Below are 288,358 nucleotides of genomic sequence, written 5' to 3'. Positions count from 1 at the left end.
AAATCAGAATTGAAGTTCAATATTAACTGGTTATGGTGTGACTTTTCCATTCTGAGAAAAGGAGCAAGAGGGAAGAATCCAGTGGTGATTTAACAGTATGCACCTATAGCATACTTGCCTATATAAGGTTTCTTGTATGTGGAATTTTAACTTTATTGCTTATTTTTACCTCTGAGGAGTTTCTGTCTCTTTCTTGCTCTGTCACACACACACACACACACACATTTCCCTGATCACATGTCACCTGTCATCATCACCATCCTTCCAGCTAAGAAGGAATGGATGGGGCTCCCTTTGGAGTCTAACAATGCCTCACTTTCATCTGCCAAAGGGGTCACTGTTGAGTGATAGAAGGTACATCTTCCCTGTGGGACTGAGCATTCTTTCCTTTCTGAAGCAATTCCTGTTCAAGTTGGCCTAGAGAGTGGATTGAACATTGATTTATATTTTTACATCTGGGGATTTTTATCAGGGAATAACGGTCAAGGATCCAGCAAGCTGATTTGCTGACAGGAATTCCATTTGGTACAATTTATAATATGATACATTTTCTCAGCAGTCCCTAAATGAAGTCTCTGCAGCATTTTTCTATCTATCCTAGATTTTGCAAAAGATATATGAGGATGTGTAGTGTTCAGAAATGAATAAGATAAGAAAATGTCTTTGTATATGAGTGGATTTATGATCTTATGAAATGAGAAGACAGATAAACAATAGACTAATACCAGATAATCCAACTTCTATATGATAATTGTAAAGAGAAACAATTTTAGCAAGGAAACAATACTTAAATGAGTATAAAACTGCTACTTTGACTTGATAAATAAATGAGCCTTAGAACCAATAAATTAATTACTACTCTTACTAATATACTCCATTATGTGACGCTGTGTCTTTTTTATATGGTACTAATTTCCAGGAACTTTAGGAAAAATTTATTGATTTAAATCTCTGGGGAAAATGGGTTAGCTGTTGGTCATATTTATTTGGAGTTAAAAGGTAGCTTCAATTGCGGGCCTTCAAAGATTATCCGGAAGTTCAACTTTTACATCCATCTTTCAATTTGGAGGTCTTTCAGTGAGAATTATAGGCCAGTCAAAATAATGTGAAAATATTATGGATCAAGGCAAATTAAACATGTAATTATTAAAAAGGAATGACTAACCTCCAGAATATATTACATTTAATAGCTTGGCTCTGAACATTTCTAATGCTACAATGTTCACTAATATAATGTTTACATAATGGGGATGATCTGTATAATGCATGCCTTAGCAATAATTAGATGCTTAGCAGGCTAATTATTTGGTGAATAAAATCAAACAAAATCAAGTAATGAAACAACAGACAGAGAATATCTTAAGACTTGCAATAATAGTTGTTGAAATTCTGATTTAACAGTGGAGTCTATGAATATATAACGTAATACTGAATGTCAGTAAACAAGATCATTTAATACTATATAAATGTATCTAATACCTTATGCCCCAAACAGGTCACATTCTAGTCAGCATAGGTTGGAGGGATAGTTCAGTGGTTTGAGCACTGGCTTGCCTAAACCCAGACTTGTGAGTTCAATTCTTGAGGGGGCCACTTAGGGATCTGGGGCAAAATCAGTACTTTATCCTGCTAGTGAAGGCAGGGGGCTAGACTCAATGACCTTTTGGGGTCCCTTCCATTTCTATGAGCTAGGTATATCTCTATTTATTTATTATTATAGGATGATCTTGCTTTGCAATACATCATAATTTGAAATTAATGCAAAACAAAAAAGGTTACATATTTTTTTCTTGTAAAGCAAGATGAGTTTTAAAAAATCTGCTTCCCAAACAATTAGCAAAACTCATTGTGTATGATTACAGCTATCTATAACTTTTTTTTTCACTTAGAGACTGATGTGGACCAAAGCTTCCAGGTTATGTCTATTATTTAGATGAATTGTGCAATCTTGTGTACTGACAGCATGGATTCTATTTGTGAATCTGACTCTTTCTGCCATGTGTATGGAATACATATCCTGTAGGCCAATATATTGACATAAAGATAAAACTAAAAAAAATCCAGAGTCAAGCAACATATTGGGAGGGGGAAAGAGCAAGGTGGGAGAAAGAAGGAAAGTAAAAGCAAAAGGAATTAGAGAAGGTAGTATAGAGATTCACCTAAGGCCACTGAGAATAAGGAAGAGGTACATAGAGAAGATCCACCAATCTAACTATTCACATTCTTAACGTTAGGCACATGTTTAAGAGTTTTGCTGGATCAGGGCCAAAGTGCTCAGCACTTTGCAGGATTGAACCCACAATGAGGGAGATAGGGCTGAAGTACTAGCCTGATAGACTACTATTGCTTCTCTTGGGATTTAAAAGTTTATTAGATAATATTTGAAAAATAAACAATACAGAAAATTTGAAGCGTCAGTTATTGGTCATTGTGGGTAACATACAGCGTATAGGGGGATGTTAGTATTTTGGTGTTGGGCAGCACACATAATATATACAGACTGCAATGTCCCCAATGGGGGGGGTAAACGGTGGGCGGGATCAAGATACAGCCGACAAGCGGTGAGGGTCCATCACTCATACAGAAAGCAGAGACAGTCATGGGTATAAGTAAGTGGGCTGGGTAATGGGGATGGGGTGCCCCTCACGTAGTGGGATTCAGTTAGGTTCGGTGGATTCAGGGCTCAGGGGATAAAGTCCAGCAGGGGTGGGGTTTATAGGTCTCTTCCCCCTTGTGGGTGCACGAGGTCTCCCCGGCTCACTTCCAGTATTGGCGGTGGCCGGCGATGTGCTCTGTGTAGACGTCCCGAGACCAATGAATAGTGTCCGAGACCATTAGTTGTCTCATGAGCCGCGCGTAATGATGGCCTACCCCACAGGTCCTCAGCACGCGTTCGTTACATGGGTCCCAGGCACCTAGGGCCCCAACGAGCAGAGCGTCGGTGTGCACCTCGTAGCCCTTTGTCCGCAGGCTGTCAGCCAGGGGGGCGTACTTTTCGAGCTTGTGGGCTCGGGCTTCACGGAAGGCCGGGGTCCTGTTCTCGAATGGAATTGTTACGTCGACCAGGATGATCTTTTTTCCAACCTCGTCCGTGATGACGGTGTCTGGGCACAGCGGGCTGTCGGTGCCTAGGACGGCGTGGTTGACGGTGACCTCTCCCAGGCACGGGTCGATGGCCTTGATTAGGCGGTCCTGGACGGTGTTGTGGTGCAGCTGCCAGGCTCTGGCATGGGGCTTGCAGCAGCACAGGACGTGGGGCAGGGTTTCGGCGACGTACCCGCACTTCCTGCAGCGTTTGTCCCAGTTCCCGTGGCGAATGGCTCCATTGAGAGGGATGCAATTCACGCAATTCAACCGGGCGTGGTGTATGAACCGCCAGTCAGCGAACCGGGTGAAGCTGCCCGTGGGGAGGAAGTGGTTGCTGGAGTCCCACTTGCTGGTCACCTCGAAGGCCTTACCCTGGTCCGTTTTTTTCTTCAAGGTGTCTACGTAGAGCGCGTGGACGGCGGCCTTCAGGGATCTCTCCAGCACGCCTCTGGCTCTGGGGGTGACGATGGTGTTGTCCTCCGTTCCGCTCCATGGTATCAGGACTCCCAGCTCCATTCACTCATCCACATGAACACACATGCAAATAAGCCAACAAAAAACCCTACTAATCTATTTGCTCTCAAAATTGGAATGAGAGCAAGAAGAAAAATAGAAGGAAAAGAAGACTGAAATGAAATTCTAACCAATCCTGCCAGGTTTCTGGAAAGGTAGTTACAAAACTAGGATCATATGTAAACCTCACATAGTTAGTGTGACTGAGCTTAAAGATCTTAGAAACAGGAGTAAATATTTGTAGTTTAAATCACTGAAATATATGTTGATCAGTTAATGGGATGATGTTACCACCCCTTCTTGGACACTATTTATTTGGAGGTCACTAAATAGGAGAAAGGGAGAGTGTGGACTGGAAGGAGCAAACTTTACTACATGACTGCCACCACCACCCCCCTCTCCTGGGTCCACCAAGCCAGCATGTGAGCCTTCATTGCCCTGATCCTGAAAGGCTTCATGACCAAACCAGACCAGAGAGGGGGAACCAAGTGTCATTGACACTTCCACTGACTTTGACTAAATCAGAGATCTCAAATGGGTAAAGTTGTAATAAGAGGGTTTTTTTTCTGAATGCTAACATGATGTCACATAAATGCAGGTAACTTAGCTATGTCACTGAGAGGAGCAGGATTTTAGTAAAACTGATGCTTCCTTATACCACTCCAGGGTTGCCAGACGTCCAGTTTTCGACCAGAGCACCCAGTCAAAAAGAGATCCTGGTGGCTCCAGTCAGCACCGCTGACCGGGCTGTTAAAAGTCCAATTGTGGCGCAGGCAGGCTCCCTACCCGGCTCTGCATGGCTCCCGGAACTGGGGGCATGTCCCTCTGACTCCTAGGCCCAGGGGTGGCCAGTGTGGCCCTGGAGGCTCCAAGCGCTGTCCCCCGCACCCCACCCCGCTCCGAGAATCGGCTCCACAGATCCCATTGGCCACATTCCTGGCCAATGGGAGCTGCAGGGGTGGCGCCTGTGGCCAGGAGCAGCAGGCAGAGCTGCCTGGCCACACCTCCACCTAGGAGCCACCGCTTCCGTGAGCCACCCAAACTCCCTCCCAGAGCTCGCAACCCCCCCCTTGGCCCCAGCCCAGACCCCCCTCTTGCATCCCAATCCCCTCATCCCCAGACCCACCCCAGAGTCTGCACCCCAGCTGGAGCCCTCACCCCCTCTGAACCCCAACCTCCTGTGCCAGCCTGGAGCTTCCTCCCACACTCCAAAGTGTCATGTGACTCCCATGATCCACCATGCATCTTGGGCCTATGATAATCAGTGCCTTACAAGAGCTGTAGTCCTCACAGGAACTTTACTTTATATTTTGTATTTCAGATGCTTCAAATGTTTTCCCTCTTTTTCTGTATCTTTAATAAAAGGTTACAAAAATTAATGGTAGTTGATAAAATGGCAGTAAGCCAGGAATAACTTGACACAAAATCTTGACTCACACTTAATGGTGTAATGTTGTTACAATGAAAAAGAGTTTAATTAACATCTTAACCCTTGTTGGGCCTGAAATACACCCTTTTCAGCACAACAGAGCAAATTTTCTATTCCTTGTGTGTAAATAATACAGATCTCACTAATAATTTTCTTATTATTACTGATAAGTAATAGAGAAATACCAAAAATACGTATACATGAATCAAAAAAAGATAGGGTGTTTTGCCCATGCTGAGGGTCTGGCCTGCTGTGGAAGGAAGTCTCTCTGGAAGAAATTCAGAATATTCCGCTATAATGGTAGGCACTAAGAGCCAGATTTTTAAAGGTATTTAGGCACATTAGTAAAAATCTGGCCCTAAAGCATAAGAGTGGGACTGGTTGCACAAAAGTACTTACTATCATTTGAAAATAAAGATACCATTACAGAAAGTTAATTCCTTAAACAATGATAATTAGAGCTAGTCAAAAAAATTCAAAATTCTGACTTCTTTGATAAATATGTTCAGAAGTGCAGAGCAGCCACAGCTACCAAGTTATGACTGCTCAGCACCTATGAAATCAAATAACCTATTTAGGCTAACCAATAGGAATTTAGATGTATAATTTCAGGCACCAAATATTGGCTTATGCCAGATGTTAATTAAAAAGACCCACTAGAGTAATATATTCCGCAGTGTTTCTTTTGGGCCAGATAGATGTACATCTCTGAAGCACCAAACCTGTTCCTTGTTACCTGAATTTGATGCATACAGATAAAAACATAAAGAGCTGAAGCAAAATTTCTTTTGAATGAACATGGAGATCCATGCATGACTTAAATGAAAACTCTACTTATTTGTTTCTCAGCAAGGCCATATAACAGTTAGTAAGAAACAAGGCTCATGAAATATAATAATAAAATCTATTCTTTGATTATTAACACATATGTTACTGAGCCTGGTGCTGGTGTCAGGATTCTTGCTGATATGTGATATCATATGTCCTATGTAATCACACCACTTCTGTATTATCTGAAAAGCTGGCTGGAAAGTCATATGATGCATTGTTGATCCTATAAAAAAAATACAGTCATCTCAAATCACTGTTTCTGAAATTCTTTATTATATATATGAATGTAATGCTTTCTAAGTTGCTTTGGTGTGTGCATAATGTGCTTCCTGTCGCAATTTTAATTTTTGCAAAAATTCATGCTGCTATTATTTTTGAAGTTGATGATACTTTTGTTTCCAAAAGGAGAGAATATATGTTATCAAGGGGAACTATAGTTGTTTGCAGTATTGTTATTATTCCTTCCCAGAAACCACTTTAACAGGTTTTGCCGAACTGCAAGAAAACTGCAGTGTTTGAACTCTGCCCATTTGTGTATTATTCCTCTGCAACATTCATTGTAAGGAAACCAGGAGGATGAAGCTATGGACAACCCCTGTATAAGTTAAAACAGCCCTATGATGTTACTGGATTTTTTGCTGCAGCTGCATCCTCTCCACTGAAGGGCAGAATAAAAAGGAAACTATTTGTATTGAATCTGGAACAAATGTAGAGACTCAAGACTCAAAAATAAAGAAAAGAAAATACGGAAAAGAAATTTTGTCCTAATGATCTACTCTTAAAATGTAATGTTCCACTCTATTCCTATGGGATCCACTCTTGTAGAATCCGCAGCTTTTTTAACAGTAACAGATTTGAGAATAAGTCTAGAAGCAGTCTACTCTCATCAAGGGCCAAATTCTGCTATCAGTTACATGGGTTTATATTTGGAATAACTGCATTTCATTTCAATGGAATATTACAGATCTACACCGGAGCAGATTTGTACCTTTGTGTATGGAATTGTTTGAAAACAACTGTATTCTGTATGGGTTATATCCTATAGGTAAGTTGGAGAATATTTGGCATATGGCAGAAAAGATCATAAATGGAAAGAAAAAGCTATTGGCAGAGACAAAGTTGGAATTATTTTGTTTAGGAAGAAGGTGACTGAGAGATTATAAAAAATAATTATGTTAACTAGATAAGGTATATTAAGGTACAACAAGGTATGTGTTGTAGAATCATAGAACCATTAGGTTAAAAGGGATGTCAAGGGTCATCTGAGATTTAATCTAAATCTGCAGTGCTGTGGTTTGAAACCATTGCCTCTTGTCCTGCCCTATGTGTCAACAAGAAAACAAATGTTCTCTGTCTTCTTTTTGGCAGCATTTCAAGAATTTGAAGATCATGTTCCCCCTTAATCTCCTCTTTTCCAAACTGAACATACCCAGTTCCATCAACCTTTGCTCATATGGCTTGCATTTCATCCCTTTGATCATCTTTGTCACTTGCCTCTGCATACTTTCCAGTTTCTCTACATTCTTTCTATACAGCGGTGACCAAAATTGGACACAGTACTCTAGCTGAGGTCTAACCAGCACGTCTTAGCCAAATAGCACCTCCCTTGACTTGCATGTTATGCCTCTATTAATGCAACCCAAGACTGCATTTGCTCTTTTTGCAACAGCATTGCATTGTTGTCTCATGTTGAAATTGTAATCCACCACAACACCCCGATTCTTCTCAGCAATGCTGTTGCCAAGCCAATTATCCCCCATTCTGTATTTGTGCATTTGGTGTAGCACCTTGCATTTGTCTTTGTTGAATTTCATTTTGTTGTCTATAGCCCAATTCTCCAATTTATCAAGATACCTTTGAATTTTAGTTCTATCTTGCAAAGTGTTTGCAATACCCTTCCCCCCCTCACAATTTTGTGTCATCTGCAAATTTGTCCTCTATTTCTACATCCAGGTCAAATAACACCAGACCAAGGACAGAGCCCTGTGGAATACAACTTGAGACCTCCCTCCAAACTGAAACTATTCCATTAGTTGTTTGTGGTTGTGTAACTAGTATTGTATCCACTTAATTGTAGTTCTACCAAGCCCACATTTTTCCAACTTATTAATGAGACTGTTTTGTGGAATTGTGACAAAAGCTTTGCCTAAGTCCAGGTATATTATGTCCACTGCAGTCCCCTATCAACCAAGCCAGTAACCTTGTCAAAGAAGGAAATCAAGCTGTTTTGGCATGTTCTTAGTAAATCCATGCTGGCTGCTAATGATCACCCCTATATCCTCCAGCTACTTGCAAATTGAATGTATTATACATTGTTCTAGTAGCTTTCCAGGTATCAAGGTCAGGCTGGCTGGTCTCTAGTTCCCTTGCTCCTCCTTTTTCCCCTTTCTAAAGATGGGCACCACATTAGCCCTTATCCTGTCTTCTGGGACTTCTCCTATCCATGAGTTAGCAATTATTATTGCCACCAGTGGTGGCCTTCTATATGAAGATGATATCTGCCAGGGGAAAAAGTCATTGATGAGACTTAAGATGACTGAGGAGTCCAATTTGTGCTTTACAGGTTTCTCAACATATGTGACAGGTGGTTGCTTGGAAAGAGCACAACTGCTGGCCAGGATACTGTACCCTTTCCTTCTTCCTCTGTCATTTATCAGCCTCATGAGCAAGGCAATTCTCTTCAAAATGGGCTGAGGCTTGATGTATGATGTGATGCCATTGCAGTCTATTACCAGCCAGCTCTTCCCAATTCATGGGGTCAATGCCTCCCTTCTTAAGATATAATTTCAGGATGTCCTTGTAGTATTTCTTCTGTCCCCCAGGAGACCTCTTACCATGACTAAGTTGAGAAAAGAGGACTTGCTTCAGAAGATGAGCATCAGCCATCTGCACACAATGACCAGCCCAGGGAAGTTGATGTTTCATAATCTTCGCCTCAGAGAATGCTGGCATTGGTGTGATGGTCTTCCCATCTGATACAGAGAATCTTCCTTAGGCAGCTCTGTTGGTACCATTCTAGATGCTTAAGAAGCCTTCGTTATGTCACCCATGTCTCGCACCCATAAAGAAGAATGGAAATGACTACTGTATTGTAGACGATCTCTGTGAATAAACACACAATGGAGCAACTTTCCAGAGGATGCTCTGGCACAACAGATCCTCTGTTCAATATCCACATCAAGATTGGCTGTGTGGGAGAGGTGACTACCAAGGTAAGGGAAATGCTCAGCGTTTTCCAGGGGTTCACCACCAATGACAACTTGTGGGAGAATGGGGGAAGTTATGCTGGGGCAGGCTGGTGGAGGACCTTGGCCTTCCCAATGTTGAGGAAAAGTCCCAGGCTATGATAGGCACCTGTGATGAGATCTAGAGTGGATTGCAAGGATAGCACAGTCATCAGCATATTCTAGGTCATTAATAACGGTCCTGGTGGCTTTAGTTTTAGAATAAAGACATTGCAGATTGAAGAGCTGGCCGTCAATGCAATACTCAATCCCAATTCCAGAAGAATGGTGGCCCCAAGTAAGAATCAAGATTACAGCAAAATAGATTGAAAAAAAAAGGGCTGGGGCAATAACACAGACTTGCTTAACATTGGTACGGATGGTGAACGGTCTGCAACCCCATTACACAGGATGGTGGTGGTCATCCAATCATGAAGTAGCCTGAGAACACAAATGAACTTCAATGGACAACCAAACCTAGGCAGCACCTTCCATAATGATACACAGTCAATGGAACCAAAGGCCTGAGGTCAATAAATGCCATAAACAATGGCTGGTGCTGTTCTCTACACTTCTCTTGGATCTGCCATGCAACAAAAATCATGTCAGTGGTTCCCTGAGATAGTCTGAAACCACATTGGGATTCTGAAAGGATGTCTTCAACAAGAGGGAGGAGACGGTTCAAAAGGATGCAAGCCAGGCTCCTCCCATCAATGGAGAGAAGAGTAAAACCTCAGTATTTCCCACATATTGATTTGCCTCTTAAAAATGGACACAATATTGACATTCTTTAGGTTGGGTGGAATTTCCTCATTGACACAAATTCTAACAAGAAGTTGATGAAGTTTTTGCATGAGTGCTATTCCACCAGCTTTGAAGATCTTCATAGGGATGTCATCTGTGCCTGGCACCTTATTGTTTTTAGTCTGAGTGATGGCTCACCAAACTTCTTCAGAAGATGGGGTGTCAGCAAGAGCTTCTATTACTGGATGCTGAGGAATGGACTCAATGATGGCAGCTGAGACGTCAAATTTGTGGTTCAATAGAATCTTGAAATGCTCCTTCTAACGTTGCTTGAAGGCCACATTGTCCTTGAGAAGGATGGAGTTGTTCTGAGATTGCAGAGGGATTATGCCATTTGAACTTGGTCTGTAGATGATTTTTGTTTCTTGATAAAAGCTTCTCATATCATGTTCAATCAGCAAAACTTTGGATCTCTATGGCCTTTGCTTGCCACCACTGATTCTTGATGTTATGCAGCCTTTTTTGAACTACAGCTTTAAGTCAATGATAAGTCTTTCATTTTTGCTGATTAGAGGGTCCATTTTGCCAAGTGCAAAATATGCTTCTCTTCTGATGAATAAGTGCTAGGATTTCCTTGTTGTTCTCATGAAACCAATTCTGAAGGCAAAGTGATTCAGCACAAGCCTTGTGAATAATGTTTTCAACCTCCAATGTGTTTGGATGTCATTGATGTTGTCAGGAAGATCGGAGAGCCTTTCAGTGAGGCGGTGCTGAAGAGTATTGCAACTAGCATGTTTTTGAAGTGCCTTGATGTTAAATCTCTTCCACTTTCCTTTTGGTTCTTTACAATGTTGTGGTGCAAGCTAAATGTTCATGATTGATCTGACTAAATGATGGTCTGTCCATCAGTCATCCGTACCTCTCATGGGTCGTGTATTATAGACATCAGTATGATCCCGGGCTCTGACAATGACATAGTCAAGAAGATACCAGTGTTCGGAATGTGGGTGTTTCCAAGTGGTCTTATATTTGTCCCTCTGTCTAAAGATGGTATTTGTGATAAGCAAATCGTGCTCCACACATTTGCTGAGGAGAAGAATGCTGTTAGAGTTAACTTTCTTCACCCCTTCTTTCCCATTGGTGCCTCTCCAGTGTTCGGTATGTTACCAAACTCTTGCACTGAAATCACACATGAAGATAAACTTATCTACCTTGACTGTGGGAGCGAGAACTACACAAGAGTAGAAATGCTCCTTGTTGCCTTCATCATCGTCAAGTGTGGGAGCAGACACATAATGACTGTGGCATACTGGTTGTTACTAAGCTTAAGATGAAGATTCATGAGATATTTGTTAATACCCATAGGGAGTTCTAAAAGCTGGTTAACAATCTTGTTCTTGATGGAAAAAGCAACCCCATGTGCACACCTCTCTTCAGATGGCTTTCCTTTCCAAAAGAAGGTATAGCCACCTCCCATTTTCTTTCCATTTCAAATACTATTACCGGTGCCTCCAATATTGCATCAGCTAATTCCTTTAGCACCCTGGGGTGCATAGCATCAGGCCCCACTGACTTTAATTCATGCTGGGCTATTAACAATTATACTGAGGTATTGACACTTCTCAATGGTGATTAGTGGTATTAGACTTCAGCCCACTGGAGATTATCTCAGCATAATTCACACCCTGTGGCCTGACTGAGGAGTGGCAGTAGGCAATGCTGAACTGGGGATTAGTTCCTGAAAAATTAGGCAGAGAGTGAGGCTGACAGATGTTCAGGAACATAGTGACCAATCCCAGTCTAAGGGTCAGCCTGAAAAATGGCATGGGGTTGTGAGTGGGAGAAGAAGAAAAAGGGCACAGGAAAACAAACACCTGGCAAAGGGCATGATGGTAGGAAACATGAATTGGAGGCACAGGAAGAAGCACGGAGAGCATGATAGGTGAGGGACAGGTTTGACTGTGATGTAGGAGGGGAATGGCATCCTAGTAGCCTAAGTAGCTCAGTGAGTGAGCTAGAGAGAGGCGATTTGCAACAACCAAAATGTGGAATAGTACTGTGTAGATATATCACAGGGGATGAGAAGGAAGGGACTGATTCTCTTTTTTAAGGAATTGAAAAAGGAGAAATTGTCACTGTTATAGTCCCTGGGCAGGCTGCCCCTTCTGAGACCCAGTCCCCAGAGCACATCCCTTTCAAGTTGCAGGCCCGTGCCTCCACTTCTCTTTAAGGTGGGATTCTATAATCCAATCACATTCTGATTGTGTTTCTTGGTTATCTAACAGGTCCAATTGGGCATGGACCCTGCCAAAATTTTCCTTTGGGAGCCTGTGGCCAGTAATAATACACAGTGACATATAAGCAATTTCTCCAGAACATTGTATTATTCATTTTGCCAAAACGGTAGACAGAACTTAGAGAAGTAGTCTTTAAAGTAAGAAAGAGACCTCTACATGTTGTCTTACCTATGCTTGTCATTCCCCTCAAGCTCCTAGATAGACATGACTTGTCCTTGGACTCTCAGGTTACATCTACATGTTGAGCTGGAGATGTAACTACCAGCTTGGATGGACATATGCATGTCTTGCTAGCTTACATGCAGGGTAGCCATAGTGGCACGGGCAGCAGTAGAGGCTAGCTGTCCTGAGTATGTGGCAGTGGTCCCAGTTGAGATTGTACTTGGGTGGCTAGTCTGACTCATCACCTGTCCACTCATGGCTACACATCTATTTTTAGTTTGCTAGCTCGGTCAGAGCTCATGCAAGTACATCTACCCAAGTTGTAAATTACACCTTCAGCTCAAAGTGTAAGTAGATCGTCTCTGTGGCAGCCTCCAGCATGTTGGATCTGTGTCTCTCTGTGAGCTTCCATCTCAGCTGACCACTCCCCTCCCTATCTTCCAGGGTCACATTTTTAACCCCTCAAGGTCTTTTGATCTCAGCCATAGCCTTGGGAAAAGATAAAACATCTTAATCTGGATGACGCCAAGGAGGAAGTTGTCTGAACTCCCTTGATCCTATTTTATAGTGTCAGTTTTACCTTTCTTGGATCCCTTAACAACCCCCCTTTTTACAGCATCCTTTGATTTGACTGTATGCATTCAGATAGGTAACAATACCAAACTGAACAGGTAACAGAGTCATACATAATAAGAAATAACAGACATTTTCCTGATTTGTCAGACAGTATTTGCTGACACCCTGAATGTATAAGATAAAGAGAGGAGTCAAACAGGACCAAGGTAAGAGCCTTGGGGATGGAGAGAGTAGTGGAGTTAAAACTGTAGGGCAGGGGTTAGTTTAAGGGGAAAATAAGGAATTCAGTCTTGGTCCTATTGAGTTTGGGTTGCTTTTAAGATATTCAAGAACAGATATCAGAAAGAATGTCACAGATATAAGACTGAACACGAGTAGAGAGGTAGTTTTGGGTTCTGTCATCATGGAGAGGGTAACCATAGCCATGGGAAGAGGTAGTATAATGTAGAGTGAGAAGTGGAGAGGATGGAGAGTCGGAGAAAGGAAGTGAAGGAGATACCTGTGGAGTGATTGGTAAGAAGTACCAAAAGCCTAGAGAGGAGAGGAATTATTGACTGTGTCAAAGGCAGAGGCCGAGGAAGGTGACAAGGCCAGAAAGTTTTCATTAGTAACCTTGTTAAGAGCAGTGGAAAGTAGGGTGTGGGGGCAGGCTGCAGAAGATCTGTGACAAAGTTTGAAGCAAGGAGGCTGTGGTAATAAGAACAGACTGCTGTGCCAAGGGGTTTGTAGGCAGAGGACAGAAGGGAGACAGCAGTTAGAGAGGCAAGAGACAGTCAAAGTTGACTGAGGAATTTTACACAGAGAACAAAATAGATCCCAAGACAGAAACAAGTGAACAAATGTGACTACATGCCAGTCAGCAACCAGAGCAGAAAATCTAGGGTATGTGTAAGCAGAGCTCTATTTAAATCATCATATGACAATCAATATTTACTGTGCCAGTGGAAAATGACAATTGGGGGCTATTGACCCAATTGCTGAAATAGCCAGGAACCCAATGGAAGAATCAAAACCAAATCTAGCATAGCTCTCATTAAATAAAAACACTGCAAGCACATCTAATACCCAGCAACACAGACTGATGAGGGTGACATTGCAACAGTCCAGTTTAACAAATTAGCAAAGCAAAGTCACATTAAGTAAGTGTTGAATAATACACAAAGGTTTAGAAGAACTAGTAACAAAAAATCAGATGGGTTACGTAGTATTCTAAAAGTTCAGGTTTGAAGCTGCATTTACATATCAATAAATCAGAATTCTAATTGCTCCTGTGGGCAGAGCAGGCTGAAGGTGGCCTGCCCTATATCTCATTCATCCACAGAAAAGTTCTAAGGGCAGTAGAAACATCAACTGTTAAAGGAAATAGGGGTACACGGCACTAGCAGCCATCCCCATAGGCCCCAGATTTCTGCCAGGGTTTATTTGCTCTGCCCTGAACCCCGCTGCATGGCGCCAGAACCTTTAAATTGTGCTCCCCCACTATCAAGTTATGTGTCGTCTTTGTTCCCGCTTCAGTTATAGAACTAACTCAGATGATGATGATGATAGAAAAGTCCAATAAAGAATTCCAAATAATTTGGCTCTTACTAAAGCCAGCACTATCAATCAACATGTCTCTTCTCAGCAAGACACATTCCTTGTGTCACCTCCTTTCTGTATCTGAACTTCATTCTCAGAATCCCAGATTCTAATACTACATAGACTCTCTTGCTAACAATTAGATTCATCACAGAAAGTAGTGGGAACAATGAAAAAGAATACAGTGGATTGAAATAGGTTGGCATATGACATGGTAATAACTTGTGTTATTTTCCCCTAGGTAGCCCTTTGAAATGTGAATTAAATTATTAACTGTGAGAGACAGACAGAAGAAGATCCTGTCATTTTTTTAAAATTATGTTGTCATGTTTTGCCAATGAGTGACATGATTCTTTAGTAGCTATCTTATCTCTGTTTCTCTATTATACCTTAGAAGTTTTCCTTTTTTTATTATAGCAAATGCTTCTGACAAACTTAAGATTTGTCTTTACATTATATAACTTTTTAGTTCTTGTCCATGAGATGCACAGAAAATAGAGCAAAGTATGAAAAAGATCTTATACTACATCAGTATATATGTTAAGTTTGGTAGCTCCTTTATTTTTTATTCAATTTAGTCAATTGTGGTGGCCACGGTTTAATTAAATCACAGTGCCACAAAGGGGGCTTCCTTTTCATCCAGTGACCTTCCTGTTTGTGTCCAAACTCTCTTCTTCTTTTGGCAGCAACACTACTTTAATTGCACTTCTAACAACCTCTGTGTGCGGAGAGGTTGTTATATTACTCCTATTGATTTTGAAACTGAACCCACAAGAGAAGTAGCGGTGTTTCTGGTGGGGGGGGGGGGGAGAAGCTTGTTTTTGTGTGTTTGAAGTAAGAAGAACTTTCAGATCCTTTGTTCCCTCTGTTGTGAAGTTGAATACAAAATTGAATTGCTAATCTGCACCATTGCAAAATTGTCCTTCTGCGAGAGATAAAAATTGCTACAGTAGCTCATTCCATTTGGGTATATCTGAAAAGGAGGAATATGTCTAGAGGAAAATCTTGGGCAATCCAGACAGCCAACTAATTTAATCCAAACTAATGTGTAATATGCATAGGTTGGCCTTACCTCTGCCTGTACACCCAGCAGATAGGCTCTGTGATACCAGTCAGCTCTGTGTTCTTGGGGAACCAGGGTGCACTATACAGCCTGTCTGACTCATGAAGGACACCCCTTCCCCAGCCTCTTCTTGAACCAAAACCGATCAGAGAAAAGACTTGCAGAGAGCAGTGAAAGGTGGTGGGAGACACACCTAAACCCCTCTGGACAAGGGTGACAGGATTAAGGAAACTCCCCTAGCCTCATCTGCATCGAAGATGGGACAGGGAGGCATCTCCATTAGCATACAGAATGGAGAACAGAGATTCCAAGGCAAGAACCGCACTGAACTGTACAAACCGCACTGAACTGTACAACCGCACTGAACTGTCGTCTGTACAAAGTGCAAGCTGGTCTCCATATTGGAAGAGAAGGTTCGAGGACTGGAGAAACGAGTATCGACTCTGCGTTGCATAAGGGAAAATGAAGATTTCCTGGACAGACGTCAGGAGATGCTTCTACGGCCACAATGTTCTGAAGATTCAGAGCAGGCACAGCAGGGACAGAAGGATTGTGAAGAGGTTTGGCAGCATGTGACCTCCAGAAGGAGAAAGAGGAGCGTCCATGCACCAGCAATGGAGATACAGGTGAGCAATCGTTTCCATGTTCTCTCTACAGTACTAATGCGGAGAGTGGATTAGATGACCCATCTGAGGGAAGGGAGCAGAAGGAGACTCCACCGATTGGAAGGCAAAAGATGCACTGTCCTAGGGATGGGGGTTCCACGACCACCACTCCCAAGAGGACGAGGAGGGTGGTGGTGGTCGGGGACTCCCTCCTCAGGGGGACTGAGTCATCTATCTGCCGCCCTGACCGGGAAAACCGAGAGGTCTGCTGCTTGCCAGGAGCTAGGATACACGATGTGACAGAGAGACTGCCGAGACTCATCAAGCCCTCGGATCGCTACCCCTTCCTGCTTCTCCACGTGGGCACCAATGATACTGCCAAGAATGACCTTGAGCGGATCACTGCAGATTACGTGGCTCTGGGAAGAAGGATAAAGGAGTTTGAGGCGCAAGTGGTGTTCTCGTCCATCCTCCCTGTGCAAGGAAAAGGCCGGGGTAGAGACCGTCGAATCGTGGAAGTCAACGAATGGCTATGCAAGTGGTGTCGAAGAGAAGGCTTTGGATTCTTCGACCATGGGATGGTGTTCCAAGAAGGAGGAGTGCTAGGTAGAGATGGGCTCCACCTAACGAAGAGAGGGAAGAGCATCTTCGCCAGCAGGCTGGCTAACCTAGTGAGGAGGGCTTTAAACTAGGTTCACCGGGGGAAGGAGACCAAAGCCCTGAGGTAAGTGGGGAAATGGGATCCTGGGAGGAAGCACAAGCAGGAGAGCGCAAGAGGGGAGGACTCCTGGCTCATGCTGAGAAAGAGGGACGATCAATGAGTTATCTTAAGTGCCTATACACAAATGCAAGAAGCCTGGGAAACAAGCAGGGAGAACTGGAAGTCAGGGAACTATGATGTGATTGGAATAACAGAGACTTGGTGGGATAACTCACATGACTGGAGTACTGTCATGGATGGATATAAACTGTTCAGGAAGGACAGGCAGGGCAGAAAAGGTGGGGGAGTTGCGTTGTATGTAAGAGAGCAGTATGACTGCTCAGAGCTCCGGTATGAAACTGCAGAAAAACCTGAGAGTCTCTGGATAAAGTTGAGAAGTGTGAGCAACAAGGGTGATGTCGTGGTTGGAGTCTGCTATAGACCACCAGACCAGGGAGATGAGGTGGACGAGGCTTTCTTCTGGCAACTAGCAGAAGTTGCTAGATCTCAGGCCCTGGTTCTCATGGGAAACTTTAATCACCCTGATATCTGCTGGGACAGCAATACAGCGGTGCACCGACAATCCAGGAAGTTTTTGGAAAGTGTAGGGGACAATTTCCTGGTGCAAGTGCTGGAGGAACCAACTAGGGGCAGAGCTCTTCTAGACCTGCTGCTCACAAACAGGGAAGAATTAGTAGGGGAAGCAAAAGTGGATGGGAACCTGGGAGGCAGTGACCATGAGATGGTCGAGTTCAGGATCCTTACACAAGGAAGAAAGGAGAGCAGCAGAATACGGACCCTAGACTTCAGAAAAGCAGACTTTGACTCCCTCAGGGAACAGATGGGCAGGATCCCCTGGGAGAATAACATGAAGGGCAAAGGGGTCCAGGAGAGCTGGCTGTATTTTAAAGAATCCTTATTGCGGTTGCAGGAACAAACCATCCCGATGTGTAGAAAGAATAGTAAATATGGCAGGCGACCAGCTTGGCTAAACAGTGAAATCCTTGCAGATCTTAAACGCAAAAAAGAAGCTTACAAGAAGTGGAAGATAGGACAAATGACCAGGGAGGAGTATAAAAATATTGCTCAGGCATGCAGGAGTGAAATCAGGAAGGCCAAATCACACTTGGAGTTGCAGCTAGCAAGAGATGTTAAGAGTAACAAGAAGGGTTTCTTCAGGTATGTTAGCAACAAGAAGAAAATCAAGGAAAGTGTGGGCCCCTTACTGAATAAGGGAGGCAACCTAGTGACAGGGGATGTGGAAAAAGCTAATGTACTCAATGATTTTTTTGCCTCTGTCTTCACGAACAAGGTGAGCTCCCAGATTACTGCACTGGGCAGTACAGTATGGGGAGAAGGTGACCAGCCCTCTGTGGAGAAAGAAGTGGTTCGGGACTATTTAGAAAAACTGGACGTGCACAAGTCCATGGGGCCGGATGCGCTGCATCCGAGGGTGCTAAAGGAGTTGGCGGGTGAGATTGCAGAGCCATTAGCCATTATTTTTGAAAACTCATGGCGATCGGGGGAGGTCCCGGATGACTGGAAAAAGGCTAATGTAGTGCCCATCTTTAAAAAAGGGAAGAAGGAGGATCCGGGGAACTACAGCCCAGTCAGCCTCACCTCAGCCCCTGGAAAAATCATGGAGCAGATCCTCAAGGAATCAATTATGAAACATTTACAGGAGAGGAAAGTGATCAGTAACAGTCAGCATGGATTCACGAAGGGGAAGTCGTGCCTGACTAACCTAATTGCCTTCTATGATGAGATAATTGGCTCTGTGGATGAGGGGAAAGCAGTGGATGTGTTATTCCTTGACTTTAGCAAAGCTTTTGATACCGTCTCCCACAGTATTCTTGCCGCCAAGTTAAAGAAGTATGGGCTGGATGAATGGACTGTAAGATGGATAGAAAGCTGGCTAGATCGTCGGGCTCAACGGGTAGTGATCAATGGCTCCATGTCTAGTTGGCAGCCAGTTTCAAGCGGAGTGCCCCAAGGGTCGGTCCTGGGGCCGGTTTTGTTTAATATCTTTATTAATGATCTGGAGGATGGTGTGGACTGCACTCTCAGCAAGTTTGCAGATGACACTAAACTAGGAGGCGTGGTAGATACACTAGAGGGTAGGGATCGGATACAGAGGGACCTAGACAAATTAGAGGATTGGGCCGAAAAAAACCTGATGAGGTTCAACAAGGACAAGTGCAGAGTCCTGCACTTAGGACGGAAGAATCCCATGCACTGCTACAGACTAGGGACCGAATGGCTAGGTAGCAGTTCTGCAGAAAAGGACCTAGGGGTCACAGTGGACGAGAAGCTGGATATGAGTCAACAGTGTGCTCTTGTTGCCAAGAAGGCTAACGGCATTTTGGGCTGTATAAGTAGGAGCATTGCCAGCAGATCGAGGAATGTGATCGTTCCCCTTTATTTGACATTGGTGAGGCCTCATCTGGAATACTGTGTCCAGTTTTGGGCCCCACACTACAAGAAGGATGTGGAAAAATTGGAAAGAGTCCAACGGAGGGCAACAAAAATGATTAGGGGTCTGGAGCACATGACTTATGACGAGAGGCTGAGGGAACTGAGATTGTTTAGTCTCCAGAAGAGAAGAATGAGGGGGGATTTGATAGCAGCCTTCAACTACCTGAAGGGGGGTTCCAAAGAGGATGGAGCTCGGCTGTTCTCAGTGGTGGCAGATGACAGAACAAGGAGCAATGGTCTCAAGTTGCAGTGGGGGAGGTCCAGGTTGGATATTAGGGAAAACTATTTCACTAGGAGGGTGGTGAAACACTGGAATGCGTTACCTAGGGAGGTGGTGGAATCTCCTTCCTTGGAGGTTTTTAAGGCCCGGCTTGACAAAGCCCTGGCTGAGATGATTTAGTTTGGAATTGGTCCTGCTTTGAGCAGGGGGTTGGACTAGATGACCTCTTGAGGTCCCTTCCAACCCTGATATTCTATGATTCTATGATTCTATGAACTCTGGGACCAGAAAAGCAGGGAATCACTGCATCCTGGGGGATCTCTGCTCCAGATGTTAATGAACCTATGCCTGCACACACCCAGCTCAGCAGTTATCAGACCAATTCTAGTAATGAAATCCTTGATTGATATGCAAAATACTGAAGCTGCCTAATTGCATTGTGAGCTCCATGGAAGGAACACCACCCATAGCCAAGAGTGATCAGCTCCTATCATCTAGTCTAAAGAAAACCCTTGAGTCATCAGTTTAGCCATAAACAAATCTAGTGTTCTCCCTTGAACCATTGTTGTTTCTCTACAAAAACCCCTACCTATGTTCAAGTAAGTGATCTGATGCGTGGATCCAATTCTGCAACAGTTCCACTGGGATTTCATCTTCTCCTGATTGATCGTGCTGGGGGCTCCGCCTGTCTCCAGTTCTCAGGACCCTGAGCTACCATTATCATCTGGGAACCCCGACCAGTTCAATCTTCATGGATTGGTGAGATCCCAGCTCTAGCTCGCTCTTTCTCTTTCTCTCTGTTTTCTTTTCTACCTCAGCAGGTATAGTTTTCTTTATATGACTTTATATTCCCAAATTTTAATATAACAAATATACATACAAAAATATGCATATATTTGTGAGACAGAAAGAATGCAATTCCACTTCATGATGCCTAATTGACCATTCAAAATTTCTGAGTAGTTTTAAAACCTTTACCTCTTAGGACCTACAAAAATGTTTAATTATTTCCTCCTAAATATAGATTAGGTAAAAACAGGGATTTAAAAATCACACTACTCTTAGGTTTGGGTTAGCAATGTTGAGATCTGGAGTAAAAAAAAAATTTTAAATAATACTACTTTGCCCTTATATAGTGCCTCCATCTAAAGATCTTAAGGCACTTTATTGAATTAAAACTCCCAATGTCTTATAAAATAGGTAAGTACTCTCATCCCCGCTTTTAGCATAAGGAAACTAATGCATAGAGAAATGAAATGAGTTGCCCTGGGTCATATAGGAAGTCTGTGGCAGGAATTGCCACATAATGCCAATAATTGCCAGGAGCCAGGTACTGCATATATCCTCTTCTGTCTCCATGTTTTATTACCTACAGATTATTGGGCTGGTGAAATTTGATGCAGATCCATTGATTTCCAAATTGATTTTCAGCAGAAATTTTAGGCAAAGTACCTCATGAGCTCCCTTTTATATCTCGCTGTGAGCTTGGATTGCTCATTAGTAGAAAAGAGCAAAGGTACAGAGTATAAACAAAGGAGTTTCAGGTAATGCCAGAGTTCATTTTAAAGAAATAATAAAAACATGTATTGAAAAGCCAGCCAGCTCAGAGCCCAAAAACTGACAATTTGAAGATGAACTGGGATTGTTATTTTTAGGCTGACTATAAACAAAAGGAATCACTGTCTACATGTTTCAAATCTGTGGAAGCATATACATCCATTGTTTAATTTAACTAGTAAAATAATTCCTTGGTTTGATAACATTTGTCCACCTCTTCCTAAAAGAAAGGTTTAATTACAATTGTCCACAGAGTCATCCTCCTGATGATTAATTCCAAAAGGTTAAAGTATGATAGTAATTGCAATAAACAGCTATTGAAAGACAGAAAGAAAGAAACTAGGTGATGGCTTAAAGTGCTGAGTGTGTCAAAAGCTATTAATCAAAGATAAAGTGCTTTTACAGTTTCAATAATTACAATCAATCACTGGATCTGCAGGCCTCCAAATTTATCATCAGCAAAATATGTTCACAACAAAATTAAAAAAAAATTATGTCATACAATTTGCAGCTGGGTCAAAACTCCATAAAACAAGGGCACAAAATCAAATTAATTCAGTTACAGGCTCTGCTTTTAATGGGGAGGAGGGAGAGTGATAGGCGAAAAAAACACCACTATTCACATAAAAATCACATTAAAAACAAGTAATACAATTACAATATATACGCAAAAAGATATGAATGAAATAAAGCAACATACATCTTAAGTGAACATAAAACATGGATCACTAAGCCATCATCATCACCAGTTCACTCAAAATATTGTTAACACATCAAGTCAACCGAAAAGTGTCCAGGTTACAAGTCAATTTATAAAAGGTCTAATCAATCTGCAGCCAGGTCACAATCAGTGGATGGAACAACACTAGCACGTCACGCCACACTGCCCCAGCCATTCTGTTCTGGTGAGATTTCAAAGCAGCTAGTTTTGCCTGACCTAGCAGCAAAAAGTTAGCCAGACAGGATACCAGCCAAATGCGAATACTGTATCTCACTCCAAGAACAAAGAAAGGCTTGGAAAAAACCAATCCCAAACTCCTGAAACAATTGGTTGCTAGGACGCTCTGCAGGACCCTCCTTTGCAAGTCATTGGAGTGCTTAGGAAGAGGAGGTTTGTAGAACTTCCTCCAAGACAGGGACATAGAGCCATCCAGGGACAGGGGCATCCTCTAGGCTGTATCAGGGAGATCACAGTGGGTAACATAATGCCGTACCTTGACACATGCCATGCCTTGACACATGCTTCTTGTTCAAGTTTGCAAAAGGAACATTTACCAAACCCTTCCAGGGCAACAATTTCCCTCATCGCACAAGGATCTCATCTACGGAAAGGAGGCAACTAATGAAGGGAACACAGGCAGGGGCAGCTCTAGGCACCAGCAAAGCAAGCACGTGCTTGGGGCAGCCCATTTGCAGGGGCAGCAGCCTGGGAGCTGAGAACCAACAGGGGGCCCTGGGAGCTGTAGTTCCTTGGTTAGCTCCCTGCCTATAGAGCCAGCCCTGGAGCAGGGAAAGAACTACATTTCCCAGCATTCCCTTGGCCACTACCAACAGGAAAGAGGGGGAGGGAGTGAGGATGCTGAGACCTCATTCTGCAGCCTGCTGTGAATGGAGAGCTGCACTGTGTGTAGGGATACCATATTTTAACATTCAAAAAATAGGACACTCCACGGGGAGGGAGGGTAGCCCCACCCTACCCCCATTCACTCCCTCCGACTGCCCCCCACAGAAACCCCAACCCATCCAACCCCTCCTGCTCCCTGTCCCCTGATCACCCCCTCCCGGGACCCCTGCCCCAACTGCCCCCCAGGACCCCACCCCCTATCTAAGCCTCCCTTCTCCTTGTCCCCAACTGCCCCCTCCTGAGACCCCCCCATCTTCCCCCCCTAGGACTCCACCCCCTACCTGTCCCCTGACAAACCCCCGGGACTCCCATGCCTATCCAACCGCTGCCTGTCCCCTGACTGTCCCCCCAAAACCCCTTACCCATCTAACCTCCCCTTCTCCCTGCCCCTGACTGCCCCCCCCCCGAACCTCTGCCCCATCTAACCCCCCAGCCCCCTTACCGTGCCACTCAGACCAGTGTGTCTGGCTCCACGCAGCGCCAGACACGCTTCTGCATACATGCTGCCGTGCTCCCCCGCAGAACCAGAGCCCCCCGCCCCCAGCACCTGCCTTCAGATTTGAACACCTCAAAATTCAGGAGTGCTCAAGCTCAGTTTGGGCAGCTGTTACTTCATTTCTCCCAAATCAAATATACTGATCCACTGTAACTTGCTGTAGAAAAAGTAGGATAAAATTGAGCAAGAAATGCTTCCCAGTGGTTATTAGGACTGGAATTGCTATTTTCAACAGCCATTGCCTTTTTTTGTTTGTTTATTTGTTTAAAAGGAAGACAGTGATATTGCATTGGCAAATTCCCCATAGAAAGAAAGAGAGGAACAAAAGAATAATAAAGGCACCTCAACTTTTCTTCATTTATGTAGGACAGTCTTATAATATGCATCCAGGTATCCTCCAGTCACACAAGCTAAAAATTGTTCCACTTTACTGCAGTTCTGTAACCATATGGGAACCAATCCTGTCTGTGTTCTGTGCACATCTAAAATTCCTGCTGAATGACCTGCCGTGAGAGCGAGTTACCAGTGACCCAGGGCTGCGGCGGAAGGAGGGTGCAGGTGGGGGGGGGAGAGAGCCCAGGGCTGGGGCGGCAGGAGGGGTGTGTGGGGGCAATGGTGGGGCGGGAATGAGGGAGCCCAGAGCTGGGGCGGCAGGGGGTATGGGTGGGGGGTCCGACAAGGAGCCCAGGGCTGGGGCAGCAGGGGGGTCCGACAAGGAGCCCAGGGCTGGGACGGGGGGCAGCCAAAATATTTTTTGCTTGGGCCGGCAAAAAACCTAGAGCCGGCCCTGAACACAGGATTTCCCCCCCCCCATCCTCCAAGAGATCTTTCCCTGCAAAACCTTTCTGCAAATTTGGAGCAGCTCACTGAGGGAGTGCTACCTGGAATTCAGGACCTTATACAAAAAATGCACTGACTCCCATCTTCACCATGTAGGAACAATCAGGTAGAACAGCTTGTTCAACCCAATCTGAGTAAAGATGGAAAATAGGCTCCTAGAGGAGAAAGTTTCAGTGGGAAAAAATGGATTAAGAAACAGCACCTCTTCCAAGAGCCATAAACTGAAAAATGCCTCAGTCAGCCATGCACTTTGCAGAAGTTGCCAGACATTAAAAAGGCCATTATAAAATAAAGGCAAATCTAGACTGTAATGGACCAGAAGCCAACAGAAACAAGTGAGAGTCAAAGCCCATCCTTCCAGCACTATGAAGGAGAGAGAAGGCAAGGCAAGGGACTTTCAGGCCAGCGGGGAGTCAGAATATAGCAACTACTGAACAGACCAGAAGCAAAAGGCCACCACATTGCTGACCAAATCAATGAGTCCCTGGCCCTCTTCATCTAATGACAGGAAGAGCAAAAGAGGGTGCAACAAGTGGTAACTAGTCCAAAAAATGGTTAACATGCCTCTGAATTTGGTCCAAAAGGCCTGAGGGAGTTTCCAGACACACTAGCCCAGGCCACAACATTGAGGCTGCTAAGGTGTTGCCAATCAAAACCTATCCCTGAAAAGAGAGCCCAGGAAGGAGGCAGTGCCATTTCTGTAAGCAGCCTTGCACCTTCTCCTCACTCCCTCCCAGTTCTTTAACATATATTGTTCATATCCGAAAAAGACCCCCAACACCTTAACCCATTGTAATTTTTGGGCAACAAAGGGGGATCGCTATGCTGCCAAGAGCCCAGTAAGATTGGATTGGTCTTAGCCCAGTTAATATGGGCAGAGGATGCCGGTTCACCCATTTATGCAGAAGTTCAAAGTGCCTTCAGAAGCGCAAAGTCACTGTCAGAAATGATAAAAACTGAGATATCATCAACATAGGCCAATAGACGAACCGGGAGAATATCTGGCACCCCACAGAAAAGCCAGTCAGACAGCTTCTGAGGAGACACAGAAATGGCTCCAAACTAAAAGCATTCAGCATCCAGAACAGAGGACACCCCTGACAAATATCTCTATGAATTAGGAAGCAATGGCAAGACCCACATTAATCTTAACTAAAAACATTATGGTAAAATAAATAAATATATGAAGAGAACACTGGCCAATCCCAAAAGCTTTTAATATTTTAAAAATATAATGATCATTAACTCTATCAAAGGCCTTCTCCTTGTCCATTGAAATAAGCCCCATATCCAGATTACAAAGGTCGCTAACAGTAAAAACATCATAAATTAAAAACAAATTATCGAAAATACAGTGGTTAGGAATACAATATGTTTGATCAGGGTGTACCAAAGAGCCCAGACAGTCCTTCAGCCAGTTAGCTAAGGCCCTGGATAAAATCTTATAATCAGAACAGTGAAGAGAAATAGGTCCCCTGAGACCTGGTTAGGAGTAGCCTTCAGCCAAGAGTACTTCCTAACAGTGAGTGGGATGAGGAGAAGGTGAGAGAGAGACTCTCTGTAGTCCAGTGGTTAGGACAAACTTTTAGCACAGTGGTTAGAATACTCACCTGTGAGATTGGAGACCCCATGTTCAAATCCTTTTTTCTCCTCTGGCAGAAAGGGGAAAATTGAACCTCACACATCCCAGCTGAGTGCTCTAACTTCTGGGCTAAAAGTTAAAAGGTGGGCACCATCACGCTCCTTCCCCGGCTATTTTGTGTGGAGTGAGGCAGGCACTTAATTCATAAGAAACTTGCCACCTAAGCTGCCTGACTCCCGGTGTTGGGTCCCATTCATGGATCATTAAGTAGAGAGAGGTGACTCCTTGCAGCCCAGACTTAGGCCCCTATCTCTGAGAGAGGGTGGGGTTTACTAGACACCCTTCTTGTTGGTATATCCCATTGGCTAGTTTAAGCTCCCCACCTACCATGTTGGGTGTTTTGGATCTCATTCTAGGATATCTGTATCTCCCGATTAATTTTATAAGGAGCCTAGGTATCTAACGAGGCTTTGTGTAGTTGTTCCAGTGATTTTCTAAACATCTAAAAGGTAGGGGCTGTGACGCTCAGCATTGCAATGCCCAAGTCCTTTCATGGATCCCACCCCTGGTGCATAGGTAGCATGCATCTGCCAGTCCTCTTTCATGTCTGGTCTCTGTTAGTCATGCCCAAGCAGTGTCTTATTTAAGCTACAGCCCCTGTGTGAAGATAAAGAAATGTTTATGGCTGTTATTTTTACTGAAGTCCAGACCTTGACAAAAGAGAATGTTGGAAATGCTTTCTCCCCTCCCCCCATACCATGTTTGCTCACAGATTGAGTTGCCTTTTTGTCTACCATATACTGTCTCCGGTGATGGTGATGTTCCACAGGAATTCTGAAATACTGGGTTTGATTCTCGTATCACTTACTAGTTTTACACAAGTGAAATTCTATTGACTGCAATGGATTTATTCCTGATTATACTAATATGAGTGAGTGACAAATCATGCACACTGGGTACTGTATTTCAGACTAATCTAAGGACAATATTCATCCCTCAACGAGGATTAAAATTTAATAGAAAATTAGGTTCCTGCTATATTATTCTATAAAGTAGTTCAACAATCTTTAAACTTTGTAGGCTTTTACAATCAAGTGCTATAGAACCCTATTCAGGGCCAGATTGGTCCTTGTGCCAATTAAGATTCCCATACCATCCTGGTGCCAAACTCCCATTCAATCCAAATTTACCTATGCTAATTCATTCTGTCTGCAACCTCCCTCAGCTCAAGATAGGAGATTTTTCCAGTGCTATTTTTAGTTGCTCTTAAAGACTCTTCTATGAGAAACTAAAATGAAGATGAGAAAAACTTAATTAGGAGTGCTGTGTTAAAACACAAGAGCAAAGATCAGTGAGAATTCTTGAAATGATGAAGCAATTGTTTGTTTTGCCTACTGAGGAATAGAAATCTGGAATGTATGAGCTCTGAAGCCTGTTGATGTTTCCTAAAAATATTTTTCATACTTGTAAATCAACACTACTGCCAAAAAGAGATGAAAAACTAATTACCAATAGCTGAGAAGAAAAAAAAATATTGTTCTGTCTGAGTTTGCCAGATCAGTTTCTGTCTCAAAGACCAAATTTTGTTGTTGTTGTTTTGGGTTTTTTTTTCAAAAGAGTTCTGTTAATTGGGAATAGGAAAAACTTGGTGATTTCCTTTGCAATTAACTGGCACTCAGAAGAGATTCATTAACCCATACTGCCTTTACACAACAAAAATCTTGTTAGAATTGTGATGGTAACTCTCAACTCTAGCATCGCTGTCCTACTGCACCTGCTCCTTAAGCAGTGAGAATTGTTAACAGGGGGCTAAATCTGAAACCTGATGAGGCCTATGGAAAGACATGCAAGATGATCTCCTCTCCTATTTTCTCTCTGTATTAGCTTCTGTCAGCAAGCTCTTAACGGTGCTGGTTATGCAATTATCCAGGTAGTTATGTTAGCAGGTGCAGAGTTTGATCCCCATCTCTTAATATTATCTACACCTTTTTAGTATCGTTTTTAAATTATGAATCTCCCTCATTTTGGGAGTTAGGAGAGAAGGCCTTCCCCAAGTGCATGGGGCCACTGCAGGATGCAGGAATCAGTTTGGTTTCCATCTCCCACCCCATGTGTGGTGCTGATTTGGATTCTTGTAAATAGAAACCAATATGAAGGGGCATTGGATCAGAAAGAAAGGAAAGCACTGTGACCCATATTCTCAAATGTACAAGGCACTGCTTCGCTATGTGTTGCAATGCCTAGTCCCTAGAAGCCCTGCCACCTAGTGGAAACCTAGGCCCCAAATTAGACACTCAGGCTCCCCATAGAGAGAGTCAGGTGCCTAAGAAAGGGGAGAGTCAGGTGGCTAAAAAAGGGATAATCAGAAGCCAACAAGCTAAGTGGAGATCTACCTAAACTAGCCAAGACTGAAATGCCGAGGAGGGAGGTTTAGATGCTTACGTGGCTGACTTGGTGTGCCTACTCAAGGGCCAATGACAGATGTCTCTTTCTACTTGTGATCCTCAGTCATAAACCCTCTCCTGAAGCAGGTACATAAATCAGGTCACCCACCTAGGTAATCCTTATCCTATCAGCCAAAATAATAATAAGGTGATAAGTGACAGTCAGCAAAGATTTGTCAAAAACAAATTGTGTCAAACCAACCTGATAGCTTTCTTTAACAGGTAACAAGCTTTATGGATGGGGGAAGCGGTAGACGTGGTATATCTTGACTTTAGTATAAAGCTTTTGATACTCTCTCTCATGACCTTCTTATAAACAAACTAGGGAAATGCAACCTAGATAGAGCTACTATAAGGAGGGTGCAAAACTGATTGGAAAACAGTTCCCAGAGAGTAATCATCAGTGGTTCACAGTCATGCTGGAAGGACATAACTAGTGGGGTTCCGCAGGGATCAGTTCTGTGTCCAGTTCTGTTCAATATCTTCATCAATGATTTAGATCAGTGGTGGGCAACCTGCGGACCGCGGGCCACATGCAGCCCATCAGGGTTACCTGATTGCGGGCCATGAGACATTTTGCTGATGTAGCTCCCAGTAGCCACAGTTCACCATTCCCGGCCAATGGAAGCTGCGGGAAACAGTGGCCAGCACATCTGTATGGCCTGCCGTTTCCTGCAGCTCCCATTGGCTGAGAACTGTGGCCACTGGGAGCTGGGGGGGGGGGGCCATGCCTGTGGACAGTCAACATCAGCAAAATGTCTCGTGGCCCACATTCAGATTACCCTGATGGGCCACATGTGGCCCGCGGGCTGCAGGTTGCCCACCACTGATTTAGATAATGGCATAGAGAGTCCATTTCTAAAGTTTGCAGATGATACCAAGCTGGGAGGGGTTGTAAGTGTTTTGGAGGATAGGATTAAAATTCAAAATGATCTGGACAAACTGGAGAAATGGTCTGAAGTAAATAGGAGGAAATTCAATAAAAACAAATGCAAAGTGCTCCATTTAGGAAGGAACAATCAGTTGCACACATACAAAATGGGAAATGACTGCCTAGGAAGGAGTACTGCAGAAAGGGATCTGGGGGTCAGAGTGGGCCACAAGCTAAATATGAGTCAACAGTGTACCGCTGTTGCAAAAAAAGCGAACATCATTCTGGGATGTATTAGCAGGAGTGTTCTAAGCAAGACACGAAAAGTAATTCTTCCACTCTACTCTATGCTGATTGGGCCTCAACTGGAGTTTGTGGCCAGTTCTGGGCGCCACATTTCAGGAAGAATGTGGACAAATTGGAGAGAATCCAGAGAAGAGCAACAAAAATGACTAAAGGGCTAGAAAACATGACATATGGGGGAAGATTGAAAAAATTGGGTTTGTTTAGTCTGGAAAAGAGAAGACTGAGGAAGGACATGATAACAGTTTTCAAGTACGTAAAAGGTTGTTACAAGGAGGAGGAAGAAAAATTGTTCTTCTTAACATCTGAGAATAGGACGAGAAGCAATGGGCTTAAATTGCAGTGAGGGAGGTTTAGGTAGGACATTAGGAAAAACTTCCTAAATGTCAGGGTGGTTAAGCACTGGAATAAATTGCCTAGGGAGGTGGTGGAATCTCCATCATTGGAGATTTTTAAGAGAGGGTTAGACAAACACCTGTCAGGGATGGTCTAGATAATACTCAGTCGTGCCATGAGTGCAGGGGAGTGGACTAGATGACCTCTTGAAGTCCCTTCCAGTCCTATGATTCTATGATTCTGTGAAAACCATCTCACTTTCCTACTTGATACCTCTCTCATGCTTGCCCTTCATTTCTCTCTGCCCCCTACTGTCTTTTGTGTGGATACTGTGCTGCTCCTGTACCTATTGGTAGCCTGATCCAGCACTCCTGCTGCTGGATCTGATAATTATCAGATTAGGTGTACTCAGAACGCACCTACAGGATCAGGCCCTGCTGATGAGAATCCCACTAGTTTGAGAATCTGCTTAAGGGCCACTTCAGATTGAGTTCAGGTTTGGAGCTGCTTATTAGGTGTGACTTTGTGAATACTGACTGCTGGGAACTTAAGTGCCTGCAGGGTTAGGTAGCAGCTGAGCAGTGGTTTTGAAAATGTCAGGGGCACCTAAATGGTGGACTGCGGTGCTTAATCGGACAGATAGGTGCCCTTGTTACCAGCTGTCGTTAGCATTAGCATGGAAGAGTAAGAAATATGCATGATACAAGTGTGAAGTTCCACCAAAGTGTAAGTGAGAAATTTTACCATAATAATAAAATTGATTGTTGTTGTGTGCTTGCTTGCTTGCCAACTTGACTGAATTTTATAGTGTGGTCTCTTTGGGGGGCTGTGTGCTGAGCCAAGCAGCCTGCTAGGCCAGGCTGAGAGCTCCCTAACAAGGCTCTAATCTGCAAAGCTTTGATCCCTAATCCCTTTAGAATCCCTCAATGATGGGTGGGACTAACTCAGAGAGAACAGGGTTTTAAAAAGCCATCTCCTAAACATCCAGAGGAACTAGCAAACAGGAGTAGCAAACAGGAGAATTTTGCAAGGGAATGTGAAAGCCAGATACACCTAAAAACATTCTTTAAACCAGGGGTCGATAACGTTTGGCACGTGGCTCGCCAGGGTAAGCACCCTGGCGGGCCGGGCCAGTTTATTTACTTGCTGATGCGGCAGGTTTGGCCAATCGCGGCCCCCACTGGCTGCAGTTCGCCGTCCCAGGCCAATGGGGGCGGCGGGAAGCTGCGGCCAGCACATCCCTCGCCCGCGCCGCTTCTTGCTGCCCCCATTGGCCCAGGACGGCGAACCGCGGCCAGTGGGGCCCGCGATCGACCGAACCTGCCGCGTCAGCAGGTAAATAAACTGGCCCGGCCCGCCAGGGTGCTTACCCTGGCGAGCCACGTGCCAAATGTTGCCGACCCCTGCTTTAAACTAAAGCCAATAACAAACATCCACCTGCAAAAAATAAAAAGGCAAGAATAAAAATAATGCAGACAGAAGTCCATCAGCAGAGTGCAGGCTATCCAGTTATTATTGCACTGAGAGCAGAATATATGATTACCTGCCTAGTGGAAATGATCCACTATTTGAAACCATCCTTCCAGATAATATCATGGTAACCTCTTGCACTGAGATACCCCTCCCATGGAAGGGACCCCTATTATTAGGAAGAGACAGGTAATAGTAATGGGGGATTTTATTATTAGAAATATAGATAATTAGGTTGTGATGGCCAAGAGAACTGCATGATGCATTGCCTGCCAGGTGTGAAAATTGCAGACCTAGTGGGCAAGTGGCATATGTGTGCATTCAGTACAAGCAACTCATGGCCCTCAGAGACTGAGTGTAGGCTGTTGAGATCAGAGTGGCTGAACTGGAGGAGCTAAGGGAGACAGAGAGGTACATAGAGGAGATTACCCGGGACACAATAGAGCGGTCTTGTACGGGGAGACTTTGGCAAACCAGTAAAGTGCTTGAAACCACTATGGCTTATTGTTAAAGGTGGCATAGTCAGCAAGCTGTAAATTGGCCATTCAGCAATCTCAGCTTGACCAAGACAGGAGGGGAGGGGGTTTTGGGTGCCTCAGAAAGGGCAGCTTGACCCCACGTCCTTCCTGATAAGAATTGTGGTGAAGTTGCTGATACATGCATTTTAAAAGAGCAGGATGTACCCCCAGGAATGTCTATTGGGGTCTCAAGACTGCAAGCTCTGGAAAAACCCACACCTGGTTAATCAATAATCAGAAGGAGCCTCTTGCTTTCCCATTGGAACTGTTTGCTTGACAAGTTTTCTTTAAGGGACATGTCGTATTACTAATGTATAAATAAGGGGGGAAAGCTTGAGATGGGGGAGGGGACACTTCGGGACTGGTCTCTCTCCCTCTGGATGCATCTTGTGTTCCCCACAGGCAGACAGGCTGCCGCTGTGCCACTCGAGAGCCACACTCAGCTTTTGTAATTATCAAGGGTTGGGGGTGTTTTACTAATCTTGTTGTGGACGTGTGAAAGTGCTTGAGTCTAAGTAAAGTTTAGCTTTAAGTGAAAGCACTCTTGTGTTGTCCTGTTTGTGCCAGCCATCTATCGGTCGGACGGCCATGTCTCCCCTGATTTATTTCCTGACACCACCTCACACAGAGTAAAAGTGACCAAGAGCTTTGGGTTGAAAGAATCCCGGGTAACAGTCTGATCCACCCCTTGAAGTCTGACAGCTTCTGGGCTGCTGAGAAGGATGAAAGTCTCCGGGAAGGAGAACATCAAGCTGGAATGGCAGGAAATGATCCCATATTTGAAACCTTCCTTCCGTATAATGTCATGGTAACCTCTTGCTCTGAGGATACCCCTCCTGGGGAAGGGACCCCTCTGATTAGGAAGGGACAGGTAATAGTAATGGGGGATTTGATTATTATACATATAGATAGTTGGGTTCTGATGATCAGGAGAACCACATGGTGAATTGCCTGCCAGGTTTGAAGGTTACATACCTTTGGGGACTTATGTGCGGTGCGGGAGAGGCCAGTAGTCGTGGAACATGTAGGAACCAATGACATAGGGAAAGACAGAAGAGAGATCCTGGAGGCCAAATTTAGGCGGTTAGGTAAGAGATTAAAGTCTAGGACCTCCACAACAGCATTTTCTGAAATGCTTCCAGCTTCACATTAGGGCCAGTTAGAGAGGCAGAGATACAGGGTCTCCATGAATGGATGAGATAATGGTGTTTGGAGGAGGGATTCATGTTTATTACAACTGGGGAACCTTCTGGGAAAGGAGGAGCCTATATAGGAAGGATGGGCTCCTCCTAAACCAAAATGGAAACAGATTTCTGACATGTAAAATTAAAAAGGTAACATAGGTTAAACTAAAGGCTGAGGGAAAGCTGACAGGTGTGGAGGAGCACATGGTTTGGACAGAGACATCCCTTAGGGGAGCATTTATTCTAGAAGACTCTCTATATACTAGTAAGGAAGAGAGGATAGAAGTTGATAAAGTAGAGGTAGGAACTGAAGAGAAATAGTCACATTAAAGAGAGTCCCATTCAATTACATCACATGAAGGTAGACAACTAAATATTGACAAATTTTATAAATACTTGTATACAAATTCTAGACATCTAAAAACTAAGATGGATGAACTTGAGTGCCTCATATTAAATAAGGGTATTGATATAATAGGCATCACAGAAACTTGGTGGAGCAATGATAATCAATGGGACATAGTAGTACAAAGGTACAAAATATATATGAATGACAGAATAGGTCACATTGGTGAGTAAATGGCACTATATATGAAAAAAATCACAGAGTCAAATACAGCAAAAATCTTAAATGAATCTAACAGTACCACAGAATCTTTATGGAAAGAAATTCAGACTTGAATAACAAGAGTGTAACAGTACAACTATACTATTAACCACCTGACCAGGAGGTGATGGTGACTGTGAAATGCTCAAGGAGATTAGATAGGCTACAAAAACAGAAAGATTTCAACTATCACCATATTGACTGGGTATAGGTAACCTCAGAATGGGATGCAGAGATAAAATTTCTGTACACCATTAATGACTGTTTCTTGGAACAGCAAGTCCTGGAACCCCCAAGGGAACAGGAAATTCTTGATTTAGTCCTAAGTGGCACAAATGATCTGGTTCAAGAGGTGAATATAGCTGAACCTCTTGTTAATGGAAATCATAATGTAATTAAATTTAACATCCCTTCAGGGGAGTAAGTACCAAAGAAACCCTCCACAGTAGCATTTACCTTCAAAAAGGGGACTACACAAAAATGAGGAAGCTAGTTAAATGGAAATTAAAAGAAACAGTTGCAAATTGAAATCTGCGTGGAAACTTTTTTAAAAACATCATTATAGAAGCTCAAACTAAATTTAAACTCCAAAATTTAAAAAACAAAACAAAACAGCAAGATGACCAAAAAATGCCACCACGGCTAAATAATAAAGAGACAGTCATAGACAAAGAGACATCCTTTAAAAATTGGAAGGCAAATCCTACTGAGGAAAATAGAAAGGAGCATACATTCTGGCAAGTCAAGTATAAAAGTATAATTAGACAGGCCAAATAGAATTTAAAGAGCATCTAGCAAAAGACACAAAAATTAGCAGCATTTTTTTTTAGTACACCAGAAACAGGAAGCCTGCCTAACAGTCAGGGAGGCCACTGGATGACCAAGATGCTAAAGGAGCACTAAAGGAAGACAAGGGCATTGCAGACAAACTAAATGAATTCTTTGCATGGGTCTTCACTGCAGAGGATATGAGTGACAGTCTCACATCTGAGCCATTCTTTTTTAGGAGACAAATCTAAGGAACTGTCCCAGGCTGAGGTGTCAGTAGAGGAGGTTTTGGAACAAACCTATAAATTAAACAGCAATAACTCCCCAGGGCCAGATGGTATTCACCCAAGAGTTCTGAAGAAATTCAAATATGAAATTGCAGAACTACTAACTGTTGTATGTGACCTATCACTTAAATCAACTGGTATACCCCGATGGTGAGTCCCTCCATCAGGGTATGCCAGATACAGTTCTGCTGCCCTTGGTTCACACAACAAGGATAACAATCCTTTTTTACTCCTGACCCCAATAACAAGGAGACTGTGGATCCAACACCAGCCACAAGTGATCATTTGGGCAAGCAATCCCATCATGCTGAGCACCTAGGCAGGGTGGGTGTGTCCATGCAAATGAGATCAGCTCCTGAAGTCTTTTTCCACAGCTCACCACTAGATGTCAGTGGAGAGCTCATTCAGACTCTGCTTACATAAATAAACAAAAAAGATGAGTGTTCTATAATTACTGTGGGAACTGTTCAAATAAAGAAGTAGTGAAGTGGAAGTAAGCAGCTATCTTGACTGACCTGCACTGATGGTCTATAGCCAGCAGAGGGAGCCAGGAACAGCCAAAAGAGTGTGTAAGCACACAGCCACTAGAGAGTGACCCAGCACAGATACTGTAATAACAAAAAAATAATTTTCCTATGGAATAGTTTCTGGGAGATATGAAGTTGAACGAGAAATGGCATCTTTTCTCAGGAATGTTGATGAGTTAGATGAACACTACAAATCACGGGTGGCATACCTCTAACATTTTGACTAATTTGTAACATGCAACACCATTCCAGAAGGACGAGTTTCATCCTTTCTGAGAGTGATGAGCCCAAAGGCATACACACTGCTGCAGGGCCTGTAGTCTCCAGCTGTGCCTAGAATTGCCAGGTGTGGTGCAAATTACTGCAGCAATGCAGGAACATTTTTCTCCTACCATGTTGACGATAGCCGAATAATATTGGTTTAATCAGCGACATCAGGCAAGTGAAGAGACAGTAGCACTCTTTGTTGAGGAAGTTGTCAGAGCATTGTCAGTTCAGAAACACATTAAGTGATGCCCTCTGGGTTACACAATGACCTCATCCAGAAAAAGTTGCTGACTGTATCAGCACTTACATTCAAAAAAGCTGTGGAAGTAGCAGTTGCAATGGAGTTTGTGGAGAAGAATTCTCTGGAATTCAGTGTGAACCAAAAAGTTCACCTCCTACATTGGCAAGACAGAAGACCATGGGAATGTAAGGAATTTCTGTGTTGTCATTGTGCAAAAACTATGCACTCTGAGAAGAATTGCTGTGCACTTCAGGTTATTTGCAGAAAGTTCCCGAAGAAAAGACACATTGATATGATCTGTTGCACAGTTCAGTGATCAGCAACACATGGAACCTAAGAAAGGATCGAAGTTGGTAATTCATAATGTGGAAAAAGATGAGAGCTCTAGTGACACTGACCAAGACCTAGCACTATACATGTTATCAGAAGCTGGAGTCAGAGATAGCATCTGGGTTACATCCTTGATTGAAGGTGTTCCTACAAGAATGGAGCTTGATACTGGAGCTGCTGTTTCACTGATTTCTGCATCTACTTATCACCAGACTTTGTCAGAAGTTCCCCTGGAAGAAACTCCACGGTTTTGAAGGCTTATACTAGAGAAAAGTTAGTCCCAAAAGAGATACTCCATATGAAAGTTCAGCTAGATGGACAACCAGTCATTTTACTCTTGGATGTGATTGAATGGAAAGTATCCACCAAAGTGAATTGGACTGAGATCCAGGCAACATGAAAGCACCATAAAATCTTTAAGAAATACTGGACAGACACTTCAACATTTTTGAAAAAGAACTTGGACAGAGGAGCAACAAGTCAGTGAAACTCACTAATAAGTCTGACAGTCAGCCGAAATATGGCAAGCCCAGAGTTGTGCCTTATGCTATGAAGCCTCACGTGGAAGATGATTTGGTCTGTTTAGTGAACATCAGAGTTGTCACTGGTTTCTCACAGTGAGTGGGCTACACCCATTGTACTACCAATCAAAAAGGATGACTCAGTCCAAATTTGTGGAGATTTTCAAAGTGACACTGAATCCAGTTTTATGTGCAGGCTAATATCCACTACCTCATACTGAAGATTTGTTTTCTACTCTTATTGGTGGACAGAGTTTCGGTAAATTGGATTATGCTCAAAGCATATGATAAATGGAAATTGATTTGGCCTCTCACAAATATCTCAAAATCAGCACACAAAAAAGGCTTATTTTGTTACAAGTTGCCTTTCAACATCTCATCAGCACCTACCTTGTTCCAACAGATGGAATTCTGAAGGGAGTGAATGGAGTTAAGTGCTATTAGGATGACAGGAAAGGATGAAGAGGATAGTCTTCAAAATTTGGACACTGTCTTGTAACATTTGGAAGACCATGAACTGAGATGGTCGCTTTCACAGACCTTGGGAGGCAGGCCAGTCCTCGCCCACAGACAACCTGCCAACCTTAAGCATATTCTCACCAGCAACCATGCACCGCACCATAACAACTCTAACTCAGGAACCAACCCATGCAACAAACCTCGATGCCAACTCTGCCCACATATCTACACCAGCAACACCATCACAGGACCTAACCAGATCAGCTACAACATCACCGGCTCATTCACCTGCATGTCCACCAATGTTATATATGCCATCATATGCCAGCAATGCCCCTCTGCTATGTACATTGGCCAAACTGGACAGTCACTATGCAAGAGGATAAATGGACACAAGTCAGATATCAGGAATGGCAATATACAAAAACCTGTAGGAGAACACTTCAACCTCCCTGGCCACACAATAGCAGATGTAAAGGTAGCCATTTTACAGCAAAAAAACTTCAGGACCAGACTCCAAAGAGAAATTGCTGAGCTCCAGTTCATTTGCAAATTTGACACCATCAGATCAGGATTAAACAAAGACTGTGAATGGCTATCCAACTACAGAAGCAGTTTCTCCTCCCTTGGTGTTCACACCTCAACTGCTAGCAGAGCACCTCACTCTCCCTGATTGAACTAACCTCGTTATCTCCACACTGATTTATACCTGCCTCTGGAGATTTCCATTACTTGCATCTGAAGAAGTGAGGTTCTTACCCACGAAAGCTTATGCTCCCAATACTTCTGTTAGTCTCAAAGGTGCCACAGGACCCTTTGTTGCTTTTTTCATGGACTGAGAGTATGTTGAGACAAATGTGAGTTTTTTGAACATTTAGATGAATACCTTGACATGTAATTGATGCCACAGGCTTAAGGAAATCACCAGAAAAAGAGAAGATGGTTCTTCAAGTGCCACTGGCAGAGAACGTGTCACAGTTACATTTATTCTTAGGACTGCTTAACAACCATAATAAATTTCTGCCACTGTATAAATCCATGATATGCCCACACATTGAATACTGCATTCACTTCTGATTGCCACATCTCAAAAATTATAGGAAAAAGTACAGAGAAGAGCAACAAAAACGATTCATGGTTTCTATATGAGGAGAGACTAATGAAATTAATAGGAAGCAGGTCACCACATCTCAAAAAAGATACATTAGAATTGGAAAAAGAAAGGCAACAAAAATGATTAGTGATATGTAACAGCTTCCACATGAGGAGAGATTAAAAAGACTGGGATTGGTCATCTTAGAAAAGAGATGACTAAGAGGGGTTATGATAGAGGTCTAAAAAATCATGAATGGTGTGGAGAAAGTGAATAAGGAAATGTTATTTACTACTTCACATAACACAAGAACCTGGGATCACCCAATGGAATTAATAGGCAGCAGGTTTAAAATAAATAAAAGTAACTACTTCTTCACACAACACACAGTCAACTTGCGGAACTTGTTTCAGGGAGATATTGTGAAGGCCAAAATTATAACTGGGTTTGAAAAATAATTAGATAAGTTCATGGAGGATAGGTACATCAATGGCTGTTAGTGAAGATGGTCAGGGACACAACCTCATGCTTTGGGTGTCCCTAAACCTCTGACTGCCAGAAGCTAGGACTGGCCAACAGGAGAAGGATCACTTGATAATTTCCCTATTCTGTTCATTTCCTGGGAAGCATTTGGCACCATTATCAGAAGATAGATTACTGTGCTAGACGGACCACTGGTCGGACCCAGTGTGGCTGCTCTTATGTTCTTAACAGATATATTACAGACAAGTTTTTCAAAAGCAACTACTGATTTTGCGTCTTAATTTTGGAGATCAATGTGCCCAACCAGAGACACCTTAAAGGAGCCTGGCTTTCAGAAGGTGTATGCATTGCAGTTTCTGATAATTACTTTTGAAAATCTCAGCTATATGTAGTCAGTAAATTTTCCTTTGGATTCTGTCTGTATCAGCTACAGAATCTGTAACAATACATTTTTCAGTTGACACCCAATCACAGTTTTTTAGAATTTTTTTTTGTTTTTCTTTGAACAACAGAAATGTGACCAATATTAATCATAGGTCTAAAGACAACAACATGATCTCCAGAGGGCTTTGTTAAAAAAAAAAGACATTTCATGTAACTTGCACCAAGTTCTTAATGTAATTTCTCCTAAGTATACTTATTAATCAACTCATGCATTTCTGAGCAATTAAAATGTCCACCTTCAACCATAAATAGCATGGAAACTTATGGCTGGCACTCCATCATTAGCTGGCCCCATTGTGCTTATGTACAGTATCACCTATTTTCTCAGTCTCCGAGACTAAACTAAGTATTTGATGCTGAATAGCCTTGCTTTTGCTAGTGTAGGCCAGGGTTGATTACTTAAACTTTTTTCTTAACCAGCTCTATTTTCTTGGTGCCTATCTTTCTGCTTGCCAAAGAGTTCCAAAAGGCATTGGGCCTCTCCAGGGCATAGTGATTCCAGGAGGTCCTTCTGGCTTAGTGAAGTTCTGCATTACCTGCATCATGGGCCTTTGCCCAGTAAGTACAGTCAGGTTATAAATATAATAGCCCATATTCTGCCCCCAGTTTTATGCTGCAATCCCACTGAATGCAAAAAAGGAAAAAAATAAGAATGGCCATACTGGATCAGACCAAAGGTTCATCTAGCCCAGTATCCTGTCTTCCGACAGTGGCTAATGTCAGGTGCCCAAGAGGGAATGAACAGAATAGATAATCATCAAGTGATCCATCCCCTGCCGCCCATTCCCAGCTTCTGGCAAACAATGCCTAGGGACACCATCCCTGCCCATCCTGGCTAATAGCCATTGATAGACCTATCCTCCATGAACTTATCTAGTACTTTTTTGAACCCTGCTATAGGCTTGGCCTTCACAACATCCTCTGGCAAGGAGTTCCACAGGTTGACTGTGCATAGTGTGAAAAAATACTTCCTTTTGTTTGTTTTAAACCTGTTGCCTATTAATTTCATTTGGTGACCCCTAGTTCTTGTGTTATGAGATGAGTAAATAACACTTCCTTATTTACTTTCTCCACATCAGTCATGATTTTATAGACCTCTATCATATCCCCCCTTAGTCGTCTCTTTTCCAAGCTTAAAAGTCCCAGTCTTATTAATTTCTCCTCATATGGCATCCATTCCAGCCCCTAATAATTTTTGTTGCTCTTTTCTGAACCTTTTCCAATTCCAATATATCTTTTTTGAGATGGGGTGACCACATCTGCATGCAGTATTCAAGATATGGGCGTACCATGGATTTATATAGAGGCAATTTGATAATTTCTGTCTTATTACCTATCCCTTTGTTAATGATTCCCAACATTCTATTTGCTTTTCTGACTGCCGCTGCACACTGAGTGGATGTTTTCAGAGAACTATCCATAATGACTCCAAGATCCCTTTCTTGAGTGGTAACAGCTAATTTAGACCCCATCATTTTATATGTATAGTTGGGACTATGATTTACAATGGGCATTACTTTGGATTTATCAACATTAAATTTCATCTGCCATTTTGTTGTCCAGTCACCCAGTTTTGAGAGATCCTTTTGTAGCTCTTCGCAGTCTGCCTGGGACTTAACTCCTTTGAATAGTTTTGTATCATCCGCAAATTTTGCCACCTCACTGTTTACCCCTTTTTCCAGATCATTTATGAATATATTGAATAGGACTGGTCCCAGTACAGACCCCTGGGGGACACCACTGTGAGAACAGAGAGGCATTTCCCCCATGATACATTAAGGATAAAAAAAAGTCATATGAGAGAAACCTTTCACTTCTTAGGAGTAAGAATACTAATGAATAGTCAAGCATTTTAATTCATTGGTGCTTCTGTTGCCTTAACAAAATTCAGAGTCAAATTACAAAATTGAGACTAATATTTATGTCAATTTATTCCAAACTAAAAAAAATAAAAGGAAGAGTGCCCATCCTAAAGGCTCTGGATAGCCTCAACTAGCTTTAAAATATACAATAATTCAGTTAAATTAACAGGGTTCTGACACAAGTGGTGCATATATCCATATGAGGAGAGAGTAACACTCAAACATTGAAAATGATCATGAATACGACTGTTCAATGTAGAGTAGAAACAATGAACCAAAAGGAAAATGAAAGTATATGGCTGGAGCTTAACCATTTGTTTGGGATTCACAAACAATGAATCAGATATAAAATACCTTAAAATTGAACCAAACAGGTTTTGGTTTGGTTATTAGTTCATAATACAAAAGGAGCTCAATTCTCCTTTTAACTTAGTCAAAGGTATTCATGGGGTATTATCTGTTTGCTTCTGCCTGTTGTTTTGCCATCCCTGCTCACCAAGGCTCGTGAGATCATATATTATTTTATGTGATATGCTATATGAAAATTGCAAACTGGATTCAACGGTGATTCTGTAGTGTTGGGGGGATTATTTTAGTATCTTTATTCGCTTCCAAAAATATCTTCAGTCCTCGATGGGGCACACTCATAAATCTCCACCTAACAAAAAGAGAAAAATGATATTTTTTCAAAAAGGAGCAAAGCACAGCTTATTTTTGCTAATAATCTAAAACTAAAAGTATGCTTAGAACACTGGACATCAAATATTTAAGAATTATGTAGTCAGTCTATTCTTCCATAAAATTTGACACAGAACAAGAACATAAGAGCAATTTTATACTCTTTTAGTTAGTTCATAGTTTATATTATGTATAAGCAAATATCTTATAATACTCTGTGTGTTTTTTCTTATTTGTCTATCAGTCAGACATTGCTGGCACAAGATATATCATAGGTAGTCATGACTTCCTCAATACATGAGCACCTTACTGGTCTGGGTTTTTTCATATTTAATATTCTTTAAAATAAAAATTACTGCATTTTAAATAGTCACAATCTTAACAACCACCAATATAAGTGGAGTATAAAGTATAAAGGTAGGTACACATCTCAGTATTAGTTCATAGCAAAGATATACAAGAGGAAGTATGATAAAGGTAAATAAAGTTATTAATGGGAAAGAGGAAGTAAATCAGATGCTCCTATTCTTCCTCATAATAGAAGAACAAGTAGACATTCAATTAAACTGAAAGGTAGGACTTTTAAAACTGATGAAAGAAAATACCCTTTGTCGTAATATATAATTAACCCCAGGAATTCACTGCTGCAACATATGATGAGTCCAAGAGCTTAGCAGGATGAATAATTAAAACATTTCTATGGGCAGGAACATCTGCAATAACACAAGATGATATAAAATATCATTAGGATATAAATCCTCCTTGTTCATAATGAACTGCTAATGGCCGGCTTAAAAAGAAATTTCCTTTAAGGACATGTAAAAACATAATTGTACATAATGGAGTATCTGGGGCGGGTTAACATCAGAGATAAGATATCAGACTAGATCAGGGATCAGTAACCTTTGACACAAGGCTCGCCAGGGTAAGCACTCTGGCAGGGTGGGCCGGTTTGTTTACCTGCCGCGTCCACAAGTTCGGCCATCGCGGCTCCCACTGGCTGCGGTTCGCTGCTCCAGGCCAATAGGGGTGGCGGGAAGCGGCGGCCAGCACATCCCTCATCCTGCGCCACTTCCCGCCGCCCCCATTGGCCTGAGATGGTGAACTGCGCCAGTGGGAGCTGCAATCGGCCGAACCTGTGGACGCAGCAGGTAAACAAACCGGCCCGGCCCACCCGGGTGCTTACGCTGGCAAGCCGTGTGCCAAAGGTTACTGATCTCTGGACTAGATGGACCACTGGTTTAATTCTGTGTGGCAATTTCTATAATCTGTGTGTTCTCCTTATTGAGGCACAGAGAGCTTGTATTTAAAACAAATTATTTTTACTAAAACATGACATAGCTCTAACACAACAGAAACCAAATGCAGGTGACGATTGCAGCCTGCGGCAACCTGCAATCCAGAACCATGCTTTCCAAAATGGAGGATGACCTTTGGTCTCTGCAGCCACACTCCATGTCAATACACAGCAACAGCAGCTGCACCACACATGCAGAGCACTTCACTTCAACCTATTTCTTTGGCGGGTGGCCATAACAGAAATTGTATAAAATTGTAAGGTAAGAAATTGAATGACTCAAATGCAGAATGGAAGAGGGTGATAGAGAGAGAAAAAGAATGATGGTGAATTTACAAGAACATATCAGTGTAGCATGTCCAGGCCTTGTGTGAAGTTGGTGTGATTGATATGCCCAATACTGGCCCGTACATAGTTTTTACAAGACTTGCTGAATCATAACCTCACATTAAAACTCAGAATATAGATTTAGAAAAGGCTGCAAGATCTGGTCGTGTGTGTATTTTAGGGTTGCCAACCCTCACGGTTTTGCCGGGAGTCTCCCAGAATCAGGCCCTATCTCCTGGAGGCTACTGCAGCCAAACCGGGAGCTTTTGGGCACAAACAGTCCAGCAGCACAGAGAGGCTAAGGCAGGCTTCCGGCTGCCCTCACTCTGCGCTGCTCCTGGAAGCGGCCGGCACCGTCCCTGCAGCCCCTGGTGGGGGTGAAGGGATTTTGGCACAGGAAAGGCCAAGAACATGTTGGTTTATGCTTGAACTCTTTCCTACCATGGAAAGAGTGGGCTTGCTTTGGCTGGAAGGTTAAAGCACTAACAACCATAAAAAATTACCCTAGTGCAAGGGGGTGAATGCAGATTACAGGAAAAACTGAGGCATTGCTACACCTGATGGCAGAGGCAAGAACTCATGATGGTGCCAAATCATGGCTCATGGTTCCACAGGAGAATGGTGTTCATACATCATTCACTACTGAATAGGCCAGCTCCATGCATGGCTGACCAAAATAGGTGAGGCATGGTGCAGAGCAGTTGCATAGATTCAGAGTCACTTTGGGAGAGCAAAATGTCCATGTAAGTGTGCTTTCTGCCCCACCCCTCTCAGTGTTGCTCTGTGCACTACGACTCTGTGGTTGGCTGTCAGCATGTCATGGAGACCAGTCATCCCTTTGTAGCACTAGGGAGGTATAGTACATTTACACAATCATACTGACATCATGCACATAGGCTGAGGGCAGCTCCTGTCACTGCCCCATGACACGGGGCAAAGTTTTCTGTCTGGAAACCCTTTCAGGAACTGGAGTGGAGAACAGCTGGCCTCAACACAGCATAGAAAACAAGGCCAGGATTGACCCCTGCCTATTTCCAGAATCAAAATATTTATTCAAAATATTTTTTTATTAAAATTCTTTAGGGCTGTGTTATTTTCCAAGTGCATTATCACATTAATAAACTATTCTGTAGTTGTCTGGATTCCAAAGTCTTCTGGGAAGTCCACAGTTGATGTGATCATTGCTATTTGTTTTCCATTCTGAAATGAGAATGTTAAGAGCTGGATTTCAAAATTAGCTTCCAAAGATAATTGTTCTGACTTGCTGGGAAGATACATTTCTAGGTGATAAATCTTAACATACTGAACTGAAACCATCAAATAGCACAGTATGAAACACATTTTACAACATTCTGGCATTGTGTTGTGGACATAGGACATAGCATGTAAACAAGATCTTAGAAGATTGTATTAGTAGAATTGTATGCCAATCATAACTGTATCCAAAGAACTACCCTTCTCAAAAGAATGGCATTGTCTAATGTCTGCACAATGCCTGTGCAACATCTGCAGCAGCAACTAAGTGTTTCTCCAAAGCCTGAAAGCAGACACCTGATTTGCACCAGTAATATGACCAATAGTGCAAATATTAATTAACCTTTTACAGATACTGCGTGAGCCTGACTAGCATGTACAAGACTGACAGAAGCTCTGCAGTACCTCTACATGATCTTTTTCAGACCTGCATTCTTAATGCCAGAGAGGGATTTACAGCACTTGGGCAGGCCCAGAACAGTGTTTATATTAGTAATGGAGGGGTAGCTGTGTTAGTCTGGATCTGTAAAAAGCAAAAAAGAGTCCTCTGGCACCTTATAGACTAACAGACAAACTGGAGCATAAGCTTTCGTGGGTGAATACCTACGTCGTCGGATGCATCCGACAAAGTGGGTATTCACCCACGAAAGCTTATGCTCCAGTTAGTCTGTTAGTCTATAAGGTGCCACAGGACTCTTTGTCGTTTGTATTAGTAATGACAGTCATGCTCATCCAGCTTGAGTTTGATACTTGCAGTATTGGCCATTCAAAGTGCACATTTTAAAGTTAACAAATGCACTGCAATCCCTTTTTGGATTCCACATATTTGGATTTCACATATTTAACTGTCCATAGAAGGTACAGTAAAAGCCAATCTTTCTATAAGCAATAATACTTCATGGTGTGTGGGGAGAACATGGGAGATCTGCATTATTTTTATGAATATTGTGTATCTCAGTTTATTGGTTGATCTGATTATAGTGAGCTAAACCAAAAGGTACTGTTAGGAAAAGTAAAAGGAAACAAAGCGATGTTGAGAGATGAGACATCTCTGGGTAAACGACTTCAAGGGAGTTAAGGGAACAGTGGCTGGGCCATTATTGAGAAGATGCTTCTTCAAGGCACCCAGCAATATTACACAACTGGTTTGCCTTGCCTGAGGTCCTGAGATCTAAAGGGCACTAAACAGTTAAAAACTTTTCCTCCAGAAAGGGAAGGGTGGGTCTCACTTGTCAGAGGGTGTTCCCGGAGAGCAGTCAGACTGGGACCCAGGTCCTGCGGGATGGGTCCGAGGCAGCTGGTCTTGCCTAAGCTTTGAGAGACATGATAAGCTTTAGGTAAGACTCAGGCATGTAGATCTTTTGTTGTTTTGTCCCTTTCTTTGCTTGTTGCATACCTCTGAATGAATAGATAGTGTGTTTGTTTGGAAGGAGTTGTTTTGAGTCCACCCACTGGTAACAGGCTCCTGGAGGGATGTTTCTTACAGGTGCCAAATGCAGTGGGTGCTATCGTGTTTAACTGGTTGGAAATGGGGGATCGAGTCTGAGAGTGGAAGAACCACAGGATTCTACCCAGAGAGAGGTGAAGGTAGCAAAACCTGTCCCCTGAGAAGTGCACTCAAGAAGGACTGCAAAGAGGTCTAGGGCACAGCTCACGCTGTATCCATGAGAGTATGGCAGGAATTGCAGGTGTTTTAGCCTGGTGATCTAGTCTAAAGTGGAGTGGACTGAGGAGTTCTACTCTGGGAGAAGTGCAAGTGGAGGCCTATCACTTGGAACGAGTGCCTACAGGTGCAACTTGCCCTGAACCATCACAGTGTTTATGCATCAATCATCATGGTCCAAATCCTTTCCCTTGCTCAGGCTTGAGTAAATAAGCTTTACATGGGCAAGCAGGGGGATTGCAGTGACTGAGAGGTTGGACTCCTCTTTTTCAAACTCCAAAGCATTAGTGGAGCTGCTGTGTGGCTGCACTACAGCTCATAGGCAGTGGCAGTGTTCTCTATTGTAGACGCAGCCCTCTGCTGCAGGAGATTTGGCTGGTGGAGCTTTATAGACATAGAACCATAGAGCCCTGCCCATCCTTCAGCTTCCCAGTTTTGTCCAACCTTCCTCTTCCTATTTTGCCAAAGAGAAGCACCAACAAGTAGAACTCAGGGCATACAAAGTCTACTCATGAGCAGTTGATGGACTGTCCACACTGCACATTGGAACTGAACCAGTTCTGCTGAAATATGATACCTACTTACCTGCAGCATAAAGAAAAACGAACGTTTATGGTGGAGTGGGTTTTTGCTTACAAAATGAATGGCTGCCTGTGCTGTATGGATCATGAAAGTGTCTGAATTCCAAATGAATATTTCAGCGTACTTATTGCTTTTCAATTATGTTGAATGCTAAGGGTTTTAAAAAAAAACAAAAAACAAAAAAAAATGGAAGTAATTTAGATCCAGAATCAAACTTTCCCCAAAGGTAAGGAATATTTAGAACCACAGCTCTGGTTTGGGGTCATCTCTAGAATTTAGTCAAAGTGTTAATGTTAATTAGAGGGGCAAAGCTCAGAATGGGCCGGCTGTTATGGAAATATTTGCTTGAGATGGTGAAAAGAATGTCTGATCCACACAGTCTTGTACTAAAATGCATTTTCTGGAATAACTGTGAGTCCACTACATTTGCAATATAAAAGCTGGAGCTGGAGCTATTTGTTATTTCTGAGCTATGGGTGGATAAATTCACTATAGACACCGGCATTCTGGGCAGCTCTTGTTGTCTTTTCTGGAACCTAAAAGTTTAACTGCAAAATCTGTAGGTTTGAACTGTAGCAAGACTGAATCTACTGCAATTGTTGTTTCAGGCTCCTATGTAATTAATGCACATTCCTACAAGTTGCCATTGACTGCATTGGAGTGACGTTTAGTTAGTAGCTCACAGGAGGTACTCAACTACTTTTAGAACCAGATCCTTGGACAATACCATATCCTGAGAGCTGCTGACTAAGCTCCATTCCTGGGAGGCCCTCTAAGAATGAGGATCATTATCATAAGGATTTCAGCAATTTTTTAAAATGCCATAAACCTTATGTTGTCCATTATGTCCAAAGGAGTCATGGGTAGAATGGGAATGGCCCTTATTATGTACAGTACCTTACAGACCACTAAATGGTTGTAATTCATAAATTCATATCTTACCCTTACTATTCATATCTTAATTCATATCTTACCCTTTATTTTATATATGTGTGTGTGTCTATATATATGGACACACACAAATCTACAAAAAATACGAAATGCTCAAATTCAAACTAACTGAAGTATCTTTGTTAGACTGTTGAAAAAAATCTCATGGGCCCTAAAGGCAGAATAATTTTAAATAGCCAAATTATAAGACACACTGAAGCAAAGGGATTTGAAATGTAAAAACTGGCAAACCCTTAGCTATAGAATTGTAAATGGTGACACTCTAATAAGACAGTGGTGGTTCTTCATAATCATCTTTCATTCTTCAAACAAGAATATACTGCAAATGAAATGTAATGACACTGAAGCCTACTTCAACATAAATCAATAAACTAATAAGCTTGTTAAAGGAAAATAATTACTTGGCTGCTGTCTTTGAAGAGCATCTATTTATTTTGAAATCCTCTGAAATGAAATTACTGAAAAAAGGATAAATCCTGGTACAGGACTAACCCCTCTTGGATCTAATGATAAATTCATGATTACCAGGGCTATTTAGCTGAATTACTCTGTTAAACACGCAAATCTGTTTTATGCTAATTTATGTCAATGCCACTAAAGGTTACATAGAATACTATGAAACTATGCTATGAGAACAATGAATGTGCATGGGTAAGTGCTCAGAAGCTAGGAAATGCCAGAGGCATGCAACATTAACTCTGCCCCCTTGTACTTATGCAATGCAATATAATCTTTAATTTCATGATCGCATAGTAGGTGAGAAAGTACTTCAATATCTATTTAGAAGTTCCATGTTTCTCGGTTGCTACAGCTATCATTCCCTCACAGCATGTCGTACAGCTCTCAGTTACCTTTGTTTCGTCATAGAAAGCATTGATATGAAGTTTCCCATAGAACAATAGAAATGTAGGACTGAAAGGGACTTCAGTAGGTCACCTAGTCCACTCCCTTGAACTAAGGCAGGACTACATATTATCTAGACCAGGGGTGGGCAAACTTTTTGCCTGAGAGCCACATCGGGGTTCCAAAACTGTATGGACGGCCAGGTAGGGAAGGCTGTGCCACCCCAAACAGCCTGGCCCCCGCCCCCCATCCGTCCCCTCCCACTACCCGCTCCCTGACTGCCCCCCTCAGAACTCCCGACCTATCCAACCCCCCCCCCGCTCCTTGTCCCCTAACCACCCCCTCCCAGGACCCCGCTCCCCTAACCGCCCCCTTGGGACCCCACCCCCTATCCAACCCCCCTGCTCCCTGTCCCCTGACTGCCCCAACCCCTATCCACAACCCTGCCCCCTGACTGCCCCCCCCAGACCTCTGCTCCATCCAACCACCCCCTGCTCCCTGTCCTCTGACTGCCCCCCGCTCCCCGCCCCCTTACCATGCCTCTCAGAGCAGCAGGACTGGCAGCTGCGCCACCTGGCTGAAGCCAGCCACGCCACTGCGCTGCCCGCCAGGAGTTCGCAGCCTCGCTGCCCAGAGTGCTGACAGCACGGCGAGCTCAGGCTGCGGGGGAGTGGGGACAGCAGGGGAGGGGCCGGGGGCTAGCCTTCCCGGCTGGGAACTCAAGGACCAAGCTGGACGGTCCTGCAGGCCGGATGTGGCTCACGGGCTGCAGTTTGCCCACCTCTGATCTAAACCATCCCTGACAGGTGTTTGTCTAACCTGCTCTTAAAAATCTCCAATCATGGAGATTCCAGAACTTCCCTAGGCAATTTATTCCAGTGCTTAACGACGCCTACAGTTAAGAATTTTTTTCCTAATGTCTAACTTAAATCTCCCCTGCTGCAACTTAAGCCCATTATTTCTTGTTCTGTCCTCAGGCATTAAGAAGAACAAATCATCACCCAATTTATCATAGCCTTTTACTTACTTGAAGACTGTTATATTTTCCCTCAGTCTTCTTTTCTCCAGACTAAGGGAACCCATTTTTTTTTCGATCCATACTTATATGTCATGTTTTCTAGACCTTTCATCATTTGTGTTGCTCTCCTCTGCTGTCTCCAATTTGCCCACATCTTTCCCAAAGTGTGGTGCCCAGAACTGAACAAAATATTCAAGTTGAGGCCTTACCAGTGCTGAGTAGCGTACAAGCATTAATTCTCGTCTATTGCTTACAGCACTCTTGCAAATATATTCCAGAATGATGTTTGCTTTTTTTGCAAGAGTATTACATTGTTAACTCATATTTAGTTTGTGATCCACTATGATTCCCAGATCCTTTTCTGCAGTACTCCTTCCTAGGCAATCATTTCCTATTTTAGATTTCTGCAATTGATGATTCCCTCCTTTTTTGCATTTGTCCTTATTGAGTTTCATCCTATTTCAGACTGTTTTTCCAGTTTGTCAACATCATTTTTAATTCTAATATTGTTCTCCAAAATGCTTACATAAGAACATAAGACCAGCCATACTGGCTCAGACCAAAGGTCCATCTAGCCCAGTACCCTATCTTCTGACATTGGCCAATGCAAGTGCCCTAGAGGGAATTAACAGAACAGGCAATCATCAACTGATCCATCCCCTGTTGCCCATTCTCAGCTTCTGGCAAACAGAAGCTAGAGACACCACTCCTGCCCATCCTGGCTAATAGCCACTGATGGACCTATCCTCCATGAACTTATCTAGCTCTTTTTTTTTTTAACCTTGTTATAGTCTTGGCCTTCACAACATTCTCTGGCAAGGAGTTCCACAAGTTGACTATGTGTTATGTGAAAAAATACTTCCTTTTGTTTGTTTTAAACCTGCTGCCTATTAATTTAATTTGGTGACCCCTAGTGCTTGTGTTATGAGAAGGAGTAAATAACACTTCCTGATTTACTTTCTCCACATCAGTCATGATTTTATAGACATCTATAGTATCCCCCCTTAGTTGTCTCTTTTCCAAGCTGAAAAGTCCCAGTCTTATTAATCTTTTCTCATATGGAAGCCTTTTCATACCCCGAACAGCCTTCCGAGGGAAACAGTGGGGGCGAAGGACCTGTCTGGTTTTAAGATTAAGCTAGATAAGTTTATGGAGGGAATGGTTTAATGGGATAACGTGATTTTAGTCAAACGAACAGTGTGCCATCGCTGGTAAATAGTATCAATGGCCAATGAGGGTCTGGCTGGAGAATCTTGCCTACATGCTTGGGGTTCTACTGATCGCCATATTTGGGGTCGGGAAGGAATTTTCCTCCAGGGAGGATTGGCAGAGGCCCTGGAGGTTTTTCACCTTCCTCCGCAGCATGGGGCAGGGGTCACTAGCTGGAGGATTCTCTGCTACTTGAAGTCTCTAAACCAGGATTTGGGGACTTCAACAACAGAGTCAAGGGAAAGGGTTGGGACAGCTTTGTGGCCTGCATCATGCGGGGGGTCAGACTAGATGATCATAATGGTCCCTTCTGACCTTAAAGTCTATGAGTCTATGAGTTTTTGTTGCCCTTTGCTGAACCTTTTCCAATTCCAATATATCTTATTTGAGATGGGGCGACCACATCTGCACGCAGTATTCAAGATGTGGGCATACCCTGGATTATATAGAGGCAATAATACATTGTCTTATTATCTATCCCTTTCCTAATGATTCCCAATATTCTGTTTGCTTTTTTGACCGCTGCTGCACATTGAATGGATATTTTCAGAGAACTATCCACAAGAAGTCCAAGATCTCTTTCTTGAGTGGTGTGACAGGTTGGGACTCACCACCTGGCGCCTCCTGCTGGTTGACTCTGGGAATTAGCTCAGTCCAGTGGAATGACCCTCCTGGTAGTGTCCCGTCCGTCGTCTCGCCCTTGGTTGGCATGTGGACCCGCGTTGTTCTCCACTCGCGGCGTCCTCTTCCGGACCACTGCCCTCCGGCAGTGCCCCTTAGTCCATCCACACCCCCTTCTGGGGGGGTTAACAGGAGTCTTTGCACCGGCCTCAGCGGCCTGCCACAACCCCCAAGTCTAGCCCCTCTTATGTCAGGGGGCAGGTTGCAGCCTGACTCGGCCACTGCTCCATGGCCCAGTGCAGCACAAGGGGGAAAGGGGGGGACCCCAGACCCGCCCGCTACTCTAGGTCCCGACCCAGGGACCCTCTAACGGCAGCCTCTCGGCCCTCCTTCTCTCCCCTTGCCTTCAGCCTTCCCTGGGTCACTTCCCCTCTGACCCCATTGCACCCTCTAGGCCCTTCTACTCAGGGCCGGCAGTCTGGCAGGTATCAGGCTGAAGCTCCACTCTGCTTCCCTGAGCGTGCCCCGCACTGCGGTGTCCTGGGTGCTGGTCTCCTGCTCAGGAGACAGACCTTCCTCCCTGAAGATCTGGGACAGACTGACTGCTTCCTTCCTGAGCAGCCCTTTTATAGGGCTGAGCCAGGCCCTGATTGGCGGCCTCCAATCTGGGCCCCGATTGGCTCCCAATAAGCCCTTCTCCCATTGGCTCCCTGTCTGCGCAGGCCCACTGGCTTGCTGCAGCCCACACTCTCAGGGAGTGGGACAGTCTGCCCCACTACAAGTGGTTACAACTAATTTAGACCCCATCATTTTATATGTGTATGTAACCCTTCTTCCAGTCAGAGTTGGCAGCAACAAAGGCTAGGTTCAGTATCTAGTGGTTCCTTTTCAACAATACAACACAAAACCGGCTCAAGCCCCCACCCAGTGACCTGTGATAATTACACATCACCCCCTGGGCACCTCTAAGAGGCAATACTTTCCTTCTTGCAAGCACAGTCTGAATATAGAACAAAACTTTTAATAAAAGAAGGGAAGCAATCAGCATTAATTTGGGAAAACACCGTCAACAGGGTTCATAAGCATAAAACATAAGCAAAAGACCCACCCCCAAGTAAGTTGGTCAGTGTCCTTTTCCCTTCAGGTTCTTAAGTCTAGCAACCAAAAGTCCATTTGTCATACTCGTCGCTTCTCTGCACCCCACTCACAGTTGCTATCCTTGGTCAGTATCAAAAGCCTTACTATAGTCGAGATATATCACATTTACTACTTACCCCTATCCACAAGGCTCCTTATCTTGTCAAAGAAGGATATTAGGTTGGTTTGACATGATTTCTTCTTGACAAATCCATGTTGGGTGTTACTTATCACCTTATTTTCTTATAGGTGCTTATAAATTGATCATTTCATTATTTGCTCCATTATCTTTCTGGGTATCAAAGTTAAGCCGACTAGTCTATAATTCCGTGCATTGTCGTCATTCCACTTTTTATAGATAGGTACTTTTCCCATCCTCTGTACTCCAGGAGTTCTCAAAGATAATTGCTCATGACTCAGAGATCTCTTCAGACAGCTCCTTAAGTATTCTAGAATGCATTGAAGACATCTAACCTGTCTAAGTAATTCCTAACCTGTTCTTTTCCTATTTTAGCATCAGTTCCTACCCCATTTACACTGATGTTCACTGTTATTTATCCAATCACTGCTACCTTTTTTGTTGAAAACTAAAACAAAAAAAGTCATTTAACACTTTGGTCATTGGTGCATTTTCAGTTATTGTCTTGCTCTCCTTATTGAGTAATGGACCCATCCTGTCCTTGGTCTTTCTCTTGCATCTCACATATTTGTAAAATGTTTTCATGTTACCCCCTATGCCCCTATCTTGTTTAATCTCGTTTTCTGTCTTAGCCTTTCTAATTTTGTGGTGTTGTTGTCTTATATTCATCCTTCATAATTTGACCTACTTTCCACTTTTTGTATGACTCTGTTTTGAGTTTCTAGTCATGTTGCAATGGACTGACTTGCCTCACTTGCCTGACTACTCATCATGTAGAGAATTTACGTACAAAATGTTTAACACATTGTTTCTTCTGCAGAAGATCTGAATTCAGAATCTGGTCTCTGAACACAGTTGGGAATTTCAGCACCATCTTTTAATTTTGAAGCCCATGAATATATTACTTGGTCTTCTAAAGATTTTTCTTCTGGCATTAAAAACAACATACTTTTCACAAATCCAGTAAGTCGTTTTTTGGACAAGTTCATACCTCTGTAGGTATATTATTGGGAGCTAGACACACCTGTTTCCAGCATTTATTTGCCAATCCATTTTCTCAAATACATAGGCTGTGGCTGCTATTTCAGCCTATAGGCTGAATTAACAGTTGCACACACTCCATCCCTGGGGTTGTGGGAGTGAATTTAAACTCTCCATACTCCACCTGTATACAGTCCAAATACGTGACTTAATGTGAGTGGGGTGAATTTCACCCTCTCACTGTTCCACAGAGCAGTGATCTGCAATCTCAGCAGTACAGGGGAAAACAGCAGAGGGGACCCCTGAACCACACAGATGCACTGGCACATCCCCATAAGCAGGGGATAGAGGAACAGCAGCTCTTTGGCTATATACAGAGCATTAGCAGCTGAAGAGCTCCATTCCCTGAGGGAAGGATTCTACATGGAACCCCTGCTCACGGTTCACTTGCCATTTTTGTTTGGTTGTTTTGTGGGTTTGTTTCTTTTGGACTTTGTTGCTTGTTTGTTTTTCAAGGGACCAGAGTTTGGCAAGTAGAACAATCAGGTTTAAAAATTGTACTGTATTATCTCAGAAGCCTGAGTCTATTAATGGCTAATGGTTCCAGCTCAAGTTATTTGAGAAGTGTGGAAGAGCTGAATGTTTAATCATGAAGAACATAAATAACTTTTATATGCAGTGTTGTTGTAGCCATATTGATCCTAAGATATTACAGAGACAAGGTGGGTGAAATAATATCATTTATTGGACCAACTTCTGTTGGTGAGAGAGGTGAAGAAGAGCTCAGTGTAGCTCAAACACTTGTCTCTCTCACCAACAGAAGATGGTCCAATAAAAGATATTACCTCACCTCCCCACCCCCGTCTCTCTAATAAATAACTTTTATTTAGAGCTTCTGATTTCATCCATGTTGTCATGTCACGTGTCTTGTTTCCTCCTTAGTTTTAATCCCTAAATGCTTCAGTAGCCATTTTGACTAACTTTTCAGAAGAAAAGAAACATGCATGAGGGTCAGAAGGAGCTCTGTCTTCCACTGAAGGACAAAACAGTGTTCTATTCATATCTACCAGTCCTAACCAAGCCATATCATTCCTTCTAGACAGTTAGATGCTTGGCTTGGTCACTTGTAATCATATATGGACACCAGCTTGGCTTGTAGTGACCATATGGTAACAAATACAGAAAATTGCCATCTTTCTAGATAGAGTTTCTCTTACTGATATGTGAATAAATATCATTTGCATGCTTAGTGCTCCTGAGTGTAACAAATTATCACCAAATACCCCTATTCCAATCTGTGATTGGAAACTCTCTATTGACTACTTAGCCCTATCAGCAAAAATGCACCAATCTCTTATGTACTTATGTAGATCAATATTGCACTAGGATTCTGTGAAATCATACTATATAAAATGATAGTAAGTAAAATTTCCCAGGATCTTAATGCAGCATTGATCTACACAACACAAACATTTGTAAATCCATTGTTGTATATTACATGCCTCCAAATATAACTATAAAGCACAAATCAATGTTTTAAAACTGCAAACATTAAACTGTCTTCAATTCAAATCTTCTAAATGCTACAATATATGGAGTATTTTTGCAGTGTTTTCAATGCACTATATTCTTCACCCCTTCAGAAAAGGTAAACCAAAAACATAGGAGAGTCACAGAAATAGAAATCGCTGTGTGTGGTATGTAGAGAAGAAATAGTGTTGCTATGCGTGGAAGGGAAGAATAATCCCATAGCTATACTGCCATCAGAGAATTTATATTACACAAGACAAAATATGTCTTTGTATAACAACATTCTTCACTTTTTGCCATCAGTGGGAGCAGGAGTGCCAGAGAATGTATACAAAATATAGCATATTGTTACCCCCAAACACCTACAAATCAGGAGTCAGACACCTTCCCCACCTCCAACAATCATAAAATTTGCTAAAAATGATATTTAAAAAAATTGCATTGCTTTTCATCTGCCTCCCAATTTTTAAAATCTTTGGTTGGAATCCTTCCACTCTCAAATTACGTGAGAGAATCTTAGGGTCAAAATTCAACAATGAGTACAAACACAAAATATAGTCTTTTGTCCTAAAGGAAGCAGGATTGACTTCAGCAACTCCAAACCATCTTAACTAACTCCCCCACACACACCAAAAAAGGAGAGTTAATACTACCGCTAATTTCATTTAAAAGACTGTCAAACAAGAGTTTTCCCTATTAAAAAACAATATACAGTGAAAAGGAATAGGGGATACTGTAAAAATGAAAGCTATACTTACTACTTTTATGTTTCAAATGCTTTAACTGTTTTTTCCCTTCATTCCCTGTGTCTTTAACCAAAGTTTAAAAGATTTTTAAGGGCAGTTGTTACAATAGGAGTTAGCTGGGGTAACTTGATACAAAACCCCAGACCATATAATGTTGTAACAGTGAGCAAGGGTTTTATTAACACCCCTTTCTGGGCTCCCTATCAAGACAAGAAGCCTTAGTCCTAATTCTGGTGGCATGTGCTCAAAAAAGAGCTCCTGCTACAACAAGGCCTTGCAAAAGATATGGAATAATCAATTTCATTGGAATCAATAACTGGGCTTTATATTTGGAGGAGAATAGAATAATATTTTTATGATTTCTATAAAATTTTACTTGGTAATATCTTGTGGTAGCTCTTATTCACATACAAAACATGATAAAGGAAAATTTTGAATAACATTCTGGATCATGATAACATCACAAAGCAATTCAGCTTCCTCTTTTGGTTATCAGGATGTCATCAGTTACCATGAAGTGTTTATCTCTATAGTTCTCGGTTGCCTGTGCTGTGCAGTATTTTTTTTCCCCTCATAGAGATACACAAATTACAATCATAAGAGTTTTTCAATCAATATCTCTGTGCTTCCACTCAACTAGAAAATACAACTTATCATTTGCATCTGAAAACTATCTTTCAAGTCATAAAGGGTTTTTCACTTAACTAATGCTTAAAAATAAAATGTACAATTAAATTTAGCCTCAGGCAAGCTAAAATATTATCCATCAGAGGTGTCACACTCAATTCTTTCTGCATATATATCAAACTGTCAGTTATCCCCAATACTTTTTAAAATCTTATTAATGCTAATTTCTTTCATGGAAAGACTAGTGGGTTTACTTCTCAGTAGTTTCCATAGAACTGGAAAAACAAATTCCACATTGTAATTCAGCATGATACCTTCTTAAAAATCAGTTTATTTCTATCCCTGCTGATAATTATAACACTTCTTAGAGTTTTGATCATCCTTTTATTGCTTACTACTGTATGTCGGGATAGTGATTCCTATTAAAAAGGAAGATTCAAAAGAGATTGTCTAAGAGATAAGTAAACACAAGGTCCTAGGCTCAGTAGTGTGTTACTCCAAGTTTATGCTGATGTCACTGTTGAAATCAGTGGATTTATTCCAGTGTAAAACTGGAATGATGTAGTGGTGAGTCTGATCCAAGATTTTCATATCTCACCTATTTTGATACTTGCAGATTGGAAGCTTTTAAATATAAATGATTACTGATTAAAATGTTTCTTATGTCCTTTCACAAAATAACAGCATCTAAAAGATATAAACAGTTTTAACTGACATGATTGAAACATTCAGAATCAAACTTTCTACATAATGGATTCTATCACAAAACACACAAAATGTTTTTTTTCCCCCCTAAATAACCAATAAGGCCAAATCCTGCTAAGTTATACTGAAGTCTGGCACTGATGTAACTGAAATCAGAATATGGCTTTTATTGGCTCTGTGTAGTAGACTGACTGGTGGACGTCAATCATTTTAGTGAAATCTTTGAGTTCTTGAATTTATTTGCATTCCATGGAGGAACATTTTGAGCATTTTTTTGTGAAATTGTGTTGAAATGTTTGTTTGCTTCTCAAAAGACCAGGTTTTTGATTCTGGTCCCCATCTCTCTATTTCTTTGATGTGACCAGAGAACCCTGGACCTCAGAAATCTTCAAGACAAACCTTGGTCAAAATTGATACATCTCTGCAAAATTTTCAGCTTTGATGAAACACCATATTGCAGGGGTCGGCAACGTTCGGCACGCAGCTCACCAGGGTAAGCACCCTAGCGGGCCGGGCCAGTTTATTTACCTGCTGACATGGCAGGTTTGGCTGATCGCGGCCCCCACTCGCTGCGGTTTGCTGTCCCGGGTCGAGGGATGTGCTGGCCGCGGCTTCCCGCCGCCCCCATTGTCCCGGGACGGCAAACCGCGGCCAGTGGGGGCCGCAATCGGCCGAACCTGCCGCGTCAGCAGGTAAATAAACTGGCCCGGTCCGCTAGGGTGCTTACCCTGGCGAGCCGCATGCCGAATGTTGCTGACCCCTGCCATATTGCAATTGAAGTATATTTAGTTGAAGATGTTCCAAGCAACTGTAATGTTAACTCCTCCATTGATATGTTCTAGGTTGCTTTTATTTTAAAATTACTGTGAACAACAACTTTATTTTTCAGATGTTTTGTTATTTTTATTCTTTTGATACTTAAATACATTTTTCTGCTACTGACATTCCATCCAGGCCACTCATGCCCCTGGCATTGTTATTCAGATCATACATCAAATACACAATAGATATTTACAAAGACTATGGCCCAGAAGACTGACAACTGGCAACTTTCCAGTATATACCACCTGGTTTTCAGTTCTATCCATTGATTTTATTTATACCGGTGTCACAAAAACTACCTTAAAAACTAAGGTTGTAAAGTCATATGATGCAGTCTTTACTTACATGATTACATACTATTTTTTCTACAGGATCCTGCCTAATTCATTGCATGGGATAGGTAGTGTTGGCTTACTGAGCAGCTATTCAATATTTTGTTTTCTGCTCATTGTTTAATGTGTGGCCCCAGGCCTTATGTACTACACACTATTCAAACCCTGCCTTGAAGAGCTTTTCAATGGCATTCACCACCACAGTATTTGAGTGCTTCAAGAACATTAATCAATTTATCTTCACAACACCCCAGTGAGGTGATAATATTATCCCCGTTTTACGGATGGAGGCACGGTATTGACACTGATGTTGCATGCCCAATTTGAGATGCCTTGAGCCTGATTTTTTCCCATAATACCTAGCAATATAAATGCTCAAAGCACAGCTCCCATTGACTTCAGTTGCAGCTCTGAGAGCTTGGTGCTTCTGCAGATCACACCCCCAGGTGTCAAGTCCGGCAGCCAGAAAATGAGGAACACACAGTTAGTGACTACCTGGGAAAAGTTTGGTTTGATTGGCTTGTCTAGATACACATAAGAACTCTGGCAGAGACAAGGTTAGAATCCAGTAATCCAGGGTAGCACCCAACGTCATAAGCATGTTATCATCCTTACTCTTTTAAAATCTCCTGCCTCATTCACTACTCATCTTCCAACTTCCCCAACAAATGAGGCAGGGATCCTACAAACAACAGCTGCCTTCACTACATTAACCTGATTAACCTACATTAACTGCAAAGCAGGTCCATAAAGGCCATCCCCTGCCATATTTCAAGTCCCTGCTCCAAAGCCTGGGGACATAATAGAACTTCTCAAAGAAAAGGTCACCAGAATTATTTTAATATAGCAAAGAGCATATATTTTCTAGCCTCATTCTGGGAAATGAGGATACCATTCTGGCTGAAATATAATATATACATTCCCATTATATGCCATATTTGGGCAGAATTCCCACTCCTTTGTTCTCATTCTTCACCACAGAACAGAGGGGAGCAAGCAGCTCAAAGTAAACAACATCAAAAGCTTTTCAAAGAACACAAGTCAATGATCTCCAATTACTTCAAGAATAACTGAATCTTATTTACTGCTGCATGAAATATTCTTATTTTTAAAAACATGGAGAATTTCTTTGGAGTTTAGTAGCAGAAGAGAGATGAGGAAGCAAGAGAACTGGTCTAGTTGTCTTGGCCAGGGAATCCTACATTCTAATCCTGCCTCTGATACTCCTTCTCAGGTCCTGGGCAAGTCATATGATCTCCTTGCTTCAATTTCCCAGTCTGTAAAATAAAGCCAGTATCAGGTACCTCACACAGGTGTCTGGGGGCATTAATTTGTTAAATATGCAAAGCACACTGAAAATGTAAAATATTATCCAAGCACTAAGCACTGAACTATTTGTAACAAAACTCATCCTTTCCTTATGTTCCGTAATTCTTTAGTTTCCAGTGTACTGTAAATCAGACTAAAATCTGTCCTATTTGGAATCATGGTCTCAGTGCACTTGACCAACATGTCCTCTTCTGCCAGACTGAGCAGGGGACATGTTTTTGGTCAGGGCTCTGTTTCCTCTGTGACGTTGTGCAGTCTATATGGTTTTATAAAAACTTGATAATAAGTCAATATAATGTAACTGAGATAGTTTTAGAGAAAATACGGTAATAAGTGAATGTAACGTAACTGGGATATGCTTCATGCAAAAGGTCTCTTGTAAGGTATCATTACAAAGCTTATAATCTACTGAGTATGATCATCTGATTTGTATAAATGTACCACTCTTGTATCTAAAACTATAAATATAAAATGTAACTCTGAGGGCCAATTGTAATTGTGTAAAGTGTGGACCATTAATGATGGTTTGGAATCTTGATGACTCCCATTGTCTGCAGATGGCTGTATTTACCTGTGAGTCTTCCTGTATATGTGTATGCTGGCAAGTGAGTAATGAAGTCTTGCAGTGACATGTGATCATGTCACCTGAACTGGAATCCATCTTTAACCTGGTGCTTTTCCAGTGAGGGGGGGTGTGGAAACCCAGAGAGACAAAGAGTTCCCGCCTTATGCAAAAGATATATAAAGGGGGAAAGAGAACAGAGAGGGAGAGGAGCCATCATGAAGAATCCCCTAGCTACCACCTGAGCTGCAACAAGAGCTGTACCAGGGGAAAGAATTGTGCCCAGGCCTGGAAGAAGTCCAGTCTGAGAAAAAACTTACTGAAGCATCTCTGAGGGTGAGATTATCTGTATTCAGTTTGATTAGGCATAGATTTGCGCATTTTATTTTATTTTGCTTGGTGACTTACTTTGTTCTGTCTGTTATTACTCTGAACCACTTAAATCCTACTGTCTGTATTTAATAAAATCACTTTTTATTTAGTAATTTACTCGGAGTATGTATTAATACCTGAGGGAGCAAACAACTGTGCATATCTCTCTATCAGTGTTATAGAGGGCGAACAATTTATGAGTTTGCCCTGCATAAGCTTTATGCAGGGTAAAATGGATTTATTTGGGTTTAGACCCCATTGGGAGTTGGGCATCTGAGTGCTAAAGACAAGCACACTACTGTGAGCTGTTTTCAGGTAAACTTGCAGCTTTGGGACAAGTGATTCAGACCCTGGGTCTGTGTTGGAGCCAGACGGGAGTGTCTGGCTCAGCAAGACAGGGTGCTGGAGTCCTGAGCTGGCAGGGAAAACAGAAGCAGGGGTAGTCTTTGCACATCTGGTGGCAGCTCCCAAGGGGGTTTCTGTGATCCAACCCGTCACATCCTCTATCTGGGCTCAAACACAGTGAGCAGAGTGCTGGTCAACACACTTTACAAGCAGTGGGCATCAGCTAGAGAGAAGAATCGGAGCCTTAACAGTTACTGCTAGTTATGAGCCTGACTGTGCACTTGAATATGTCCACTGAAGATGCCTAAATTCCTGCAGCCTACAACTGATTTAATTTGTATTTGCAGATTAGCTTGGGGAAGTTTCTATTTATGGAAGGGGTCAAAAAGACATAACAAATGGGTGGAAACAAATCAATTCCATTTACCTTATGCTAGAAGAGTAAGATTGTTTTTAAAAAGCAGGAGGAGGGGAAGATTTACATTAACACTGAATCAAGCTTTGACCAGGGATTGATGCAGCCCCTACTAAAAATATATGTAACAATCTACTTATGTGACACAACTACCTCATTTATCCAAAGCACACACATTGTGCTGGGTGTTTGTGACTGAAAGCACCCCAGTATTCACATCTTACACAGTGATAATAGTAATAATCTTTGTACAAAATATGCCTTGTGAGGCATCATTTAAAAACTGACAACACACTGATCCTCAATATTCCTGTGTAATTTATATACGAAATGCATATTAAGAGTTATGAACATATACTGAAATTATGACTATAATTTGTTTACCAGACAAGTCTGAAGAATGAGTAAGCCAGTTTCTCAAAGACAAAGAACAAGCTGATACCTCTAGCCAGGTCTCATCAAAGTTGATTGGCAATCACCTGCCAAATGGCCATTCTTTGCGAATGAAAGTGGACAGGAACAGATCAATCTGCATTTTAGCAAACAACAACATGGAACCTCATTCACCACGGGACTCCATGTCTCGTCCTCACTGCTGGAATTAACTTTATCTAGGGGTAATCCTCAGGAAAATGCATTTCAAAAGGTGACTGGCCTATAAAAGTGAGGGGCAAAAACACCCCAAGCTATATCTCTCATTCTTGCTCACCTAAGAAGACAGAGGAACCAGCCCTTTGACATTGGGTGGAGATCCTGACCTGAGAATTTGGTCAGCCCTACTGCTGGGAACCTGTGTTTAGGATTTTAGATTTAAACAAGTCTAGCTTGCTAACTTTTAGCTGCTAGGAAGAATTTTATCTTCTTTTTCTTTTAACCATTTCTGACTTTAATACAGTAACTCCTCACTTACCGTCCTCCTGATTAACGTTGTTTCTAAGTTACGTCGCTGCTCCATTAGGGAACATACTGTTTAAAGTTGTGCAATTCTCCCTTATAACGTTGTTTGGCTGACTTTACAAGGGAGCATTGCACAAGTTCCCCTTCTCCGCTTCCTCCCCCTCCCTTCCTATCTCTCTCCCAGCGCTTCCCCTGCCGCCAAACAGCTGTTTGGCGGCACTTAGGACTTTCTGGAAGCGAGCGAGGAAGCTGTTCCCCCCGGCAGGCAAGGCCACCCGGAACGCAGCGGCTATAGGGGCTGCAGGGCCCTGGGCTGAGGGGACCCCAGGGCCCTGGCTTGCAGCTCTAAAGCCCCTTTCACAAAGCGGCCCTGCGAGCATGGGCCGGAGGACTCAGGAGGAGCAGGGGCAGCCACGCAGCCAGCGGCTGGAGAGAAGCAGCGCTTTCCCCTTCACACAAACACTCACTGGTCTGGATTGCATCCCCAAAATGTGACAGTGATAGTTGCTTTTATTTCAAAAATTACTTTAAAAAAAGATCTGTTCAAGATGGGACATTTTGGGCTTGTTGCTCTGAAGTGCTGACCATGAGTGACTCCCATCAGACTTGCTGGTGCTCAGTTCTTTTCAGAATCAAGGTCTTCGATGCAGATTTGACTTGGCCAGCAGCAGTGGAAAAGCAGCATGAAGTGAACAGAGTTGCACAGTAGGAAACTTATGCAAGCAGACACCATTTCATACCTGATTAACTAATCTGGGTATGTTTACAGGAAACACCAGGTATAACATATTGCTATTTCAATTGCATTGCACTGAATCTGTTCCCTGGCAAGCAAGCTAGCTTAAGGCTCAGCTCTGTAATTTTAATGCCAACAAAACTCTTCCTGAAGTCAATAGCTTTCCTGGCATTAGGACTGTAATACTGGATCCTTAAAAAGGTATGTCATTTTCTAGAATTCTAGTGAACTGTGCCTTACTGTATTCATAATGCAGTGAACTAAATATTTTAGAAAAAAAAACATGTTTTCCATGGAACAAGTCCTAGAGTTCAAACTCAGCCTAACAAGAAAACCTTTCATTGGTTTCAATAGGTGTTTTGGCTCAGTAGGAACTACAGGATTTGACTAATCTATTCAGATGTATTTAGGTTCCTATACCAGCCTCATCATCATGGTATCTGAACAACTTCCAGAAGTGATGTGACTTTCTCCTATCCTCTCCCTGTTGGAAAATGATGTGAGTATATGTACATTCTGCTATACTTTCATATGAATTAAAGCAAGGTTGAAGAAGGGTCACTTGCTTTTGGAACAGGAGATTTATATGGGTTCTAATCCTTTTGGGAGGTCATTTCATAATCTTGGACCAGCCCCCAAGGAAGCTCCATCTCCTGTACAGACTAGTTCCACCCTTGTGTTTGGCAGCTGCAATGTGCTTGAGGAATGAGTTGCTCATAATGGTCATTAAATGATGAGATGCTCTGGGGAGGACGGAGGCCTACATCATACAGGCAGCCATAGCTGGGCTACAGGCATTATGCCAGTTCCTGGCCTCTGAAGCCATTTTGCTTATAAAGATACTTGGAAGATCAAACATGCTTACCCCAGTGGCACTGGAACGGGGTGTGTGTGTGGGGGAGCATAACCCTCCCACTTTTTGAAAGTGGACAGGCCTGGCTCATCCACTTTTCCTCATGGTGGACCCCGCCTCCTTCCCCTCCTCATCTCCCTCAGCCCCCTCTCCCTCCCCATGCCAGCAGCTGGTGGAGCCCGGCTGGGGAGCCTGGGCAGTTGTGGGAGCCACGTAGACCCCCCATCTGCCCACAGTATGGGGGGGCTGAGAGTAGCCCCCAGTCTGTGTCCCTGCCCGCGGGCTCCCCACCTGGCCCAGGGAAGGTGGAAGTGGAGGATCTGTGACTCTGTGCTGGCTCCCCACAGCTGCTCATGTGGCTCTCCATGACCCAGCTACTGCTGGGGTAGGGGGGGAGAACTGGAGCCACAACCCATCTATTATAAGAGTCGTGCAGGCAGCTGTGGGGCCCAAGGGGTGGAGACATGGGGTCGGGGGCTGCTCTCAGCAGGCCTCCCATACCGTGCGCAGGTGGCAGGCCTGCCGTGGCTCCCCACATCTGCCCACATAGCTCTTATCATGGCTTGGCTGTAGCTCCAAGGCCCCACCCCCCCCGGCCAGAGCCAGTTCGGGGAGAGCCACTCAGCCAGCTGTGGGGAGCCTGGGTCCCTGCACCTGCCCTGGGAGGTGGGCCTGGGGGTTGAGGACACAGGCAGGGGGCTGCTTTTGGCCCCTCACCATCCTGGGCAGCTGGGGGAAGCTCCCCGACTCTGCTCCGGCTTCCAGCTTGGCCGGGGGCAAAGCCTCCAGGGGAAGAGGAGGGACAAGGATGGGGTCTTGGGTGGAAGGGGCGGGTCCTATGAGAAGAGGAGGGGCCTTGGGGGCAGGATTTTGGGGGCGGAGACATCTGGCCCCTGTCCCTCCCTCCCCCCCGCACACTTTTGGGAAGACTCCGATGCCCTTGGCAGCCTGGTGAACCAAATAATATCCATCCTTTGGAAATGTCATGGTAATGTATTTTATTTAATTTTGTATGTATTATTTGTGGAGTTGAAGAATGAAGAGCTTAAGGAAGACAAAGAGAACTTGCATTTCCTCCCTGCCCAAATATGATAATAAAACTATGTCCACTGCTTCATTATGGCACTTCAAGAGTTAATACCTATTTATGTATCTATTGCAAAAGATATAACAATATTAATTCTAAGTGCAACCCCCAAATGTTATGTGAAATTGAAAATTTTCTCTTTAGAGCTGACAATAGGTACCAAATACATATGCATATTATAAATGATCTCTGAAGTAATAGTTAAAAATGAGGCAAATTCATTTCCCTCTTACTTTGCTGGATATTTACATAACCATTCCATGCAATGACAGCAGATTAGCTCTCTAAACATAAACAACAAAAGTCTTCTCTTGAAGGTTCATCTGCAATGAGAATTATGCAGATGTCTCTGGGGGAAGAAATTAGCTACCATTGTATTTCATGAATAAAATTAAACAAAATGATCACATGGTTGAAAAAGGTAACTTACACCTTTCATAATACAGTTCTTCTTTCTTAACATTACATTTACTATTAGCAGAAATCTTCAACATTGATCCATTGCTGTAACCAAGGGCAGTATTGGGCCATTTTCCTGAACAGAATGATTCACTTTGCAAAATAATTCTGAAAGTAAATAGATAAAAGTGTACGGGGAGACTTTGGCAAACCAGTAAAGTGCCTAAAACCACTATGGCTTATTGTTAAAGACAGCCTAGTCAGCAAGCTGTAAATTGGCCATTCAGTAATCTCAGCTTGACCAAGGCAGGAAGGGAGGGGGGGTTAGGGTGCCTCAGAAAGGGCAGCTTGACCCCACATCCTTCCTGATAAAAATTGTGTTAAAATTGCTGATACATGCATTTGAAAAGAGCAGGATGTACCCTCAGGAATGTCTATTGGGGTCTCAGAGCTGCAGACTCTGGAAAAACCCACACCTGGTTAATCAACAATCAGAAGGAACTTCTTGCTTGAAACTGCTTTCTTCACAAGGTTTCTTTAAGGGACATGTCATTGTATTACTAGTGTATAAATAAGGGGAAAAAGCTTGAGATAGTTGGACTCGTTTGGGGACTCTTTTGGACTCTCCCTCTGGATACATCTTGCGGGCCCCACCGGCAGACGGAAGATTTGGCCACCAGAAGCCTGCCGCTGTGTCACTCGAAAGCCACACACAGCTTTGGTAATTATCAAGGGTTGGGGGTGTTTTACTAATCTTGTTGCAGAAGTGTGTAAGTGCTTGAGACTAGTAAAGTTTAGCTTTAAGTGAAAGCACTCTTGTGTTGTCCTGTTTGTGCCAGCCATCTATCGGTCGGACAGCCGTGTCTTCCCTGATTTATTTCCTGACACCTCCTCGCACAGAGTAAAGTTACCAAGAGCTTTGGGTTGAAAGAACCCCGGGTAACAAAAGTGGGCTCCTAATTGTTTTAAGTGGTCCTTTAATGTTGCAAAGTACAGCCTCGTAACAGGGACTATCCCCATGTGGAATGGCTCTTGAAGAATGCAGCAAGACTAGGAAGAAGAGGAGTTTGAATGTGAGCAGGAAGGGGTTTCAAACACAAAGGGCCAAACCTATCCCTATTGTGGGCAGATTTAGATCAATGAAGTTGCACTAAGGATGAATTTGGCTCGAGTTTTTGAACTGTGAGTTAGAGATTTCAACTAGGAGAGTTGAGCATAAAAAGCATCTGGTTGTATTGGAAAGAGGAACTAAGAATTGCCCCGGAAGACACTGGTAAGAAAAGCTTTGGCTCTTAGCTCTTTTGCATTAGTTGAACAAATTTCTGTTCAGATTCCAACTGCAAAAACCATATGCTTGTAAATGAAAGTGAATTAAACTATAACATATTAATCCTTATCTGCTGTTTATTCATTTTCTCTCGTAATTGAAATAACCCACTTTCCCAGGATCCAGTGTACTGTCTGGTTGGTGTCATGACAGTTGCAATAGTTACATATTACAGGCAGGGTTTGGAAAGTAAGAAATCAAAAGGCTCTTTAGAGGAAAGGCAAAGTGAATAAAAGAGCAGAAATTTCAGAAAGGAATATAGCAGACTTGGGAACATAATCAAACTGGAAATGGGAGCAGTAGAGCTGAGATACAGGCATAGAAGGGGCCTGAAGGTGAGAGTGACAGATCTGAACTGGATACAATAGGAAACAGTAGAATAATTTTTATCCACAAGTTGGAGAGGACAAGAAGTTGACTCCATGGATAAGCTTTGATTGCTACACAATGCCAGAAATGTGTGTGCATATGTAGCATTGTGTCTCTGCCATTGCTCTGTCAAACCCTGACTGTTCTGAGTCCCCATGTCTCTCCCCAGTGCCTGTTTCCCCATGCCCTGTGCTTTATCTCCCCACCCAGTTTTTTCTGTTTCCTTTGTACCACACAGCACTCTGCACACCTCCCTGCCATGTTCTCTTTCTTTCTCTCTTTGTGTCCAGACTCCCCAGCTGTGGAGTTGCAGTACATTCCTCTCTCCCCTTCTCCCCCCTACCCCCAAATTTGGAAGGGGGCTGACAGGTGTCTTCTCTGATCCTATGTGCTCCAGGCATGCAGCACACAGCAGCACTTCTGGGGATAGGACTGGCCTCCCCTTGGCCTCGTTTCTCCTCCACCATAGGCTTCAGTTTCATGGGAGAAATCATTGTTGCCCCCCACACCTGAAAGTTGAAGATGGAACATATCCCCACCCTTGCTCCTCTCTGATAACACCAGTGATGGGAAGCAAATGCAAGGATTCAACTGCTATGTTCTGTACTGTGAACAAGGAACACTCTGGGCTCTTCTGAGGTGCCATTTCAGGAGCCCTAAATTCATTTTAATAAGAAAAGGAGAGCAGAGTCTGTGGGTGCCGTTGGGAGACGGGTGACTGTGAAATACCAGATAATTTTATGAGCTTTGAATAAGCAATAAGCAAGCAAATTTCCAAAGACTTATCCACCCCCCATCTTTGCAAGGTTTATCTGTCACTAATAATCAGAATTATGAACTGAGCAAACAAGACGAGAAGCAAGACAGTGCGCAAATGCTGCATGTTTTGGGTCAGAGAGCCAGTCCAATATCCCTGACCCACTTTAATGCCACTTCACCCCATTTTGAAGGTTAAGATGATTCACAGGCTCTGTGCTGGCCCTCTACATAGGGATGATTTTCACCCTTTTATTAATGTTTTCCTTAGGAGATTTGTTTCCATTTTTTCCTCGGAGATTAGCCAGGGAGAGAACATGAGAGATACTTTTGATCAACAGCCTTTAACATTAATCAAGCCAAAATCATTGAGGCATTGCTCATTAGTGAGGCAGATCCGACTACCTCCTCCACTGTGGCTGCTGCATTACCTCTTTTCCCCTTTATGTTGGTTCAAAGAACATACAGCAGGTTCAGATGCTAAAGTTGCTTAGCAATTTCTCTTCAGATTCCAACTGCTACTAGTGTCAACATCAAAAATCAATGGGTATACTTTTTATTTCATTTAGAAAATCTGAATACATTTGGAAATAATAATAATTATGATTGACTGGAGTGACTCAGGAGGAAAGACTGTTACATTGAAACAATTTTGAAGGGGGTGGGGAGTTAGTGTGTCAGAAACAATAAAACAGACCATGCTCAAACACTGCAACAGGAGCCAAATTCTTTTAGTAGATAAGAGCAGTGAAATAAATACTTTTTAAACAGATCTCTGTTTGTCATCAGGACAGAATGGGACTATTCCCCTAGATCTAGGTAACTGGATCTCTCATAGATTTTATGGTCAGAAAGGACTATTAGGTCATCAAGTCTAACCACCTTTATAACACACGCCATAGAATTTCCCCCAATTACACAAGTGTTGGGCACAATACGGGGTATCCAAAACCCATATCTTCCAAAAAAGCATATGCCTGGCTAGGAAAGGGTTTTGTCCTGAATTTCTGCACTTTGGGCTAAACAGGCCAGCAGTACTCAGAATTGAGCCCACATACCTGCTATCTGGCTGTTTCAGCATTTTTTATTGTGAACTAGTCATTCTAACTAGAGCAAACTAGTTGGGTAGATTCCCTGGCCTCCCGTAAAGTAACTCTGCACTGCTGGAGCATCACAAAGTGATTTTCTGGTTGCACTTTCAGCAAAGCTGGATTTTTGCAATGGCTTTAGCCCTTTCCCTCATTTCCCATGCCCCCTAAGAGTATAAGGTGTATTGGGGCCAGAGCTGAAATTCAATCACTTTGCTAAATCTCTACCAGCAGAGTGTTCCCTAGAGGATCTTTCTGGCTAGTGTATTTTAGGTCAGCCCTGTAGCTGCTGTAAGTGATGCTGGAGGTCAGTTTGGCCCGTCTGACAATTCCAGGATCAAGAGAAGTACAAAAGTAGCTTAGAGCCACCTTTGCCTCCACCCATAGCTATGCCGGGGGTTCCTAAACATTTTAGTGTCATCTTAGAACCTTGAATACATTGAAGCACAAAAATACGGGATCCAAATACACAGAACTTACAAAACCTAGATGTGTGGTATTATATAAACACATCCCTGATTCTTTCATCTTAATTAGGACCTTACAATCACAAAAGCCATATATTGTAACTGAACAAGCTACACCATATATTACAATATTTGGAGACAAGTAATTGCTATTCTGCTTATGTTCTCTCACCTTCTGTGTATGCTGGTGGAATTCCCACCCAGCTCCACCAAACTACACACTTGTAAACTGACACGCCCTTCTGTGGTTTTATACAAAAAGGATCCTTAAAAACTATTACTGCATACAAACCAGGCTTCATTGCTCCTGGGTTCCTTTCTTTGAAAAGATCTAGCTCATATCTTACTTCCTCTCTCGCAAGTGGCTCCTAAGTCTTTTCATAGAATCATAAAACTGGAAGGGACCTCGAGAGATCATCTAGTCCAGTCCCCTGCACTCAAGGCAGGACTAAGTATTATCTAGACAGGTGTTCGTCTAACCTGCTCTTTTGTTATGTTCATGAGAGATTCTAATATGCCATACCTTCCCAAATGAGTCAATAGCAATTTGCAGTAATTAGAGAGGCAGGATAGTCCAATGGTTAGGATAATACCCAGAGACATGGATTCAGGTCCTTCCTCTGCTACAGACTTCCAGTGTGAATTTGGACAACTCACTTAACCTCTCTGTTCCTCAGTTCCCCAGTCTTTAAAATGGGGATAATAGCATTTTCCTAACTTCCAGGGCTGTTGTGAGGATAAATACATTAAAGATTGTGAGGAACTCAGATAGTACAGTAATGGAAGCTATACAAGTACCTTTGATAGCTGGCAGCTTCCTGTGGGGTTCCAATACTGGCTAACAGGGTGGAGCAGCAAGAGAATGTTGCTGCATTCTGAAACAGTCAAGTAAAGTTAATAATCATAGAATCATCGAAATGTAGGTCTGGAAGGGAGTTTGAGAGGTCACCAAGTCCAGCTTCCTGCACTGAGACAGGATCAAGTAAACCCAGACCATCCCTGACAGGTGTTTGTTCAACCTGTTCTTAAAAACTGCCAATCATGGGGATTCCACAAACTCTCTTGAAACTTTATTACCCTTAGAGCTAGAATTTTTTTTCCAAATAGCTAAACTACTTCTTTTCCTGCCTTCAGCAGACAGAGAGACTAATGATCACCGTCCGATTTACACCAGCCTTTAATATATTTAAAGACTATCAGGTCCCCCCGTCAGTTTTCTTTTCTCAAGACTAAACATGTCCAGTTTTTTAACCTTTCCTCATAGGTCAGGTTTTCTAAACCGTTTATCATTATTGTTGCTCTCCTCTGGATTCTATCCAATGTATCCACTTCTTTCTTGAAGTGTGGTATCCAGAACTGGACACAGTACTCCAGCTGAGGCTTCACCAGTGCTGGGTGGAGCGAGACAGCTACATCCTGTGTCTTACGTATGACACTACTGTTATATACCCCAGAATGGTAGTCTTTTTCACTTCTTTTAAACTGTCTTGATAACTTTTCACATTATATTTGGATTAATTATTAAAAGAAGAATATTATCACGTATTAAAATGAGTATTATCAATATTGGTACAGAAGTGAACAAAAAATATAGATCACAGTAATCCATTCACTGGCTTATGGACCCCAAGTCCTCCAGGGATTCTCACATGATGTCCCAGAGTGTTTGATTTAGCATTTGAGTCTCTGATTTAGCTGAAAGATGTGTGAAAACTCATGTACTCAGACAGCTTCTATTAGCTACACATTTGAGGAGGCTCAAGAGCATAAATTAATCCTTTCAAAGTCGAATATAACTTGCACTCATTAAATTGGCTCAAGATCACTCTGCATGAGACGATGGCATATGACTAAATTAAACATTTTGCTAAAACACTGCTTTTTTCCTTTAAAACCTGCTCCCTTTTGTGATCAGCCATCACAACTGCAAGGATAAGCAAGTCTGAAAATCAGTGCTTTTTAGGCAGAGTTCTGCTGCCTCAAAATGTGTGGTCTTATGCTACATTAATGAGAGAGATATGGTCCCAAAGCTCCCCTTTGCCTGCATTGGAGGAAAGGAACAAAAATGGTGAAGACGGAGCAGGAAGAGTGGATGAGAATGTGGGGCTCTTAGAGGCTGATGTCCATCTGACTAACCATTCGTAGAGGACTGGTGCATTTTGTACCACTCTGAGCCTATAACTCCTTGAGAAAGATGGCAGAACACAGGTACTAGGTAAGTAACCAGTACCAATATGACTCCTTATCATAAGGAACAAAACTACCAAAAAGCAGATGAAGGCTGGCATATGCCTCAGATCAGCTTGCAGGCCACATATTGGCCTTTCCTTTTCCTGTAGGTCCATGAGGTTTAGAGGCTTCTTTTCTTGTTTCCTCCATTCTCCTACTCTCCAAGCCTCTTTTTTTAAGGGAGCATTTGTGAGGTAAGGTGAACCTCAAGGATTTTCTTGGGAACTATTCTTTCCTGCTGTGAGACTTGAAATACAGCACCAAGATGTATAAGGCATATAAACTCAGCAGGCTAGATTGTTCAGCCCATACTCACATTGGTGAACTCATATGAGTAGTCCCACTGAATTCAAAGGAAATATTTATGTGAGTCACCCCCACTCCTGATTCTAACTCAAAGACTGCAGTTAGCTCCCCCATACACTTAACTTATTAAAAATGTCAGTAATATGCAAGTAATGATCTGAGGGCAGGATATAGTACTTTATCTTTCCTACAGTTCCCACATGTATTCTCACTCCCTGTGATATCTTATTCTCACATCATTGTTGGCTAGCATCAAGCCCTTCTGGCTTCTTCTAGACAGACTATAACTAATTTATTTTTCCTGTTGGCCTAATTATTTCCCTAATTAGAAAAATCACCATTCTTTCAATCAGCCTTCATTAAGCTCCCAAGCATGGTAACTTGAGTGATGATTTTTAAGGAAGAACATGTTTGCCCTCTAGTATTGTGGGGAAAGTGGTATAAATCTGAGCTAAGAAATGTCTTGAAAGAAAAGATAATCAGCTATGGAAAGCATTCCACTATCAGGACAGGTAGATTTAAACCCTTACAGAAGATTGTCCCAGATGAGGAACACTGGCAGATCTGGAAGTGGAATCTACACAATCAGTGCCACTGGCTGCAATAGGTGCATTTTGTACACAGAAAAATGCTAATAATAGTATTGGTAAATGTGGTGAATGAGCAGAGTTTAGGATAAAACATCCTGTGTCTGTATCCACTCACAAACAACCTTGACTGTTCAGAACTCATTGAATGCATTGTATCTGAAGGTCTGTTAAAGCTAGGATATATTATGGCTTCAGGAGCACAGAATAGGGAGGAGGAAGCAAACGAATCTCCTTCCCCTGCCAATTACTTCCATGCATCAATCCAAACATTTCAGCCACTGCACCCTGAGAGTGCAGCGGAGGCTTCTAGTGGTATGACAGGCAGCATAAGACACGTAATGGGGGTTAACTGAGCAGGGGAACGAAGGGGACCTGGATAATGGCAAATGCAAAGAGTGGAAACACAAGCTATACCTTGTCTATTGGTGTTTAAGAGCTAGCGGGGAGCAAAGAACCCCCAGAAATGTTTAGCCCTGCTCCTGCTCTATTTAGAGGAGGAGGGGCCTATGTGCATCTTAGACCCTCCCTTTGGCTGTATTTCTTGCTACAATTCCACCCCTGTGTCTGTAACTCACACCAATTTATATTCCCCCTCAATTTATTCCAATGGACTGATATTTAACTGGCACCACTGCATAATACATCATCTCTGAGAGCTAAACTCTGCTGTGCTGCTTCTTGCTACTGAGGAATAGCAAGGTCATCCTGCACTGTACCAAGATACATGGATACTGTGGGTGCTAAACTGATCCCCCGGCTGGAATTTAGAGGGCATGGCAGAGAGCTTCTATACATGCTCAGGAGCATGTGATTCGCTTTCTACTTTAAAATAGATAAGAAAAATCATTGATTAAATACACTGCATTCTGTAGAAGGTTTCTAGAACAGACATTTCAAGAAAAAAAAAATTGGATTCCTGTTCCAATAATGCCAAATCCCTTTATTTGTGCAATCTTGTAAAGGATTTACTACTCATAAGACAAAAACATAAGAATTTTCCAATTAACTCTCAACAATATGCTTTAATTAGATAAAATAATGTAAGATATTGATGCTGGCATAGTATACACAAGCAATACAAAGTTTCCGTATTTTTTCCTCAGTCTCACCAAATTTACATATCTCCTCATGGTGCAATAAATTTTTTAAATGGAGCAGAAAGACATAAACATAATTAAAAGTACTGTTGCATCATCTCCTTATAAATATTTTATAAGTTTTTACATTAAAATAATATGAGTCTGAACATAGTGAAGTTGATGAGTATTAAAAGCATCTGTTGGCTACTTGATAAAGAATAAATTCAATTTAGTTCAACTATAATTTATAAAGTATAATGCAAATCTTGGGATAACAGGCATATCCCAATATACAACATTGTTTCTTATACCCCAAGGAGATAAGACTGACAGTTTTATCTCCGTTTGTGAATTATTTCAGAAGTCATATTGTAGGAAGACGACAATTTTATTTTGTCAGGGGAAAAGTTTGCATCAGTCAGAAATTATTACTATATAATTTAGGGGAATGTGTTTACATGTAGAAAACAGTCAATTATATGTTGGACATCTCATTAGGTAATGCAATCAGATACTATAGCAATGTTATAAAGAGAAAAGCAGTGAAATTTATAGAGCTAAAACTCTTCGCTGTTATCATAGAATCAGAAATAAGAGATTGGGAAAAAAATATTGGGTCTGATTTTCACAGTTTCACAGTTTCTGAAGCACTGCCCCTCATGCAAAAATGCACAACCATAACTACATGGGCATATTAGGTATAGAGATGTTCAATAGCCATTTTGAGGTAGAGCTGGTCAACTGAACATGCAGAGTCAAACTAGATACACAAGCACATGCATGCTTTTTCACATGGCTCCTGGATTTTATCCAGGCCTAACAATATCTGTCAATGAACAATTGTCCCCTATGGTACATTTTCTAGTGCACTGTCCAGTCTAATTATAAGTGACCCAAGCAATGGGTGTCCACCAATTCCACTGGAAGACTTGTCCAAATCTTATTAGAACATTGCCAAGTTTTCCCCCCCCCCCCCCCGTATTCAAGCTACATTTTCATTTTCTTAATTTCATCCCTTTACTGTTGGTTATACCCCTTGAACCACAATAAATAACTCTCTCCTTTCTTGGTGTTTACACCACGCCATGCAAATAGTTGTAGACTCTGCTTTTCTAGTCATTGCTTAGCCAAGGCATAGTGTTTAGGCTTTTAATCTTTCCTCAGAAATAAATTCCCCCTCCTTGTAATCATTTTCTTGTTTCTGATTTCTGAACTTCCTCCCATTTGTCAGTACTAGAAATAATCAACAATTTTTTCATCTGCATTTTTGATAAAAATGGCTTTGCAACTAAATTTAATTTTTTATGAAAAAAATATTGGAAAATTTCAGGTTTTTACACAAAAAAAAATCATTAAAATCCCTGAAATAGTTTGACAAAAACAAAAAGTTTTCACTGATTTTTTTTCATAAGAAAACAACTCATTTCCAGATCAGCCCCAATCTGTATCTTTCTAACAATGAGGTGCCCAGAAATGAATGCAATAGATCAGTTGTGTTGCAACTGAACCATATAAAGAGTGACAATTACCCACCATGTACAGCCATCTATTTCTGTATACTGACATTTAATCATGTTGTCCTTTTCTTGTTGCTGTATCACATTACAAAACTCCTATGTCATTTGGTTTTCACTATCATCCCTAGCTATCTTTCAACTGTGTTAGGCCTGAGCCTCCCCTCATTTGTATCAGTTTTACACCAGTGCAATTCTGCTGACTTTGTTGGACTTACTCCTGATTTACACTAGCGTGAGTGGAGAATCTGACCCATTGTTTCCAAGTAAATATCTTTGTGTTGGATTATTTCCCCCTCTGCATAGTCTGTATTGATGTGGACACAGAAAGAATGAGACATAGATATCACAATGTGGTTAAATCTGGAGATCACACGTTATTGACAACTGATGTCAACCAGGGGAACCCAGAACTATCTGGCGCGGTTGTTCTAATGCAGATCTCAACTGGTACCAGTGGCCCCGACGTACTATAAACCTGAGGGTGAGTATGAAAGGCACATCTCTTTTACATCCTCCAGCCTGCTAAGGAAACTTGATGAGAAGCCAGAGTCCCAACCTGCTCCCCTCCTCCTACCACAGACAGGAGCCACAAGTTGCTCCAGACACAGAGGCATATCTCCTCACCATGCCATGTGAGGGCCAGGACTGATACCTAAGCAGTGCACTAGGTTTTAGAGCCATCTATTGGTCCCAATATCTGCACTGGTGCCTGCCCGCCAAAGTGACCATTGTAATTTAATCTCACCAAATCAGACCTGGATGCCGAGTAGAGGATAAAAACAAAAAAGCATATGGCTGTTTGCCAGTTTTGTCACGTGAGGAAAATCCCTTCCAGACCCCAAAACTGGCAATCAACCTAGATCTCAGCATCACAGTTATGCAGCAACAAGGTTAAAGGGGGAAAGGGTGGGGCTGAAACATGACCCAACAATGGCTGCCCCACTTAAGCAGCAAACTGTATTACCTCCCAGCCATTTACCATCACCATTGGACCCAACACCACCGCTACTGCCCAATGGCAGCAGTGGTCGGTGGGAGAGAGCATAGGCCAGATGCAGCGTATGACCACCTTTCCCTCCACAGCACACAGCATGAAGAGGGAGAGTGGAAGAGGAAAGGGGAGTTAGAAGGAGAGCAGCAGCCCCCATTCACCAGGTGAATGGGGCATGTGCCAGCTACTCCCAGCTGAGATCTCCTGAACTCCATTCCCAGAGGGTGTCTCTAATGTTCCTGACTCCACTAATGCCAGCTAGCCAGCAGCTTACCAAAATCTCATCTTATTATATTGGGTTTGGCCCACATTTTTAATCTCTCTAGCTCCTTCATTTCTCTGTCCCAATTGGTGTTTGACACATATCCCAGTTTATTATTCTTTGGGAATAAGCAGTGTCTCTGGATTTAAAAAGTAAAGCAGGCCCTTGTTCTGTCGGTGGTCTGAACCTTGAAGTTCGTACACTAAAGGAAAGTCAAAATTCCTTTCCTGAGGTAGGTCAGTCGATGCTGCTGCTTGAAACCCTTCAACTGATAAATTTCTCATTAAGTTAGATACCTCCACAGCTGGGAGAATTGTCTTTTATGAGCCTATTGTGCATTTTTAAGTATAAGTATAAAGGGAAATTAGCTGTTAAAAATGATTCTGTAAAACATTACTAATCTTTGGAACCAGGATAATGATTTCAGACTAAGACGGGGGAAAGCTAACTTCGTTATTTGAGAGGGCTAATTTTGTTTAGTGACTACTTGCTCCATAACAATCCGATATAGGATGACTTATACATATTTTACTCGGTACCTAGTACTACTAGTACTTAAGCTGTAACCTAAAAATACCAACAGAAGTGAATGTGTTTTTCCTAATCTTATGAGATATCTAATATTGGATTACTTTTGTTCCTACCACCATCATCAAAATCAAATAAAAGGTGAAATGAACTGAAACATTATTACTGTCTGTCAGTTACAGTATTTCAAAGACAGCAAACATGTTCCACTAGTCACCTGTCTTTTCCATGTAAGGAATTGTAATGTCTAAAATATAAAGCCAACAGTTCTGACTTCAAATCACATCAAATCTTTGTAGCAAATCTTTACTTAAAGGCTAAAAGAAACTCCTAGGAAATCCAATATATTGTACAGAGAGCAATGAGAATTAGATTTGGGTAGTGGTGACTATTGCTTTTATAGGAAAGCATGAGGAAGTTGATGAGTTATGCCCCTTTGACTGTAACTTGTTTTTGTTGTGCTGGTGATAATTATCTTACATAAAAATAAGCCTAGTCTGCCTCATCTTTAAAAACAAAACCTTCATCACAGTTTTCATGTGTAAAGTTGTATAAAAGGAAGGCGTTTTGCATATTATCCTCCCTGCAAGTCCATTCCATGAAATGAAATCAGTTAATTAGCCAATTAATTTAATTTAATAAGCTTTCAATTGAATAATGAAAAGTAACACTTTCTTTCTAGATACAAAAAAGTAAATCTATCTCTTTGTGACTCCATCTGTGTACATGTTCCAGCAGACAAAATCTGTATTTATAGACAACTAAGGTTGCTTTATAGCCTAGACCACTCACCCAAATATTTAAAGTTAAACACTTGTCAAAATCATAGCACAAATATCCAACATTCCACGCCACTTGAGAATCACAGAATGCTGTCAGTCACATGCTATGCTCTCCAAGAGGGACATCATTTCCATCCCCAAGAGATATCCCAACATCCTACAAACCCACCATGCATCTCACTCATGTTATTATGCAAAACTGACTGCATATGCACCAACAAAACAGTAATCACAGATGTATGCAGAAAGAGGATTGTGGCTAAGTACACAACAGGATTTAGGTACCAACATCCAAAATTTAGATCCTTAAAACCCCTTCTCAACTGCTGCCTAACTCTATAAACACCTAAAGTCTCCATGTGCCTATGTTTCCACTGATAAAGTCCCCTAGGCACCTGTTACCCCTTTTGATAAGCACAGTTATCCAAATTCAGGATGTGATGGGTTGTTTCAGTTAGAAGGAGAAATTAGGAGTCTGTTTATTTATTTATTATTTATAGAGAACACACAAAGTCTTGTTTTCCTGAACACAGGAGGAACCAAACAGAAAATAGTGTCTTTGCTTGCAGCCCCAAAACTCTTTAACCAGCCCTAGCCCCCTCTTTAGGCTTCTCTTGGGATTACACACTATGCTTGTCCAGGCTGTGTCTCCCTCTGTGTACTGTCTCCTGCATGGTGCACACACACACACACATATGCACACACACACATGCACACCCTCTAGTTAGACAATGCACTGCAAAACCATCACCTAGGTTGTTCACATTTCTGTGCAGCCTTGTATTTGTCTTTGTTTTGAGTGGAGATGTGTACCTGTGTTTTGGGTTTGGAGGCTCTTTCATTTCAGTCCTGAAGGAAAGGTGGTAGTTGTGCCCAACCCATAACAACAAAGTTAAATGCCATCCACAATAGCACCATTTCAGCTGGTGGGCATGTGCACAGCTGCCTCAGTCCTGACACTCAGTACCTAACTCACACCTACGCCCCAGCAGGAACCTCAAATTGGGCATTTCTCCACCTATCTTGCCTGCTGCTAGGCAGGCTCAGAGTTTGTCTGTAGGATCGAGTCCTGCCCAAAACACTTCCCTGCCCATCAGACTGCTGCTTAAAGGAGATAATGATCTCCACAGTAAAAGCATCCACTTCCACCTCTGATCCACCGTCAGCAAACGCTCTCCTTCACTCTCCACACGAGGCAGCAGTAAAGAGGTGGTTATGAATCTGATGATTTAGGTCAATGAGTTAGATTATTTAAATGTTTTAGTATTTATGAGTTTGAAATGCATTTTATGCAAATATAATTACACGCTTGTAGTCTAGAGCATGTAGACTCTCATTACTAAAATTGACTATGGGCCCATTCTTGCAAGGTGCACGGTACTTCCTGACAGTTCACAGGATTATTTAAATATCTTCTGATAGACTCAATCCTGCAAAAGGCTGACCAGTCCTGAGCAGAGCAACACAGCTCTGTTCCCACTGCCTGCAATAGGAACTGAAGGTCTGTTATCCAGTGTCCTCTAGCCTAAATTGTCCAAATTGAGTAAAAGGAGCAAAAGACCAATTCATCCTACTGTATAAAATTGTTCAAAAAAGTAAGCAAAAGTTACATATTCTATCAATTTTTATAACTGAATTGAACTATTATAAGGGTTCTTTCAAGGCTCCTGATAAGAAAAGTTAGTTTAGCAACAAGTGAAGAAATTCTATAAACGGGAGGAAGTGTTTAGACTTCAAATCACCAAAAATGTGGTTTGATTGGTTAATTTCAATGGAATGAGGCTTCAACCCTTTTCTGGACATTCCTTAATTGGGGAAGTTCAGCAGACAGCAGGTTGAGGGAGTGGAAGGACTGAACTTTACCATCATGGCTCCCACCATCTATTGGGATACCATCAGACCATTGGCCCTCCAGTGTCTTGATCCTGACAAATGTCCTGAGTAGAACTTGTTGAAAATTTTCCAACAAAACTCTCTTTTACTGGAAAATGCCACTTTGTCAAACCTGAAATTTTTCATATTTGTATTTGGCAAATCAAAGGTAGGTTTACATGGGAAACTTGCCAGCTTGCTGGACTGCTAGGGAGCCTGGTCTTCCAGGGTCTCTGGTTCCAGGGAAGGCAGTCATGCCAGGGCTTCCTGCCTACCAACTGTGGAGCTGGGAGACTAAAAGCCACGGGATCCCTAGCTCTAACTTTGGCCCCACAAATGGGAGCCTGGAAGACCTGAGAAACACAGCTTGTGTCAGAGTTCTCAAGGCTTATAAGCTCACTGCTCGGGAGCCAGGAGCCTGGAGAGCTGGCTGTATTTTTATTGAGGTTGCAGAAACAAACCATCCCGATGTGTAGAAAGAATAGCAACCACCTTGGCGTAATAGTGAAATCCTTGCTAATCTTAAACACAAAAAAGAATCTTACAAGAAGTAGAAGCTTGGAAAAATGACCAGGGAGGAGTATAAAAATATTGCGCAGGTATGCAGGAGTGAAATCAGGAAGGCCAAATCACAATTATAGTTGCAGCTAGCAAGGGATGTAACAAGAAGGGTAAAAAGAGTAACAAGAAGTGTTTTTACAGGTACGTTAGCAACAAGAAGAATGTCAGGGAAAGTATGGGCCCCTTACTGAATGGGGGAGGCAACCTAGAGATAGAAGATGTGGAAAAAGCTAATGAACTCAGTGCTTTTTTTGCCTCTGTCTTCACAAACAAGGTCAGCTCCCAGACTACTGCACTGGGCAGCACAGCATGGGGAGGAGGTGACCAGCCCTCTGTGGAGAAAGAAGTGGTTCAGGTCTATTTAGAAAAGCTGGATGAGCACAAGTCCATGGGGCCGGATGCGCTGTATCCAAGGGTGCTAAAAGAGTTGGCTGATGTGATTGCAGACCCACTGGCCATTATCTTTGAAAACTCATGGCAATCGGGGGCTAATGTAGTGCCCATCTTTAAAAAAGGAAAGAAGAAGGATCCGGGGAACTACAGGCCAGTCAGCTTCACCTCAGTCCCTGGAAAAATCATGGAGCAGGTCCTCAAGGAATCAATTTGGAAGCACGTTGAGGAGAGGAAAGTGATCAGGAACAGTAAGCATGGATTCACCAAGGGCAAGTTATGCCTGACTAACCTAATTGCCTTCTATGATGAGATAACTGTCTCTGTGGATGAGGGGAAAGCAGTGGACGTGTTATTCCTTCACTTTAGCAAAGTTTTTGATATGGTCTCCCACAGTATTCTTGCCAGCAAGTTAAAAAAATATTGGCTGGATGAATGGACTATAAGGTGGATAGAAAGATGGCCAGAACTTCAGGATCAATGGGTAGTGATCAATGGTTCCCTGTCTAGTTGGCAGCCAGTATCAAGCGGAGTGCCCCAAGGGTCGGTCTTGGGGCCAGTTTTGTTCAATATCTTCATTAATGATCTGGAGGATGGCGTGAGTTGCACCCTCAGCAAGTTTGCAGATGACACTAAACTGGGAAGAGTGGTAGATACACAGGAGGGTAGGGATAGGATACAGAGGGACCTAGACAAATTAGAGGACTGGGCCAAAAGAAATCCGATGAGGTACAACAAGGACAAGTGCACAGTCCTGCATTCAGGACGAAAGAATCCCATGCACTGCTACAGACTAGGAACCAAGTGGCTAGGCAGCAGTTCTGCAGAAAAGTACCTAGAGGTTACAGTGGACAAGAAGCTGGATATGAGTCGACAGTGTGCCCTTGTTGCCAAGAAGGCTAACAGCATTTTGGGCTGTATAAGTAGGAGCATTGTCAGCAGATCAAAGGATGTGATCATTCCCCTCTATTCGGCATTGGTGAGGCCTCATCTGGAATACTGTGTCCAGTTTTGGGCCCCACTCTACAAGAAGGATGTTGAAAAATTGGAAAGAGTCCAGCGGAGGGCAACAAAAATGATTAGGGGGCTGGAGCACATGACTTATGAGGAGAGGCTGAGGGAACTGGGATTGTTTAGTCTCCAGAAGAGAAGAATGAGGGGGGATTCGATAGCTGCTTTCAACTACCTGAAAGGGGGTTCCAAAGAGGATGGATCTAGACTGTTCTCAGTGGTACCAGATGACAGAACAAGGAGTAATGGTCTCAAGTTGTAGTTGGGGAGGTTTAGGTTGGATATTAGGAAAAACTTTTTCACTAGGAGGGTGGCGAAGCACTGGAATGGGTTACCTAGGGAGGTGGTGGAATCTCCTTCCTTAGAGGTTTTTAAGGTCAGGCTTGACAAAGCCCTGGCTGGGATGATTTAGTTGGGGATTGGTCCTGCTTTGAGCAGGGGGTTGGACTAGATGACCTCCTGAGCTCCCTTCCAACCCTGATATTCTGTGATTCCATGATTCCTGGAATGGGCACCCATGGTCTGCAGCTCCAGGCAGCCCGCCATGCAACTGCACTGTGCTAGAGAGCCCAGGGCTTCCCCAGCTGGACTGGAAGTCCTGAATCCCACATGACAGGACTGCCCCAGATCCACAGACCCTGCGAGTTCTGGCAGCTACTGAATGAAATTATATTCAGCAGCCATCAGAGTCACAAGGAGCAGATTTTGTTTAGAAAACACCATGTGTGGGTGTTTCCGGAAAAAAAGATTTTCAGGATTTCTGGTTTTTGGGACATTTTAAAATAATATGGATTAATTCTGATTCAGAACAAACCCAAATTTTGAAAAATGATGTTTCCTAAGATCTGGAAATCCCATGTTTTGTCCAGCTCTAGTAGTGACCAGACTGGGCCAAAGAGAAGGAATCAGATGATATCACCATCGCCATTCAATTTGGCTAAACCCTGAACAGCACCTGGCCTGTGAATCTGAGGTTTTCACCACCATCATCTCTCCCTAAGGTATCATTTCCCTTCCCACCTTATTTCTTCTCTTCCTATCTTTTTCTTTTTACCTTCTGTCTAATAAGAATCTGACTTAGCCAGCCTAGACAACTCCACCTTTTGCAATATTGCTGTGAGCCTGTGATCCGAAGGACTATCTAAAAGCAATGTCTTAAACAATCCAATGCAGATAATAGTTTCCAGGTCTTTGAGTGGCAAATAAGACTGTGTGCTGTGCTTGGGTTTTTCCAGCAGCAAGGTTGCACATGAAGGTATTTGAGACCAAAATTGCATTCTCTATCTTTTCTGTGTTGCACGGCTTCTCTCCAAATTCATTATTAATGGATTAATGATGCCCACTTGTAGAATTGGGAGGTCATCCAATGTTGTTGGAGATCCCAGGACTAAGCTCCACCTTTCACCACAGGCCACCAAATTTCTGCCTTCAGCAATGGAATAAGTTGACAGTTCAGTTTCTCCCAACTAGTTTGTTTTAAAACCTATATTTTTTATTCATTTTCATGCAGGTATTACTAATAATATTCTTCCTCCTGCCCCCACCCCCAGACTGAGTAAACAGCAGCATGGTGGTTTCCATCATATGGATCTGCTACTCCAGCATCTCCCTCCGGGACTTCTCTCCCCCATTCAGGCATGACAGAGCTATCCTGCCAACACCTGATTTAAATCTAAAGGAATGATCCCTATGTGATGCCACACTTACAGACTCTACAGAGAGATAAGTATCCCTTGCCTATTCCCAGACAGCCGACCTTCGCACTGCCAGGGAATAGGGCTCAGATTGGACTAGCATGTTCGATGCCCACCCTGCCCTGAGGAACTATGAATCTAGTGCAGAAAAGACTGATCAAGAGTTTCTGAGCTTCTGGGGAGAGAGTCTACGGAAGCTATCCATCAGCTCAGTGGGTAAATCCCACAACAGACATGGACTGGAGGAAGACAAAATCCTGAAAGCATCCAGAATACTTCCATGATACTGAAGTAGATCCTCTGCTCTCTGCGAAAAGAAGCAGGCCCCCATATAGCTCCCCTCCCTCCCACTGTGCATTAGGGCAGTCTCATAATACACAGTGATAAGTCCTGCAAACCCGAGACTCCAGGACTTGAAAAGACAAAAGCAAGTGTGTCCTTCGCAAGGCAGTTAATAGTATTGCTAATGAACAAGTAGGGTGAGAATCGGGGATTAAACCCCTTTTCCTTTGCCGTCTCCTCCTGAGGAAGCATTTGCTGAGGTTTTCTACTACACAGAAACTCGTGCAGTACTCATTGTCCCCCTCACACATGTCATAGCATGTCTGGGCCTGCAGAGGAGCCTGTTACCCTGTGGAGCCCTGCCTCAGGCTTCAGTGTAATGGAAATTGTGCCAGTCTGGTTTTCAGCCCAAGGACCCTCAATCTGCCAGAGAAAGTGGCTCATATTTGAGGCAGCTACTGAATGAGAATTGCACCTTCTGATCATCAGCCATAAACCCTTATTTTGCCAGAGAAGGTGCCTCAGACATTGAGAGGTGGGAAAGTGTCTCTTGCTCTCTACCCCTCCCCCATTTCACAGGCCACATTAAAGCCTTAGGGCTTGTCTACACTGACATTTAATTCACGGCAAGCTGGGGTGTGAATCTATCCTGCACTAGCCTGAGTGTGCATGTGGTCCCTTCTGACATAAATTAACAGTTTGTAACATAGATGCACCAAAAACAAAACAAAAAAGGCAAAAAAGGACCCAAATACCTAGCAGACTTTTCCAAGAAAGGATGTCAGTCAGTGCTTTGCAAGGAACTCATTAACATTAATACAATATCTTCCCTTTCAAGCATTATTAGATACATGGTTTCTCAATAATGCCTCCTTGGAGGACATTGTAAGATCCAAATGAGCACATCTGATTGAATCAAATATTAAAATGAAATATTTATATTTAAAATTTTGGAAGCCTAAGATTGGTGCAGCAGTAGCTCTATCAGTGAAAGATATGGTCACCTTCAGACAGGGATTTTTTTTCCAAAAGACACCAGAGATCATAAGAGTGAGATACATTGCACAGCAATGTCTTATGTCTCATAATATAGACATTCCGATCAAAGGTTTTTCATATAGTTAGGAAGAGAACCTAGTTCCTGGCACATAAGTGGCTCATCGTCCTTGCTTATAGGAAGACATCTCTTGTTAGGTTTTGGTCAAAGCCTTGATGTCATTTGTGACTAACAATGGAGTCTGAGTTGTTGGCTGTAAGGAAACCATGTTATGCACATAAATAGCCATCACACATCCTAAACAGACTTTTTTGTGCATACAAACTTATATTTCAGGAGCTGTTGGGGAAACATTTGAGAAATTAGTAGCTGAGATTGCAGAGGCTTTTCTTAAAGGAAGCACCCTCAGACTTCAACAGCCGTCTAAACCAAATTTCTCCTTCCCTTAAGGACATTTTATGTCATCTAAAGTGAAAGAGTAAAGAGAAATTGTTAAAATAAAATGCTTATTTAATTCTTTCGGTTGAAAATGCTTTTTCTGTGTTTCCTTCTCCTCCTGTGAGTTTAAAAAAAGGTTGTAAAGGTTTTTGCTTGTGGTTGCTACAATGGAGGAAAGACAGCAATATCCGGGCATGGTGTGTGGTCAGGAGAGAACATTGAAAATGTTGCTCCTATGGATGACTTTTCTACGTAATGCCTAGCTTTTGTTTTATTACTACTATCCTATGCAGAGTTGTTGTACAATAATGCGTATCACACATCCATAGTCCAAAGGCCCATCATCATCCACAGTCCCCCAACTACTCACATCCTCCCCCAACCCATCTGCCTCAGACTTAGAACAACACATCCATCACACCCAAGAGGAGGTGAAGAGACAGCTTGAATAGGCAAAGGAAGACTACAAAAGGCAGGTAGACAAACATAGACACAGGGCCCCTCTTACTCCATAGGAAAAAAGGTTTGGCTTTCAACAGAACATGTCCACACAGACAGACCCTCTCTTTCTTGGCCCATACCAGATTCAGCAACAAATAAACCCAATCGCTTTTGAGGTCCAGCTCCCTCAGTCCCTTAGAGTCCACACCATATTCCATGTCTCATTTCTAAAATCATACTGAGAACACATTTCCCCAGTCACTCTCCCTACCAGTGCAGTACAGGATCATGCATAATACATTGTAGACAAAGTCCTCAACTCTAAGATCAAGCAGAGCAAATCATGGCACCTGATTGACTGGGAAGGTTACAACCCAGAGGCACACACTTGGGAGCCAGTTGAAAATGTTCACATTCCCACTCTGGTTTGGGCCTTGCTTGGGAGCCATCCCAAGAAACCTAGAGCCATGGTGCACAGAGGGTGCGCCTAGGAAGAGGTGATCTCATGATCTACCAGTCTCAAACCTGAGCCCACCACATTCATAGGCATAGCCATGCTCCATCTAGCAACCTGCTGGCATTAACTTACCAGAGACACATAAAGCCCAGCCCCATCATGAGTCTCTGTGGCGACGACAGATGAAAGGAAACAGAACACCAGGTTTGTGGTAGCCGAAAAGCCCCTCTACCCCCAGGAACTTTTCCTGGGGCTTTTATTCTTTACACTTCCCTGCTTACAACGCTTCTCATTGGTACAAATCTTGCGCATAAAGAAGGCATGCAATAGTCAGTTACATAAGATAACAGACCCATATCTTGTGCACGTGAAAGCTAGCTGCAAGGGAGACAAACAAGTCAGCCAAATAAATTCCCTAATCACAAATGCTGGGTTGAAGGCCACTCCTGCCTTGTAGCCATGCAAACAGTATGCCGTGACCATGGGCTGACAGTTTGAGAGCCATACATTCCTACAAGTCTCCACTCCTGAGGTTCAATTGGTGGAGTCCCAGAGTGGCTGACTGGCCTACTGGCCCTATTGAAGCCAGCAGCAGGAAGAGGAAGGTTTCTGAACAACTGAGCTCCATCCCACTCCAGACTGAGTGTCTTGTCTTCCCTGCGACCCACTCCTGCTCCCGCTACCTGCTCCCTCAGCTTGATTTCCTGGCATTCTGACCCGGTGTGACTCCTGGCACCTGACTTGTGGTTCCTGCCCTCTAGTTTGTCTCCTGCCTCTCACCCCCTGGTATCTTGACCCAGCCTGACTGTGGTTTCCAACTCATGGCTCTGATCTCCAATTTGTCTTCTCCTTCTGACTTCCCAATATCCTGACCTAGCAACTCCCATTTCGTGACCATGAACTTTGGCACTGGCAGCCTACAACCTGGCCATGACAGCATGTTGGTTTACATTGCAAATGCATCTACATGGTTGAAAACTGCTTCCTCTGAATACTTCCTTATTCCATACAAAAGCCTGTGTTAAGAGAATGTTATGGTTAAGGCTCAGATTTTGCTATGGATATTTTTAGTAAAAATCACGGACAGGCCACGGGCAATAAACAAAAATTCATGGAAACCCGTGACCTGTCCGTAATTTTTACTAAAAATATCACTGACAAAATGGGCAGGGAGGAAGGTCCAGCACCCACAGCAACTGGGGGCTCTGGGGTCCCCTCACCCCCCTCCAGTGGCTTGGAGCTACCCGCAGGGAGTGGGAGCTCCGGGGTACCCTCACCGTCTGCAGTGGCTGGAGCTGTCCCCCCCCACCCTCAGCAACTGGGAGCTGCAGGGTCTCCCCACTGCCCACGGAACTGGGAGCTCCCTCGACTCCTGATGTCCTTGGACTAGGAGCTGCTGGGGCCCGCCACCAGCAGCAACTGAGAACTGCACGATCTGTCAGCTGACAGCTCCGTTCCTGGGGCAGAAAATGTCATGGAGGTTTCTGGAAGTCAAGGATTCTGTGACTTCCATGACCTCTGTGATATAATCGTAACCTTAGTTGTGGTTACATAGTTAAACATCATTTACTGTATTTGCCATTCTTTTATATCTACACCAATTTGATTAGCATAAGTGTTAAGTAAACCTTTAGTGACAGGATTTTCATGTAAGACTCTTCTGTAAGGTATTTTTCCAGGACCCATATATTCATTTCAACAAGCAGCACAGTCTATCTTTCATGCAATAAAGGTCATGAGCCAGTTAATTTTCCTCTGCTTACATATCTGGTGGAGCCTTCCTTCAGTCCTAGTCAGGGGATAAGCTACTTCACTACTAAGCTAACAGCTATGTGTGCATACATAGCACTTCTAGCCTTTAGGGCAGTTTGGGGGGAAAGGCAATTACCTGCAAAGCTGATTTAACTGCACATGTATGCACAGCACAGACTTTATTAGGAACAATGAAAGAGCTGGGGCCATTAATGAACTATAAAAGTGTAAGGAGGGTTTGAATGACTTCTCCCCTGACATCTAGTGACGAGCTGTGAGGGAAAAGACTTCAAGACCAGACCACATTTGCATGAACATACCTTCTCTGCCTAGGTTTCAGCAGACAGAGCTGCCTTGCCAAAGTGATCAATTTTGGCTAGTGTTGGGTTACAAATCACTTTAGTACTGAATGAGGAGGTAATGAAATGTTGTTATCCTTATTGTATGAGTAAAGGGCAGCAGAACTATGCTTAGCATGCCCTCAGGTGAACTGCACTCACTAAGCAGGGGGTAGAGATGCAAAATCCCAGTGAAAAGAGAGGGGTAGAGGAAAGGGGTTTTTACCTGGGGGTGTGGGCTCTGCCTAAAGAGTCTAAGGCTTGGTCTACACTAAACCCCCAAATCGAACTAAGGTACACAACTTCAGCTACGTGAATAACGTAGCTGAAGTTCGAAGTACCTTAGTTCGAACTTACCTCGGTCCACACGCGGCAGGCAGGCTCCCCCGTCGACTCCGCGGTACTCCTCTCGCCGAGCTGGAGTACCGCAGTCGACGGCGAGCACTTCCGGGTTCGACTTATCGCGTCCAGACAAGATGCGATAAGTCGAACCCAGAAGTTCGATTGCCAGCCGCCGAACTAGCGGCTGGGTATAGACGTACCCCTAGACACCATTTGATTCTCGCCCTCTCCACTGTTTAGAAACAGAGCTGAATAGACTCAATTGAGACTCTTTTGTTTTGTTAAGCCGAGGTGGCCAACCTGTGGCTCCGGAGTTCATGTGGCTCTTCATAGATTAATATGTGACTCCTTGCATAGGCACTGACTCTGGGGCTGGAGCTATAGATGCTAACTTTCCAATGTGCTGGGGAGTGCTCAACCCCCTACTCTGCCCTAGGCCCTGCCCCCACTCCACCCCTTCCCCCGAGTCTGCCATGCCCTCGCTCTTCCCCCCTCCCCACCAGAGCCTCCTGCACACCGCGTAACAGCTGATCGCAGAGGGTGGGAGGCGTGGGAAGGGAGTGGAAGGCACTGATTGGTGGGGCTGCCGGCAGGCAGGAGGCGCTGCAGATTGGAGTGCGGGGAGCTGTTGGGGGGCTGCTGACATATTAGCATGGCTCTTTGGCAATATACATTGGTAAATGCTGGCTCCTTCTCAGGCTTAGGTTGGCCGCCCCTGTGTTAAGCAATCACTAGAGCTGAAATCACTGATAACCACATCTAAGTGCTAAGCAGACCTGTTGTGGGGCATGTTTCAGTGAAAGAGACTGCCCAGCCTACACCAGCAGTGAAGTTTCCCCGCTAACTGATAAAATCACTCTGAGAGCTGGGTTAAGTGGTGGGGCCCCACGACATGGCATTGCAGAGATCACAGTAGAGAGGCAAGTGGGAGCAGAGAAAGTGATGGTGTAGCAACTAATGCTGGCGGAGTGAAAGACGCAGTAGGCAGCAATGCAGAGTGAGCAGCGGTAACTGTGAGACAGTTGTGGTGGCAGCAGCAGCTGCTGAGGCATTGCTCTATGCTCATTCCACTGTGGACTAGGAGGTGAACTCATGTGAATCAATGCACCTCTGAACTCTGGGTCTTCACTGACCAAGTACAGTAACTGTGAGTGAGGTACAGAGGAGGGAGATGGAAGCGGTTTGTTAAAGGGACATTTATTTGTTGGACTTTCACACCTCAAGGTGAGAAACTGAAGCAAAGAACACTGCCAATGTACTCTGTAGTGAGTGTTTTGCTCCTGGTCATATGCTTTCAAATCATGGTTGTGGTGTTTTCCCAAATTAAAGCCAGTTTCCTTTCCTATTTTTATTAAAAGTTTTCTTTGCTATACACAGACTCAGTACTTGTGAGAGGGGAAGTATTTCCTCTTAGAGGTGCCCGGGAGGGTGTTTAATTTTCCCCAAAATTATTGGGTTGGGGCTCAAGTCAGTTCTGTTCTGTATTGTCAAGAGGAACCCCTAGGTATTGAACCTGGCCCTTGTTGCTACCGACTCCACCTGGCAGATAGGTTACAAAAGCAATCAAATTTCCACTGTCTGTTTTATACTTCATGTACTATACTATACGTAGTATGCTGTGTAATTATGGTTTGCTCTGTACTTCTCACATAAATCACTACTGTGAACCCCATGTGTCTATCACACAGAGAGTAGCATGCAGCACTGCAATCAACTTATAATTCTAAGGTTGTTGAAGAAATTGTATTATATTTATGATGTTTCCGGGGTACACAGAGTTATGAGGCACCTCGCTACCATACTCTTAGCATAAGGAAATTTTGTCTGTATTTGCCGGGGGGGGGTCAGCTTCCCAACTCCACTGGCCATGGGCAACACAAGTACTCTCCTCTAGCACTCACATGCTCTACTGTCACGCTACAGGTTAGTAATTAGCACACTCCATCCCTGAAACCCTCTGTGCATCTCCGTGGAGTGCCGAACTCTAGTCCACTGGACACTCACAGTATTCATCAATTTGCAGCTTCCAAAGAAGCAGTACACCCCAGCTCATTAGTTCCACCTCAGATCTCTGCTCTGTTTAACACACAGCAGTTAGATTTGTTTTTTAGTGAAATCAAATATAAGTTTATTTAACAAATCATAGAGATTCAAGTAGCAGCAAATAGAAATATTGGAAACAAATGGTTAGATTTAAAATAAAAATATAACATACATTCTAGAGCCTAGACTTAATTTAACCCGATACCACTAGTCTAACCAACTATTACTCATCCAAACTTCCTACAGCACTTTAGAGCCAGACAGGTTGTGACCCTTCTTTCATGAGACATGGATGCTTCAACTTACGTCCTAGGTGAAGGATCCAGTGTGCTCTTTGCACTCCAAAATTCTCCAGACCAATCCTTTGTCGTTATTCAAAAACATGACATCCCCTGCTGTTTGTTTCAACCTGTAGATTTTTGTAGATTTCACAATCTCTCAATTCGCACCTTGCTCAGCATGCTAATAGGCATACAGCATGAGGTATGCAACACATAAATGGCCAGACAGGAAGATAGGTGGTGTCAGTTACCTCCAGCCTGAAAGGATGATCTCTGAGGTATGTCAGCTCCTGGTGACCTTCCTTAACTCCAAGACCGTAAGAGCATAATTTTCAGTATAGATCCATAACTCCTTAAGTATTATCCCTACATACATTTCCCAATGACTATGATGACCAGTGGGTTACTGCCTCTCAGTAAAGACCTCACATGCCACCATTACTGAATAATTATGCAGATATCAATGCAAAAGATCCCTGTTAAACCCTATGCTCTCTCATGCCCTCTGTCAGTTGGTACCATCGGGTCCCAGGGTCACAATATTGTATTTTATAAGTTGAGAAATAGTACACAAACATGTATTTTAGAATATGACTGGGACACAGATCTTCCAAAGCTGCATTCCAGTTGGCTAGCTGTGCCTTGATGATTCCAACTCAAAGTGGTGCACCCTAACCCATCATTCAGCCATAAAATAGATCCCTGTATTCACTATGGTTAGTAGGTGAGGGCAAAGAATAATAGGGGGGAAATATTTTCTTAAACATAAACATCTCCCAATGACTTTGGTTTTTAAATGATTCAAATATAAAGGTTTAGTTGTAAAGGCAGAATACCCGGAACCAACTTTTTCCCTTCTTATCCATCTCTTCCTTCCTGCCTTTCCCCACAGCTGCTATTTCTTTCTTTCCCAGGCAGGAAAAGGTTAAAAGTGTGAGGTCAAGGCAGGTGGAGATTATTTTACAACCAATCCTATCTGCTTCATGCAGGAGACAGGAAGAGGAATCTAGGATCCAGAGGAAAGCGAGCCAGAGCTCTGATCACAAGAAAAGTAAACAATGATCCAAAAGCTCAGAACAAGAACGGTGCATGATTATGTAGGACTGAGTTTGTGCTCCAGAAGGAAAGAATTTTAGTTAGGGGCTGTGTTTGATCCTGAAAAGACCATTAGGGAGGGCCACAGATTATCTTGAGACACTCTCCCTTTACAATACATCCTATGGGGCAGAGTTGAAGGATGCGCCTTCAGTCTTAATGATGGCATTTATTGACCTTTGGGTGTTTGTAACTATAATGTTATGTTGTATTAACAATATAGGTTTTTTCATATATAATCTATGTATCAGAATATTTCACCAGAGAAATCCCAGAAAATAATCCACCAGAATGCAATACAATTTCTTAAACATTCTTTGGCCATTTTATTCACCTAAGATTTTAAAATCAATGTCTCTCCTATTGTTTTGCATTCAGTATTAATTGTCTATCTTGAAAATATTTTGAAACATTTCCCAGGTTCTTGTCATGCTTGTCTTGGTCTCTTACAAAAATTATAATATCTTCATAAATATTCAGAGGCTCTACACACAATTGCATGACTTGTTAATTAAACCTTGATATTTCTCAAATACTGATGAAATTCCAAACATCTATCTTTTATAACAGTGTAGTTCTGCATGTATTGCTAACAATTAGTTCATTTTATATCCAAGCTCATGCTCATTCTCAGGATTGTTCCCAACAAATATTAGGGGCCCTAATGGTCTCTCTACTTCATGGTGCATACACAGCTTAAGAACTGCAAAGCAGACCTAACATGTAGAGATGAGGGCTAGAACAGAGGTTTAGTGGCATGCTGCTGCCGCCTCTCTGCAACCTTTGGAAGCTTCATAAAGTTTTGGGTCATCTGTCATTGTGGAATGTCATGGAATACCCTAAACATAGTGTATGTAAAAAATTCTATTTGCTGTTGCCCTTCCTCAATGCACTTGTCTCTCTGTTCTTACACTGTGAGACTATCCTTCTCTGAATATCTTGAAAGCATCTAGCTTCTACCATCAACAAATAACACTGCTACTTTAGCAACCTGTCTGGTAGACAGGTGAGAATTTAAACTACTTCTTGCACCTGAACATCCATTCTACATCTTCACCTCTTGCCATAGGAGATATGGCAGTGAAAGCTAATAACAATGGGGTCGGGGATCACAAGAAACATCACTGAAATGTTAGCTGTCCACTCAGTGGTCCTGAGATCACAAGAAGCATCTCTGAAATGTTAGCTTTCCACTCAGGGGTCCTGAGATCTGTGGGGATGAATGTAATTTCACCCTGGATGCTTGGTCTCCATATGATAGCTACATCTTCTGCCTTATCTGAGGCCATGTCTGAACCTGGAAAATAGGTGGTGTTTAAAAACTAGTTAGCAAATGTTTTTAAGAACTAGTGTAAACAGGATTTAAGCCTTTTACAACATTCTATCTGGTCATGGTTGACCTAGTTTCTTAACTTACATGGGACCTGTAAGACTAGAGATAGTTAGGATTTTTTTTAAACTATTTTTGGTCAGAATTTGCCAAGTTGTAGAAACCAAAACTTTTCATGGGAAAGGATTTATTTAGACAAAATTTTAGTCAAGAAGATTTGTCAAGTCCAGGCATAATTACTGATGGGTCAGAGAGATTGGGCAGCCAGTGGTTAGGGCACTCATGGGATGTGAGAGACTCAGGTTCAAGTTCCTGCTCTAAAGTAGTCTGAGTATGGATTTGAACATGAATCTCCCACATCCCAGATGGGAGGTCTCTGTCTTTCTCATGTTGCACTAAAACTAGAAAGGTCTCAGTTTCATCCTAAAGAAGAATGGAAGAAATCTGGAAATTTTTTTGTGGGACAGGAAAAACCTTTTCTTCCAAGCTACCATATGAGAGGAGAATTCAACAGAAACTCTGCAACTATGCACTTGATATTCCAGATGCTCATTTCCTCACCCATGGGTTTTTCCCCACAGGAAAGAGAAAGGTAGCCCTAAGTTTAAAATATAGAGCTGTCCTCTGAATTCAGTAATGTTCTCTATACAGTGGCTAATGTAATTTCACAAACAGTCAAATTGGATCATTGCACTGTAGAACTATGACTAGTGGAGACCTCCATAGTACCTTATATGTTATATCTCTATATATCCTGTTGCTTGAGTTTATCTAATCTGACTTCTACAACTTCTCACGATAAACAAGTCTACAGGGTGCTTGTGCAATTTATTTAATTTCTAGCCATATGTACAATTTTAGATGTGGATTGATGAGTTCAAAATCTGTACAGCCCATAAGATCTCAGGAGTTCATATAGCAACCAAGAACTACAAAGAAATATATAAAAATATCTGTAAGGCTAAATACTATGAGATTATCACTTCACTACATAGCAAATATTAAAAGTGTGCCTGCAAGAGGCATAATCTCTCCTTGATACACATGTTCAACTCCCTCAGCTGTAATACAATAGAATTTAATTTTGTGTTGTGCATTTCATCAAAACTGTATCTCAGAACACTTTATTGAGGTACAGTAGCAGAGGGAGAGAGAAATTAAAATGTGGTTATGCAGAGAAGTGACTACAAAATGGCACTGTAGGGTTCTGTGTTTATAGTGTCTCGCTGATCCCATAACAAATTTGCTTGGCTTACAAATAAAATGTGATTTATTTCCTAACTACCAGCCTCACAAATTCCATCTATGTCCTGTGAGTCAAGTGGAGTTCTTTCCTTCTCATGCATCATTAAGAGTAATAAAGATTCTGCAGACAAATTATGCCCTCAATTGCAACTCCATCATCCTCTACCAGGGCCTTAATTTGCAAAGATGGGCAAATAATGTAAAAATGTGCTTGTCAACTTAGATTTGGCCTTGTTTTACTTTTTATTATATAAGGTTGGCAAAACTATATTTTCATCTGAATTACAGACCTTAAAGTGTATCCAAATTGGAGGAATTAACACTTCTAGGGAAGGAATTACAACACATATGGAATCCAGTTGAGCAGATGTGCATTCAATGCAAAATAATTAATTCATCATTTTTGATTATTTGACTACACCCATAAGTATGGGTGCTTGGTAGAAAACACACATATAAACTCCAAGGAGCTTACTTTAGTTCCTCGGACTCTGTGCTTATAATTTAGGGAGAAGCACACTGTCCCTGGGAGGACGGGAGGCCATGTGCAGACTCAAAGCCTGCTAGGCAACCAAGAAGGAGAGCAGTAGGGACCCCTGTTGGCTCAGGAGATTATAGCAGATGGGCCTAGATGGCCACTAGCACACCTGCTTGGGGGAGGAGCAGTGTCTGAGAGAAATGAGTGAGGAAGACTCAAAAGATTAACAAGTAAAAGCCAGGGAATGAGAGCTAGCCTGACCAAGAAGAAGGAGATGCCCACCCCCAAGAGCACTGTGAGAGGAGAGAAGCCATTTTGGAGTAGTCTGGAGCCAGCCACAAAAAGGGCAGGACTGGCTGTGTGGTGAGCTGGTGACTCCCAGGCCTGCATGCACGGTTCCCCCTGAGAATTGGCCTCTGGGTACCTGGAAGCAAGACTCCCCGGCTTGGTCCTTTCCTTCTTCAAGGTGACTCCCCAATGTATGGACTTTTGTTGTGAAAATTCCCCACCCAACCAGGCTGAGCTAGCCCTCCAGCTCCTTAGGTAAACAAGTTACCATGTGGCAAGCACTGCTCTTGCTGCTAGGTCAGGGCTGCCTGCCCATCTGCTATGACTGTACATGAGCACGAGGGTAGGAAATTAGAGTTAGGATTTTAGTAGAGTAATTATAATTTGCACCTGGATCCCTGCATCTCTTTGTGGAGAGGGGGAATCTGGGAAACAGAAGCAGCCTGATTCCTGCATGAAAAGGATCCCTGCCAACTGCCGCTACTGAGGAGTCCACATCCATCTCTGAACCTGAGGTCCATTCATGGAGTTGTGAGTACACCATTGTGACATTCCCCTGGTGTTATCTGGACCAGTTATCTGCTAGGTCACTCCAATCCCTGACTCTCGGAGCCAGCCTTACCCTGCTCTGCTGTGAGAACCGCCACTCCTGGGCTGTTCATGCACAGCCTCTGGCATGTAAGCTGCTCTTTGGATTGTGCAACCAAATGACACTAGCCAATATCTACGGTCCCAGACACAACCCTAGGAACCTCCATCTTGCAGTGTCCTGTTATGCCCACTGGACACTGCAAGCTTACATAAGTTCATCAATTTAACAAAGAAATTGATATGTACCAGGCTTGTTATCCCAAGGGGGGTCTCTGACATGCTTCAAACCAAACGCACTGCTTCAGTTAGAATAAACAAACAAATTTATGAACTATGAAAGATAGATTTTAAGTGATGGTGAGTTAAAGCACAAAAAGTTGGATTTGGTCAAATGAAATAAAAGCAAAATGCATTCTAAGCTGATCTTATCACTTTCAGTGCCGTTACAAACTTACAAACACCACAGGCTGGGTGGTTGCCCTTCAGCCAGGCTCTCCCCTTTGATCAGCGCTTCAGTCGCTTGGTGGTGGTGTCTGTAGATGGAGGTGGAAGACAGAGGATGAGCATGGTAAACGTCTCTTCCTTTTATCATGATCCTTCTTCCCTCTTGGCTTTGCCCCTCGCTTCAGAGTCAGGTGAGCATTACCTCATTGCAGTCCCAAACTGACCAAAGGAAGCAGGGTGACTCACTCGAGAATCCAACAGATCCTTTTGTTGCTGCCTAGGTCACCGTCCTTTGTTCCTGTGAGGCTGAGCTGTGTTTGTTAGATCATCGGGCGCAGCGGGTAGTGATCAATGGCTCCATGTCTAGTTGGCAGCCAGTATCAAGCGGAGTGCCCAAGGATCGGTGCTGGGGCTGGTTTTGTTCAATATCTTCATTAATGATCTGGAGGATGGTGTGGACTGCACCCTCAGCAAGTTTGCACATGACACTAAACTGGGAAAAGTGATAGATATGCTGGAAGGTAGGGCTAGGATACAGAGGGACCTAGACAAATTAAAGGATTGGGCCAAAAGAAATCTGATGAGGTTCAACAAGGACAAGTGCAGAGTCCTGCACTTAGGATGGAAGAATCCCACGCACTGCTACAGACTAGGGACCAAGCGGCTAGGTAGCAGTTCAGCAGAAAAGGACCGAGGGGTTACAGTGGACAAGAAGCTGGATATGAATCAACAGTGTGCCCTTGTTGCCAAGAAGGCTAACGGCATTTTGGGCTGTATAAGTAGGAGCATTGCCAGCAGATCAAGGGATGTGATCATTCCCCTCTATTCGGCATTGGTGAGGCCTCATCTGGAGTACTGTGTCCAGTTTTGGGCCCCACACTACAAGAAGGATGGGGAAAATTGAAAAGAGTCCAGTGGCGGGCAACAAAAATGAGTAGGGGGCTGGAGCACAGACTTATGAGGAGAGGCTGAGGGAACGGGGATTATTTAGTTTGCAGAAGAGAAGAATGAGGGGGGATTTGATAGCTGCTTTCAACTACCTGAAAGGGGGTTCCATGAGGATGGATCTAGACTCTTCTCAGTGGTAGCAGATGACAGAACAAGGAGTAATGGTCTCAAGTTGCCATGGGGGAGGTTTAGGTTGGATATTAGGAAAAACTTTTTTACTAAGAGGGAGGTGAAGCACTGGAATGGGTTACTTAGGGAGGTGGTGGAATCTCCTTCCTTAGAGGTTTTTAAGGTCAGGTTTGACAAAGGCCTGGATGGGATGATTTAGTTGAGAATTTGTCCTGCTTTGAGCAGGGGTTGGACTAGATGACTTCCTGAGGTCCATTCCAACCCAGATAGTCTATGATTCTATGATTGTCCCATACATGCCCTGATGAGGTGTGAACTGCCTCTCTGCTCTTGCAGAGTTTTTGCCTGGGCTTATTTTAAGCCATGAAGACACATTTTCAGCTTCATAGCTATATACATGAAAGTATAACCTATAACCTATAACACTACTATGACATTACTGTAACAACAATTACTATAGCATCACTATAACAACAATGCTCAGTGCATCATGAGCCTTTCAAAGACACCCGACATGACAAACTTTGCATTGGATACCACACAATCATTTTACAAGGATGAACATGGGGGTGCTGGATGTTCCCCCAACATACAACCATCACAACCATCTTCTACTTAAATAGGGAAAGTGTTTGGGAGACCCCCTCCCTCCCATGCCCCATACTGTGTCCTCATGTCAGAGGGTAAGGTCTTGGGGATTTTATACCTGCTGCCTGGTAAACCTTTGGAGGGATTTACCATCTTATCCCACATGTGAGGCTGTTGGGCTGTACTGAACCCAATCAGCCAAGCTGTTTTGCTGCTGCAGAAAACATTGTTGTCACAGGTCATCAAGGACCCCTATGAGATATGTGTATGAAAGGAACACTGCATTTTACTTTTGCTCTATCAGGTCACATGACTGGGGAAATTCACAGGTATTATCAATGTGGGCACCAGTGACCCTGAAAGTAGTGGTTTACACTGTTATATTTACTTTCTGTTTAACATAATTACTGTGTTGAATATATAGTGTGTGTTTATGTTATTTCTTGGACATCTCCAACTACCTGACAAGTAATTGGGGGGTGCCCTGTGGTTAGAATTTTCCTTCCAAGCTGCCCTTATTACCCAGCCAGGAAGGAGCGAGGTGGTAGAGGCACCACCAACTAAATTCATATGGGAAGAAAATAAGGAATTTGTGCCTTGCTGAGCTGGAAATAGGATTCAGAAGAACCAAGGCCTGTCCATCAAAACCTGCAAGGAGATTGGTGCTAAAATAGGTAACTGGGTGGATAGGGGAACTACACACAAAGACAGGCCCCTAATCCAGGTTTCGTAAATTGTATGGAGGGCCGGTTAGGGGAGAAGGTCGTGGCCCGGCCCCCACCTCCTATCTGCCCCCCCTCCCCCAGGGCCGGCTCTCGCTTTTTTGCTGCCCCAAGCAGCAAAAAAAAGCACCGCCCCCGAGCCCCCCCGCCGAGCGCCGCGCCGCCCCACCGCCGAGCGCCGGAGCCCGCCCCCCCCTGCGCCGAGCGCCGCCAGACCCCCCCCCCCGAGCGCCGAGCCCCGCACCGCCCCCCCCCAGCGCCGCGCCGCCGGAGCCCGCCCCCTGCCGAGCGCCGCCGGAACCCCCTTCCAGCGCCGCGCCCGCGCCGCACCCCCACCTAGCGCCGCACGCCGGAACCCCCCTCCAGCGCCGCGCCCGCGCCGCCCCCTCGCCAAGCCCCGCGCAACCGGAGCCCGCCCCCGCCGTGCCGCACCGCCGGAGCGCCCCCCCGCAGAATGCTGCACCACGCTCCCCCCGCCGCCCCTTACCAGGTGCCGCCCCAAGCATGTGCTTGGGTGCCTGGTGCCTGGAGCCGGCCCTGCCCCCCCCCCCCCCCAGGACTCCTGCCCCATCCACACACCCCCGCTCCCTATCCCCTGACTGCCCCTGGACTCCTGCTGCCCCATCCAACCCCTCCTCTCATTCCTGATGCCCCCCCCGGACTTCTGCCCCATCCACCCACCCCTTCTCCCTGTCCCCTGACTGCCCCTGGAACCCCTGCCCCTGACTTCCCCTTGCTGCCCCATCCAACACCCCCTCCTTCCTGGGACTCCTTCCCCCATTCAACCCCTTGTTTCCCCCCCAACCACCATCCACACCCCTGCCCCTGCTCTCTATCCAACCCCCCCTGCTCCCTGCCCCCTTACCATGCTGCCTGGAGCACTGGTGGCTGGCAGCACTACAGCCGCACCACCCAGCTGGAGCCGGGCCATGCTGCCGCCGCCACCACCACACAGCACAGAGCACTGGGTCAGACTGAGATCTGCAGCTGCACTGCCCCAGGAGTTCACAGCCCCACCGCTCAGAGCATTGTGCCGCAGCAGATCGAGTGAGCTGAGGCTGCAGGCGAGGGGGAATAGCGGGGGAGGGGCGGGAGGCTAGCCTCCCGGGCCAGGAACTCGGGGGCCAGGTAGGACGGTCCTGCAGGATGGATATGGCCCGCGGGCCATAGTTTGCCTACCCCTGCCCTAATCCAAAGAGTTTACAGTCTAATTGAGGAACTTGGCAGACAAGTGAAGAAATGATATAACCAGGAACGGAAATAGAGGGAGGAAAGAAGACACAGAGGGACATGGAGATATGATCGCACAGTCTAACAGTTTAGGCACATGAACATCTAAGTGGTTCACCAATTTTGTTTGTTGTTAATTGGGAAGTATTAACATAGTCCTTGTTTGTAGACAGTGCAGCAGAAGTAAACTTGTAGGAGTGATCAGAAAAATATGAAGGTGGAGGCATGGCAGGTGGATTCTGGAAGGCTTTTCAATGTAGAGCTAATCAGGAATTTTTTATGAAACATTATTTCACCAAAAAATTCTGATTTATCAAACTGAAATTGTTCATGTGTTAGGAAGAGATCAGTTTTGATGAATTTCCTAACTTGAAAAAATATTTTGAAATTGTTGAAACATCCCATTTTGACATTTTCTAAATAAGTTTCAGTTTTACATTTCAAAAAGTTTTTTGTTTCAAAATGTAACTTAATTTACACTGAAAAAAAGAGGAGAGGTTGAAATCAAACATTTTGATTGACCTGAACTGAAATGTATTTCACTTTGTCAGTTTGCAAAAATGTTTGAGATTTTACTTTTCATCTCGATTTGGGTTCGAAAAAAAATTAAAAATCTTAAAAGTTCTTTTGGGACAAAACACTTTTTCCCACCCAGTCTGAGTTCTAAGAACAAATGGCAGCAGGGAATCATAGAAGTGTAGGACTGGAAGGGACTTTAATAAATCATCTAGTCTAGTCCCCTGCACTCAAGGCAGGACTAAATAATAACTAGACCATTCCTGACAGGTGTTTGTCTAACCTGTTCTTAAAAACCTCCAATGACAGAGGTTTCACAACCTCCTCAGCAGTTCGTTCCAGTGCTTAACTATGCTGACAGTTAGGAAGTTTTTCCTTATGTCCAACCTTAACCCCCATTGCTGCAATTTAAGCCCATTGTTTCTTGTCCTACCCTCAGAGGTTAAGGAGAACAATTTTTCACTCTTCTCCTTGTAACAAATTTTTATGTATTTGAAAACTGTTATCATGTCCCCCCTCAGTCTTCTCCTTTCCAGATTAAACAAACCCAATTTTTTCAATCTTTCCTCATAGGTCATGTTTTCCAGACCTTTAATCATTTTTGTTTCTCTGGACTTTCTCCAATTTGTTCACATCTTTCCTACAATGTGGTGCCCAGAACTGGACACCATACTCCAGCTGAGGCTTTGTCAGTGTGAAAGAAGCCATAGACTTGGTTATGAAAGAACTATAACTGGATATCAAAGCTGTTGTCATATTTGCAAAGAAAGAATTGGGAGGTGTGGGGGACTTGCCTAATCAGAGATATAAATATAGGATAGAGGGGCATGAAAACTAGGACAAGACTTTTGAATTTTATACGCAGCAGAATGGGGAGCCAATGCTTTGTACCAAGTGTTTATTGGATTCACACCTGACGCAAAACACATAGCTAACAATTTTCTCTTCCCCCGGATTCTAAATATATTTTCAGTATGTTGGATTCTCCTATTTTTCTAAGGTTATTAAATATGCAGAAGTAATTTATTCATATTAGAGCCTTGCAGTCTACATAAGACAAATATAAAATAAAGTATCATGTGGATTAAAAGCACCTTGGAGCAGGGATAAGTCCTTTTTGTGTCTGTAAAAGATCCTGAATACCGACAGCATGGTGCTGTACAAATGATAATAATTAATGCATGTAATGCTTATTTAATTTGATGCCTTTAGAGGCACACTTTAATTTATTGTTGTAGAAAGCAGACCACACCTGAAGAATTATGGTGAGTTAAAAGTCTCCATCCTCTCATTAAGAAGTAGAAATTTTATTCCTGTTATATCCCTTCTTGTTATTGATGATCTCACGAAATCACAGTTTGAAAACATGGTGGATTTTGTCACTGAGTGGGACATAAACATTTGCACTGCTATGTCATACTTATGGGCTAGACTGTAACTTTGACTATGCAACTATGCAGGGAGTAAGAACCACCTTATACCTTTGTGTTAACCAGCCAGACTTGAGTTCATTACCTTCTTTCCACTCAGAACAAAGCCCTGGTTCCATCCCACCCACCATGCAGCCATCACAACTGAGCCACAGGGAGTATCATAATTTGCTGCTTTTATACATTACTTCCAGATTACTTTGAATTACAGGGAAGTGGGTAGGGAACTGTACCCCTGGTACAATGCCTCCAAAGGCTGTTCCTAAAGGCACTCTAGCCCCGTGAATCTTAGGTTTACTGTAGTACCTGAGCATCTCCCAACTGCTATTTTTTTAATCCTCACAACACACCTGTGAGGTAGGGAAGTGCTCTTTTCTTCATTGTACAGATGGGGATCTGAGACACAGAGAAAAACTAAGTGCTAGACTGAAGACCCCAATATTAAATATTTGTTCCCCATATACCTGTCACAACTGTAAACAACTATGTGAAGTCCCTGATTCTATTGTCTTTGACAGGAGTAATTTCACTGAAGTCTATGGATTTTTCATAGGTGTAAAGCCACTCCAAGTAGAACCAGCCCTGAAATGCATAGATGTGCAAATTTCACCAATATTATTCTGAGCAGGAGAAAAAATATGGCTGCCTGCTGTTTGGTGGGTTGCAGGATTATTTGCTATTCACAATCTGCCATACCAAAAAGAGTATTTATTATAAAATATGTATTTTGTGAGATTCTCAGGAAAGAGCCGTGCTGGAGTAAATAACATTCTGTAGCAATCCTCATGATCAGCATATGTCACTGGAAAGCAAGGATACAATATAATTTAGTTTCCTGCATTAGCAATTTTATGAGAGTGACATCCTTTCTCAATGTACTTAGGAATGTAAGAACTGCCCTATGAGAACTACCAAACAGCCCACTGAACAAGGCCAATGGACAGAAAAATTATGCAAAAACATGTTTGTGAAATCTGATTTATGAGTTGTTCCAACCACCTTTGTTCCCTCTCATTCACTTTTCCACAAATATTTGCAAAGTTCCCCTTGACTTCAGTGGGACTAGGACCTGGCCCTAAAAGCAACAAAGCAGAATGATCCCAATATCCAAAACAAATAGTTTTATGTTCTATACACTAACCAGGTGTCCTTTGTTTATTCCATTCAGTTTGTGGAACACTAAAGTACTTTACTCATTGCAACATTGAGTCCTTAATTTTAGGGACTTTTTCTTTGCTTAAAATGTGCATGATTATCATGGAGTCTTAGGAAAGCTGTTTGCCTTACTTCTATGCATCATTAACACACAAATAATTCTAATTAGAGATCACTCAGTGCAAAATATGAATAAATCTTTATGATTTAGGGATTATGCAGTGGCAGAATTTATTTTATTTGGTATGTTTGACAGCATTATGCCCAGATCGATTAGCATTCCAATGCCATCCTGTCCTTAAAGAATTCATGCTGCTTGCTGATGCCGTAGTACTTTTGGAAAGAAACCAAATTTTTTTTTTTTTATGATTAGAGGCCTGAGACTAGAACATCCATGTATCCCTCAGATATGGCCTATTCCAGAACATTTCCAAGAGATTGCTTTGTTTAGCTGCCACTTCCCTAACTAGCTCCTTTACTACACAAAATTTACCATCCTGGCTTATCTCCGTGCCAGATCTCGTACAGTGACTACCCTAAAAAGGATCCCATAATTACTCTGGAAAAAGACCCGAGAATCAGTGTGGACAGCTCAGTGAAGATCTCCAGATAATGTGCAGCAGCAGTCAAAACAGCAAATAAAATGTTAGGATGAATGAAGAATGGGATGGAGAATACTGTATTAACATGCCATTACATAAATCAGTGGTATACCTTCACCTGGAAGTCTGTTCTATCACAAAAATGATTTAGCAGGAATGTAGGGGGTTCAGAGCTGTGTGAAAAGAAAGAAGTGTTCTCATTCCTCAAATCAGAATAAGGAGACATTGAAAAGATTAGGACTGTTTACATGAGATTAGTAAAATAAGACATAATAAAGGTACATAAATTAATGAATGGTATATAGAATAGGACTGACTGGGAATTTTCCATCAAAATATTTTTGACTGAAAATGCTGTACAGACGCCCCCGCATTACACAAACCCAACTTATGCAAATCCGCACTTACGGGAAAAGTTCTGAAAGCTAGAAATAGGAGGGGGGCTTGGTTGGGGACGCATGTAATATCAGGTATACGTTTCCAACTTACGCAAAATTCAAGTTACACAAGGATAAGTCATCTATCTGCAAAATTGAAATTCTATAGGAAAATTTCACTTACCACATTTTTCCCTTTTGCATTGGGAATCAGATAAAATTGACCCAAAAAAAAACATTTTCCTTTATTGAATTGAAACATCTGTGTTTGCCTGAGCTGACATGGTGCCTTATAGGAGATGTATTTCAGGTGCCTCTTGCTCCCATTCTCCTTTATGGGCTAATCTTCCTGGCTGGATTATGTCTACCATGAGACACCATAGTCTCCCCTTTAGATGAACTGGAAGTCACATGACCATGATGTATCACAGTAGATGTAGTCCAGCAGGGAAGAATGAGGGTATGATTCATCCTAATTAAAACACTTATGACATACCACAGCAGCTCAAAGGGATACAGATTAATGTCAAACCAAGCCAAATTTAAGTATATTAACTAAAATGTATTATTGTATCACCAATATGAATTTTGCTAATGAGATTCCTCTGCTAAAATTTTGGTGAGATCCACTAAGTTGTTCAACATTTCATTACAATACTTATTACAAATATAATATCCCATAAAGAATGTATGTGTTTCACTAGACTAGAATAGAAAGGACTTAGCCAGTGTCAGGAGCCTGTTCTTTGAGTCTCATTACTATGTTACCACTGTACTATATAGTACTTTTAATCTTCAGTGTGCTTTACAAATATGAACTAGTCAGTCCTCACAAGGGAGGAAAATAATTATCCCACATAGTAGAGAGGAAACTGACAAGGAAGGCAAGAGACTTTTGTAGGTTACAGAGGGAATCAGGAGCAGAGCCAGGACAAGAATATATAAGTGCATATTCCAAGTCTCCTGCTCTAACCACCAGACCATACCTCTGTTCATCTGATTTGAAGGGCTGACAGTTTTTCCTTCTATCCATCTTTTCTCTTATTTGATTCTGTGCCTACCATAAATTTCCAACAAATATTAAATATTCAACAACATGGATATATAGTCTGCTTATACCTGTGTATTTTGGGGCTTACTCTCCAGAGTATGTTAGGAAATGCATATATTGTAGTAGTTATGCAGCATGATCATACAGTTTGCAGAATGTTTGATGCCATAACAGGTCACACCAAAGTATTTATATCTACAGGCCACCTTGAGTTTAAAGACATAATCTTGAGTTTAATGAAAGTAGATGGTCAGTAATTTCCCTACATTCTGCTGAGATGAGACATTTCAGAACAGATAAACTGACTCAATTTCCATAGCAAAAGTAACTCAAAAATAAGTATTTTTGAACGTGTTTCAAAACTCTCTCCTTCTGAAATAAACATATCAGCAGGATAAGTTCCAACTTACTACTTGCCCAATCACTATCAGCAGCATCTCACAGGCACCATAGAGGACATGTGTCTTGAGTAGGTATTTGAAGGACAACAGGTAGAATCATAAAATCATGGAATATCAGGGTTGGAAGGGACCTCAGGAGGTCATCTAGTCTAACCCTCTGCTCAAAGCAGGACCCAATCCTCAACTAAATCATCCCAGCCAGGGCTTTGTCAAGCCTGACTTTAAAAACCTCTAAGGAAGGAGATTCCACCCTAGGTAACCCATTCCAGTGCTTCACCACCCTCCTAGGAAAACCTTTTTTTCACTAATATCCAATCTAAACCTTCCCCACACACAGGGCCGGCTCCAGGCACCAGCCGACCAAGCAGGTGCTTGGGGCGGCACCTGGAAGGGGGCGGCGCTCCAGCCAGCCGGGGAGAGCAGGGCCGCAGCCAGGCTCTCCACCCTCCCCCCGGTGCTCCGGCCGCCAGGGAGACTGGAGCCGCAGCGGGCTCGCTGTCCTCCCCCCAGCGCTCCGGCCAGCCGGTGAGAGCGGGGCCGCCCTCCCCCCGGCGCTCCGGCCAGTCAGGGAGAGCAGGGCCCCGGCTGGGTTCCCTGCCCTCCCCTGCCATGCTCCCTGCCAGGGGGCCAGGGGCGGCAAAAAAGCCAGAGCCGACCCTGCCCACACACAACCTCCCCAGGTAGTGGTTGTGTGGATGAGTTCAGTGGAGTTGTTCCATGTATAAGGGCAAGACAGGAGAAAACACAAAGAGACTTATGAGAGAAGGGATAAATGGACAGTGAAGACTGACATTAATGGTAGTAAGATGTGTGCTTCTAGAGAAAGAGCTGAAAGATGATTCCCACATTACAGGTTTGAGTGATTATGAGGATGGTGGGCTTGTCCACAATGACAGAAGTAGGAGAAAAGAAAGTGTTTGGGCAGAGATAGGAAACTCAGCTTTGGCAATATTAACTTTAAGTTGATGAAAGGACATACACATGTCAAAGAGAGGCCAACATGCTGGTTGAATGAGGGAGAGAGGTCAGGAAGAGACACGATAATATAAATAATGTTGTGACCTCCCAGGGAAATAAGCAAGTTCTCAATCCCATTGCAAGGATGGGTGCAACCTTAAAACTGTCACTATTGCAGAAAGGAATATTGCTCATTCTGGACCTCGGACTGCTGTAAATTCTTGGAGAAAATTCTGAATTTGGGGACGGGACGAGGGAACCTCTGGAAGGTAAGACATTTAAGATAGCTCATCCCACTGAGGTCAATGGGTAAACTCCTTTGAGTTCAATGGGCTCAGGATTGGGCACCCAAAGTCAATCACTGTGCCAGCTGAATGAAATGGGAAAAGACTTTTTTTAAACTCCAGATAAATAGTGGAAAGTTTTATGTTTATCTTTAATGTAATCATCTATTATAATTCAGATAGAAAACATTTGTGGGGGTGGTGGGTTAATAAAAAATGATGGGATCAAATTCTGCATTCATTGTGGTGGGGTTAATAAAAACATGGGTTCAAGTTCTGCATTCATTGTTTGGCCTCCAGCTCTTACTCACAGGAAGTGGCTTCAATGAGACTATTTACTTAGGGTATGTCCACACTGCAATAAAAGACACATTGCATGGCCATGGCTGGCCTGGGCTGTTGGGCTATAAAATTATAGTGTAGATACTAGAGTTTGGTTTGGAGCCTGAGCTCTGAGACCCCACATAGGCAAGGTTGGCTCCAGCCCAAGCCCAAATGGTTATTTTTAGCCCCGCAACCCAAGCTCCATGAGCCTGAGTCAGCTGACCCTGGCTCTAAGATTAAGTGCTGCAGGTTTTTATTGCAGTGTAGACTTACCCTTAAGAGCTGCAGAATGAAACCTTTTGTACACCCAAGTAATATCAATATCTAGATCTTACATGGCACTTTTCATCTGTATATCTCAAAGCACTTTAACAAAGGATGTAACATGCAATAAGTTTGTACCCAAGTTACTCAGTATTAAGAATTTGGCCCATGATTATTATTTGGGCAAACTTGAAAACTGATTTGACTAAATTTTTCAGTGATCTGTGGTCAGAGAGAAAACTAAGGGAACCAATAAAATTAATATACAGTATCACTGGCTCTTACACATAGTACATAGCTATATCAGAGGGATAAATACCAGGGAGGGAGCGGAATTATTTAAGCTCAGTACCAATGTGGCCACAAAAACAAATGGCTATAAACTGGACATCAGGAAGTTTAGACATGAAATTAGATGAAGGTTTCTAACCATCAGAGGAGTGAAGTTCTGGAATAGCATTCCAAGGGGAACAGTGGAGGCAAAAGACATAACCGGCTTCAAGACTAAGCTTGATAGGTTTATGGAAGGGATGGTATGATGGGATAGCCTAATTTTGGCAATTAATTGATCTTTGACTATTAGCGGTAAATATGCCTAATGGCCTGTGATGGGATACTAGATAGGGTGGGATCTGAGTTACTACAAAGAATTTCCTTGGTGTTTGGCTGGTGAGTCTTGCCCACATGCTCAGGGTTTAGCTGATCGCCATATTTGGGGTTGGGAAGGAATTTTCCTCCAGGGTAGATTGGTAGAGGCCCTGGGGGTTTTTCACCTTCCTCTGCAACATGGGGCAAGGGCCACTTGCTGGAGGATTCTCTGCACCTTGAAGTCTTTAAACTACAAGTTGAGAACTTCAATAGCTCAGACATAGGTCAGGGGTTTGTTACAGGAGTCGGTGGGTGAGATTCTGTGGCCTGCGTTGTGCAGGAGGTCAGACTAGAACATCATAATAGTCCCTCCTGACCTTAAAGTCTATGAGTCTATCAGCTAGATGAAACGACCTACTTTTAGTGGTCCATGTTGCAATAGATTAAACTTTTTCATTTCAGTCAAGTCAATAGGATTGGACATGAGGCTCATAAATGGTTTGATCACATGGCATGTTGGCTTGATGTTATGGCAGGCTTAATTTCTATAGGCAAGGAAAAACCTCCAAAGAAGCTATTGAATTTGGTGTACAATAAGAGTGGTGTTATCTTGCTAAGTGTTACTTGTTACAATCAAGTCAATTGCTCCATTGGAAGAAATGTTCTTTAATCTTCTAAATAGTTTTCTAAACAAATTATTGTAACAAAAACTGTACTGTTATAAATGTAGATCTAAAGCTACATACTAGCAAATGCTTCCTTGAGTATTTGGGATACCTGCTAAAATCATGGGAATGGCAGGTACAAGGGCCACTGACTCTTTTCTATCTCCATAATGAGATCTGTGGTGCCAAAATGTGACCTTTTAGCACATACGGAGAATGTAAAGGTTAAAATGCAAAAGATAAGAAAAGAGAAGATCAGACTCTAGAAATAAAATAAATATCACTTATTTGTGGGAAGAGATCTTTCCATTGATGATGAAAATTAACAACCTCTCCTGTTCATGAATTACAGCCTATTCATTAGTTGAATATATTAAAATTCATTATTTTTTCCTCACACCTACAGTGAATTACGAAAAGCCATTCTTGTTAGCTAAAATATGCAATTTTATATTGTGTTTCTCTTTGGGGCTTAACTTTGACCATAAATACTATTTTCCATTTTGTTTACTTTAAGTGGGGTGTGTGCATGTCTTTATTAGGTTTTGCAAAGATGCATAAAAATGCTTGTACTAAATTGCCTGTAAAATGTCATTGTAACTGGTTGAAAAGGTCATACAATATGTTGTCAAAAATAAACTGAAGCCACAGTAAATATTAACTATGATCTTTTTTCAAAGAATCAACTTGCAGTAAATTCAAGATTTTTGGGCCTAAACCTGCAAATCTTACTGAGTCAAAACACCGGTTGAATGCTGCTAGATCCGGCCCTTTATAAAGGTCATGGGGATTTTTAGCTAATTTTAATTAACAATATTAAAAAAATAAATTCAGTGGATGAAATCCTGACCCTATTGAAGTCAACAGGAGTTTTGCCATTGACTTTAATGGGGCCAGGATTTCATATAAAATGAAGTCTACTGAAATTTTCGTTTTCTCTCTGATGTCCCCCTTTTATTCTCTCTCCTTTGAAAATGTCTGTACTATGAACCATCTCAACTTCTGGTAAAATCTCCTAAATCCCTCTCTAGGGATTTCCCTTTTCTATTGTCTCTGCTGTACTAGAATTTTTGGTTTAAAGTAAGGTTAAAATAATATATTTTTAACAAATATTTAAGCCTTCATGATTTGGGCCATGATTTGAGTAGTTTATTGAATAACCATTGGGACTATGTGTGCTTAAAGTTAGGCTTATGCTTACGTACCTTGCTGAATATGTCCTGCATCAAAGAGAATGTGGAACCAAACGACTCAAGTCTTTTCTTTTACTGTGATATGAAGTATTGAAAAACAGAAGGCCTTTTCTTTGACTATTATATGAAAGTGAATGGTGAAGGAAGCAAAAACACTGTTGAGTTTTTTTTTTGTTTTCTGCCTCTGTCCTAGTGAAACATACATTCTCTCTCTTAGATGGGAACTTTGAACCCAACTCTCTGGGGAACACTTTGATATGGAGGAGATACAGGATAAAAAAATAAAGGAAGGTTTCCCCATCTTCTGTAGGAAAAATAACTGTGATTTGTGAGTATGATTAATAATGTAGGATTCTGGATGAGGAGCATAGACACAAAAACCTTTTCATTCAACAAGAATGTTAAATCAAGTACTGTGAGTACATTTGAGAACAAGTTAAGTGCAATAGTATATATATAAAAAAACAATGGTGTTTTTCAACATAACATTAAGACTCTGGAGGATAGTTGAAGAATCCATAACCTCTTTTAGCTCTCTCTGTAGGCCCAGGAGGATGGGGACATTAGGATGTTTGTTTCTTTGTTTACCAGCCTATTCAATTTACCTAACAAAGTTGTTTTTTAATCTCCTTCTCAAGCATTTAGAATTCTCTCATGTCCCAAAAGAACAAGAACAAACTGAACAACTAAAGACATTTAAAGTGTGAAATTCACTAACTGTTATTTCTTCTGTACTTGATCAGTCTGATCAAGACAGTCTCAAAATGTAGGTCTATGTTTAAGGAGGGAAATAAGCAGACTCACCATACAGGTCCTGATCCTGCAATCAAATCCAAGTGGCCCAAGTGGCGCCTAAGGGCTCCATGTCGAATCCATTCAGGGGACCTCCTGCACACGTTCAATTTTGTGATTGGCCATATGGTCATTCAAATTCAACCTTGCAATTGTCCAGTCAAGTGACAAATAAGACGGTGATATAGTAAGGTTTATCAAGTAGAAAATATTTGTCACTTGTAAGAAGATAAACTTTCCTTTTTTAATATTAAGGACTTGTTCCCACTCCCTTAAATTCTGTGACAAAATTTCCACTGTCTTGAAGGAAGCAAGAGAAGATCTCTGGAACTGGAGAAAATATATTTCTTTGGCCAACTGAAAAAAAGCCAGTTACTTGCACAAGATGCTGGTCTAGACCAGCTGTAGTAAACAGTAATAGAATATAGTGTTCTAAACAATCAAAAATCTGTCATGAATGAATAGGCACTGTCAACAGAAACATAATTCATATCAAGAATGGAGAAAAATGCTCATGTAGGGCCTGATCATCAGCTGACTTGACTTACTTACTCACATAAAAAGAGATCTCTCAGTGTAGAGCCATCTCAGTTCCTCCTGTATCTTCTTCCTTTCAGCCAAGGAAGGAAGGGTGGTCAGGAGACAGGGGACATGTCTGGGAACATGTCTGGCAACCCCTAGACCCCTTTTGATCCCTGGAAGCCAGAACAACCTCTTGGAGTCATAGACAGCCAGTGCAGCTTACAGCCGCCTCCGAGATGCCTAAGCTGTAGGAGGAAGGGAGTATAAGCATACACAGGTCAGCCCAGTATTGGGGAGAGCCAAAATATGGTTTAAGGCCACCTTTTCATCCCTAGCCTGAACTGTTGTGAGCACTCTTCAGCTATAATTCAAGATCAGACCCTTATGGTTTCATTCAGCGTTCATATACACCAGCACACCCCCATCAGCTATAGTGGGTCTGTTGCAGTTGACATCAGAATGTGGCCCACAAAGTAGAACAATCCTGGAACTTTTAAAAGCCCCAGAGTAGCTGCAGTGAGTCAATAAGGAACATAGATTTGCCCTGTGGCTGGCATTATTTTAGTCTTGTTGTAACATACGTAAAGGAAAGTTATCTATAGCCTAGTCAGTAGTTTAACTGATCAGATTAAAAAAGGAAGAAAATTGGAGGTTTTAAGGTTTTTGATTAACTTTTTAATTAATTATTCTTCCTTATAGCCTGATTTTCAGAACTCACCTTCAATTTAGTGAGCACAGTTTTGTGCCACAAACTGCTCAACTCAAGTTTCTGGTAAAAATTATAATACATTGACAGACCTATTTACCTGATCTGCAGGCCCAATCAGGCAGTTAGATGTGTCAATGTTTTCTTTACACGTACTGTTTGTTGGTGCAATAATGAATACAGTTATTTATGGGTGCAAATTGGCCAACAACATTGGAGGCTGATTTAAGGCCCTTCAAATAAAGTTAAGTATATAATCTATTAAACATTTCCACAGAATATTGAATAAAAAAGATAGTTGCCTCATCCAATACCCTAGAGCCACACATGGATCCCTGGATTCTATCATGCCTGATGTTATATCATGGAGATTGGTTTTCAATCATAATTAAAATTGACACTTCCTTTCAAGAGAGGTTATCACCAAGGGGGGGGGGGGGACATTTACAGCTTGCTCTGATTACATCTTGTTCTAATTTTTCATTTGTTCAGTCTCTATCCAGTGGACAAACAGCACTTATTGCTCACAAAAGCTCTGTGGAGTCTCTTGGGTTATATAACCAGAGCTTGCTTCTGTTTCCTAAAAGTTACTCAGAGGATAGGACCTTGCTCACAAGTTCAGGGTCATACCAGTTTCAGCATTGTTCTTTATCTTTTTCACCTCTTCAGTCTCTAGCAATAGCATTAACAGCTTTACCATACACGGAGAATCCTTGGCAAACCCAAAATTCACATACCTACCTCCAAAATATGTTCCTTGCCAAACATAGGGTGGATAACTTGGGTGACTTAAGTGCTGGCTGTGAGGCTGGTTTTGCTACTTGTAGGATTCTGGGATTCACTCATGTAGGGTTTTTGAAGAAGGGGAGAAAAAAAAACCCTCTCCTTTTCAAGTTTCTCCAGGGAGAATTCATCGAATCATAGAATCGCAGGACTGGCGGGGACCTTGAGAGGTCATCTAGTTCAGTCCCCTGCAAGAAGAAACGTACAAGAAGAGCCTTTCATTCTAAAAATAAAAGGAGTTTTCAGTAGTCACATATACACACGAGACATTCTTGTTGCTGCTGATACGTTTGCGAAATTATGTACAGTCCTTTTGGGTCACTACCATCTCCATAAAGAGAGACTATCTGAGCTATTTCTTTTGTGGAAAGAAGACTAAAAACTACTGCCTCTGCCTTTTTTTACTGCTACATCTTCTGGTGACATCCTTATTTTGGCTGCCTTCAAATCCTGTACTTGCTCAAATAGTAGTCTTGTTGCAAAGCAATCCAGAATAAACTAACAATATTTCTCTGTTACAATAACAGTAATAAACATCTAAGAAAATTAAGGCATGCGCGGCTTTGTCCTGGGTTATCCTTCTTGCTGTTAAATAAAACATGACGTTTTTAAAAAATAAATGAAAAATAAATTTATTTCCCAGACTATGTCGTGCTCAGAGAAGCAAGGAAATGTTGTGCCTGGTAAAGTGAGCCAATATACATGAAGACAGAGCTAGCATCAGGCTTTATGAAGTCCTATGTGAAACCAAATGGGCAGGGCACGAAGAAGATTTCAGTAACCCACTGTGGTGGAAGAGGGTTTGGCAGAGAATCAAGGCACTTGTGATTCAAGATCTGGGAGAGGATATTATCACCAACTGGTATATTTTGGATTGGGTTGTTCTCTCAACCCATGTAGTGATGGCACTCAATGGAGACTGATGGATCACTTGATGATTGCATGTTCTGTTCATTTCCTCTGGGGCACCTAGCATTGGCCACTGTGAGAAGACAGGATATGTGACTAGATGGACCTTTGGTCTGACCCAATATGGCTGTCCTTATGTTCTTACGCTGCCGCCTCAAGCAATGACAGCAGAGCAGATTTCCTACCTTCACACACACCCTCTTAATGTATGTGGCATTTTTGTTCTTTTGTGTTGAAATGGAGCATGAACCTGATTTTAATGTTTTACTTACAACAAATATAAACTATATATTTTAGATAGTTTAACATAGTTCTGTTAGATAACCAAATGCCACCAAAATATTCATGCTGCTAATGGAACCTATGACAGAACATCAGGATTTCACACAAATCAAAACTCATCCTCATAAAACTCAATGGGAAGTCCTGAGATTCAAGAGGGAGGGAAAATTAAAATTCTTTAATTCCCGCAGGAAACTATTTTTTTAAAATGAAATAAAACTATTGTAGAATTATGTGATGGGAATTTCACAGTTTTTTAAGCAGTTTTCAAACATAAAGGTCAAATCCTGCTTAATGGTCTATATCAGTGTTTGCATTGTAACAAATATTCTCACATCAACAGATTATAAAAACATTTGGGCTGTAAACTGCAGTGGCTTTCATATAGTATGATATATTAATATCCAAACTATACCTATTTTAAACAATTTTACTCTATATGCATACATTTATGAAATGCAGTCTCTTACATATTATTGGACTACAGAAAACAAACAATATATTCTACATTTTGAAAGGTTAAGTTAAAAAAATATTCATCTTGCTCAGTTTTGGAGGCCAGAACTTGTCCCTTAGTATCCACCCGCTGCCTGGGGAATCTCCTGAAGGGACAAGGGGTTTTTTTTGGAATATAAAGCAGTGCTTCAGTTCAAGAATTCAGTGTACCTGGGAGGTTTGCCCTAAAAAAAACAAAACAAAAAACCACACACAATGGAAAATATTCTGCAGCACCTAAGATTTAAGTCTATGCATATAAATATAAACATAGAATGAAATGTCCATACAGCTCTCTATACAATGGATCCTACATAATATGCAGGTAACACAATCACCTGATCTCTTTCAGAGACCAGAGAGGTTTATTGCTGAATTCCAGGGCTGGTCTACACTAAAAAATTAGGTTGGCTTAACTACATCATTCAGGAGTAGTAATGATTCACATTTCTGAGAGACATAGTTAAGCTGTCAATCTAGCTACCAACTCTCAGAGACTTAGATTTATTACAGTCATCTAAGAACCCCTTCATCGCTGTAGTAAGCATCTACATCACCTCTGTAGTAGTTCCAATGTGGATGTAGCCCCACTCCCAGCTCTGTAGTCCCAAAACAAAATTCCAGATGCATTGCATATGGTTAATGGCCTCTCCTCACAATTTTCCTTGTCTGTTCAACCTGTAAGCTAAAATAAAGGGTATTCCTGCAGTCTACTCTTCTTGATCATGAATTTTGAAGGCCATTACTCACCTATGTGTTCTTACTAAGCAGGAGGGGCATGCTCAGTGGCTACTGCCAGTCATCATCTAGCCCCTGCTCCCTGGGAGCGACTGCAGTCTGTAAACCATTGATCATCGGCAAGGAGGGTTTGGACCTGCTGCCTCTGCCCACCCTTGGGCTGCCTCTCAGCAACCCCAGTATCCTTCTTGGCCTTTAACAAGGCCTGCAGCCTGGGGGGTTTCCAGGCCAGAGCTCCCCAGCTTCTCTGGCCTTTCCCCAGCCCTGCTTCACTTTAGGTACTCTGCTCAGCAGCCAGGCCCATCCCTCTCAACAGCTAGAGAGAGACTGTCTTTTGGCTTCTGGCCCCTGGGCCCTGATTAAGCTGGCCACAGCTGTGGTCAGCTAGCCACTCGGCTTCCCCAGCCATTCTTAATCCCTCTTACCCTGCTGTAGCCCTCTCTTTCACCCTTCCAGGGCAGGAGCGGGGTGATCACCCCGCTACAGTGTGTACTAAGGCTTTTTCCCCTCTCCACCGTTAATAAATATTAACTCTTTATGATTTTATATGTTAAACTCATAATTCTTTTATAGGCTAACCAATATCCTTTTTAAGTTGTGTATGTGTATATTTAGTGTCCTATACCTATTGAAACTTTGTCCTTCAGTTGAACCTAGTGGGTGAAGGGGAAATGAACTCAATAATGGAATGTGTGTAATCTTTTACCCTGCTTTTTGTCCTGACCTCACTAATATAGCCCAGATATCCAAGGGACTCCTCATAATTAAAGAAGGGACCTTACAGAAGAATAGTATAATAAACAAGACTCGGTAATTGATAAGGGGGTCCTTATAATTCAAATATGTTCTGTAATTGGAAAGAGATATTGGCTATTGCACATGTATTCTGTGATTTATGAAATTATGAAATAATGGCCCATTGAATTATGTTTTTAACTCATTAGGAAGTGCTTATTACAAGAGATGTTCTTAATAATAATTGAATTAGAAATCCCTTTAGCTTATCAGTCTTGTAAACTAAGGTATCATAAAAGTCATTCTCTGAATAATAAAAGTAAATTAAGATATTGAAGACAGTACACATGGTGGGATCAATTGTGGTAAAGTAAGTTTTCCCTCTAGAAGGAATTTCTTTGCTTCACATTGTATAAAATGAAAGAGTTTTAAGGAGTTAAATTGGGACTGAATACTGCCAGCATTCCACCACTTACAGAGAAAGGAAACCACGGTGCCACCTCTTCACTATTCCCAAAGAGTCATATAGTAAGTATTCTGTATAGTGCTTTATGAATGTTTGATTGATAATCTTTGATTACATAATTCCATTTGAGCCTTTTATTTTGACAATCTTGCATTAATAATAATAATATTAATAAAATCAAACATACAACACCACCATTCTCCTGCCACCAGCTGTTGCCTGATATAACTTCCAGTTGTGAGTTCATGGATAATTGGTCACCCACTACTCCAGCCATTACAATGACTTTGCCAGCCCAGATCTCACACAACATCTCAGTTCTTTACTGGTGGATCCCAACTCCTAACTAACCAAAATATATCCTCCAAAAAAGGGGCTAACAATGTTGCAGCAGCAAAAGCATAAACATCCTCCAGCTGGAGCCAGTCTTCCAAAGAGGGAAAGTTCCTTCCCAACCCCAAAGATGACAGTGTAATCCAGAGCACAAGATTGAAACCACAGACCCTGAAAAAATCAGTGAGTTTAACACAGTAAGACTGCAATAGGTCATCGTCTGCCCTGTTACATCCTTATGACTGTAATAGCATTGCATGAGTGCAACACAGCAGAATTTGGCCCAATATTTTTAATACATAGAATAATCTGAGGAACAAAATATCTTGATGATATCAACAAACATCTACATTAAAGTGACATTTTTAAAACATGTCATATTTGCAAATTGCTAAGTGACAATCTAATGTCACTAATCCGATAAGGTCAGATTTAATACAGAGTGACTTTATATGCTACAAAGTGATATTTTGGTATCTTGAACATTAAACCTTATTTAGACACTATCATACATTAGCCATTGTTGTGAAATAGCTTAGAATTATATTGCTATGGGTTGGGTTAAACCTCATTGAAACTCTCCCATCGGCATAATAAATCCATTTCCCACCAGCATAGCACTGTTCACACCACCACTTAGGTCAATGTAACTTATGTTGCTGAAGGGGGTGGCTTATTCAGTGACTAAGTTATACCGAAGTAAGTGGTAGTGTAGACCTGGCCTAAGAGAGAGCACTTTCAAGTTAAGTGCTAGCTGAAAGAGGCTTAGGGCCATGAGCAAAGAAACAATCTCCTGTTGTTTGATTCAAGGAAACTGGACTTTGTACATGTTTTGTAAATGATCAGGATGGAATCAAGGGGCTATTATTCATTTCTCCTCCTAATGGAAACAAACCACAGGGCCCTGAATTCTGGCTACCTGCTCAGGTCAAAATGGGTAACATTATTATCTAAAAGTAGATGCTATAGTTATATTAGAAATTACAGGATTATAGATGCTAGAATGATGAGTCCATTAGAAATGGAGAGAGATTGTTCAGATTCTTCTCTGTTTATTCAAAATAAGAAATACTGAATGCTGAGCTGGGCTGGGCTGAAATTGGCAGTGGAAATTTTTATCTCAGAGCTCCTCCTGCTCTTGCAGTACGCTGGCCAAATGCAGACCTCATATACACAGATGCAACTCCCACGGAAATCTCTGAGCCACATTCTGCAGCGATGTAAATGATGGTGTAGGTTACATGCCAGATTTAAATTCATTAGGAAATTGCTAGACTGTGTTAAGTGTGGAGCTGGCATGCAGCTCTGCTGGACAATGTGAAGGATAAAAGACCCATATCCCCACTCCTTGCATTCACCCTGACTTACACAGCCAGTGGAGAGCAGCTACAATCTGGTCCAGAAGTGGGCATACAAAATGAGTGTAAATTGCACTTCAGAAGAGGATGCAACAAAAAAGCAACTAACATGGGGATGAAAGATAAGGAAGGTTGATAGCCTAACTGCAGCAAAAATGCATATGTAATTTCTGAATCCTTGGAGATGTAAATCCAGTTTGGGCATGGAGGGAGATAGCTGGGAGCAGCCTCTCTAAATAACATTCTGCCTTAGAAATTGGAATAATTAATTCAATAAAAGGAAAAGTAAGGAAGAGCATTAGCCTCCATTGTACACTTCATTTCAGGTAACTGTGGGAACTCTTGGTAAATACTGATTTTTACTGGCAACCGCAGTAGATTATTGTTAATTAGCTTAATTTTAAAAAGCATTAAAAGTCTGTGGGATCCTGAAAATCCTGAAACTCACAGTGCAAGCTGACTTCCCCATAAGTTTCAGCCTCAGTCTCAGACCTCTGCATCTTTTGCACTGACAAACAATCCTGGAGTCATGTTCAACCTAGACAAAATGCATCCTTTATAAAAGCCTGGCTGTGTGTACATTTATAAAGTACTTTATAGTTGTTAAATTGTTAAAAAAAGCTCCCACAGACAGTTCAGAAGGATGAATCATTAGAGAAAGTCTGCAACATTCTCCTGCCTTTCAAGTCTTTGAAGTGTCCACTGCAAATGCTTTCAGCAAACAGAAACTGGCAATTTCTTTTTTAAATATAGCCACCTATCTGAAAGTAGATTTAAAAGCTTATTTTTCTAAAATACCCTGTTTGTTTTGCTGAAAGTGGCTCCAGCTTCAGACTATACCACAAAGACTATAAACCCCACAACTCGTTCTGAAGGCCCCAATTCTTCAAGATGTTTCACAAGGAGGATTCCTACACCAGCACATAGATCAAGACCCTTAAATGGAGCTCCGTGACAGCACAGGATGTCTATTCACACCAAATAGCTCACATGATTGTGGCCCATGATGCCAGTTTAGGCTCTCACTGGAGTTGTTTAGTATCCTGGGGCCCAAGATCCTGAAGTTGATTTTTTGTTTCTATAAAAATATTTAAATTATTTAAAAGATTGCAAGTTATTAAAATGCAGAGATTAAAAAGGACTAGTATGTTAAGCTATACATATCGGTCCCTATAAATATTTTAGTTAGCTGTAATCCCATAAATCCAACCACCAGATATTGATCAAACCTGCAGACAAAGGGGGCACTATTGTAGCTCTTCATTGTGATGACTACGCCAATGAGGCCAATAGACAACTCTCTGACATCACCTACTATAAAGAACTCAAAGAAGACCCTACAACACAATTCACACAGGAATTTAGAGATACCATCAAATACTTCCGCAAACAACTCCAGGAAAAACTATGACCTCATCCCCCATGAATCCACCCCGGGGATCTTCTACTTACTTCCCAAGACATACACAAACAAGGACCCCAAGCAGACCTATCATGTCTGACCATGGCACTCTTATTGAAGAAATTTCAGGACTCAGAAAAACCATCATTAACCCACTCACCACACAAAGGGCTAGCTTCCTCCTTCGACTCTAATTACTCTGGATTGACACAAGTGTATCTGAGAATAGTATCCAGTCCACTGTCTCTAGGCTTCACATAATCCTTTAGGCTATATCTACACTACAGGGGGGAGTCGATTTAAGATACGCAAATTCAGCTACGTGAATAGCGTAGCTGAATTCGACATATCGCAGCCGACTTACCCCGCTGTGAGGACCGCGGCAAAATCGACCTCCGCGGCTTCCTGTCGACGGTGCTTACTCTCACCTCTGCTGGTGGAGTAAGAGCATCGATTAGGGGATCGATTGTCGCGTCCCGATGGGACGCGATAAATCGATCCCCGAGAGGTCGATTTCTACCCGCCGATTCAGGCGGCTAGTGTAAACCTAGCCTTAGTCTTGTTGCTGTTGACAAGATAACAGATGCCAGATCTGTGTAAAATGCCATTTTCAGCTTTTTTGCCTGTGAGTTCATTTGTAGATTTCGAGCTCTGCAGGGACATGGAGGAATGCATGCCCTGTACTGGAATGGATTCTTCTCCAACTTCACCAAGTGGCTTTTCCCCTCTCAAATGCCAAAATAGCCATATCATATTTCCTCCCATGTGGTTTACTGCTTTGCACTCTGGCTTCTCAAAGAGAGATATATGAAGAGTACTATCTGAAGTGCATTTAACTGAGGAATAGTTTCTTAGTTGCTCCTTTTTATCCCCAAACTATATGGCTTTCACCATGATTCCCTGCCTGCAGTACACCATGGCTATCTGAATCAGAATCAAGCTGATTTTACAAACTCATCATTTTGATCAAAGGGTTGTCATTCTTTAGCTTGGGTTGCAATGCTTTGTAGCCTCCCATCAGTCTCTCCATCTCCTGCTTAGCCCAGGAACCACTCAAGCTGTATTGCATGTTTCTTCTATCCCAATAAACTTTCCTCCTGGCCTCTTCCCCACCCATAGCTTCCTACCACTCCCCACATCCTGGCTGATGCTCTTCCTTCATCAAACTCCATGTTGGGCCCTACACAATCCAGTTCATGATTTACCAGCTAAGCTTCTATCTTTGAATCCATGGATGAATTCTTTATTTATGTCTTAATAGTAAACAGTAGTAAAAAAGGCATCAACAAAAGAGACAATCATGAAGCCAGTGGGGCCAGAAAACTTACGATCAATAGCACTTCCAAAAAGCAGCTGTTAAAGTCACCCAGATAACCTTAATGATGTCTTAATATTTCTATTCAAAGAACACCGAAAAAAAATAAAAATTAGAACAGTCTTTCACTCAAACAACATATGTGATCATCAATCATTTGAAAAAGTGAGACGTGATCTAAAGAATTTGGACTATCTCACCCAATAGCCAAATAACTGTAGTATACAAGCCAGAGCACATTACTCTGAAACAAACTACTCTTGCCTTCCTTAACAGCTTACATATTCACCAGAGAAAGATAAACTTCTGTATCGTTTTACCTGAAGCCATCACATTCAAGACAATGCCTAACTCCTAATATAGAAATTCTAATAAGTCAGTGTTTTCTTATTATGGGATTTTGCATAGCGACATGGCTATTGCTTCACAGTCACATAAGTGCTGGACCAGAAATCAGGTAGCTTACACATCAAGGGTACAAAGTGGCAGGAATCTTGTCAGAAAATTCTGATGAAAAACTTTATTTTTCCTTTTCCTACCCAACGACAGAGCTGGATGGAAAATTTCTCTGACTCTGTAATTTCCTTTTAAAAGGGACATGGTAATTTGGGTTAGTGTGGTTTTTTTGGTTTGTGTATTTTATTTTTTTCATTCCGAGACCAGTTTTGCATAGACACATATGCAAAAAAGCAAAGACATGTATATCTTCTTGGACTCTACTGGAGTTCTTAAGGGCCAAATCAAAGCCTCGGATGGGGCAGAGTTATTTGGGGGACCTTGGAGACAGAAAGTGATAGGAAGGAGAAAGTTCAGAGGAGGACTACTAGGATGGTCAGGGGAAATGAAGAGCTTAGCTTATTACAAGAGCCTGGCTTGTTTAGCCTAGCAAAATGAAAGCTGAGAGGGGATATGATTGCTCTCTATAAATATATCAGGGGGATAAACACCAGAGAGGGGTAAGAACTATTTAAACCAAAGGACAATGTTGACACAAGAACAAATGGGTATAAACTGGTATCAATAAATTTAGGCTGGAAATTAGAAGAAGGTTTCTAACCATGAAAGGAGTGAGGTTCTAGAGCAGCCTCCCAGGCTACCAGCCTCTTGTATTAAGATGGAGCTTGATACATTCATGAAAGGGATTGTATGACAGATTTACCTGAGGAAATTGGGAATTGATGACTGAGGAAGTACCTTCCAGTCCTATGTCCGATTTTCCTGTGTTCCCGTGTAGAAATATATGCTTACCCTTCTGTGTAAATGGAAACATTTTTCTTAGTGCACTCAGAATTTCTATGATTCCTGGAAGTGTTCTTGATAAATTTTTAACAAACTATATTTCCACTCAGGGAGATACCAAAAGATACCTCATGGAAGCCCATGGGGAAGATAGGATCACAGGTATCCTTCAAAACTAGGTTCTTACTGTAAAATTGATTAATTTAACCCAGCGGTTATCTGAACAGCTGGCAATTGTGCTTCAGTATAAACTTGATCTAGTGAAATTTGCTCACAATATTTGGACCAAATTCTGCCCAAGCAATTCCACTGAAGTTGCATAAATGTAAATGAGAGAAGATTTTTGCCCATTATTTTACTGCTTTATTTCAAATGAAACAAACAGCCTTCTCCTCAGGTCAATTTTACTGTGGTCATTTACATGGTGGAGATACTTCAGATTGACACCACAGAAGAATTTGTCCTATGGGGCAACACTCCTCTTAGTGATAGCTTGTTCCAAACTCCCAGCCTTTGTCTTGGCAATCACTCAAACATCTTTATCAACAAACAAACAAACAGTCAAAATGCTCCTCCAACATCCCTCCCTTGTCACAGATTGGGGCACCTTCTTCAACTTGGGCTCTGGATGTTTCTTGCCTGCAGTTTTGTAGTGGCCACCATGAACCCAGGCTGAGCCCTGAGCTTGCCTCATACGCCTGTGTCAGACTTAAGGCAGACTTTTCCCTGCAGACATATATGACCTCTCCTGCAGTCCTGGCAGTCCCCTCTCCAGTGCATTCCCCATACTCCAGTGGGAGGAGAGCGGGCAGCAGGTGGTAGGGGGTTGGATTTCCTAACATCTGTCTAGTCAGTTAGGGCTTTGAGGGAGACAAATGGTACATCTCTATTCGAAAAAAAACACCTGCAACAGTGAGTTTCAACTGACCCTACTGACTCAGGCTTGTGAGGCTCATAGACTCATAGACTTTAAGGTCAGAAGGGACCATTATGATCATCTAGTCTGACCTCCCTCATGATGCAGGCCACAAAAGCTGACCCACCCCCTTTCCCTTAACTCAGCTGTTGAAGTCCCCAAATCCTGTGATTTAAAGACTTCAAGTCGCAGAGAATCCTCCAGCTAGCGACCCCCGCCCCATGCTGCGGAGGAAGGCGAAAAACCTCCAGGGCCTCTGCCAATCTACCCTGGAGGAAAATTCCTTCCCGACCCCAAATATGGCGATCAGTAGAACCCCGAGGCTCACACTGTGGGCTAAAAATAGCAGTGTAGATGTTCCCACTCATGCTTGAGCCCAGGTTCTGAAACCTAGCGAGGACTTCAGGAGCAAATCTGGCATTTACAGCATGGCTGCTGACATGTGGATTGGGGGCTACTTAAATAATCTACTTAAATATTCACTACAAATAACTGTGTTAGAAGCATGTAATTTAGGTTCCAGAGTCAAACGCTTGAATGTTAGGAAATGCCAAATTTACGGTTGCCCATTCAACCTTAAATCAACCTTTGTGCTTCCATCGTGTGCACCGAATGAGGCAGGGGTCCTGTGGAATAAAACAGTATGGCATGATGTAATCAAAGACTGGATCATAATTCATTCACACAAGGGTGCAAAACTAACATTGCATGGACAAATGTACATCTGGCATTTTCTAACTTTAGTGTGCTTGACTTTGCAACCTAAATAGTTTTTCTGTAATATAATTTTGTATGTGTTATTTCCTAGGTAAAAACAAATTCTACTTCAGCCTTTTTTTTTTTTAGCTAGGGCCTGGATTTTGCAACTTGCTCATCCAAGGAACAGTATTGTTTCAGGTCAGAAAGGGTTGCTTGGGTTTAACAGTCACTAACACAGCACAGCAAAGAAGATTCCTGGCTTCTCAAAATGACATTAAAAACATTGAGGTGGCTTTTTAAATTGCTGCATTCTTGCTACTGCGAAATTCAACTGTAAAATGAAACAAAACTCGAATGGCACTGACCAGCTCTGCGACTTAGAGTTTCTATATAATATAAGGAACTTTCTTCTTCTGGTAGAGTATATAGTCTTATTCTGGATAGTTAGAATGATGGCAGCAATAATGATCACATACTTAAGGAAATATACAATTCCTATTAAAGGTGCAAGAGTCTTGCATTCATTTGTGCTTAAGTCTTCAATTAAAGAGTCTATGAGTTGCCTTTACTGAGACCATTTGCTTAGGCTAGACACAACCCTTAGCAAGTGACACTATGCCTCAGGGACACCCCTTTGGACACATATTTCAGGACTCCCCATATGCTCTGGAGCTGACATGCTTATGCATTCTACTGCCTCCAAACACACACAGATACACATCCAGCCAGCTCTTCCGGGACACACAGTTATGGCTATTACTATGGCTCCAGCACTCCCTGCCTTTTGCGCCCACTTGCACAGGGTGAGTATTATCAGGTACAAAATCGCAGCTTTTTTTTCCCCATTGCACCTGGAGCCACAATCCAGACAGGTCTAATATCTCACTTCCTGCTGCATGACTGTGTAAGAAAGCATCATGATTTACCTCTTGGTAACTTGTCACAATATAAAGTTTTTTTAATCTCTTTTTATAATTACTGTTAAGGTTAATATTTTCAGGGCCAACTCTTTTCCATTTTGGGACCAACTTTACATATCACAGACACATATGCAGAAAACCAAAGCCACGTACATGTTCCTGAATTCTATCCATATTTAGGAACGTAAACAACCAGTGGCCTGATCTTCAAACATTCTGATTACCCAACAACTCTGAATAACATCAACTGGAGATGCTGGAGGCTCAGCACTTTGTAAAAATCAGGTTACTGAAGGGACTAAGTGTGGATTTCAGAAACCTCACATTAAGCACCATGTTTTTCAAAAATCTTGGTCTCGCTTATTATGGAAATGTAAGCAGGACATTATTGGGTGTGCATTGTAATACTTTACTTCAGTGAGTAAAGTGTTTGGTTGGCTGGTTTTTGCCTTATTCTATATTTTCTCTCTGTTTTTATCTTTTGACTAATTCAGGGACCTTTGTCTACTGTGTAGTCACAATTTTGCAAAGATCTGGCCTCTTTTCAATCATTTAACATATCCAAAATGGTGTTGCTTTTTGGCCGTGTTGCTACGATGGACAAAAACATCCCAGCACACCACGCTCCTAACCTTTCCATCAACATGTGCAGGGCACCCTGACCCTACCTGGCACCACCCCAGAGATCCATGGATTCATAGCACTGAGCCAGATCTGAGAACTTTGCTACGCAATGCCTGAAGTAATGCCATCTCCCGTGGTCACTCTGGCTGATGCAATGATCCCTAGTAGACTGTGTGTGTGTGTGTGTGTTACAAAATATGTTGATGGATTGAATTGTTTGCTATTTTGTTTGTTTGTGTCATGCACAATTATCTTTTAATTAAAATGTGGAGTAATTTTTTTTAAAGAAAAAGTAATTTAAATCTCCATTTTATAATTAGAATAGCATAAGGCCGGCTATGTGGATGTTCTGATATACTGGCACAACTTGAGTGCTGGAGAGACTCAGCTTCATGTAGTATCAGAGGTCTGTAATTAATGCACATGAGCATGCCTTGTCATGTGCTATTTCTTACTTACCTTCTGCCATAGGTGGAAAGAGCAAGGAAGACATGTCTCCCCAGAGTTTTACTATCATTCTTAATGCCCCCACCCACTCTCCAACCCACAACAGCCGCAGGACTAATATAGTCTCAACTTCTGGTCCCTCTCAATATTTCTTGTTTTGTGGCAACTTTTTAACTATTTGTGGTAACATTGCAACTAAACATTTTAAAAAATCATATACAGTCATTGCTTTAATTATTATTGTGTGTTGTTATAGCATAAACTGGACAAAACACAAATGCAAGCCACAGAAATATTTCAGCATGCATTTTCCTAGCTAAAAGAAAGGGGCTCTGTAGCAAGGAAAAAACATTTAAACTGTGAGATATGACCATTGCACGTCAGAATGAAATGTCTGAACAAACTGTTTTTAAACAAGTAATTTCTATAAAAACAAAGGAAGAAGACTTTCTACTTATGTTAATTAGACATTTTAGCTAAAGTTATATAAATGGTTGTTTACAATTTTATGTGCATTTAAAAATCTTAAAAAGAACAAAGTTGCATTAATTTCATTGTCAGCAATAAAGGTAAAAAGAAAATAAACTCAAAACTTCCTTAGTGGAAGCAACTTAGAGAATATTTTTAAGTATATATCAGGGAAAGGTCAATCTTTACACATGAATAACTTGAATTTGTATTTTAGATTCATATGCTGTAGTCCCTGCAGCAAAACTTTCAACTGAGCAGAAAATATTTTTCCAATGAGCCATTTACTAAAACAATCACATAAATGTAGTTCTAACACTGCCTGAACTACCACTGTGACAATTTGCCATGATTTAACTTTCAAATTTGAAATTGCTGACATGATGGCAAAAATGACAAATAACAAGAGCAAGCACATTTCAGCAAAGGGCAACATTCTTTTTTGTAACTGTCACAGAATTTTGTCAAATGGACATATAGCTCCTGTTGTGGATAATTGTCTTATACCTTTGTTCAATCCTTGTTTCACACTCTGTATAATAATTTACAGCTCTTTGAAAATGTGTTTCACCCCTTTAAAATGGTGCATTTCCAATCCTATTTATTCCCTCCTGTTATTGCTTAAAGGTTTCATTCCCAAGGATTTGTTTTTTTCACATCAGTTACTTTTTCTATTATGCCCTCCCTTATAGAGTTGCAGCATATCTAGAAATGATGCAACCTCTGCTAACCTCAAATCACTTTCAAATTTCTTTTGCATATTAAAATGTTCTTTTGAAAATGAGTTAATAAGGCATTTTATGGAAGCTAACATTTTCAGATTGTACTACAATACAATTGCAACCGCCTCAAAATAGAAGGACCCATGTCATTTAATTTGTGGTACAGAACAAAGATCAGGTAGACAAAACATCTGAAAGAGACCATCAGCTGACCTTTAAAATATAGATCTTATTGACTCACAGAGCATCAACTTGGTAGGTCACATGAACTATGGAACTATATAGATTGCCCTGGAAACTATCATTCTTTCTATAGAGCAAGGTATAAACCTTCCTATATAAATAAAGGAGAATGCATCTGATTAACTGCACATAACCTAATTCATTTTAGAACCACATGTATGTGATCAAAGTATTTAGATAAGAAATACAATAGAAGCCATTAAACAGTCATTTGCCTAATATTACCTCAAATTCCCCCTGTTCTATGTAGAATGAAAACTTGCAGTGATCTCATATGTCATTGTGGTTGATCCATTGGCAAATGTTGACTTTTTAATTACGATTGCTGAGTTACTTCAGAAGCATTTACAGTATGATTTATTAGTTTACATTAATGTACATGTAATTTCTGTTAGGAATGGTCAAAACATTTCTACCAAAATCTATTTTTTGACAGAAAATTGGGTTTCTGACAAAGCAAGATTGTTACTAAAAAGTGTCTGCCCTGTGGAAAATTTTGATTTTTCATCAGAAACATAAATGCCAAATAACCCAAAATATTTTTATTTGTATATGCTGCCATGGTACCTCCTGGGAGTTGTAGTTCCATTACCTTATGTCTCCATTGTCTCTCCAGAGTGATTCTACAGGCTCTCAGCAGAATTACATCTACTCTGATGCACTAATTCCCCTCACCAAGTGAAGAGAATTGGGTGTATATAGGAAATGTGGTCTAAACCAGGCAACGCAGCCCATAGAAGAGAATGGGAACATGAAGTACCCCAAACTACAATTGCTATGGCACACCACAGTGGCATATCAAAATCTAAATAGTTCATTTTTCATTTTTGTACTGAAAAGTGAAAATACGGATTTCTTTCAATTTACATTGACATTTTCCATTAAATAACCCACTACTTTTCCAATCACTTCTAATTTCTACATATGTATAGGCTGCCTTGGAGAAAAGAGGAACCTACTGATAATTGTTCACCTTGACCTAGTAGTGGACATGCTATTCCACAGAGAAATATTTGTTTGAAAAATTGATAATAACTATCAAAAATTAAATTCATACAGATGGTGTGAAAATTGAATTAATTGGGTTTTCTCCCCACTTTCCATTGTTTTACTTATCTATATTTAAGGTAAATAATAACCCATTCTTCACTCATCCAATATACTAAATATTAGGTAAATAAAATGTGTTTTTGTCATGTATTGAAGACTAGCAGGAAATAAACTTTTAAAGAAATGAATCTTACTGTGATATTCACCTTTTTGCAGTTTATGACAATATAATGATGAATTGTCTTGCAGTAACACTCACTGAAGTCATGAAAGGTTAATAACTCATTTAAACATTCATTACATGTCCCTATCAAAGTCATCTTAATTTCACAAAGACATCTAAGTTTCTCTTTAGGGAAACACTCTCTCAGGATTTGAGTGTGATTCTTTATTAACAAAATGGCAAGTGCAAAGTTACATGTCAAAACCCTGACTGATGATGCTGCAAATTGGTTCTTCCACCAAAGCAGAAGACTTTAAATTACTGCTTTTTAAAGGTGTGCTCCCTCAAAGGCAATTAATGTGTCACTTGTCAGTCAAGATTATTTAATTTCCCAGTGAGGGCTAAGAAAATGGGCACAGCGGATTGATGAACAGAACATGGTGCTACCCACAAGAGAATTCTAATAATGCTGCTGTTTTTGTACCTTTATCTTGTAAAATATAAGAATTGAAGGAAGCAACAGAGGGTCCTGTGGCACCTTTGAGACTAACAGAAGTATTGGGAGCATAAGCTTTCGTGGGTAAGAACCTCACTTCTTCAGATGCAAGAATTGAAGGTTCAGCATGGCTGTAACTTTTGACATGTTCTTCAGTAACCCTAGCTTGCTAGCAGCATTTTCCCCCCACCATTATTAATTTTTCTAAGCCCAGGTCTACACTATGGGGTTAGGTTGAATTTAGCCGCTTTAGGTCGATTTTATAATGAATACACAACCAACCCTGTTCCGTAGACCTAAAGGGCTCTTAAAATCAACTTCTGTACTCCTCCCCAGCGAGGGAAGTAGTGCTAAAATCGACCTTGCTGGGTCGAATTTGGGGTAGTGGAGACGCAATTCGACGTTATTGGCCTCCGGGAGCTATCCCAGAGTGCTCTAATGTAACCGCTCTGGACAGCACTTTCAACTCCAATGCACTAGCCAGGTACACAGGAAAAGCCCTGGGAAATTTTGAATTTCATTTTCTGATTGGTCAGTGTGGCGAGCTCCTCAGCACAGGTGACCATGCAGTCCCCCCAGAATCGCAAATGAGCTACAGCATGGAGTGAACGGGAGACACTGGATCTGATTGCTGTATGGGGAGAAGAATCCATGTAGGCAGAACTCCAATCAAAAAGAAGAAATGCTAATATATATGCCAAAATTGCCTAGGGCATGATGGACAGAGGCTACAACAGGGACATGCAGCAGCGCCACATGAAAGTTAGGGAGCTCAGGCAAGCCTACCAAAAGACAAAGGAGGCAAATGGTCGCTCCGGATCCGAGCCGCATACATGCCGCTTCTATGATCAGTTGCATGGCATTCTAGGGGGGAACCCTACCACTACCGCACCACTGTCCATGGACACCTGGAAGGGGGCAATCTTATGCAACAGGGAGGAGGATTTTGTGGATGAAGAGGAGGAGGAGAAGGAGAATGTGCAGCAGGCAAACGGTGAATCCATTCTTCCTGGCAGCCAGGACCTTTTCATCACCCTGGAGCCAATACCCTCCCAAGGCAGGATCCCCTACCCTGAAGGCAGAGAAGGCACCTCTGGTGAGTGCACATTTGTAACTACAGTACAGGGTTTAAAAGCAATAGTGTTTAATGTTTGATTTGCCCTGAAGACTTGGGATGCATTCATAGCCAGTACAGCTACTGGAAAAGTCTGTTAAGATGTCTGGGGATGGAGCAGAAATCCTCCAGGGACATCTCCATGAAGCTCTCCTGGAGGTATTCTAAAAGCCTTTACAGAAGGTTTCTGGGGAGGGCAGCCTTATTCCGTCCTCCATGGTAGGACAGTTTACCACGCCAAGCCAGTAGCAAGTAGTCTGGAATCATTGCAGAACAAAGCATTGCAGCGAATGGGCCCAGGCTTTGGTGGCATTCAAGCAACATTCAGTCTATATCTTTCTGTGTTAGCCTCAGGAGAGTGATATCATTCATGGTCACCTGGTTGAAATAGGGGAATTTTTGTAAGGGAACAGTAAAAGAACCCCGTTCATGCTGGGCTGTTTGCCTTTGGCTGAAAAGAAATCATCCGTGAGAATAGCCACATGGCGAGGGGAGGGGTGAAGGGATCATCCCAAATAGCCACGCAGAGGGGTTGGGGGATGCTGCACATCCACCCAAAAGCTGCAGCCCCTCCTTTTAAATGACAAACCCAACTGGCATTGCTTGCTATGGGAAAGGAGGGCGCTGCAGTTTGAAAACATTCCCACATGTTATGAAGTCATTACAACCCAACGCTGCGTACCCTTTGGCTTACCATGGCTGCCTGGAAACCGAATTCTGTTGCCCAGCCATGTGTGATGTGTCACCATACTGGCAGGCGTTCAATATAAAAGGAAAAATGCGACCTTGTACCTAAAGCACATGTGCTGTCTGCTGTGAATTGCTTGATTCATTGTGAAAGAGTCTCCCTTTTGTTCTCAGAAATGTATCATCTTAAATTTTACTCTCCCTTTTTATCCCCCCGCAGGTGCAAATGTTTCTATGCTCCCCCTATCATCGCTGTCCCTGAGGTTATCGCAGATTAGAAGGCGAAAAAAATGCACTCGAGATAACACGTTTTCCGAGCTCATGCAGTCCTCCCGCACTGAGAGGGCACAGCTGAATGCATGGAGGCATTCAGTGGCAGAGTCTAGGAAAGCATTAAGTGAGCATGATGAGAAGAGGCAGGATGCAGTGCTGAGGCTAATGAGGGAGCAAACAGACATGCTCAGGTGTCTGGTGGAGCTGCAGGAAAGCCAACAAGAGCACAGACTGCAACTGCATCCACTGTATAACAGCCTGCTCTCCTCCCCAAGTTCCATATCCTCCTCACCCTGACGGCCAAGAACGCGGGGGGAAGGGAGGGGAGGGGAGGGGAGGGTGGCTCCGGGCACCCAGCCACTCCACTCCAGAGAATGGCCCAAGCAACAGAAGGTTGTCATTCAAACAGTTTTGATTTGTAGTGTGGCTACAATAAGCAATGTGGCCTTGTCCTGCCCTCCTCCCCCACCCCACCCCACCCGGGCTACCTTATCAGTTATCTCACTTTTTTTTAATTAATAAAGAAAGAATGCATAGTTTCAAAACAATACTGACTTTATTTCCTTTGCCAGCTGTGATCAAAGGGGGGAGGGTGGTTGGCTTACAGGGAATTAAAATCAATAAAGGAGGTGGGTTTGCATCAAGGAGAAACACACACAACTGTCACACCATGGCCTGGCCAGTCATGAAACTGGTTTTCAAAGCCTCTCTGATGTGCAGCATGCCTAGCTGTGCTCTTCTAATCGCCCTGGTGTCTGGCTGTTCAAAATTGGCAGTCAGGCGATTTGCCTCAACCTCCCACCCCACCATAAATGTCTCCCCCTTACTCTCACAGATACTATGGAGCACCCTGCAAATAGTAATAACAATGGGAATATTGGTTGTGCTGAGGTCTAACCTAGACAGCAAACAGCGCCAGCGAGCTTTTAAACATCCAAAGGTACATTCTACCACAATTCTACACTTGCTCAGCCTATAGTTGAACTGCTCCTTACTACTGTCCAGGCTGCCTGTGTATGACTTCATAAGCCATGACATTAAGAGGTAGGTTGGGTCTCCAAGGATAACTATTGGCATTTCAACATCCCCAATAGGAATTTTCTGGTCTGGGAAGTAAGTCCCTTCTTGCAGCTGCTCAAACAGCCCAGAGTTCCTAAAGATGCGAGCGTCATGCACCTTTCCCAGCCATCCCACGTTGATGTTGGTGAAACGTCCTTTGTGATCCACCAGTGCTTGCAGCACCATTAAGAAGTACCGCTGCGGCTTACGTACTGATTGGCAAGGTGGTCCGGTGCCAAGATAGGGATACGGGTTCCGTCTATCGCCCCACCACAGTTAGGGAACCCCATTGCAGCAAAGCCATCCACTATGACCTGCACATTTCCCAGAGTCACTACCCTTGATAGCAGAACATCAGTGATTGCATTGGCTACTTGGATCACAGCAGTCCCCACAGTAGATTTGCCCACTCCAAATTGATTCCCGACTGATCAGTAGCAGTCAGGCATTGCAAGCTTCCACAGAGCTATCACCACTTGCTTCTCAACTGTCAGGACAACTCTCATCTTGGTATTCCTGTGTTTCAGGGTGGGGGAAAGCAACTCACAGAGTTCCAGGAAAGTGGCCTTATGCATGCAAAAGTTTCGCAGCCACTGGGAATCATCCCATATCTGCAATACTATGCGGTCCCACCAGTCTGTGCTTGTTTGCCGGGCCCAGAATCGGCGTTCCACCATATCAACCAGCCTCACTACTGCCATGATGTCCCAATTGCCACATCCCGTGCTTTCAGGAACGTCTGTGTCCATGTCCTCCTCACATTCGTCCTTGTACTGCCATCTCTTAGCCAGGTTCTGCACATACTGCAGGATAATGCGCGGGGTGTTTACAATGCTCACAACAGCAGCGGTGAGCTGAGCGGGCTCCATGCTTGCCATGTTATGGCATCTGCATGGGTAACCCAGGAAAAAAGGCATGAAATGATTGTCTGCAGTTGCTTTCACGGAGGGAGGGAGGGAGGGGAGACTGACGACATGTACCCAAAACCACCCACGACAATGTTTTTGCCCCATCAGGCATTGGGAGATTAACCCAGAATTCCAATGGGCAGCGGAGACTGCAGGAACTGTGGGATTGCTTCCCACAGTGCACTGCTCTGTGGGTCGATGCTAGCCACGCTAGTGAAGACGCACTCCACCGACTTAATGCACTTAGTGGGGACATACACAATCGACTGTATAAAATCAATTTCTAAAAATCGACTTCTATAAAATTGACTTAATTTCATAGTGTAGACATACCCTAAGAGGATGGCAAGAGGCAATATTTAATTGATGTGTGTAGTATGATCTGATTTGATATTTATCTTTCTGACAAGCTATATCTCCTGTTAAGACAGATGCTGACTCAAATTTTCTTTTTAGTCAGTGTATTACCAATACATTGCTAAAAGTTGAAAATTCCATGAAAGGGTCTGATCCTTCATTGACCTATAATGTGGTCAAAGGGTTGCACAAAAGTCAAACTCTAGGTGAGTAAGTGTGGAGTACATCATCATAACATTATTTCTGCATCACAGAAACATTCCCTGTGTGCGCACGATATATCCCTAGTTTGCTAGTTCAACAAGAGAGAAAGGGAAACAGATGCTGATGAGTGTGATGTCCTATTCCTTTAAATGTTGTGGGGGCTCTGTACCAGCACTGTAACGAGGGCGAGGTGAGTGAGGCACTTGCCTCGGGCACTCAGAGCCGAGGGGCGCAAGTGTCCCTGCCGGACCAAAAGCTCTCCTGGCTGCTGCTGCCTCTATGGCAACCAGAGAAGCTGGCCGTCTGATGGCTGAGGGCGAGCAGCTGGCTGCTGCAAGTCAGGAGGGGGAGGACAGAGGACGGAGGCACACACGTGCTTCTCAGACGCAGCTCTCCCCTCCCCCGGCACTCACCTGGAGGAGATGCTGAGGGGGCTTCCGGTGGGAGACAGGATCATCGGCAGTGGAACTCACTCACCTGAGCAGCTGCTGGGGCTTTGGTGAGTGTTTTACACTGTGATCTGTGCTCCCCCCCCCCACCCCCCGAGTCACCACTCCTGCAAACTGGGCAAGGGGCAGCCCCATCCCCCACCCCCAGTGAGGCTATGGCGAGGGGCAGCAGAGGAGGAAGGAAGCCACATGTGATGGCAGTCCCCTCCCCCCCAGCACCCATCACCCCCTCTCTGGCCCCCAAACTCTGTCCCAGAGCCTGCACCCAGCCCTCTGCACTCCTTCCGAGAGCCTGCACCCCTCCACCCATCCTGCACCCCCACCCCATGCCCCAGCCCGGAGCCTGCACCCAGCCCTCCGCACTCCCTCCCAGAGCCTGCACCCCAGACTCCATCCCAGAGCCCAACCTCTCAACCATCCTACACCCCAATCCCCTGCCCCAACCCAGGACCTGCACCCCAGACCTCCTCCCCCCACCCAAACTCCCTCGCAGAGCCTTAGGCAGGTGGGGGGCAGAGTTTGGGGGGGGGGGGCGGGTTCTGAGTGTTCTGGGCACCACCAAAATTTCTACAAACCTGTCGCCCCTGATACTGGGATGGGGGATGAGGAGGCGAGTCGGTGGATGGAGGGGGGCATCCATTTTCAGTATTTTAATTTTTGGTACTGCATTGATTGACTGGTGTGTGCATTAATATAGTGACCCCCTGGGTCTTTGAATGAGGCTTTATACTGGGAGGGGGGGCGAGCGGCAAGTTGGGGGCGAGCAAGTGGGCAAGCGGTGGATGGGCAAAGAGGTGAGCAGTGAGCCAGCAGGAGTTCTAGGGGCGGGCATAGGGGTTTCTGGCAGGGGAGGGAGAAGGTGAAAGGTGGTGAGTGGTGGGTGGGGGACTGACTAGGAGGGATGCAGCAAGCCAGCAGGGGACTAGGGGGTGAAGAGGGGTGTGATAGTGGGGCCGAGCGGGGAGGGGGTGGGTCCTATTTTACTGCTGTGATCTGGTCACCCTATGCGTGCTGTTTCTTCCCCCCACCCCTCAAACTTTCCTTTTTGGCTGTGACGTTATTGACATAATCTGGGACCATATAGAACATGGGTGCAACCAAAGTCCTGTAGTGGCACCAAATCTTGTATAAAGAGGGTCAAATGAGGTGTCTAAGACAAGGTTATGGTTTGCTGGTTATGATTATGCTCTCTTTATGTATCATTTTTGTAGTTGAAGTTATGAAGGTTGGCTTTATACTGTCTGTATTTCAAACTTATGCTATGCTTCTGGGTGACATCCCAAATAAGTTGATGTTAGCTCTGCCTAGCCTGCTTGATGACCTATTAAGGACCATCAGATATACAATTGACCCATTGAGAGAAGGCAGATATGCCTTGTAACTCAGCAAAGTATGCAGGGACTTGCCCATGTGACTCCAGACTCCATTTTGCTGTAATATTCCACAATGAGAACAAAGAGGTGTTCTTACAGCTGAAAAAGATTATAAAAGGCTGATGCCTCATCTCCATCTTGTCTTCAGTCCTGCTTCTTACCTCTGGAGGGACTTTGCTACAAACTGAAGCTCTGAACAAAGGACTGAATGACCCATTCCAGCTGTGGATGTACTCCAGAGACTTGATTTAAACCTTCAGTTTATTCTATCACTGCTACAAGCCTGAACCAAGAACTTTGCCATTACTGTAAGTAATTGATTCCATTTAACCAATTCTAGCTCTCATCTATATTTTTTTCCTTTTATGAATAAACATTTAGATTTTAGATTCTAAAGGATTGGCAACGGCATGATAAGATCTGGTTTGTATATTGGCCTGGGTCTGGGGCTTGGTGCTTTCAGATTGGGAGAACCCTTTTTCTTTTACTGGGGTATTGGTTTTCATAACCATTTGTCCCCATAATGAGTGGCACTGGTGGTGATACTGGGAAACTGGAGTGTCTAAAGGAATTGCTTGTGTTACTTGTGGTTAGCCAGTAGGGTGAGACCAAAGTCCTCTTTGTCTGGCTGGTTTGGTTTGCCTTAGAGGTGGAAAAAGCCCAGCCTTGGGCTGTAACTGCTCTGTTTTAAGCAATTTGTCCTGAATTGATACTCTCAGTTGGGTCCCGCCAGAACCAGCATCGTTACAGTGGCATAGTCATGCGAGGATCCACAGAACTGGGTCAATTAAGCTTTGGGTCAGAACCCCACGCTATCCAAATTTGAATTTTGGGATTGAGAGTTTGGTTGGTTAAAGAGCAGTTGCAATGGATGAACAAAGAGCATATGAGGGCCTTGACAAAAAAGCCCTGAAAGATTTGTGTTCAGAAAAGGGGATAAGGTTTAGAAAGAAAGCTACAAATCAAGAACTGAGAGAGGTGTTAATGGCCAGTAATCAGAAGGCAGGAGCACAGCCCTACCTGATGCTACAGAAGCTGCAGAAGCAATTGGAATGCAAAAGGCAGCAAGTAAACTGCAACTTGAGCATGAACAAAGACTGGCAGAAATTCGATTACAGGAACTAGAAGCTAAGGCAAAAGTGGAAAGACTTCAGCTCCAAGTCAAAAAAGCAAGGGAAGAACAGCAGAAACTGTATCCTCTTGAAAGTCCAGTTTATAACAATGTTGGTACGTTGTATAACTCTGAGCAGTTGTCTGGGTATAACCAAATGTACCCCAACACTGCCACCTTTTATGTAAATGCTGTTACTGTGTGTTCAGTACAGGGTGGCTCCATAACTTGTGCCAATGCTATGTATGGGAGTGGTAATGAAAAATTAGGGTTACCATATTTTGTGCCTCCAAATGGAGGACACTCCAAGGCCCACGGCCCCGCCCCCAGCCCCGCCTACACCCCTGCCCAACCCCGCCCCCTCCCCAAAGTCGCCGCCCCCTCCCCTGCTTCCCGCGAATATTTGATTCGCGGGAAGCCTAAAGCAGGTAAGCGGGGTGTGGGGGGAGGAGGCGCGGCCCAGGCTGGCCCCCCGGCGTTTCCAGCCTGGGTCAGCTCGGGCCCTGGGGTGCCGGCCCCGGCAGACCACCCCCGGCCCGCCCAGCACTGCCGGCCCCGCCGGCCCGGCAAACCCCCGGCTCCCCGCGGGCCCGGCTGACGCGGCTCCCCCCCGGCCGGGGTCCCCGCCGGCCCGGCTCCCCGCCGGCCGGGGTCCCCGCGGGCCCGGCTCCCCGCCGGCCGGGGTCCCCGCGGGCCCGGCTCCCCGCCGGCCGGGGTCCCCCCCGCCCGGCTCCCCGCGGGCCCGGCCGACGCGGCTCCCCGCCGGCCCGGCCGACGCGGGTCCCCGCGGGCCCGGCCGACCCGGCTCCCCGCCGGCCGGGGTCCCCGCGGGCCCGGCCGACCCGGCTCCCCGCCGGCCGGGGTCCCCGCGGGCCCGGCCGACCCGGCTCCCCGCCGGCCGGGGTCCCCGCGGGCCCGGCCGACCCGGCTCCCCGCCGGCCGGGGTCCCCCCCGCCCGGCTCCCCGCGGGCCCGGCCGACGCGGCTCCCCGCCGGCCCGGCCGACGCGGGTCCCCGCGGGCCCGGCCGACCCGGCTCCCCGCCGGCCGGGGTCCCCGCGGGCCCGGCCGACCCGGCTCCCCGCCGGCCGGGGTCCCCGCGGGCCCGGCCGACCCGGCTCCCCGCCGGCCTGGGTCCCCGCCGGCCCGGCCGACCCGGCTCCCCGCCGGCCCGGCCGACCCGGCTCCCCGCCGGCCCGGCCGACTTTGCTCCCCGCCGGCCGGGGTCCCCGCCGGCCCGGCCGACTTTGCTCCCCGCCGGCCGGGGTCCCCGCCGGCCCGGCCGACCCGGCTCCCCGCCGGCCGGGGTCCCCGCCGGCCCGGCCGACTTTGCTCCCCGCCGGCCGGGGTCCCCGCCGGCCCGGCCGACCCGGCTCCCCGCCGGCCGGGGTCCCCGCCGGCCCGGCCGACCCGGCTCCCCGCCGGCCGGGGTCCCCGCCGGCCCGGCCGACCCGGCTCCCCGCCGGCCGGGGTCCCCGCGGGCCCGGCCGACCCGGCTCCCCGCCGGCCGGGGTCCCCGCGGGCCCGGCCGACCCGGCTCCCCGCCGGCCGGGGTCCCCGCGGGCCCGGCTCCCCGCCGGCCGGGGTCCCCGCGGGCCCGGCTCCCCGCCGGCCGGGGTCCCCGCGGGCCCGGCTCCCCGCCGGCCTGGGTCCCCCCCGCCCGGCTCCCCGCCGGCCCGGCCGACGCGGCTCCCCGCCGGCCCGGCCGACTTTGCTCCCCGCCGGCCGGGGTCCCCGCCGGCCCGGCCGACTTTGCTCCCCGCCGGCCGGGGTCCCCGCCGGCCCGGCCGACCCGGCTCCCCGCCGGCCGGGGTCCCCGCCGGCCCGGCCGACCCGGCTCCCCGCCGGCCGGGGTCCCCGCCGGCCCGGCCGACCCGGCTCCCCGCCGGCCGGGGTCCCCGCCGGCCCGCCAGGCCCGGCTCCCCGCCGGCCGGGTTCCCCGCGGGCCCGGCCGACCCGGCTCCCCGCCGGCCGGGTTCCCCGCGGGCCCGGCCGACCCGGCTCCCCGCCGGCCGGGGTCCCCGCCGGCCCGGCCGACCCGGCTCCCCGCCGGCCGGGGTCCCCGCCGGCCCGCCTGGCCCGGCTGACCTCCCGATTTTCCGGACATGCCCGGCTTTTGGGGATTTCCCCCCGACGGGGATTTGAGCCCCCAAAAGCCGGACATGTCCGGGAAAATCCGGATGTATGGTAACCCTAGAAAAATTCATAGAGAGTGTAAAAGTCAATGGTAAAAGCTGTTTAGGGCAAATTATGGCTTCTAACATCACTCTTGTTAAAGCAGATCTTGTCAAAAAGGAAGATTACTTACCAAATCAAAGTGTGAATGTTTTAGTCCTCTATGAGTTTATTGTAAGTGTGCCTTTGGCCAGAATCCACCTTGAATGGAATGGTACTCAGCATGAAGTTATAGCTGGTGTAAGGAAGTTATTGCCTAAGGATCTTTTGATTGGGGAAAATGTTAAAGCTTTGTTCAGTCTAGGTAGCCAGTCACAAGACAGTAATGATCTCAAACCTGTGTCTATTGTGGGCAATGATTTGCCTGGGGAGGGTTTGTCCAGAGGTTTGTCTGAGGAGAAGAACTGTTTGTCTGTAAATGAAGTTTCTGAATGTCTGTCTAATATCTCAGAAGTAAATCTGGAGTTAGATCAAGAGCATAAAAATCTCATTGTTCAGGAAAATGTTTCTCAGCAGCATATTAAAGTGGATGGTCAGGTGAAAGCCTTAACTGAGGAAGGAAAGGGTAGATTTTGGATGGGTGATGGATTGTTGGCTAGTACAGCTTGTAAAAGTGAACCTGAAAAGGGTAACTGTAATTTGCTGGAAGTAGCTCAGTGTAGTGAGAAGAACAGCAGTTTATCTGTTGGGAGTGGCAATGTGCCTGGTAAGGAAAGTCTGGATGAGCCTAGCAGGGCCGGCTCCAGGGTTTTGGCCGCCCCAAGCAGCCAAAAAAAAAAAAAAAAAAGCCGCTATCGCGATCTGCAGCAGCAATTCAGTGGAAGGTCCTTCGCTCCAAGCAGGAGTGAGGGACCGTTCGCCGAATTGCCGCCGAATAGGTGGACCTGCCGCCCCTCTCCGGAGTGGCTGCCCCAAGCATCTGCTTGCCAAGCTGGTGCCTGGAGCCGGCCCTGGAGCCTAGGCAGCCTTGTGAGCTGATGGCTTTATCTAGTCAGCAGTTTGGGAAGGCAAGGATAGTGGAAGATGGGTTTGTTTCCGCGGGGCGGGTGGCGCTGGGTGTGAGTGTGTTTCGGGGGGGAGCTGGGTGGCGCTGGCGGGGGGGGGCGCAATTTTATATTCTCGGGTGCAAAAATAGCTAGTTACGGCTCTGCTCTGTACTCTCCCTGGTCCCCAGTACAAAGCCTCATTTTCATGTTGGTTTCAGTCTTGCAGTCAGAACAATAAAGCCACCACAACAGACAAGGTAGCTCCCTCTGCATGTTTATCTTCTTCTCCACTGGTTCCAGAAATGTAACAATGAGGAAGACTGGTAATATGGTAGCTCCTGTACATGGGAGCAGCCCCACTGCATCCTGCACTTTTCCCTAATGCAGGCCCCTGAGAGCTTAAAAATGAAAGAGCAGTACAATTGGAACATATCCTTTAATAAACCTATTTAGTGTTGTGTACTTGCTTAGGCTTTGATTCAGCAAAGCACTTAAACATATTCTTAAATCGTGATGGATTATATTACAGTTAATCATTTTGCAGAATCAGGGCCATATATATAGTAGATATATCCGTCAACTCTGAAATCAACATACTCTCTCACCTTTGCCAAGATCAAACATTTTAATGTGACATTATTTGCTTTTATTATTTCAATTTAAAAGAACATCCTGTGATGAATAAAGGGATCATTTTAATAATTGAACTTTTATTCATTAAAATGCAAGTTTTCAGCCTTCTAATAACACAGCTTACAATTATTCCATGTATAGTAAAAAGGAACTAAAAAACATGAGTTCTTAGAGAAGTTATACCAATATCACAAGAATATGTACTTTCGTAGAATTTATAGGAGTTCTATATTGGTAATGTAGGTAAGGTTTCTTTAATTATATCCATATTTTCTAACTAGACTCTCAGATCAGGATATGATGGAATTCACCATAGATACAATTTTCCATGTGTAAACATATCAATTGCTAGTAAGTGACATGTAAAATTGACATTAATATTAATATTGTAGTTACCTACCCAATAAGGCTATGTAAAGAAATTGTTTTGGCTACAAACTAATAAATAAAATAGATTCCCTTACATGACCTTCATTTCTTTATTTTAAAGCCCCCAACCCAACTGGACCTTTTAACTGAAGAAATAAATACAATCATTTTTGTAAATTGTTTTTCCTAATATGCACATAAGGGCACTTGGATGCTTGAAATCTGATTAAAATGCCTGATATCCCAAATTTGAAAGGTTTTTTTTTTCTGTACTCAGCAACTCATAAGGAATGAGTATATCCAATTTTAAGAATCTAGCTCAAAGAGAATGTAGACATTAATGTTCCAATCCTGTGATGTAATTCACACCTGCAAAATCCCTGTACCTTGCAGAGCCAGACTTCAAGGGCTCCATATGCATAGATCAGATTGAAAACTCTGAGCCTAAGCATGTAAGTCAATTGGTGACTGACCTGATACAATCATGTATTTATCTATCTAATACATGCACTGATGATACTTAAAGTTTCTTCCAATTTAAAAAGATGTCCTGTACTAGATTGAGAAATAATCCACATACTTAAAATAGGGAATGTCAGTAGAGTTGGGAGTATATTTCACAAATGAATGGTAATATTTTAGGTGTGACCTGTGTGTGGGTGTACAATTCTTCATAAATAAGTCATTTTTTGTATATTGACTGTAGGTGACTGTGATGTCTGCACACAAAGAAATGTGGTTTGTTTTTGTACAAACTTCTCTTTATTTGCAACGTTGATTAAATGGTTCTTTTTTCATTGATGAAATCACCAAATTAAAGCCAATTATGCATCCTCTTAAAATGTTAAGAATTGTGCACAAAAAAGTTCATTTATTAGTTGTGCCCAGGAACAGTTTAACAATCTTTTATCAGTATTTCATCCCTGACAAAGACTGAAGGCCAATAACAACATGCTTCAGCATTTGTTTTAAAATAAGCATTTTTTCCTTTTTAAAGAAAGAAAACATTTTAAGTTGTTTATTCGATATCTGAAACTTGAAGATGGCAGTTACACTCTGGATCATCTTTACTCTGACAATTGTTCATCTCACAAATTTGTTTTTTGTTTTGGTTTTTTTTTTTGTAATTTGGGGGCATATCCATCAGCACAATTATAACTGAAAAAATGTAAACACAATGTTTATCATTTTTCCATCTGAAAACCCTCTTTGCTCAAGGAAGGCATTTTTCTTTTATATCAAAAGTAGATAATGCTCTTGTTTTTACTTGTAATATCCCCATACATTAGCTAGATTTTCCATATGAATGGCCGGGTTTCATATTTGTAAGAAATTACAAAAATCCAAACATTTCTCAATAATTCTGCATCTTACAAATATTTTCCACATATCTAGTAGCTACGCAGGTTCCACTCACTTTCTGAAAAGCAAATTTGACTTCATCAGTCAAAAGGGAGAAAAAGAATTATTTGCATAAAGTTGGAGCTGAAGTTGACAGCCATTGTACTCTGAAATCTGATGAATGGAAGGATTGTTCATTTCACGGCCATGTAAGAGACTTACATGTCATTTAAAGTGGAAATTATTAACAATCAGCCAAGCAGTTTTGGAAAAACTAGCTTTCTCCTAAGAGGGTTATCTGAGATGCTTAGGTAGGGGAAATATTTTGTCAGTCAGTGGCTCTCCTGGGTAACATGAGCTCTGCCAACACTTACACCACTTCCAGAGGATAAACATGTTGATATGGCATTGCAGTATCAGAAACTGTCAGATGCTAAAGGATTCCTAAAAGTGTTACCTTTTGGTGGAAGTTCTTCCAAAACTGAAGTCACACATGCCCTAGTAGTTCATTATCTCCATAAATTTGTCATAATGGTAGGGAGACTGAGTGAGGACAGTGCAGTTAATTCTAAAAAGTGAAATTTACTCTCCCCTCAGAAAACCCAAGTAATCAGGCATTGTAACAAGGGTTCACTGATGGAGTTGTAGGCTAATGGAATCAATTCACCATCCCAATGGCAGGCAGGTACTGAAGCTGCAGCATAGCCCCAGAGGCCCAGTCCAGCTCCCAAGAAGGCCAATGAACATTTTGTCATCAGTTTCAGTGGGAAAGAAATCAGGCATTTGAATATGTGGCGCGGCAACTACTCACCAGCACAGCACCTCCTGCTGGCCATCTTGGGAATTAGCTCTTTCCAGCCCGGAGCACCCGCTGCAGGCCAGTGTCTCACCTGCCACTGGCCCCTGTGTCCCTCCCAGACCCTGGTGCCCTTTAAATCAGAGTTCTGCCTCCAGCAGTAACCCACAATCTGGGTCTCCCCATCCAGGAGAACCCCCCACCCTCTATCCTCACCTTGCCTCAGTGGCTACTGCCAGTCCCCTTTTAGCCCTTGCTCACTGGGGCAGACTGCAGTCTGTACCACTCAGCATCAGCCATGAGAGTTAGGACCTGCTGCCTTTACCTATCTCTGGGCTGCACCTCTGCAGCCCCAATACTTTTCCATAGGCCCCTTTTCAGGCCTGCAGCCTGGGGTTTTACTAGGCTGAAGCTCCCCAGCTCCCTCTGCCCTTCCCCAGCACTGCTGTACCTCAGATACCCTTCTCAGTTCCCAGGCAGCCTGGTCTTTCTCTCTCAGGAAGCGAGAGAGAGAGAGTGTGTCTTTCTTCTGGCTTACAACCCTACAACTGACCACAGCTGTGCCTGCTTTCCCAATCAGCCTAGCTTTCCCTGCTACAGCCCTCTCCAGGGCTGCTTTATCCCCTTCAGGCAGGAGCGGGGTGACCACCCCACTAGAGAACAATAAAAAGAAAAAATGCATTGCCTAAGATTACTTTGACATTGATAAAGCTAAGGGACAGATCTCAGCTGGTGTAAATCAGTATAGCACCATTAAGGTCAATGCTTAAAATATCCCCTCTCACTTACAGTCATTTTGCATCAATGTAAGTCAATTTACTCCAGTTGAGTTACCCCAATTTAAAGCAATGTAAGAGGAGCATGGTTTAATCTGAATATAGCTGCCCAATCCCCAGCCATGTGTTTTTGCATGGCATCTAATATGCACAAAACATTTTTTGGCATAGTTCAGACACAAATGTAAAATTAAAATTAAAACTGTGAAAATTCCAAATGGAAGTCACTTCAGGGAAATCACACAATATGTATGCATATTAAAATGCATTCTCTTAAATTGTTTAATGTTCATGAGAAATTTTTAAAACAAAGATTTATCCTATTATGCAAACAGAAAAAGCGGCTGGCAAATCTTTGAGGATTTAATAATGATACACACTTTTCCCTCAAACATTTGATTTAATCCATTAAAAATTTACTATAATAAAAATTATCTTCATATATGTTTTAACAAAATGCAAAAAAGAAAAACAGTGAGCTGACATTTCTAAAGGAGACGCAAGAGAACGTTCCGTTACAGCAGCAATTTCTCTGTGAGCCAAGAGATGATGAAAATAATGAGGCTGGGAACCAGACTCTACTCTTTCCATCATTGTCACCAATGCCACAGAAAGAGAACACTCGTAAGAAAACACGTACACTTTCCTCCAGTCTCCCATCTTTAGAAACTATAGCCACTGGCAAAAGGAACATCAACTTTAGCAATCACAGGATACAGCTGCTAACCTAATTATTATGTTCATTTCATCAACATAGTAGTTCTGCTGCCCCTACTCAGATTGAATAGCACCTTACTGTGCAAGTAGACTCATTGATTTCAATGGACTACACATGGAAGAAGGTACTGCTCAACATAAAGATGACAAAATCAGCCCTTATATACAGTAGTACCATAGATAGAGATGGCCAGGGAATGACAATTCACTTTCATGGCAAGTTTTGAAGTCTCCATTTTAAATTTGTTTTCATTCCAGCAAGAAACAAAAAACAATACTTTTTGACTGGAATTTTGTTTTCACAAATTGGAATTGTGTTGAAACATCCATTTTCAGACTGAAAAGGTTAGGTTTTCACGTCATCTCTCTCTCTCGCGTGCTCTCCCCGCCCCCCATCTCTCTCTCTCTCTCTCTCTCCGCCACCACTCCCCCCAGAAGTGACCAGAGAGTCTACTCTGGACTTCAGAAACATTCCTGTTGAAAACTTTGTTTAAAATGACACATTTCTGTGAAATATTTCAGCTTCTAGGAAACAGCATATTTAGATGAAAAAGTGCTTTGTCAAAAATGTTCCAACCAGCTCTAGCCAAAGATTAAATGGCACCTCAGAAACATGTCTATGTAAGGTATTTATAAGGCTCACCACCTTGCACTTAAGCAGGGAGAAGTTTGTCTGACTGGCCAGGAGAAGAACGCAATGCTTTCTGGCTTGGGGAAGGAGGGAAGATGCAGGGGTAGCTCTAGCTTTTTTGCCGCCCCAAGCACAGCAGGCAGGCTGCCTTCGGCGGCATGCCTGCTGGAGGTCCCATGGCTTCAGTGTACCCGCCGCTGAATTGCCACCAAATCCACGGGACCGGCGGACCTCCCGCAAGCAAGCCACCAAAGGCTGCCTGACTGCCGCCCTTGCAGGGACCAGCAGGCCGCCCCCCACAGCTTGCCGCCCCAGGCACATGCTTGGAGCGCTGGTGCCTGGAGCCACCGATGGGGAAATGTAAAGCTGCTGAAAGACCAGTCAGTGTGGTGGATGACTCACCACCTAGGAATGAGGGGTTTAAAAAGGTCAGCTGGGGCTGGCCCCCCCCCTTCTCCACTCAGAACAGTCTGGGCAGCAGGCACTGAGGCTCCTGTGCATGGCTTGCTGCCTGACCAGGTGGAAGCCAGCATGTGAAGCAGCATGGCTCCAGAAAAGCAGCAAACAGCATTGGAAGCAGCATGGATCCAGTGGCACAGAGAAGGGTGAGCTTGGGAAAACAGGGGGCTATTACCTCTTTGGCCCCAGAGACAGGGAAGGGCAGGCAGAGGCAAATTACACAGAAGAGGGACAGTGGAAAGAAGGGGAACTAGCATCCCCCAGCCCCAGGTACTTCTACCCCCAGGCAGCCTAGAAGCTGCAAGCTGGGAGGGTGAATTTGCAATGCAAGGGAGGCTAGTTTCAGCATCTGAAACAATCAAGGTGCTTTGGTTGAGGGGGGAGGAAGGCAAGGGAATTTAACTGTTTCATGTACTAGCCGTGCTGCAAGTGGCTGCATCAGGCTGCAATTCTTTCAGGCTCAGGTTGCTGCTCGGGTCCCTGTACCTTTGCTTAAAAGGGGATAAGAAGAGGCAGCAGCGGCAGCGCAAGGCAGTCCCAATGGAGATCAAGGGCTAGAAGGGGACCCAAGGCAGACAGTATTGCAGCAGGGACAAGGAGGGCTCAGAAGTACAGGGGCTGTTAATGCCCAGGGTGGTGTGTTTAATAACCCAAGGCATAACCCAGGGCAGCCTCATGGACTGAGGAAGGGAAATGACCGAAAGGAACCGTCCACGCATGCAGGTGGGCAGGCTGTGTGCATTAATGGGGTAGTCAGCGGAGCTATGCAGCAAATGGTCAGTGAAGTTGTTTCTGAGGTTTTCTCCACAGCATTACAGAGCTTCCAAAGGGCACAAGGTCCCCTATAACCAGGATGTTCTTTTCCACCGAACATAAGGGATAGCGGTAATGCTGATCCCAGGGGTGAGTGTGATCTGAACCACACAGAGGTTGAGGGCATGGGTGGCAGAGGTGATATCCAGCCTGGCAAGCGGTGGCAGTTGCAGGAGTCACTTCCAGGTGCAGGGACCATGCTCAACCAGTCACTCAGTGACTTCACCTGAGGAGGACAGCAGTCAGCCTATTGGGGTAGTAAGTACTCTGGGCACAGGAGTGGGAGGTCCAGAAGCTGCACCTTCAGTGTGGGCACTGATGGTATTACAAAACTGCTGCATGATAATTTGAATTTACTACAGCAGCTTCAGGCAGCTAGGTGTGCAGGGTCTGCACAGGGTCAAGTTTGGGCAGAAGAACAGGGGCAGGCCATCGGCAAAGGTAGTGAAGTCCGTGTTGGAAACAAAGCTCCTGGGCACATGGGGACTCATCGGCCATCAGGGCATGTAACCTCGTGGGACAGAGTAGAGACTCCCGGGGGGGAAGTCTGTGGAACATCCTTCATGCAGTCCTGAGTACAGTTATGCTGGTGTGGCTGACCCAATGGGAGTTCACCTACTGAGTACAACTAAATATAAAATCCTGAGAGGCAAATACATAAATATATTATCCCTAGTGCACAGGGAGGCATGACAGACAGTAAACGTGGGCAAGGCAAGCAAAACAGCGAACTGCCCAATAGGCCAAGGGTCCCTAAAACATAAGAAAATTGGGAGGCTGCCTTCCTCATCTATGCGGGTGTTATAGTACAGGCCTACCCACACAGGAGCCCTGCCTTGGTTAAGTATACGAATATAATTAGGCGGGCACACAATATGTTTGGGGGGCATGTCCTGGTTTAATTATAATTAGCAGTTTCAATTAAGGGCAGCAACACAAACTGGGATAACGTGGCATCACACACTATGGTTGCAGTGGATGACATCAAGGGTGCAAGGCACGTAATAGTATTTGCTGAGCATTTAATGATGGTAGTTGTTTTCGCAACCCCTGTAGATAAAGGCATATTTGCGAGATGACTACTGCTGGCAATTATATTTCGACAAGGCTATGCCTATGGGTTGTTCAATATCCTGTGCAGCTTTTCAGAAATTCAGTACAATGTTGCACTGGGCAGTGGTGCGGTCAGCGGGACTAAACCAAGTAGTTCATTATTTGCATAAGTTTTGTTGCAGATGGACACATTTCAGGCCCTGGCTAAATAGTTGGGGGACCCTCTAGCGAAGGAGAAAACAAGGCCCTTCCACTACATTGACCTACCTGGGCATTCAGCTGAACACCAGGGAAGGCATATCTCAGCTCCCTCAGGATAAACTGCAGGAGCTATCAGGGTTGCTCCAGAAAACACTGGGGGCTTAAAATAAGAACACTCAAGCTACAAGATCTGCAATCTATTCTGGGGCACCTGAACTTTGCTTGCAGAGTTGTTGCCCCATTTTGTGCCCAGCTGGCAACGGCTGGCATAACCAGGCCACACCATTACATACCAGTCATTAGTCATATGAAGGAACACTTGAGGGTATGGAAAAATTTTCTGAGTCAACTTAATGGGGTATCATTGTGGAGGAAGCAATGGTTATTACAAAGGGGGTTAAAAATCCACCCAGATGTGGCCATGGGTGCAGGTTTTGGGCAAGGCAAATGGTGTCCACAAAATGCCCCACCACCTGGACGCAAAATGGGGTTGTGCATGACATGACCTTCTTGGAATTTTTTCCCCATTTTAGTTGCAGTGCTGTCAAGGCTGCTTCCCCACTTTGAACTTTAGGGTACGAATGTGGGGGCCTGCATGAAGACTTCTAAGCTTAACTACCAGCTTAGATCTGGTCCGCTGCCACCATTCCCAAATGGATTCCCTTCCCTGGGAAGCCTTGAGAAACTCTTCACCAATTCCCTGGTGAATACAGATCCAAACCCCTTGGATCTTAAAGCAGGGAGAAATGAACCATTCCCTCTCCTTCTCCCACCAACTCCTGGTGAATACAGTTCCAACCCCCCTGGGATCTAAAAACAAGGAAAAATCAATCAGGTTATTAAAAAGAAGGCTTTTAATTAAAGAAAAAGGTAAAAATCATCTCTGTAAAATCAGTATGGAAAATAACTTTACAGGGTAATCAAGCTTAAAGAGTTCAGAGGACCCTCCCCCCCCAGTCTCAGGTTCAAAGTACAGCAAACAGAGATAAACACTCTAGTAAAAGGTACATTTACAAGTTGAGAAAACAAAGGAAAACTAACACGCCTTGCCTGGCTATTTACTTACAAGTTTGAAATAGGAAAGACTTGTTTAGAAAGATGTGGAGAACCTGGATTGATGTCTGGTCCCTCTCAGTCCCAAGAGCGAACGAACTCCCAAACAAAGAGCACAAACAAAAGACTTCCCCCCACCAAGATTTGTAAGTATCTTGTCCCCTTATTGGTCCTTTGGGTCAGATGCCAGCCAGGTTACCTGAGCTTCTTAACCCTTTACAGGGAAAAGGATTTTGGAGTCTCTGGCCAGGAGGGATTTTATAGTACTGTACACAGGATAGCTGTTTCCCTTCCCTTTATAGTTATGACAAGTGCTCATTTGGGGCTCAGAGCTGGCTAATATAAGTGTGCGCTTCTGGCGTGACAACATGGCAGTGGTACAGGTTATCAATAGTCAAACTTCCAGATCACACAGGGTTATGAAGTTGGTAAGGGCATTTGTTCTACAATGCTTAACCTTCAGCATCTGTTTTTCTTCCAAGCATGTGACGGGCATGGATAATGGCATAGCAGACGCCTTTTCTCATTTCCAGTTTCACAGATTTCGTGAGCTTGCAACAGGAGCTAGCGGTGAACCCCAGCACATGCCGCGGGCTTTCTGGAACTTCGGAATGTGATGTGACCTGCAGAAGTTGTTTATTTTGTTTTCTTTTAAGGAGTCTTGTCAATTCAAGGATCCAGAGAATGGGTCGCCTATGCAGCCCTCCGTGGAGGGTGATTGTTGCAGTATTGGGTCAAGGACAATGCAGCTGCTGGTGCCCCTCAACGATCACACATGGAACAATGGGTCCTTTATCCCCAGCAGGGCTTCTAGGCAAAAGGTCATTTGGAGATGTCTGGGAACCCGGCTGGGTGTGGGGAGGAGGCAGCCAAGCTAATGGCTGGCACCTCCTTGTGGTGGATGTTCAATGCAGCTCCTCCATAAATTAAGGCACAAAAGAATGAAAAAATGGCTTGGAAAAGGAATTAAGGAGAGGTGCTTGGTAATTGAGCAAGCCGGGAGCAGTTGGGGACTCCTATGATTGGTACAGCAGGGAGCCAACCCCCCCATCATTATAGTCCACCTTAATCCTTCCTACGAGTGGGCATGGTTGGTAAGATCCCGGCAAGGGAATTGCTGGAGGGACCTGGATGAAAGGGACGGGGGGAGGGGAAGCTGGTGAAAGCCCTCTTCCACACCCCCCCCCACCCCCGGTATTGGCTTGAAGTGGTAAGGTCCTGGCAAGGGAATTGCTGGAGGGACCTGGATAAATAGGGGGGAGCTGTGGAAGCCCCCCCCCCCCTCCCCCAAAAAAGAAAGAAAAGAAATGGCTGGAATTGGTAAGGTCCCAGCAGGGAATCTGCTGGAGGGACATAAATTTTGCACCTGCACTGCACACATTTTATCTGCTGAGTTAGTCCCAGACATCTATCTAATAATAAAATTGCAGCCTAATTAAACCCATATCTAATGTCTCCTGTCATTCTTTCGGCATAGCCAGACAACCACATCACTGTCATATCTTATCACCCACATGACTGTCATATCTTATCACCTCACAATCTTTATTCATCCTCATTACATTCCTGTGAGGCTGTGAGGTACGGAAGTTATTAGACCCATTTTACAGAGGAGGCACTGAGGCACAAAGAGAATAGGTGACCCAAATCCCAGACTAGCACTCTAACCACATGATTTTAAGGATCTTACAGTGTAATAGGTACCCATGGGTGGTATGGTACAAGCCTTCCCGCTGCCTCTCTCCCAATTTATCTCCTTCACAATCTATTTTCTTGCACTAACAGGGTGATATTTACTCAAGCAGCACAAAGCTTGTGAATCACTTAAGCCTCCAAAATAGGATAAGTGAATCACCTTGTGCTATTCTTCTGCACTGCAGTAAATTTCCACACCGTGGAAGGACCAGGACAGGCTAAAGCAGACATCAGAACTAGAAATCATACGTAGTGAAGTGGAGCTTGGCAAGGACACAGGGAGCATACCTTGCACCTCACACACTACTTCAGTGATCCCAGTTATCCCATTGTGCCTGGCTCGGGCTTGATGCCTCTAGGAGTTGCTGTCTATATAGAGCCTTTCTTCATACACACCACCTCTCAATACAGGTGATGGCTTAAAGTTACAGTTTTTATATACATCAGAAAAACCTGGTTTTAATCATCTAGAGCATGGATTCTCAACCTGGGGTAAAAACTCACTAGTTGGGGGTCTCAAACAGGTGTCAGAGGGTGATGACTGTATTCCCACATTGCTGTATTAGGCCTATGATGGGATGGAATGCTTTCAAGCATGGAATATTCAAAGACTATTATACTGAGAGGTTACAGATGTTTTGGACACATGGAATATACAGAGACCTCTGTATCAATTTTATAAATGTTAAATGTATCTATACACGCTAGTTAGTGATTGAATTCTTGGCTCCACAAGGAAATAAAAGATTTTCTGCAGGAACTAAAACCATTGCAGGGAGGAGGCATACTAATGCAATCCCTAGTGCAGGTAACAAGTCTGGGGGAGTTTCACCCGCTGGAGAAAATAGCATATGCTAGTTTGACCTGGTTCAAGAGGCAAAGAAAGAATTGTAAATCAGATAAAGAAACTGCCCAGATTTGAGAGAGGTCATTCACCATAGATCCAAGAACAGACATGGGACTGTGACCAAAAGGGATGGATTCTGCAGAGGAACCAAAGTCCTTTGGAATCGACCAGGGTTTCCATGTGGAACATGGGTGACAACTGGTAAGCGAGGCATGCTGTTTACTGTTCTTTTTGCTGTATGTTTTCTCTGTAACTTTTGTTATAATCAAATGAACTTTGCTTTCTGAAGATTGGCTCGTCACTGGTTGACTTAGTCATTGCCCCTTAAAGAACAACACTGCAGGTACTTAACTAAAGTCAGACCTGCTGACATCATCACAGTGATCTGCAGCAGTCTGCAGCCTAAACCCCTGTTCTGAAGGAATGGATTGCATAATCCTGCCAAGAAAAAAAAAGTGATGCTAGAGGTCAGAGGCCTGAGTGGGGTGTCTGAAGGAATCCACAAAGAGGTGCAATTGTTTCAAGAACTGTGACAGGGGCAGTGTCTCAGCTGGATCACAGCTAGATGGGAGTCATTCCCAGTAAGGAACACCTTGAGGACCACTAATCTAGCACTTCAACTCTAAATATAAATATGAGACAAAGCACAAGGCAATGTTTCAGGGGAAAGAAAATGTAGGAATTAAGGCTGAATAGAAGAGGGATGGCTTCTAGAAGTGGGTTTAAAAATCTCGTGTGAAGAGGAGACTTGGTACCTGGCAAATGAAAAATAGTTCAGGTGTGAAATTGGGAGCAGACCAGGCAAAAGAAGAGATCAGAGACAGAAGGCAAACTGAGAGGAGTGAACCATCAGGAGAGAAATAAAAAATTGGTTGTTTGCCTAAACTTGGGTGATTGCAATCACTGATGGAAGTAATCAGTCAAAAATGCATTTACTCTACAGTTGTGGGTACTCTATAGTGTTCTGCTAAAAGTAGCATTGCAGTCTACTAGTGGTTTCTATTGCTTTGTGCTGTCAACCCAATGCCACTTAATTGTAAATATTGTCCTTCACACAGATGGTTTCCCAAAACTCTTCATAATATTAAAATTACAAGACAGTGGACAGTATATGAAACACAGAGCAGTTATGTAAAGATACAGTAATTATTTTTCTTTCATTGTGACATGTACTGCTTCTAAGAAGTGTACTTCTAAAATGTTAATATATTATGGCCACAGTTCAGAAAAGTACTTGAGCATGTGCTTAATTTTAAGTGCATGAGTAGTTCCACTGAAGTCATTTGGAAAACTCAGACCCCAAGTCAGTTAGAAAAATCTGGGCATAATGAAGTATACTGCCCCTCCACCACTTCTCAACACCCTGGACTTTAGAGGTGCTTAACATTTGCCAATCAATGTCATTTCATCTCTACAGTAAGCTGTTTCCCTATTGTAGTAATAAGTCTTGCATAAGTGCAGTTGTATGCATTTTTTCTAAAAGTGTAATACACAGTTTTGCTTATAATTTAGTGTTAAAGAGGTAGAAACTTAATTAAACTGGAAAACAATGTGGACAAATGAAATCCCTTCTCCATATGTGTGATTACTTATTTCTTCTGCCTGCATAACGAAACTGAGATGACACCAATTGTGCAAAGTTTATATGCATCATTTATATGAAACAACACAGAACCTCTCTGTAATAAATTTTTAGGATGCTTGAGACAACAAGATTATCCAGGGTTGTACACAAGGGAAGCATAATACATGGAAGAAAAGATATCATTAATGTTAGATAAATTATTTCAAAGCAGCAAGCAGCATGGTGTAATGATGTTAAAATATGATTTTATTTTATGAAAATGGATTCTTATCTTCTAATGCTCAAGCAGATCAAATGAAAATCAGGGATAATCAGAAAGGAAGTAAGACATTTCATAACAAAGAATGGATTAAGAATGGATTTAAATGACTCATTCAAGTTTGTTATGAATGTGAAACAAAATCATTAGAACACAAATGCAAAGTAGTTTTTCTTGGCTGATGTTCTAGATTGACTGATTTGCTTGGCTGAGATAGTGCTACAGTATGTGATATCACATGGATATTACAAGTTTAAATGGCCTAGTAATTGGGGTTTTTCCATGCATAGGCATATAAACCAACCAAGAGAACCTACTTGGAACCTATTTTGGAACCTACATGGCTTCTATCTATTTAACCAAGATCACTAAAACGCTTAATTCCATGAGGCAGCTCTACGATTTAAAAGCACCAGAAGCTAGTTGCTATTGGTACTTAGGACATTCTGAAACGTACATCTATAAGACTCAAAAATGTGAATAAAAATCATTCCCTTCCCCATATACAATATTATTACTACCCCCTACGGAACATGGCCATCGCTATCAGACTCTACGGAAGAATCAGCTGATACCATTACAGGGTGATAGTTCTCTGAGACTAATTGACAGCTACTCTATCTTTTCAAGTTAATTATCCACAGAGCTCTTTAACCTCTTGATGTCAGGAGGCTGGGTTTCCTTAGTGTAATGGGATGTGCTGCAAGCTTCAGTAATGGGAGATTAAAGGAGGCTCTCTGTTAAAGAAAAAAAGCAAATTGGCCGTCAACAGACTGCTAACCTCAAGCAAAGATGCTAGAAAAGCTTCAGGAAAAGGCTGATATTTTTAGAAAAGATCTCTAATTTTACTGGACAGGGACAGTGACAGCAATGAATTAGTGAGGAGACACTTCTAAGTCAGATTCTGGGTAAATCAATGTTCAGGTGTAAAACAAATAAGGGATTTGGCTCTTGCAAATCAGGCACAATCAATCATATGAAGGATTCTCTTTGTATAAAATTTCCATTGACTTCACTGGGAGTTCCACATACACAGAGCTTCTACAACTGGGTCCTAAAGCATCTAGTCATAGAAAAGCTAAGCCAAAACAAAATTACGAGCTTGATCCTGCACTTAAATCAATGGGAGCATTATCTGGATAAGGACTAAATCAGCCCTGTACTGTTTAGTCAATATCTTAAACAGGCAAAAACCGAAACTTTCTCTAGTAAGCCTAATAATTCCCTTTTCGGAAGTTCTTGCCAGCAAGAGCATTGCTTTCCACTTCATAAAACCATCACCATTAGTGCTGTGAGGCTGGTAGGATGCCTGCTCTTGAATTCATTTAAAAATAAATAGTTAACTTGCACTCCTGTTGAACCTTGAATTGTATTTCTTATGCACCCACTGAAGTCAACAGAAGTTTTGGAAGGAATGTAGTATCGTGCTCCAAGTGCTGTTGTGTGCTTCACCTCAATCCCATCTAAAGGTCAAATCCTATTTGCTTTATTCACGTGACAATGAAAGGAGAATCAGGCCAACATTCTATACGATGCATCATATTATGCTATAATAAAATACATAACAATCTCTGAACTGGAGGTTGATAACATAAAGAATAACAAAGAAATATAGCAGGGAAGCATAAGGATTATTGAAAAGGATAAACAGTGTCTGAACAACAGGATAGCAAACAAAAGAGCTGTAAAGTACATTACACAAGATGGTAGAATCTGAGAAATAAAAATAAATAATAGAAGCATGATTGTGTGATTAGGGAAATAGATGTTGGTTAAGAATGGGAGTCAACTTATTTTCTAGCTATGGATTGTTGTAGCTAGCACACTTCTTCCCATCCAGATTTAATCAGTAGAAGTCAGCTGGGTGTAAACTGTGTTGATTAGGTTTAGCTGAAAATCTTGAACTAAAAGCAACAGCCCCAAGCACTCTCTCAACGTGCAAAGGATCAAAGGCTCATGAGTACAAAGTGAACAACAACCAATATGAACACAAAGATTACTAGTCTTCTCTGGCAGGTATTTATTTTAACTCTGTGACCTATGAGGGAATACTATCTGTATGATCTGTCTGTCAAAAGCAACCAAATAGCAGTATCTGTGGCTTGCAGGGCAGAAAAATCAATAGGGAAAAAAGAAAAAAACATTTTAACCCTGTTCTCCAAAATGTCTTGCTCCCAGTTTACCTTTATGAAACCACAAACACTGAGAAATTAATTACTTAAAAAGAAGTTAAGGAATAGAAAATCGTTAGTGAAAATCATTTAAAATGGTTTTATATTCAAAATAATTAACTGAATGTGTGTGTAAAATAATATTTTAATATTAAAATATAATATTTTAAAGGAGGAAATGGTATCAATGAAGCTTATTTTACTTAGTTACTAAGCCCCGAGTTCAGTGTTTTCTATTTTCTCTGTAAAAATTGATGACAATCCCCAAGCACCTACCACATGGCAGAGAGTGTTGTAATGTAGTCAGCTCTGGCAAAACAACCATGGAATTCAGAAATCATGTTCTGAGAGGGAAGTAAAAGAGGAAACGATTTTCAATGGTTTCATCTGTAATTCTTAAATTTTATTTACAATGGACTCAAAGGATTCAGTGACGTTAGGATGAAAAACAGAATAATGGGCAATATATTCAGCAAAGAACATGAGCAGGACAGAGGGTAATGGTGGTAGGAGGACATGCCTTTGCAAATTTCATTGCCTTCTTGCCTTACTGTTTCTGAATGACCCTTCTCACTTTTACTTTCAAGGACCTGCACAACCTGCATCTTTGCTCTAATTTTGTTCTATTCTCCTTTGTCCCTTTCCTCTTTCTTTATTTCTCCCTTGATATGCTCCCACTCCTCGCTTCACACTTTCTGTCATGTTTGTTAGCCCGATAGCCAGAAGCTCAGGAAAAGAGATCTCTACTCCCTCTATTGGTGAAAAGGGAAAAGTGCTGCAATAGAGAGCTCAATTTGCATAGAGTACCTCTCCACAACTTGAGGACACTTACCCTTGGTCTACACTACGAGTTTAGGTCGAATTTAGCAGCGTTAGGTCGATTTAATCTTGCACCCATCCACACGACTAAGCCTGTTTTGTCGACTTAAAGGGCTCTTAAAATTGATTTCTGTACTCCTCCCCGGTGAGGGATTTAGCGCTAAAGTCAACCTGGCTGGGTCAAATTTGGGGGAGTGCAGATGCAATTCGACAGTATTGGCCTCCGGGAGCTATCCCAGAGTGCTCCATTGTGACCACTCTGGACAGCACTCTCAACTCAGATGAATTGGCCAGGTAGATAGGAAAAGCCCCGGGAACTTTTGAATTTCATTTCCTGTTTGGCCAGTGTGGCAAGCTGATCAGCACAGGTGATCATGCAGTCCCAGAATTGCAGAAGAGCTCCAGCATGGACCGAACGGAAGGTACTGGATCTGATTGCTGTACAGGGAGAAGAATCCATACAGGCAGAACTCTGTTCCAAATGATGAAATGCCAATATATATGCCAAAATCTCCAAGGGCATGATGGACAGAGGCTACCACAGGGACACACAGCAGTGCCATGTGAAAATTAAGGAGCTCAGGCAAGCCTATCAAAAAACAAAGGAGGCAAACGGTCGCTCCGGGTCAGAGCCCCATACATGCCGCTTCTATGATGAGCTGCATGCAAATCGGGGGGGAGGGGGGCTACCACTACCCTACCACTGTCCGTGGACGCCTGCAAGGGGGGAGTCTCACGCAACAGGGATGAGGATTTTGTGGATGAGGAAGATGATGTGGAGGAGGAGGTTGAGGATAGTGCACAGCAGGGAAGTGGAGAATCCCTTCTCCCTGGCAGCCAGGAACGGTTCATCACCCTGGAGCCAATATCCGCCCAACCCTCCCAAGGCAGGCTCCCGGACCATGAAGCCAGAGAAGACACCTCTGGTGAGTGTACCTTTGTAAATATAATACAGGGTTTAAAAGCAAGCGTGTTTAACGATTAATTTGCCCTGAAGACTTGGGATGCATTCACGGCCAGTATAGCTACTGGAAAAGTCTGTTAAGGTGTCTGGGGATGGAGCAGAAATCCTCCAGGGACATCTCCATGAAGCTCTCCTGGAGGTATTCTAAAAGCCTTTACAGAAGGTTTCTGGGGAGGGCAGCCTTATTCCATCCTCCATGGTAGGAGGCAAGCCAGTAGCAAGTAGTCTGGAATCATTGCAGAACAAAGCATTGCAGCGAATGGGCCTAGGCTTTGGTGGCATTCAAGCAACATCTGTTCTTTATCTCTTTGTGTTAGCTTCAGGAGAGTGATATCATTCATGGTCACCTGGTTGAAATATGGGAAATTTGTTTAAGGGGACATTCAGAGGTGCCTGTTTCTGCTGGGCTGTTTGCCTTTGGCTGAAAAGAAATCATCCCCATTGTTAGCCACGCGATGGTTGGAGGCCTGTTCATGCTGAGCTGTTCGCGTTTGGCTGACAGGGATACTAGCCACGTGGTTGGGGGGGAAGGGTTGTGAACCAATCATCCCAGAGAATTGGGGGGTGGGTTATACTGCACATTCACCCTAAAATTGCAGCTCTTCCTTTTAAATGGCCAACCCAACGGGCTTTGCTTGGTATGGGAAAGGAGGTTGCTGCTGTTTGAAACCATTCCCACATGTTATGAAGGTTGAAGAAGCCGAAACCCTTTGCCTTGCCATGGTTGCCTGCAAGCCGAATTCTGTTACCCAGCCAAGTGTGTGTGATGTCTCCCACCAAACCAGCAGGCACTCAATATAAGAGGCAAAATGTGACCTGGTACCAAAAGCACATGTGCTATGTAATGTGAATCTCTTGATTCAGTGTGAAATAGTCTTCCCTTTGTTCTCTAAAATGTATCTTTTTAAATACTACTCTTCCTTTTTTTCCTCCCGCAGCTGCAAATGTTTCTACACTCCCCCTATCATCTCAGTCCCAGAGGCTAGCACAGAAAAAAACGCACTCGCGGTGACGTTCTCAGAGCTCATACAGTCCTCCTGCACTGAAAGAGCTCAGCAGAATGCATGGAGGCAAACAATGGCAGAGTCCAGGAAAGTGTTAAATGAACGCGATGAGAGGAGGGAGGAGTACGATGAGAGGAGGCAGGATGCAATGCTGAGGCTAATGCGGGAGCAAACTGACATGCTCAGGTGTCTGGTGGAGCTGCAGAAAGGCAGCAGGAGCACAGACCGCCGCTGCAGCCCCTGTATAACTGCCTGCCCTCCTCCCTATGTTACATACCCTCCTCACCCAGACGCCCAAAAATGCGGGGGGGGGGGGGGGGGGGGGGGGGGCTACAAGCACTCAGCCACTCCACCCCAGAGGATTGCCCAAGCAACAGAAGGCTGGCATTCAATAATGAACTGTAGTGTGGCCTTGTCCTTCCCTCCTCCCATCATCCACCACCCCACCCAGTGCTTCCCTCCTCAGCCACCCCTCCTGGGCTACCTTGTGAGTTTTCCCCCTATTTGTGAGTTGAATTAATAAAGAATGCATGATTTTGAAACAACAAAGACTTTATTGCCTCTGAAAGCGGTGATCGAAGAGGGGAGGTCGGTTGGCTTACAGGGAAGTAGAATCAATCAAGGGGACGGGTTTTCATCAAGGAGAAACAAACAGAACAGTCACACAGTAGACTGGCCAGTCATGAAACTGGTTTTCAAAGCTTCTAATGCGCAGTGCACGCAGCTGTGCTCTTCTAATCGCCCTGGTGTCTAGCCAGGTGATTTGCCTCAACCTCCCACCCCGCCATAAACTTACTCTCACAGATATTGTGGAGCACACAGAAAGCAGTAATAACAATGGGAATATTGGTTTCGCTGAGGTCTAACCTAGTCAGTAAACTGTGCCAGCGAGCTTTTAAACTTCCAAATGTACATTCTACCACCATTCTGCACTTGCTCAGCCTGTAGTTGAACAGCTCCTTACTACTAGTTGGGAATTGGTCTTGCTTTGAGCAGGGGGTTGGACTAGATGACCTCCCGAGTCCCTTCCAACCCTGATATTTTATGATTCTATACTGTCCAGGCTGCCTGTGTATGGCTTCATGAGCCATGGCATTAAGGGGTAGGCTGGGTCCCCAAGGATAACTAAAGGTATTTCAACATCCACAACGGTAATTTTCTGGTCTGGGAAGTAAGTTCCTTCCTGCAGCTGTTCAAACAGACCAGAGTTCCTGAAAATGTGAGCATCATGCACCTTTCCCAGACATCCCACATTGATGTTGGTGAAATGTTCCTTGTGATCCACCGGTGCTTGCAGCACCATTGAAAAGTACCCCTTGTAGTTTACGTACTGGCTGCCAAGGTGGTCCAGTCCCAAGATAGGTATATGCATTCCGTCTATCGCCTCACCACAGTTAGGGAACCCCATTGCAGCAAAGCCATCCACTATGACCTTCACATTTCCCAGAGACACTACCCTTGATAGCAGCAGCTCAGTGATTGCATTGGCTACTTGGATCACAGCAGCCCCCACAGTAGATTTACCCACTCCAAATTGATTCCCGACTGACCAGTAGCTGTCTGGTGTTGCAAGCTTCCACAGGGCTATCACCACTTGCTTCTCAACTGTGAGGGCTGCTCTCATCTTGGTTCTCATGTGCTTCAGGGCAGGGGAAATCAAGTAACAAAGTGCCATGACAGTGCCCTTAGACATGCGAAAGTTTCGCAGCCACTGGGAATCATCCCAGACATGCAACTATGTGGTCCCACCAGTCTGTGCTTGTTTCCCGGGCTCAGAATCGGCATTCCTTGGCAGGAACCTGCCCCATTACCACAATAATGTCCAAATTGCCAGGGCCCGTGCTTTGAGAGAAGTCTGTGTCCACGTCCTCATCACCATCGTGATCGCGCTGTCATCGCCTCCTCGCCTGCTTTTGCAGGTTCTGCACATACTGCAGGATAATGCACAAGGTGTTTACAATGCTCACAGCAGTAGAGGTGAGCTGAGTGGGCTCCATGCTTGCAGAGGTATGGCATCTGCAGGAAAGCAGAGTTGCAGCGGAAGTGGTGGCTGACGATGGATGCCACGAGAATAGATATTTATACAGAATGACGAGAGAACCTGCGAGGTGGATTCATGGCACCAGGAGAGCGGTGGATGACGACAGTTAGCAGTCCTACTGTACCGTCTGCTGACAGCAGCACCCAGGACACAATAGCAGAGGTGATGGTGAGCTGAGCTGAGCAGGCTTCATGCTTGCCATGGTATGGCATCTGCACGGAAAAAAGGCATGAAACAACCTGCAACAATGTTTTTCCCCCCCATCAGGCATTGGGAGCTTAACCCAGAATTCCAGTGGGCGGTGAAGACTGCGGGAACTGTGGGATAGCTACTTACAGTGCACCACTCCGTAAGTCAATGATAGCCACAATAGTGAGGATGCACTCCGCCGACTTAATGTGCTTGGTGGGGACATATGCAATCAACTGTATAAAATCAATTTGTAAAATCGACCTCTATAAAATCGACCTAATTTTGTAGTGTAGACATACCCTTAGGAAGTCACCATAACTATACATGTAATTTGATTTTGGGTGGTAGTGAGTTCCCAAAGGGGCTCAGTGAGGGGAAAGAACTCTGATCTTGTGGCAAGAGTTCATTTCCAAGAAGGCAAGCCCCTGCTTATGTGTCCTAAGTATTTTTGAATCCCCTCCTGTGGGGACTTCAATGCAAGTCACAATGCAAACCAATGATTTTGCTGTAAGAATCAACTCAAAGGACTTCTCAGCAATTGACAGTGCAGACTGAGGACTCCACAATGAGAGATGATGCAGAAGCAGGCATTCACTGTGAGAGATGGCCCAGAGAATGCCACAGCAAGAGACAATGCCAACTGAGGGCTTTGCTGAGAGAGCCATCTCAAACAAGTTCATAGCAAGAGACAGTGCAGAAGACAGCAGCACAGCTAAGGGGAATCCAGATAGTTCCTACCTGCACAGCACCTTAATAAAGCTGAATCACTAGGCGGTGGTAAGCTGGGGACAGACCCACAAAGAGACACATAGGACCACTGCTAGTCACTGAGCCAAATGTGAGTAGTGTTTGGTAGATGAGTGAGATGGTGAGGTAAAGGGACAATTCTGCAGGACAGTCTCACTAGTGGAAGGAGTTAGATGGACTACTGCCAAAGTTACTGGAAATAGGGAGATATTTAATGCTTATTTGCATATATATTCTATTATTGTATTTTCCCAAGTTTCTGACTGTGTTTCCTTTCCCCTAATAGAGATTCCCTTGTTTGCACAGTCTCAAGTGCAGGCAAGTGGGGAAGTTCTGCCTGTTAAGGACACCTAGGGAGGGTGCATTTAATTTTCCCAGGATTGTGAGTGGATGCATAAATGGTTTAGTTATTCAGGATGGACTGTAGATATACTGAACCCAACCCTTTTTGGTGTTAACCTTCTGGCTGAAGGGTTACCTGTTCCCCCCTCAGTGCTTACAGTAGTCTACTTCCTATGTCAATTACCCTCTCTTTGCCTTCAAATTGCTTGTTAAAACCCATTTATTTCAAATATGCTTCTACTGTATCTTGTTCTCCCCACCAGTAATCTTTGCTGAATCCTCCCTTACCTTCAATGTTTTCCCAGGTCTTAACTTTGTTTGTCTTGTCCGAGCTTGTAGCTGTTTAAACAATATGATCTTCAAAACAGGTAGAGTGTCTAGTTCTATGTTTTATAAAGCACCATATATGTTTCTGACACTACAATAGACGTTACTAAAAATTAGACATTTTTTCATGGTATTTGCACAAATTCCCAATCTACTCACAGGGGTAATACTGCAGATTCCACAGTAAAGGTATATACCATAGTGTGGTGAATATCAATTTTTAGTGGCCTTACCTTTATATAAATAGAATTATAAATACTTTTATATAAACATTATAATTAATGCTAGCAGTAAAAAGATATTGGAAAACAAGGTAGTCTTTTAAAAATACATAGTAACCTGTTTTCTTCATCCTATTGGCCAAGTTGTCTGACATCAGCATTCTAAGCCAATGTAATTGATGTCTGCCCCGGGGCCTTTGCAGTAAAAGTCACCTACACATGTAGTGCCCGCACATGCATTAACTTGAAGAAACTCAAGGTAATGCATATGCTGGGAACAAAATTGTTCCCCACCTTGGCAGTGATACTTTCAGGTGACTCTGCATGTATATCTGAATCTGCACGCAACAAGCTTTTATTGCAGAATAAAACTCAGCTGATAGTGATGTTTCTGAATTTGACCTGTTTAACTCAGAGCTAAGATACACAAATAGCTGTGGTAGCTTTTGATACCCAGAAGTCTCGTGGGAATTTCCTGACACTTGGTTTCTCAAGAAATTTTCAGAGATGATCACTATAATTAGGTCACATGTTTACTCTCAGTTAGAATTAAGAGCTAGCTTTCCCAAAAATTCAGTAGAAATAGACACATCTCCTGTCTTTCAACTTTTTTGCAGCAAAAAGAGAACTATTAGCAAACAATTTTAAAACATGTATATAGGATTTTGACTGGTGACTGGACATAGAAGATCTCTCTCAGTTAGTCAACAATATTCTCCTTCTTTCAGTTGTCACCAACTAATGACGGAGTGGAGACATGAGAAAATGTTGGGGTAATAAAGGATTACTTTTTGAAAACAAGACATGTATGACTTTCACACTTCAAATGGACAAGATTAAACACTTTAATCACAGGGTTGGATCCAAGATTTTTCAGAATTATGGATTCTGTGGTTTTCTAAGAATGAGATATTTAGGAATTAATGTTTCACAAAACTTTCCTGACTTGTACTGGCCTAACTTTCCTAAAATAATTAGTGGTATTAAATCAGGCACAACTAAATAGCAGTTTCTCCTTTTTGTTTTCTTATACCTGGCAGAATACCCTTTTCAAGATAAATTCTTGCCAAAGGCTTTGTATCTTTTCCAGACAATTTCTGTACTGTCCCAGCTGCTAGTCATTAAAGAGTAAAATCAAATGTTCAGGAAGTTTGTTTGGAATAAAAAGTCCAGATTGTGGCTGCCAATTTTATGAGCACAAAGGAAATTGAAGTTTTTGGGGGGGACAATGACTCATTCTTTCTTATCTGGATCTATTGATTTTTTACTTCAGTGATTAATTTCAACAGGTGGGTAAAGAATTAATCAAGCATCATATAATGCCAGATGGAAAACAAACTAAGGCTATGACACAACTACATTTAGGCACTTTGCCTTTGGATTCTGCCATTGCATTGTCTAATATTTTTAAGGGGCACATTCTACAAAGTACTTTAAAATCTTGTGCCAATCAAAGAGTGACTGTGGGGTCTACAGACATCACTGAGTGATCTCTGTTAACGCTAATCATTAGAAATCCTGATTCAGCACTATTCATTATACATGCAGAATTAGAGGAATACCATATTAAGGGGTTCATTGTTTGTAAATTACCCTCTGCAGTCTCTCTCTCTCGCTCTCTCTCCTGGTACAGAATTTGGATATATCTTGGCTGAGACATTCCCAAGTGAGATATTATATAAGCACAACATTTTAAAGTACATTGACATTTTTTTCTTGAGTAGAGATCTTGTTTTTTTAATTTGTCTGTAAAGTGCCTAGCACATTATAGGCACTATATAAATAATAATGATTTATAAAATTCCATTTCAGAAACATACTGTGACCACTCACTCCATGGAAACATAATGTAATATTGGATTTTGAGATGCATTCTGAAATATTGAGGTTGTTATATTTTAGCCCCAAACGATGGTTCTAGAATGGTTCTACTTGAGGTTCTAGAATGGTTGTACTTAAGGGCACAAATTTGCTCCACCAATCTAATATTACATTTGTCCAGTTTTGTGTCTATACTGGAATCAATCACAGAAATTCAGTGGCATAAAAGCAGAGTAACACAGTGGTCAGCCAGATCCATTATGCATATTCTTGTATGTATCACTGCAGTTTTTCCATAAAAAAAAAAATTCCTGTGCTAGTGGCCTCAGCACTCAGGAACAACTTTACAGTAATAGAATGGGGAGAAGACTATTAAGAAACGGAACAAATTTCAGTTTTAAAAATCTCCAAGTGCTAATATAAACACAGTGAACAAATTAAATATTAAAGTAGGAAAATACCTCCACATTATTATTATCGGTCAGTAATAACTCTACTTGGGTACATATCCAAATCCACAGCCATTGTAAACTTCATTTCATAAGTTTCAATGGAGCATAGCCTCCAGTATCCTGTAATAGAGTGAATAACATTTATGTTACAACAAATCCCACTTGGAATTTTAGGAGCACTGTGGTGCGGCGCCTCCTGCTGGTCATCTCAGGAATTAGCACTTTCAGCACAGAGCATCCTCTGCAGGCCAGTGTCTCTCCTGCCGCTGGCCCCCATGTCCCTCCCAGACCCCAGTGCCCTTCTATGTCAGGGTTCTGCCCCCCCAGTAACCCACAATGTGGGTCTCCCCATCCAGTGGAACCCCTAACCCCCTATCCCCACCTTGCCTCAGTGGCTACTGCCAGTCATCATCTAGCCCCCACTTCCTGGGGCAGACACTCATCATCGGCAAGGGGTGTCAGACCAGCTGCCTCTGCCTATATCTGGACTGCCCCTCTACAGCCCTAGTACCCTCTTGTGGGCCCTTAGCTTGGCCTGCAGCCTGGGGCTTTGCTAGGCTAGAGCTCCCCAGCTCCCTCTGCCCTTCCCTAGCACTGGTCCACCCTAGGTACCCTCCTCAGCTTCCCAGGCAGCCAAGTCCTTCTCTCTCATAAGCTAGAGAGAGAGTGTGTCTTGTCTCTGTCCCTCAGCCCTCTTATAGGGCCAGCCGTGGCCTCAGCCTTGGCTGCTTCCCCAATCAGCCTTTCCTTTTCCCAACTGCAGCCCTCTTCAGGGCTGTTTTAACCCCTCCAGACAGGAGTGGGGTGAGCACCCCGCTACAGCTACCAATATGAATTTAAAAAAAAACAGTCATTTTTGTCAATCAGCAGAGCTGCACTGAAGTCCACAGATCTTTGCTAACTTACCACGTGAGGATATGGCCCATGGTTTTTGGGTTTTGTTTTATTTATTAAAATGGCTAACTATATATTGGTTTTAGAATATAAATGTCTTGTCCTGCCTCTCTCCCCAAGCCCTACAGTCAGAGAGAGCAGACGCTCTCAAGCCAGAACAGTGTCAGTTTTATAGGGAAAGAATGGAATGGTGCCATAATGTTCTTTGAGGGCTCAGGACTTGGAAGCCACTCCCTTTCTTGGTCTGAAATAGTCTGATTCTGTTGCTCTTCAAGCCATGTTTCAAGGCCCATTCCTTTTTCCAGGCTTTTGTGGAGGGAGGGAGGGCTTTGTATTGTTTGACTGGGATTAGTGGTTACATTGAAGGATTTTTAAAATTACTGCACTTATTTTTGTGGTTTAGGGTTGGGATTTTTAAAGGGGCTTACAGGAGTTGGGTCCCCGACTCCCATTAAAAGTCAGTGGGAGTAGGGGTTGTGCTCCTAAATCCCCTAGGCTACTTTCAGTCTCCCACCCTTATAGATTTTGAACCATTAAAGACTGTTAAATGGAAAGACCTTCCTGAAAGGCACTTTTTATGTTTTAAGAATTGAGATAAATAAAATGGAGAACTAACCTAAAATTGGTTAGAATGATCAGCACTGGGACTGGAGACCTTTATCCAGACTCCACATCCTCTTGGGGCATGAAACTTCCATTATCCTCCAAGAGAATTCATGGAATTCATGGACCAGTCGTTCCATTAACTTCAATGGGGGGGGGGGGAGGGTGTGGATCTGGCCCCGAATGTGCTTTATTTCAACACAAAGAGAATTTTTACAGCTAAGTTATGACGCTCAACACAGCAATATAATTACAACTGCAACACAAGCAGAAACAGTAGCCAAGGAATTAGCTAGTGCTTCCTGAGAAGCGCTGAGTAGAGCAGGGCAAAACGTCACGAAAAACTTTTTTTTTTCCAGCATGAAATGAAGATTCAGCAACACCAACATATTTTGAAAACCCTTTCATTTCAACTTTTTCTAAATGAAATGTTTCAAATGTTTGATACAAAATTCCTTAAATTTTGTTTTAATAGGAATAAAAAAAAATCAAACTGAAACATTTAATTTTGGGTCAACTAAAACATTTCATTTGACCTAAAATTATTTATTTTCTCTTTGAATTGCTGAATTTTTTGAAAAAAATTGTTTTCAATTTCACCTGAAATGATTTTCCCCCCCAATTTTTCAGAATTGCCAAGAAACCAGTGTCCATTATTCACATTGCTCTAGTGCTGAGCACCCCAACTCCTGTTGATTTCAGAGTGACTGGGGCACTTAACATCTATAGAGTACTGACCTATGTAGAAAGCAGTAAAAAAAAGTCTAATATTTGGAGAGAGGAAGAGTCAGGGAAAATTTTAGTGGCTATTTTGTGAGGTGAGTCTAAGTGTTTTACATTTCAAAACCCAAGCTATTTAACAAGATGTTGGCACATACAGAATGCAAGCAGGAAGAATTTTTATTCCCTTCTTTTTTGTTTGTATGTTTGTTTGTGGAGGAGGCAGAGGGTAAACACAGCAGGATTACTGATAGCACAGAGAAGGTAGCATACTATCTCCACAGCAATCTACCACTGCAATGTTCAGGGAGTACCAAAATGCAATTTTTAATTGGGTTTGACAGACTCCTGAGAATAGGAAGCATCAGCAAAATATCTGTCACAGTGTTCAGGAACAATAGCCAGAAAAGAAAGTCTCTGTAAACACATTAGCATTTTCTGAAGTTCTACAGTCTTGTGATTTTATTTATTTATTTATTGATATCGCTCGTTATTTTGAGGAGCACTCTTTAGGTGACTATGTAATCTTAAAAAGACATTTGGGATGCAAGCCAGGGATATGCTTGGGAACTTTTCCACTAGAGCAGGGAGATTATTGCTTCCTACAGAGAGTTAGTATTAGGCTCAGAGGGGACTGTGTTCAGCATTTGAGGTCAAGGTCCTTTTAGCCCAAAAAGCCTCACATTCATGAACGGAATAACCTGGAGTCCACTTATATCAACACAGTGCTGTGATGGGAATGTATTCATAATTCATTGCTGGTGAAATTCACCCCATATGCAGAAGGCTAGTAGAAGTGCTATGTACCACTTTGTCCCATTTAACCCCTTGATGGCTTAAGTGAGACTTAGGTGGTACACAGGCCTTAAGCTGGACTTCTGCATAGGAATAAGTCTTTCAGACTATGATCAATGACACACTAATGCATTTAAGAGAAACCCCATTATTCCTATAATCATGAGAGTGATATTAGTAAAGTGGAATACACAAATGGATTTCAGAATGACTGAGTCCACCAAGTCAACAAGTCAACTTCAGAAGACTGGGATACAGATATGCCACTTCCAGCTAGTTAGTTATATGAAAAACCATAATAATCACCAAATCAAAGATGAGGCAGTCAATGATCATTTCATTACCATATACCAAATTTTGAATCCTTATTCACTCACTTTTACTCAGTGACTAAAGCAATCTAATACTCAGGGTTTTGGAACTTGCACAAGGTAGCTAGTATCATCCAAGCTGAGGTATATTGAGGTACCGAACCTCATCAGAGAGTTGGTTCTGCTGATGTAATTGAAACTGTAGAAAATTGGTACTGCTGCACCTGTAAAGCCTCCACAGCTATTTGTGTTGATACAGCTGTAAAATTCTCAAGATGCGGCATATCCTCTGACCTTTTGTATCTAAGCATTTAAGTAGCTACCTGGGCTCTCTTTAAAAATCTGACATTGCACATCAATACTTCAGTTTGTTAGCCAATAACTTTGGCATCTTTGCTGATGCATGGCTGTCCCCAGAAATACAATCCAGCTGAAGTGAGATAAGCACATAAAAATATAAGATTGGTCATACTGGGTCAGACCAATGGTCTATCCAGCCCAGTATCCTCTCTTCCAACAGTGGCCAGTGACAGATGCTTCAAAGGGAATTAACAGAACAGGGCAATTATCAACTGATCCATCCAGTCATCCAGCCCCAGCTTCTGGCAGTTAGAAGTTGCATCCATGAGCATATTGGCTAATAGCCATAGATAGACATATCTTCCATGAACTTATCTAATTCTTTTTTGAACCCAGTTATACTTTTGGCCTTCACAAGATCCCCTTGCAATGAGTTCCACAGATTGATTATCTGTTGTGTGAAGAAATATTTCCTTATATTTGCTTTGAACCTGCTGTATATTAATTTCATTGGGTGACCCCTGGTTCTTGTATTATGTGAAGAGGTAAATAACACTTCCTTATTCACTTTCTCTACACCATTCATGATTTTTAGACCTCTGTCCTATCCCCCCTTAGTTGTCTCTTTTCTAAGATGATCAGTACCAGTCTTTTTAATCTCTCCTCATTTGGAAGCTGTTCCATACCACAAATCATTTTCATTGCCCTTCTTTGTACTTTTCCCAATTCAAATATATCTTTTTTAAGATGTGATGACCAGAACTGCACACGCTATTCAAAATGTTTATGTACCATGGCTTTATATAGTGGCATTATGATTTTTTTGTCTTATTGTCTATCCCTTTCCTATGGTTTCTAACTTCTGATAGCTTTTTTGACTGCAGCTGTACACTGAGCAGATGTTTTCAGAGAACTATGATGACACCAAGAACTCTTTCTTGAGTAATAACACCTAATTTAGACTCCATCATTTTCTATGTGTAGTTAGGATTATGTTTTTCAATGTGCATTACTTTGTATTTATCAACATTGAATTTCATCTGACATTTTGTTGGTCAGTCACCCAGTTTTGTGAGAGCCCCGTGTAACTCTTCATGGTCTGCCTTGGACTTACATACCTTGGGTAATTTTGTATCATCTGCAAACTTTGCGACCTCACTGTTGAAGCCTTTTTCAGATAATTTATGAGTATGTTGAACAGGACTGGTCCCAGTACAGATTCTTGGGGGACCCTGCTATTTACCTCTCACCACTGTGAAAGCTGTCCATTTATTCCTACTCTTTGTTTCCTATCTTTTAACCAGTTAGTGATCCATGAGACGACCTTCCATCTTATCTCATGACTTCTTATTTTGCATAAGAGCCTTTGGTGAGGGACCTTGTCAAAGGCTTTCTGAATGTCCAAGTACACTATATCCACTGGATCATTTTTGTCCACATATTTGTTGATACCCTCAAAGAATGCTCACAGATTGATGAGGCTTGATTTCCCTTTACAAAAGTCTTTTGATTCTTCCCCAACATATTGTGTTCATCTATGTGTCTGATAATTCTGTTCTTTATTACAGTTTCAACTGATTTGTCTGGTACTGAAGTTAAGCTTGCTGGCATGTAATTGCCAGGATTGCCTCTGGTGCTCTTTTTAAAAATCAACATTACATTAGCTATCCACCATTCATCTGGCTGATTTAAGAAACACACCATTATTAGTAGTTCTGTAATTTCATATTCACTTTCAGAACTCTTGGGTGAATACCATCTGGTTCTGGTGACTTCTTATAGTTTAATTTATCAATTTGTTCCAAAATCTCCTCTATTGACACTTAAACCGGAGCCGTTTCTCAGATTTGTCACCTAAAAAGAATGGTTCAGATGAGGGATACTCACTCACATCCTCTGCAGTGAAGACCAGTACAAAGAATTCAATTAGTTTCTCCGCAATGGCCTTCTCTTCCTTGAGTGCTCCGTTACCATCTCGTTCATCCCGGCCCTTCACTGACTGTTTGGCAGATGTCCTGTTTTTGGTGTACTTAAAAAATTGCTGTTAATTTTGTGTCTTTTGCTAGTTGCTCTTCAAATTCTTTTGTGGCCTGCCTAATTATACTTTTACACTTGACATGTCAGAGTTTATGTTCCTTTCTATTTTTCCTCAATAGGATTTGACTTCCCTTTTTTAAAAGATGTCTTTTTATCTCTAACCACCTATTTTTCTTTGTTGTTTAGCCATGCTGTCATTTTTGATCCTCCCGCTGTTTTGTTTATTATTATTATTTGGGGTATACATATCATTTGAACCTCTATTATGGTGGTTTTTTAAGTTTCCATGCAGTTTGCAGGCATTTCACTCTTGTGACTTTTCCTTTTAATTTTTGCTTAACTGACCTCCTCATTTTTGTGTAGTTACCCTTTTTCAAGTTAATGCATGCTACTGTGGTGAGTTTCCTTGGTATTCCCCCCCTACAATAATGTAAAATTTAATTAAACTTTGAGTGGCTCAGCTATATTGCCCTCTTAGACCAGATCGTGTGCACCACTTAGGACTAAATCAAGAATTGCCTCTCCGCTTGGGAGTTCCACAAATAGATGCTCCAAGAAGCAGTCATTAGTGGAGTCTGCATCCCATCCTGAGGTGACATGATCCCTGTCAATATGGGGATAATTGAAATTTCCCATTATTTCTGGGTTTTCTGTTTTTGTAGTCTCTGTAATCTCTAATCGCCCTGGTTGGGTGGTCATTAGTATATTCCTACTGCTATACGCATTATTCAAGCAAGAAATTTCTATCCATAGAGATTCTGTGATACTGTTAGATTCATTTAAGATTTTCATTATATTTGACTTTATGCTTTCTTCCACACATAGTGCCACACCATCCCCATTAATGTGACCTACTCTGTCATCCCTATATATTTTGCACTCTGGTACTACCATGTCCCATTAGTTATCATTGTTCTGTGATGCCCATTGTATCAATATTCACATTTAATACCAGGCGTGGACTGAGGGATGTGCTAGCCGCCATTTCCCGCATTGGCCTGAACAGTGAACCATGGCCAGTGGGAGTTGCGATCGGCCGAACCTGCGGACGCTGCAGGTAAACAAACCGTCCTGGTCCGCCAGCGGCTTTCCCTGATGGGCTGTGTGCCAAAGGTTGCTGATCCCTGCCCTTCATTATTTGCCAGCATTATCCCTTGCATCATTTTTTTTTCAGATGTCTTATTTCTCTTATCAAAGCCTCTAAAAGTTGGTGCAAAGTATTCATCCTCACTTCATGTAGCTTCACCTACTTTTGAGTGAGTAATGCCTAGCATATGATACTGGAAGAGAAATACAAATTTTTCTATGTGGAAATCTAACATTAATTTTACTTTCATTTCTTTATGTCTCTTCTCTGGCTAACTTCTCTAAGCAGGTTGTATTTGTTATGATAGTAGTTGACTTGTAATGTATTTTGCTGCTTTTAGTAGTCACAGCTGTTGGCTTTGTGAACTGGGTCAATTATCTCACTTGTCACAGGTTATTTTGAGAAGTAATGAATGAAAATTGTAATGTATTTTGAGAGTCTCAGAAACAAGGTACATTTATTAGTATATTAAATAACTGCAACACTTCCCAAGTCAGAAGACATGAATGTTGAGAATTAGTGCTTTCATCATGTCCATGCACTGCCTACTGTGATGTCACAACTGAAGGTAGCGTGATTTCGGAACTGATCTTCCCATGAGTAAAATAAAACATAGCCAGTATCTAACACATATGAATTAGGCAGGTATTTAAGGATGAGGAGAACAGCACCTGGGGCTAAACCAGATATTGGAATATTTTGCTAGTTTTGTTTTTAGGTCTAGATTCTAATCTCATTCATACTGGTGTAATTTTTAAATAACTCCACTGATTTCAGTGCAATTATTTTTTCTTACACTAGTGAAACTGAGATCATATTTTGGCCCTTAGAAAACCAAAGTCTGGATTTCCTTTCTGTCTCTTGGCTGTTGAAATAAAAGGAGATCAAGACAAGAGAAATGAGATAGCATCTCTTGGATAACAGAAGCCATAGGTGCTAATTATTTATCTTCATTGTCTTTATTTTCTTGGTTTAGTTTGTGTATATTGTAAATTTAGGTATGTTTTATTATGTTTGTTTAAAAATTTGTGTAAAAAGGAAAGTAGCTAAATCTGAAATTAATTTTTGCAGGTAAATATATAGTGTCATTTATCCACAGACCTCAAAGTGCTTGAAATACATGAATTAAGTCTCAAAAAATCTCAGTGAAGTAGTTCAACTATATCCGGGAACTGAAGTTTCAATGTATTTACTGTGCAGAGCAACACTGCATAATAATTCAGGACAGGAAATTAAGAAAAATACTGTGTCCATTTGAAAGCAAAGTGGGAATTTCAGTAAGCACAACACAATTTAGCTGTAAGTTAGCCAGAACACTCAGGCTAACTCACCTATTATTATGAAAAATCTCATGAAATATATAATGATCACAGGTGATAATTATGTTCCTTTTATGTCTGAAAACAACACCTCCTATGGCACACTGCCCTTAATACCATGCTGGCACATTGATGCAAAAATGCCCCAGAGGAAGAAGTGCCACCTACTAAATCCCTAAAACCTGAATCATTTAGATGTTCCCTGGAGGCCTTCCAACAAAATTATTGCTCACCAAACTCTGCTTAGCTTGCAATCTCTACGTTGATCACATCAAAAGATAGCATAGCTGCAGTGCATAAAGCTGTACACACAGCACTGTTAAAGAAATTCACACATGATCCAAACACAAAAACAAATGCATTAATTGTTTTAGTTATAATAGAGATAATGTATAAATAATATAGGGAAACAGAACACACATAAAAAGGGCTAAATTGTCCTTTAAGAACCCGGGTGTGATGGGGAGTACCAAACCCGCACTGGTGAGATGAGGGTTAAGGAGCTGCTCTGGGCCAAAAGGCCACACCCCCTCACCTCTGCTGGGTATGCTTACAGTGGAAAGAGCATTTAAAAGGGAATGACTTGGCTCAGTCTGGGTGGACCATGGAGGAGAGAAGTCGGATACAGCAGACTCCTGCTGGGAAGTAGGGTTGCCAACTGTCTAATCACACAAACCCAAACACCCTTGCCCAGCCCCCTACTCCACCCCTTCACCAAGGCCCTACCCCTTCTCTGAGACCCCACCCCACTCACTCCATCCCCCCCCTCCCTCCATTGCTCACTCTCCCCCACCCTCATGTGGGTGGGGGCTTCAGGCTGAGCCTGGGGCTGGGGGTTGGGGGTGCAGGAGGAGTGCAGGGTGCAAGCTCTGGGAGGGATTTGGGGTAATGGAGAGGGCTCAGGGCTGGGGGAATGGAGGAGGGGTGTGAGCTCCGGGAGGCGGCTCAGGGCTGGGGCAGAGGATTGGGGTGCAGGAGCTGGTGAGGTGTGCGAGCTCTGGGAGGGAGTTTGGATGAGGAGGGTGCTCAGGGCAGGAGAAGGGGGTTGGGGTGCACAAGGGAGTGCGGGGTGCAGGTTCTGGGAGGGAGTTTGGGTGCGGGTAGGGGCTCAGGGCTGGGGCAGGGGTTGGGGGTGGGAGGAGGTGCGGGCTCTGGGAAGGAGTTTAGGTGCGGGAGAGGGTTCAGGGCTGGGGCAGGGACTAGGGGTGCAGGACAAGGCGTATGGGCTCCAGCCAGGCAGCACTTACCTTGGGCAGCTCCTGGGCAGCAGTGCAGTGGGGCTAAAGCAGGCTCCCTGCCTGCCCTGACCCCACTCTGCTCCCAGAAACCGCCAGCACATCCCCACAGACGCAGGGACATGCCATCCACTTCCAGGAGTGGCACAGAGACAGGGCAGACAGGGAGCCTGCCTTAGCCCCACTAAGCTGCCAGACTTTTAGGGGCCTAAAATCTCCCAGTTTGGCTTCAGTAGCCTCCAGGAGATAGAGCCTGGTTCCAGGAGATTCCTAGCAAAACCAGGAGGGTTGGCAACCCTACTGGGAAGTTGCCAGGGCTCCACACTTCTAGGACCAAGCCTCATAACACAGCCGCTGGGAGCAGCTGACTGTAAGAGCCAAGAGTGACGACTAACAGGGGCCCCGCAGGAGAGAATGTGGAGATGGGTTGGAGGGGCATAGAAGGGATCCCACGTCTGACCAAAAATGGGTTTGGAGCAACAGTAGCAAATGACCCTGTTTCGTAAGGCCCTGAGTTGGAACCCAGTAGAGTAGGGTAGGCCCTGGTTCCCCTACCCCACCAATTCTTGCCAGTAGGCAACACTACCCCAGAACTGTAGCCACTAGGTAGAGGGGCCTTTGTACTCTCAGCAGTGAGTGACACTACTTTGGGCTGTAACAGACAGATAAATCAACCCTTGGACTCTCACCATTAGGTGTCATGCCTCGGAGTACCACAAGTAGGCAGTAGTACCAGCCTGGAGCACACAGCAAACTCCCTGACACCAGGGCACTATCTGGTATTCCTCACTTGTGGAGTTTCCATCTGATCAGACTGTCAGGGAAGAAGTGTTTCCCACAGATTAAAAGAGAGCCAAAGGAAGCCAGGTCCACTCACTTCCTGGTGCTTAGCTGATCACATGGCACCACATGCAGGAGTTATGTAGCCTGCCTTCCTTATCTGCCAAATCTAGCCTAGCAAAGTGGGGTCCTGATCAATGACTAGGTCTCTTACATGACACAGTAATACATATAATAAAGAAATAATAATAATGTGTGTGGTGTGATGGGGGGACTGGTTGCTTGAGTCATAATTAATAGGGATCAGAATGTCCCGGGGATTTAAGGGGCTGTGCGCATGGTGGTGGTGAAATGATGCCACAGAGAATGTCTATTACCTAACCTGAGCCCTTGCCCATTCTTTCCTGGATTCAGATCCCAATTCTCATGGAACACCCACAGAACTGCTTCCAGGGGGTAGGGGTAATGGGAGTAGAAGAACTCTTTCGATGACCTTCATGTCGCCTTTTTCCAGGCATTTTAGCTGCTTTATGCTCTTCTCAATTGCATATGCAGAAGGAACCATTTGGCACCAAATATTTATTGTTACAGCAAACACAGTGGAAGCTTTGTTTTATACTTTAACAAAGGATGCCACCATAAAAAACAGTCTGAACACAATACCTCACATCCTTATCTATTCTAGTGCTAAATTTGCTAGAATTACTGTCCAGATGAACAGATATGGTAAGCTGTTCTTGCCAGGAACTTTACTGAGTAAATCAATTGGGGTCTGCTAACTAACCTCCTCCTCAGCAAAGTTTCAGTACTGTTTGAAGTTCATTAATTTCTTAAAGGGCACTGATTTTTATTCTAAAATATATAAAAAGGCAATTAAGGCCTTTTTTTAGGTTGAAACTCTTTTCTATGTATTACACTTGACTGATAGTAGTCTTTATAACTGAATCTAAACGTCTGCTTTACTGAACAGACTTATCTCTGCTTTTATCTGAATGCATAGCATTCATACTTAATGATAATAGAGCTCCTCTAGAAATATCACTATACGCAATGACAACTTTCTTCTGGTTTAAACATAGCCTTCATGGACTTGGAGTGAAGACAGAAGAAAAAAGTTTCTATTTATTTGGACTTTTTCTGTCTTTTATTATCTTAATAGGCAACAGCATGAATAAAATGCCTTATAGATCTTTTAAATGGTGCATGCATAAATTAGATGAAATACATGTGATTTGTATCTCATTAATAACAACAAAAAATGGTTTAAGGAGACTATGTGCAAGATTAGCACTGTAAGAAAGCTTCCGTACCTGAGGCGAGACAAGGGAAAGTGTCACTTTTGCCAAGCTACTTTGTGAATTTCACAGTATTAAAATCTTTTATCCCTGACAAAAAAGAGCTTTTAAAAAAATAAAATAAAATAAAAGTACCAAAAATGTCCTCTGTCACACAGTCAGAGATGAAGGTCAACTTTTAAATTCAGCTTGGAATATTATGAATTGTTGAATCTGAGTCTAATACATGTGATTAAAAAGTGCCATGTGTCACAACACGATTTCAGAAGGACCAGGATACAGTAATCCATTTGTTAAAATCGGAGGAAAAGGATCAATAGTTATTATTATTATTATAGGCTCCAGTTGTCCATTTTTTGTATTATTATGTCTTTGAGAAAAGGGTACCATGCGGATTGAATGGTTCTGAGAGAAAAGTAGGGGGTAGATTAAGTAGAATAAAAATAAAAAGATTTTATACTTCTATCACATCTTTCACAGGAGCTCAAAGAGCTTTTTATAAATATAAATTCGGCAAACTTCACAACATGCCAGATCCTAGAATGAATGGTTAATAGATTGGTAAATAAGGGTGCAGTTTTCATTGTGTTGCATAGGCTTGTGGTGTGGAACACAGAATATAGTCCCACCTACAGTGTCAGCAGACCTTAGGTAAGTGACATCATACTCTATAAATTTGAGTGACCTGGCTAGCTAGCCCACATATCTGCCCTGTGGGGCTGGAAAGTTTGGAATGAATTTTCAAAAGCGCTCAACATTAGCCTTGCCCTTCTCTCACTGAAATCGATCCCATCAGTGGGAGCAGAGTTGGGCCAGTGCTGTGTGCTTTAGAAAATCTTTCCTTTATGTGTATATCTTACCAGGAAAAAGGCTATGACCTCTCAGGTTGCTTTTGAGAATCTGCAAGGATAGCTGAGATTCTGCTAACAGCGTCACTGTGTGGTGAAATATCTGCAGATCCAAATGTGGCTTTCTTCAAGAGGCTTGTTAACAAAATGGAAATCGGCCCCTTTGACCCAGGTGGGTTACATAGATATAAATACAAAACTGTTGTTAAAATTACTTATCTGCTGTTTGAGTTATGATCTTTGATTAATGTGTTTGTGTAAAGCTAGTTGTTTGAAGAAAAAATGTAAGAGTAAAGAAACATGAGGGATGTCAAGGGCGAGCACACTGTTTTTGTTGGGGTTTGCAGATGAATGTCTAGATGCTTGATTAATAAAAATGTGTCTCGCAGAATATTTAAAAAATATCAAAGGTTATACACTGGAAAAGGGTAAATGAGTAAGCACTGGGGAAAAAATAAATGATTTTATTTCCATTTTCATTATTAAAATTAAAATTTGAGCCATTTACTTTAGCAGTTATTTCTGTAAATCCTTTGCAAACATCTTCCACTGTGTACTGCCAAGCAAACCTAGCCTGACATAATGAGCTTAATCAACTTCTTATATGTCTTCCAAAATAAAGAAACATCTGGGGCTATGCACAATGTAAAATGTCACAGACACTGTTTCCCCTATTATTCCTTAGGAATACACTGAAAACAGTTATGTGCCAGGCTCTACATATCAGTCAGCCAAAATCAGCATAGTACAGAGACTCAAAGAAACCCACTTCTTGCCCCATGAGATGGGTAATGCGATAGGTGACAGTACACCCAGTGACTGATACTGATGACAGAGACTGTAAAGAGGGATAATGACAATTCTCAGGACTCTTCTCACCTGAATTAAAAAAAAATGATTTACAACTGTTTAGATTATATACCATTGATTTCTGCTTGTACCAAGTTGCCTCAAAGTTAATATAGTCCATGTCACTAGGAGCAACTGCATGCCATGGCATGCAGAAAGTACTTCTGTCTTGTCTCTATTAGAAAACAGAAGTAAAGGCTTGAGCCAGCAAGATCCTGAGCTCTGTGGCCCAATCCAGTAAAGCGTTTAAGCATGTGCTTCATTTTAAACATGTATGTGCTCCCATTGACTTCAATGGGATTATGCACCTGCTTAAAGTTAAGCCTGTTCTTAAGTGTTTTGTGTGATCAGATGCTGAATGCTCAGCACTTTAAAGAATCAAGCCCTAAAATGAGATATTACCACATACTTTTTAACTGAAAAGAAAATGAAGGCAAAACATTCCCTTTTGATTTTCGAAAAAGCTTTCTTTTCAGAATACTCTTCCTCTCTCTGCTTCTAGGTTAAATTTTTCTCATACTGGTTTGAAAACATAGTGCAGGTTGCCTATTATCTTCTGAGGCTGAGCATTAAGAACATTTGCAGAATGGAAAATTAGGGTAGGATGAAAGGGTGATAACATTTCAGTGGTGAAAATGAATAAAGACAAACTATAGGCAATAAGAAAAGAACACTAATAACCGTCACTTGGAAACCAGACATTATGCATTAATAAAGTTCCGTTCTTTTTACTTTGAAATACCATTTTCTCAGCATTAGTAACAATAATAATGGGCTTCTTCACTGCCTTAGAATGTATGCCGCATTTTTACAAGAGCAATCACATGGTTTTATGAGGATGTCCTGCTGTTCCACTGCTGCTATATTAAACCCAATGGACCTGTTTTTAAGAGGCTTGGCCTAGCATACGAGGTACAAAGTGCCGATTAAAAAAATAAAGGATATATGCTCAACCAGAAAAATAAGAGATGTACATCACATTCATATTTTGTGTGGGTTTTCAAAAGAACAGGCAAGCAGATTTTTTTCACAGGTTTCTTCTGCTTTAGCCATTTTAGTTTCTTCTTTCCAGTGAATGGACTGTGATTCAAAGTTTGAATGTGTAAAAGCTTGGGGTCAGGTCTGCCTATAAGAAGTTGGTTATATTTCTAAACTTCCACAAAGTGTCAAAGAGTCAGAACATTACAGTTATGTCAGAACACGTAGATTGTTTATCACATTGTGGACAACATAAACTAGATGACTCATGTGAACAAAGGTGATCCAGTGGATACAGTGTACTTGGACTTTCAGAAAGCCTTTGACAAGGCCCCTCAGCAATGCTTCTTAAGCAAAGTAAGCAATCATGGGACAAGAAGGAAGGTCCTCTCATGGATCAGTAACTGGTTAAAGACAGGGGGGAAAGGGTGGGAATAAATGGTTAGTTTGCACAATGTAGAGAGGTAAATAGCAGGCTCTTCCAAGGATCAGTACTAGGACCAGTGTTTTTCAATATAGTCATAAATGATCTGGAAAAAGGGATAAGAAGTTTGCAGATTATACAACATTACTCAAGATAGCTACATCCAAAAATGAATGTGATGAGTTACAAAGGGATCTCACAAAGCTGGGTAACTGACCAACAAAATGGTAGATGAAATTAGGTGTTGATAAATGCGAAACATTTGAAAATTGGAAAACATAATCTTAATTATACATACAAAATGATGGAGTCTAAATTAGCTGTTACCACTCAAGAAAGAGATTTTGGAGTTATCATGGATCGTCCTCTGAAAACATCTGCTCAGTGTGCAGTGGCAGTCAAAAAAGCTATTAGAATTTTAGGAACCATTAGGAAGGAGATAGATCAGTGGTCCCCAATGCGGTGCCCGTGGGCACCATGGCGTCCACCGGGGCATTTATGTGCGCCCGCCTAGTGCCCAGCTGGGGAGAGAAGCCGCAGCCCTGCGCCTGACGGGGACAGTGAACTCAGGCTGCGGGCGTGGTGTTCTCTGTTCCCAGCAGGCGCAGGGCCCACCTAGTGCCCAGCAGGGGAGAGAAGCTGCGGCCCCGCGCCTGCTGGGGACAGAGAACTCTGGGGCTGCAGGCTGCCGGAGAGAACACATTGCCAGGGGATGTTGTGAAAGCCAAAAGTATAACTTAGTTCAAAAAAGATTTAGGTAAGTTCATAGAGGATAGATCCACCAATGGCTATTAGCCAAAATGGTCATAGATACAACCCTATACTCTGGGTGTCCCTAAATTTTTGACTGCTAGAAGCTGGGACTGGAAGACAGACGATGGATCACTTGATAAATTGCCCTACTCTGTTCATTCCTTCTGACGCATCTGGCACTGTCCACTGTTGGAAGACAGGATACTTGGTTAAATGGGCCATTGGTATGAGCCAGTATGGCTATTCTTGTATCCTTATGTTCTGATGGATCTTACGTTGCAGAAGCATTGTAATTAGAGCTGTGCCGATAACTGATTTTTCTGTTTCCTGACTGTACTGAGAAACTAGGGGGGAAATCTTTTCAGACTGATCTAAAACAAATTTTTAAAAATCAGAAAACCAAAAAGGCAAAAAATATATTTTGGGGTCCTGTGATTTCATGCATTTTTATGTTTTTAATTTTTTAAAGGAAATTAAATGAAAATTTGAAATAAAAAGTCATTCCAAGTTGAAAAACACAAACATTTAGGCATTTTGGAATTTGGCTTGGTTTGTTTTTAACCAAAAAAATGGGCAAATTCAACACAAATTTGTGAAATATTTTAGTTAACACATATCTGCATTTTTTGGTGAAAAACGTTTTTTGATTGAAAATTTCACCCAGCTTTAGATGTAAGAGCCTTCCCATATTCCCAAAGAGCACCACTTCAAATAAAACCCTGGGACCTTAATGTTACATTCTTTTGGATTGAATGGGATGTGTGTATATGAGATATGAAGAGACATAATTAACTTACCTATGCTCACTCTCTCATTGCTGGCAGATATCCTCCTATGCTTATGAGTAGGTGGATCCTCTCTGAAGCCCCTCTTTTAGAACTGTTTCCCCAGGGGAAATTCCTGTACACAGCAGAAATCTGAAAGGCAGTGAATAGTTCTTAATTTAACTGAAATGAATGTAAACTGCTTAATTGTGATATTAGTGTAGTGGAATTCAGGTGGATGATTATAAAACAATGGATCTCATTAAGAGCCGGGTATTAAGTGATGACTAACTCATCTTAAGGGGAAGGAAACTAATGTTCAGGTCAGTTCATTAGTGGGATGTGCGGAGAAAGGTTATGCTTCAGTTCTGTATAGGTCATGAACCACCAAGAACCTAATTGTTCCACAGCTTAGGAGTAATGTTCCCTGCTGTTATGAATTCTTTTCTGTTATGAATCTGATAGCCTGTCAATAAATCAGCAATTATCTATCTATCTATCTATCTACACAAAATTTATATTAAAATAAATACAAAATTATTAAGGTTACAAACTCAAAAGTTAGGAAATGCCAGTATTAAGGTTGCCTGTACAAACTTAATTCAGCCCCTCTTGTGCATATGAATTATGATACAGTCTTTAATTACGTGATACCATAGTATTTTTTCCACAGGATCCTGCCTCATAAAGTGCAGAGACTGGATAGTTTTCACTAACCGAGCAGCTATGTTTTCTCCTCATTGTACAATGTGTCTCCCCATGCATTATGTAGGACACACTATTCAAACCCTGCTCTGCAACCAGAATTGTTAATTTCCACACTAGCTTTTCTATAATGCTCATCAGTATAGCATCTGCATGTTTCACAAATATTAATGAATTTATTTTCACAAAAAACACGGAGGGGTGGTTTTATCCCCATTTTACAGATGGGAAACTGAGGCAAAGAGAGTAAGGTCAAAAGTATCCACTAATTTTGGATGCTGAAATTGAGATGACAAGGACCAGATTTTTCTCCCCTCACCAGCCCTGAAAGGATTAAGGAAGATAAGAAAGGGCCTCTTAGTGTGATCATAGAATCACAAAAGATTACGTTTGGAAGAGACCTCAGGAGGTCATCTAGTCCAACCCCCTGCTCAAAGCAGAACCAACACCAACTAAATCATCCCAGCCAGGGTTTTCTCAAACCGGCCCTTAAAAACCTCTAAGGATGGAGATCCCACCACCTCCCTAGGTAACCCATTCCAAAGCTTCACCACCCTCCTGGTGAAATAGTTTTTCCTAATATCCAACCTAGCTCTCGCCCACTGCAACTTGAGACTATTGCTTCTTGCTCTGTCATCTGCCACCACTGAGAACAGCCAAGCTCCATCCTCTTTGGAATCCCCCTTCAGCTAGTTGAAGGCTGCTATCAAATCCCCCCTCACTCTTCTCTTCTGTAGACTAAATATGTCAATTTCCCTCAGCCTCTCCTCATAAGACATATGCCCCAGCCCCCTAATTATTTTCACTGCCCTCCGCAGGACTCTCTCCAATTTGTCTACATCCTTTCTGTAGTGGGGGCCCCAAAACTGGATGCAATACTCCAGATGTGGCCTCACCAGTGCCGAATAGAGGGGAATAAGCACGTCCCTTAATCTGCTGGCAATGCTCCTAATAATGCAGCCCACTATGCCATTAGCCTTCTTGGCAACAAGGTCACACTGTTGACTCATATCCAGCTTCTCATCCACTGTAATCCCCAGGTCCTTTTCTGCAGAACTGCCGCTAAGCCAGTCAGTCCCCAGCCTGTATTAGTGCATGGGATTCTTCCATCCTCAGTGCAGGACTCTGCACTTGTCCTTGTTGAACTTCATCAGATTTCTTTTGGCCCAATCCTCCAATTTGTCTAGGTCACTCTGGACCCTATTCCTACCCTCCAGCATATCTATCTCCCCCCGCAGCCTAGTGTCATCCGCGAACTTGCTGAGGATGCAATCTATCCCATCTTCCAGAACATTCATGAAGATGTTGAACAAAACCGGCCCCAGAACAGACCCCTTGGGCACTCCACTTCATACTGGCTGCCAACTAGACATCAAGCTGTTGATCGCTACCCATTGAGCCTGATGATCTAGCCAGCTTTCTATCCACCTTATAGTCCATTAATCCAATCCATTCTTTTTTAACTGACTGGCAAGAATACTGTAGGAGACAGTATCAAAAGCTTTGCTAAAGTCAAGATATATCACGTCCACCACTTTCTCCATATCCGCAGAGCCAGTTATCTCATCATAGAAGGCAATCAGGTTGGTCAGGCATGACTTGCCCTTGGTGAATCCACGTTGACTGTTTCTGATCACCTTCCTCGCCTCCAAGTGCTTCAAAATGGTTTCCTTGAGGACCTGCTCCATGATTTTTCCAGGGACTGAAGTGAGGCTGACTGGTCTTGGTTCCCTGGATTCTTCTTCCCTTTTTTAAAGATGGGCACTATATTTTCCTTTTTCCAATCATCTTGGACCTCCCTCGATCGCCATGGGTTTTCAAAGATAATGGCTAATGGCTCTGCAATCACATCAGCCAACTCCCTCAGCACCCTCGGATGCATTAGACCCGTCCCCATGGACTTGTGCATGTCCAGTTTTTTTAATAGTCCTTAACCTGTTTTTCACCACTGAGGGCTGCTCACCTCCTCCCCATACTGTCTGTCCAGTGCAGCAGCCTGGGAGCTGACCTTGTCTGTGAAGAGCGAGGCAAAAAAAGCATTGAGTTCTTCAGCTTTTTCCACATCATCTGTCACTAGGTTGCCTCCCTCATTCAGTAAGGGTCCCACACTTTCCCTGACCTTCTTCTTGTTGCTATCATACCTGTAGAAATCCTTCTTGTTATCCTTCACATTCCCTGCTAGCTGCAACTCCAATTGTGTTTTGGCCTTCCTGATTACACCCCTGCATGCTCGAATAATATTTTTAAACTCCTCCCTAGTCATCTGTCTAAGTTTCCACTTCTTGTAAGTTTCCTTTTTGAGTTTAAGCTCACCGAATATTTCTCTGTTAAGCCAAGCTGGTCACCTGCCATATTTGCTATTTTTCTGCACATTGGGATGGTTTGTTCCTACGCCCTCAATAAGGCTTCTTTAAAAGACAGCCAACTCTCCTACACTCCTTTCACCTCATATCAGCCTCCCAGGGATCCTGCCCATCAGTTCCCTGAGGGAGTCAAAATCTGCTTTTTTGAAGTCCAGGGTCCATAATCTGCTGCTCTCCTTTCTTCCTTTTGTCAGGATCCTGAACTCAACCATCATGTGGTCATAGCTGCCCAGGTTGCCACCCACTTCTACTTCCCCTAACAATTCTTCCCTGTTTGTGAGCAGCAAGTCAAGAGGAGCATGGTCCCTAATTGGTTCCTCCAGCACTTGTACCAGGAAGTTGTCCTCAACACTCTCCCAAAACTTCCTGGATTGTCTGTGCACTGTATTGCTCTCCCACAAATGTCAGGGTGATTAAAGTCCCCCATGAGAACCAGGGCCTGTGATCGGGAAACTTCTGTTAGTTGTTCAAAGAAAGCCTCATCTACCTCATCATCCTGGTCTGGTGGTCTATAGCAGATGCCCACCATGACATCACCCTTGTTGCTTTCGCCTCTAAACTTAACCCAAAGACTCTCAACAGGCTTTTCTCCAGTTTCATACTGTAGCTCTGAGCAATCATGCTGCTCTCCTACATACAGTGTAACCTTTTCTCCCCCTCCTGTCCTTCTTAAACAGTTTACACCCATCCATGACAGTGCTCCAGTCATGTGAGTTACCCCACCAAGTCTCTGTTATTCCAATCACATCATAGTTCCTTGACTGTGAGAGGACTTCCAGTTCTTCCTGTTTGTTTCCCAGGCTTCTTGCATTCATGTACAGCCATCTAAGATAACTAGCCAATTGCCCTGCTTTCTCAGGCCTCCTCTGCTGCACCCTCCTCCTTATGTTTCCTCCTGGTATCCCATTTCCCCACTTATGTCATGGGAGATCACCATCCAACGGCAAACCTAGTTTAAAGCCCTCCTGCCTGAGAAGATGCTCCTCCCTCTCTTTGTTAGGTGGATCCCATATCTTCCTAGCAATCCTTCCTCCTGGAACAACATCCCATGGTCGAAGAATCCAAAGCCCTCTCTCCGACACCACCTGCGTAACCACGGATTTACTTCCACAATTTGATGGTCCCTACCTGGGTCTTTTCCTTCAACAGAGAGGATGGACGAGAATATTACTTGTGCCTCAAACTCAAACTGTGATGGGCCATAAATGAGAGGCTTAGGCTGGAGAAGCAACCCCTGATTGGAAGATGGAGCAGAGCTGAGCAGGTGTGGGCTGGGCTAGTATAAAGCCAGGAAGCTGGCAACAGAAACTACTGAGAGGAAGTCTGCAGCCATCCTCTGTGCATTAGAGAGGGAAGAAGGGAATTCTGGGAAAGAGTAGGACCCTGAGACCCTGGCCCTGAGGGAAGGGTCTCCCCAGAAGAGAGAAGGATGGAGAAGAAACCTTGTGGGAGGTGGAGTAGGAAGCGACCCAGGGAGTGAGCAGCAAGGCTGGGGACTGAGCTGACCATGGCGCATGTTGCAGAGTCCCTGGGCTGGACCCCAGAGTAGTGGGTGTACCCAGATTTCCCTTCAGCTGGTGTGGAATTGCCTGCACAGTGGGTCCAGTGTTACTCAATACCCCCAGAAGGGGAAACCACATAGCAACCAAGCCAGAGGGCTGAGTCATAAAGAGGAAGCTGCAGCTCCTCATGTGAGAGAGAGGACAACAAGTTGAGAGACTACAAGGGGGGGGTGTCGGACCTATAAAGAGCTAATTCCCAGAGTAACTAGGAGGAGGCACCCCGTGCAGTGAGTGAGTACCCTGTGACAAGCACTTTATATGTTCAAAGCATAGCTTCCACTGATTTCAGTTGAAATGTTTCCCCTGCTCTGTTCTGGGTCGAGGGGTGGGGGAGGGTGGCCCTTACTGGGCCCCAGTTTACTCTCGACACTCCTCAGTGCACCAGTACCTGCCCACTCAGAAGTTATTTGTTCAAGAGGCTGTTTTTAAGAAGATTTAGCAGTAATGAGCAACTGAAGTTAATCAAGGTAGAGATCACTGTCAGGGTGAAGGATAGCACAATGTGTGGATGTCTTCCAAGGAGAATCCTTTTAGTATGCAGCCCCAATAACCTCTTTTAGTAGCAGTTTACATTCTTATTGCAATCCTCATCGTGAGCATAAACTCATACTTGATCATTTTCAAGTTGCACCATTGCTATTATACCATTCATATTAACAGAGCTATGAAGATACAGTCAATGGCTTTTTATGACATTCTGCATTTTTACCAGTCTAGATGTTTTGCTAAGGTTGTGCAAAACTTAACACGAGAAAAGTTTTCTTCTCATGTCAGTTTTTTCTTCAGTTTCAGTCCTTGTGGGTTTGCAAATCTCAGAGTTGCAGTTTGATTGTTGGCTTTGAACAAAGTCAAAATTTCAAAAGGAAACTCCATTGAAACCACCAAGTTTCCCACCAAAACAGGAAATACCATGAATTTTGCATAAATCTGATGCTAAACTATACCTGGGTTATACTATTAGATTCCAGATTAGTAAAAAGATATTGTGTGTGCAATCTTGAGGGGGCTTAAAGAGGCAATGAAGTCTAATAAAGCAATAATAATGAGTCACTTAAACTACTCACATTTAAAATGGTCATAGATCACATTAGGACATTTGCTTAAAGAAGCAAATTCTTGCAACCTTATATGACAGCTTTATGGAATACCTGGTCTGAGAGAACATGAAGCAGGAAAGACCTAAGTAATACACAGGAGTCATTTCAATAAGTAACAATAGCTGAGACACTAGTAAGTAAAAGTGGCCACAATGTAATTAAGTATAATGTCCTTGGAGAATGATCATGCCAAAAACTAGCAAGGTGATATTAACCTTAGAAAATGGGATTAAAAAAAAAATTAGGAGGCCATTGAAAAAAAATATATGAATAAAAGACCCTAATGTCCAAATTGTGGAAGTTAAAAATACGTAGACTCAATATAAAGGCTACATAAACAGCATACCACAATGAAGTCATAGAACATGCATGATGCTGAAGAAAAAAGAAAGGCAAGTAGAAAAGGCCCAGTATGATTAAATAGCAAATCACAAGAAGTTATTGAGCCAAAAGAGATAGCCTTCAAAAAATGAAAATCCAGTCCTAGCGAGGCCAATACAAAACAACATTAGCCAGGTAAAACATACTATGAAAATTAGGAATTCAAAGAAGGAATGTGAAGAGGAATCAGCCAAAGGCAACAGGGTTAAAACCAATAAAAGCATTTTTTTTCTAAACAGAAACTCTTTAGTCACTGAGAAACTCCCATGTTTCTACAAATTATTGGAATGGATACAGAAACATTAAGCCTTTTCTTTTGCATAATCAACTGTGGCACATTTGATAAGGTAAATGACCTTCATAAGTATAGATTTCCAATTACTGACATGCCAAATCATCACTACCATATACTGCCAGTCTGAATGCACATCCTTACAGTGATGGATTCAGTCCACACTGACAGTTGAAATATATTGAATGGCACGATTAACCTTTAGCTATGTAAGAGAACAACAGTGAAATAACAATCAGAAATAGCAGGAATGCACTCTGGTAGGCAGCACTTACACTGGAAATGTGTAGGCCTCTATATATAGCATATGTGTGACACCACAAAGTTCATGTTATTATGTGTACATACCAGAAAACTGTAATGAACAAAGCATAAGGAGTACAAGCAAGAGAAGAGTAGTGCCAGGACAATCTAGCCTCCAGAACGAATAGGCTGGCTAATGTCCAATCTAGCTACTGGTTCCGATGAGGATTGAAAATGGAAATGCTTTTATCCCAATCTATCTCTCATTCTTAGTCCACTGGATCTCACAATTGTAGATTTTTTTTTCCTTGAAAGCCAGGAGTTACATGGAACTGTGTGCTATGAGAGTGCGGTGATGGAGATGATATGAAAGAAGTGAAACAGCACATGTGTTCTGATGGGAATGAGTCTGTAATAAGGTTTGAGGATCATAAAATGTACTTACTGAGAATCAAGTATCAGAGGGGTAGCCGTGTTAGTCTGAATCTGTAAAAAGCAACAGAGGGTCCTGTGGCACCTTTAAGACTAACAGAAGTATTGGGAGCATAAGCTTTCGTGGGTAAGAACCTCACTTCTTCAGATGCAAGTAATGGAAATCTCTAGAGGCAGGTATAAATCTGTATGGAGATAACGAGGTTAGTTCAATCAGGGAGGGTGAGGTGCTCTGCTAGCAGTTGAGGTGTGAACACCAAGGGAGGAGAAACTGCTTCTGTAGTTGGAAAGCCATTCACAGTCTTTGTTTAATCCTGATCTGATGGTGTCAAATTTGCAAATGAACTGGAGCTCAGCAGTTTCTCTTTGGAGTCTGGTCCTGAAGTTTTTTTGCTGTAAGATGGTTACCTTTACATCTGCTATTGTGTGGCCAGGGAGGTTGAAGTGTTCTCCTACAGGTTTTTGTATATTGCCATTCCTGATATCTGACTTGTGTCCATTTATCCTCTTGCGTAGTGACTGTCCAGTTTGGCCAATGTACATAGCAGAGGGGCATTGCTGGCATATGATGACATATATAACATTGGTGGACGTGCAGGTGAATGAGCTGGTGATGTTGTAGCTGATCTGGTTAGGTCCTGTGATGGTGTTGTTGGTGTAGATATGTGGGCAGAGTTGGCATCGAGGTTTGTTGCATGGGTTGGTTCCTGAGTTAGAGTTGTTATGGTGCGGTGCGTGGTTGCTGGTGAGAATATGCTTAAGGTTGGCAGGTTGTCTGTGGGTGAGGACTGGCCTGCCTCCCAAGGTCTGTGAAAGTGAGGGATCATTGTCCAGGATGGGTTGTAGATCACTGATGATGCGTTGGAGAGGTTTAAGCTGAGGACTGTAGGTGATGGCCAGTGGAGTTCTGTTGGTTTCTTTTTTGGGCCTGTCTTGTAGCAGGAGGCTTCTGGGTACACGTCTGGCTCTGTTGATTTGTTTCTTTATTTCCTTGTGTGGGTATCGTAGTTTTGAGAATGCTTGGTGAAGATCTTGTAGGTGTTGGTCTCTGTCTGAGGGGTTGGAGCAGATGCGATTGTACCTCAGTGCTTGGCTGTAGACAATGGATCGTGTGGTGTGACCGGGGTGGAAGCTGGAGGCATGAAGGTAGGCGTAGCGGTCGGTGGGTTTTTGGTATAGGGTGGTGTTAATGTGGCCATCGCTTATTTGTACGGTGGTGTCTAGGAAGTGGACCTCCCATGTAGATTGGTCCAGGCTGAGGTTGATGGTGGGGTGGAAGCTGTTGAAATCATGGTGGAATTCTTCCAGGGTCTCCTTCCCATGGGTCCAGATGATGAAGATGTCATCAATGTAGCGTAGGTAGAGAAGGGGCATGAGTGGACGAGAGCTGAGGAAGCGTTGTTCCAGGTCAGCCATAAAAATGTTGGCATATTGTGGGGCCATGCGGGTGCCCATAGCGGTGCCACTGGTCTGGAGGTATATATTGTCACTAAATTTGAAATAATTGTGCGTGAGGATAAAGTCACAGAGCTCAGCAATAAGTTGTGCTGTGTCATCATCAGGGATACTGTTCCTGGCAGCTTGTACTCCATCTGTGTGTGGGATGTTTGTGTAGAGAGCCTCGACATCCATGGTGGATAGGATGGTGTTTTCTGGGAGGTCACCAATGCATTGTAGTTTTCTCAGGAAATCTGTGGTGTCACGGAGATAGCTGGGAGTGCTGGTGGCGTAGGCTCATTCACCTGCACATCCACCAATGTTATATATGCCATCATATGCCAGCAATGCCCCTCTGCTATGTACATGGGCCAAACTGGACAGTCACTACGCAAGAGGATAAATGGACACAAGTCAGATATCAGGAATGGCAATATACAAAAACCTGTAGGAGAACACTTCAACCTCCCTGGCCACACAATAGCAGATGTAAAGGTAACCATCTTACAGCAAAAAAACTTCAGGACCAGACTCCAAAGAGAAACTGCTGAGCTCCAGTTCATTTGCAAATTTGACACCATCAGATCAGGATTAAACAAAGACTGTGAATGGCTTTCCAACTACAGAAGCAGTTTCTCCTCCCTTGGTGTTCACACCTCAACTGCTAGCAGAGCACCTCACCCTCCCTGATTGAACTAACCTCGTTATCTCCATACAGATTTATACCTGCCTCTAGAGATTTCCATTACTTGCATCTGAAGAAGTGAGGTTCTTACCCACGAAAGCTTATGCTCCCAATACTTCTGTTAGTCTTAAAGGTGCCACAGGACCCTCTGTTGCTTTTTACTGAGAATGTATCTCTTTTCTTTCTCTCTCAGATAATTTACTGAAAAACCTTACCTTTAAACAACCTGGCCACCCACCTCAGAAAATCAAACAATAAATCTGCCACTCTTATCACATCAAAATGTTGACATACAAACTCAGTATTTATTGATGCTCCCCCCAGATGTAAACATATATTAAAAGGCACTACAACACCCACAAAATATGCCAATTAGCCCTGTCCTAACACTCACTGTGGCTCACAGGAGTCAGGGTTGTGGCTAATAAGGCTATCTATGCAATCCCTCAGGAGAGAGAGAACCTAGGAACAATCCCTCTGACAAATTTAGGAAGTTCATTGAGAGGTTCTGGATGAAGTAAGAATGTTGAGTCCAGCTCTCCTCACCTGGTAGTGGGTAGTTATGATATAAAGATTTGTTTGGGGCATCAAATGTTAACATCTATGTTGTGTTAAGCAAACCGTAAAAGCCTGCATCTTGGTTAAAATAACACTTATTCAAAGGTATCCTAGAAATTGGCCCAGAATTCTAATGGAAATAGATAATTTTTCTGGCAGTTCCTATCCTGAATAGGAAAATATCTTTTTGTAGTTTTATTTCCTGTCCAGGATGAAACCTAGAGAGATGTATAAAAGGGTGGAGTGGGGAGAACCTTTATCTTTCTGAAATCCAAAATTCTAGTTCTGGCTTGGTCTAAAATTCAGCTGAAGGTTCAGGTTGCTTCTTACTTTGTCCTAGAGCAGATTCCTGGGGTGGAGCAATAAAAACATATCCTCTAGGTGGATAGAATATATTTATATATATTTCAACTTGAAAGGGACATTTGTATTTGCATGAATGTGTACAATACCATAGTGCAATTAGCAGGGGGTTGCTCTTATTTTTTAATCTTTACAGCATTTCTTACTAACTCTAGAAAAAACAACCTAGAAATGCAGGGAGAGGGCAATTATACTTTAGGCCCCAAATCAACAAAGCACATAAGTAGATGTTTAACTTCAAACATGTGCTTACATCATTTTTCAGCAAAGCATTTAGGCATTCATACTGCGCCACTGAAGGCAATGGCAGCTTTACCACTAATTTCAGTGGGAACAGGATTGGGCTTTCAGAGCCCAAGCTGTAGCCCATTGGGAGACTTTCCATTGAATTTAATAGGCTTTGGATCATGTTCTTAGGTTATCGCTACACCACAGCTTGTGTCAGCATAACTTATGTCGCTCTCCCTGAGGTGATTTTATTATGCCAACAGGAGCGGTCTCTCCCATCAGCATAGAGAGTCTTCACCAGACTACCGCTGCAGCGCTGTATGTATAGACAAGCCCATAAACATCTGACTTCAGTGGGATTTAGCACATGCTTTATGAACAGCTTTTATGAACAGCCAATGAATATGTCTCTCCTGTTCCTTCAGCAAAACAATATCTCTTTCATCTTTCTACAATAAAATGGAAAGATGGACATTTGTGATAAAAGGAAAAATAGTTAAAAGAAACTGAAAAATATGAACTGGTACTAAAATGCAGTTCAATCCATATGAATTCCATTCTATTGTGAAAATTCCACCTCAATGTAGCAAAAAGAACTTAGTGGCTGACACTTAGTAGTTTTTTATACTTTAATTTGAGGATGAGGGATTCTTTTAGCTTGCTAAGAGTAATATGCAGAAGATTCTTCTTTTGCACTGATTTAAACTCAAAGATTTTCACTACCAGTCAGAGGATACTCTAGGGGGAAGAACACTGTTAAGGACTCAGGCCCAGATTTCAACTGGTTTCCCTTTGTGTAGTCATTTGCTCCGGTCTAAAGTGGACATAAAATGTTACCATTGGTTTCATTGGAGAGTTCTTGTTTGGTAGTGTTTTGCACTCAATTTTCACAGGTGTAAATAACTGCCCAAGATACAAGATAATGGAGAATCAGGTCCTTGGTTAGTACAGCTGCAAAAATTATAAAACAATAGTAATGCTACTTTTTGCACTATGGTAGTGTCGCTCACCAGACGTCTTCTGAATTTGAGTTGAGATTTGTATAAATTAATTTAATGGCACCAATTTCCTTCAACCCATCTCTGACAGGAAGTGCCCCGGTTTTCGCCTGAGAAAAAAGCAATTTGTCTCTAGGGAGTTAAGTGTATGCACTCGTGATGCACATTCTGAAATGAAATGGGCATAGTGTAGAAAGTCTGATGTGTTTCTCTTTTGATCTCTTTCAGTTTTCCATGGGTAATTTCAGTTTAAAAATACTCTGTAATACATCATGGGGTAAACAACCTCTGAGCTGAAAACCAGCAAAGAGATATTAATGGGCCTGCTATTTAGTAACAGCAAGAACGCGTCCTATTCCATTTTTTCCCCTTGTAAATTGAGTCCTCAATATGTCCTTGGCAAATGAAAAATACCTCTGGCATGAGGAGACCAACAGGCATCCCCTCAGATATTTTAAATGATAATCGTCACAGCAGGCCTTTTTGGCTACAGAGTGATGACTAAAATCTGAAAACAGTCTTATAAACAAAATTGGACAAGGGTACTTGACAACTTCTTTTACTTTAATACTTCACAAGAGCCATTTACCTTTATTAGACAGCTATCTCCATGGGGGGCCGGGGGGAAGGAATGTCCAAGTCTAGGACTCCATCATTCTTCTTTTGAAGCCATTTTAGATTAATAGGACCCTGGTGATTTCAAATAATTTACCAGCCAGCCACTGTTAACTTCATCAGAATTTTTCCCTGAGGGATTGTAAGATGCTGGACTGCTGAGTTCAAGCACTGATGCTACATTTTTAAGTGGATGAAAGTGGTAGAATTAGGTGAGAGTATTTTCAAACATCATTTGGTCCTTGCTGTTTTGCAACAAGGATCCCTGTTGTGCCTAGTATGTTAGCTTGTGGAGAGAGGACATACATATTTACAAAGTTACCTGCTCAGTCATGAACTAGTGCAATTGCCTGCATTTAAATCTGATGAAAAAGCAGTCATGTACCATAGCTTTTAGGTATGTAAACGCTTACAAAAATGGCAAAAAGACATGATGGATTTTAACCTCCTGCCATTCATGGCAGGGAAGATACTAAAAAATTGGTTCTAACCTACGTGCATCTATAGATCTATGAATATAATAACTCAAAAGGAAATTGAAAGTCTTTAGTGCGAGGTAATGGGCATTTGAAGGAGAATCTTGTGTGACCCCTGGGATTAATTATTTTTTACCTGCCATTTATTGTTTGAGTTGTAGCAAGAGAAAGCTTAGATATGCCATCAATTTAATACATACTGTGCTATCAAAAAGCAATTGAGCAGTAATCTTAGCAACAGGGAAAGTCTTTTGGATTTACAAACCCCCAAATTAAGTTAAAGGATTTTTTTGTCTTTGTGTTATTGATGAAAACAAATATGAACCTATTTATTTCTGTTAGGAATTCACTGACACATGGGCTGTTGTAACACCAGCAGATCCCGGTCGTTGGAGGGTGGGATCAAACCTAGGACCTCTGGAGCTTAGTGCCTGAGCCTCTATAGCATGAGCTAAAAGCCATCTGCTTGTTAGCTAGGGCTGTAGAACAGACTCATTTAACTCTCTGTGAGTGGTCTTGATGCCACTAGATGGGACAAAACACCACACCCAGGAGGTGTGTGGGTTACATACTTCCCCCAGCTGAGGAAGCACGTCCCGAGCTTCAGAGACTTCCCAGTTGAAATCCCAAACGAGCCCGCACTTGTAACACTGACAGACCCCAGTTATCGATGGCCAGGATCAAACAAGGGATCTCTGGAGCTGAGTGCATGAGCCTCTACCACATGATCTAAAAGCCAACTGGCTCTTAGCCAAGGCTTTAGAACAGACTCATTTAATTCTCTCTCTTTAAGTGGTCTCGGTGCCACTAGATGGGACAGAACACCACACCCAGGAGGTGTGTGGGTTACACTGTCACATATTGGTAGAAGGAATTGTCATTGTTTAAGTATTTCTTAAAATATAATCGCAGCCCAAAGTAATACCATAGTGTTTTTCTTCCTGTTCAGATAATAGAACATTATCCATGGCACTTTATGTAAAAACTATTTACATGAATCCTCACCATTTTAATGCATGGCACATCCATGCACGCAGAGCTATATGATTGAAATGTCAGATATATTTTGTACATTCATAAGGTATGGAAAGAATAAAAAAACAGACCATAATCTAATGTAATGAATTGTGAGTAGAAAAAGTGTGAGATAAGTCTCTGTCCCTATTAGGTCAGTAGTAGAAAGCAGATTTCTCTTCCATCCCTGTTATACTCTGATACAATAGGACCAAATACACCTATTGTTTAAGAGCTACTGGTGAATTATTTTGACCATTTTCTGTAAGCTAGAATATTGATTGGAGTCATTTTGGTCTATATTTATAGGTGTTAGCTAATTACATTATTACTGTGAAAGAAAAACCTTTGGTAATATTCAAAGATAATACCACAGGTCAAAATTTTTAAATGTGTGTCTAAGATTAGGCTCCTTTATCTTTATTAAGGTATATAAATAGATGGCCTGATTTTCAGAAGTTTTGAACATCTAGCAGCTCCCACTGAAGCTACAGTAACTGCAAAATAATGCTATCAGAATTCCCCATGATAACTTTTATTAATGCTATCTCATCTCCTCATAATAGTAGAACTGACTCACAATACCATCTTTGCTTGGCATCTGTCATGCAAATTATATTAAATGTGACAGCTAGGCTAAAACTTTGCTCTTGTGTCTATAACAGACTACTGTTGAAGGACATTGAATTGGGAGAAATAAAACTTTCCCCCCCTGAATTTGGATGCTTTTGGGGTACCACTATGAACAGTTAGTAATGGAAACAAGTTCACATGAGCTTATTGACCAGAAGTCTCTGCTAACATGGTTTACAATTTGAATGCTGAATAGATCATTTGAATGTCTGTAACTGTGAAGTTCAAAGTTTTGCAAGTCTCTTGTGGAAGGAATATAAGACATAACCCTTCAGGTCTTCACAGCAGAAACATTGATAAGTTTCTCATTAAGACAAATGACCCTGGGACACTAATGAAAATGAAGCATAACTGTGCACGTCAAGAGGTTACCCCAATGCCCACAGTGTGAACCAGAATTTTGAAAAGATGCATTCTATTAAGCAATAGGTTAATTTTTGGAAGAGCTGTGTGTAAGCTTGAAAGCTTGTCTCTTTCATCAACAGAAGTTTGTTCCAATAAAAAAAACCTATCTCACCCACCTTGTCTCTCTAATAGGTTAATTCATCACTGGGTATATTTAAGGCAACTTAAATCTGATCCAGAATAAATCATTTGTTTAAAATAAGGTAACTTAGAAAAACAACAGGTCAGTCATATGTGGGGATGAGATCTTCATCCCTGCTTCAGCCCCATTATTCCATGTAGAAGGGTCTGACTGGCATAAAGGAACCCTGGTTCTAAATGGGGGAAGATTACATACAAACATAAGAACATAAGAATGGCCATACTGGGTCAGACCAAAGGTCCATCTAGCCCAGTATCCTGTCTACCGACAATGGCCAGTGCCCCAGAGGGAGTGAACCCAACAGCCAATGATCAAGTGATCTCTCTCCTGCCACCCATCTCCACTCTCTGACAAACAGAGGCTAGGGACACCCTTCCTTACCCATCCTGGCTAATATCCATTAACGGACTTAACCTCCATGAATTTATCCAGTTCTCTTTTAAACGCTGTTATAGTCCTAGCCTTCACAACCTCCTCAGGCAAGGAGTTCCACAAGTTGACTGTGCGCTGCATGAAGAAGAACTTCCTTTTGTTTGTTTTAAACCTGCTGCCCATTAATTTCATTTGGTGGCCCCTAGTTCTTGTATTCCCCTGCTGCAGGAACTATGGAAGACAGGCATAAGGCTGCTGTCTGAGGATCTGTGACAGGGCTGAGCGGCCCGGCACTGGTACCGCAGGGGTTAACCCTTCCTTCCTAGCAGAGGAAGCCATGCCCCGGAAGCTCTTCTGGGCATGCTCCAACTGGAGAAGAGGTACAGTAACTCCTCACTTAACGTTGTAGTTATGCTCCTGAAAAATGCAACTTTAAGCAAAATGATGTTAAATGAATCCAATTTCCCCATAAGAATTAATGTAAATGAGGGGGTTAGGTTCCAGGAAATTTTTTTTCACCAGACAAAAGACTATATATATATATATACACACACACACACACATACACAGTATAAGTTTTAAACAAACAATTTAATACTGGTACACAGTGATGATGATTGTGAAGCTTGGTTGAGGTGGTGAAGTCAGAGGGTGGGATATTTCACAGGGAATGCCTTACTGCTAAATGAGGAACTAGCAATTGGCTGAGCCCTCGAGGGTTAACTCTCACACTCTACAAGGCAGCAGGAATGGAGGAAGGAGAGGCAGCATCACAGACAGAGACAGAGACACACACCCTGTGTGTGAGAGAGAGAGATGAGCATTTCCCCTTTAAGTACACTGCCTTGTTAATTAGATCAGCTTGCTGAGTCTGCAGCTGCTGCCAGCAAGCTCCCTCCATCATGAGCCCTGTCATGTGTCCCCCCTGCACTATGGAAGATGGGGTAAGCGGGGTGCAGGAGCAGGGGGGAGGGGGACACCCTGACATTAGCCCTCCTCTTCCTGCTTTCCCCCCCACAGCAAGCAGGAGTCTTGGGGAGCAGCTCCAAGGCAGAGGGCGGGAGCAGCACATGGCAGTAGGGGAAGGGACAGCTGCAATTGCTAGCCTGCTGGGCAGCTGCTGCACAGGGAACTTAGGGGAGCAGGGAGCTGATAGGGGGGCTGCCGGTCCATCCTGGTTCCAAGCCCCCACCAGCTAGCTGAAATGGGCTGCTCTTCCTGCAAGCAGTGGACAAAGCAGGTGGCTGCCAAACGACCTTAGAAGGGAACAGTGTACAACTTTAAACTAGCATGTTCCCTAATTGATCAGCAACATAACAATGAAACAACGTTAACCGGGATGACTTTAAGTGAGGAGTTACTGTACAGAAGCCTGCAAAGCTGCTCAGTCTGGGCTGACTGCCGGAGGGGAAGGAGGTACGTCGCCAGCTCCTGAGGAAGGACAGGCGGCGTACCAGGATCCAGGAGCCAGCCAAGCTGAGACACACCCTGATGTCCAGACAGAGCACGTTGCAGGAGAGGAACAGACTGGAAGACCCCCCGAAGTGGAGAACCCGGCATTTATGGTAGGAAGTGACCCGGGGAACTTTAGAGGCAAACGGCGTTAGAGCCACACCTATGCTTGGCGTGTTGTGGTGGATCTCCGCTGAGCAGGTGGTGAGGGGAATTTGCCACTACCAGGGCCCTGGGTCAGGACCCAGTGGAGAGGGCGGGCTTGGGTCCCCCTACCACCCTTGCGAGTTGCAAGGACTTCGGCCACTAGGCTGCACAACCCAGCTTGCAAGGGGGATTGCATGGACTCTGGCCACTAGGCCACACTGCTCCAGGGTAGTGAGCGGTTTATATGGACGCTGGCCATTGGGCTACACTGCCCTGATACATGGGGCTAGTTGCAAGGACTCCGGCCGCTAGGCCGCCCTACCCCGCCTGCAAGGGAGGGTTTTATGGATTCTGACCATTGGGCCATACTGCTCCAATGCCGGGAGAGATTTACAGGGACTCTAGCTGTTAAGGCCCCCTACCCTGGCCAAGGTGTGACTGTAGAGAGGCAGGCCATTAGGCCGCATCAGGTCACTCACAGAGAGGCGAGCACAAGAACTTATGAGTGGCGAGGTTCCGACACCCCATCTCACCCCTGCCACAAAGGAGCGGTGTGGTGCAAGGCCTGCCCCAGGATCCCATCACAACTCTGGTGTAAGGGGAATGTCTAGAGCATGGATAGGGTGAGAGGGGAGTGTGGGATAGGGCTGCAGCGGTATGGAGATTCTGAACAGTGCTACGGCCCATAAGGCAGCCTCAGGAGTTTGCCATAACTTGGGCCTCTAGGGCTGTCTAAATTATGCTGGGGGCCTCTCCAGGCCCCAAAGCAGCCCAGGACTGAGAGGACATAAATGACTTAAAGCCACCTTCATTCCTACTCCCCCTACGCTAAGAATTCTGTGCTCCACCTCTAAGAGCTGCAGCACAGAATCTCACCCTGAAAGGAATTGGTCCCCTACACCCATTGAAAGTGGGAGCTGGGTGCCTGACTGCCCTTTGTGCTTCTGAAAATTTCTTCCATGTCAGATGTACCAACAGGTATGATAAAAGAAGGTCTGTCCATTTGAGCAATCAATTTTAAAACCCCATTAAGGCTTTATCTCACCTCCCAATTTAAAGTTGTTGTTATATGAATTATGTACTCTAGAACACAGAGCAAATTAATCTTCATTATGTTTTGCTTAAATTGACCCTTTTCTTTTTTCAGCTTCTGAGTTATTTTTTTTTTAATTTAAAAAACACAACTACAGGAGGAGAAAAGTATCCTTACTAATTTTCCTAAATTAGGCCGGTACATAAGGCGAGCACTTTCCTGATCTAGCACTTAAGTCAGGGATCGGCAACTTTTGGCACGTAGCCCGCCAGGGTAAGCACCCTGGCATGCCGGGCTGGTTTGTTTACCTGCCGCGTCTGCGGGTTTGGCCGATCATGGCTCCCACTGTCCCAGAACGGCGAACCGCGCCAAGTGGGAGCCGTGATCGGCCGAACCTGTGGACGCGGCAGGTAAACAAACAGGCCCAGCCCGATAGGGTGCTTACCCTGGAGGGCTGCGTGCCAAAGGTTGCCGATCCCTGACTTAAGCACATGTATAACTTTAAGCACATGAATAATCCCCTTGAAGTAAATTGGCATTACTCATGGGCTTAAAGTTACAGACACACTAAAGCTAGATCTGGATCTTACTGCCTTATATGAAATGAAACATAAGATACCAGTCCATCACCATATGTAATATAACTACAATTTTTAGATTGTATCTGAAAGGTTTTCTAAAAAAAGCTCTACCATGCTGTTATTTTTACAGACGCATATTTTCAAATGTTACATCCAAGGAGAATGAATCCAATCATCCACAGACAAATTAGAAAAACTGCATGTTGAAAGCTAGTTTTGATTTCAGCTGCTGTTCTATGAGCTATTTTGTGCTCTTATGGATTTGTCTATTAACATATTCTATCTTGATTTTATATTAATCCTGCCAGGCCTTACTCATGAGAAGGAATAGTCAAGTAGGGGCATACTTACACACACAAGCTGCACTAGTTTAATTTAATTTGGTTTTAAAAACTGATTTAGCTAAACTACAGCAAGCTTCTGGGTAGACAACATTCCTATTTGTTAAAATAATTGATTATATCAGTTTAGTCTGTTTCTGTACATTTACCAGATGGCAGGTTCACATCAGTATAAGCATCCACACTCAGATTTGCACCAGTTTAAGTCAGTCTGAAACTGTTTAGCTAACACAGTGCAACTTTGTGTTTAGCTCTCATCTGAGTAAGAATAGGCAGAAATGGACCTAGTACTTTAACATAGAATAAATGTATGAAAGGACATCAGAGAAGTATATTTGTTAAAGTACCTACAGTTGTCTAACATCATGAGCATGTCGGCTTGATAAGCTGTGTGAATTTACAGCGAGTCCTTCAACCCATGCTCATGTGAGTACTCCCATAAACTTCACTAAGTAAATAATGCAGTATTGGGCCATTATGGAATAAGGGGGAGGAGGAGGACTGGGTATTACTATTTTTTTTTTAACCAGATGTGAGCTATGTTTACCATGAGACCAATTCTGCCCTCTGTGGCATCTGTGCAATCCCACTAACTTTACTATAGTTTTATGGGTGTAATGGAGGGCAGAATTTAACCCACTAAGGCTCTTCACAGACAGATGCCTGCACCAGCATGAAGCTGCACTGAAATCAACAACTGAAGTCTGTGCCCAGGAACAAAGTCTGTGCACTCAGAGTTCATTGCAGCACTGTGGCACAGATTTGCAGACTTTATCTATTGTGTTTTGTTTCTTCAATAAAAATACAATAATGAAAAGTTTACTATTTGGAGGGATACATTTCCCCAGGAATGTGATAGATTTGACTGATAGTTGGTATGTAATCAAATATTTTTCCAAAGACTTTGCCTTTAAAGTAAATTTTTTTCTGCAAAAATATCTCACTGTGTCTGTTTGGCCCTAAGAGGACAAAATGAAATCGTGTCTGATTGACCTTGATAGGAGGATGTGAATTGCTCTGTCCAGTCATTAGATACCACATAATTCTATATACCCATCTTGTATTAACTTTCAAGTGGCTGCAGAACTTTTGGAAATGAAAGGTCACAGACCTAGATCTGGGTGTAGATTTCAAATGAGTCCCCAAACATGTAAAGATTTATGTTCATGATTAAATTTCTGAATGTGTATAGTTCCATTGATTTCCATTAGGGTCATTTATACAAATTCAGAATTAAAAGAACTGCAAAGAGTTACCTTGTACAATACATAGTTATTTGGTCCAATCCTGTTCCCAGTGACGTGAATGTGCACATTTTCAGTGGGAGGAAGATTGGCCCCATTGATTGTATTTTCGAGGCCCTAAAATCTCCTTCCAAGGCTACAATAAAGTAAGCTCCTGTTGTACTGTGGCTGATTAATTCGGTCTGAATTATCCCCTGAGTAGCACTACATTGCAAACATTTATTTTTTTCATTTCAATTCCTTTTTATACCATGTTATTGCTTTTAAACTATTCCATTTTCTTTATCTCTCACAATCAGTTTCAATGCTCTCCTTAAGCAAGCAAACAAATAAGCAGAGAAACCAGGCAGCAGACAAAGAAACAAGGACAAGCAGAAGTGGGAAAGAAGGGAAAGGGGAAGGGAGATGTTATTTCAAAACACTTTTTGAAAGATATTCACATGTTTTTGCTTTTATCTTTACTTTTTAAAAAGGCTTTTGACCCTAAATATCTAAGCAAGCAGCGGCCTAAACTTGCATAAACCTTCAGCATCTGGATAAAAATACTGCCCCGGGCATGCTTTTCAGGGCTGGCTCCAGGCACCAGCGGAGGAAGCACGTGCCTGGGGCAGCACATGCTAAGGGGCAGCATTCCGTCCATTCTTGGGGTGGCACAGTCCGAGTGGTTTTTTTTTTGCTTGGGGCAGCAAAAATGGTAGAGCCGGCCCTGGTGCTTTTTGGTTCTTTTGTCATAGAAGGTGCTAATCCTTTCTGGATTAGCCAGCTCAGTCGCCCCAAGTAAATTATAAATAGCTCACTTTTAAAACAGTCAAGTGCTATAGTATACAAATCTTGTTATTAATAGGCACCAAAGGGTCTTGTATACTTTTGGCCATTATAAAAGGTTGTCACTTATCAAAATGTGATTACTATGGAGAGTATTTCGTGGGATACAGGATTTTGCTTTGCTCTTAAGAAGGTGACTAGGGTTAGCAGGTGCCTATCAGCATTGACTTCATTTATAATTTGTCACAGCCATCCTATCAGATGAATATTCGTATTAGTACTGAAATCATTCAAAGCTTGTGAGTATATTAGCCAATCAGCAAGAACAGATCAGTCAGCCCCTCACAGAGAGCCATTTAGCATCCAATGAAACAGGCCGGAACAGAATGCCCCATTAGGGAAATGCCCTGTGAAGAACTATAGTGGTCTTGGAAGGCATTTTCCTTACAGAGAAAGGCCCTTGGAAAAATATTTCACTTTACCTATTTTTATAGCACTCAGATTCTCCATGAAGTTAATTTTCTGTAGATATTACCTGTAGAATTAATTTTTAATTTGATTCAAGTTACTAGTATGACACAAGAATATGTAAAAATCCAGTTCCTACTGAAACCACTGGCAAAACTGATTGACATCAAAGGGAACAGTGTATATATACATATATATAATTTCTATCTTTTGTTCTTTCTTTTGCAGTTCACAGCATCATCTGTAAATTGTCCTCCAAATATACAGTATGTAACATGACATAGCTGTCAATTCTTTTTTCCACCTGCTCTGAAAAGGGCAATGACTACGAGAGAGAGAGCTAACTTGAAACACCTAAATTCCTTTGAAGGAGAGTAACTGAAAGAAATTGACAGTTCATTCCTGATTAGGCCTCTTCACCTGAGCCCATTTTTCATTCTCTTTCTGTTGGCTTTGCCTTTTTGTTGTAGGGGGAAGGGAAGGTTTGTGCAAACTACTTTGTAGAGTCATTGGATAACTAAGGCAAGCTGTGCAGCTACTGTGAAGTGTACAAAATTACACTCTACTAATGAAATCAAACTATGTCTCCTTATGGGATTAGCCAGATGATAATTAAGCCCTCCCTGCTTCTTAATGACACAAACCTGTCAGCTATTCCAGTTCACCATTCTTAAAGTGACAGCCTTCCCAGTCGGCAAATTTGCAGCGCTCGATCCTCCTGTGATAAGCATTGTTTTCTTGTCCATAAAGGAACCAGGGACTTGAATCTTGTAAACTGAAATGCACAGTGTATTGACAATTGCATTAATTTTGCCAGTGACAGGATAAGCCCTGGAAGAGTTGGCTAGTAACAGACAGCACAAAACAAAACCACCCAGCAGGAGCATCACTAAACAGAGTTCAACAGAGTGAACTATGGCTGTGCTTATAATGGTCCAGCAAAGTGAGACCATGCTTAGCAATGAGAGAATTTCAGAAATCTTTATATCTGTTTCATGACCTTAGATCATCCACACTTTTAGTCAATGTACTATGCTCCATTAAAATACACTCTAAACTGTGAGTTGTAGCTTTTTCAACACACCTGCATACAGCTACAAAAGATGTTCATGGTACTTCTCTCTGTGCAATATTGCTGCCACAGAGGCACTTGAGCTGGCACCAACTTGATAGAGGAGAGAGGAGGCTGTTAGTGTGACATCGTCCACACAGTACTGAAACTTATTCATCTTATTAGCCACCAGAGCTTGGTTTTGTTAAGGTTCTGAGCATACAACACCATATTTTCTTGGGCATTCAGGACCTGATGTGAAAAGTCCGGGAGCCTTTGCATTGACTTCACTAGACATTGCTTGAGATCCTTGAGGAGAAGAAGGGTTGATAGTTTGGTTTGGTAGATATCATTGGTGCATGGATGGGTTATTGTTATGAAGGGGTCGTTTATTAGCTCTGGTATTCATAGTCTATTAAGTATATAATACATTTTGTCTGACTTTGCACAAAATATTGTCAATGTATTTGTTGTATAGTGCCTGTTACTTGTGATGGGAGTCTAAATAAATGAAACATTCTGTTCTGTTTAGTTGCATATCATATGCTTCAGAATAATTTCTCATATATAAGACAAATTTTCCATTTGCCACGTAGCCCTGATATCACTCATTTACATAACTTATATGTAGTGACTACTGACCTCTAGAAAAAAATCGCATTGAGGTTGAAAAGAAAAATTAAGAGATCCCTGCAGCAGATGTCAATGATCCACATTTTAACAGTTCTCCTCTAGTTCCCCAAAATCCACATGCATGAAGACCGCCTAATATCTTATGAAAGACCAATCATTGGATTGCGAGGGTTTATCTTCATTTACAAGAACACTGTGATTCATTGCAAACTGTCTGAATTCTTTAAATAATTCATAACAAGTTGAGGTCACTTGCAAACAGGAATTTATCCAATCCATTTAGTATCTCTAAAAACCCAAACAGAAAATGCACTCTTGTTATTATGATTTTTATTTTACTGTAAATGAAAAATCAAGTGATGTCACTGCTGCTGCTGAAAAGCACATGAAGGTACAGTGTAAAAAATAAAATTGTGCCTCTTTCTGGCATTTATCAAGTGATAATTGCACCTGCCTCAATTCTCAGTTACATGAAATCCTCTCAGCCATTCCGGTTCACCTTCCTAACAGAGCTCGTGCACTTAGTCTTCAAGGTTCCAGAGCTCAATGCTCTGTGATTAGCATTGGTTTCTTTCCCATTTAAAGGGAGTAAACACTTGAATCATTTGCAGCAAAATACAAGAGTATTGACAAATGCATTAATTGTTACCCATGACAGGTTTGGCCCTAGCAGCGATGGTCAATAATAGTCAGCACACTACAAAACTGCATAACATAAACCTCACTAAATTGAATGTAGTGGTAGAATTCAAATCTTTTTAACGCAATAAAAATACATCTGCACTAGTGGCTGTATAGCCCATCTTTTGGAATGCTAGCAATGACAGGGATTTCAGCAATCATATACTTTATGTAGCCTTCGATCTGCCAGCATTCATACTACCACTCAATGTAATATGTCCAAATAAATAGGCTTTACACCCTGACTTGCTACCGGCACCTGAGGGGAACTTAGAAAACTGTATATTATTAAGATGAAAGCAATATCAAACCAACATTGAAATGCTGCACAGCAAAGCTTCATGCTGTACAGTTAATTTCATGGTCATTTCTTTTTATATATATTATTTTTCCAAATACAACAAATATACCAAAATACCAGATTCATCATAATGCACATAGTAAATAAAGAGGGATAGAATATTCATGGTAATTTCTGACAAGATGCAGAACCAGAAGAAATAGAAGATGCACCACAGACAGCAGGATAGAAAATGAGTTCTTCTCCTCCATACAACTGCACCACTGGATGTTGGGGACAGATGGGAACATATTCCCAGCCTAGATTCAGGCTGAGCATTTCTTTCAAGTTGCTGCTTGCAGTGTCTGCAAATAACATGGGGCCTCCGGCTCTTCTTGAAGTCAGGCTCCTCCAAGTGTTTGTCTCTCCTTTACAGACACAGCATAGACTCCTGTATGCCCAGTAGGTCTCAAATGCTGGCTGAATCCCCAGGCACCCCTCTCCCTCCATAGGCAGAGAGAGAAGAGGGTGAAAAATAGCCTACTTGCTAGGAGAAAAGAAGGAGGAATGTTGTGCATGGATCAGTGTTCATGTCGCACTCCCTGGCAGTACCCAGCCCGAACCGAGGAAACTAATGATCCAACCAACAGACCAAATTCAGTGATGAATCCTGGTCAGGTGTCACCTGAGGCAAGTTGTGCATACACCAAGAAGGCTGAAGACTGTTCTGCAACCCATTTCTGCTCCCCCTATCTGGCTTGCAGAGAGAGGCAGAGAAGATCGCTTAACACAAGCTGAGTTTGAGGTGCATGTTGTGGGGGGAATGGAGGAGGAGGAGGAGAGTGGCTGTGAGTGCAGGGCAGACCAGTGAGTGTGTGTGGAGGGGAATAGCCATGGGTGGAGAAGTGAGGAAATGACTGGGTGAGGATAAGTAATTGTGTTGAGAGGGTTATCTGAGGGGGTTTGCAGTAATTTAGGGAGAATTTAGGGATCTGCGTGAGTGAGGTGAAGAGTTTCTGTGTGGGGCATTTGTGTGGATGGAGTGACTGTGTAGGAGAGGTTGTGCAGAAGGCACTGTGGGAGAGGGTGGTGCATTGGCTGGGGGTGACTCTGACCCTGCCACTATTTAGGAACACTTCGTAAACAGTTCCCAACATGCAACATAGCTAGCACATGGTCAGCTCCACCACTAATAGCAGCATTGTGATACCTGGTGCAGACATCATGCCAGCTGCTCAAGGTGTTCTTAGTACCATATTGATTAGACCTGACCTGAGCAGGTTTGTACTACACAGTAATTAAAAAAATTGGCAGCTGGCAGCCGTACACAGTAGAGCTCCCAACATTGCTTACACCAATGACATTAGGAGTCAAGGTCAGTTTTAAGAATATGTCCCTAGACAGGCAGCTGTGTTTGGAGTGTAGGATTGTGAGTAGGACTTCCCTTGTCCAGCTAATGCCACATCTTTACCTACCCCACCGCCACCCTTTTTTTTTCTCCCTCCGTACTGTCAAACTCATCTACCAGCTCTGGTGCACTGTAATTTGAGCTCAACACTGCCACCATTTATCAGTTGCCTGAGGAGTCAATTCTGCACCACTGCCTTGCAATGAAGTCAACTCTGCTGCTGCAGATATGGTCAAGCATCCCTGAAAAGTCTGTTCTGCAATCCTGCACATTCACATCACAGAGGACACAGAATTGCTAGGTGGGAAACCCAGGACAAAGCAGGATCTTTACTCCTTGAAATGGCCTTTAAAAACACAGCTTTTTCCCCACCGGACTTGAATTTTGTTGCCAATACAAAGTCCACTATCCATAAAGTCACAGTGAACTACTCACTCCAGGACATATTCTGTACAATTCCTGTGCCCTTTCATGAGTACAACAATAATAATGAGCTATTATTGTTTATACAATCAGAACTTCAACAAATTCCAACCAAAGTAACCAAACTCAGTAGGCAGAGTCATGAGTATGCATCATTATAATTTATGTAAATGATGCTGGCAAGAGCTGGCTTTCTTCCTTCTCCCTTATAAAGGGCCAGACAGTTCCATCCCTTTAAATCTTGTTCTGGCTTTCACATTGATTTTTAAAAGGTGCATACAGTTTACTATAGACACCCTTTTTATTTTCAATCTGAAAAGGCCTTCAGTTTGTTTGAACCAGCCATGGTTAATTTGCCCTTATCTCATGTCCCCGGTATGCTATTTTTATACACTGTGGAGTCAGAAAGAGTGATATATTATGGGGATTTATAACCAAAAGCATTATAGAGAAAAGTTTCCATGCATCATCTGACCTAGGATATTCTGATAAAACATTATATTCCAAAATGATGACTTGATAAGGAAATGGTTCTACATTTGATGACTATTAAGAATGATATTGGCGGCATTCTTTCTTGTAGTCCATGGAGAAACACGAAGATGTAAGTAGAGATGTTAAGATAACTTGAACAGGCTTCTCATGACCTCAATATTTACGAGGCTTCACTGAGCCATATCATCCCTTTAACCATTATCCTGATAGCTAATATGGAAGACTGCAGCCTAGGGGCCAAATTTAGCCTGATGTAAGATGATGCAACTTCAGGGAGGTCAACAGAGTCTGTTTAACAGTGAATATCTCATGAACAGTTAGCAGCTAACAGTGGAGATTCTGGGGAATTTGATCTGAGGGGACAGTGGTGATTTTGTTTTCTAGAGGAGTAGTCATCTTACTTTTTGAATGATTTGTTCCAGGTGTGTGGCTTGATGGAGTGCTTTCTGATATCCCTTAATGCGGGGTGGTGCTGACCCTAGTTTAGACCTGACCTATGTTTAGTGCTGACCTATGTTTAAAAGCCAGTCACTAGAAAACATTGGCTCAGTGAACAGCAATCAGTGGTGTTTCTGTGGAAGTTTGTAGATGGGAGTTTGGGGGGATTTTTGTCTTTTCATTTTCTCTAGGAGTTGGGACTAGTAAAACAAAATAATGATGGCTCCTGAGGGAGCATTACAAGTGACCCAAGGAGAAGAGGCAACAAAGAAGATGATTGGATGCAAAGGCTATGGTGTGTATATCATCTTTGAGTAGGTATCTGATGGAAGCTACTTATGCATGAAATATCACCTGATAGAGCTCATGGCAGAGAAGATCCAAGGATTAGAGATGCAGCTGGAGACAATGATTTAATTCAGAAAGGAATTTTAGGTAGAATGCAGGAAAGGAGAAAGGTGGTGGTACAGATCATTCAAGTTTTGTGGACATTTGCAGAACAAAAGGACTTGGAGGTCCAGAAGAAGAGGGTGACCCAAGGAAGAATGTGACCTCAAGGACAAGGCAGAGGAAGAGACCAGCTAGTGGAGGAGAAATTGAGTTGTGCAACAGGTTTGCAGCACTGGCGAATGAGGAGGAGAAACAGAAAGAAGATAGTGTGGCAAGGAAGAAAAGACAGGAAGCCAGCCCTTGCAGAAGAGAGGAATAGGTGATGGTCATAGCCTGGGATTGTAAAAAAAATGAAGATGATGGACAGAGACTGCAAGAGACAACATAAGACAGATTCATAACGGTATGAAGAAGAGACAGATCTAAGTAATAAGGGACTCCATATTAAGAAGATTTGATTTGTGTGTCACCAGACCAGATCCAGAGAATAGAAAAGTGTACTGACTGCCAGGAGCAAGGATATGAAATGTGGAAGTGAGGCTGAAAAGGATTCTGGTGGGAGTGGGGGGAAAATCCACTGATTGTACTGCATGTTGAGATGAATGACACTGCTAGATTCCCACTGAAATGGATGAAGCATGACTATGCACAGCTGGATAAGATGGTCAAAGAATTAGAAGTTCGAGTGATCTTCAGTGGGATACTTCTATTCCCTAGAGAAAGAGGGTGAAGGTGACAAGATAATGAAGATCAACAGATGGCTCAAGGACTTGTGCTAAAAGGAAGGCTTGGGGATGATCAACCATTGAGAAGAAAAAAGTCTTCTCAAATGATGAACTTCACTTGAATACCAAAGCATTAACTTTCTGAGATCAACACTGGCACAATTGATGAGAAGGTCTTTAAACGAGGAGATGAGGGGAGAAGGCTGGGAGAAACTCAAAAAATCTCTACAACTGGCTTCAATAAACAAGAGGAAAATCTACTCAATGACGATTTAGTAAGGGATGAGGAAACACCAGAAGGAAAGGGATATGGACAGCAAGGAGAAAGAAAGTAAAAATATTAACTGGAGAAGTGAAATAGGTGATACAGCGATACAGTTGGTGAAAGGTCTATAACTAATGGAGCTAGGAAACTGGGTGAGGTCTGAGGGAAGCAACTAAGATGTTTATACATGAATACAAGAAGTCTGGGAAATAAAATGGAGGAACTGGAATCACTTGTGCAGGAGGTCAACTAGATATTATAGGAATTACAGAAACATAGTGGTTTAGGAGATAAGAGATAAAGGAGAGAAAAGGTGGTGGGTTAGCATTGTACAGCAATGATGCGGTAAGCTGTAAAGAAATAAGAAGTGATAGTTGGGACGCTTCCCATGGGTACCCAGGGTTGTGAGGCACCTTGTCAGCACCTGCCCCTAGCATGAGGAATTCTTGCCTGTGCCCACTATGGATTAGCTCCCTGACTCCACCAGCTTCTGGCAACACAAGCACTGCCTTTCAGGCTTCCACAGACATCGATCTCTCGGGACAAGTTAGCGATAGGCGCACACCAACCCCTGAGTCCTCTGAGTCACCCCCGAGTGCCCAGCGCCTGAACCATTGGATACTCACAGAACTCTCACATTCTGTACTCCCTAAAGAATAGTACACACCAGTTTAACACACAGCACTTACATATATTTATAGTGAAAGCAAGAAGAAGTTGATTATCAAAGAACAGAGATTCAAATGATAATAAGAAGATTGGAAACAAATGATTATATATAAAAATTATAACATGCTTTCAGAGCCTACAATTAAGTCATAAGACATTCACCTATCTCGGATAAGATAGTTTACCTCAAGTCCTTCTCCCAGTATTTACAGCCAGAATGGCTGAGATTCCTCTTTCATAAAATCAAGGCTGCAGGCAGCTTGTCTTCACAGACTGGAGGATACAAGAGCCAGGGCCGGCTCCAGGCACCAGCTTGTCAAGCAGGTGCTTGGGGCGGCCGCTCTGGAGAGGGGTGGCACATCCAGGTATTCGGCGGCAATTCGGCAGACGGTCCCTCACTCTGCCTGGGAGCGAAGGACCTCCCGCCGAATTGCTGCCACAGATCGCGATCGCGGCTTTTTTGTTTGTTTGTTTGTTTTTGTTTTGGCTGCTTGGGGCGGCCAAAACCCTGGAGCCGGCCCTGACAAGAGCATCTATCCGCACTCCTCTGATACACCAGAGACCTTTGATCTTCCCTTGAAAATAGTTTCTCCCTCCACCACCTGCACTGTTTACTTGTTCCTGTAAATTTCCTTCTGAAGTCTCTGTAAGTGCTTCATTAGCATTTGACCCAGTGTGTCAATATTCTATTGTAAGACACACAATGGTCCACCAGGGAGATAAGTGTCTCCCTCCTCCTGTTTGGAGAAGTTTGTCCCAAGGCACACACTACCTTGAGTGACCTGCCTTTAACTATAATGCCTAGAGAACATAATTTTCAGCATATATACATAATTCCTCACATATTTTTAATAGATATATGTTGCAATGGTTATGATGACACAGGCTTTCATTTGAGACCTTACATGACATTCTTTTGGTGAACCCAGGGGATCCCTGTATCCTGTGCCCTCTTACAGTTTGCATCAAGAGGTCATTGGGTCACAATAGTCTGTATAAAACAGAATTTGCTTGGATCAAAATGACTGGGAAAGGATTGTAAAAAAGATTCTATTGGGATAGTCTGGGGGTCTGCTATTGACTGAAGGGTAGACTTGGATATGGATAGAGATCTCTTTAATATTATTAGAGAGAGAAATACTGTGGGGAATTGTGTCATAATGGAAGACTTTAACTGCTCAGATATACATTGGACATTAAATGCTGCTAATATTGGTAAGGTCCGGCTATTCCTGGGTATGATAGATGACAGTTTTATTTATCAAACAGTCACTGAACTAAAAAGAGGCGATGTAATTTTATACTTGGTTTTGATAAATAGTGAGGACATCATAGAAGAGCTGGTTCTAGGAAATAACCTTGGAGCAAGTGATCGTGAGCGGATTCCATTTAAATTAAACGGAAGGATAATCAAAACCAGGTAGTCAATTATGACTTTTTGATTTTTAAGGGCAGACTTTGGGAAATTATAGGAATTAGCTAAAGAACTAAGATAGGCTGAAGAGCTCAAGTACTTAAATGTGGAGGAGGGTTGGAATTTCTTTAAATCAAGAATACAAAAATTAGCTGCAATTTGCACTCCAAGCAAAACTTGTAGGGAAAGGCTCCAGACCCACGTGGCTGAATAGCCACCTCAAAAATATTATTAGGAATACGCAGAAAGCCTTCAGGAAATGGAAAAAAGGATCCAAGAAAACTACATTTTGGAGGTCAGAAAATGTAGGAATAAAGTGAGAATTGCTAAAAGTCAACCTGAATTACAATTTGCCCAGGAGATTAAAATAAAGAATAAGAGTGTTTTTATTTATATAAATAAAGAGAGAATAAGGAGGGATGATACTTGGGTGCTATTCAGTGTGGTTGGGGAGGAGATAAAAGATAATTTATGAGTGGGATTGTATAACAGGACTGTAAAAAGCGACAAAGAGTCCTGTGGCACCTTGTAGACTAACAGACGTATTGGATCATAAGCTTTCATGGGTGAATACCCACTTCATCAGACTAACACGGCTACCCCTCTAATACTATAACAGGACTGCTTATGATGGTGTGGAATAGGACTCAGAAATCCTGTGAGTCCCTTCTGGTTCATGTCAGATCTTCCTAAAATCTCATGCTTCAGGGCTTCAGTGGGTGATCTACAGAGTTCAGAAAGAGATTGTTTTCTCCCCTCCCCCAATGTATTCTGGTTTGTTTGTTTGTTTATGTCACATTCCTCTGGAGCATCAGAGATTCACAGGGTGAGCCAGTGCTCTGAGGTGGCACTGAGCATTCTCTCTGTCAATTGCTTTACTTGTTGATTCTTGCTCACCTACTCAGGGTCTAACTGATCACCCTGTGTGGGATCAGAAAGGAATTTTCTCCCAAGTCAGATTGGCTATGTCCTTGGAGGTTTTCACCTTCCTCTGCAACATGGGGTGTGGGTGGCTTGCCAGGATCATCTGGGTATATCTCAATCAATTTCCTGCCATTTCATGTGCCTCAATCATTGGTGTACCTCAGTATTGCCTGGTCTCTTTCTGTGGCACATAATAGTTTAGTCTCATGAGGACTGTAATACCTTGGTCTAATTTTAGTTGTTGGGTTGAGTGTGCTGGTGCTGGGATTTATTGGTGGTCTGTGGTCTACAGAAGGTCAGACTAGATGATCTGCAGGTCCCTTCTGGCCTTAAATTCTATGACTAGATTCTAGAAGATCAGATTTTCACTCAAAAATGTGCTCAGTGTGAGAAACATTCATTCTCTGTCCAGGCAGTGCAAGACTCATAAACTGCTCTGAGCATTACCAAGGAATGGTGGAGGAAGCAGCAGGACTTCCATACGTTAATATTTGTGGACACTGCTGAACTGAATAGTTTAGTGGGGGAAGGTAAAGACAAATATTTGAATCTGTGCAGCCTAAGAATTAGCACCATAGTTCAATACTTGTTCCATGAGCCACTAGATCCAATATAAATACTGATCCCTTGTCATTTAGTGGCAATGCAAGAGATGTACATGCCCAACCCTCCAAAAAAAAACAAAACAAAAAAAAAAGCCTTGGAAGTATTTGTCCTGCATACCCACTAATATTCATTCTAATTATGATTGTATTACAGATTATATCATAAACCTATGTCCATTTTGCCCTAAACCAAAATTAGAAGAGGAAGTTGTTTTAATCGAGATCAGTCAACCATGAACAAATTATAAATATATTTGGGCTTACCATTTTCAGACAATGTAAAGCTTCTGACTGAAGTCAGTGGAACCATTCTTGTGCATTTCCACACTGCAAGACCAGGCCCTAAATGCAGGGTATTAGCAGGTCTGGCAGCAGCAGCAGCAGCTGATTTTTGTTCTCCAAAGACTGTCCAATCTGCCATTATCACCATCAAAATTGTTGTTCTGAAAGTATATCTTTAATTTATATTCTTCTGAAGGAAAAATGTGCATGGCAAGGCATGACAAAAATATGTTAAATTGCTTTTATTGCATTTGGTTGCAGCACACATCAGGTCTGCTTTACCTCTCCTCCAGGAATGAAAAGGCCCTGGAAAAGCATTTTTGAAATAAACCACTAACAAAAGTACAAACAAAACAAAACCAATTGTGACACAAATACAAATACAGGGAAACCTGTCTTAAGCACCACACAAGGAATTGAAAAGAATTGGCAGTTTGATAAAGATGATCAAGATAACGATGGGGGGAGGGATAGCTCAGTGGTTTGAGCATTGGCCTGCTAAACCCAGGGTTGTGAGTTCAATCCTTGAGGGGGCCACTTAGGGATCTAGGGCAAAATCTGTACTTGGTCCTGCTAGTGAAGGCAGGGGGCTGGACTCAATGACCTTTCAAGGTCCCTTCCAGTTCTAGGAGATAGGATATCTCCATCTTTTAATAAAAGTGGAGAAGAACTGCACTTGGTATGTTTGGGAATATTCTTGGGTTTTAAGAGAAGATATTGTCCAAAAAGTGTGGGCTATTATTCACTGGCGCCTATGTATACTCTTAACATCATTTACCCTTACTGTTGGAATGCTCAGGTCTGCTCCGAATTCTTCCAGTAATTCACAGATGGTGCAGCAGGAGCCACTGGAAAAAATAACTCACCTCAAGTAATTCCGGAGTGTATACAATCAAAGCTATATTCTGCTCGATAACCATCCAAAGCAGTGCCGACCAATGCATGTTCATTTTCATCATCTGAGTCAGATGCCACCAGCAGAAAAGTTGATTTTCTTTTTAGGTGGTTCGGGTTCTGTAGTTTATATATTAGAGTGTTGCTCTTTTAAGACTTCTGAAAGCATGCTCCACACTTGTCCCTCTCAGATTTTGGAAGGCACTTCAGATTCTAAAACCTTGGGTCGAGTGCTATAGCTATCTTCAGAAATCGCACATTGGTACCTTCTTTGTGTTTTGTCAAATCTGCAATGAAAGTGTTCTTAAAATGAACAACATGTGCTGGGTCTTCATCCAAGACTGCTATAACATGAATTATATGGCAGAATGTGGGTAAAACAGAGTAGGAGAGAAACAATTCTCCCCCAAGGAGTTCAGTCATAAATTTAATTAATGCATTATTTTTTAACGAGCATCATCAGCATAGAAACATATCCTGGTGGCTGAGGCCTGAAGGAGCATTTGAATGTTTAGCATAACTGGCACATAAATACCTGGTAATGCTGGCTACAAAAGTGCTATGTGAATGCCTGTTCTCACTTTCAGGCATTCACATTGTAAATAAGAAGCAGGCAGCATTATCTCCCGTAAATGTAAACAAACTTGTTTGTCTGAGCGATTGTCTGAAGAAGTAGGACTGAATGGACTTGTAGGCTCTAAAGTTTTACACTGTTTTATTTTTGACTGCAGTTATGTAACAAACAAAAATCTACATTTGTAAGTTGCACTTTCACGATAAAGAGATTGCACTACAGTACTCATATGAGGTAAATTGAAAAATACTATTTCTTTAGTTTGCCATTTTTACAGTGCAAATATTTGTAATAAAAATAATAATAATATAAAGAGAGCACTGTCAACTTTGTATACTGTGTTGTAATTGAAATCAATATATTTAAAAATGTAGAAAAACATCCAAAAATATGTAATATGTTTCAATTTGTATTCTATTGTTTAACAGTGTGATTAATCATGAGATTAATCGTGATTAATTTTTTAAGTTAATCGCATGATATAACTGCGATTAATCAACAGCCCTAATCAATACTATTTATTTTGGATTACAGAGGGACTACAAAACAGACAAAAGCCAAAGTAATCCCATGGTCTGTGTCTCATCCATAACATTTGGCTTCTGAACACAAAATGGCAGCTACCTTCTGTAGCAGTAGAACTTCCAGAAATATAAAGGTGCTCCTATGTGAGACAGTGAGAACAAAGCCTGACCTCCACATTCCAGGGTCAGTTTCCAGGAGTGTTAGTTAATAAAAAAAGAAGAAGAAATCCTTTTACATGCACACTGAGAAAATTTGCCCTGGAGACATAATACACACAGAACCTCTGCAATTTCATTTTTGCAGAATCACTTTTCAGAGCAGAGCTACATTTTAAGGTCAAATTAGCCATGAATATGCAGCTGACTGGAGATTTTGGTATCACTATATGATGTGCAGCCACACATAAGGCTAGATTGCAGGGGCATAAGAGGAATAAGAGCACCCTCCCCTGATATGCCCCAGCAAAGCTTTCCCAGACCTTTCCTCTGGGTGCACAGCTTCCATTAACCAACCACTCGGACCCTGCTCTCCCCAGGGCCGCCCAGATGATTCAGGGGGCCTGGGGCAAAGCAGGGGAGCGGACTTACTCACTGGGCGGCGCTCCAAGTCGGTGGTGGTGGCAGGTCCTTCACTCGCTCCGCATCTTCGGCAGCACTGAAGGACCCGCTGCCAAAATGCCGCCGAAGACCCGGAGCGACTGAAGTGCCCCCTGCTGCCAAAAACCTGCACCGCCGCCGGGTAAGTAAAAATTAAAAAGACGCCTCTAGCCAGGAAAGGGATTCTCGGCCAGGGCTTGCAGGGACCCTGCGGGGCCCCACATGCCCCCCCTCTGGGCGGCCCTGTCTCTCTCCCCCTACCCACCCACCCCTCTATTTTCCCCTTCATAGACAGAATCAAATGACTTGTCCCTGGAACAAGGGGACAGGAAGGAAGGAATTGTGCCTTTCTGAGATACAACATAAGGGACTGGGCACTAGGTGGTCCGGCCCAGTGGTCATGGCTGGGCTGGATTCTGCATGCCAAGGATGTTAATCGGAGAGCGGGAGTTGGAAGAATCACGAGAGCCAGGTTCAGTAAGCAATTATTGGGGTCGGAGTCCGGGCAGAGTCTCAGAGGCATAACCAGGCTAGAATCAGGAGGCAGAAATCAGGATGAGAGTCAGCCTGGTGTCAGAGAACAGAGATCAGAGATAGAACAAGGCTGGAGTCAGAAAACAAGAGTCAGGGTCAGAATCATGCTGGGATCTGAGCCTGGAGATCAGGAGACGAGGCAAAGTCTGGAGTTGCAGCAGGCCAAATTCCGTGTGGTTGCCCACATAACTTCTTGGGGCAATCCCCGGTGTTTGGCCAGTCAGGGAGCCACCAGGTATTATCCCTCTGGCTCCCTTGGGTGTCACTTTCTGCAGCACCTATTCTCCACAGTGCTCCCTGGCTACAGTTCTGCATGGCCTCCTGGTGGAACTGTGGGGACATCAGTGGTGCCAGGCTCTGCAGACCCGCCTTCTAGTCCAAGGACCCTTACATACAAGTCCATCTCTGTTCTTCTCCTGGGGCAGTGCATGGGATGCCCTGTATGCAAGGCTGGTGGATAAAAGCCACTATATAGGAAGTCAATGTGAAACATATTCACAACTGAAAGTATGTGGGAAAATATCTGTGGGTGACAGATGTAAAATGCCATAGCTTGTATGCCACAGTTGTCTTCTCTTCTACTTTTAGCAGCCACCCATTTCACACTGGATATGGCTTTTAGACAAAGGCACTAGTTATTTCGTCATAAGCTATGGCTTTTTACATCTAGTCACAAATTTTGCTTCTCAATTTTCTGTGTAATTTCACAATTAGAAAAGAAAATGTTTTTCTTCCCCATCTCTCATATCTCTGTCTCTTTTTCATCCCACCATACTGTTGCCTGCAAGGCTTTAAACAATTCACCCTGGGGCAGCTCCTCTTCAGATGTACATTGTCACAGTTCCATGGAAGTCAATGGAGCTCTGACAGTTTACACAAATTGAGAAACTGTCTCTATCTCTAGCTGTAGTTATAGTTGTGCTGTATTTGAAAGTTTCGTACCGGACATGGAATTTGTGCTACAGCAGAATTTTGGTGGCGTTTTAGAGACAGTCCGCTATGTCAATATGGGCAGCTACAAACCATGACACATTGTGGAAGACTGCAAAATGACTCAACTTCCTGGAGGTTTTCATGCCTGGAACATTGTTGATTAGAACATGGTGGCTTGGCTTAACTGGACTGTATATGCCAAATACATAAAACTTGAAAGATCCCTTCCTGCTTGCTTTTTCGGTTCTTTCTAGTTTATCGCAATTTTATGCACACTGACTAATCACTACATGGGGATGCATCCATAACTCCCTTCTGGTTTTAGATTTAGACAACAGAAACAATTGCTCAAAACAGTTCATAAACAGCAGATTTGAGAAAACTGCCTGACATTAGAGATGGAAAATAGAGAATGGAAGAAAAAGCCGTGCTAAAAGTATTCCCATTGATGGAATTACTAATGAATGGCATTGTGTTGTCCCCTCTTTACATAGATATATGGAGGCTTTTTCTCTTTGTTTGATAACATTTGAAATGTGATGGCTTTGTCAATGGATTGCTCATTTAATAAGCTCCCTCCATCCTATAACATCTGGAAAGAGTCCATGAATAAGATGACAAGGTCAGATATTGTTTGTGAAGCAGGGATTATTATTAAGTATCCCATGCATGCCCCATTATTCTTCCTAACAGGAGCATCTATTTCAGTGAGTAGGACTATTGGATCAGGGAGCTAGGGAATATGAGAGAGAGCAACTAATTTTTTTTTTAATCTGGATAGGATATACTTCTTATATGCTTACGTATGAAATGGGGGAAGACTCTACTATTAAAACGAAGTGATTTATTACATTGATATGGAACACAGGTGAATGTATTTCTTCCTTTTTCAGTGACACCATTAAGAAGCATTGCTTCATTTATCTTACATATTCCATAATATTCTACCTTCAACACTGGTTAGTAGCTTGCAATAAAAGCTTTTTGAAAGAAACTTTTGATATTCAGATAACAAGCTCCCTTTGTACAATAGACTACAGAATGAGGAAACTTTTGATCATCTTTATCACTCTTTAGGTAGACTATAACAAGAAAATTACAGAAACATGGTCAAAAGGACAGCCACAAGAAAGTGTTTTACATACAAGCTGGCCTCCAATTCAAATGAATGAAACCTTTGTATATATGTAGGGTAAATATAGTGAAGATATCCTTACTAGTACACAGACTTTTGGTAGGAGATTAATGTAATTAACTATGTACCATGGGAAGATTGTTGAATTTTTAGTTCTAGGTCCACAGAGTGGTTAACGAACCAGAGGAAAGACAATACTATTCATCTATAAGGAGATGATATTGGGAAAATGAGAAATGACAGCTAATAGGGAAGATTTGAGCAAATGATCATGAACTAATAACATTTTAAATATTGAGGAGTAATCTTCTTCCCCTTCACACTCCAGTGGCATAGAGGGCCCTAGACAAAGCACAGCAGATAGGATTTCAAGAAGCAGTACATAGGGTGGGTTTGAGGATGTAGTGCAGGAAAGCTAGAGACGCGTGTTGGCTGTTGGATCCACAACTATGCAGATGTATCAATTATTCTCCCTACTGTGAATGGCTCAGAATGAGTGGCTGGATGGCCTGAGTACAGGAGTTATAGAAAATTAGAAAAAGGCTATTAGTGGAAGCAATGTCTAGTGGTTAAAACATGTTAATGGAACTCATGGTATCTGGATTTTATTTCCGGCTGTATTATTTGACTCACTATGTGACCTTGACCAGCCATTTAAAACCCAAATTGTCTCCTAGTTTTCAAAAACCTATGTCTCCACGTTCATACCCATAACTTCCCTTTCAATGGGCAAAACCTCTTGCACCCCAGTAACAAGCAACTCAATCTGACCCTCCCTCAACACCCTAAATGTTGCTGCTGCCACTATAACAACTTCACTTACTTTGGCTGTGGATCCATTTACCTCTGTAAAACAATCATTTGTCTGTCTGTCTGTACATATAGGTCCTTTTACTTTAATACAGGATTCTTATCCCCATATTATCCATATACCTCCCAAAAGCTAGAAGGTAATAACAGAACAGTCTCTCATACACTTCCTATCTTGTCCGAGGGGCAAACCTGAATAAATAGATTTTTTTTTTTCATTTGGGTGTGGTGGGTGTCATTTTGTGGGTATGGAAAACTTACTTTGAGGACAATAAGTCAAAGACATGAGTTTTGCATTTTATTCCAAATGTGGTTAAGGGCTTCCTTCTTCATGCCAGATCACCACCATGTTCATTTTCATTATCTGAGTCAGATGCCACCAGCAGAAGTTTGATTTTCTTTTTTGGTGGTTCAGGTTCTGTTGTTTCCACATCGGAGTGCTGCTCTTTTAAGACTTTTGAAAGCATGCTACATACTTCATCCCTCTCAGATTTTGGAAAGCACTTCAGATCCTTAAACCTTGGGTCGAGTACTGTAGCTATCTTTTGAAATCTCACATTGGTACCTTCTTTGCGTTTTGTCAAATGAACAATATCTGCTGGGTCATCATCTGAAACTGCAATAATATGAAATATATGGCAGTATGTGGGTAAAACAGAGCAGGTGACATAAAATTCTCCCCCAAGGAATTCAGTCCAAATTTAATTAATGCATTATTTTTTAATGAGCGTCATCAGCATGGAAGCATGTCCTCTGGAATGGTGGCCAAAGCATGAAGGGGCATATGAATGTTTAGCATATCTGGCACGTAAATACCTTGCAATGCCGGCTACAAAAGTTCCATGCAAATGACGGTTCTCACTTTCTGTTGACATTGTAAATAAGAAGAGGACCAGCATTATCTCCTGTAAATGTTGTAAACAAACTTGTTTGTCTTAGCGATTGGCTGAACAAGAAGTAGGACTGAGTGGACTTGTAGGCTCTGAAGTTTTACATTGTTTTGTTTTTGAGTGCAGTTATGTAACAAAAAAAAGTCTACATTTGTAAGTTGCACTTTCATGACACAGAGTTTGCACTACAGTACTTGTAAGAGTGAACTGAAAAATACTATTTCTTTTGTTTATCTTTCACAGTGCAAATATTTGTAATCAAGAATTATATACACTTTGATTTCAGTTACAGCACAAAATACTATATAAAAATGTAGAAAAAACATCCAAAATATTTAATACATTTCAATTGATATTCTATTGTTTAACAGTGTGATTAATCACAATTAATTTTTTTAATCGTGTGTAATTTTTTTGAGTTAATCGTGTGAGTTAACTGTGATTCATTAACAGCCCTAGTAACTACCACACACACACACACACACACACACACACACACACACACACACACATACACACAAATAATGTTATAGAAGAATTCAGTCCAGAAGAAATTCTTGGCTTTTCAAGCTTCAGTTCAAAAAAGAAATTCTTCCTGACTAAGGAACAATTTCTATTCTATACTGACTTATACTTGTCATCTAGTAAGAAGCTTTTATTTTAGTAATGAAGCACAGCCTCAGTAGTAAATTGATCTTTCATATACAATATACAAATAATAGACACTGTCACACATCAGCAGTAAATTTAGTTTTTTGAAGTGCAAGTAACATTAATGTCCTCTATTCCCAAATCCTGAATGCAGAATTTAGTACAAAATGTGGGCCATAGAATACCTATTGGAAAACCAATAAAAAGAAAACTAACATTTCTTTATTGCACACACAGCCAAGGAGAGCACTTGTATAAAATACAATAGAAATGTCCCCTACACCATGAATTTAATGCAGATCTGGAATTACCCAGATTAAAAACTTCTGCAACTTTACTCCAGAGAAACTGCAGTTTGGCTGCAGGTTAATGTGTGTCTGCGTCTGTGTGAGTTAATGCAGGACAGAGATGGAACAAGAATGCTTAGAAAATGTACATGACCTGTTACATCTGTGCATCTGGCACTGGCCACTGTCAAAAGATAGGATACTGAGCTAGATGGACCATTGGTCTGATCCAGTATAGCTATTCTTATGTTCTTATGTTGTTGTTCTTATTACCTGTTCAAATTTGTAGTTACCAAAAACATTCTTCTTTAATCATAAGGTTCTGATGCAGTTGCATTGTAGTTATTTTTTATAAAGCACCCAAAACTTGCTAGGTGCTTTAATTCACTTAGTTTTTAATCCCTTTCCCTCTCTAATAACAGTACTGTAGTTTCAGGCCCAAGCTTGGAAAAAGTGACTCCCATATGTACTTTTAGTGATCCCAATTGTCCCATTATGCGTTAGTAATCACACACACTGCAGTAAGTATTTTCAAAATTAGACCGGAACAAAGACATTTATTTAAAAACAACTTAAATTCCTTTCTCATCAGTGCATCTATTTTTAAAATATTTGTGTTCTCTCCTTGATAATCAGATGTCACCCTGTTCTGGAAGAACCCACCTTCTGAGATATTTTTCATTTCCTTTGTCTCCTTTTGTCTTTTGGGTTGTAAATCCCTTAGGGTGGGGACACTTGCATGCACTAAATTCGGTACATATTTTTCCATGTTCCTAACATGAGCAGACACAACCAACGGTGTATACTTGAAAACCTGATTAGCATACACATATTCCTATTTGCACACCCAAATCATGGTAGTCTATGGCAGTCAAGTATGTACAAAAGATTGCATGCAATTTAGAGGGTGCACTTTTAAATATTAGGACATGTGTCTTTATCTATTTCTTACACATTGTGCTCTACCAAATTCATGGCCGTGAAAAGCGCATCACAGATCATAAAGTCTGATCTCCCCTTTGCAATCTGGCACCCAGCCACAGGCAGGGCCGGCTCCAGGCACCAGCCTAGCAAGCAGGTGCCTGGGGCGGCCAATGAAGAGGGGGAGGCACATCCGGCCCTTTCAGCGGCAATTCGGCTGCCGGGCCGTCACTCCCTTTGGGAGCAAAGGACCTACCGCCTAATTGCCGCCGTAGAATGAAGCGGCGGTAGAGCTGCCGCCGTGATCGCGGCTTTTTTTTTTTTTTTTGCACTGCTTGGGGCGGCAAAAATGCTAGAGCCGGCCCTGGCCACAGGCTCCTCCCCCGTGCAGGGCTCCAGCTGCTAGTCCTGGATGGGGATGGGGAGCGATGAGACATCCTCTTCTCTTGAAGTGGCTGCTCCTGGGTGGGTCAGACCCACCTCCGGATCACCCGTGGTGGGGGAGTCTGTGGCTCCAGCTGTCACCTCCCTGCAGGGAGAGGCTGCGGCTCCAGACATCACCTCCCTCCCACACAGGGAGGCCACAGCTCCAGCTGTCAGCCCCTCACTCAGACAGGAGACTGCTGGGAAAACCGGACATGGTAACCCACCCCCATTCCCTGCGACCATCACTTCTGCACTGCTGCTGGCCGTGGCACTGGCTTCAGAGCTGGGCGTCTGGCCAGCAACCTTCCTCTCTGGCTGCCCAGCTCTGAAGGCAGTTCCCTTTCAAGCAGCAGGCAAAAGTAAGGGTGGAAATCCCATGATCCACCTACAACAGCCTTGCGACCCGCCCTCCTTGACCCCCATGTTTACAACACAGTGAAATTTCAGATGTAAACATCTGAAAATGTGAAATTGACTAATTTTAAAACCCTCTGGCCATGAAATTGACCAAAATGTATTATACAGATCTGAGCATATCAACATCAGTGAGTAGAAAACAATAAATAAAACCATCCTATCCTGCATTCAGATGTTACAAGACACAGTGAGTATTGCCTGTGGATTTCCCATTATTGTCCTTTTGAGTATACTATGACGGTATATATTGCTATTGAACTTGGTGGTAGCTGTGGTTAAATTTTGCTCTGAGTTACAATAGTGTGCATATGGAACAACTTGGTGTAACTGAAAAGATTTTGCTCTAATACATGGTGACTAGGAAGGGGCATTAGCCTGAGAAGTTCACAGAGCTTGTGTGGAACAAAAGGTACAGAGGCTATTTTTCAGCTGGAAATAGCCACTTCACTTAGGTCCTGATCTTGCAAACACTAATATATGTGAAAATTGATAAGAGAAGCAAAGGGACACAACAAGAAATCTATGGCTAGCAGAATTAAGGACAATAAGAAGGAGTTTTTAAATATATTAGGGACAAAAAGAATCCTAACAATGTTATTAGTCAGTCACTAGATGGACTAGGTAGATTTGTCAATAATGCAGAAAAGGCAGAAATGTTCAATAAATATTTCTGGTTTGTATTTGGAAAAAAATAGATGATGTAGTCATATCATATGATAACGATGAAACACTTTCCATTCCAATGGTAACTAAGGAGGATGTTAAACAGCTGTACGTCTAGAGAAATTGCTTCTAAGAGTTTTAAAAGAGCTGGCTGAGGAGCATGCTGGAACATGAATTTTGATTTTCAATAACTTTGGGGAAATTCCAGAAGACTGGAAGAAAACTAATGTTGGGCCAATATTTAAAAAGGGTAAATGGGATGACCCAGGTAATAGGCCTGTCATCTGAAATCAGACCTGGGCAAGGTAATGGAGCAACTAATACAGGACTCAATTAATAAATAATTAAAGGAGGGAATCAGGAGCACCACCAGCTTTTCTGCCACCCTAGGCGGCGGAAGGTCCCGCCCCAAAATGCCGCCCCCCACAGAGGCGGCGGAAGGTCCCGCTGCCAAAATACCGCCACAGTCGCCGCCCCCCAAATTGTAGTGCCCTAGGCGACCACCTAGGTTGCCTAATGGGTTGTGCCGGTCCTGGAGGGAATTATGATTAATGTCAATCAGCATGGGTTTATGGAAAATATATCCTGTCAAACTAACTTCATATCTTTTTGAGGCAAATGCAAGTTTGATTAATAAAAGTAACAGTGCTAATGTAATATACTTAGACTTCTGCAAGGCTTTTGACTTAGCACCGCACGACATTTTAATTTAAATAAAATAGAATGATACAAAATTAATATGACCCACACTAAAAGCATTAAAATTGGCTAGCCAACAGGTCTCAAAATGCAATTGTACCCAGGGATCACAATCAAGCAGGTATGTTTCTAGTGGGGTGATGCAGGGATCGGTTCTCCTCCCTATGCTATTTAACATTTTTATCAAAGACCTGGAAAAAAACATAAAATCGTCACTGATTAAATTTGCAGATAACACAACAATTGGGGGAGTAGTCAAAGATGATGAGGAAAAGTCACTATACAGAGTGATCTGGATCACTTGATATGCTGTGTGCAAGCAAAGAGTAAGTGTTTTAATACAGCTACATGTAAATGTATACATCTAGGAACACAGAATGTTGGCCATACTTACAGGATGGGGACTTGACCCTGGGGAACCATGACTGTAAAAAAATTAGGGGTCCTGATAGACAATACGCTGAACACGGGCTCCCAGTGTTAACACTGTGTTCAAAAGGGCTACTGCGATCCTTGGATTCATAAACACAGGAATCTTGCCAAGGGCCGTGGTGGATTGTCTGTCACGGGTAATTTTTAAATCAAGATTGGATTTTTTAAAGGTATGTTCTAGCTCAAAAATAAATTTTGGGGGGGAAGTTCTATGGCCTATGTTATACAGGAGGTCATACTAGATTATCACATTGGGTATGTCTACATTTCAATGAAAGACCCATGGCTGGCCCAGGTCAGCTGACTCAGGCTTACTGGGGTTGGGCCGTCGGGTTATAAAATTGCAGTGTAGATGTTTGAGCTCAGGCTGATGCCTGGGCTCTCAGACTCTGCAAGGGGGCAGGGTCCCAAAGCCTGGGCTCCAGGCTGAGCACCTACACTGGAGTTTTATAGTCCTGCAGCCTGACCCCCATGAGCCCAAGTCAATTGACCCAGGCTAGCTGTGGCTGTGCCGCAGTCTTTGATCACAGTGTAGATGTACCAAGAGGTCCCTTCTGTCCTTGGAATCTATGAATCTATGTGAGTAGCCACACTGAACTGAATGGGACTGCTCACATCAAAAAAGTATTCACATGAACACGTATTTGAAAGATTGGGGCCAAGTGCCTTAAAAACCAATGTTTGTAGTGATTGTAAACTTACCAATCTGTAACTGTTTCTATTTTTTTAGCTGCAGTTGTTTTTTTAGCTGTTTTAGCTGCAGTTAAAGAAGAACATAAATTTGCTCTTTTTCCAGATTTCTGTTTTAATAGGTGGTGGGTGAGGGTTCATTACTCCCTCCCTGACACGGCACAGTCAAATAGGGATCAGGCAGAATCTAGTCCTAAGAAATTATGCTATGGCTATAATACAATGATGAATGTTTATTAAAAATGAATCATATTGATGTCTGACAGAAGATGAGACTTCTATTTTTTTGCTAATCTCTTTACTTTTTGTTACCTTGCTTCCTAACCATTGCCTTCACTTGTGCTTTGTCCACTTCCTCAACCCTGTCTGACATCAAACTGTAAGTTCCTTTGGGGCACGGACTGTTTTCTTACATTTCTGTACAGTGTCCAGCAAAACTAGACCTTAATCCTTGTACAGATTCCTGGTTATTGTTTCCTTGTACTCCCCCATCTGTCTGTATCTATCTGTTGTCTCTTGTCTTAAACTGTCAGCATTTTGGGGCAGTGACATGCAACCACTGGCCCTTCAGAGAGAATCAGGGCCTAGCTGGCTCATGATCACCCTGTAAACTACACTTGTGAGCAAGTAGGTGCTCCTGGTGGTGGCACATTAGCCAATTAGCAAGGGAGCAGCTGAGTTCTATGAGAAAATTGCCTGAACAATATAAATAGGAAGCTGCTCCACTACGAAGGAAGATCCCAGATGATACTTTTCTCCTTGGGGATGGTCTGGAACTACAGGCTAGGGGAAAACCCACAGAAAGCAGTGCAGACTCCTGTAGAGGAGGAGCCCTGAGTTAGGGGCTTGGAGTAAACTGGGAGAACTCTGAAGGAAGACTGGGTAAGGGAAACAGAAGGGGACCTCGGGTTGCTAGCTTGGAGAAGAGAGCTGGTGGGAGCCTTTGGAGAGGCACAGCAGTTTGGAGCTGGCTGTAGCTGGAGAGCTGAGCCACAGGAATACAGACAATTCCTTTGGTGGGCTGCTGGAGCAAGGGGCTTTCAGGGAGACAGTCCTGGGGTTGGTGTTCGAAAGGAAGCAGGGTAAGCCCCTGGGGCGGGAGGGGGCTGGAAGTAGGGCCTACATGAACCAGGGAATAGAAGAAAAAGCCCAGCAGGAGCAGAGCACCAGTTTATGTTGCATTTGGACTCCCCGTGGGGAAAAAAGCCTGGGGAATCAGCATTCTGTCACACTTACCAAAGAACTGTGAGTGGAGCCCAGGAGGGTCAAAGGACCTTTTCACTTACATCAAGTAGGGATCTTAGTATCCTGGAAGGGAGGTGGATGTTAAGTTACCTGGAAGGAGGGCTGAACCACGGAAGACCTGGGAAGGGGCAGAGGCTCAGCAGGAGACACTTGATCCAAGGATACCAATGACACTTCACACTGATGCAAAGGGGCACGCTAAGGGTGAGTGTGTCCCATAACAAGCAGAGACTATCCTTTTGTTCTGTGTTGCACAATGCCTAACACAATGGGTATCCCAATTCATGAGTTGGGTGCCTAGGTAGAGCTGATCGTGAATTTTTCAACAAAATCATTTTCTTGTTGAAAATGATGATTCATCAAAACTGAAACTGACACAGTGTTAGTTTTGAAAAAATTGTTGACTTGAAAAAAGTTTCAAAATTGTCAAAATGTTTCATTTTGATATTTTCAAAGTTGAAGATTGTAGTTTTCAGTTCCAAATTACTTTTGTTTCAAAATTTAAGCAAATTAAACTGAAAAAAGGTTAAAGACAAATACAAAATGTTTTTAAATGATCAAACCAAAACATTTCAATTGACCTGAAACAAAAAACATTTCGTTTATTTTGTGAATATTTTCTAGATGTTGATTTTTCATTCTAGTTTCAGACAGGAATAAATTTTGAAATTTCAAGAATATTTGCAGGACAGGGAAACCTTTTCCCACCCTCGTCTAGTCTGAGGTTCTCCAGTGATGATGGTGATAGTTCAAATGAAGAGAGAACAGTATTATTCAACCAAACCAAACATTTCCACTTATCAAGTACAAATCTATTACTTCCATGCCTTTTTCCAGTAAAGCCTACAGCCACCTAAAATAACATTCTCATTAGCCTACACTTCTGATTCTCTTCACACTGGATCCAATTCAGCAAATACTTAACTGTGACTTGATAGTTCTCTGAATAGGGATGGGATTACTCACATGCTTAAAATTTAGTATGTGTGTAAGTGCTTTGAATTGGGGCCCTTAAAATCTGCCCTGTATTACGTTTGGAGCAGGAAGTACATGTATCTTATGTTCATCTCCCACTCTCCCATGTTAGCTGTTCAGACTTCTGTTCCTATCATATGGGAGATTAAATAATTAATGAATTAGTAACATGGAAAATCTGTGCCACTAGCTGCTACATCTGTTTATTCCCTGTTTCTGCTGTACAGGAACATGAGTAGGGCAGCTCCTTTTCTACCAGAGATGAGCTGAAAAATGTACAAATGATGTTGCCCACCCTATCCCCTCTCTTTACAAAAGGCAACATGGAATGTTTAGAAAACTACATCTAACACTGCAGAAATATAAATTCTTGGCCATGAGCGAATGTAGAAAATTTCCATAATTTAACATGCTCTTTGGAGGTGAACCTCTGTGAAGCAAAATTCTCTGGTATTGATTACTGTATTATCCTGTCAGCATGTACCAGTATCTAACATAAGCAATATTGCTCATTAGGTTGCATACACTATTGCCTGCATAAACTTAAATGAATGTGTAGTGTCAGAGACCAGCAGACAGTGGCAACTATTTTTAATAAACTGAAAGAATTCTTCTAACTTTTTTTCTAATTTGACATCTGTCTCAGCTGCTCTGTTCAGCTGGCCTCTTTCTCCACAGTCTAGCTCCAGGTTGTGTAGTCTTTCACCCTGTGTACTGCTTTATTGAGGGCATGATACTGTGCCTATTGAAGCCAATACTTGTTTATCATTTTGGCTATCTTCAGTTATTCTTCTGAGATGAGACACTGTACCTGATCGTATTCATACTCAGCCCAGGTGTATGATTCTAGAGAAGTCTATCATGTGTCTGTTTTTGTCCTGAGTCCAACATACCCCAGGAACAAAACTGTGACCCTAAGAGCATCCCTATGCCAGAAGGCAAGGGGCTCCTTGGTATTTAGCAGTGAGTTTCAGCTTGCCTGACCATCTCAATGTACCACAACTCACTGTTATAATCTATATCTAAAAGTTCTCATGTGATGTATCATTGGAAAAACTAATAACTCACTGATCATTAATATTCTTGTGGAGTTTAATTTTTTATTTATTTCTCCCTCAGGAGTTTGTCTCCATGATCTTGCTTCAGAGGAGGAAGCAAGACTGGGCTCAGACTGCTCCAAGAATATTTCAAATGACTGACTCTGTCCCTGTCCCCACAGAGTCTGGGTTTACTGGTCTCCCCTTTCCTACATGGGCTCCTTCTGTATTTCTCATAGCAGATTCTGCCCAGGGCTCAAGCATCAGGTCCCCAGAAATTCTCTGTTGCATAGGTCATCCACTTGGGTCAGATAGACCTGTTTCCCCTGGATATCTCAGACTGGGATATGAGTATGGATCTCCTCGGTTGTGGTGGGGAGACTGTAATAGAGGTGGCAGCAGGGGGGCAGTAGCTAGGCTTGACGGTCCCTTACCAGAGTCTCCAGTGTTGGCCACATCTGTGCTGTGTCCAGTGCCCTCCATCTGCAGCCTGCAGGAAAGCAGAGGAGGAGGTGGCTGAGTTCCTCAGTCAGAGGCATGGCTGCTAGTGCAGACTATAAGGACATAGGGGCAATCTTCCATCTGGTATGCTGCACTTCTGCCTACACGCCTCTCATGGAGATTGGAGTGGGGGTATTTGCCCTGGAGTCATTTCTTTTCCAGTCCTGCCTACTCCTCCTGACCAGGGAATCATAGAACTCTAGAACTAGGAGGGACCTTGAAGTCAAGTCCAGTCCCCTTCGCAGAGGCAGGACCAACTAAACCTAGACCATCCCTGACAGCTGTTTGTCCAACTTACTCTTAAAAAAAATCTCCAATGATGGGGATTCCACAACCTCCCTTAGAAGCCTATTCCAGAGCTTAACCCCCCATATAGTCAGAGAGCTTTTCTTATATCTAACCTAAACCTCCCTTGCTATAGATTAATCTTATTACTTCTGATCCTACCTTCAGTGGACATGGGAGAACAATTGCTCAATGTCCTTTTTATAATAGCCCTTAACATATGTGAAGATTTATCAGGTCTCCCCTCAGTCTTTTCTCAAGACTAATTATGCCCCATTATTTTTACTCTTCCTCATAGCTCACGTATTCTAAACCTCTTATCATTTTGTTGCTGTCCTCTGGACTCCAGTCCAACACCTCTCCTGTCAGCAGACTGAATACCAGGCCTACCTTGTTATGGTCAGATGCTTACATCTGTGATGGAAGCAAAAACAAGAGGTGGCACTGATTCTTGAAGCCAGAATTTGGAGGAGTTCCCCATGAAGCTCTGTAGGGACACACAGCTCCCGAATCGCTAGTTCACGGCTGCGGCACACTGCGCCCGTGGCTGCGAGGCCGGAGCAGCCTACACCCCAACGCCTGTGATTAAGAAACTTATTGGCTGACCTAATCATCACCCTCGCTGCTCGCTTTCATGTGCACAAGATATGGGCTTTTTAGGTCATGTTGATAAGTATTGTATGCTCCTCCTATGCGCAAAAATTAAGCCACTCATAAGTGTTGTAAATAAAAAAGTAAGAAAATAAAAACCCCAGTGGAAAGTCCCTGGGAGGCTTTTTCGGCTACCACGACCTGGCGCTCTGTCTCCTTCCTTTTTCGTCGCCACAAAGCTCTCAGGGGCAGAGGGAGAGCAGGTCCCAGCGCAGGTGTCAGTGCAGCCAGATAGGCCCAGAGCATAGCATTTTCTGCATGAAGTTAATGACTTGCTCCAGCAATGCCTGATTCTCAGTGGCCAGCTGTGTGTTCTGCTGCACCTGAAATGCTCAGTTGTCTGCCAGGAGGTGAATGACCTGCTCATACAGTGCAGATGATCCTTTTGGTACGGGGAACTTCACTGGCTCCATCCTCAGCTGGGCCCATCCAAGAAGTTGATAGTGTCCAAGGAAGCTGTAGGGACCAGGACCTGGGCAATCATGCCTAATAGTTAGAGTCAGGAGCCTGGAACCAGAACCAAGGTCAGAGACGGAGATAAAGTTGGGTACCAAGCCAAAGGTCCGAGCCAGAGACAGGCTCAGGAATCAAGCCAGGAGTCAAAGCAAGAGTCAGTGTCAGGAGTAGGGCATAGGAGCAGGGACCTAGAGTAAGCCAGGAAAGCAGGAACCGGGAACAGAGAGGGATCTGGGATAAGGAAGACAAGAACCAGGAACAGGCTGGGAGGCAGGACTCAGGCAAGTAGGCAGGGTCCATAGTAGCAGCCAATAAAAGATTTCTCAAGTTGTTCAACCAATTTCCTGTGCCTCTTTCTGGTTTAAGTAGAGTTTCTCAGCCAGTCAGTGGGGCTAGATATCTCCCCCAATCAGGAAATTTGTGGGCAGGGCCTTTTGTGAGTTAGAGCTTCATTGGCCCCCCTTCTCCAGTCCCAGGTGAGCTGCTGGGTGGTAGTTGTGATCTGAGCACTACCTGGGAACCTGCAGGCCCTCACAGTAGGGAAGCCGGGGGGGCAACCTCACCACTGACATGGAGGTTTTGCTTGTACCTCAGTTCTCCGTTTTAGGCAACTCACCCTAAGTCACAAAATTGTTCAGATGTGAGCCTTGCTGTGTGCCAGCCCAGAGATATAAGGGGCAGTAGAAAGTCTCTTTTTCCCCTGCGTGAGCTACCCACATCACAAGAGCTTGCACAATGGAGAGGGTAGCTGTCATCATCCAGCTGCTATTCCTCTTCTTTCACAGGTGGGTGGAGACAGAGTGGAATCTTAGCTATGATACCCAAACCTCCCCCATTTTCCTTGTGAATCAAGGATGGCAGAAAGTGGGAAATAATCTGCAACAGCAAAAGAGATGGTACAGATTCCTTCCCTGGAGCAAGGGTGAAGCAGGGACCAGATCCTGACTCCTAAAATCACAATCTGGTTCCTGTTCTGCTCCTGCAGAGTGTAGATATGGTCTGCTCCTTTCATGGTCTAGATTGCTAGGGTACAATCCAACCTGTAGTGAGTTAGAAATTTTGGGAGGACTAGAACCTGCCCTCCAGATCTTTGTTGTAATTTCTAGAATTCATCAGATTTCTTCTCAGGATTATCAAACATAAGCTGCTCTTTTAAATGCATGTTTCAAGAATTCATGCATTGAAATGCTTGCATTTGATCCTATTGATTATGCAGTAGTCTATTTTGTTAGTCCACTGGAGTTTTGTTTAGACTATTAAACTGTTAGTCTACAATATAATGTAGGACTGTTTGATTGGTCCCCTCTCTCCTGCAAGGGGGTTTGTGAGAGTCAGGAGTGAGTGATTAGGCCCTTAGGATTTGATCTTGTTAGGTGCTGAACATCTCAGTTCCTATTGAATTCAATACCATGCTAGACAGGGCCTTAAAAGCAATGTCATAAAGAAAAGACATAATTATATCATGCTGATTAAGTAAAACTCTTCTGAGAAGCAGACAAAAGAGTATTTGAAGAGTTGTTTATTTCAGCACTGAAGCGTTCAGCTGCTTCTTCTCTTCTGAGAAGAATGGCAAACTTGTCATTCCAATTGACTCAATCTTGAAAAAAAAAAGTTTAAAAGCATTTTGAAGACTAAGGTTAGTAACACCTCTACATTGGCATTTTATCACAAATACTACCACATTACAAACAATGAGACAAAATCAGATACATATGTACAAATAGATTGTGATCTTCTGAGTTGGGAATAACATCCTTGAAAGAGAATGACTCAGAATTTTACTTTGAGAAAATGTGTATTAGAAACATATTAGAAACCTATCTTTGAAATACATCTGAGCACTTCTCTCCTGAAGAGTGTGATTCTGCATACAATAGAGCTTTCCAAAAATACAATGCTAGTGTTAAGAGTTCACCAAGAACACTTTGTAACAAGCTGAAAATGCCTGATCTTTGCTATTAACTGACAAGAAGCAGTAAAATCCCTGTAGGTAAATTGCATGTCTTAGGTATTTTGAGAACACCCAAAATATAAAATAAATGAAGCACTCATGTAATATGCTGGCTTCTTGGACATAATCCTATTTAATGGCTGATCCCAGTAATAATAATAGCCTGCTGCTTACTCAGAGCTAAAGGCACAAAAGGACCTAAATCCCAGTTCTGGCACCCCTGTGATTCACAAAACTTAAGTTGAACCTGTAGGTGCCTAAACTCACTCAGCACCTACGTTTTTTCCGTAAAAGTTCCCGAGCTACCTATTTTTCTTCCTCTGAGCACATGCACTGTTGCCTCACTGTACGCACCCAGGCACCTAAGCCCCAGAGTGATTCACAAACTGGAAGACCCAATCAGCTGCCTAAAGTGTATGTGGGGCCCAATCCAGGGCTCAGGGGACACCTACCAGATGAGGCCCTGCAGGTCCGTGCACACAAAACATCCAGAAGAAGATGCTCCCTCATAACTTTTTGCCCAGTGGTTATGATACTCACTTGGGATGTGGGAGACCCCTGGTTCAAGTCTCTACCCCTCCACCAGAGGGTGAGAAGGGATTAGAGCACGGTTCTGCCACCTCTCACATGCTCTAACCATTGTGCTATAGGATAGTCTGATGTGGGACTCTCTCATTCTGTCCTGTTGATGCTTTGCACATGGATAAATAATTAAAGCATCATTAGAGCAGGGAGACAGGGTCTCCCACCTCCCAGGTGAGTGCTCAAACTACCATATTCTAGAGTCACTCATGCTTGTGCTCTCTTTCGCACGTGTGCTCTCTCTCAAAGAGTCATTTGGGCCAGAGAGAGGGTGCACAACCATAAGAATGACTCTACAGTCTGCTGGGTAGTGCACTCATCTGAAAGATGATAGAGACCTGGTCAAATCCTTCCTCCACCAACCCCCATCAAGTGCAGCAGGAACTTGAAAGGGGAAATCTCCCACATCCTAGGAGAATATTGTAACTAGGGGCTAAAAGTTATGAGGGAAGTCTACCTTCCTTCCCCATAGTTTCAGTTGCATAACACCATAGGCACGTACATGCAAGAGGGGGGTTTAATTGCAAGTAGAAATAGTAACTTCCCACCAACCCAGATGTAGATATTGATCTCTGAGACAGGGATGGGGGTCAGTACTCACTTGCCATCTCACATTGGCTAGCTTAGGTGGCTCCCTGCCTAGTATGTTGACTTTTGTGAATTGCAGTTTAAGGAGCCTATCTCTCCCTATTCATTGTATAGAAACTTATGCCTAACTCAGGCTTTGTGAATAGCAGTGTTGTTCTTGGCACTTAACATCTTTTGTGCATTCAGACCTTACTTCTTTACTTCATGTGACAGTGACACATTGTTTTGTTGCTGAAGATCGCTAGTTTGATCCCTCCAAAATCATGGTGTCTGAATAAATGCAGCCATTTGTAAAGGCAAAATGTCAGTCTAAAATTTTCCAGGCAAAACTTACTACATTAATGTGATAAGTGAATAGCTGAAGGAGTTTTCAGTCTAGTCATAGACAGGACACTAAGGGCTTGTCTTCACTACCAGGTAAGTCGACCTAAATTATGCTATAGATTAGTTCGATATAGTTTAGTTCAACTTACCCCAGTGTCTTCACTGCACTGCGTCGATGGGAGAAGCTCTTCAGTCGACTTATCTTACTCTTCTCGGGGACCTGGAGTACCAGAATCAACCGGAGAGCAGCCATTGATTTAGTGGGTCTTCATTAGACCCGCTAAATCAACACCCGCTGCATCGATCGCAGCAGCGTCAATCTCCCAGTAGTGAAGCCCTAAGCCACACAACTGTTTTAAATGGTGTATTGTTCCCTTCACACATTTTATAGTCCTAAAATCCATTATTCTACAGATTTGATCACTGCTATCCAACGTGCCTTGTGAAAGAAGGGGAGGGAACAATTGTTAAAGGTAGGCATGACTGATGATGATGCAAATATTGTCAAAGCAGTAAGTATTATGCAGTGGAAGAGAAATCCAAGTTTGGGCACTGTTTATATCTGTCTTTGGGGAGCTACTCACTGTCAACTATAGAAAGACTGTGTCCACATTTAGCACTTTATGGGAATGTCAACAGAGATTAATAACAACACAAATGGAGACAACATTATCTGCAAGGAATATCAACGGAAACTGTAAAACCATAAGACAACTTAAAAGAGGATCTCTAGAATCTCTTACCAGAAAAATGTTGGAGGCATTTTAGACAGAATTTGCCAAAACAGCCTATCTGAGGCTTAATTGAGCAGAACATTGTGCCCTATGCCTGTCACTTGTGAAAGAGTTGGGTTTTCTTGTTGACACTCAGAATGGGAGGGAGGCAGTGAATCTGCTGTCCTGCCAGCACTTTGCACAATCTTTGCAATTTGCTGAATAAAACTGATACAGACAAGGGACTAGCGTTAAATAAAAGACAGACTGAAGTGCAGCAGTCCAGATGTGAAAATACTCCTTGAATTGTGCACAGTCTTGGACCTTTACTATAAGTTCTAGTTCAGCTCTAATCCATTTATACAAAGTTGTGTGTTCAAGGTGAACTGACAGCTTCCTTTGAAATTGAGCATACCATCATTCCTTGCTGGAACTCCTAGCTAGCAATAAAAAGCATCCTATCCATTTGAAAACTATAACTTATGATACAGCACAAGCCCAGATTTTCAAGTTGTTTCCATACAGCCAGCTGAGTTGAAATCATCTGTTCCTCTGTCACTAAACCCAATTAACGCTGAACTGCTCAAGGGTTGGGAGGCTGAAGGAAAAAAGTACCTGGCTCTTCAGGCAACTGCAAGTGCAAATGAATGTAGGTGGCCTTCATGGGCATCTTTAACTTAGTACTGCTTCACATTGATATCCCCAAGCAAGAATGCTTAATTTGGGTTTTGGACACTCAGATACTGAATTATAATTCTGGAAACACTGTTAAAGCTAGCCTGGAGTAAACTCATTTTAATATAGTTTGAAATTTTGTTTTGGATCTTAACTTTCTCCTGTGATACGGTAATCCCTAAGGTAGTTAAGGTGGTTAGCTGGAAAACCGTCTTAATACTGGTCATGTATTGGTAAAATCTCCACATTGTTTTATTTTGTTACTTTGGAAACTGGCCAAGGTTACTGAAATTAGTTGACTTTTCTTAATATATTTGCAAATGAAATTGGAAAAAGTGTTTTCATGTTGAACCTAAAGATCAAGGAATCGGCAGCATTACTACATTTAAACAAAATGTTGGGGAACTGGATAGCTCTAAGTATTAGTGGTACCTTTCCTCTTCTCTTAAGGTTACTTTGATGTGGCCAGGGTCAGCAGTGAAAAACATATTACCATATGGTGGTTGTTCACTGATCCATGTAAAATGAATTGATAGTCTTAGTCCATCAACATGCAGAATTGTTGGCTTTCTCAGTAGAAAGAACTTTAATTACATGGCTTTGAGGATGACCAGTTCCTTCATTGTAAAAAATGGCCTGGACTAGCTCACAGTTGGAGAGGTCTTGTTGGAAGCTTGTACTACCACCACTCATGCTATAACTGTTTACCTGTAAAATGGCTAACTTCAGTGGAATTTTAAGACAACAGGGCATCTTTCATGAGCATTAATATTATACAGCATATAATGCAGGACTAAACTGCCTTCAACCAAACTTCTTCAGGATAATTAGACAAGACCCACCTATGAATTTTAGGCTGTAACTAATTGCTGTTTGTTTGCCTATAGAAAAGTGTCCCCTACAGGAAGTGGGGACACACTCTTTATCAGAAGTTCTCCACAAGTTATAAACCATAGATGATGAGTGTGACTAAGAAACACAATATTTTTGGTTAACTTCTTTGTAAAACAAATTATTTATTATTAATAACTTTGGGTCAAATTGTGATTTGGGCTACACATTTGTGCAGTGAAATAAATCCACCCATACCCCACTGTGGGCTATTCATACTTTGGGGTCTGGTCATGTCAGAGTAAACAAGTGATGTGTACTTCCTCACTTCCCCTACAGTGGGTAGTCTGGGAGGAGCAAGGAATGGGTGGAGCCTTGACTTCATTCCCACACTTGCTGACCTGTGTGGCTGAGCTGGCTTAGGAACTGTTGAAATGTGATGGTGCTACAGTTGAAGGCAAGGGGGAAGAGAATGGTGACTCTCTGGTAGAAGAAAGGATAGTCTAGTGGATAGGGCATTGGACGTGGACTCCAGAGACCTAGGTGCAATTCCTGGCTCATCTGCAGACCTCCTGTCTGACCTAAGGCAAATCTACTCAATCCTTCACTCCCCCCCCTTTGTGAAAACAGGAATAATAGTATTTCACAATAGTACTGTGAGGCTAAAATCCATCACTAATTGGGAGTTGCTCAGGTACTATGGTGATCAGGAACCTATAAGTACAGATGCTCAGTGACCTATGAGTCTTGGTGCTTCCTATAACTGTGCTTCATGGCTGTGTGCAGCTTCCGCATCACTCCTTGCTTAGAGCTGTAGCTAACACCACAACAATGCCTTTAGAGTTCTCTTGCATGTGTAAATCAATGACATGCCCTAAGCAAAGAAGAATCTTTGTGACCAATAGTAGGAAAGTAATTTTTTAAAACTGAACTATAAACAGAATAATGAGCTATTAATTTAAAAAATATACTGCCCAAGTGACATGATGGAGGTACCATTTCTACAGTAAATTGTCACAGTTAGTTCTCTAATGTGGCGTTTTCAGAGAAATGCTGCTCAAGTGACTGTATAAATTCCATACAAATCTTCCAGTTTTTTACCAAGTGATTAAACCAATGTAATTTATTATAGTTGTACCAGAGTATTCTTGCTTAGATCTTAAAAAATTTGCTGCCTCAACTATGGCCTTTTGCTGCTATTTATCAGTATTGATTTTACTTTATTGTCTTATCTGGCGATTTATTTCTTTGTTTTTTATAAGATTCGCATCTTAATATTTCTCACAAAATATGTAATTGTATCTGTAAAATATAATTAAGTCACTCCTTCTAAACCTAATTATGTTTATATTATGTTGGAAACACTTATTTTTAAAATGTATTCTACTTATTTTATGGAAGAATTATTTTATTTATTGCAGTGTCAAAGGGGAGAGAAGACTGGCTTGGGAATTCCTAGAATTCCCATGATAAGATAAGTAACATATAACTGCTACAAGAATAATTATTCTTCAAAGAAATGAGATGCATGATTGCATCTGCAGTTTGTGGGCTCATTTCTGTATGTCATTGTGTTTTTGTAGCCACTTTAAAGAGCCACTTAAACAGAATGGGCCAAATTGGCCCAGGATACAGCTCCATTGATTTCAAAACCATTATGCCAGGGATGAATGGAATCTCTAAATGAAACAAAGTTGCAAGGTAGGTTGTACAGAGCAGCCCCTGACACTCCTCTCTATGGGCCTCAGAGAAATTAGACTCTGGCCCAGTGATTAAAAATAAGTTAAGTCAAGCTGGTTGGAAATTTTTCAACAACACATTTTCTGTTGGAAAATACCAATTCATCAAAATCAAACTGTTGCCTGAGAATGTGTCAATTTCAATTCCAGCTCCCAAACTCCCAAGCTTGCAGTTTCTCAGCAGCTTGGGCTCCTCGAGTTTCCCAGCTCCTGGCCCTAGCTACCAGGGTCCCCAGTTCCAGGGAAAGCTCCCGTGGAATTGAGGCTCCTGGAGTTTCCAGGGTCCCTGGCTCTAGGGCAGCTCCAGGGCTAATGCCCCCTGTATTCCATGGGGCTCTGGGATCTCAGAGAACCTTGGAAACATTTCTAAATAAGAAAATGAACTTTTAGAATTCCTGGTTCATGGGAAATTTCAAAATTTCATTTTTCATTCCATTTCAGAACAACTTCTTTCTTTGAAACTTTGGAATTTCCCACAGGCCAGGAATTCCAGTTTTAAGCCTACTCTACAGGTACACCTACTTACCGACTTAAAGCCAGACTTTTAAAAGCATTTAGCTTGCTAAAGATGGCAATAAGTGCCTAGTGGGATTTTCAAAAGCATGTAGGCACCTAACTCCCATTTGAATTAGCACCTATCTGCATTTTTAGGCACCACAAGTACAGATTCACAAAGCTATTTAAGCACCTTTGTCCCATTTAAATCAATGTGAGTTAGGCACCCAAATACCTTTGTGAATCTGTGCCCTAAATATCTTTAAAAAATCTCCCCTGTAGTGCTTGACCCATAGCCTACTGAAGCAGCTTATGAATAAGGCTTCTGGTTTCAAATGATGTCCCAACCCTCACCCCTATGCTTTGATATTACCCTCAATATACCAGTCACCTATTTCATCAACAAACATATCTGGCATCATTCTATGCTGCCCTCTACATATGGAATGACTTCCCACTACTAGTCCACCAAGCTACCAGTTTGTAATGATGCAAGACCCTCCTTTACTCACGTTTTCACAATACCCACTCTAAGTGAGTCAGCAGTCATAACTTTGTATACATATGAAACAATAGCACAATCTATGAACCAACAAGTGCGCTAACGTTAACAGAGTCATCACATGATTACCTTGCTGTGACCATTATCCTTCTTCACTCTATTTACTCCCTACAGTTTGTTACAGTCATAGTGTTGCATCTTAACTTGGGCCAATGTGACTAGTCATGAGCACAAAGTTACTCACATGGATGTTTGTAGGACTAGTCTTTAAACTCTCTGGAACATAGGCTTTCTCTCTCTCTCTCTCTCTCTTTTTTTTAAACTTTAGTTCTTGTGACACTTTTTCATGGTAGTTGGAACCATAAACCACTGTTTTACCCCTCTACCTCAGCGAGAGAGTTGTTGGAGTTTAAATTGTGTCAGCTCCCTGCCACACTAGTCTGTCTACCTCACCAACAAACTCCTCAAGACTCTGCCACTCTTAATCTGGCCTTGAAAGTAACATTCCGTGAACTCCAGTTCCTGAACCACCTGGTTCAAAGTGTGAATTGGGAGTGCTTTGTTCCAGGTGGGCCTTGAGTGGGCCTGACTGGTATATAAGGGCAGTCAGCAGCGAACCAGCTGAGCGGCGAACAGCAGAGGCTAACAGCGGGAGTTTGCCTGGGAGCTGTCCGAGAGGAGGTACGCTAAGTGATGCATTAGGGGGGCTGTGTTGGTGAGTATCTGAGTGTCTGCTGCTGGGACAGTTGGTCAGTTTGACCGTGTGCTTGATTGCTTGCTTGTTTGTTTGAAAAGCGTGAATTGGGAGTGCTTTGTTCCAGGTGGGCCTTGAGTGGGCCTGACTGGTATATAAGGGCAGTCAGCAGCGAACCAGCTGAGCGGCGAACAGCAGAGGCTAACAGAGGGAGTTCGCGTGGGGAGAGCGCACTGAGGTTTTCATCTGCAGGTTTCTCTGAGTAGTTCCTGCAACAGTTGAGAAAGCTCTTAAGAGGACGGTGATATGGAAGGTGAGTGATCAGCTGTTGTAACCTGCACAGGTTGTGCCATGTTTGTCTTTCTTCCACAGGACAGAAGCGACTTTGTCTGTACAAAGTGCAAGCTGGTCTCCATATTGGAAAAGAAGGTTCGAGGGCTGGAGAAACGAATATCGACTCTGCGTTGCATAAGGGAAAATGAAGATTTCCTGGACAGACATCAGGAGATGCTTCTACGGCCACAATGTTCTGAAGATTCAGGGCAGGCGCAGCAGGGACAGAAGGATTGTGAAGAGGTTTGGCAGCATGTGACCTCCAGAAGGAGAAAGAGGAGCGTCCATGCACCAGCAATGGAGATACAGGTGAGCAATCATTTCCATGTTCTCTCTACAGGTACTAATGCGGAGAGTGGACTAGATGACCCATCTGAGGGAAGGGAGCAGAAGGAGACTCCACCGATTGGAAGGCAAAAGATTCACTGTCCTAGGGATGGGGGTTCCACGACCACCACTCCCAAGAGGGTGGTGGTGGTCGGGGACTCCCTCCTCAGGGGGACTGAGTCATCTATCTGCCGCCCCGACCGGGAAAACCGAGAGGTCTGCTGCTTGCAGGAGCTAGGATACACGATGTGACGGAGAGACTGCCGAGACTCATCAAGCCCTCGGATCGCTACCCCTTCCTGCTTCTTCACGTGGGCATCAATGATACTGCCAAGAATGACCTTGAGCGGATCACTGCAGACTACATGGCTCTGGAAAGAAGGATAAAGGAGTTTGAGGCGCAAGTGGTGTTCTCGTCCATCCTCCCTGTGCAAGGAAAAGGCTGGAGTAGAGACCGTCGAATCGTGGAAGTCATCGAATGGCCACGCAGGTGGTGTCGGAGAGAAGGCTTTGGATTCTTCGACCATGGGATGGTGTTCCAAGAAGGAGGAGTGCTAGGCAGAGACGGGCTCCACCTAACGAAGAGAGGGAAGAGCATCTTCGCCAGCAGGCTGGCTAACCTAGTGAGGAGGGCTTTAAACTAGGTTCACCGGGGGAAGGAGACCAAAGCCCTGAGGTAAGTGCAAAATGGGATCCTGGGAGGAAGCACAAGCAGGAGAGCGCAAGAGGGGAGGACTCCTGTCTTATGCTGAGAAAGAGGGACAATCAGCGAGTTATCTTAAGTGCCTATACACAAATGCAAGAAGCCTGGGAAACAAGCAGGGAGAACTGGAAGTCCTGGCACAGTCAGGGAACTATGATGCGATTGGAATAACAGAGACTTGGTGGGATAACTCACATGACTGGAGTACTGTCATGGATGGATATAAACTGTTCAGGAAGGACAGGCAGGGCAGAAAAGGTGGGGGAGTTGCGTTGTATGTAAGAGAGGAGTATGACTGCTCAGAGCTCCGGTATGAAACTGCAGAAAAACCTGAGAGTCTCTGGATAAAGTTGAGAAGTGTGAGCAACAAGGGTGATGTCGTGGTTGGAATCTGCTATAGACCACCAGACCAGGGGGATGAGGTGGACGAGGCTTTCTTCTGGCAACTAGCAGAAGTTGCTAGATCGCAGAGCCTGGTTCTCATGGGGTACGCTGGGGCTGAGCCTTGCATTAGCACAGATTGTCAATTGTTCTGTTAGGTGATGCTTGCTAATGGGGCCAGGATAGCACACTCAATTCATTTATATTAGTGACCCTAATCATCAGGATTAGAAATCAGGTCTCTAGAAGTTAAAGGCTAGTGCAGTTAACTGCCTACACCAGTTACAGTGGGTTTTCATGAAAAGCAAGGATGTTCAGAGGATAATATTCGAATAGTTAATTGCAGTAGGCCATATGTTCATAAGTGCTTAGCACCTCCCTGCTCTCAATAGGATCTTTACCAAGTCTGGGATCAAAGATGGATGTTGCTTCAGCAACCCAGTTCAGACACCCCCAATGCTCAGGCCTGTAAAATCTAGATTTCTGATTTGGGCCTTTCTCTAATTAAACATAATGGGAAAACATCTAGGACGTCCCTGTTGTTCTGCTGCACTGCCTTGAATCTCAGCCAATTATCTAGAGGATTTCTTGATGGATCTTGTTCTCTTATTCTCTTGGTCTGTCAACAAGCCTCCTGGCTCAGTTAAATATCATTGCCCTCTCATTATTTGGAAAAATTTTCTTTCACACCAACAAAAAAATCACATACTGTAAAACTGTGTATGAGGGGGGAGGGGGGAAGAGTGGAGGCAAATAGTGCACATCATGTAGGTTTTGTACAAAAGTATAAAGAATTCCAGCCAGGCTAATTAAAATCATGAGGCATATAAAACTGTGATCCCTCTGAACTCTGTGCTTGCTGTCCCCTTGGTGCTAAATCCCAGTATGCCATATAACACAATGGATAGGTATTTCATTCCTACAGCGTGTCCACATCAAACACCATCTTTGGCCTGATCCTGCCCATCCCAGTATGGAATACTGCATTCATAAGAGCAATATAGATCCTGAAAGGTGGTGCAGGAAAACTGAATATTGCATTCTGGAGAGTGCTGCTGAGGCCACTAACTTACTCCTCTCTAGTAGTAGAAGAAGGGGATAAGGGAATGTGTAGCATCATTAGCATGATGAAGATGAAATTTAATTCAATGGTCATTCTCCACCCTGGCACACTCCACTTTGATCGTTTCCATGTCTGGATAAGGCAGGGTGTGTACAGAGGGCTTCAGAATTATTACTGATCAGTCAAAGGACAAAGCTTGGTGATTTACCTTATCAGTGCCCATGCATAGCCTCTACTCACACTTCTGCTACAGTTCAACAGCATTGGACACTCTGCTGTGCAGTGTGCAAGTGCTGCCAGCAAGAAGGTCTGTGTGCAAAAGCAGATGATTAATCTAAGGTATCCACATGTCTGAACTGAAAATGCTATTTCATGATAAATTACCAATTCTGACAGACAAAAATGTAAGTATGGTACCAAAATATAATAGTTCCGAGTTTAAAGTTACACTAGATATTAAATAATATCTAGGTGGGTATCAAGAAAAATGTTTTCCCCTTGCATCAATTTGTTGCAACACAAAATAAATGCCTACTTTCTCTTTTTAAAAAAATGCTTCCGATATCACAGTTTTGGGGTAATTTGATCTATGGATATGTTGTTTTCTCTTTCATTACACACTTTAACTGCCTGTTTACTGCAAAACATGCCTGATTATCCATTGAGACTGCCTTATGTACTACTGAATATACTAAATTTCTCCTGATTAATGGTTCAAAATCGAAAACTTCTATGCTCACCCCGCTTTCATTCTAGTGATTTGGATAAAGTGGGACACAGATCTAAATAACCTCTGCTTTTGGTTTTGCAAAACCAAAACCCAACCAACCTGCTTTTGGAAAAACAAAGATATAAAGAAAGTATAGCCTCCTCAGTGTATCTGTGGTCATAACACTCAAAAATCTCAACAGAATGATAAAACCAGCATGTGCTTAACATAAGAATGGCCATACTGGCTCAGACCAAAGATTCATCTAGCCAAGTATCCTGTCTTCTGACAGTGGCCAATGCCAGGTGCCCCAGAGGGAATGAACAGAACAGGGAATCATCAAGTGATCCATCCACTGTCACCCATTCCCAGCTTCTGGCAAACAGAGGCTAGGGACACCGTCCCTGCCCATCCTGGCTAATAGCCATTGATGGACCTATCCTCCATGAATTAATCTAGTTCCTTTTTGAACCCTATTATAGTCTTGGCCTTCACAATATCCTCTGGCAAGGAGTTCCAGAGATTGACTTTGCGTTGTGTGAAAAAAATACTTCCTTTTCTTTGTTTTAAACCCACTGCCTATTAATTTCATTTGGTGGCCCCTAGTTCTTGTATTATAAGAAGGAGTAAATAACATTTCCTTATTTACTTTCTCCACACCAGTCATGATTTTATAGATTTCTATCATATTACCACTTAGTAGTCTCTTTTCCAAGCTGAAAAGTCCCAGTCTTATTATTCTCTCCTCATACTGCAGCCGTTCCATACCCCTAATCATTTTTATTGCCATTTTCTGAACCTTTTCCAAGTCCAATATATCTTTTTTGAGATGGGGCGACCACAGATGCACGCAGTATTCAAGATGTGGGTATGCCACGGATTTATATATGGGCTTCTGATTTCCTAGAATATTCTGAAAGCTAAAAATCAAACTTAGGGCAATGCCAAATATTCATGGCAATGGGGCAGATGAAACTAATAATGACTGAAGTTGTGAGGCATTTACCATGACAATTTTAAAGAATAGCATTTGCCCTCATATTTTGGCCATTATTCCTTCTCATAATGAGAGAAAATAATTGATTGTGCTTATTGGTGTTGTACACCACTTGGGACATGTATACGATATACACTTTTGTCCTGTCAGATTGCTCTATTGAATGCAAACTCATTCTATTTCATTCTAAATTATTTGGTTCACACTGATGTAATAGATATTAAAAGTTATAATTAGGATATTTTATGATAATAAAAAAAATAATTTAGCTGGCTTACTCACAAGTAAGAAGCTATTCAAACCATGGGGACATATTAACCTCTATATCAATTATATTAATAGATATCAGGGCAACAGACTTCACATTGCAGAAACTTTGACATAAATTCTCTCTCACTTACACACATTGGTGCAGAAACTAGGGGTGCTGCCACACACCTTGGCTTGAAAAGGTTTCCATTATATAAAGGGTTTACAGTTTGGTTCAATGGCTCTTAGCACCCACACTATACAAATTGTATACAAATCACTGCATGCAGAAGGGGGATAATATGCAGCATGTTGTTGCTAATTGTTACAAGTAGAGTGCTATGAGCTTTCTATCAGTTTCATGGGAGGTATTGCATGCTTTTTATTAAGAAGAATCAAGAATTTAATGACAGGTTTCAGAGTAGCAGCCGTGTTAGTCTGTATCCGCAAAAAGTACAGGAGTACTTGTGGCACCTTAGAGACTAACAAATTTATTAAAGCATAAGCTTTCGTGGGCTACAGACCACTTCTTCGGATGCATATAGAATGGAAAATATATTGAGGAGATATATATACACAAATACAGAGAGCATGAACAGGTGGGAGTTGTCTTACCAACTCTGAGAGGCCAATTAAGTAAGTGAAAAAAAACTTTTGAAGTGATTATCACTTCAAAAGTTTTTTTTCAGTTAGTAAGTTACTTAATTGGCCTCTCAGACAACTCCCACCTGTTCATGCTCTATGTGTGTATATATATCTCCTCAATATATGTTCCATTCTATATGCATCCGAAGAAGTGTTCTGTAGCCCACGAAAGCTTATGCTCTAATAAATTTGTTAGTCTCTAAGGTGCCACAAGTACTCCTGTTCTTTTTTCAAGAATTTAATAGATGCATGAAAGTGTTTCTTTCTTCATAGATTCACTCTGTGCTAAGAACAGTGCAGATTTGACCCCTGAATACTTTCCTTTAATGAACTCTTCACCTTGTAGATAATTAAGAGGTACACTCTCTTGAATTTTGGAAGATATTGCTTCTGAATTTTGTAGACATTCAAAAGCTTTCAAGAGCATTCATAAGATCTCTTACTGGAATTCCCTATGGACAGCATTCACACAGCTTCTCACTAGAATGTCCTATAAGATAAATGGCATTTTATTGAACACTATGAACATTATTAAAGACTCTTTATAAAGATACCAAATGCTGTGTAATAATAGAGAGCGTGAGTGCACAGAAAGATTTAAAATTACTAAGATAGACTAAGTTTTGTTCTTTTATTCATTCTTTCTGTCACTGACATGTCTTCTAAGCTCACAAGAGGACATTAATATTGGGATCAAATGGAAAACAAGCTAACACCAGGCGTGGAATTTTGGATTTATGACATATTCCTATTAAAAAAACACTGAGAACTAGGGAGTGATTGGTAATATTTGGTGAAGTTCACAGTGACAAGATGTTGAGTACCACCACAAAGGCAAAAGAGTTAAATGCTAAGAAGGATTTAGTCTATGAAAAGTGGACTCCTTCACCTATATGGGACATTCTGGTAATGATCAATCAAAGCTGTTATCTAAAATCTAGAACCTATGAAACATTGTCATGAACACTCACCTAAAGTGCTGTAAAGAGTTTGGTCTCATCTATACATATGTATAAATAATATCAGTGAAAATTAGCAGTTCATGTAGCAAGATGAGAAAAAAAGATTGGGCACAACAATAAAGGACAACAGCTTCTGTATGGTGAAGAAAGATAAAAGAGGTGATAGATGTTACCAGGTACAGGGTGACTAGTCTAAACGGAAATAAAGACAGATGACAAAGTGAGATGGTGGGGTGAATTTCTCTTTAGATGATCAGTAGCAGAACAGTATTCTGTAAAGATTTTATTTAGGAAATGTTTCTTCTGAAGTTGAGCTAGATCTGAGTTAAAATAATGGCAACACCGTAACTAAGCCTGCAGGGAAATATAATGGACTTTCACTTTGGCATTTCTGGCTGGGAATTATTCCCATAACAAATACCTCAGATGTTCATAATTGGTATTTTGGCAGTCTAAATTAATCCCCATCTGTTACACTACACCTGTGCTCACTCAAGGGGTAATAACTTCATCAGGGTTAGGAGCCAGCCAAGAATGGTTGTAGATGAGAAGCCTGCAGAATGTGGCAAGTGTCATCTCTTCCAAAAGAAGCCCCTACAGTATGACAGCAATGACCCATTAGTGTCATAAGCCTCTCATACCTGTTCAGATTTGTATTCCAAATTAGAGTATGGCTTTGTATGCTAATTATTCAAAGGCAAATTCTGATTGGGCCATTTTGATGATGTCACAGCTGTGAGTGAACACCCAATGATGCTTAGTTGGGACCCCTAACACCAGAAAAAAGAAACAAACATTCCTAATCTCACTGAACCAAATGTAGCTGTAGCATGAGAAGGACCAAAGTGAGTATGATTTCCATTCATGTGTGTATGCACTGAATTTGACCCATCATGGGTGGGATGTTGGTTGGGAAATAAATGAATATTGGGTGGGGAAAATAATTAAGGAGGGGAAAAAGTTCAATACATTTAAGTAGTGCACTTCTTAAGTGGTTTGAGGCATGTACCTAAAGGGTGTAGCAATAGCCTATTAACCCCCATCCTCTTGTGGCTTTAACAGTCACCATAAGAATGGTGGAGTTGAAGATGTAGGGGCTGATTCTGAAATTATTGACTCTAATTTAACACTCATACAACTCTTGGTAACAGAGATGATGTGTAACTGTTGAGGGGCAATGTAAAAGTTCTGGTGGTATGTAGCAGGGTTCAAGGCATATAAACCCTGGCAGAAATCTGCTTGGTAAATAAGGGTAAATTGATGTAAGATCAGAATCATGCCCATGAAGTTTGTGGCTTGTGTTATATAGTACCTTTTACTTTTTAAGAACAATTGTCATATTAGCATCATTTATAAGTACAAGTTATTCATAGATTCATAGACTTTAGGACTGGAAGGGACCTCAAGAGGTCATCGAGTCCAGACCCCTGCCCTCATGGCAGGACCAAATACTGTCTAGACCATCCCTGATAGACATTTATCTAACCTACTCTTAAATATCTCCAGAGATGGAGATTCCACAACCTCCCTAGGCAGTTTATTCCAGTGTTTAACCACCATGACAGTTAGGAACTTTTTCCTAATGTCCAACCTAGACCTCCCTTGCTGCAGTTTAAGCCCATTGTTTTTTGTTCTATCCTTAGAGGCTAAGATGAACAAGTTTTCTCCCTCCTCCTTACAACACCCTTTCAGATATCTGAAAACTGCTATCATGTCCCCTCTCAGTCTTCTCTTTTCCAAACTAAACAAACCCAATTCTTTCAGCCTTCCTTCATAGGTCATGTTCTCTAGACCTTTAATCATTCTTGTTGCTCTTCTCTGGACCCTTTCCAATTTCTCCACCTCTTTCTTGAAATGTGGTGCCCAGAACTGGACACAATACTCCAGTTGAGGCCTAACCAGCGCAGAGTAGAGCGGAAGAATGACTTCTCATGTCTTGCTCACAACACACCTGTTAATGCATCCCAGAATCACATTTGCTTTTTTTGCAACAGCATCACACTGTTGACTCATATTTAGCTTGTGGTCCACTATAACCCCTAGATCCCTTTCTGCCGTACTCCTTCCTAGACAGTCTATTCCCATTCTGTATGTGTGAAACTGATTGTTCCTTCCTAAGTGGAGCACTTTGCATTTGTCTTTATTAAACTTCATCCTGTTTACCTCAGACCATTTCTCCAATTTGTCCAGATCATTTTGAATTATGACACTGTCCTCCAAAGCAGTTGCAATCCCTCCCAGTTTGGTATCATCTGCAAACTTAATAAGCGTACTTCCTATGCCAATATCCAAGTCATTGATGAAGATATTGAACAGAGCCGGTCTCAAAACAGACCCCTGCGGAATCCCACTTGTTATACCTTTCCAGCAGGATTGGGAGCCATTGATAACTACTCTCTGAGTACGGTTATCCAGCCAGTTATGCACCCATCTTATAGTAGCCCCATCTAAGTTGTATTTGCCTAGTTTATCGATAAGAATATAAGATAATAGCTATAGGCTCAGATACTTCCTCTGTTAGCTCCTTGAGTATTCTAGGATGCATTTCATCAGGCCCTGGTGACTTGCAGGCATCTAACTTTTCTAAGAGATTTTTAACTAGTCTTTTTTTATTTTATGTTCTAAACCTACCCTCTTCCCATTAGCATTCACTATGTTAGGCATTCGTTCAGACTTCTCGGAGAAGACCAAAACAAAAAAGTCCCTAAGCAACTCTGCCATTTCCAAGTTTCCTGTTACTGTTTCTCCCTCCTCACTGAGCAGTGGGCCTACCCTGTTCTTGGTCTTCCTCTTGCTTCTAATGTATTGACAAAAAGTCTTCTTGTTTCCCTTTATTCCTGTAGCTAGTTTGAGCTCATTTTGTGCCTTTGGCTTTCAAATCTTGCCCCTGCATTCCTGCGTTGTTTGCCTGTATTCATTTTTTGTAGTTTGTCCTAGTTTCCAGTTTTTACATGACTCCTTTTTGCTTTTTTAGATCATGCAAGATCTCGTGGTTAAGCCAAGGTGGTCTTTTGCTACATTTTCTATCTTTCCTACCCAGCAGAATAGCTTGCTTTTGGGCCCTTAATCGTGTCCCTTTGAAAAACTGCCAACTCTCCTCAGTTGTTTTTCCCCTCAGTATTGATTCCCATGGGACCTTACCTATCAGGTCTCTGAGCTTACCAAAATCCGCCTTACTGAAATCCATTGTCTCTATTTTGTTGTACTCCCTTCTACCCTTCCTTAGAATTGTGAACTCTATGATTTCATGATCACTTTCACCCAAGCTGCCTTCCACTTTCAAATTCTCAATGAGTTCCTCCGTATTTGTTAAAATCAAATCTAGAACAGCTTCCCCCCAGTAGCTTTTTCAACCTTCTGAAATAAAAAGCTGTCTGCAATGCAGCCCAAGAACTTATTGGATAGTCTGTGCCCCGCTGTGTTATTTTCCCAACATATATCTGGATAGTTGAAGTCCCCCATCACCACCAAGAAATCTTGGGCTTTGGATGATTTTGTTAGTTGTTTAAAAAAAGCCTCATCCACCTCTTCCACCTGGTTAGGTGGCCTGTAGTAGACTCCTAGCATGACATCACCCTTGTTTTTTACCCCTTTTAGCCTAACCCAGAGACTCTCAACACTTCCGTCTCCTATGTCCATCTCCACCTCAGTCCAAGTGTGTACATTTTTAATATATAAGGCAACACCTCCTCCCTTTTTCCCCTGTCTATCCTTCCTGAGCAAGCTGTACCCATTCATACCAACATTCCAATCATGTGTATTATCCCACCAAGTTTCGGTGATGCCAACAATGTCATAGTTGTATTGATTTATTAGCACTTTCAGTTCTTCCTGCTTATTACCCATACTTCTCACATTTGTATATAGGCATCTAAGATACTGATTTGATCTTGCCTCCCAGTTTTGCCCTGACCCTCCTTTCTCTCTGCCATTATAGCCCATGCTCCCACCTATTTCCGACCCATCTCCCAGGTTTCCATGTTCTCCACTTACTTAGAAGCCCTCTGTTTGGCATCCAATATTATGCAAGGATTAGGCTGAATTGCAATGAGTCAAGGAAAAAACCATAAAACAAATCCCCCCAAAATATGGCAAAATATTTGGAAGTTCATGCTCACTGCTGGCCTAACCACTGATGCACTGAGATGATACAGAAGGGGGGGAAAAAAGCTTCCATAAATGTTGATTCTCCATGAGATCTTCATCTTTGAGTATTTCATTGTAAACTAGCTATAGCTGAAATAGCTTATTTGTACTTACAGTCAAGTAATAACTAGAAGCACTCTGAGAATACATGTTGTAAAGACCAGGGATATAGTGTTTTTTCTTTTAAGGTATTGTAATTGTTATGGTAGATATTCACATCCCTCATATTTGACATCACTGTTTCTTGTCACGTGCTCAGCTGGGTTTTTTTTATAGATGTTATGTTTCTTTTAATGCAATTTTTTATATATGTTACAGAAATTGCCATTAAACAGCCAACATTTACCAAAGATTACCACTTTAGTACCTCACATGAAGTGGTCTGGCTACACTGGCTCAATGTTGATATTTTAATGGTCACCATAGTATTAGGACAAAATTCTGATGATACAATATATTTGTAAGTAAATATATCCATGCTGTCAAGTACATTAACAATATGCGAGTGACCGAGAACGTGATTGCACTTATCATTCAAGTGCAATATGCATGTGGATTTTAATTATTAAAAAGCCTTTATTCCATTGATAATTATAATGGAAATATGAGCTCATGATATAAAAATGTCGTTCATATAAATTACATGAATAACTGTAAATGAAGAAAATTGCTAACATATAGCCAACATAATTTGACTTACTACATTTTACTTTAATTTTGCCCTTGATTAAATTTTGTGCAAGTGGTATGATAAGCTCTGTGATGAGAAGGTATACAGTTCACATCTAAGTAGTTCATGGAGAATTATAAAACAGAGTGCTGAGATAATTAAATAAGTATTAAGTGGATTAGTTGGTCAGATCCCAAAGCTCTGATATGGCTTTTAAGTGGGAAAGCATGCAAAATGACTACAAAATCTGCTGATGTGATTTCAATAACAGTGTTAGCTGTCATAGTGGGTGTGATCTCTTATATCCTGCAATGCATGGCATCTGTCACCCTACAGAATTATTAGAAAAATGATCACTTCCTGCTGAGTGTTTTAATTTTTAGTTTGGATGGGGAAAAGAAAGAAGAAAAGTCTGTAGCAGAAACTGGATTCTTTCCTGACTAGTCCCATGAAATACTGGGAAACATATTTATAGATGCTAAGTATAGAACCTCAGAATTGATATTTTTCTTCAACTGTTTCTCTGTTATGAGTGTCATGTTAAATCTTATTTTTATGCTGATCTCATGCAGCACAGAAATCATAGGTCCTTATACTCAAAAGAAATTCAGCAGTGGATATTTAACACCCACAAAGGCATATCCCACTGCAGAATCGGGGCAACAGATTACTAGATTGTAAAGCCAGAAGGGACCTTCATAATCATCTAGTCTGACCTCCTGCATAACAACAGAACAGAGAATTTAATCCAGTAATTCCTGCTTCAAGCCTATGGGTGGAATCCTGGCTCCATTGAAATAAATAGCAAAACTCCCATTAACTTAAATGGAGACTGGATTTCAACCCCTATCTTTTAGGGAGACATCCAATCTTGGTTTAAAGTCTTCAGGTGATGGAGTATCTACCACATCCATTAGTAAATTGTTTCAGTGGTTATTCTCCTCATTAAAATGTTTGTCATCCAATCAAGGGGCAGAAAAAATATGATATGATTTAGATCATCAGTCACAAATCATGAATGATAAATGGCAAATAGTCACAATGAACAGTTCACAAACAGCCCACTGCACATGAAAATCCCATTATTTGTCCATATGATTCAGTTAATACAAAGCATTTTAAAATATAGGAATTGTTTTCCTGTAAAAATGTCATTTAAGAGGCTTGAAAAGTTTTCACACCCTTTCTATTTTAGGATATTTATTGAAATTTTCTTATTTTTGGTCTGAGGAAAGGTACTGAAGAAGAAACATATGTGGATAGTTCTATTTAAAAAGAATGATTATATTTAAATGTTTGTTAATAAATCAGAATCTAAATAATAATCCTGCACACTGAATCTATAGAAAATGTTTCCCTACCTTTGGGATTTACAAGGTAAAAAACCTGTCAGATATCTTGATTTGCATTTCATCTCTTACTCCCTGCAAAACTACCTCTTTGAGACCTTGGCTTGATATTTTCCTCAGTCTTGTCTCATGCTTGCTCAGTTGTGCTTTTTCTTTTGGCATTGTGTATATTTTACAATGCCCTTTCAGGTCAAACTCTACTTTTTCTAATTGTACCCTCACATATTGTTTTAGGTATCTTGTTTTGGATCTCTGGAAAAAAGTTTTCTTTTGTGAACCGATTTCCAAACCCTCCAACAAAATCACAGTTGCAAACTTTCCCCAAGTTATTTCACTACCTCTTTTGCCAGGATTTTATATATTACAAACAGGTATTGTCTTGTAGAGACACTAATTTAAAAAACTGTTAAGCCTTTGATTATTTTTTATTAGTTACTGTTTCTTTCTAAAAAAAAAAAAAAAGCTAAAAAAGAAGGTCCCGGTTCTATAATTAATAGACATGAGTCGGCAAAGAGAAAGACAATATATTAATCATAATTAATCAATCTACTTTTACACTTACCAGACTCCAGTCAAACAAAACTGTTAGTAACACATTAACTTGCATTTTCATGCCTTTGAATCTAATGATAAAATATTACAGATAAAGCTGGTAGTACTGCCTATTATTAAGGTTGTTCTCACTATAATACCCTGTTTTCAATTGTTTATAACTTTGTGAAACTTTAACCTTTGAAATTTTCTATGCTAGGTATCTACCCCAGGCTAACTTTATTTGGAAAATGTCAGCCAATATAATTCAGCCATTTCCAGGACCAAGGCTAGGGGAAACTACACTGTTTTGCCCATGTTAAAAGAAGAGTGAAGTTTTTTGTTGTTGTTGTTGTTTTGAAAAGTAGTAGGCGTTTTGAATCAGGGATTTGAACTTCGCAAAGGGGTGACTTAGCCTTTGTGTAAGGAATGTGTTTTTTACCACCCCCCTGATAATTCACCCAAATTTGGCTGACTGATAAGCCTTAAAAATCACAGTTCACACATGTTCAGTAGACACGTCTTTGATTTTTAACACTAAAATCTCTGAAGATTCTGTCCTCACTGAGCATATTAAATCTCTCATAGCTCCCAGTGCTGACCAGACTGCACATGCACCATTCACATAGAATGACTAAGCATGATCCCTCATAGCTCCTATGTGTGATTGTTCCGTACATCTGCCATCTCCACAGAGAAACTGAACATGCTCCAGCCACAGCTATGGGGGTTCAGAAGGACTTTCTTTGAAATAGCTGCTTTCAGCTGCTCTGGACAAGGCATCAGAACTATGAGTAGGGAACCTGTATTCTTCTATACTGGGGTTGGCAACCTTCGGCACACAGCCCATCAGGGTAATCTGCTGGTGGGCCGCCAGACATTTGTTTACATTGATCGTCCGCGGGCACGGCCGGCCCCCCGCAGCTCCCAGTAGCTGTGGTTCGCCGGTCCTGGCCAATGGGAGCTGCGGGAAGTGGTGGGCCACAGGGACAAGCTGGCCACCACTTCCCACAGCTCCCATTGGCCAGGAACAGCAAACCACGGCCTCTGGGAGTTGCAGGGGGCAGTGCCTGAGGACAGTCAACATTAGCAACATGTCTTGCAGCCCGCAATCAGATTACCCTGATGGGCCGCGTGCCAAAGGTTGCCAATCCCTGTTCTATACTCTCAATGATCCCTGCTGCCATCCAGGCAGCAAGGAAGAAGAAACCATTGAATTTGAACAAAGAAGAGACAAAAGCTGAACCAGAGGGAGGCAAAGGGGTAGACTAGGAAAAGGGTTTTGATGAGACTGGGACTGGAGGAGGGGAGAGAAACTGGAACTGGGGGTTGAGGGGGAGGGAAAGCTGGAACTAGAACCTGGGTGGGCATTGAGGATGGAATTGTTGGGGTAAGGAGACTAGGGGGCTGAATTATAGTTGCATTTCCTAACTTTTGAGTGCCTGACTTTGCAACCTTAATATTCTTTTAACACAGTTTTTTTGTGTGCAATACAACTTTATATTAGTGTCAGTGGCATAGCCAGGTTCTAACATCAGGGGGAGCGAACACATAAAAAAAGGCGCCACCCAACATATCAAATTACTAATTACATACTTTTAAATTCGTTATACATATTTATTTTGTACTTAAAACAAAAACACAAGAATGATCCAGCCATGGAAGGTTTTGCACAGCCGGCATTTTGCAGGGGAACTTTAGATTATACTTAGATATACTTTAGATTCTAGAAAGTAAATGACAGATTACAGTAGTTTATAATTGTCACAGGTTTAAAAAAAATACTGTCCATTTTTTTCCAGTTACTAATTTCATTTTAAAGATCAATCAATGAAATGCACTTTATTTATAATAGACCATAATACTAAAGTCACCAAAAAGGCATAACAAATACAAGTTTTATGAGAATTGGTGAGCAAAGATCTCATAGCTCTTCAGGGTTGGACAAAGCAGCAATTTCCCTTAATGTAGCTTTATTCATGAAGGTTTTTTTTAAAACAAAAGACATCTCTATGACACAGGTTGGCAATCTAACATTTTTGCAACACTGAGTACTGAAAGTTAGGGTTTTTAACCAATTTAAGCTGTACACACACACGTACACACACGTACACACACACACGTACACACATTGCTTAATTTGTGCAAGGGTTTGCCAAGGCTGAGTCCCAGCACCTGTAGGCTTAGCAATTCTTAGCCCTGGTACCTTTGGGCTTGCGGCGTCAGTTAAGAAAGTAAAAAAATTGCTTGAGCCCTGGCATCTTTCATTAAGAATTAAGCACAGGCCTGTGAGTAGGTGAGAATCTCAGCTTTCATTAACAACAACAAATACAAGATACTAGCCCTCATGGGAAAGGGGCAAAGCTGGAAAACAGGAACCCTAAAAGCTCAAAAAACAGAAGACAAATAAAAAGAACCCCAGTTGTATTATATTTTAAAATCTCATGATTTTTAAGCCAATCTCGGGATATTTGGGGACTTGCCTCATGATTTTTTGAGTTCTTGGCATTAGCACTAGTAAGGGAATCACCTGCTTTTCAAGACCATCCAGGATATAGCCCTATGAAAAATTGAGGACAAAGGTTATTGTTGGGATACCTGGCATTATAAGACGTGTGGTAAGTCACAGGCACTGCTCGGAAACCAGGAAAGGTGAAATCCTGCTCCTTCCCCTATTGAAGTCAAGGGCAAACCCCGCATTGATCAGCACAGAGACAAGCTCCCCCCAAGCGCTAGAGCTGGTCAAATGCTTGATGGGCAGCAGCATCCTAACGCACCACCTCGGTGCAGGACTTTGGGCCCCAAAGGGCGCCCCTCAATACAGGCCAGGTGGCTTGGAGATGGAGTCAGCCCAGCTCCCCTCCCCGCTGACCCTTCCTGTGGCCCCGCCAGCCCCGTGCGGATCAGAACCGAGTGCCGCGGGAGCTGTTTCCGGCAGGAACAGGCCGGGGGAACATGCTTGGGCAGCGTCAGGAAGGAGGCTGCGGCGCGGGGTGGAAAGTGCGCCATGTGCAGGAACCCGAGCTGCCCCGGTCCTGGCTGAGTGTCCGAAGCCCCACCAGGCAGAGGCTGCAGGGTGAGTGGGAGAGCAGGCAGCGCAGAGGCTGCAGGGCAAGGAGGAACATGGCAGGCAGGCAGGCAGGGGGTGACCGTGCAGACGTTGCAGGGTGAGACCCTCAACAACCTGCAGCGGTGGCGAGCTGCCTCCACGAGCCTGCTGCTCCTCAGCCCTCCTCCTCCCCCGCCGCGCTGGGGGGATGCGCTGCCGCCCCTTCCCCTCCCAGCAGAGCCCACCCCTGCAGGGCTCAGCTTAGCGATCCAGGCAGCTGCAGGTGGACAGGAGCCTCCTCCTCCTCGCCGGGGAGCCAGGCAACCAGCCGATGCTGCCTGCAGCCCCGGAGAAAGTGAGCAAGCCCGGCTGGGGATGCAGGAGGGCGGTGCGGAGAGGAGAGCCAGCCAGTGGCCGCATGCAAAACCCAGCTCTGGACTCCAAGTCCGGAGCCCATTGCTGGCTATGCAGACAGGTGCCGCTTTTGGAAAATGTCCTCAGGGGGAGCGGCCATGCCCCCTGCTGCCCCCCACCTACGCTACTGATTAGTATATCGGTTAGCCTGATTCTAGCCTTTCTCAGTTTGATATGATCGTCAGTTTAAAACTGATTCCCTTCAAATTTAGCTGCATTTTTACATCGGAACAATAACTAGAAAACAACTCAAATTAGAAGAAAATTAGTTCAGTGAATATGAAAGTTGCAATCATTTAATGTCAGCAAAATATTTGTGATAAGTAGAGCTTGTTGAAAGATGGTAAATATGCTTTGCTGCAAAAAATTAACATTTTATTTTGGGAAAGAGAAAAAAGAAGATAAATGGGGAAAAAGAAAACTGAAAACATTCTAATGTCAAAAAATGAAATTTTTTCATGGTTTCACTTTTCATTTTTTCTGAAAAAAATCAAAAAAATTTGGAAAATTAATTTCAACAAAACAATCATTTTCAAGTAACCCAATATTTCATTGAAAAAAAATTAGAATGAAAATGTTTGACCAGAGCTTGTGCAAAGTGCATTCCTGGATAAAGGAATTTTTTACATGGATTCATAACTTTGGTAAAAACTAACAAATGTTTTCAAATCAAGCCAAGGACCTAGTCCTCCATGAGGACTATGTGTCAAGTTTCAGCTTTGAAATTCAGTTCTAAGACATAAAGGCCCAGAGTCGCCAGTCTAATAAAGTCATTTTTCCCAACATAACCAGTGCAAAGTGCCCTTAAATAGGCTAAAGATAGCTGGTGGTGAATTGCCCCTCCAGGGCAACAGTCTGCAGACACAAAAACAATGGAAGTAGCTCTACTATCTCTTCTGCCAACTGCTTCTCCCCTCCCCGCGATCGATAGATGGCTGGCACAAACAGGACAACACAAGAGTGCTTTCACTTAAAGCTAAACTTTACTTAGACTACATCTTCACTACGGTGGGGGGGGGTCAATTTAAGATACGCAAATTCAGCTACGCGAATAGCATAGCTGAATTCGACGTATCCAAGCCGACTTACCCCGCTGAGAGGACGGCGGCAAATCGACCTCCGCGGCTCCCCCCGTCGACGACGCTTACTCCTACCTGCGCTGGTGCAGTACAAGCGTCGATTCGGGGATCGATTGTCACGTCCCGACGAGACGTGATAATTCGATCCCCGAGAGATCGATTTCTACCCGCCAATTCAGGCGGGTAGTGAAGACGTAGCCTCAGTCTCAAGCACTTACACACGTCTGCAACAGGTTTAGTAAAACACCCCCAGCCCTTGATAATTACCAAAGCTGAGTGTGGCTTTTGAGTGACACAGTGGCAGGCTTCCGGTGGCCAAATCTTTCATCTGCCAGTGGGAACCACAAGATGTATCCAGAGAGAGAGTCCAAAAAGAGTCCAACTACTATCTCAAACTTTTCCCCCTTATTTATACATTTGTAATAGAATGACATGTCCCTTAAAGAAAACTTGTTAAGTAAGCAGTTGCAATGGTCAAGCAAGAGGTTCCTTCTGATTCTTGATTAACCAGGTGTAGGTTTTTCCAGAGTTTGCAGCCTTGAGACCCCCTTATGAGGTCCTGGGGCACATCCTGCGCTTTTAAAATGCATATATCAGCAACTTCAACACAATTCTTATCAGGAAGGACGAGGGGTCAAGCTGCCCTTTCTGTGGCACCCCAAATCCCCTCCCTCCCTGCCTTGGTCAAGCTGAGACTGCTGAATAAGCTGCTTTTAACAATAAGCCATAGTGGTTTCAGGCACTTTACTGGCTTGCCAAAATCTCCCCGTACAGATGGACAACTGAACTATAACCTATTTCAAATTAGATTTATATATTTACTATTTTTGGCATAACAATACAATACACTTGGGTTCTCATTTTAGAAAACCATTTTCACCACTTTATTAATTATTCTTTTTGAATAGCCAAAGAGTCTTTGAGCACTAGGTTCACAAAGGGAATTAGCCACATAGAAAATTACTGGGATTCACAAACTCTGAGTGAGATGCTCAGGCTCACTATACAGTGAATGGGGAAAGACAAACACCTAAGAATGAGATTCACAAAAGGCAACATACTGAGCCAGGGGCCACCTAAGCTAGCCAAAGGGAGATGCCAAGATTGGGATGCATCCTAAGCCCCTTCTCTCTGCTGGAGGTGAGCACATCCATCCAGGTTCTAAGGAGGCACCTATTTCTGCTTGCGATTTACAGCCAGGAACCCTCTCCTGGAATCACACAGCTAAGATGTTTGCTAGTACTACTGCTGCTTGTTGGAGAAGAGAGATTGTATCGTGGATCTCTCACTGTCTAGGGGCATGCCCTGACTACTAGGCTATAGTGTCATTCTCTCTCTTGCTCTCTGGCCCAATGACTCTTTAATTATTTATTCAAAGTAGAACTGCTTGAACAGGAAAGATTGAGGGAACGCCCCCTTAAGAGACTATCTCATAGTCCACTAGTTAGGACACTCACCTAAGAGCTGGCAGGTCCCTATTCAAATCCCTTGTCCTCCTCAGGCAGATGGGAGATTTGAATGGGAGCTATCCTACGCTCCAGGTGAATATCCTAACCACTGGGCTAAAAGTTACAAGGGAGGTCCTCCCCTCCCCGTTCTTTTGTGTGAAGCCTCTGAGCACACCTACCAGCTAGGACCCCACAGATGAGTTAGGTGAAGGAGGACCTCTCTTTCATAGATTGCACAGGGGCTTAGGTCTCTGGATGCCCAGAGTGTGGCAGCAGCGCACAAGCCCAGAGGCAGAAACTTAGGTGCCTGGGGAACTGTTACTGCAAAAATATCAGGACTGAAGGAATTTAGGTGCCTACAATGTTAGGCAGCAGTTGAGTGTGTGTGTGTGTGGGGGGGGGGGGGGGGTTGAGAATGCCATTGGCACCTAAATCTGGGACATCAGCATCAAAGACCCTTTGTGAATCTAGCCCCATGTAATGCATTTCATTTCAGAGGAGAACTAATATACACAGTTGGGCCCGAGTACCTGTACCTGCAGGTCTCATGGGTGCTGTATGGTAACTTACTGGCCCTATGGTGTATACAGATGTAGATCAGCAAAAATCCTTCAGCAATCTTCACTCTTGGCACAGTTTCAATAGACCAGGGGTTGGCAACCTTTCAGAAATGGTGTGCCGAGTCTTCATTTATTCACTCTAATTTAAGGTTTCGCGTGCCAGTAATACATATTAATGTTTTTAGAAGGTCTCTTTCTATAAATCTATAATATATAACTAAACTATTGTTGTATGTAAAGTAAATAAAATTTTTAAAATGTTTAAGAAGCTTCATTTAAAATTAAATTAAAATGCAGAGCCCCCTGGACCGGTGGCCAGGACCCAGGCAGTGTGAGTGCCATTGAAAATCAGCTCACATGCCGCCTTTGGCACGTGTGCCATAGGTTGGCTACCCTTGCAATAGACAGTGAATATAAGGTCCACTGTGGATCTGAGGAGCAGATTTTCTAGACATTACCCACTTGGTAATCGTCAGGATGTGGTCAGTCGCAATCTATTTCTAGCTTAACGTTATCTTCACAACATATGTTTGCACCTTATTAGTAAGATTGGAACCACTTCCCCAAAAGTGAAACTGAACTTGGGCCAAACACTTTTGAGTAGCATAAACTTAGTGTACAATACATGTCTCTGGTGTGATCCTTTAAAAAAATCCTTTAAAACATTTTTCAGAAGGAAAAAACAAATCACTTAAATAAATTTTTCTTTTGAAGGATTACAGAAGAAAAGGCTACATTGATTCTAACCATGCCACATTCTGATGTATTGCTTTACACTGTGCCATATTGTAATGTGTCACTTTTGGTGACTTTCTTACTTTATTTCCTTGGCACTTCAGATCTGACATGTTGTTACGCAACGTGACTAATATAACCTCATAGGGCCTAAAGCAACATGATGCTTCGGGATAGAAATTTGCTAAAAGGGCTATTATTGTGGTGTTTTACAAGATTTCATTTCTTTGATACTTAATCCAGAATCTCTTTGTGTTAATGGATAATTATCATAATGATTCCTTTACAAAAACATCAGTATCTTTCAAAATCTGAATAATTCTAAAAATTATCCACAAGGAAATATATTTTGCTGAATGTTGAAGATCTTTAAAAAATATATATTTTGTTCTTATCTTTATGTACAGTGATTTATGAATGTAAATAGTCAATACCAAGGTGGAAATATGTCCCTTATGCTCCTATTGAAATACAAAATTTAAAACCAGAATAGCTTCATTTCTCTGGGCTATTTTTTCTTTTGCATTTTGCTTTAAAGTTTGCAATCTAAAATGTAATCTCATTTATTTTTGCACATTTGTAATCTTTACAAATCCATCTTTCTTTGAAGACAAACATTAATTTTCAAACTTGAGTGCCTAAAGTTAGCCATGTAAATATCCATTATTGGCATCTAAGCCAAAGGCACAAATGGGAGGTAGGCCCTCAACTCCATCTTCTTTCAATGCGGGATGGGCATCTAACTGCCCTTAGTGCCTTTGATAATCTCCCCACTAAGTATTGGTTTCAGGCATCAAATTCCCTATTTAGTCAGTACATATATGCCTAATTATCGATCTATGTACCTACAGTATTATTTGACACTCAAAGCTGAAAACTGTTCGTAGGATGTCATAGTACTTAAAGTATCAGAGGGGTAGCCGTGTTAGTCTGGCTCTGTAAAAAGCAACAAAGAGTCCCGTGGCACCTTAAAGACTAACAGATGTATTGGAGCATAAGTTTTCGTGGGTGAATATCCAGTTCGTCAGATATCATGCATCTGACGAAATGGGTATTCACCCATGAAAGCTTATGCTCCAATATATCTGTTAGTCTTTAAGGTGCCACAGGACTCTTTGTTGCATAGTACTTAAAGTTAGACTCATTTTGAAAATCTCCTTTTCTGTCTATCCACTGATGGCCCAAAACCAACTTCAGGAAATGATAACTGTTCAGACATTTTGTAAATGTTCCCTTACACCCATGAAGGAGGGTAAACTATGCATGCTGACTCTCATCATTGTTGCTGTCACCACGACCTAGGCGAAACTCACACCTTGCGCCCCCCCCCCCCCCAGCCCTGTGGCAGCTCCCCGCTCCCTTCTGCCCTGAGGCGCCCCCCCGTGGCAGCTCCCCACCCCAGCTCACCTCTGCTCCGCCTCCTCCCCGAGCACGCTGCCCCCGCTCTAATTCTCCTCCCCTCCCAGGCTTACAGCGCCAAACAGCTGATTGGCACCGCAACCTGGGAGGCGGGAGAAGTGGAGCGGCTGCTGCGCTGGGAGAGGGAGTCTGAGCCGCACGTGTCAGCGCGCCGCCAGCAGCCCAGCCCAGGAACGCTGTAAAAAAAAATTGGGGGCATCGCTTTTTGGCACCCCCAAATCTTGGTACCCTAGGCAACCACCTAGTTTGCCTTAATGGTAGCGCCAGCCCTGGCTGTCACTATGATAGAAAAGTGAAGTGGGGACAACTTTATTCATCGGCAGCATAGTCAGCCACCAGGGGTACTTCCTGAAGACATACATTGTGGTTCCAGGAGTAGTTTCACACAGAAAAAACGCTATCTGGACAGAGGACTCTGTGTTTCAAAAGTTCAAGCTGTTGGGGAAGACAGGCAGTGAGAAGATGAGTCTCAGTCCCAGACTTAGGGGTGAGGAGAAGGGAGATGAGGTTAGGAAAAAATGATAGAGAAGTTAAAGAAGGGACAAAGAGAAAGAGATGGGTTGAGGGGACAACTTGGGTAAAGGAGAAGAAAAAAATGGCAATTCCACTTTGCTGATTTGGGGCACAGGGAGCCCATCTTGTTTGCCAATACATTTAGAGTGGGCACTAATCTGAATGATGACTGATTTTTTTAAGTTATGTGACCCCATGACCTCCTTGGTAAGCTTTAATTGATATACAGGCCTAAGAAATGCAACTGATTTGGTCATGACATTTTTCTGATAACTTTTGCAAAGACAATGTTTTTCAAGTGTTCATAACTCCAGGAAGGAGCTGAATCCTTTTTCTGCGCTGAAAAACAAGGTTGTTGGGCTACGCTTCAGGGGGGGCTATTCAACAGTTTGCATGCATGAGAAAGAATGATAGCATTTGTCAAGGCTGATTTCACACTTGAGTGCAGAAGGTGGGGGCCTGCAAGGATTTTAAAAATTAATACTGGCCACTCCAGGCTGGTATTAAATTCCGAAGATCACAGCTTCCCTCTGACCTTGGATGGGTAGATGCTGACACCACTCAAGTACAACCCCGCCACCCCTTGAGAACCCAGGAAGGAACACTTGGGAATTCCTTCCTGTGGGGTACCCTCAAGCCCTTTCACCCCCCTTCCCAGGAAGAGCTGAGAAAAAAACAAAGGAAATCAGCTGTTGCCACTAGCTAATATAACAACATGTGCACAAACCTCTTTGGAACACAAAAATCCAATCCTGTTCTTTAAAAAGGTAAATTTTATTAAACCCAAAAAGAAAGGGAATACTTTTGGAACTTAGGCTTTTTGCTAGATCTTAAAAGAAACAAATACAAAAATTAAGCATCAAGATATCTCTCTTGAGGTTCAGCTTAAAGGTTACAAGCAAAACAAAGGCATCTGGGGTTAGCGCAGAGGAGTCCACAAGCCAATAAGAAATAAAAGAAATAAACCTAATTGCATCTTCCTAGAGATTCCCTGATTACTTACTATTTGGGGTTCAGATAAGTAGGGTTGAGGTATGATCTGATACTTTTTCATACCTTGTTTTAAAGATTTTTACAGCATAGCTTTAGCCCTGATCTGCTCGGTACCCTCTCTCCAGAAAACGACAGCAGCACACAAAGGGAAAGCTTTTTTCACAATTTTAAAAAGTTCTAGACTTCCCGTTGGTTCTTTTGGTCAAGTGCCCACTCCCTTTCCTTTTCTCTGTGGGCTTGTTAACCCTTTACAGGTAAAAGAAGTAGAAAACAGCACCAAGAGGGATTTTATAGCTAACTGGCTGGGTGGGTGTCCATAAAAGGAAGCTACCCCACTTCTCATTTATCACAGCATTTGGAGGATTTATCGAACAAACTGCCTGAAAACCTTACTAGCTTCTCCTTCTCCAATTATGATGCTCCTCCAGTTACACAATGCTTTTGCCTTAGATATGGGCAGGCTAACTCAAATGAGTTTCATAAATAGATCTCTATCAATACCACTTCCTCTTTTTGTTTTCCCCTACTCTATGTTCCTGATTTGTGTCTTTTATTTTTTTTTACTTTCACTCTCTTGTCAGGTTGTACTTACCTTCCAATGAAGAGTCTCATCTAGTTGAAAGTAACGTGCACGTTGTAATAGAGAATTTCCTTTCTCTGTTTGGATAACAAGCACTTGCACAGTCTACAAGACTGCATTCATATGCTTTTCTTTATGCTTGAATGTCTACAATTCAACAGAAGTTTCATTAACAGAATCTATAAATGTCAAGGATGCTGAAATATTCACCATTTAGTTTCTATTAAATAGAAACCTACTAAAAGATGGGAGAGAATTAAGCTCATGTATTAAGTTAAAACTGGCATTATATTCTCCTCTCTTGCTTTTATTGGTTCTCAAACAATAGTTATTATGCACAGAACATTATAGATGTGTGTGTGCCAGTTCACTGTATTGTGTTATGATATGCATCGCAATGATGTGACTTTCCCCAGTGGTAAACTACTGAATCTTCACTAAAATATAAAGTGGTAAACCCCTCTTTGCAGCTGGGAAATCATTAACAATTCTAGTCATGACTTTAATAGCTGTAATAACATGAGAGGAGACAAACAAAATAACTATAGGATTCACAGACTGAGAAACAAAACCAGTGTCATGACTATTCTTCAAAATTACCAGTAAATCAAAGTAACAATTTCTTCTTAAAATAAGAATGCTTCCATCATGTCTATTTTGTATTTAAAATAAATACAAAAATCATTTCTATGAATTTAAAGTAGACACAACCCAAGTGTAAGGTTCATATTCTGAGTTCAAGATCAAATCAGCAACGGAGTTTGAGTTTGGTATTAATGGTGCCACAATCTTGTGAGTTGTTCTTGTCAAACTTCAGCCCCATATGATGGAAATCCACGGGATATGTTCTCTTTGAGTGACTTCCACTATCTTGTGACAAAATCTTCCAAAAATTATTGTTCTTAAGAGCATCTGGCCTATAACAAGAGGCCGATCTTACACTTATTGAACTCAACAGGAACTTTTCCATGATCAGACCGCCATAGATGTAAAAAAAGCTTCCTTCCAGGTTATGGATATAACCTATAATCATAATCATAGATTAAAATCCAGACATTTGGACCTGAAGCCTCCCCATGCCCTTCAAACTTCAAAGATATTCTAACTTCAGGTTCTAGTTTTGGACCACCTCTACTTTAAACTAAGATCTCAATAATGCATACTGCTGCAATATATGATGGCACTGCAAGGAATTTATCTACCTTCCCCTTCATTTTCTGCCTGAAACTTCAGAATAGTGGGTATATTTTAGCTCAACTGTCTAGAATTGTTAACCTAGGCCCTGATCCTGTAAAACCTCACATGTGAAAGGTCAAACATGTAAGAGTTTGCAGGATTGAGATCTAAATAACAGAAATGGACTGAGCTTCCCCCTTTGGTAGTTAGGTTCCAAACTCTCACTGTTGTCTACAGGTGAAGAACCTTTCTACAGCCAGGGCCGGCCCTAGACCAAATGGCACCCTCCGGTCCCCAACCCCCCATTTGTTAAACTTTTGAATACCTTATTTTTTTCTTTTGCAGTTGTAGCCCATTTCACATGATTTGCATGCATGATTTATCCCTGTCATATAAGACGATAAATTCTCATGCTAGGATCTGTAAATTTGTATTTATTCATGACAACATTCTAGGAGGTACAAGGAAAATTTAATAACAGGTTTCAGAGTAGCAGCCGTGTTAGTCTGTATCCACAAAAAGAACAGGAGTACTTGTGGCACCTTAGAGACTAACAAATTTATTAGAGCATAAGCTTTCGTGGACTACAGCCCACTTCTTCGGATGCATACCGAAGAAGTGGGCTGTAGTCCACGAAAGCTTATGCTCTAATAAATTTGTTAGTCTCTAAGGTGCCATAAGTACTCCTGTTCTTTTTAAGGAAAATTTAGTTCTCAGAAAGTTTGGAAGGTTCCACAAGGTTCTTCAAAGGTCCAGAACATTCTAAGAGGTTAATGAAAAATGAATCTATATATGGAATACATGTTACTTGAAATTATTGTTGCTAACACCAAAAACACCCCGAGCCTGGCACCCCCAAAGCCTGGCACCCCAGGTGGACCTCAGGGCAGCAAAATAGCCCAAAATACCACAACCCGCTACCGCTGAAAGACTCCGGCAATTTATAGCTAAAAATAGCCCAATTGGGCAACCAGGCTGGGGACAGAGGGCTGGCCCTTCCATATTATTGATAATGTGGGGGGGCATTTCAATTTAGCTCAAGCCTGTGACAGGGAGTTCCCTAGATACAGCAAAGGACGTAGGAACATAATGTATAAGATGCCAAATCACCAATATAACAAAAAGTCTGGGATTTGTGATTCCAAAAAATTCCAAGAGAGAACAAGCCAGATTTTCTCTGCTCCCAGCCCAGAAATGAAATGGAGGAAAGGGCAAAGAAGTGGTTCTAAGTCTTATTTGAACCTCCTGAATTCTAGCCCCAATCCCAGAGCCAATTTACACAAGCCAGTATAGTGTTCTCTGACCTTGTCTCATTTTCCCTCCAACTCTTGGCTTGGCCACAACATACTCTCTACAGCTGGAGAAAGGAGGGGGCAGTATAACACTATTACCACAGCTCTACAGCACCCAGTAAAGGGTATTCTGCCATTTGTGCCTCCTTGGCAGCCACTTTACACTATCAGAGAAGTGCAAAGGGGCTCTGCCATAAGAATTGGGGCCCTTGAGGACTTTTCAATTTGGGTATGAACACATAAAATGATGCCAACTCATGAAATTCTGTACTTGGTGTGGAATAACATTTTAAAATCAGCATGATGACCAAGGAGCTGAGCCAGTGCAACAAAAGCATTTCAGGGATAATGTGATCAATAAATTGCAGCCTGTGTCAGGAGTCTGATTACCGTATCCTAGATTCAGTGAAAAGGACATATGGGGCATCATTAGAAAGGTCAGAATGCAGGGCATTGTTATAATCAAGTCTACTACTCGTGAAGCATGGCTATAGGATTTCAATCAGCTTTAGAGAGACAGAATTTTTAGGTTATAAAGAAAATAAAAGCTGAAATTGTTGTGACAGTCCATATACTTGGGAAAAGGAAAACACAAAATTTGATGACAATTCCAAGAGATTCTTAGTTTCCAAGAGATCTAAACTTCAGCCAATCCCAAAGCAAAATATGCTTGGATATGAGACAGTTTCAAGATCTGGGTTTGGATCTGAATTCACAGTTTGACCTTATCTCTATGATGAACCAAATCCAAATGCAGAATCTGAACACCACATAACCTGGGAAAGTTCGGACTCTCATTTATCTTATTCTCTACGTAGGTTCCATTGGTTTCAAAGGGATAATCTAGGATTCGGCCTAAGTAAGGACGGCACTATTTAGCCGAAATTTATAAACACCACTGTCTTTACTACTCTTGAAAATAAACAGAAACTGCATTTCAAGATTTAAACTGCAGATGAAAGAGGGCAAAGTGACTGATGCTACTAATGTCCTCTGTATACTAAACTAAGAAGGCCAGATTCTGTAGTCCTTACTCATGTGGAGTAGGAGTTAATCATATTAGCAATAATAATACTTAGCTCTTACCTAGCACTTTTCATCTGCAGACCTGAAAGCACTTTACACAGGCAGTAAGTATTATCATTATTAGAGCTATGCATAGGGTGCAAGTTCCAAGTCGTGAAGAATTTTGAAATTTCTAAATGAAGGAAAAATCTGAAAAGAAAATCATTTTGGTCAAAATGTTAGTGGCCCTAGTTACCAGCTGGAAATAGACGATCAAACATGTCCAGGTTAGTTTTCTGTCCCTTTTTTCAAGGCTCTATTCGTTGTCTTCACAAAAAGAAAAGTGTGCAAAAAGTAACAAAAACAACAGTCTGGTTAGGGGTTCAGACTACGGTCCTCTGGTAGCTACCAGGTAGGGCCCTCTATGATTCTGCAGCAGCGAGGAAGGGGGCGCTCCACAGGGCGGGTGTGCCTGCCTGCAGCCTCCTGCTGTGGTGACAAGCCCCTTTCTCCTGATAATACCCCTTTTTACTGTCCAGCTGAGAGTGTGGGCCAAATATGTGATGCTGATCAGCTGTGTCAGCTGATTCCCAGAATCTGCCTGCTGGACTTCTCTCTGGATCAGGGTTTCCTGCTGCCTGTCTCCTCACTTTCCCCCCATCCCCCACCCCGCCCCGCCGCGCCACTGCCACCTCAGGCTATTAAAGGGGCAGATCACCCTACTACAGCATTATTAAAAATGTTTTGTGTTGACAAACGTTTTATTTCAATTTAACTTTTTGTTATTATAATATAATATACAATACAAAATTTTTAAAAAATCAAAAGAAAAAGTTATTTCTAAATGAAAAATCAAAACATTTAATTCAGAAAACATCAAAATGGGATGTTTCAACATTGTCAGAACTTTCCCCCCATCTTTCTTCTGAAACAAAATTCCTGTGAAATTGACTTGATTTCATGAAGCATTCAACAGAATGGCATATTCCTAGAGAAATTTTCATGGAACCATACTCTGTAACCCACTCTAATCATTCTCCTCTTGGGAAAACTGAGGCACAGAAAGGCAAAGTTGGGAATGGACTCCTGGACTCTTGAGTCCAGTCTAAAGTGCTCTATCTAGATGGAGTATCTGCATGAATAAGTGCTATGAATATGGGTTTCAGAATCTGACCCTGAGACACGTGGCACCTAATGTCAGTATCAGTGAAGCCCTGATCAGTTTCTAATCTTAGTGTAAATCACACTTAAGCAAAACCGAAAAGGAATCTAATTTAAGGAAAATACAACAACTTTTCTTGCCATCTGTGCAATACCTATTGAGCCAGATTCTCAGCTGGTGTAAACTGGCATTCACTGATGTCAATAGAGTTACACCGAATTATACTAGCTGAGAGTTCAGTTCCATCTGTCTACACATATTTCTAAAGCTTTTATCACTGATATCAAGATACTGCACAGTATCTGCAGCATAATGGAACAGTCCATTGTTACCCACTGGATCCTAATGTCTTCAGAATTAGAGGATTAGGAATCTCAAACCAGTCACATGATTACCTGTTCTGGACACTCTTCAATGATTTATAAAAATGATGATTTCTACTTTTTGGTTATTGTATTATTTTATTTTTCCTGCTATTTTACTAAATATTTTCTCTATAAACAAACTATTAGTTAAAGCAAAAGACATGATGGATGAGGAATGGTGTATATTCATTATAATTCTACAAATGAAAATATCTAGCCATTATGTTTAATAAATTCCTCTCAATTGCCTCTAAAGAAGTTCTTTTGGTCTACCTCATCAGATCTCATACATTTCTTGGATCAGCGTATAACTCTTCATGCCACTTATACTACCTGAAATAGGCAAAGTGAGGCAAGGTAAGGATTCATGGTCTGCCTTGAAGGTGAACTGAAAGACTTTTAGTCTGCCAGCACCAAAGTTAAAGTTCTGTATTTTCCTGTCACTTTTGATTACTAGCTGATTGATCAGAGTTGGGAACTGCACTTTTCATAATATTTGTTTGCTTTTTATTTTTAAATTATTTTAATGTATTTATTTATCAATGATGGACCTTTACATATAAAGCAAAATCCAACCCTGTTCAGCCCAGCAATGGAGACCAGAGATTTGTCTTCTATCACTGAGATTCTGCCACTCAGGGTGTTCCGAAGAGCAGACTATAGGGTTCATTTTGCTGCATTCTCTAAGCAATGGCAACATGCTCTTCCACCCCTCTGCTGGCAACATATGTACTGACTGGCTTGGGGGGGCTGTTTATGCTGCCTAACCAACAGAGCATATCTCCTAAGTTGAATGTAGCATATGAGCTACTGCACTGGTATGATCCAGCTCCTAGAGCACTTGGATGTGCTATGGAAAGAACCTTTCCTGCTCATTGTGCAGAAGGAAGGTGAGTCCCTATGCACTTTTCCTTCCCCACTTGTGCACAAGATCAGCATGTCCCCTCCTTTCCTCACACAAAGACACCTGCCCACTGAATTGCTAGTCAGACCCCAGATTCGTCAGTTGCCTCCCTCACTGCCTTTCCCTGCTTCCTGTCTGAGAAGGTTTGCTTCAGTTCCACCTCCCGGTCCATGTTAGAGTGCAGAGTGTGCTGAACCTCATGAACACTGGCAGCGCGGAGGGAGGGAGGAGCAGCCAGATTGGGGGTGGCTACCAAGAAAGCGGTAGGAACAAGTCTTGTTAGAGATACTGCTGATTAGGGCCACATCTGGAATGGGGTAAGATGCTACATCAGGATCTTTGTATTCCCCTCATGTGGTCAAAGGGGCTCTCACCTTTTGAGACAAGACTATATGATCATAATTGCACTTAGGATTTTAACCACCTCTCTATCCTGAACCAGACCAGTCCTCTTCCGTGAATCTGTTTTCTTCCTCCTGACCAATCATGGCAATCCACCTGACACATGAGTCTTACAGTCTCCTAGAGAAGGATCCAAGCCACTTAATAAAGTGTGTTATGATCAAGGTTACATGTCTTGGTCTCCCCTATTTTAAAACCTCAGCTATTACCCAAGCAGCCTGGCAAACCAGATGAATGAGATGGGGAAAAGAGTTTAAACTCTTTGACTTTCTAGCCTCATATACTTCCCTATAAGACACATCTTCCTATATTTTTCAGGATGCCTTCCCTTTCATACTCAGTACTTCTGCATTCTGAAGGGCAACTCTCATTTTAAAATATGTATGGACCTCATTTAAAATAAATGACTCTTAAACCCTCTGGGACAAACCCATTCATGGTATATCTCCACTGACTTCAAAGGAGTGACACAAAGAATGAATCTATCATTGTGTCCTTTTTTATTTTTCATCCTTCTAGAAGAAAATTAAGAAACTCCTTGAAAGATCTGGGTTATTTTACACTCACTTTCTTTCTCTCACTCCTTCCCTCTCACATTTTCTATATGTTGTTATACAGTCTTAATAAACTCCTAGTCAAGACTCCATACAGTTATCTTTACATTTGATAACATTTTTGAGCATTGTGGTAAAACCAGAGGAAGTGAATATAATTGTTTCCAGCTAGATTCAGTAACTCTAATTACCAGCGTTTCTAGTCCAAGCACATAATACACTTAACAATTCAGTAAACTGAAGGAGATTTAAATACAGCTGATTCAGTGGTCTTTTATGTTTGTGTAAAGAGAATAATCAGAAGAGTAAATAAGGAAAAATGTATTTGTGAATTGTCATTGGTCACACAGCTAAGGATATTGCAGAGCTCCATTGAAATGAGTAAGAAAGCCAATCAGGACTCTTTTGTACTGGTCTCTTTACAATAAGAGAAAATTGGTCCACACATTGTATAAGGAAATGTGACAGTACAGTGCATTTTTACATTGAAAAATAAGCCTGCTATACTGCAACATGGATTTTATTAATCAGTGTAATATTCATTATTATATGCTGCTAGTTCTTTATTTTAATTCTTTTGTTATAGCATTATGATTTTTATATTCTACTTCACTGAAAATGTCCACAATGGTTCTACATCCCGAAAGTCACAGAAACCAAAATGTTAACAGTATTGATGTTTTTCGTTAGCGTGATCAAGGAAGGTCTAGTGATAATACTGGCAAACTCCAAATGTTCCCATCCAGAAGCATTTAAAATACACACAAATAAATATTAATGTGTTGTCAAAATACAAAATAAGTCACTGGATTCATATGGTCAGTGGCTGATGGAAATGGATGCTTAAGTAGATGTCTGAATATAGATAGATAGTAAAACAGATGCTCATAGGCATGAAATATGGAAAATGACAATATTCCATAGGTTAACCCAGCCAGCTCGTGCAACTTTCAGCAATATGCTCCATACGAACTTGCCTTTAACTTTCATTCACTACCAAGACTGATCATGGTACCCAGAAAGGAAAAGTTTGAGATAATACACATTCAAGAATGACATCATTAAAGGTAATCAACATTAGTAATTTTTCCCCAAGCCTTTAAACATTTATATGTTCCAAGGTACTCAGAGTTCAGCAATTGACTCTGACCCATCTATCCAAGTTTCTTTTGGATGATGATTAATTCATTTCAAGGCTGCAAATGAAATAAAGACAGTGATTCATTGAGCTTATTACTTCTAGCTCAACAAACCATGAGATTTAAATATATAGATCATACTCTAGATCATTTAAAATAAATATTAGTCTGTCATTAGCTAATTCACATGAAGTACAAATGATTTTTTTCTGGCATTCCATTCTCATTCTTTAGAACAGATGGCATCTCTTCTGTCCTAAGACTTTAATTTTAGAAATCGAGTTCCCTGTCTTATTGCAAATAGGATGCTTATTTAATAGTATATTCATACAACTCAAGCTATGCTCAGTAAGGGGCCAATATTAACGTGTGGCTGTCTTAATTGTACCCATAATAATATGTTGGTACATGCAAACACAGGTGGGTAGATATCAGGGGCACACAAACAAATTTTGAAAGTGCAACACACATGCCCATATAGAAATGTATCCCCAAAGGTCTAATTTGAAATGGTTAAGGCCAGGAAATTCATTGTTAGTGCTGAAATGCTGATTTAACCAATCTCTTTTCCTTTACAGGTGACATTCATCTATGCATAGAGGGCCAGCATACAATCTCTGCCTCATTTACATCACGCTGAAGTCCTCAGCCTAATAAAGTATCCCTCTTCAGAGGGGTCCATATGTACTGCAGGGATCTCTGAACAAATAGTGATTGTGAGTGGCTGCCCTTTCTATTTAGTATGCTTTGTTCATACTAGCAGTTTGCTATTGCTGAGTTTACTCTCACTCTCCCTCTTCCATTTGTGGATAACTTGGGGTAACGGTGCTGCGCCTCACCACTGCGGCACCTCCTGCTGGTCATCCTGGGAATTAGCTCTTCCACTCAGGAGTGCCCTCTGTCGGCCAGGGTCTCACCTGTTGCTGGCCCCCATGTCCCTCCCAGACCCCAGTGCCCCTTTACCTTGAGTGCTGTCCCCTGGCAGTACCCCCACAGTCTCTGGGTCTCCCCTCCCCGGGGATCCCCCAACCCCCATTCCCACCTCGCCTCAGTATATGGCTACTGCCAGTCACTGTCTAGCCCGCACTCACTGGGGCGGACTGCCTAGGCTCCCTATGCAATGCATGGGGCGAGATGGGGCCTACGAATGGGATAGACAAAAAGCCAGCACTTTAGGCATGGAGCTACATAAGCTAGTACAGGAGATACCAACAAAAGAGGCTTGTTCTAAGCCCAAACCCTTTAATGGAGTTCGGTGTCTATCTCTTTGTTCAGTAAAAAGAACAGGAGTACTTGTGGCACCTTAGAGACTAACAAATTTATTAGAGCATAAGCTTTTGTGGGCTACTGCCCACTTCTTCGGATGCATATAGAGTGGAACATATATTGAGGAGATATATATACACACATACAGAGAGCATGAACAGGTGGGAGTTGTCTTACCAACTCTGAGAGGCCAATTAAGTAAGAGAAAAAAATTTTTTGAAGTGATAATCAAGCTAGCCCAGTACAGACAGTTTGATAAGAAGTGTGAGAATACTTACAAGGGGAGATAGATTCAATGTTTGTAATGGCTCAGCCATTCCCAGTCCTTATTCAATCCTGAGCTGATTGTATCTAGTTTGCATATCAATTCCAGCTCAGCAGTCTCCCCTTGGAGTCTGTTTTTGAAGTTTTTCTGTTGTAAGATAGCCACCTGCAGGTCTGTCATTGAATGGCCAGACAGGTTAAAGTGTTCTCCCACTGGTTTTTGAGTATTATGATTCCTGATGTCAGATTTGTGTCCATTAATTCTTTTGCGTAGAGACTGTCCGGTTTTTTGTTCAGTGTACATCCCGGAAACCCTCTCATGGAGTTAGTGGGCTTAGGCATCTAAGTTGTTTGTTGCAAGCAGGAGTTACGCAGCTGCAAGCAGGAGTTACGCACACAAAATGGGTGGGGGGGGGGGGGCGGGGAAGAAAGAGGAACTCTCTTATAACCTAGGGAAATTTTAAAGCAGAAATGTAGGTACTAAGTGAATTTAGGCACCTACAGGGTTAGACAGCAACCAAGTGGGAATTTTGTGGATCCCAGTTATGCCTAAAACTGGGGCTTAGGCATCTAAGGCCCTTTGTGGATTTGGCCCAACGTTCTTCAGGAAGATCTCTGTCATAACTATAAAGGGAAGGGTAACAGCTGTCCTGTGTACAGTACTATAAAATCCCTCCTGGCCAGAGACTCCAAAATCCTTTTCCCTGTAAAGGGTTAAGAAGCTCAGGTAACCTGGCTGGCATCTGACCTAAAGGACCAATAAGGGACAAGATACTTTCAAATCTTGGCGGGGGGAAGGCTTTTGTTTTGTGTTCTTTGTTTGGGAGTTCGTTCGCTCTCAGGACTGAGAGGGACCAGAGATCAATCCAGGTTCTCCCCATCTTTCTAAATAAGTCTCTCCTATTTCAAACTTGTAAGTAAATAGCCAGGCAAGGCGTGTTAGTTTTCCTTTGTTTTCTCAACTTGTAAATGTACCTTTTACTAGAGTGTTTATCTTTGTTTGCTGTACTTTGAACCTAAGACTAGAGGGGAGTCCTCTGAGCTCTTTAAGTTTGATTACCCTGTAAGGTTAATTTCCATACTGATTTTACAGAGATGATTTTTACCTTTTTCTTTAATTAAAAGCCTTCTTTTTAAGAACCTGATTGATTTTTCCTTGTTTTAGATCCAAGGGGGTTGGTTAATTTCTCCTTGTTTTAGATCAAAGGGGGTTTGGATCTGTATTCACCGGGGAATTGGTGAAAGGTTTCTCAAGGCTTCCCAGGGAGGGAATCCATTGGGAATGGTGGCAGCGGGACCAGAGCTAAGCTGGTAGTTAAGCTTAGAAGTTTTCATGCAGGCCCCTACATTTGTACCCTAAAGTTCAAAGTGAGGATACAGCCTTGACAACCTCATATTTGTTTTGTAAACCAACTGACATACCTTATAGAACTAGATAAATAACCAATAATACTAATAATATGTGGATGCACTACAGATAGATAGATAGATAGATAGATAGATATGTCATTCCTCATCATCTTGATTTGGAGAAAAATACTTTTATGGGATTTCTGTTACAAACTCTTAAGATTTTATTCAGTTTTGCTGCTGAGTTCCGAATCAAGAAGAAAAAGTGCTGGAGAAAATCAGGATGGTATTTAAGGCTTGTTGAGGAAACCCCATATGCTACTAATGTTCCTACTGAAAATAAAAATATTAACAGGATTTTCTAAGCAATAGCGCTATCACAAATTATGGTTTTTTAAAAAAAAATAAGCCTGTTAATTATTAATAGAGCAATCGGGTATATAATTCTCGGAGATAGAGCATGGCACTTAAACATAAAATGGCTGAATTTCCTAAAAGATCTAATGATCCTCAGCCTACCTTTGGGGGGCGGGGGAATTCCAAAGATAAACCCAGAAGAGCTGTCTTTATCACTGTTCAAGTCCCTGGCATACTCCTCTGTGCTCCTCTAGCTTTGACACTAAGGGCAGCCAAAGTCAGAAGTATTTCTAGAAGACTAAGAAATATAATAAGCTTCAGGGATTTCTGGATGATGGATTTTAAAGTGTAACCTAACAAGAGGATATGTGATTAAAAATAACAAGAGGTAAAAGCTATCTCCAGATTGCAAAAGAAGCTATGTGAAATTAGCTCTCCCATACGTCATGGCTAATGACTCAAACATTTCTATACAAATGAATCACAAAAGTTAAAGGTGTGATCAACATATTGTGTCATTTGTTCCATCTCTCTGCAAGTATAGTATTGTTCAATACAGTGCTTTTTTTTCTAGCATTTTCTGCAGTTTAGTTTCAAATGTCTCAAAACAGGTGTTGCTTCATGCAGAACATTAATTTCAAATGCCCGTTCACCTATCAGTTTTGAATTGTTCATTTCCTAGGGTCCACTGGAAATGTTATCATTGCACTTTTTTTAAAAAGGAGTATAAAAAAACCTCAAGAATTTATGCTGCACCCTGGCTCAGTTTAATCAGGAAAGTTACTTTGGGCCAGATTCTGCCACCATTGCTTATATCAAGTAGTTCCTTACTCCATGAATTGTCCCACTGAAATCCAGGGGACCATTTGGGGCGTTAGGTGCTATTCAAAGTAAGGATAGCGGAATCTGGTCCCTGACATTTATTGTAAGTGAAATCTGTACATCACAGAGAGGTCTGAATGACAGTTTGGAGAAATTGGTTAGGCTGTAGCCATGCCAACCATGTCACAACCCTGAAGGTGAGTTTTGTAGGTAATCCAAGTATTAGAGCCTCATGGGTACATAATACTCAGCAGGTTCACCCAGGATTGACAATCACATGCAGAGGTCAAAAAAATAAACAAGGAACTTTACTTCCAATCTGGCTGGAAGTTATTTCAACAAAGTAACAATAAACAGAATTAAATAAGTCAAACATAAACAAAATGAACAGAACATAGTAACAGTTAATAACAATGAGACCTTGTGTTCTGGGCTAGTGCAAATGTCCATGAGTCCCATGTGACTTGGGAGCAAATATACCCTGAGACAAAGCCCTTCTGAACCAGGGATTCTTATATCCAGTCAGAGCTCCCTATCTCCCATGTCAGAAGCACCTAACTCACACCTTTTCTTGATTGTGCCAGATTGTTGGGGGTTTCTCTGATCCTCTCATAATCACAAAGGTGCTGTTTTCCCATGCCAGCCTTACAAGATGACTCCCATCTCTAGCTCTGCCTCAAAGTGATCTGATTGGCTGAGGGGAAAATGTCCATCAAAACAGCAGACTCATATAAATCCCAGGGCTGGAGGCCTCCCACCCCCATAGAGGAGAAACAGTAAAATCCCTGTGGAGGTCATTCTAATACATTAGATTGTGCTTTGGTCTGTGTTTTAATTTTTGAACTCTCTCTGCCCTCCCCCAGTGTGGGTGAGATAAAGAGAGAGACAATGAATGTTGCCTGATCTTCCAAATATATTAAGGAGATTTTTGTTCCCGTTACAGGTGCTCTCACCCACACATCTGCTCATCCTCCTGACCAGCAATTAATTCTGACCTTTGCCAGCCTCTGTATCAGTTCTGCATCCCATCAATTTTGCACCCATATCTGCCCAGCCTCCCTAGCACTGCCTATATCAGGGATCGCAGCTCCCACTGGCTGCGGTTCACTATTCCAGGCCACTGGGGATGGCGGGAAGTGGCGGCCAGCACATCCCTCAGCCCAGGCCACTTCCCGCAGCCCTCATTGGACTGGAGCGGCGAACCATGGCCAGTGGGAGCTGCGATCAGCCGAACCTGCGGATGCGGCAGGTAAACAAACTGGCCCCGCCCGCCAGGGTGCTTACCCTGGCGAGCCGCATGCCAAAGGTTGCCAATCCCTGGCCTATATGATCTGTACATGCACACACTCTGCCTCAACTCTGCTCCTCCTGCAGTTCCTGGGGCTCTTCATCCCCCTCACCAAGACTTGGCAGGGCTTCAGTGGGAGCCCCCTCTCCCCCATCCAGGCTGTAGGAGCCGCTCCAGGGGTTCTTCATACTCCCCCCGTCTCTCTTCCCAGACCAGGTGTTGCAGGAAGGGAAAGAGGGGGTACAGAGGGGGGGTGGAGTGATCCTAAGCTGGACTCTTTCTGATCCCTCCACCCCCCTGCCCTGCGGTCTCCTGTGAGAATGGTGTGAGCTCCTGGTGGGGGTGGGGGCCATGAGAGAGCTATGCCTGCTTCCTGCAGTAGCTTGGGTTGGCTGCTCATCTCTAGTAGAAAGGGCAGTGAGGAACATAGCCAATCAGAGGGGTTTTCCCCCAGGCAGGACTGAAATTTGTGAGAGGGCTGGAGTTTCTGTCATCTCATCACATGCTGGGCTTGGGCTCTGGTTCCAGCCCCAGCTCTAGCTAACCTCATGTGATTCCCAAAGAAATTGCAAGAGTTAGCAATAGTGCAGTATACTGAAAATATATGTACTCTGGGCAACAATTTACAATAAATCAGTGGATTCTGCAGTTCTTATGTTGTTATAACAATGATTTCAGGCTTTACTTTTAATCTCACTTTTTGCATCTAGATTTGGGCCCCCCACTACAGAAAGGATATGGACAAATTGGAGAGAGTCCAGTGAAGGGCAACAAAAATTATTAGGGGTCTGGGGCACATGACTTATGAGGAGAGGCTGAGGGAACTGGGTTTATTTACTCTGCAGAAGAGAAGAGTGAGGGGGGATTTGATAGCAGCCTTCAACTACCTGAAGGGGGGTTCAAAAGAGGATGGAGCTAGGCTGTTCTCAGTGGTTACAGATGACAGAACAAGGAGCAATGGTCAAATTTCAGTGGGGGAGGTCTAAGTTGGATATTAGGAAAAACTATTTCACTAGGAGGGTAGTAAAACACTGGAATGGGTTACCTAGGAAGGTAGTGAAATCTCCATCCTTAGAGGTTTTTAAGGTCAGGCTTGACAAAGCCCTGGCTGGGATGATTTAGTTGGAGCTGGCCCTGCTCTGAGCAGGGAGGGGGGGGGTTGAACTAGATGACCTCCTGAGGTCTCTTCCAACCCTAATCTTCTATGATTCTATGATTCTCTGAAAACAATGTCTGCTGAATTTTAAGAAACCAAGACTTGAGCTCCATACCAACTTGCACATAAATAACTTCACCAGGTTTAATTCACATCTTTTATTATTTTGGAGCATGCCTTGGCCTAGATGCTCTTATTTTGAAATAAGAGTGCCCACAGAGAGACGTACAATGAATTAACAAAAAGAGTGAATTAAAACTGGTGCAGTGAGGTATGTGCTAGTTTGCATGTAGCCAGTTGTAACATTACTACACATTGGTTGTTGTGCTTATCATTGAATTGATATTTTTGAGGACCCACAACACGTCTATAAAGACCTAAAAAGTATGAATCAGTTGTTACCAGATTTGCCTGTTACTTTGGGGTATGCTCATTTATTAGGATTACTCTTCTGGGGGGTGGGGCTCTGTAATTCTATCAACGTACTGCTTGTGTCACTTGTGTTTTCATATGGAGCTCTACTCCTCCCTTCTGCAAGTTCCCTCCCAATGGAGCTATCCTGAAGGACCTAGGTTCCCCAGGGCTGGGTTCCTCCAGCCCCAGAATCAGACGAACACACACACACATTAACAGAGCCCATCTGAGAGGACTCCCAAGCTGACCCCTTATATGCCCCTGTGCTCAGCAGACTGGGTTGAGCAGCACTTCCAAGCTGCCACCCTTATACGTCCCTGGTTTAACACATCCCTATCCCCACTTTCACATTACAATTGTTCTGGTAGTAACCCACTTGATGAGCAAACCTCACAGGATGTTTGGGTGCTGCAGATATCTTTAGCTTAGGTACGAGAAGCGTTGCTGCAGAGCAAATGAGGAAGCCAAAAAACACCCACGGGGGTTGGGGGATAGAGAGAGAGAAGCAACCAGCTTAACCATGAAAGTTATTTATTGCCAGGTAATAGCCATAGGGGAACCAAAACAAACAAAACAGTTATAATATAAAATCTAACTTAAATTTGATTATAAAAGTCAGGTTTAGAAAACTATAACTGATCACACAAGCCAGGTTCAGAAGGCTATACCTAGAGAGAGAGAGCGCTGGGTTCTCACTACTCCGTGAAGCTTGAATCGATCGGGGGTCCCAGGTCATAGTCCCAGGGGGAACTCTCAGAGGCATTGTGCTTTAGGCAGGCACAATATCATTTGGAATGCAAGGGGACAAAGGCAGCTCGGCCTTCCATTGACAGAATGTGGTATGTACTAACACCTGGCTTTTTCCAGTATATGGCAGTGATGGGGCCCTGGCATCTCCCTGCTCAATTTGGGACATATAGCAACAGCAGTAACAGTAGTCTCCTCTTGAGTGAAATCCTGGCCTCCCACTGAAATCAATGGAAGTTTTGCCACTAACTTCAGTGGGGCTAGGAATTTGCACCTGGAAGCCTTGCATTCAGGGGATACAAAGGCTGCAACTGTGCATGTTTCTGGTAGAGGGAGTCGAAGTGGAAAGGACCTTTGCACACTCTTTCTTCCCATGTGAACTTATGGAAGTCCAAGCACCATCCTGCATTAGTTCAGTTCAACTCCGTTGAACATGTAAGATGCATTTGTTTCATTTACTTGTCTTGTTACTTAGAAGGGTGTGTTACTAAAATAGCCCCAGCATATAATTTATGCCCATTATAAAGTTTATCCCCCTTAAGTTATCTCATATTCACTCTTTTCTGTGAAGAGGTATCTCTTCATTTAATTTGAGACGGGGGTGGAGGGCAAAAGTTCTTTAAAAATGCTGTCTTTCCCTAAATGCTGCTACTTAGAGCCAGGGTAGGGGAACTACTCTTTCCAATTACTTCAATTGGCTGTGGATCAGGCCCTTTGGAAGGAATATTTGACTGTCCCAGTTAAACTGTTGCCATGTAGAAAATAATAATGTTCAAGTTATTTTGAATTCAGTATATCCTATGGGGTATCGCAAATACAGCCAATACACATAGATTCACACAAATTGGAAATCCTTTTTAAGTCAATATGCGAAGACTGGGATCTGGAAGATGCTTACATAAATTACATCAGCATGAAAGTTGATGTGATTTCAAGTGAGAAATAAAAATAGGTGTCTGAGATAAGAGTGATTGAAAAGTTGATGTAAAACTGATGTGATTTAAGCCCAGAAATTGAAGCAGAAAGGAAAAATAAAAGCAATTCCAAAAACCGATGCAGTTCTAAGTGAACAATGGAAATGGTGAGCTCAAATAAGATCGATGTAAAACTTGAAGTGATTTAAAATAAGAATTGGAAGAGGAGAGCTAAAATAGGTGCGGCTGAAAAGCTGATGTGATTTAAAGGGAAGACTGGAAGCGACAACCTGAGGTAGAATTAACTGAAAAGTTGATACAGTTCAAAGTGAGAAATGGAAATGGAAGGTCAAATCATTTCAAGACGGGAGGTATGATATTACTTTATTTGCATGAGAAGGTACAGGTAGTTTTGTGATTTGTGTCCTTTCCTGATGGAGATATTGTGTTAGGCCCAATCTTATCCCCTATGGAAAAGCTTTGTGCTTTGCACAGGAGTGCTCCTGAGTGGTACGGGGGGAAGAGACAGAATTATCTGCCCAGTCCCAACTTTTCTATGGCCACTACTGCAGCCTATAAGTTGAAATGGCCTCAGCAGCTGCTGTGTTCCTTAATCAACATGTGGAGTTTGGCCAGTGGTTCTGCATAGTTGTTTGTCTCCTAGCCATGGTTCCATTCCCCCCCCCCCCCGTCAAATTTCCTCTATGGATCTTTCCTGAGCTATTTTTCATAGCACCCAATGTGTGCAGAACCTCCCCCCCCCCACCCATGAGGCTGTCCCACTCCTATCTATCTTCTTACTGCAGAACAATGTTGGTTCCATTTTCTGCTGTCAGGGGCTTCCATAGTTCAGTACTGATGGGTATGTTCTAGTGCAGGGATAGTCAATAGGCAGACCGTGGAACAAATCTGGACCGTCAGACACTTTTGAATGGAGCCCAAAATCTAACTCTGACTGCCCTGTGGTTCTGGGGAAGTCACTTAAGTGTTCTGTAGGGTTGGCCAGAAAAATGCCAACAAAACATATTTTTATCAAAAATTGCTGATTCATTGAAATGTTCCTTGAAGGTGGTTCAGTTTCAATGAAATTCCAATGGAACCCAGGCAGGAATGCTGCCTGGTTTCCTGTCAACTTGTTTACCCAGCTCGTCTGCAGCCTCCCTGGAGGGCTTCTGGTACAGACCGCCAGGCAGATTGCTTCAGAATCGGGGACCCCAGGGCTCCCAGGGTCCACAAGTCTTGGGTAGACCACCAGACAGATTGCCTCAGAGTTGAAGATCCATTCCCTTTCAAGTAGAATTTCTAAATTCTTGCTTTTCATTTTTAATTGGAATGAAACCAAATTTTGAAATATCAAAATCATCACTGAAACAGAGTTACCTTTCTCTACCCAGCTCTACGGTTTTGCCTCAGTTTCCCCCTCAGTAAAACTTTGATAAGAATTATTCTCTGCTTGTCTCAGTGAGATGCTACAATGTTTGATTAGATAATGTGTATACAGTGATTTGAGCCTGAAAAGTGTGATGAAAGGGCTAAGTGTTACTATTGCAATGAATGTGTCCACGTATAATAGAATGCACACCTTGCCTTAGATTGGGCTAATATCAGTACACTTTGGAATGAAATGAAGGTCTAGTCCCATAGCTTTTAAAATTTCATTTACTGTAGATATCAGTTTATGAAGAAGTTCATCTCTGCAACTGTAACGTGTGTAGTCCATCCTAACATGCACAGTGCTATATGCAGCCGCAGATCTGCCTTACAAGAAAGTTAGACCCCTGCACATTTTACTACTGAATAGAAATATGGCCTGAGGAAACGCTAGTGCTTTCCCTGACATGACTTTAACATACAGCACACACTGTATTACCATTAAAAGTGTCAATGCAATTAAAATGCACCAGTCTTACCTTTGCAGTAAGTGAGAGACCAGCCCTTACGTGGATACAAATGAAGAATTAACTCCAGTTCAGATTTCTTCTTTGGAATCTACTGTGTCAACAGATGATGACACTGTGGGACCCCTGCTTAACTCTGTTCTGTGGAATGGGGGCTCTGCTGTCTCTGGCCTTACCACAGAGTCCCCATTCCATAGATCAGCTTCTGCAGGGTCCCCTGGGGGATGATGATGCCACAAAGCCAACTTTGTCCCCAGTCCATGACCTCTGGAGAGATTCACTGTATCCAAGTCCTTTCTGCATGTTTAAACAGATGTGATAATGCATTCATAGTGTTTAAAACTGTACTAGGAATTCATGGGTTACCATTATATTACTATGTGACCACTACCATATAGTTTATTCCTGGCAAAGTCCCTCACTCCAAGGATGACTCCATGCTTTTGCACATTAATGACTTTGGCTGGAGGTATACTGAATCCAGTTTGTTTTGTCTTTAAAGAGATAATGTTCTATGAGGACAGAAGTTCTTCAGTTCAAGAAATCTCAGAAGATATGCAAATGATCATCAACAATTCCATTTATCTTTAATAAAAAAATAGTAACTAAATAGACATTCCTATTATGCTGATCAATATTGTCTCATTGTCTCCTTCTACTCACCTATCTCTTATCTGATACTTAGATTGTAAGCTCTTTGGAGCATTTTTTTCTGGGTTTATACAACAGCAACTAGCACAATAGGGTCATGGTCTATGACTAGGGCTTCTTGGTGCTATAATGCTATGTGATAGACCCAGGCCAGTTGGGTACAGTGGAATAGCAGAAGGCAGATATACTGGCCACTGGATTAACAGTTTTTTGTTCCCTGACTGACCAGAGCAGGGGCTGCTCCAGCCTAATGAGAACACCTGACTCCAATTAACCTGCAAAGAGTCAGGTGAGGCCATTAAGCTAATATGACCACCTGACTCTAATTAAGGCCCCGCCGATACTATAAAAAGGGCTCACTCCAGTCAGGCAGAGGAGAGCAAGTGTGGCTGAAGGGCTGGTTAATGAAGGCACCCTCAAGTTATTGATAAGGGAGCCCTAAGGTAAGGGTGAAGAAGGGAGAAGCAGGAAAGCTGTGGGGAAGTGGCCCAGGGAAATGTAGCAACTCTGGCAGTGACAGGTTGGCTGCCAACAGCTGCTATCATTAGGGTCCCTGGGCCGGAACCCGGAGTAGAGGGCGGTCCCGGGTTCCCCCCAACCCACCACTACAGGAACACCTCCTGGGAAGGGAAGTCAGGCCCCTGTCAGGACAGGAGGCTAAACTGTTCTAAAACAAGCCCTAGGGACAACAGAGACTGTGGGAGTTCTCTCACCAACCTCCTTGCTGGCTTATGATGAAAAGGGCTCAGTAGACTGTAACCCTGGCCCTAGAGAGAGAAGGGCTACGTGGAGGGTCACAGAGAGCCACTGAGGCTAGCATATACCGCCTAGAAGCGCAGGACCCATGGGGACAAGGTCAGAGCTCTGCCACAGCCACTACTGTACAACTACTACTACTAATAATAATTTTCCCTTATAATTCTCTCAACTTTTTTCTCATTCTTATCACAAATGTAGATAAATTAAAGCCAATCTATTCTACATGCATTTCATCCACACTAGTAAAATAAACAGGCAGTTGAACCAATAAATTTAAACACATGTTGCCAAACACCACCACTGAGAGAATACATTAAACAATTGCTTGTGGCTCTTTGATTCAAAAATTTAACTCTGTATATATTCACAAGTGATTTGCTCAACAAGGGAGCCTGTGAGGGGACCACAGATCAGATAAGGCTCTCAGGCAAAGCCTTTGCTAGCCACCATCCCCTTTGAGAACTCACAGGTCTGGCAGGACCCTGCTTCTTTAGGCTCTTTTGTTGTGAAGTGATTGACTGTTTGGACTATTGGGGCTATGCCCCAAACTGAAGGGATCTATAGGTAAAAAGTAGCCCAGGGAAGCAACTTTGACTCACTGCAGGGAGGACCCTACTGATGTTGCTTTCCACAGTGCCCTGGGCTAGGACATGGTGGAGAAGGCAGGCCTGAGTTCCCCTACAACACCCCCTAAACATCTACACCCAAATGATCCCCCAGCTTCAGGTCAGGAACAAGTACCCCTACTCTCCAGATAGAGAGTAAATTGACTGGAAGTCATGTGGACTAACCACTAGGTTGCCCGGCCCTCCAAGCTCCCTATCATAGATAGATTATGTAAACAAAGTCCTAGAATAATTTAGTCTAATAATATAATGGAATTTGTAAAACAAATTATTTGATAATATTATTTGACTAGCTAAATATTTAAAGAGCTAAAAACCACTGGGATGCAAATTGCAACATGTTCAGATCTTTGGTGCTGATCCTGCAAATAGTTATGTACGTTGTTAGCTTTACGCACATGAGTGGTCCCATTGACTTCAGTGGGAGTACTCATATGTTTAAATTTAATTATGTGCATAAGTGTCCTTAAGATCAGGGCAGTATTTATTCAAGGTTCCATTATTTAACCAGAGGTATTACACAATTTGTTGTTTTATCTGTAAATAGTGAAGGTTGCTGTGAATCTAAAGCATGTTATTAGTGAATCAAAATTTAAATTCCATTAATCTTTGGGCCATTTTTTGTACTACTTTGAAGAATCTGTTACAATAGTAAAATGATGATTAGCCTTTGATATTTGTCCAAGCATAAGTTAAGATTCATGAATGGGGCAGAGGAGAATGGATTTAATTAGAATCCAAGTGCTTGCTTGCTTACTGACTTCTTTTCACCGCTGGTAATTTTTGATGGTAGTTTAGGCTTTTACTTGATACTTACTTACACATCCAGATATACAAGTAGACTAATTAGAAAAGTAAGGCCCCAATCCTTAGTGCTCTTATACATGTATAGCTGTAATCATGTGGGTCCAATGGGACTATTTATGTGCTATGACATTCCAGGGTGCAATCCAAACAAGTGAGAGGCTGTGTCACCCCTGCTTGCAAGCTTGGATGACTCACAATACTTTGCTGCTGTGGCTCCCACCTGGGCCACTCACAAACAGCCGTCCAGCATGCAAGAAGTGTCTGAGTATAACTGCAGCCTGCCAGCTACACATCAGTCATACTCTGGCTTCCACCAGCCTTGGTTACCACCTGAAGGGTGACCCCCAACACACTTCCAGTCCAGGATTTTCCCCAAAAACTTGTGTTCTGCACTGTCCAGCCCTCTTCTGGACAGTCCAGCCATATTAGGTCTGTTGCCTCTCTAAGACAATCAATATACAACAATCTGCTACCTTAAATGAAGTTACCCAGACAATTCACAGGAGATAGGTTTTAAGTGAGCACAAGTATAAAGCATTACATCAGAAATGGTTACAAGGGAAATAAAGATAAAATGCTTCGTAGTACTAAACTTAACAAACTAGACTTGGTTCAAGATTAAATCCCTTACCGCATGTTACCAGTAATATTGCTGACCAAACACTCAGGCCAGGATCTGCTCCCAAAGGGCAACAGCTGTTTCTTTTGTCTTCTTAGGTGAAAAGGAGAAAGATGGATAGGAAGAAAGAACTTGGGGAGTTTTTGCCCCTCACTTTTATAGATCAGTCACCCTTTGAAATGTATTTTCCAATGGTTTCCCCTAGATAAAGTTCATACCTACTGTGAGGTTGGAATCCAGGAGTTTGGTGGTGAAAGAGGTTCCATGCTGTTGTTTACTAAGATGCAGATCTGTTTGTTCCTGCCCAGCTTCCTTGCCAAGGAATGGCCAGTTGATAGGTGATTGCCCATCCACTTTGATGACATCTGGCTAGCGGTGTCAGCTTGTCCTTTGTCTTTGAGAAACAGGTTTACCCACTTCCCAGACTTGTCTGGAAAACAAACTTCTGTCATGATTTCACTTTATGTTCATAAAATTGCATACAATGTTGCTACATACTTTTCACTATGATATTATTGACTTCAGAGGGAATGAACAAAACAGGGTAATCCTGAGTGATCTGGCATCCAGTCTCATCCCCTGGCATCCAGTCTCATCTTCTGGCAGCTGGAGATTTAGAGATACCTGGAGCATGGGTTTGCATTCCTGATCATCTTGGCCAGTAGCCATTGATGGACCTCTCCTCCATGAACTTTCTATTCCCAGCTCTGCCGCTGGCCTTCTGGGTGACCTGGGACAAACCACATCCCCTCTCCGTGCCTTAATTTCCTCATCTTTAAAATAGGGATAATGATACTAACCTCCTGTAAAGAGCTTTTGAGACCTACTGACTGAAAGTGCTGATAGCTTGGTATTTTTATTATTAATAATAATTTTGATATTTCCTGAAGCAGCAACTTCATCTGTATTTACTTGCCAAAGAAAACTAAATAATATTACAGAGGAAGAAATGACAATGGCATAAATATGTTAATCCTCCTGGAGAATAATATATAGGGCCCATTCTGCTGTACATGTGTATAACCCAGACAAGTGTGGGACTCTGTGACTTTGCACTCATGGCATTTCCTCCTGATTCTTCTGTTGGAAGGACAGAGTTTGTCACAGTCAAGGAAGAGGTTGGCAGTCCAGCTCCTTCAACTAATTCCCACAGGTTTCAGAAGATTTGCTGATAGCAGAAGCCATACACATGTGTCTCCATTGGTAGCCACCAGGGACTCGTCAGTCCCTGAATAGTATGTTCCTGCAGGGATGTTCAGTGATGCAAGTGGAGATCTTATAGAGTATGTAGTAGCTGGCTCCAGTTGGCCTCATGGGTTTTTTTTTGGGGGGGGGGGGGGTGTCTTGGCAGAGGTTGCCTGGCACCCCTCCCCATCACCACTCTATCCACAAATTTAGATCCCTACAGAGTTGCTGCTAAGGCATTTCCATAGTTTTGAGGGGAAGGTGCTCTGCCCACTTCAGCACTACCATTCACAGAAATGGAGTAGTTCTTGAAGCATTTAATTTGTACGTTTACTAATACAAAATGGAAACATTCAGCCATCAAACGATCATTACTAAAGGCTAAGGGCCTGATTCAAAACCCATTGAACTGAGTGAAAAAAGCTCCATTGACTTCAACAGAAGGGAAATAATTAAACAGCAGGAACGTGACATGACAAACCAGTATAAAGAAAAGTACAAAGATAAAAACTGAATGGAAGGAAAGAGAAATCAGATAATTAAATTAATAAGGATGATAGCTTAATGAACAAGGAGATAATGAAAGGAAAGACGAGCTGAAGAATGTGAGACTCATAGCCAATAAAGGGAACAATATGAAAATTAGCTGGAAGCAGTAAAGAGAAAATTGCTTTTTAAACAGAAATACAAAAAATGCAAGAAAACTGGGAAGGATGAAGAGTCTGAAGGCTAAATGCTTTTTAAAGACCTCCCGCTTCTTCAGTACCATTACTACAGCTTTTTCCTAATATTTATTTTTCTGCTGCTTTCCAACAAATTGAAGCTTTCCTGCAGCCATCATCACCCTATGCTTAAGATAGTCTCAGATGAACTATCTAGATGCTAGGTGTCACAGGCAACTTGATATGCCATGGGTCAATTAATCAGCTGGCAAAGTTTGCAAATGTCCCAGAGGTGATGTCTTCCAAATGAGCCAGGTGAAAGGAGAAGAGAGATACCCACAGCAGGACATTGTATAGAGAGGAAAACAAGAGGGAGAAAAGTAAAATGTCACCAACTACTCATTATTATAAAAGGAAATAACTTTCTATAATATCTATGCATTATGCTTTCAATGCTCATTTTAGGGAGGGAAAAAAGCATTGCATACTGTGGGGAACTATGAGTGCTTTTTATTGTTAAATTTAAATAAATAATTACAAGAAAAATACTACAGATTGTTGATAAAGATCTGAAATGTTAATTTAACTTATTGGTAAACATAAATGGAGTGTGTGTCCTTCCAGGCCAAGCCTAATATTTCATAATCATCCGCCCCCAGCTCCCCAGCCTGTTACGTAGGATAAAACGCTGTATACATCACGCGAAATTAGGGAGAATTAAATTACTTCTTGGAAGGAAAGATGGTTTTGTGGTTAAAACACTGGCCTGGGAGTCAGGAGATGTAGGTACATTCTGACGTTTGGCAAATCACAATCTCTTTGTGCTTCAGGTACGCACCAGTAAAGTGGGGATAATGCTTGCTTAATTTCTCTTTGTTTACTTAGTCTGTAAACTGTCTGTGGCAGGGACTGCATCATCATCATCTGGCACACTGATGCCCTGAACTTAGTTGAGGCTTCAACATGCTACTGTAATACAAACAAATAATAATAGCAGCGGTGCATTCTATTCATTTTTGCCAGAAAGCTAAATATACTTTATCTGAGAGGCTAGAGAGATCATAAAATGTTAGATTAGGTAGATTTAGCTACTTGCTGAATATGTACAGGACTCACAGATGTAATATGATTATCCTTAATTTTCAGAAGACATATAGTACCTATTTCTAGATGGTGGGAGGGTTCATTGGATGTCTGGATCACCACTGAGATGGTTACTCCTGATCTCAAAATGAACTAAAAGTCTTCTGGAGCAGATTATTACACTTCAAGCCTTTTTCATCCCCTTTATGGAAAAAGGCATAGAGAATTAGCATCACAAAAAAGCAGTATGTAACAATAACACTCTCACTTTTGTGACAAGCCCACAAAAGCACTTACATTTGCCTTTGAGTCAATTTTGCTGTACTGAATGATCATTGACATTGGAAGTTACCCTTCAGTGGGCCTTATTCATTCTACAGATTAGAGTGGTATTTAACATGGAAGAAAACAGGGTCAGAACCTCAGCTGTTGTACTTCAGTGTAGCTCCATTGAAGCCAGTGAAGCTACACGGATTTATGCCATCTGAGGATCTGGTCTTTGGTTTCTCATTTCCCCAAAGTACAGACTCAGTGCTATTTCAATGTCTCAGGTGTCTAAGCAGACTAAGTCTCCATGCATCTGAAGAAATGGGTTTTTTACCCACGAAAGCTTATGCCCAAATAAATCTGTTAGTCTTTAATGTGCTATTGGACTCCATATTGTTTTTAAGCAGACTTTAAGTTCTGGGAGTTCAGAGAGCTTTTTCTGATCCAGCAAAGGGAGAGGAGAGGTGGAGGGTTGTTTGGTTCAATATTTGGACTGAAGTTTAAGATTTTTTTCTAAAATACTTTGTTGCAACTCTGGTGTAAATCTTATGAGATGTTGCTTGTTCATGACCATTGGGATCTGGGAACATTTGAAATCTCATACCCAAAATGTGGGCAGAAGGAAGAGGTTAGATTTCAGTCTGAATGCTACAGAATGGCTGAATTTTGTGACATTTAGCAGCCTCCAAATGCATATGTATTTTTTTTTACTAGAAACTGTAAGTAACAGAACATGTGTAAAAATATTGACAGAGGAGTTGATAGTATAAACTAATATTTAACTACAGCAGCATCATAGAACTTCATGGTATATTCCTATGAAAACAGAATGATTACATCAAGTGGCACAGCATATATAGGCACTAAGCTTCTCTCTCCCTTCTTTAAAACATAGTATTTTGTTTCCCTCATTCCCAGTTTTAATAATAACTGAGATTTTTTCCCAGTGCCTGAATAGTAACATATAGGCAACTTGTATAGTTGATGATATTCAGACGGCCTTTGACCCACTTCCTCTTAAAGGTATTTATTATGTTACAAAATAGCTTTTTATTTCACCCCTCTTGGGTAAATAGCTAATTTCCTTATTGTGAAAGATTGGTTAATAGTACATCTATAGTGTTATGCTATTATGTATCTGTCTTTCTTTCTTGATTTAGAAGCGAGAGGGTGACCTCCCAATATAGCTAATTTAATCTGCAAAAATAACCTTGCAAATTGACTTGCCAGAAACTAATATTAGATGAAATCTTTGTTCTATTGAACTTGACTGTCATCAGTGATTCCTTGTGAAAGGCTTAATCTACAATTGTAAAAAACCTCCAGTAATGTTGTCAGGTTTCATAAAATATCTATTTTATTAAAGAATTAGTGATGCAAATTCTGGAGGATTTGCAATATTTGGGGAGATAGCCTGGATCTGATTGAAATTCAGACTGCCTTTTGTATTAAAGTTTGGTAGTGCTAAAGAAATGCTGCAGGAGGAAGCTGAGTGGATGATAAAGTTAATGAAATATGTTAATTCCTTTAGGAATGTGTAATGTTTTGTTTCTTATGAAAAACAGAGTTATAATTGACAGAGAGTCCTGTGACACCTTTAAGACTAACAGATGTATTGGAGCATAAGCTTTCGTGGCTCCAATACATCTGTTAGTCTTAAAGGTGCCACAGGACTCTCTGTTGCATTTTACAGATCCAGACTAACACGGCTACCCCTCTGACACCAGAGTTATAATTGGAGCCTTACTGGCTAGTCACAATTGAAAATGGTTACGTTATAATAGTGGTTACACACACCTAGGGCTAGGTTGTCTATCTCATAAATAAACATGGAGATCTGGCTTGAGGGTCAGGACAATTTCTGCTATATCTCCCTTGGAGAGCTACCCACAAATTGTCTCATCAAGAGGGAGGAGTCTGTGGCCCAACCGAGGTTTGCCCACCCACAGATCCTTGGGATCCACAGGGAAGGGAATCCAGGAATCCATAGATGCAGGAACTATCCACACAAATGACTCTTACCTCTTCTATCCCCCCTCTTCCTTGGCAGCATGGCTCTAATAGAGGCAGTACTGCCTTTTCCTAAATCCCCTGCAGATGATCGGTGGCAAATGGCCTGTCAAGGCTGTATCCCCACTTTGAACTTTAGGGTACAAATGTAGGGGTCTGCATGAAAACTTCTAAGCTTAACTACCAGCTTAGCTCTGGTCCGCTGCCACCATTTTCAATGGATTCCCTCCCTGGGAAGCCTTGAAAAACCTTCACCAATTCCCTGGTGAATACAGATCCAAACCCCTTGGATCTTAAAACAAGGAGAAATTAACCATTCCCCTCC

The sequence above is a fragment of the Chrysemys picta genome, chromosome 1 (assembly GCF_011386835.1).
Source record: "Chrysemys picta bellii isolate R12L10 chromosome 1, ASM1138683v2, whole genome shotgun sequence".
In the NCBI taxonomy this organism is placed as follows: domain Eukaryota; kingdom Metazoa; phylum Chordata; order Testudines; family Emydidae; genus Chrysemys; species Chrysemys picta.
The sequence above is the reverse complement of the archived record's forward strand: the minus strand, read 5'-3'. Positions refer to the sequence as shown.